This window comes from Chelonia mydas, chromosome 7, assembly GCF_015237465.2.
Source record: "Chelonia mydas isolate rCheMyd1 chromosome 7, rCheMyd1.pri.v2, whole genome shotgun sequence".
Taxonomy (NCBI): Eukaryota; Metazoa; Chordata; order Testudines; family Cheloniidae; genus Chelonia; species Chelonia mydas.
This window is the reverse complement of record NC_057853.1, coordinates 8,877,603-9,142,485: the sequence shown is the minus strand read 5'-3', so window position 1 is coordinate 9,142,485 and position 264,883 is coordinate 8,877,603. Positions and strand designations below refer to the sequence as shown.

General features: G+C 44.2%; 1 protein-coding gene across 8 annotated transcripts; it reads left to right on the top strand.

Moving 5' to 3' along the window:
- Positions 1 to 47,579: 47,579 nt before the first annotated feature.
- FRMD4B (FERM domain containing 4B) lies at positions 47,580 to 245,490 on the top strand. Of its 8 annotated transcripts, XM_043551217.1 has the most exons (24): positions 50,635 to 50,976; positions 51,328 to 51,386; positions 159,594 to 159,659; positions 160,717 to 160,811; positions 163,177 to 163,269; positions 168,040 to 168,124; positions 184,419 to 184,475; positions 185,700 to 185,722; positions 204,756 to 204,839; positions 206,032 to 206,097; positions 207,348 to 207,405; positions 208,695 to 208,781; positions 226,885 to 226,961; positions 228,176 to 228,314; positions 228,796 to 228,937; positions 229,490 to 229,623; positions 229,707 to 229,826; positions 231,226 to 231,454; positions 235,374 to 235,430; positions 237,000 to 237,147; positions 238,425 to 238,550; positions 239,609 to 240,414; positions 241,540 to 241,672; positions 243,753 to 245,490. In XM_043551217.1, exons 2-24 carry the CDS (start codon positions 51,357 to 51,359, stop codon positions 243,871 to 243,873), a joined length of 2,976 nt encoding a protein of 991 aa, XP_043407152.1. In that variant the 5' UTR covers positions 50,635 to 50,976; positions 51,328 to 51,356; the 3' UTR covers positions 243,874 to 245,490. The 8 variants fall into 8 exon arrangements, with proteins under 8 accessions (XP_043407149.1, XP_043407152.1, XP_043407151.1 ...); XM_043551214.1 differs by lacking the exons at positions 50,635 to 50,976; positions 51,328 to 51,386 and adding an exon at positions 47,580 to 48,172 and having other exon boundaries at positions 238,383 to 238,550; XM_043551216.1 differs by having other exon boundaries at positions 50,635 to 51,386.
- Positions 245,491 to 264,883: the final 19,393 nt, after the last annotated feature.

The following is a 264,883-nucleotide window of genomic DNA, read 5'->3' as shown; positions in this document are numbered from 1 at the left end:
ATGGTGTGATCACTTTGTGAAAAGTGTTTGCCCATGGGTGATAGGTTGCCTTTTGTCATTTTTCTGTGTGAGTTCATTCAAGAGCAAAGTGACTGTCTGGTTTGATTCACACAGTTGTTGCTGTTCTCATAGTTGATGCCCTGGATGAGGTATAGCACATGTTGTGATAGGCATGTGGAGGACCCACGGATCTTGAGGGTTTGTTGCTGGGGGGTGTTGATTGTTACGGCAGTAGAGATATGTCTTCAGGATTTGCATCTGTTGTTCTGACAGGGCCTGATGTTGCTTTGAGTTGGTATGTCCTGATCTGTGTGAAGCTTGCTTCTATTGATGAACTGGGCGAGGTTAGGGGGTTGTTTGAAAGCCAGAAGAGGTAGTTTCTTTCAGGATGTGGCCCCCCATCAAGTATGGGTTTTAATTATTTGAAGATACCCCTTGGGGGTTCTAGTGTGGGACAGGAGGTGACAACTAGGCATGTGAAGTCAGTGGATTTATTTTCTGTATTGAAGAAGATTCTCCCAGATTATTTGAGTGACTCATTCTATAAAACGATCCTACTTCTCTGGTGGAGTATCCTTGTTTAGAGAAGGTGGTTTTAAGAGTGTTTATGTGTGTATCCCAGACTTTCTCTTCATAGCAAATTCTGTGGTATCTGAGTGCCTCGCTGTAGATAACAGACTTCTTGGTGCATCTGGGTGGTTGCTGGATCTGTGGAGGTGGCGATGTGACGGGGTTCGACTCACCACTGCAGTGTCTCCTGCTGGTTGTCCTGGGGAATAGGTCTGTATGCCAGTGTGCCCTCTTCTGGTGATGTCTCATCATCATCACTTCTGCTCCAGGGACCCACGTCACTCCCAGGACCGTGGCGTCCTCTTCATGACACAGCCCTCCAGCTGCGCCACACTCCGTGTTTCCCCCTTCTGGAGGACAGTATTGCAGTCCCTCAGTCCAGCCATTTCCTCAGTGTCAAGTGGGGGCAGGAGGGACCCAGGCCCACTCACTACTCCAGGTCCCGGCCCAGGGACCCTGTAGATGGCCGCCACTTGCTGCGTCCTCTCTGACTCCTCTGTAGACGTCCCTGGGCCACTTCCCCGTGGCCCCAGCACCCTCTTTGCCCTTGCCTCAGGGCCTCAGCCTGCAGATTCCTGCAGCCCACCAGGAGCTGCCTTTAGCTCCCTGGGTCTCTGCCTGCAGCACTGCTCTGTCCAGGGTGCTTGCTGCCTTCAGACTGCAAGGCAGCCAGTCCTCCCCCTCCTCAAGCTCCAGGGAGTGACTTCCCCTGCTCTGTACTGCAGCTCTTCTTATATGGGCCTGCCTGGCCCTGATTGGCTGCTCCTATAAGCCTTTCTGTGATTGGCTGCCTCCTGCGTAGCCTCCCTAGGGCTCTATTAACACCTGAGAACCCAGTGTGGGGCAGGCGATTTATGGATTTCTTCATCTGCAGAGTTCATCTGCAGAGTTCCAGTGTTGAAGCTAATTGTGGTGTCTAAGAAGTTGATGGTTCTGTGGGAGTGTTCTAGAGAGAGTTTGATGGATGGGGGGTGGTTGCTGAAGTTGTGGTGGGAATCTATGAGAGAGTTTAGCTCATCTGTCCAAAGGATTAAAATATCATTGCTGTATCTCAGGTATATCATTGGTTTTGTGCTGCATTCTGCCAGAAATTCTTCCTTGAGGTGGCCAGGAAGAGGTTTGCATATTAGGGGGCCATCCTAGTGCCCCTGGCTATTCCCATGGTTTGGCCAAAGTGTTTGTTGTTACATGTGAAGTTGTTTTGGGTGAGGAGAAAATGGATGAGTTTAGGATGGATTTCCAAGCATCGTTCATTCTCCTGTAGGTATCTGAGGCAGGCAGTGATGCTTTCATGGTGAGGGATGTTAGTGTATGGGAAGGTGACAGCCATGGAGACAAGGATGATGTTCTGAGGGAAGATGTTAATGTTGTGGAGTTTCTAAATCTACCTGACATTTTTGATTGTTAAATATGTGATCATGAAGGTATTTATTTGGAAATGCCATGTGAAAACTTACAAAAACAGGGTCATGTCCAGCACTACACTGAGAAAGTGTGGCACTGACATAGGCTGTGCAGATTATTAATTATTACCAGTAACACCCACCGTGAGTTGGATGCTTTCTAACGAGAAGAAGGCACAATTCGTGGCTCAAGGGGATATCACAGACGAAGGACCTGATCCAAATCCCTTTGGAGTCAGTGGAAAGGTTCTCATTGATTTCAACAGGCTTTGACCCAAGGGGAAGGGGATTGAGAAATAAATGGTTGTGTTAACAATAGGACAAGAAAATTATCCTCATGTCACGCCTCATGTTTGATGATGCCAGCTAGTAAGGTTCTTGGGTTAGGATTTCTCAGAATTGAGGAAGCCGTAATATTTTAAATCCTCATTATGATTTGGAAAAGTGTCCTTTGTCTCCTGGTAACATTTGTAAGGCTCATACGATGGCCAGGTCCCAAAGACTTAAAAAACTAGCATCTTAACCATATTGTTCACAATCTCCTCTTTACAGTTAAGTCAACGCTATTAATGTAGTAATGCTACTACCTTGGGGCTGGCTCAGCGCCATGAGTGCTGTGTTTGAGACACTTCTCCTCCCTGGAAACATGGATTAGAATACCAGCTGGATCTACTCAGCTCATCTTTTGTATTCACTTCATCCTTCCAAGACACATTAGTGAGTTCCATGCAGTTTTGCTGGAATTTAAGAAAATCTGCTCTGTGCTATGGGTCTTCACCCAAAACACTTGACATATTGCTATGCAGCCTGCTGACTGTCTGCCTTGCTTCTCTCTGGGATATTTAATAAGCAACTGGGCATCAGTTTTATCAGGAGAGAAGGCCTGGCACTTTCTAATTAACTGTATGATCACACAGCTAGACAGAAGTCTCTCCAGGCCTCCAGAATCACTGATGGATAGATTATGCCACTTGCTTTGGCAGCTTATAGCAGCCGTTAGTACAGCACCCCTGGCCAGAGGAGAACTTCTCCTGTGCAGACAATGCATGGAGCTCCTGTAAACAGCCCTATACTGCCTCCCAGTGCAGGACCCCGTTTTGGGTGTATGAGAGGTGGAGAGGCTGCATTGCTTGATATTATGGGGATTCTGGGCTGGGATGCAACAAGTTAGATCTCTTGTGCACGGTGAACACACTCAGAGGCACAAAACATGCATTAGCATAGTCATGCACAAACTGGCAACAGGTCCCCTATCCTTGCATTCTTCCTCTGTGGCTTCTTTATTTCTTGGTTATAAGTATGTGCTGTCTGAGAATTAACATCACAGGTACAATCACTAGCTTTGCAGGGAGCGCAGACCTTTTTGGATCCCAAAGATATTTTGTCCTCAGGTCCCAGTTTCTCTACTCAAAGGAAGCAATATCTCCATTGGACATTAGATGCTAGGTCCTTTTGTCTGTCCTTCCCATCCAAGACAGTGGTTGTGTTGTGTCTTCAGCAATCCATCAGGCTCCTCCGTTTGGGCGACCTGGGTTTTACTGGTTCCGTACATCTATGCACATGGTGAGTGCTGGTCATCACTATTGCCTGTGACGATTCTTCTGGCACTGATCCCAAGGCTTTTGTTCCCTCGTCTGCTTCTTCATTAATGGAGTTTTCACCTTTCACACCTGTAGCAACATGAATCTGGGATCCCTCCAGTGTTTCAATTAAATCTCAGTTATTTCTCTGGTATCTCTGACTATTTCACACTCTAAATCCAGGCTCTTCTGGGGTGGTAACAACTCTCGCTGGCTTCCAGCTGATTGTCTAGTCTCTGGGATTCTAGCTACCACGCTGTAAGTGTGGACGTTAGTTTTATGTCTGTCTTAGTAATATTATTGTGATTTTGCCTTTCTACCAGTGACATTTAAGTGTAGTATTTGCTTAGGTTAGAGCTTCTAAGGTGTTGGGAAAGAAAGTTCATGTCCATTGGTCCATTAGCAATGCTTCTGTTAGTATATTTCTAATATCCAATAGGTCTGGATATGAATCTTTATCATGTTGTGCTGTCTTTAGGAGATCAGTCATTGTCTTACTAGCTCTTATTGCCATCCCATTAGTCTTTGGGTATTTTGGCAAGGCGATGATGTGTTCAAACTGGTAGGTCTTTGTGAGTTCTTGAAAAGCCTCACATGAGTTCAGGAGCCTTGTCAGTAATCATTCAAAACCTCTATGACTGCCCATGTCTTACATATTGTGATCTGATACAGGTAATCATCATTCCACTATTTATTATGAAATATCCCTCTCAACAATCATGCCCTTAAAGGAAAGAGCAAAACGTTAGTGTCCTGATTCTGCTTTTTCTATTCAGGCAAATCCCCAGTGCTAAGCGTTCTACAGATGTCTGATCTATGATCTGTCCACAGGAAGAAAACTAGGTTAACCTAGGTACTTGTAAGGATCCCCAGTACTGCCAGATCTGAGCATCTCAAAATCATGTGTGAATATATCCTCGCAATTCCGCAGTGAAGTAGGTAAGTACTATCATCCCGATTTTACATATTAGAAATTGAAGTGCTTAGGCCCCGATTCAGGGACACATCACTATCCAGGTCAGCATTTAAGCACATGCTCATATGCCATGAAAGCTAGACATGTGCTCATGTGCTGTGTTGAACTGGGATGGGTTTGTATACATGCTTAAGTGCTCTCTTGAGTTGGGACCAGAAAGATTAAAGCAGGGACTTTAAAAGGCGTTAGGCACCCAACTCCCATTGAAATTCAGTGGGAGCCGCCAGCATAACTCCCTTAGACTCCTTTGAAAATCATAAGATCACAAAGAGAGTCTGACAGAGCCAGGAACCAAACCCAGGCCTGGTGAGTCCCAGCACAGTAACTGCAAGAGCAGCATTTAAAAATGTGATCACTCAGCTAAATCATCATTTATTAATATGCTTTACAGTTATAAACATGGAAACACAGTGAATTTCCAGTGGAGACAGCACAAGGAGATTTCCTGCCAATCGCGTGGAGTGCAGCAGGGACTTACCTCAACTGGCAGCAGGCCTACTGTTGCCTCAGTTTCCCTCATTCAGTATCTTGATCCCAGGCTGATAGGCCTCTGGTGCTCCTATGCAGGAGCCTTCAGCATGCTACATCACTGAAGTGACTTAGTCCTCCAGCTAGCCCACAGAGATCAAATCTTGAGGAGTAAAAAAAAAAAATATTGGTAACACAAGATCAAAAGATACAAGTAAATCATCTTTCATGTTAGGCTTTTCCAGGGCACCTTTTGCCCTTCCACTGGGCTCTGCCTCCCAGCCTCCTGGTCTCCAGTCACCCCCTGCATCCCCTAGTCAACAGGACAGCTGTTCTAATTCCCACCGTCGGAGCAAAAAAAGAGGGACCAACAGTGGTCACCAACCCATCGATTGCAATTGAGTGGTCAATCCTAGAGCCTCTGCCAGTCGATCGTGATCTCCGGGCCGCTAAAAGTCCAGCGGTGCAGTGGGACTCAGGCAGGCTGCCTACCTGCTGTGGCCCCACACCGCTCCCAGAAGCGGCTGGCTGCTGGCACGTTTCTTCAGCCCCTGGGGGGAGACGGGGGAGGAGCAGCTCCACTCGGTGCCCCCAGCCCTAGCAGCGTCCCCGCAGCTCCCATTGGGCACAAACCAGCCAATAGGAGCTGCAAGGGTGGTGCTTGAGGGCAGCGCATGGAGACCTGCTGCCCCCCTCCTGCCCAGGGGCTGCAGAGACTTGCCAGCAGCCAGCCACTTCCAGGAGCAGCGTGGGGCCAGGGCAGGCTGAGCCCCACTGTGCTGTCAACTGGGAGCCACCGTGGTAAGTGCCTCCCAGCCAGAGCCTGCACCTCGCACCCCTCTTGCACGCCAATCCCCTGCCCCAGCCCGGAGCCCCCTCCTTCACCCAAACTCCCTCCCAGAGCCCACACCCCTCACCCTCTCCCTCACCCCAACACTCTGCCCCAGCCTGGAGCCCTGTCCTGCACCCAAACTGCCTCCCAGAGCTAGCACTCATCACTCTTGCATCCCAACCTCCTGCCCCAGGCTCAGTCAATGCACACCCCACAGTTGAGAATGTTACACTGATTTGTGACAATCCCTGAAGGATTTTGGATCTATACACCACAAATGACATTAATAAAAAGTAAAAGTCATGAAATGTCCAGTGGATTTTATGAGATTAGGTGCAATGTGACCATATGACCCTTGCACCCAAACTCCCTCCCAGAGAATCATAGAAACATAGAATATCAGGGTTGGAAGGGACCTCAGGAGGTCATCTAGTCCAACCCCCTGCTCAAAGCAGGACCGATCCCCAATTAAATCATCCCAGCCAGGGCTTTGTCAAGCCTGACCTTAAAAACTTCTAAGGAAGGAGATTCCACCACCTCCCTAGGTAACGCATTCCAGTTTTTCACCACCCTCCTAGTGAAAAAGTTTTTCCTAATATCCAACCTAAATCTCCCCCACTGCAACTTTAGACCATAACTCCTTGTTCCGTCATCTGCTACCACTGAGAACAGTCTAGAGCCATCCTCTTTGGAACCCCCTTTCAGGTAGTTGAAAGCAGCTATCAAATCCCCCCTCATTCTTCTCTTCTGCAGACTAAACAATCCCAGTTCCCTCAGCCTCTCCTCATAAGTCATGTGTTCCAGTCCCCTAATCATTTTTGTTGCCCTCCGCTGGACTCTTTCCAATTTTTCCACATCCTTCTTGTAGTGTGGGGCCGAAAACTGGACACAGTACTCCAGATGAGGCCTCACCAATGTTGAATAGAGGGGAACGACCACGTCCCTCGATCTGCTGGCAATGCCCCTACTTATACATCCCAAAATGCTATTGGCCTTCTTGGCAACAAGGGCACACTGTTGACTCATATCCAGCTTCTCGTCCACTGTAGCCCCTAGGTCCTTTTCTGCAGAACTGCTGCCGAGCCATTCGGTCCCTAGTCTGTAGCGGTGCATTGGATTCTTCTGTCCTAAGTACAGGACTCTGCACTTGTCCTTGTTGAACCTCATCAGATTTCTTTTGACCCAATCCTCCAATTTGTCTAGGTCCCTCTGTATCCTATCCCTACCCTCCAGCGTATCTACCTCTCCTCCCAGTTTAGTGTCATCTGCAAACTTGCTGAGGGTGCAATCCACACCATCCTCCAGATCATTTATGAAGATATTGAACAAAACCGGCCCCCCGACCCTTGGGGCACTCCACTTGATACCGGCTGCCAACTAGACATGGAGCCATTGATCACTACCCGTTGAGCCCGACAATCTAGCCAGCTTTCTATCCACCTTATAGTCCATTCATCCAGCCCATACTTCTTTAACTTGCTGGCAAGAATACTGTGGGAGACCGTATCAAAAGCTTTGCTAAAGTCAAGGAACAACACGTCCACTGCTTTCCCTTCATCCACAGAGCCAGTTATCTCGTCATAGAAGGCAATTAGATTAGTCAAGCATGACTTGCCCTTGCTCAAGCCCGGAGCCCCCTCCCACACTCCAAACCCCTCAGCCCCACCCCAGAGCCTGCACTCCCTCCCACACCCCAACCCCCTGCCCCAGCCCGGTGAAAGTGAGTGAGGGTGGGGGTGAGCGAGCGATGGAAGGAGGGGGAATGGAGTGAGTATGGTGGGGCCTTGGTGAAGGGGCGAGATAGATCCTGAGTTGATCTTAAAATCAAAAAGTGATACTTGTGCTTAAAAAGATTGGAGACCACTGCTCTACAAACCTTCCTCCAGCTTCCTTAATAGATAAAACCTCTCCAGGGTCTCAGCTGCCGCTCCTGCTCATCTCCTTCCTCAGACCGTGTGCTTGGAAACTAAGGCAAACCTCACACTCACTCAGAGTCTTCCTCTTAACTGAGCCACTGGCTCTCCTTATGTACTTTGGCTGGTTAAATGACTGTCACTCCCATGACTCCCATTTCCCTTACTTCCCGGCAATTTCTTTAAAGGGCTAGAGTTGGAACAGGCACACTGGGCCACGCATGTGCTCAGGTCCAGCGCACTGTTACACAGAGCATCCAGGCCCTAAAATGTAACTAATAGCTAGATGATTTCCTTTATCCTTATGAGAATGGGGCAACCAATAGCATAGGGCATTAATGACCAGAAAATAATTAAAATATGATTGGCATAGCACATTGCAAAAGTTCTGACCTCCTTTTTTAAATATTAATTTTATTAATATTAATGTTAGATAGCAACATAAGTAAGCGATAAACAAAGAAATGCACATGAGTTTAGCAAAGATTTTGTGCAGAAGGGACCCTTTTTATCTGACGTGCATTGTCACATTGCATTTTAATTACATTTCTCCTTTGGTTTCCAGGCAAGAGTAGAATACTAATAACATTGCAGATGACCCAAAAGCTAAGGGGGTTGGCAGATTAGTAGTCTCTAATAAGGCTCTCTCACAGAGGGGAAGTTCAGCAACTTGACATCAGAAGGTAACTAACGAATATTTAGTTAAAATATAGATCTTACTGTCTCCCTCTTCTGTAGTGTTGTGTTATTGATTTTATTGAAATGTTTTTAAACAGTCTCTACTCTCATGAGGAACAGCCCATATTTATGAGAAAGCCAAGTGGGGAAACGAGCATTTTTACAATCTTATTCCAATTTATGTCAATACATCACAGATCACTCTGCCTAAGGACAAAAGCATTGGAGTATGGCATATAAAAATGCCATTTCCTCAGTTTTGTAATCATGAGGACCCCATCCATCCACTTTTACATTAAAACATCATGGTGGTCCTGCCTGAAATAGTTATTACTGTAAGTACTTGTAACAAGCTTATGTGACCCCACTTATGGACAGATTGTCCCAGTAATTCTGTACAATGCTCATCAGTAAAGTTGTGACAAAGGATAAATGTTACAGTGGTCCTGGTGGGATCCCCTAGACTAAATGTAGGTAACACTGGGAATATCCCGGCTATGTTCATAGAATCATAGAAGATTAGGGTTGGAAGAGACCTCAGGAGGTCATCTAGTCCAACCCCCTGCTCAAAGCAGGACCAACCCCAACTAAATCAATGTTATCTACCTCCAAAGGCAGAATGATGATGAATTGACTGGTACAAAGATTTCACATGTGGCTACAGAAAAAAGCTCCATTGACTATATGGCAGCCAATGGTAATCATGAAACTAAAAGGCCCAGTATAATTTTCAAAAGTTCCTAACTGATTTAGGACCCTAAATCCCCTTTCCAAAAGTGATTTAGGCAATTAAAGTCTTCCAAAAAATTTACCCTAATCCATCTCCAACTGAAGTAAATTCGAGTGTTTCCACCAAATTCAAGGGGAGCGGGATCAGACTCCATATTATGTATTTTGTGAACATGCTGCAAGTCTCTGTTTACTTTTCTAAAACAAAATAAGGTTTGTGTTCTTCAAAATGGTGAGAATCTTTTTTTAAAATTATGAGTGTATTAAAATAACCGATATTGAACAGACATACAAACTCTGCTAAGTGTCTGATATATATATATTGTGCAACAAAAAAACCCCTTGAGATCAAAATGAATGCTTTCAAAACACTTTGCATTGCAAGAGGCTGAGCTAGTCCTAGGGGGAAATTCTGTGTTATATGGCTTTCTGCTTGCACAAAAGAAAGATGTTTACTTCCATTACAGGGGTTAGTAATGCAGTATTTGCCATTTCGTTACATTGTACTTCTGCCAGAAGAATTCTGATTACCTTGGGCAGAATTGATAAGAAAGAATAGCTGGAAAAAATATTTGATGCAGTAAGATAAATCAAGGAAGGCTTCAATAGAAATGAAAACAACATCGAAAGCTATTAATGAGCCGTTGCCATATGTTGCTGTTTACAGTATAATTTTGTCATCCATTTGGTCACTTGCTAGTTTTGTAGTTAATTTCCCCCCTTCTCCTTCTCTTCCTCCTTTTCCATTCTTGTCTGTTCTAGTAGCTTAGCAGCTGATTTAAAATTTCAAAATGGACAAGTTTTGCCATGTTAGGTTACTTGCCGGACTGATCTGATCGTATCTCCCTTACTCTGGCAACACACCTTTTGATCTCCTGGGGCAGGTGGGGCTGCTCTGTAGTGACCCCCTGGGACTGATCTTGGTACTGCAGGCATTCCCTGCCTCAGTCTGTAGGTTTTGGGCTGCCTGCTTGAAATAGGGTGGGCTGAGTTGTAAGCTCAGAGTCAGTCTCTAAACAGAGAGATAACAAAATAACACACTCAGAGTTTGGGTGTCTGCACCTTAACAAAAAATAAAAATAAACTACATATGCAGCTTGAAGGCAAGGCCTAACCAGGTTCTGGCCTGGCTCTGAGGCACTTGAGCTGGAGCTCCTGGTCCTGGTCCAGCCCAGTCTTCCCCAGCTCTGCCACTAAGAAGAAGCAGGCAAGCCTTTTTAACCAGCCTGCTGGCTCCTGATTGGTCAGTGTTTCCTCCTGGCCCGTCTAGGGGTTTCTCTCTCAGGCTCTCCTGCCACAGGCTCCTGGAGGCCTGGTGCCTGACTCTGTCCTTCTCAGCTAGAATAGATCTGGCCACTCCTACAGTTACCATGCACCTTTGCTTCCTCTAGCACAACTGTGACTGAATCTCTGTATGTCACCTCCCAATTATCACTCTGGTGAAGCTACTTTGTTAAGCCAAATTGGGCCCAAAGTTTAGCGGTCAGACTGAGCAACCATTACTTACGCTAATACCTTGCTGTTATACAGCACTGTTCATCTGCAAAACTCAATGGGAGCTAGGCACATAAATACCCTTAAGGATCTGGGTCTTAGTTCCTTATGTATAAAACCATCTCAGCTCTTTGTGGTTACGAGGTCTTATACCTTCATTATATACACAAAGAGGTTTTTGATTAAGACAGGTGGACTGTTAGAGTCCTTAAAGGATCTGACTGTTTTAATATGTCACGGAAAAGCAAAACTTCTCTCTCCTGTTTTAAACCATGAATCATTTGTTCACCCTTCCCTTTATACTTCTGTGGGTGATGCTATTTACTCTGGGTGACATTAATGTTGAAAAGCAATTTGGAAAAGCTCCAAGTGACTAGAGAGATGGGCAGACATAAAGTCCATCCAGGAATGTCTCTTGTTTTTGGAAAATGTTTAAAATTAATACATGAATGTGAAAGGCTCACAGTATTGTAGATTTAATACCAGTAAAATGTTAACCAAATGGCAGAGGTGAAATCCTGACAGAATGTTTCATGCAGTGCTTGCCATCCAATAGTGTATAATTTAACAGTCTTTGAGCTTTCGCCACAAATTCTTCAGGAGGTAAAAGAGTGATCAGGGTGTAGCAAAGGAATTTAAAATTAAGGCACAAATGTTGCCTCCCCTTGCACATATATACATGCTCCTTCCCCTCCTCCTCCACAAAAATGTCTTGCATTTGTATGAGACAAGGTGGGTGAGGTAATATCTTTTATTGGACCAACTTCTGTTGGTGAGAGAGACAAGCTTTTGAGCCCACACAGAGCTCTTCTTCTGGTACTTGCACTTATATAGCACCTTCCACTCCAGGATCTCATAAACCCTGGTAACACGAATCAAGTCCTCCCTGAGCTAGGGAAGCATTAATATCCGCATTTTACAGAACGGGAAACAGGGGCACAGCGAGACATCTTGCCTAAGGTCACCCAGGAATTTAGTGGTAGGGCAAGCAATAGAACTCAAAAAGCCTGACTCCCAGGCCTGTGCTTCCATCGACACTTAGATGCATTTCTGCGGCATATTCACTGAGAGAGCAAAAAGAGGCAATGCAGAGTGTGTGTGTGTGTTCCGTATCTCTGCATAGCACGGAGCGCTGCTCGGGGAGAGCTTTCTGTCATAGCGAGGGAGCGGTCCATAAACAACAGGGCTCCACTGGCCAAACTGCAGTGCCAGTAGTGTAGTAGACCATGGCCACTGCAGCCCAGAGGCTTCTGTGCACTATATCTCCAGACTGGGACAAGCGATTTCATCTCTACCAGCTTCTATGTAGATTGTAGCTCTTTCCATGCTAAGCCTGTTGACTCAGCCTTTACACAGTGTGTGAAAGAATTTGGCCCTAACTGATTGGAGCAGTTCTCCAGCAAAAAGGTGCAGTAGGAAACATCTTAATCTAAGGCTCTGTATTTTGTGCTACTTCCCCTTCAAGCCCAGTATTTCACAGATTTAATGTTAATAGTTTAACTGATCAGGACAGACTCTGAGCATCCACAATCCATCAGTTCAACAGGGAAATTGAGTCTTTAAGTTACCACATATTCCCAGCAGACACAGCAGCAAGCCTTTAATTGTTGCCTAATTAATGCTGGCAGATGAAGCCAAATGAAAAATCTGATGTGTTTCATCCAGAGTTGTAATAGGTCTTCACTAAATTAGAAAGAAAGTGCTTGAATCTGCATCAGGAGATACTTTCAGCACAAATCTGTCTCTAAAAGGTCAAGTCCCCTATGCAGCTCTCATAAGAAAGGTGCCCTCAAGAAACCGAAAAGCACAGAAAGGAGACAACATTGAAAACTCCTATAGCAGAGCATGGCAAGTAAATCACCATCATTTGATGAATTTTGGCTTTGTTTGTGAATTATTCACTAAGGGATGCAACCCTTAGGGAGAGGAAGGATGTTGTGGTTAAGGCACTGGAGCAGGACTCAGGAGTCCGGGGTTCAGTTCCCAACTGTACCACAGACTCCATGTGTGACCATGGGCAAGACTCTGGATCTCTGTGTGCCTCAGTCCCCTATCTGTAAAATAAGGCCACTATTTCCTTTCTCCCATCTTTATCTGCCATTTCTATTTAGAATGCAAGCTCTGGAACAGAGACTCTTCTCTGTTGGCACAATGGGGCCGCCAGGTGCTATCATAACACAAATAATACTAATAATATATTATCTGATGCATTAATTTCTTCAAAAAATATTTCCTGTCTGGCAAGTTGTTCACCAACAGTTTGTCATGAATATTTACCATCGGACTGCATGGTAGTAAACAACTGCACAGTATGAAAAGTCCTGCATACTCAGGCCCTGACGTCAGGCTCTGGGATCTAGGTGGTCAGGCCTGGTGGTTGGAGCGGTGGTCGAGAATAGGTACCAAAGGTTGAAGCTGGACATAGCTGCGGGACTGGGTCAAGGGCAGTGCTGAAATTGGGGTCAAAGGACAGGCTGTGGATCAGAACCAGGGTCAGAGTCTGTAGACAAGCCAAATCAGGGTCATACCTGGTGCCTAGGTGCAGGCTGAAGGTCGAAGTTGGTTTGCAGTCCATCCAAGGGTCTGAGGACAGGAGGCAAGTTCAAGGCTGGAGTGTGTAAGCAATAGGGCTGGAGTGAGCTCAGGACAGGGTTCAGACAAGGCTGAATCAGGCTGGAACAAGGTTCAGTAAAGACTGGGGCAGGAACAGGATCGAGGGCAGGAAGCCTAGGGAGTCTGTAACACCGGTAGGCTGAAGGAAAGTTCCTAGCCAAGTGGAGCTGTTGCACAGACTAACTTGTGGCTCTGGTGCTGAGAGTGAAATACCTGTGTCTGGGTCACCTGACCTGGGTCCTGCGCAGGGATAGGCTGCTGCAGCATGCTTGAGGGATGAGTTACTGCAGGCTCTGCTTGAAGGGTGGCTCATTGTAGCTGAGTGAGCAGCCCTGGCTGGTCCGGCTTTGGATTTGCCTCACACCTGATCCTGCAAATGTGTGCAAGGCATGACACAGACCTTCAGTGATCAACGTGCCTTGAATATCGCCTTCAAAACAGTGGACCAATAGTCTGCCTCATGAAAGTGAAGAATGCTATTAAATTTACTTTCATTGAGCCTTGCATTCATATCTTGTTGTTTGAAGTAGAAATCTAATATTAACTAGATTTCTTCTGGCATTTGTAGCTCATGTAAACATCTTTAACATTCCATCCATTGTTAGATTTCAGAGACAAAGAGCGAGACCATACTCATTGAGAAGGAGACACCAAGCTAAGTTATAAGACAATATTCCAAGGTACATTTTCACAACACTTTCACAGGAGACAGCATTTGCTAATGGTGTTTGTGTGCACGCATTTCCTGCACCAACCTAAGAACTTCTTTTTTTAAAACAGAAGCAACAGCCTCAGAGGAAAATGGGGCAGAATCAAGTGTAAAATCTGAAGACTCCTCCTTGCTCTAATATAACCAGTAACCTATCTCTTGAGTGCTGGGTTATACTATGAATCTTACAATTTAAGGGACAAATTCAGTCTTGGTCTAAGAGGATGACGCTCCGATTGCCATCACCAAGCTTTTATTTGGTTATTTGTCAGTCCACGTGCTGGCTTCTATACTTAGAAGTCAAAGCTCATTTGAACTCAGGTCTCCACCCAATACCATGGGTTGGCATATAAAAGCAGAAGGATTGGAATTTCTAAAGCACTAACTGTGCTCCCAGTTAAGTCAAGGGCAAAGCCCCCATTGACCTCAATGGGAGCAGATTTATGTCCTTGATGAGCTTTTGAAAATTCCCCCTGAAGTGTTTAAGGATCTGCTTTTGTCAATAACAAAAAAGATTATGGTCAAAGCAGAAAACCATTTTTCTTAGGGTACCGAATTTGTTTATGATGCAAATTACATTCTGCCTCTGGCAACTCCACAAACTGATGTTTGTATTGGAAGCTTACTCGACACCAAAAATAATGAGTTACCTCTGGTTCGATGCCCAAAGGGGAAAGAACCACACTAGCTGTGTAAAAACCATGTTCGTAGAAATTAGATGTAGAAGGCCATTGAAATCCCTGGCTTGGTTTACCCTCTAACACCACCAAAATATTCCCATCTAAGTGGGTAACTGTCAGTGTCAATGTCAAAACATCTTCTCATCAGAAGCAAGGGCAATTTACTTTAAAATTAGCTGCTCAGCTGGTTTTCATAGCAAAAAGCAAATGTGCTGAGTACGTCGTGACAAGCTTGCTCATTTTTCATCTTGGTTGTCTCATTACGCAAGAGCCCTTAAAACGATACAATTTTCTCTTCAAACATCAAAGCTTACAAAGTACAAGTGTAAAATATACCCTCCTGCGCCAGTGGTTTAAATATAAAATCTGCCCAAATGCCAGCAGGCTAAAATAATCTGGAAGTAATGAATAATATATAACCAAAATGGATAGGTCATAGACGATGGGATGGGTTGCAAATCTCAGCCTGACGACACATCTCCACAATCCTTTACGTTTTGTTGGCTCCATTTGACAGGATTTAAAATAATGTAGTCAAACCAAAAGGCCTTTCACTGCCCATCAGTTACAACATTGATTTTAGTGGCTGTTGCGTGGTGCCACTGGTTTAAATTACAATTGCTGAGTTTACTGATTAACACATTTGAACCACTGACCGTTTCTCAAGCGAACGCAATAAGCTGACAACTTCAATTCAGTTAAAAGCGATGCTGGATGTAAGATTCACAGCCAGATTTCTTTTTTGGTACAGAGCTGCCAGCACATCCTTTATCGAGGCATTTTGACCTGGTCCATTCCTGCATTTTGCAGGGCTTTATGAATCAAACTGTGCAATCTGCTATGTACATGCTGCTACTTGAGAGGCCAATGGGAGCGGACTGTGCATATCAGGGAGTAAAATGTAGTTCTAAAGGAAGCTGAAGCAAGATGATGATGTAACATATTAACAAGTGTAACAATGGCATCCCATTGTGAAGGGCAACTTTTTGTTGATGGTGAGAAGTTCAGAAGTTTTCAGCAGAACCAGATGGAAAAAATTCGTCCCCACCCATCCCCACCAGTGGAAAACGTTGAGTTTTCTGCCAAAAATTGAAAACTGAAATATTTTGGCCCCAAACCAGAAATATTTTGATTCTGAAATGTGGTTGCGAGGAAGTCTGGTGTGGGAGCCTGGCCTGCAGAGGAAAATGGGAGCATAAGTCATACCCAAACTACAACCCACGAGGCACTGCAGGTGCATTTCAGAATCAAAATAGTTTAGTTTTCAGCTAAAATGTTTAGGGTTTTGGGTGTTCCTCTTTTCAAAGCAAAATTTAAATTCTCTGCAGAAAGGAGACACTTTTTGCCATATATATTATATATAGTTTAGTTGAAAACTCCATTCTTTTATTGAACAGTAGTTTTGATGGCAAATATTTGACCAGCCCTAGCTCTGAGTTTTGAACTTCCCCAAAACATTCTGAGAGACCAATCTTTTAAGACCAAAACATGATGTGCTTTTTTTCCACTATAAATGCAGTCTCAGTGCCATATGATGCTGCATGAATGATATTCATTTGCTGCAAAGACCCTAAGGCAGTAGGTTAATGTACTCCCCCTATGCAACAGAGATTTGTGTTTACTTGATAAGATGAGGAATAAGTGCCAGCAGTTTCCTGTCAAAAATAAAATAACACCAACATACAAACAGAAGAAACACAGGAGCTGTGTAGTTTCCATAAAATGTTTTAAAATATAATAGTAATATCAGCATATTCTTGGAGATGCAGCACCTTGACAGACATCCTATATCAAAGCAGAGAATGATGCTAATATAGTACATTCTATCAAAGCTGGAGGTTATATGTACATCACATCCTACGAGTATTGCTAAACTTGCTTACAATGGATTATTTGATATGTTAAAAACTCTCCACTACGTCTGAATTGTGACGCTAGTACTGATAAAGAAAAGGAGTACTTGTGGCACCTTAGAGACTAACACATTTATTTGAGCATAAGCTTTCGTGAGCTTCAGCTCACTTCATCGGATGCATTCAGTGGATGAAGTGAGCTGTAGCTCACGAAAGCTTATGCTCAAACAAATTGGTTAGTCTCTAAGGTGCCACAAGTCCTCCTTTTCTTTTTGCAAATACAGACTAACACGGCTGCTACTCTGAAACCTAGTACTGATAGTCTTTTCTATTGTTTTAATGCTGTACAAACATTATGGCCCTGCTTTTCCAAGCTGGATGTTTTGAAGTTAGATAGGAGTGTGGGGGTGAGATTCTGTGGCCTGGCATGTGCCGGAGGTCAGACTAGATGATCCCTTCTGGCCTTTAAGTCTCTGAGTTTATATTAGTGACCTGGTGTGACATCTTTCGGGGGTTGGGGCTCAGTGGCATCCTGCTCCAGGGTTTGCTCAGCTCTGCAGATGGAGAGAATGAGTGTAAGGATCACATGATGGAGAGCATGTGATTAAAAACCCAGGCGTGCGTGGTCAAAGGGAGACTCCAGGGAGACCAGAACTAGTAGAGAGTACTCTATTAAGAGCAGGAGGCCTAGCCAGGAAAGAGACAGTGAGGAGGCCAGACTGGGGATGTATAAAGAGGCCCTGGGAACGGAAGGGATGGGAACCCTTATTAGGGAGTCGTTGTGGGTTCTCCCCGTACTGCCACCCTGCAAGGAGATGCAGTCACTCCTGTACACAAACTGAAGAAGGTGCTCATTAGAGCCCAGAAAGGAGATGAGCCCCTGTCATAAATATAAAGGGAAAGGGTAACCACCTTTCTGTACACAGTGCTATTAAATCACTCCTGGCCAGAGGCAACATCCTGTTACCTGTAAAGGGTTAAGAAGCTCAGCTAACCTGGCTGGCACCTGACCCAAAGGACCAATAAGGGGACAAGATACTTTTAAATCTTGGGGGGGCGGGGGGAAGGCTTTTGTTTGTGCTCTTTGTTTACGTCGTTGTTCTCTCTTGGGACTGAGAGAGGCCAGACAGAAATCCATCTTCTCCAACCCATCCTAATCCAAGTCTCCAATATTGCAACCAGTAGAGGTAAGCTAGGCGAGGCGGATTAGTTTATCTTTTGTTTTATGTGAATTTTCCCTGTGTTAAGAGGGAGGTTTATTCCTGTTTTCTGTAACTTTAAGGTCTTGCCCAGAGGGGGATCCTCTTTGTTTTGAATCTGAATACCCTGTAAAGTATTTTCCATCCTGATTTTACAGAGATGATTTTTACCTTTCTTTTTTTTTAACAAAATCCTCTTTTAAGAACCTGACTGATTTTTCCATTGTTCCAAGATCCAGGGGTTTGGGTCTTTGATGATTTTGTAACAAATTGGTTAGGATATTATTCTCAAGCCTCCCCAGGAAAGGGGGTGTGTCGGGCTTGGGGGGATATTTTGGGGGAAGACGTCTCCAAGTGGTCTCTTTCCCTGTTTGTTTAAAATGCTTGGTGGTGGCAGCATACTGTTCAAGGACACGGCAAAGTTTGTACGTTGGGGAAGATTTTAACCTAAGCTGGTAAGAATAAGCTTAGGGGATCTTTCATGCGGGTCCCCCCATCTGTACCCTAGAGTTCAGAGTGGGGAAGAAACCCTAAAAGCCCCGGAGGAAGGGCTGATAATAATGTGAAAAAGGACAGACCTTCAGAGGGAGGGCTGCATTCACTGGAAGGGTTTGGGGCAGAAGACTTGCAATGGACTTTGATTTAAATCCCAGAATGGCTGGAGTTTGGAACTTAGCTGGAGGGCCAGGTCACTGCAGTGATGTAATAGAGCTGGGAGCCAGTGAATGACTGATTCTAAGGGGAAACCAAGGCAGAGGCAGGATCTGACACTTGGTTAAGAGACACCTGCTACACCTGGCTGTCTAAAGTGCCTAGCACCCAAGTCAGTGGAAGCTATAGACCCATGTATCCATCCAGGTACTTTTATAACCCCCATTGCCACAGTGTCAGAGCAGCTCAAAAAGATGAATAAATGTATCCTTTCCGAAAACCGGTAAGTTGAGAAAGAATTATCACTGTTCTACAGATGGAGAAACTGAGGCACAGAGGGTATGTTTATGTGGCATTTTGGATCTAGGGGGAGCAAGCCTCTTGGACTGGGATGACAGACCGGAGCTGGCAAGGCTTGTGCTAGTGCTCTACAAAGAGCGACAGAGACAGCACTTTGACGTTGCAGCTCTGAAACCCATCCTCCCGCAGAGCTGTAGAGCATGAGCTGTCCCGTGCTGGGCTGTGTGGGCACACCCAGAGAGACTAAGTGAGTTGCCTAAGGCCGTGTAGGAAATCTGTAGCAGAACAAGGAACTGAACCCAGATCTCTCCAGAATCCTATCCGGTGTCTTAGCCTCAAGACCCTCTTTCCTCTTAAAGCCTAATTTAGGCACCCAAAGGAATGGCCTAAACTCCAGAAGTGCTAAGTAGCCACAAGTCCCACCCAAGTCACTGGGAGCTACAGGTGCTCAGCCCCACTGAAAAACAAGCCACTAGTTTAGCTGCCTATCTTTGGACACCCAGGGTGAGATCATGTCTCTGAGATCCATGTGTGGCCCTTGAGGTGTGTATTCCACCCTTCGGGCAAGGAGGCTGCTGGCTCGGTGGCACTATGGCCCCACGCACACATCTCCTGTGCTCTTGTCATGGTTGGGATCTGTGCTGCAGACGTGGGGAAGGGAGCAGGGCTATGCTTCGGGGAGGGGTCCACCTCACCTTCCCACCATCCCATGGAATGTTCCTGGGAACACTGACCATTTCTGTGGTGCCCCTCAGCCTCTTCAAGTGGAGAATTGTGAAGATCACCAGGGCCACACCTCCAGTGGAGTCACAGTGCCAGGAATTGAAGGGAGGCACTGGAGTCTCAGGGTTGTCATGGAGTTACTAGGCCACCCACCACACAGTTCTCTATGATCTGCAAGGTTTGGGAACTGGATGGACTCATTTTGTGGAGAGACAAACCTCATCCCTGATGACAGAATGATTCAAGAGGAATTCTATGGTGGGAGCCCTGGGACTTTCCTTCTGCTTTGTCCCCTTCCAGGGATTTTACTATGAGAGGGAATGATCTAACCTCCACTTCGGATTGAGATGCATATCTAAATCACCCATCAGCATCGTATGTGGGATCTCCTCACTGTAACTCGGTGAGGCAGACTAGACAAGAGTTAAACACCATCTATCCCTGCATTCACCAGAGTCCACTTCTGACAGACTTCTGGCACAGCGTAAGCTATGCATGTTTCTTTTCAGGCTTTTCTTAACGAAAGGCCCAGTCCCAGAGTGAGTTTCGTCCGAGTTCAGGATTGGGTCCAAAAAGAGGTGGCCAGGATATTGAGCATGTGAGTTCAGGCATTAATCCAATGCAGCAGTGGCTCTCCTGGGTTCTGAAGAGGGTCATATTGATTGCTGTTGATTAATCACTGTGAAGTCCCAGATGCTCCAGTGAGGAGTCTTTTATATAACCTTCCTACATAAATATTTATGTACAATGTTTGCTTGCTTTCTGCGGTCACTACTGCTGCATGTTGTTTTTCCACATGATCATCAACATCCAGCTCTGTTTAGGCAGCAGAAACCAATGCAGAGTAATGTTCATCTCTTTCTGTTCTTAATTAGTGGTCTGAAATACTTATTAGCATCCTCTACATAACTCCCCAGATTTTATCTGATGACAACGTTAAAAAAAAAATCACACTGGCATCCAAAGGTGAAATAAATACCCGCATGTGTAATAACTGAACTTAATCATTTGATAATGAGCATTTGTCAAGAGCTTATAAACTGTACCATTCAGCTTTGAATTTGTGTCTCAATGGTCCTAAGGCAAAGCTGTCTGTTTTCACAGATGTTAATTATTTGAGTCGACTGTTAATTAGTTGCCTGAGTTATTCAGACTGGAATAATGTCAGAAAGACTGGGTGTATCTCCCCTAAGGGAATTTTAAGGTGCTTTGTTTATTGTCCCTCCCTCTCTCTGTTCTGTTTAATCCTGAACCAGAACATTTCATTTTCGTCATGCTGCCAGAGGCCAGACCCCTTGAGGACCTTTAAAATTAAACACTTACAACGTACAGAGGGAGTTTCAGTTCCAGGAGCATGCAAGCTAAAAGCTTTAGTGATGCCTCCCAATGAATTTATTCAGCTCACCACAAATCACATCCTCATGTTACCATCTTCTGTGCTCTCCATGAAATCCTGGCTAGTTCTTCCCTTTGATGAAATGTCCACTACTTCAGTCACTGGTGTTCTGCTCTTTGTTACGGTATTAAACAATTGCTGCCTTCTAAATAACTGACGTTTTATGGAAGGAAAGGGTTTGGTGCAGATAAGAAAATCAATCACCAATTTCAGGTTTCAGAGTAACAGCCGTGTTAGTCTGTATTCGCAAAAAGAAAAGGAGGACTTGTGGCACCTTAGAGACTAACCAATTTATTTGAGCATAAGCTTTCGTGAGCTGTAGCTCACGAGTACAACATGAGCTGTAGCTCACAAGTACTCCTTTTCTTTAATCACCAATTTGCTAACTTCACAAATATACCATTCAAGCCAAATTCTTTCTCAAGCTTCTTATAATTAGGAAACCGCTGTTTATGTCCGTAGAGGGGTGCAGTAGGTTTAGCTTGTAAGCAGCACTGTCTAAAACCATGCACTGAAGGCAAGTCACAGCCTTTCCAGTAAAAGGGCAGATCATATAGCATACATCCTCGTTACATCAATGCTGACTCAGGTATTTTTGTGTGTGTATGTAGAATGTCAAAAATAAGGGGTCGGAGAATTCAGCTAAGAGCTTGTCTACACTGGCAATTTACAGCACTGCAACTTTCTTGCTCAGGGGTGTGAAAAATAAAACCCCGAGCACAGCAAGTTGCAGAGCTGTAAAGCACCAGTGTAGACAGTGCACCAGTGCTGGGAGCTGCGTGGAGGTGGTTTTTTTAGAGCGCTGGGAGAGCTCTAAAAAGCCACAGCAGCACTTTAGCGTTAGCAGTGTAGACTAGCCCTAAGTAGCTATGTACTAGGGCCAGGCAAATAATTCCTATGTGATTTGAGCCATCATGTGCCAGCGATGCCCCTCTGCCATGTACATTGGCCAAACTGGACCGTCTCTACACAAAAGAATAAATGGACACAAATCTGACATCAAGAATTATAACATTCAAAAACCAGCCAGCGAACACTTCAACCTCCCTGGACACTCAATAACTGACTTAAAAGTGGCAATTCTTCAACAAAAAAACTTCAGAAACAGACTTCAACAAGAAACTGCAGAACTGGAATTAATTTGCAAACTGGACACCATCAAATTAGGCCTGAATAAAGACTGGGAGTGGCTGGGTCACTACAAAAACTAATTTTCCCCCTGCTGATACTCACACCTTCTTGTCAACTGTTTGAAATGAGCCACTCTGATTCATTGAAAAGTGATTTTTTCCTCCCTTCTTGTCAACTGTTGTGAATAGCCCACTTCCACCTTAATTGAATTGGCTCGTTACCACTGACCCCCCACTTGGTAAGGCAACTCCCATCTTTTTATATGCTGTGTTTTTATACCTCCCTACTGTATTTTTCACTCCATCTGCATCTGATGAAGTGTGTTTTAGCACACGAAAGCTTATGCCCAAATAAATGTGTTAGTCTCTAAGGTGCCACAAGGACTCCTTGTTGAATTCACAATGAGTAATTTATTCACATTGTATCTTTCTGTTTGCAAATTGCCCAGGAATAGATTGATTTTTTTTACTCAAATGTGCAGTGTAGTTGTAGCTGTGTTGGTCCCAGGATATTAGAGACAAGATGGGTGAGGTAATATCTTGTATTGGACCAACTTCTGTTGGTGAAAGAGACAAGCTTTCAAGTTTATACAGAGCTCTTCATCAGATCTCAAATTTACTGACCATTCATGCCAAAGAATGTGTGCAAATATTTCTTGTCTCCGGATTTCTTCTGAACAGTTGCAAGTATTTGATATTTGACATTCATATTATGTGCTGTTTTCATTGGACAGAGATCACGTTATGTTCTTGTTTCCAAATCGGATGAGCATAACTCTTAGAATTGGGTTTCTGGTGCAAATGTTCAGTTATGAACCTGAAGTTCATTTTCTCTCAATATTCTGCAATAATATTCACTGTTAAAGAAAACATTCCTGCCAGGAAACTCATTTACTCGAGATTCACTCAAAAGCAAATCCAAAAGGGATGCAAACACAATCAAAGAAAAATGTTTTAAAAATTCAAATGAATATTCATGGCTGTGTCTCTCGCAACATTCACCCAGCTCTCCTGTCATATATACAGTTTGCAAAACGCCAGTGAGCGTAACACACATTGCCATTTAAGCATTCATCATCCCACCACCAGATGTTCAGATCGTTGTGCCTCACAAACTAGCAAACAGTTGTTGTTAATGCATTACTGAAAAGGAAAGCAGATTGGCATTATACAGAACTTCCATCAGAATTACTTCAGCTCTGTGTCCTACATCCACATAGCCTCCTAGCCTTACATCAGAGTGTTCTTTGTCACTAGGGGGTTAAATTTGGAGGGGAAAAAATGTGAAATGACAAGTACAAAGTAAGATTTTGAACTTTGTTTTGAATGAAAACCCCTAATGTTTGATTTGTGGCTATAGTCTGTGTCCTTGTAAAGACACTTTAATTTGTAAAATAATGGGACGTGCCGATCAGGGTTCTGTAGGAAATCTGGGTACGGCATCAGACTTACACGCTGCATCAGATCCCTACATTAAACAAGCCTGTTTTTAAAAGGTTTAAATTGTGTAATTTGCTGTCGGGCCTCGAAATTCCTCCTTTGCATCTTTTTTGACCCATTCTTGGAATTCTGTTCGCTAGTCCCTAAAAAAGCCTAGAACCAATTGCAGTATTTTTAGCAGCAAAACCCAGAACGGGATGAAACCTTGTAGCTGTTATGCTGCTGAGCATGTTTACACTCTCAAGTGTTTGAGTTTCACCGGTAAAAGGCATTCAGGCCACTTTTGATCCAAGCACTTAATCTGGAAAGTGCTGTAACTCACAACAAAGAGTCTTGCTTGGAAAGAAACTGGAGTGTTCGGTGCCTTCGTGAACTGATTCAACTGCATTTAACAAAGAAAAGGATGTTGTCGGGAGGGGGTGGGAAGAGAGAAATAAAGAAGGTATCAAATCGGACATGATGACAAGGCCTGGATAAAGTTGGGCAGTGAGGATGAATCGCGATTGCCTGGCACTACATGTGAAGGAACAAAAATATTGGTACTGTCTATGGAACAAACTGAAAATGGCAGTCACACTGAGGCTTTGAGCTAAATGAATTAGAGAAGCTGAGAGCAAGGAAATAAGGGTGGAATTAAAAGGCTTTGGAGATAAGATGGAAGGCAGCAAATGACGAAAGAAAACAGGCTGGGGTGGAGGAGTGTTTAAATTATATTAACAAAAGCTTGAGGGACTGTGAGGGAAGTGAGACAGCTGGTGCTAGGGCAGATAAGACTGAATAAGAAAGCTAGAGCAAAGGAGATAACAGAGCACCTAAATCACCTTGAAAAAAGTACTGTATGGATGAATGAGAAGAATGGAGGCATGACAGCTAGAGCCCTATCATGAATTCCTAGAGGGATATTTTACTAAGCGGATACTAGATAACACAGACGTCCAGTGCACACATACCAGGCCAGATTCTCTACTGTTGTAAACCAGTGCCGCTCCATTGACTATTCCACTTTACACTGGTTGAGGATCTGGCCCATTGTCTCTAAACCCTTTGGGGCTAGGTGGTGTTGGAGCGTTGGTTAGTAGTGGACAGATTCCATGGCGGAGATGTTTATCCCAGCAAAGCATTTATTAGAGTGGCAAGAAAGTAATGAACAGCCCCCAGTTCTTGAAAACCTTTCCCAAATGAAGGATCACTGAATTGTGGCATAGATCTTCTGGCACAGAGCAAGCTGGGGTGTTTTCAATGCATCTAATGATCACTGTTCATATAATTCAAGAGGAAAAACACTGAAAGGAAAGGCCTCAGTTTAAGCAGGTAGTGATTTGAACTAACATTCCCTTAAAAGTTCTAGAAATCCTGCTAAGTCTCAGCGATTAACAAACCATTTAGGAGTCTTGCTGTGGGTTTCATTGAGCCCATATTTATTGATCTCCATATTTGAGATCTATATTGCCTTTTTGGACGATTAACCATGGTCAACAGAGAAGTATCTTACTCAGACAGTGTATCCAGAGGCGCCGGCTTCCTGTGGGTCCTCAACCCCCCCGCTCCGTCCCAGGCCTAGCCCCCACCCGACCCTTTCCTCCAAGCCCCCAACCATGCTCCACCTCTTCCCACCCCTGCTCTGCCCCAGGCCCCACCCCCACCCCTTCACCCAAGCCCCCACCCCTGCCCCGCCCCATCCCGCCCCTACCCAATCCCCCCTCCTTCCCCTCCCCACGGGGCCTCCTGCACATCACGGAAAAGCTGATCTCTGGTGGCTGGTAGACTCTGGAAGGGAGGAGGAGTTGATCGGCGGGGCCGCCAGCAGGCAGGAGGCACTGGAGGGGTGGGGAGGAGCTGGCTGCTGGTGGGTGCTAAGCACCCACTAACTTTTTTCTGTGGGTGCTCCAGGGCACCCATGCACTCGGCGCCTATGGTTTGCTGTTGCAAATAAAACTGTCAGTAAAGTCAGCAACAGTGTGATGAAGCAGAGAAACCACCCACTGGCATGGAAGGGGTTAAAGAGAGCCTTTGGGCCCAGCTAGCCCCACATTGTGCTACCGGCAGCCAAAGCCAGGCCTAGAGTGTGGGAGAAAAGGAGAGAAGAACCTGGCTCAGTTCAGTGCTGACTGGTGCTAACTGCTTCTGTACCTGAGGGGAAGGGTCACTAGCCTGCTAGCCAAGGCGGCCACCAGGAAATAAGCACCTGGCTAAAGGAGACTGAAGAAGAGAGTTAGGAGCACCCAGCCTAAGAGATAATGAGGTGACTGAAGCATAGAGACCTTGTGGGGTTCTGACCCCACCAAACGTATGGCTGCCCTGCCCAGGGGAACCTGGGATTGCAGCAGGATGCTGCCCAAGGCAGGCATGGTGGAAGCACCCCAAAAGTGGAGAGAGCCCCTGTCAAGGTTCTTTCCCCACTCTGAATTCTAGGGTACAGATGTGGGAACCTGCATGAAAACCCCCCTAAGCTTATTTTTACTGGTTAGGTTAAAACTTCCCCAAGGTACAAACTATTTTACCTTTTGCCCTTGGACTTTATTGCTGCCACCACCAAGCGTCTAACAAAATATAACAGGGAACGAACCCGCTTGGAAACGTCTTTCCCCCCAAAATCCTCCCAACCCTACACCCCCTTCCCTAGGGAAGGCTTGATAAAAATCCTCACCAATTTGCATAGGTGAACACAGACCCAAACCCTTGGATCTTAAGAACAATGAAAAAGCAATCAGGTTCTTAAAAGAAGAATTTTAATTGAAGAAAAAAATAAAAGACTCTCCTCTGTAAAATCAGGATGGTAAATATCTTACAGGGTAATCAGATTCAAAACGTAGAGAATCCCTCTAGGCAAAACCTTAAGTTACAAAAAGACACAAAAACAGGAATATACATTCCACTCAGCACAGCTTATTTTATCAGCCATTTAAACAAAACAGAATCTAACACCTATCTAGCTAGATTACTTACTAAGTTCTAAGACTCCATTCCTGTTCTGTTCCTGGCAAAACAACACACAGACCGAGAAAGCCTTTGTTTCTCCCCCCCTCCAGCTTTGAAAGTATCTTGTCTCCTCATTGGTGATTTTGGTCAGGTGCCAGCGAGGTTATCCTAGCTTCTTAACCCTTTGTAGGTGAAAGGGTTTTTCCTCTGGCCAGGAGGGATTTTAAAGGTGTTTACCCTTCCCTTTATATTTATGACAGCCCCACAAATGCCCAAAACATGGCCCTGTCCTCCCTGCGCCCACACTGCCCCTCCTGAGGCTCTGCCCCTGCTCGTTCCTCTTTGTCCCTGCCCCCATAGCTCGCCCTTATGGACAGTCAAAAGTGGGAGGGAGGCCATGGACCTCTGGCCTGCCTTGTTCCAGTGCCTCTGGCCCAAGGTTCACAAGGAGGTGCTACTAGAGACAAGCCACCCCAGCGACTTGGATGATAGGGGCCATGCCCCAAACTGAAGGGACAGCGGTAGGAAGTAGCCCAGGGCAGTGGATGTAGACTCCATGCTGGGAGGTCCCCTACTCAGGGGTTGACTTACACAGGGCCTGAGGGCTGAGGCTGGGACCCGGTGGAGTGAGAGGGCCTGGGTCCGTCCCCCCCCACACCCGCCTTAAAGACTGAGGCACTCCGACGAAGCAGAGGGCTGGAAGTCAAGTGCTCCAACCACTTGGCTGACCAGTCCTCCAAGCCCTCGGTTACAAACAGCAACAAAAATCAAGGGTCTCTTGTGAAATGATAAAATCTTGCTCCAAGAAACAGTCACAACAAAGGGCATAACCTTTACAAAGTTTATACCACAGGGTCAGTGCTTCTTAGTTTCAGGGGGGAAAAACGAGAATGTATACGGCATATGTTAAAGCCTTGACAACTGGATGACCCAAAGCTATGCCTTTAAGGGGGGATATATTTTAGGAACAGTGCAGAGGGAGGCTTGTGTGAGCAGTACTTCGCTGAGTGATGACCGGGCATCCATTGGAACTCAAGGAGTTAAGCCAGAAAAGTGCAAGTGGAGAGCTATGTTTGTGTGACAAGAGAACGCAAAGTGAAAAATTACCTGTTGGAGAATCTAGTATATGGCTGAGGGAAGCACAACCATGCAAGCCAATTTAAGTTCAATAAATCTGCGAGAATGGATAGATAAATCAACCACATAAAATATGATGTAGCTGGAATGGCCCTCACGGTTTTGTGCATGGAGCTCTGATAGCCTCATAGAAGCAGAAGGAGGTGAAATTGCAGGTCCTGCAAGAGAATGGTTTCCCAATGATTAAAAATGGTGAATGAGACCCAGCTGGGATGAGGTTTACTTTACAGTATTCAGCTTTCCCATAAAGAGCTAAAGGACACGATCCTCTCTCCTGTAGAATTATTCATAGATTCTGAAGGCCAAACCCCTTCATGTCATTTTTAAACGTCTTTTTTACTTACACCTTTTTCCTCTTAGCTTAGTGCAAAAGAATCATCAAAACTGCAGAAAAGTCGTGGATTTGCCTTCTGTAATATCGTGGTTCATAGCGTGATCTGTTTGAGTAATATATTGGCTAACAGAATTCACTAGTCATTGTTAGAGTATGACATATCATGCATCACAGGAACAAATCTATCACAAAGTTTAGTCACTTCCTATTTGTTTAATGTCTGACTACATGAAGAGAGAGAGAGAGTCTGTTTATTTAAATAGGATCCCAACTACTAAACATTCATACTCAAACTAATCTTCTGGCAGGCCATTTTTTTTGGCCTCTCCTAGGTTCTTGCAGCCCATAGAATCATGTGAGAATATGGACATTCTGCATCCGTCCAGTTACACCAATGGATGACACTTCCACACAGATAATCATTGCTGTGTATAGTGACAGAGACATTAACACATACCCTTGCATAGACACTCTTGGATTATCTGCTCAGATGAATGGAGTCAATACCTTTATTAAACTGAATACTAATAATCTCACGGGTAAAATAAATAAACTTCTGCAGCAAGAAAGCTTCTGACTGAGGGCAACTACTTGTTATTCCACTTTTCCTCTAACAGCCTGATAATGAGCTTATGAGGTTATGCGTGGAGAGTCAAACACATGATACTCATTATATAATGACATTTTGATAACTTGCTGCACATGGAAACATGAGGCCCAATCCTGTGAGGGACCTCAGGGCTTTTGCAGACTCAGGTCTCAATGAAGAGTGCAGAATGATAATCCTTAGTATATGATTTGGGTGGAATTTTCAAAAGGAGCTATATGATTTAGAAGCTCAAACCCCCTTGACTTTCCATGGGCCTCTTTGAATATCCCACCTTTGTTTAATCAGGATTCTGAAAAACTTGTTTGTGCACTTCGTATAAATAGTTATAGTCAACGCCCTTCCCCAAGCTGGGAATAGAACCCAAAGGTCCAGACTCCAAGCCCTTCTGATCTGGGTGACTGGGAAACAAAACAGCAGATGAAATTTAATGTTGATAAATGCAAAGTAATGCACATTGGAAAACATAATCCTAACTATACATATAAAATGATGGGTTTCAGAGTAACAGCCGTGTTAGTCTGTATTCGCAAAAAGAAAAGGAGGACTTGTGGCACCTTAGAGACTAACCAATTTATTTGAGCATAAGCTTTCGTGAGCTACAGCTCACTTCATCAGATGCATACTGTGGAAAGTGTAGAAGATCTTTTATACACACAAAGCATGAAAAAATACCTCCCCCCACCCCACTCTCCTGCTGGCAATAGCTTATCTAAAGTGATCACTCTCCTTACAATGTGTATGATAATCAAATAGGGCCATTTCCAGCACAAATCCAGGTTTTCTCACACCCCCCCACACACACAAACCCACTCTCCTGCTGGTAATAGCTTATCTAAAGTGACCACTCTCCTTACAATGTGTATGATAATCAAGGTGGACCATTTCCAGCACAAATCCAGGGTTTAACAAGAACGTCTGGGGGGGAGGGGGTGGTTAGGAAAAAACAAAGGGAAATAGGTTACCTTGCATAATGACTTAGCCACTCCCAGTCTCTATTCAAGCCTAAGTTAATTGTATCCATGATGGGGTCTGAATTAGCTGTTACCACTCAAGAAAGAGATCCTGGAGTATTTGTGGATAGTGCTCTGAAAACATCCACTCAATGTGCAGCGGCAATCAAAAAAGTGAACAGAATGTTAGGAATCATTAAGAAAGTGATAGATAATAAGACCGAAAATATCACATTGCCTCTATCTAAATCCATGGTATGCCCACATCTTGAATATTGTGTGCAGATGTGGTCACCCCATCTCAAAAAAGATATATTGGAATTGGAAAAGGTTCAGAAAATGGCAAAAAAAAATTATTAGTGGTAGGGAACGGCTCCCGTATGAGGAGAGATCAATAAGACTGGGACTTTTCAGCTTGGAAAAGAGACGACTAAGGGCGGATATGATAGAGGTCCATAAAATCATGACTGGTGTGGAGAAAGTAAATAAGGAAGTGTTATTTACTCCTTCTCATAACACAAGAACTACTAGGGGGTCACCAAATGAAATTAATAGGCAGCAGCAAACAAAAGGAAGTATTTCTTCATACAGCGCACAGTCAACCTGTGGAACTCTTTGCCAGAGGATGTTGTGAAGGCCAAGACTATAACAGGGTTCAAAAAAGAACTAGATAAGCTCATAGAGGATAGGTCCATCAATGGCTATTAGCCAGCATGGGCAGGGATGGTGTCCCTAGCCTCTGTTTGCCAGAAGCTGGGAATGGGTGACAGGGGATAGATCACTTGATGATTCACTGCTCTGTTCATTCCCTCTGGGGCACCTGGCATTGGCCACTATTGGAAGACAGGATACTGGGCTAGATGGACCTTTCGCCTGACCCAGTATAGCCCTTCTTATTTTCTTATGTACTATTACGGGCCTGAATAGCCTCTCACTTAGCCTGTTTTTACAATACTGTAACTATTGGCTTCACTGGAATTTCACCTAATTACAAAAGTGTGAGAAAGTAGAGAATCAGATCTATTCAAATTAAAGCATTCTAATTTTAACACACTCACTTTTCATGAGCCAATTGAATTTTCCATAATATCTCTGTGACAGTTCTCAGAACACCCAGAACTGAGAGTCATCTTATCCCCCCTGCCTCTAGTGAGAGAAAGTCTTGCCTGTGGTGGATGGGTGCTAGCTCCTAACATTACCAGCTTTTCAGACACTCAAGCACTCTCCTGTGGGCTATGCTACCCCTGGCTTTGTCTTGCGGGTTAACAAGAGGTGCGCCCCAGTTCCTTAATCTCCTTTAAGCTTTCCCCTGTGATATCCAGTCCCTGACGCTGCCTACTCACAGAAATCCCAGCTCCACTGCCCCCAAAGAAGCAGTGTGCCCCTGTTTACCAGTTTTACCTTAGATCACCACTCCTGTGTAAAGCATAGCATTTATGAGCACTTATAACAAAACAAACAAAAGTTAATTTGGGAGGGTGTGGAGGTTCCATTAGAAATACAAGAGAGAAAGGGAAACAGATGGTTACAATATAAAACAAAATCATAAAATGCAAACTAGGGCCCACACTTATTAATAGTTACCTTTCTTATCTAATAAAATTGATTTTCCCCACAGTTCAGTCAATTTGCAGAGCTGGCTGGCTTCACAAGGACCAGGAGCCAAGCTCTCATGAAACACCCTCACTCCACAAGATGTTTTCTCAGTGAATTGATGCAGGGTGTGTTTCTCCACCCTGTGAAATACTGAATCAGTCTTTTGTCTTTCTCCACAGGCAGGGAAATCCCCAGTCTGCTATAATGTTCCTTTTTTACCTCCCAATGGTTTTGACTGTTTGCAGTTGTCTTTGGTTTTCCATTGACTGTTTTGGGATGGAACAAGGGCAGAACCTTGATCCTGGGGGTTCTCAAACTGGGGGTCAGGACCCCTCGGGGGTCACAAGGTTATTACATGGGGGTTCGCGAGCTGTCAGTCTCCATCTCAAACACCGCTTTGCCTCCAGCATTTATAATGGTGTTAAATATATTAAAAAGATTTTTTAATGTGTAAGGGGGGGTCACACTCAGAAGCTTGCTTTGTGAAAGGGGTCACCAGTACAAAAGTCTGAGAACCCCTGCATTACATCAATGGTTGATCAGGGAGGGGTGACAACTCCCTCCCACTGCAATGGCCCATCACCGAGACATACGATTCCCTGGTGACTAACTTTTACTCTACAAACATGAGGCATAATTTTCAATATAGTTGTGTTATTCCTTAAATACTACCCGTACACACATTACACAACGATTATCAATATTGATAAGTAACAAGTTTTCAGCAGAGAACTTACATGCTACCCTTTGTGGATGAATACTATGTAAGTGGTATATTAGGTGTAGTGAGTTTGATAGGTCTGAGACAGGAGTTGCTAGTGAAGAAATGTTTCAGAGTAGCAGCCGTGTTAGTCTGTATTCGCAAAAAGAAAAGGAGTGAAGAAAAGTGAACCCTTTGCCTGTTGGCACCAATCTCATCAATCAAATATTTATAAATTTTGGCAGAGGAGATCTTTTAATATTAGCCCTATGTGCTTTATTTTCCTGCTGCCTGCATCACTCTATCTAGCACACACATGCAACAGCCTGAACATCAGCCACAGAGGATTGCTCTTAATCCAGCCATGGTGAGAGCTGGACGATGTACATCTGCATGTCATGCGGAGGAATTTGATGTGTCCATTCTGATTGCTGTTATATTATGGAAATAAGGAATCTGAGCATGTTTCAGTTTGATGCTGAGCATGATGTTTGAATGTGGAGGCTTGTGAATGGAGGTTGATAGCTTTAATCAGTTTTGCACTAAAGTATTTTTATTTAGGGGGCGTATTACGCACACAGGCTCAGAATTATAGGACAGAACTGAAATGCAGTTTAAAAGATTAAAGCTGTACTGTACATTTTCACTGGGTTTATGAAAGCATTATCATATAAAACTTCATGTGTATAAATGACCTTGTTCTTTGAACCACAGATGACTCTGACTACGGATGCTTTTGTAGGTTCTGCTCCCTGATACACAGGCTAAGGCTCTCCATAAATGTAATTGTATAGTTCACTCAATCACCAGAACACATTACACATCAGGAGTAGTCTGAAGGCTGAGAGCACTAATGTAGATTCAACAAGTTAATCTTAGACCTTTTAGGGCCACATTCTGTTCCAGGTTGCATCAGTGAAGATACAGAGTAACTCTGGTGAAAGTAAATGAGATTACTTCTGATTTACACCAGTGTAGCAAAATCAGAATTTGGCCCTTAGAGTAACTTCAGCTCTTGTGACCCAGCAAGCAGGAGCCATGTATCAAAAATAAGCTTGTGGACCCTGTTTTAGTATATTTAGCCAGCAAAATGTCTCACATTTCTTAATGTGTTTCCATAGCCTGGCCTCAGGCAAGGCTAAACAAAAGCCCTCATAATGCTAACCCAGATGCAGGCACTGAGATATGTCTGACCGTTAGCAGGGATAGCTGTACCTCTATTTCCCAGCTGTCAGAAGTCCACGAAGATGGTAGCGAAGCATCCTCAAGCTTTGCCCATGGCGGGGGAAGGGAGGGTGAAAATAGGTGCAATGGTAAAGCTGCCCATTCCTTGCTGTAATTAGAGGGTAAATTTCACAGCCCTGGCTCAGTAACTTTGTTTTGTGCAGTGAACTAGATGCAGGCTGGGAGACAGACTCAATCGCAGTGCCCAGACAAGGGTTCAGGAAGCCATACAGCCCCCTGCCTGGCTGTATTCCAGTCCAAGGCACAGAGTTAGGCGAGTACTCTGCAAAAGAGATGTCGGGATATGTGGGGATATATGGGAATTGTTAATAGATAAGGGGCATATACATTTTCTAGGATTGATAAATTCTTGTTACCCTGCAAGCACTTGATCCTTCTCCATTTGAGTCAATGGCAACATTTGTGTTGACTTGTTTGGTAGGATCAGGGCCCAAATGGCTGGCAATGTGCAGCTTGTAACAGGAGCTACATCTTCTATGCTGTGACCCCTGTCCCCTGAATTTATGGTCACTGGTTCCACGCAATCATGCATACACTTCCCTTGCCCCTTATCTGTCCCTGCCTAATGCTGGGCTATGCATAGCTGGAGCAGAGCTCAGGTGTGCAGAACAGGTTGAGTCCCACTGCTCGTAGGCAGCTACTTTCCCCCGCTCCCAAGGACCTTTTACAGCTCTCATGCTTCTGGAAGCATCTCAGCCAGAGATAACACAAAGCTTCACTAGGCTTCCAAGTTCCTACGTTTCATGCCCCTGGGCAATTCATGGTGACATGGCTTGTGCTTGATGTCTAGTTGTGTCCAAACTAGAGTTGAGTGGATGTGTTTTAGCAACATTTTTTTCAGAAATAAGGAGTTGTTTAAAATTCTATTTTATATAAACTTGCCTGTCCCCAGAATTTTGACAATTAATATAATGTTCGATGAGCATGAGTGTGGCCTAGTGGACAGCACACTAGCCTGGGACTCAGAAGACTAGGGTTTTAGTTCTAGCCTGTTACTGGCCTCCCGGGCCACCTGAGGTAAGTCAGGTTTCAGAGTAGCAGCCGTGTTAGTCTGTATCAGCAAAAAAGAACGAGGAGTACTTGTGGAACCTTAGATACTAACAAATGTATCTGAGCATAAGCTTTCGTGGGCTAAAACCCACTTCATCGGATACATGCAGTGGAAAATACAGTAGGAAGATATATATATATATACACAGAGAACATGAAACAATGGGTGTTGCCATACCAACTATAATGAGAGTAATCAGTTAAGGTGAGCTATTATCAGCAGTATCTTCCTACTGTATTTTCCACTGCATGCATCCGATGAAGTGGGTTTTAGCCCAAGAAAGCTTATGCTCAAATAAATTTATTAGTCTCTAAGGTGCCTCAAGTACTCCTTGTTCTTTTTGCTGATACTGATTATCACTACAAAAGGTTTTTTTTCTCCTGCTGATAATAGCTCACCTTAATTGATCACTCTCGTTATAGTTGGTATGGCAACACCCATTTTTTCATGTTCTCTGTGTGTGTATGTGTGTATATATATATATATATATATATATATATTCCTACTGTATTTTCCACTGCATGTATCCGATGAAGTGGGTTTTAGCCCACGAAAGCTTATGCTCAAATAAATTTGTTAGTCTCTAAGGTGGCACAAGTCCTCCTCGTTCTTTTTGCTTAGGTAAGTCACTTCATCTCTCTGTGCCTCAGTTTCTCCATCAGTAAAAAAAATGATACTGACCTCTGTTGTAATGTAACTTGAGATCTACAAGTGAAAGTTGTAGGTATTACAATTACAACATGCTAAGGCCCTAAAAGGTTTGGGAGGGAGGGAGGAGACATGGTGAAAAACGCCATGCAAACATCTCCCTTGAATCCTAGGAACAAACAGGCCTTCAGAAACAAACAGGGGTAATGGATTAAATGGTTGTTTTCTAACTGCAAAAGATGTGAACGTTTCACATAATTCCTATGATGCACAAACTAAATTTTCAAGATGACACAAGCTAACAAAAATAACCCTTGAAAATTTCCACATTTCAAAGCCCGTATATACATATTAGGAACAGTGGGGTTCCCTCCAAATCTCAACAGGAAAAAGCTATTTTAAGACTTGGGGTCTTTCTAAAAGATGGGTCTTGCTGAACAATGTGGAAAATGTTTCAAATAATTCCTATGATGCACAAACTAAATTTTCAAGATGACACAAGCTAACAAAAATAACCCTGGAAAATTTCCACATTTCAGTATAAATGAATCTATAATTTTTCATTGGTTTTAAGCCTATGGGAATGAGAACACATTGAACAAGAACATTAACTACAATGAAGCACAGTATATTGTACTATCAACCCTCCGAATAGCCTCCATTTCCAGGAGACTTCAGAGAGTTTTAAGTCTCAAGAAATAAAGTCTGTAGCTTCAGCTGGTTCCCTGTAGTTATTGGTGGACATCTACAAGGAGGATGCATTTAAGGCCTGGAGCTGCATTTCTTGTATGCCTATTAATTACCCTATAAAACTCTCACTGATTTTAGGGTGTACTAGGAATGCAGGATTGGGCCCTTAGTAAAGTCCTCCTGATCCCTTCTTCATCTCCTGCTCAGTTTAGCCCCCAGGGTCGCTCAGCTCTCCCACCTGTTTGCCCAAGCTGTTGCGGTTAGTATTTATATCTAAGGTTGGGGCCTATTGTGCTAGGCACTGTCGGTACACATAGTAAGAGACAGTCCCGTGCCCGGCAGCACTTACAATCTAAATGGGGAAAGGAAGGATTGTTAGTGCCATTTTACAGATTTGGAAAGTGAGGGACTGAGCAACTTAATTTATAGTGTAGAGGGGAAAGATGGCTCAGTGGCTGGGGCATTCGCATGGGACTCAAGAGACCCGGGTTCAGTTCCCTGTTTGCCACATGCTTTCTGTACTACCTTGGGCACATTACTTCATGTTGCGTACCTCAGGTCCTCATCTATAAAATGGAGCCAATGCCATTTCTCTGCCTCATGGGGCACTTGTGACGATCAATACATTAAAGATTGTGAGGCGTTCAGAAACTATGCTTCACCTAACGAAGAGAGGGAAGAGCATCTTCGCAAGCAGACTGGCTAACCCGGTGAGGAGGGCTTTAAACTTGGTTCACTGGGGGAAGGAGACCAAAGCCCTGAGTAAGTGGGGACGTGGGATACTTGGAGGAAGCAGGAGCAGGAGTGTGCGAGAGGGGAGGGCTCCTGCCTCACACTAAGAAAGCAGGACAAACAGCGAGTTATCTCAAGTACCTATAAACAAATGCAAGAAGCCTGGGAAACAAGCAGGGAGAACTGGAAGTCCTGGCACAGTCAAGGAATTATGATGTGATTGGAATAAAAGAGACTTGGTGGGATAACTCACATGACTGGAGTACTGTCACGGACGGATATAAACTGTTCAGGAAGGACAGACAGGGCACAAAATGGGGGGGGGGAGTTGCACTGTATGTAAGAGAGCAGTATGACTGCTCAGAGCTCCGGTATGAAACTGCAGAAAAACCTGAGAGTCTCTGGATTAAGTTTAGAAGCGTGAACAACAAGGGTGGTGGGAGTCTGCTATAGACCACCGGACAGGGGGATGAGGTGGACAAGGCTTTCTTCCGGCAACTCACAGAAGTTACTAGATCGCAGGCCCTGGTTCTCATGGGAGACTTCAATCACCCTGATATCGGCTGGGAGAGCAATACAGCGGTGCACAGATAATCCAGGAAGTTTTTGGAAAGTGTAGGGGACAATTTCCTGGTGCAAGTGCTGGAGGAACCAACTAGGGGTAGAGCTCTTCTTGACCTGCTGCTCACAAACCGGGAAGAATTAGTAGGGGAAGCAAAAGTGGATGGGAACCTGGGAGGCAGTGACCATGAGATGGTCGAGTTCAGGATCCTGACACAAGGAAGAAAGGAGAGCAGCAGAATACGGACCCTGGACTTCAGAAAAGCAGACTTTGACAACCTCAGGGAACTGATAGGCAGGATCCCCTGGGAGAATAACATGAGGGGGAAAGGCGTCCAGGAGAGCTGGCTGTATTTTAAAGAATCCTTATTGAGGTTACAGGGACAAACCATCCCAATGTGTAGAAAGAATAGTAAATATGGCAGGTGACCAGCTTGGCTTAACAGTGAAATCCTTGCTGATCTTAAACACAAAAAAGAAGCTTACAAGAAGCAGAAGATTGGACAAATGACCAGGGAAGAGTATAAAAATATTGCTCGGGCATGCAGGAGTGAAATCAGGGAGGCCAAATCACACCTGGAGTTGCAGCTAGCAAGAGATGTTAAGAGTAACAAGAAGGGTTTCTTCAGGTATGTTAGCAACAAGAAGAAAGTCAAGGAAGTGTGGGCCCCTTACTGAATGAGGGAGGCAACCTAGTGACAGAGGATGTGGAAAAAGCTAATGTACTCAATGCTTTTTTGCCTCTGCCTTCACGAACAAGGCCAGCTCCCAGACTACTGCACTGGGCAGCACAGCATGGGGAGGAGGTGACCACAGCCCTCTGTGGAGAAAGAAGTGGTTCGGGACTATTTAGAAAAGCTGGACGTGCACAAGTCCATGGGGCCGGACGAGTTGCATCCGAGAGTGCTAAAGAAGTTGGCGGATGTGATTGCAGAGCCATTGGCCATTATCTTTAAAAACTCATGGCGATCAGGGGAGGTCCCAGATGACTGGAAAAAGGCTAATGTAGTGCCCATCTTTAAAAAGGGGAAGGAGGAGGATCCTGGGAACTACAGGCCAGTCAGCCTCAACTCAGTCCCTGGAAAAATCATGGAGCAGGTCCTCAAGGAATCAATTCTGAAGCACTTAGAGGAGGGGAAAGTGATCAGGAACAGTCAGCATGGATTCACCAAGAGCAAGTCATGCCTGACTAATCTAATTGCCTTCTACGACGAGATAACAGGCTCTGTGGATGAGGGGAAAGCAGCGGACATGTTGTTCCTTGACTTTAGCAAAGCTTTTGACACGGTCTCCCACAGTATTCTTGCCAGCAAGTTAAAGTAGTATGGGCTGGATGAATGGACTATAAGGTGGATAGAAAGCTGGCTAGATTGTCGGGCTCAATGGGTAGTGATCAATGGCTCCATGTCTAGTTGACAGCTGGTATCAAGCGGAGTGCCCCAAGGGTAGGTCCTGGGCCGGTTTTGTTCAATATTTTCATTAATGATCTGGAGGATGGCATGGATTGCACCCTCAGCAAGTTTGCAGGTGACACTAAACTGGGAGGAGAGGTAGATATGCTGGAAGGTAAGAATAGGATACAGAGGGACCTAGACAAATTAGAGGATTGGGCCAAAAGAAATCTGATGAGGTTCAACAAGGACAAGTGCAGAGTCCTGCACTTAGGACAGAAGAATCCCATACACCGCTACGGACTAGGGACCGAATGGCTAGGCACCAGTTCTGCAGAAAAGGACCTAGGGGCTACAGTGGACGAGAAGCTGGATATGAGTCAACAGTGTGCCCTTGTTGCCAAGAAGGCCAATAGCATTTTGGGATGTATAAGTAGGGGCACTGCCAGCAGAACGAAGGACGTGATCATTCCCCTCTATTCGACATTGGTGAGGCCTCATCTGGAGTACTGTGTCCAGTTTTGGGCCACACACTACAAGAAGGATGTGAAAAAATTGGAAAGCGTCCAGCGGAGGGCAACAAAAATCATTAGGGGACTGGAACACATGACTTATGAGGAGAGGCTGAGGGAACTGGGATTGTTTAGTCTGCAGAAGAGAAGAATGAGGGGGGATTTGATAGCTGCTTTCAACTACCTGAAAGGGGGTTCCAAAGAGGATGGATCTAGACTGTTCTCAGTGGTGGCTGCTGACAGAACGAGGAGTAATGGTCTCAAGTTGCAGTGGGGGAGGTTTAGGTTGGATATTAGGAAAAACTTTTTCACTAGGAGGGGGGTGAAGCACTGGAATGCGTTACCTAGGGAGGTGGTGGAATCTCCTTCCTTAGAAGTTTTTAAGGTCAGGCTTGACAAAGCCCTGGCTGGGATGCTTTAGTTGGGGACTGGTCCTGCTTTGAGCAGGGGGTTGGACTAGATACCTCCTGAGGTCCCTTCCAACCCTGATCTTCTATGATTCTATGGTAATGGCGGGGGCGGGGGGCATAGAGAGACGTCACACAGGGAATCTGTTACAGAGCTGGAAACAGAACCCAGTCTTGTCCCTTAATCAAAAGTCTTCTGAGGACGGGGATATCTCTTGGTGTGTGTCTAAAGCCTAGCATGGTGGGTCTCTGATCTGGGATGGGACCTTTTCGTGCTGCTTGCTCGGCCACTGCTGCTGTTCTGTGACTAAACAGAGGGCCTCCGTGTCCAGAACTGACAGTCTGGCACCTTTCATAAGCATGAAATTCACCCACACATAGGTGGGGGAAAAGGAAAGACTATCAACACTAATGGAGTTTAAAATCATCATTAATCCCATTAGCATTAATATTCTTTTATGAGACTAGCAACTGACAAGGCCACATTTAAATGGAGAAAAAGGATCATTGTTTAGCAATGTTATCGAAGAGATTATTTTTGATGAGATACAATTAGTGAGGCTATTTTCCCCCACATTAGAGTGACATTGCACTTATTTAGCAATTAGCTTCGTGCAGTGGAATGGCATTTTTGCTGGAGCAAAAAAAAAATTTTTTTTTTGGAAGCAAAGCTGTTTTGCCTTTAAAAAAAATTTCTGCATTTTCAGTCCATGAGATCATTGCTAAAGTACAAGTGCTGGCAAGCCAGTTTCCAAAGCCTATGTATGCCATGTCTTGCCATGGCAGTACACCTTTCAGATAATGTTTTTAATCTTCTAAATATTTCTTAGGCATACCTTCCAGCCAAAAGCAGTAACAACATAATTACTGAAAATAATGAGGGGAACAAAGAATTGCATTGCTGCAAAAAAAGAATATAACTGACTGGCAAAACAGCTTGCCACCTCAAAAAAACCAACCAACCAACCACACTGGAGAATTGTCATGTCTCATGGGTCTTATATCATCTGGCAAGAAGATGGAAGAGATAACAATGCTTTCCAAAGGACACTAAGAGAAGCAGTGCTGATATTAGGAGATTTCTCAAAAAGAAAAGGAGTACTTGTGGCACCTTAGAGACTAACCAATTTATTTGAGCATGAGCTTTCGTGAGCTACAGCTCACTTCATCGGATGATTTCTGTTTTTCTGTTACATGAAACCACAATTGAGTTCATTTCACACCCATTCTCTTCGCTTGAAGTTTCCTATCCTCTCTAGCCAGGCTGAAACGAGCTAATCAGAGAGGAAATCATAGCTGATTATGTTGGAAGATACAAAATTCCAAAAACTGGAATATAAAATATAACAAATTTGTAATACAGATGTGGCAGAACAGAGAGAAGGGACTTCAGCAATGTATAACAGCATGACAAAGGCGTTATACACATCAGGAGCTCACTGATGTCTCAACACCACCTGATTATTCCCCCTGAAGCCAATGGGACTCCTCACATAAGTAAAGTTAAGCAGGTGTGAACATGTTTGCTGAATTAGTGCCTTAGACTTGAATTCTGACTTCCAGAAACTACCTCCCTGGCTTCTAGGGTTCAAGTGTGCCACTGAATTTTATGTCCAAAGGCAGGGGCAGGGGATTTGATAGTATAAAATTCAGCAAATCATTTCATTTTCCCTCTTTTCCTAAAATTTTATTTTATTTTCCTAATTCCTTTTCTACAAATTTACAAAAGGTGTTTATGTAGCACTTCAGGCACCTCTGACAACAATTTAAAACTAAATAAATAAACCAAAACCAAAAAGGTGACCTAACCACCAGCCACAGCACTCGCACGCCATCCCAACCATACGCACAAAACCTCAACCCCATCAAACCCCTCCCATACTAAAACCCAAATTAATAGAGAATCTTTGCCACAAGCTGTGAAAGTCAACAGTGTCACAGTTTCAGGGTAACTGCACCTGTACACGCCTCCCGCACTCCAGTAGTCCACTCCAGTCCACTCCAGTAGTGGTCCACTCCAGTAGTGCCCAGTTAGATCTCAGGACTTCTGACATTACCAATCTCTGGGCAGGAACCCTTGTCCCACTCCCTTCTGATCAGGGTGGGGTGGGGGTTAAGGCTGCACAGCTCCCTGCCTTACACTGTGATATCCCCAGCAAGCCAGTCTGCCTAAAGGCCAGTGCCTATGCTTTCCTTTCTCTCCAAGGGCTATGAACAGTGTATTGCCAGCAATTACATGTTACCACACAGCTCTTTCTAAACAAGCCCCTTTATTCTTAAGGTAACAGCATTACAGAGAAAACAGAAAAACAGTAAAAGGTCCTATATGCATGCTAAAGCTTACCAGAAATCACCCATCAGACTTATGGGGCCCGAAAAGGGCAAAGTCTTTCTAACTCTTCCGCGAGGGTTCGGGCCCCCATGTACAGATGGCCCAGACTGTTTGCTGGATCAGAATGAATGCCCTGTGTCAGTGTAAATGCAGCCTTTTAAAGTCAAAAGCCCTTTCTTTGTTTTCCCAGTCTCAGGAAACCTGGTTTGAACCAGTAGATGCAAACCTCCCTGAGGGATGGTACCTTTCTGGAGGTATTTACAATGTGAGTGACAGGTTTGAGAGTAGCAGCCGTGTTAGTCTGTATTTGCAAAAAGAAAAGGAGTACTTGTGGCACCTCAGAGACTAACCAATTTATTTGAGCATAAGCTTTCGTGAGCTACAGCTCACTTCATCGGATGCATAGTCTCTAAAATGCCACAAGTACTCCTTTTCTTTTTACAATGTGAGTGATTCACCTAAACCACCTCCTCCACTCCACACACTGTTTTAGTTCCTGAAGGAGCTGTGGCAACCCTCCCCCAGTACGCAGAACACAATCAAACGTACAATCCTGGCCTTCAGTGATACCTACACTTAAGACAATACGTTCCCCCAAAGATACTGCATGCAGTTGTAATATCTGTCCCAAACAGACCCAAGCTATTTTGGAGAAGGGGGAGGAGTAGGAAGAGGGAAAGTAGGTTCCAAACTGGGTGGTCCTCAATCTTCCCTATAATAGAGTAGACGACTGTGTACTAGACAATAACCAGATTATCTGCATCAAGCACTGGTTTCTTGAGCAGTGATGGGCAGAACAGCTTCCTGAAGAGCAAGAGATTCTTTGCTGTCCCTAACAGAGGCGCTGACCTGCTCCACACTCAGAGTTTAGTGATCAGGAAGGAGCCACGTGACAAGGGTGACCATATTTCCCTATGCTGCATACGGGACACCTGGTAAAGTTACATGTATTCAAGTGAGTTCAACGGCAATCAACCAGAACTATGCAGTAAAAATGTTCAAATTAACATCAAGCTGACTGAGCCCCTGCTAAAAAGAAATACTGCGTAGTTGGATTCTTTTTATTGACCTTCTTATCTTTAAGGCTTCAGGGTTCACAAAGGGAGAGGCGACACCCCCCCCCCACACACACACACGGGGAGAGGTGACACATACACCCGTACCCCACTCTCACACAGGGGGAGTGACCGACAGACCCGCCCCTCCATGTCTGGCGCTCTCCGCCCTCCATGCCTGTCTGGGCCCCTGGGACAGACTTGCTTCTCCCGGTACCTGGTTCCGCGTCTGCCCGAGGCAAGGCGTGGCAGGGGAGGGGAGGGGCATGTGGGGTCACATCCTGCCCCTCCCAGCCCCAGATTTCTGCCAGAGTTCACACCAGAATGTGGCCAGCAGCAGCCTTTCTGCACGGTGTGGGAGGGAAGGGATGGGAGCTGCTTCCATCCGCCAGAGAGGAGGGGTGGGAAAGGGATGACCTGGCCCATGTCTTTGCAGAGCTCATCTTCCCCCGCACCCTCTCCGTGGCTGGAAGCAGCTTGTCCGTTTCTGCCCGCACAGTGTCGAAAGGCAGCTAACACCTCCAGGCCGCTGCTGGCCACCGACATAACCCATCCACTTCCTGCCCCCTGGCTCCAGCGCGAGCAGGAAGGGGTTAAGCCCTAAGGATGCATTGTGCACCGGGGCCCAGGGAACCTGACTGCAGGGGTTTCAGTGGCTGTGCATCCCAGCCAGAGAGATGGCTCAGCAGGGGAAGGTGCCTAAGAGATGGAAAAGCCTCCTGCTCCCTGGGGGCAGGACCCGGGGCGGTGTGGGGAGGCAGGCAAAGAGGGTGCTAAGCTCCTGCCCGGGGGGTTGCTGTGGAGCCTGCAGGTTTGGGGTGGGAACAGGCTGGAAATCGCGCCCTCCCCCCCCAACTCCAGAGCTTAGCTGAGGGGTGGAGTGGCTTCCCCGTGCCAGTGCTGTGCTTTCCCAGGGCACCAGCCCAGCCAGAGGCAGAAGGGGAAGGAAGGGACCTGCTGGCTAGGCTGTTGGTGAGCTCCGTGCTCCGACCATGGGCTGGTTTTCTGCACAGCGCTGGGAGAGGGAGGCGCCCCGCTGCGGGGTGGGGATATGGAGGAGCAGCAGGGCTGGGGAGGGCAAAAGGGCAAAGCAGGGAGAGGACAGCGAGAGGGGAACACATAAAAAAAAAGGCTGATGGGTGGGAAGCAGAGGCAACATGTAACCGGCTGCCGCCTGGTGCCTGCCCGCACTCCCTGGCTCCTGCAGCTCGCGGCGCCAGCTGGAAACGGGACAGGGGTCGGGGCCCCGCTGGCCGAGAGCCAGCACACAGCGGGGGCTCCGCTGACGGACCGGCAGGGGAGCGGCCTGTCCCTGCAGCTTCGCCTCACCACCAGCCTGAGACACCCCCCATCATCGGCCACTGAACCCCCATTCCCACTTGTCACTGGTGGGAGGGCGGCTGGTGAGCAGGGATCCGGCCAGCAGCAGGACGTGCTGGTACTGATGGGGGCCAGGCAGAAAATACGGGACACCTGCAGGAGGGCTTAAATACGGGACTGTCCCCTTAAAAATGGGATGTCTGGTCACCCTATAAGGTGCCACAGGACTCTTTGCCGCTTTTACAGATCCAGACTAACACGGCTACCCCTTCTGATACCTACACATGACCACACTTAAAAGCCAGGTTCTTTATTTATCCACCAAAAAGGGATGTCATGAGTAGCTGTGGTGAAAACTTCCCTACGCAGCTCAACCTGTGTACCTCAACTCTGCCCTGGAGAGGACAAGGTTAGTGGAAAGAGGATATCTATGTCAGTCTCTAGGACTCAGATCATCAAAGGTCTTTAGGTGCTTAAATCCCATGGGAATTAGGCACCTAGATACCTTTGAGGAGCTGGGCATAGGTCCATTTAGTCCTTTGCATGTTACATCCTGAATTTCCAGAAATTAAACATCACCTACCCCGACAATCTACATAATTAACACCTGTGATGGAGCTCTCAGCAGAGAGACAAAGCATATTTTTTATCATTACTCTTCCTCCTTTGCAATTAAAGGAGTTTGCACAGAGATTTGGTCAGCGTTAGAATCCAACTTTCATTAGGGGGAAAACAGAACTAATTAACACAATGGTTCCCAAGAGATTTTTACCTCCATCTCACTTGAATGTCTGTGGTCTTCAGTTCCTTTACTTAGCTAGAAATGATGCATAAAAAAATACAAAAAAACTTATTCAGGGAACAGATGGCTAGGTCTTTCAGCAGCATTTTGGGTGTCTCCACACCTTCGGGAAAGGGGAGTTTCTGTTCAGTGTGGGCACAGTGCTTTGTGTACACTGTTCTTAGGAGCTGTGACTCATTTTAATTAACTGAGACCTTGTTGAACACGAGAGAGGAAAACCGAGAGCTATACTGTATTGATAAAGGTTATGGTCAACTTAAGATACGTCACAGATGAGGTAGACAATTGAAATATTTACACAAGGAAGACTGAAACCATCATGATCCAACCTCACCCTCTGTAACCAGAAGATGCTGCTTCTAGAAGTGATATTGCAGCACTGGAAATAATCAAATAGAAATGGAGCGACCAAGGAGTAAAGAAGAAACTCTAGTCAGTGTGATTCAGCTCTACTAATCAGGACATGGGATGAGTTTAAGAAGGTGAAAGCTAGCAGGGACTTGACAGGGAAAGGCTGTCTATAGTGCTTGTGTGATCACAAACACCATCCGGACAGCTAGCTGATTTCTTGTCTTCCCAGTGGTACGTCAAGCACAAGAAGAGGAATTACTAAATGGATGGTTATGGTAGATGTGCCATGAACCAAACAAAGTTCTGAAATGGTGCCTCTCAAAGAGGCTGCTTTGGGCCAGACAAAGCCTGGTACAGAAGTGGAGGATAAGCCTGGCAGAGAAGCTGAGTATTAGGCCACATAAAATAAGACGCAGAAAGATTGAATGCTGACGTGAAATGGTATGAGCTCTTCAGGCCATTGTAATTTAGAGAAGGGTCTGAACCATTCCCCTGGTTCAGAACACCACTGAAACTAGGGAGATGCTATACCAGATCCAAAGGTTGTGACTCAGACCTGTCTCTAATTTAGTTTAATTTGTTTATAGTGATTGTTTTGTAATTCAGCACAGAGACAGCATGACCCAGTGGATAGGGCACTGGACTGGAAGGAAGGAGACCTGGCTTCTTATTACTGGATTTGTCATTGGCTTGCTATGGGACACTGGGCAAGTCACCTTTTGGGAGCCCTATTTCCCTTCCAATCCTTTGTCTAGTTTGTCTCTTTAGCCTGTAAGTTCTTCAGGGCAGAGCCTGTTTGTAGAGCACCTAGCACAATGAGGTCCTGCTCATGGTTGGGGCCTGTAGGCGCTATTGTCATATAAATAATTGTGTGTCCTTACATATATACTTTCTCTATGGATTAAATCATAGTCACCTTGCTCATGTGAAGCCGATGGTCCAGATCTGCAAAGGAAGTGCCTAACTCCTTTTGAAATCAATGGAAATTAGGCTCCTAAATACCTTGGAGGATCTGGGCCCATAACACTATTTGGGTGAGTAGGATTTGGTCCTGTGTGTCTTGTAAAAAGTGCCTTTTATGAAGCACTGCACTGCAATCACGTTTATTTTCCATATATGGCTTTTTTCAGTGCTGCAACAAAGACACATTTTCCCCCACAACCTTTTTGATTTGATAATGCTACAGTTGTAAAACAGATAAAGAGCATTTATTCAACTGCTGTACTGTTTGGCTGACATTTAGAATTTAGTCTCTTCTCTGTCTCTAGACTTTGATTTGAGACGATTTGTGAAAAGCAAATGGATGCATCTGTAACATCGAAATACCTGTCAATGTAATTTCCCCTAATGAAGCAATACAATGGAGACAGTGCACAAGGTGTGTTTTTGCAGAGCAGGTAATAAGCCGTGTTTGAAATTGCTGGGTGTATTGGATGAACATTTCTATGGGTAATCATGCTAGGCAATGGCAATGAAGTGTGTGTTGGAGTGGGACACAAGTGAGGTCCTGTGAGGAAAGGAGAGAGATTTGGGAGGTGTCAGATGGTGAGTAGAGGCCGATGACATAGTGTTGTGACATTGCATCACCCTGGGACTTGTGGCAGCTTGATTCGAATATGGAAACATCACCATCTTGCACTAGAACCTGCTGGGCATTTTAGGGGTACCCCCAAATCGCAAAGCTGGAGCCCTAGAAGAATAGCAAGAAGGAGGGGAAAAAACCAAGGCACCATGAAGACAGCAAAAATAAGGCCAGAGAGCCCTGATGCGTGTGGGGTCACTGTGGGAGGAGAGGAAAGAAAATGGGAGTTGTATGAAGAGCATTAGCTCAGATTGTGCAATGAGCTTAAGGGAACTTTAATACACTGAATCATTGGCAAGATGGAAACTGCACTTTGGCCGGGAGTAAGCCTGCACATTAATAACTATAATATGCAGAATGCTAAGGCAGGTCTGGCTATATTTATACTTCTGCCTAAAGGAAAGGCACTACATAGTTTATATACAATATAAGGTAGTATATCTGTACTGTAACCTACAGCCATAGGGAATATGGAGACAGATTTAGCAATTGTGGGGCTAGTAGCTATTGTCTCTAAAAAAGACAGTATTTTAAAGAAAAACCCCATAATTAACCAGGATGGTACACTGGAATATTTTTTAGCTATATCAACAGGATATACTAAATTTCTGGAGAAATGGAGACATATTCTTAATTCTTTCACAACTGAATGTCACTATGACTTTCCACACGGCCTGCTTACCCACAATCCTTTTTCTGAGAATGTACAGGCCTTACCATTTTGCTGCTTAGTGTGAATGACAAGTCAGATTTCTAAGATCATCTGCTCCAGCCTACAGTTTACCACCAAACCACAGCCAAAGACTATGTTGTCGACCCATTACTGTAGACAGATATTACCCTATGAGAGTAAGAAGCCTGTATTTGTAATACAACAGTACGCATGTGTATTCTTGTGCATGTCTTATGGTCCAGGCATTTCACATCACAGTATGAAATTCAGCCTTTCTATACTATAGATCATTTTTGATTAAAACCTGTTGTCCAATATAAATCTCCACCATAATGTAATGAAAGAAGACAGAAACTGTCTATGTTAAAAGTCACAGTTAACAATAACTCTCAAGAGGAGGGACACTGTATTAAATTGCTGTAGGCATACTGAACCTGAGGACTTACATTCTTCCTGGCACAGATTTGTTTAATTGCACGCAGCAGATCTCGGACCAGGAGTGGGCAGATGGCGAGGACAGAGCTCCCGTACTGCTCCCACTCACTGCATTGACGGCAGCGGGAGAGGGATTCCCTTGTCCTGCAGCCAGCTGGCAGGCACGAGGCACAACTTCAGTGGTAGGTGTCTCCAAAGCAAATCATTCACAACATAACTAAGCGTTTCGACCAACTGGGGAAAAATCCCCCTTCTCCAGCAGGAGCCCGCTCTGATCTGGCTGGCGTGCCATGCCGCAGCCTGCTGCACCCCAGCCTCAAGTGCAGCTGTAAGCCAGGCTGGTTAAACTCCGTTATCGTTGCACTCATGGATTGCACATGCTCTCTCTCGAGCTGGCTGCATGCAGCTCAATACAACGGGGGGGAATGGGGGGGGTGAGTTTGCCCGCTGGGCACTCGGGCTTTCCGTGCCATGCCCAGGCGGGACCCGTGCATGGCAGCTGCAAGGGAGGGGTGGGCAGTAACACCCTGCTCTGGGCTGGGCTGGATGAAAGGGCCGAGCCTGGAGAGCAGCCGGCGCCGCCGGAGGCGTGATGCCCGCTGAGCCCGGGTTCTGCAAGGCGCTGCCTGACACGGGGCTGCACCGGCCGGTCTCCCGGGCGTGCTGCACAGGACCGGGGGGAGCAGGAGGAGGAGGAGGAGGAGGAGAGGAGGAGGGGGCGGAGAAGCAGCAGCCGGAGCGGCGGAGGGGAGCCCCGAGCTGGCTGGCCCTGGGCAGAGCCCAGCAGAGGCAGAAGGCGAAGGTAGGTGGCCGCATTGTTGTCTGAGCGGGCGCAGGGAGCGCGCAACGAGCCATTGTCAGCTTCCCCCGCAGCCAGGCGTCCCCTCGGCTGGCGCCCAGCCCCAGCCGCCCCCTCCCGCCATGGAAATCCGCCCTCCCCCGCCTGGGTGTTGCCAGGAACAATGGCAGGGCGAGGGCGTCCCTGGGTTCGGCCACCCTAGGGCGGCGCCGGCGGCACGGGAAGTTTTGCGGGTTGCAAGGCGTTGCGGGGCTGGGTTTTTTGTTTGTTTGCCTGCCATGCACAGCCAGGGGGCATGTGCTTTGTTGTCAGGGGTGTGTGTGTGTGTGGAAGGAGCTGGTGCATTTGCAAGGAGCACGGAGGGAGGGAAGGAAGGAAGTTACAGTGCAAGAGAATCGGGCCCCTAAGGTTTGGCTGGACAGGCACTTGAAGAGGTGGGGGCTTGCTCCACAGTCTTTTTTTTTTTTTTTTTTGAAAGGAGAAGGCGTTGCAGGGTTGATCCCCGAGCTTTCCCCTAGCAGCGTGCTGTGTCTCTCTTTTAAAGAGCTGCAGTTTCTCTCCCCCCGCCCCTGCAAGGGGGTGTCCTGCTGCTTCAGGATTAGACAGTCAGTTCTGACAATGCTGCTGCTTTAATACGACCCGCTCTGTCTGGTCATGTCCCCAGCTTCCAGGAGAACCAGACTCCTTCTCCGGCTGCAGAAGCGGAATACGAGGAGATTTCTTTTGTCTTGCTCCGGCCCGGGTGTCAGATTTATTCCTGGGTGGGGTGATGCCAAACATTCCTCTGATCTGTTAGCACTTGTAGGGAAAAATCATTTTCAACTCTAAGGGTCCTCTCATTATAGATGAAGAATCACCATATCAGGTGCACTGAAGTTTTCCATCAGTGGAAAGTACCCAGACAGCTGTTGGCGGTATCTGTACTGAGAAGAAGCTGATGCTTTAGGAGCCTTCATACTAGCATTATCCCTTACTGGTTACTTTTCTTAGTAATATTCAAGGCAATAGAATAATCTGTAAACTACAGCCCCTCTTTCCCCAGGGGATTAATGTCTGCTGGGACAGAGTGCTTCCACATGGAGGGGAACAATGCAGTGAGCAAACGGTACTTAAAAAATAAAATACAGTTGTACCATTTATACAAAATACAATACTTATGTCTTAATAGGAGTAAAAAAGAATTCAAGCAGTGTTTTGAATTCCGAGGCTGATTACTTATTCATGGTATTTGTTTGTATGTACTTATCTATTTGTTTAAATTCATTATTATTTGCAGCATAGCATTTATATCTGGGTGTGTTGTAAAAGCAAGTAAAACCTGAAAGGACATGGAGGAGTTTAAATGTTACCTCCAGCAATATGAATGTTTTACATTATTTTACTTTTACATTGTAGTCAACGATAAATGTTCATTTCCTGTACATAGAAAGTCCCAGGGCTCAGAAAATTTACCAGACACAACCTAAAGAGTAAGTCTGCTATGCTAACCAGCATGAGATGTACCCAGGCTGTCCCCACAATACCTTAAGGCTATGTTTCCCATCACTTTAAAGAAATGAATATAGTGCAAAAAACTATTTGCAACATAAACCATCTGCTTTCTGTGTACATCCCTACAAACACTTACACATGTGCATACCTACCCTTATCTTTGCACACAAGAGTACGTGTGTAGGATCAAGGCCTCATTTAGTTAAAGTGTAACTTAGTGTATATATATTTCCCTTGCTTTTGTTACACTAGCTTTTCCTTGCTGGCCTCATCCCACTTCCTCTTTTCTTTCCTAGAATAATCTCTTTCCCAGTATTGTTTTCAGTGTTTGTTTCCTCTTGTCCTTTCTTTCTCTCCACCCATTATATCTCTTCCTTTTTTTCCCTACAGTAGGTTCTTCACTACATGTTTTCTTTCTTCCACTTCTGCCAAGACTGGTCATTCTCTCTTCTACTTCTTTTCTAACTCAGGCTTCCCTGTGCAAGAAAGTTGCCCCAGTTTAGCTAAAAGTGTGATTTTAAACCATTTGAGTCAAACTGCCAAAGGCTCTGTGGACACTCATATTTTAGGGTAGGTTAACTAGATTAGGAACAGGCTTAAACTAAAGCAAAATAAGCTATTCTTAAACTAGAAAAGAATATCTACACCAAAGTTTTCAGCAGTTTAACTAAATCTGTTTAAAAACAATATTTAAGTTTAAACCAGTGCAGCTTATGTACCTAGACAAGGCCTCATCTAAATTAGAAACTCAATAGGACATATATCTGTTTTGCATGTTTGGTATATAAAATAAATAGTCACTTTTCCTCTGGGCTCACCCACTTCTTTATGTACAAGGTACCAGCTCCTCAGCTGCTGTAAATCAACATATCTTCATTTAATTCACTAAAGCTATGTCAATTTACAACACCTGAGGAACTGCCCCAAGGTGTGGACAGAGTTATTAGACACCTGGGCTCAGAAAGTAGCGGCAGTTAGGAGCCTACATACCTTTGCGGAGCTGGGTCTTTGTAGGCAGAGGATTTAAGTAAAATGATAGGTCCTAGTGAAAACTCAGGCTTCATCTGCTGGGATACCTACTAGAATATTGTCCCTGTGACTTGCTCAGCGTTTCCATCTTTTATATCCTCTCGCTAGTAGGAATATGATCAACTTGAAGCTCCTCTTGTCCTGCTGGATTGGAGCAGGAGCTTTCACTCTCTGATTCTCTTTTTCACCCCCTTTCCATTTTTTCTTCAGTCAAGAGCTGCTGTATGGGGGATGGTGGGCTCTGCCTTTTGGTTCTGCCCAGGCTCTACTTAGAGCTCTTACAGGAGGTAGCCAAGTACAGTTGACCTGAGTCTTGTCTATTTCACTGCTGGTTGCTTGGTTCCCAATAACAGCAGTGCAAGCCTGTTAAGTTTTTAATCAGTCTTCACTCAGTGGTGGCTTGGGAAAGCTCTGAGCACCTGCTTTATCTGTAGACTGAGGAAGATGATAATAGTATGGTTTTATCCTTGATTTGTATGTGGCTAGGATTTTTCATACCCAGAAGATCAAGAACCCAGAGCTAGCCAGAAAACTTTAAAAATCTTAAAATCAAGTTCTTTTGTGAAACTTCTCTGTTTTTTTTATATTTTATTTTATTTTCTGATGTACTTGAAGCTTGGGGTTTTGTTTTTTTAAAGTGAGCTTATTCTGCAGAAGTCAGCAATACATGCCTCAGAAAGATGTGTTTTCCTTTGAGGTGAGTGGATTTTCAAGGTTTCATCTATGCTATATAGAAATTCACCTTGCTGGTTTCATTGGGCTTCTATGGATGCAGCTGATGCTAGACTGGTTTTTAGTCTTCAGTCTTCTGTTTAATTTTGATGCATTGAAATCTCCAAAAATGCATGCCACTGAGATTGTACATTTCAGTTAGTTAAAAATATACGTTATCTTAATCAAAAGGCAACAATTGTCTAGATATTTTCCTTTCCTTAAACAAGCCCCAGAATCCTTTAATTTGGAAACTTTAGTGGAGCAAATGAATTCCTGACGTCTAACTTGCAGGTGTCTCTCTTTTTCTGTGGCTTTCTGCTACTAGGCTCCTTTTACTTTCATGAAAGCTGGAATGTTTTATGGCTAGTAAAATTACTGATTCCCTAGAACGTGTCTTAGCAGTGGAAGTGGGGGACAGTGTTGTTGTTGGTTGTTGTTGTGGTGTTAGAATTTAAAAAAAAAAACTTTTAAAGGTCCTTTTGAAAAAAAGTTGGGCTTTTTTTTGTTGTTGTTGTTGTAGATGCATAAGAGTTATGAGATTTGTCAATTGTGAACTTTGCTAATGCAAGTTATATAGGTGAACACCACCATCATAATTATCAGCCTTTCTAGCAGTCTTAACAATGAAGCTATGGACTGGAAAGGGGGCATGGAGAATGAATTGTGGCATCCACCTCTACAGCATATAGGAGTTTGGTAATATCCCTTTAAATAGTTTGTGGGTAAAACCCACCCAGATATCGTTGGGTACCAAACAACTGTGTTTGCTAACTATATACAAACATACAACCACAAGGCATAGTTACACCTATACACTGCTGCTGGGTTGGGTTAAAGTGGCTTCTGCAGTAGAGGATAGGGAGTCATCCTAGCTGGCTCACAAACTATTTAAGGGGATGCCACCCAGTTCCTGTACACTGCACACACATCTGTCTCAAAAGATGGTCCTTTGCGGGACAGTGGGTGGGTGGACTGAGACAGGAATGGGGGAGGGAGCAAGGGGTGGGGTGACCTAGGGAATCCTGCAGTACCTTTGGATAAAAGAAGACTTCAGGGGCCAAATTCATCCATGCATACACAGATGCCATTCCCCTATATGAGTTGGGAAAATCCACTAAATGGTTGTGTAAGTTCAAGTGGGGTATAAATGAATTAGAGGGTGGGACAAGTTACGCCATCTTACCATTTACAACCATTTTGAGACCCTTTCTATCAGCCATGTGTCACTGATGCTGTAAATCAAAGATGAACAGAGTCCCCCGGAGCTCTTACTAGCTTAAAATCCTCCATCAAAAGGTGTGAGGATGGGAAAATCAAAGGTGTGGTTTTTAAGTTCACAGCTATGGTTTTATGGCAAACAATTAGGTTAATTTATCTCTGGATGTTGATATTTCAGCTGTACTCAGAACCTGGGGAAAAAACAAGTCGGAGGCTGGATTCCACTTCAGAAAACTTGGACCCATATTATAGTGGAGTGGTAGTTGCACTCCATTTATAATCACAATTTGTTAGCATTTGTTGTTGTTATCTTGGTTCTTAGGGTGGGATGATGCTTGATCTGTCAGGGTAGGTGAGATCAGAAATGGGGCCCTTTGTCCTCTAAGCCTTCTGGATCACAATTGTATATGTTATAACCCATTAGTGAGTTACGAAATGCAGCTATGTGTAATGACTAGCATTTAGGGTCCTATTCCACTAACCATTCAAAGCGGTAAACAATGCATATTAATTGTAACTGTGTGGAGATAGGGTGTGGTGGTATATGCTAGGTAGGAAGGCCCATAACTGAAGAAATATTAACATTTCCATTTTGATATCAAGTAGCAAAGCCTACAGGCCTCAAAGTGGTGTGGTATCATTTGTAAAGGTGTCATATAGGTTTTAACTTTAAATGGTTAAATTTAAAGTCAGAGGAGGTTTAACTTGGATTGCCCTGATTTACACTGGCGTGACGCTGTAGATTTAAATGAGTTGCACCTGATTTACAGCACTATGAGTGAGAAGAGAATAAAGCCATACATTCTTTGTACTGTACCTCTTAGCTAAAGAACTCCACCTTGTTCTAGACGGCATTCTTTGAAAGGATAATAGATATATTTGAACCTAGCATCCAGCTGTGCGTGAGAGGCAGTGGAATGTCCATAATTGGAGATAGTCAAGGCTAGACTAGACACTCCTATTGGGAATTCATTAGAAATAATTATGCCAGACATCGCAGTGCAAGGGAAGGAGGAGATGACCTACCAGAGAGCCCTTCCAACTCCAACGACGCTCTGAAAATGCCAATGTCTTTCATTGCTTCTTCCGCTCCATGCTGATTTCAGCTGACAGCTTCAGCATAGGCCCAGACAAGGGGTTGACCAGTGATGTCAGCTGCTGTCTCTTTGTTGCACCTGACTGAACCAATCAGATAAACTCGGTCAGTGCAAAGAATCTGCGTGAACCAGATATGTGTGGATGGGAGAGTTCTGAGAGCTGAAGCTTGCAAAATGAAAACCTTGCTTGCCAGAGCTATGGAATAGCTCTGTGTCCATCACTGTGTCTGTGTGCTTTCAATTGATCTAAACAGGGTTACCGGCTATATATATTTTTTGGGGGGTTATAACCCAAAATCTAAAAATTAGCAAATGCATGGAAATTTATTTCTGAAGTAGGTAATGTTTGTACTTTATTGCAATATCACTGTAAAATGGGCTTCTTTGTATAGAAATTCCTATTACAATATTGAATGTAAAGATTTGCCTGTTGCACAGCAAATTTAATGAAACACCCACATTTTGCTTAAGGATTTTGGGATCCTGATCAGCTAGGGAGAACTATAGAACGTCCATAGTCACATGACCACTCAAGAGCTTTGTAGATGGCCAGGCCACTAGAGAATGGGCTGATTGAAGAGAGGTGGAGGTGGAACACCTTTTGGTTTTGTAATCAGAGGTTCAGATAAACCAGTACAAGCCATATGGATATCCAGACATATGATTAAATCAAGCACAGCGTATGGTAACTAGGTCAGTGGGTATTACAAAGAGACATTCACGCAGCTCAACTAACATTCCAAAAACACATCAACATTTCATAGAGACATTGCTTATCTGCAATAGCAATGTCCAAGCCAGCTTAGAATATGTACAGCTGGGTGGTGTGTGTGGGTGTTTGTTTTTTTTTTTTTTTAAAAGGGGTCAACGCTTTGCTTCCAATACAATGCTTACGTGCAATGGAGAGGCTCTTAATGTTGGATCCAGCCAATTCAAAACATTAACCTTCCGCAGCCCCTTCCCCAAACATGTTGCATCAGTGCTTTCAGCAACTGTTAACAATGCCGTGGTTAAATGGGATGGGTTATAAAGAGCAGATGAAAAAAGCTTTCAGCACTGTCAAATGCACTACCTTGAAACTACAGGAATTTCTGGAAAATGTGTAATGGACATTGAATGTTTACACACTCCTGCTTCAATCAGCCTTTCCCGTGATTTTTAATTTATAGCTTAGTCAACCCTTCTTGATTTCTCAGAATAGGATTGTGTATGTGTGTTAATTTTAATGTGTGAGAGCGTCTGCTGGGAGACTATATCCTGTTCTTTGATGGTTGGATGGTATCTAGAACTGCTAAAAAAAGTTCCAGATCTTGATTTGCTGTCAAAACTTCAATGCAAAGAAAGGAAACAAATTTTGAATTATCTTTTAGCACCTCTAACTATATCCAACTGCTAGAAATAGATAAGGAACATATGGTCTGTTGTCTTAGAAGTGGGCTCCTGGTCCATGATGATGGCTCCTATGGTGCTAAAATAATTAAAGGGCTACTGTGCAAATTGTTGAGCCTAAAAAAGGTACATAGCGCTATCCTAGAAGCATAAAATATAGAGATGATAACATTTTAAATCATCATCTTCCATCTCCCTACCAATGCAGGAATGATTAGGATTGTCAAAGGAGCTACTTAGCGCTTACAAGGGAAGTTAGGTGCCTAAATCCTTTGGGATTCTTTTGACTGTTCAGCCCTAGAGTTTTGTCCAAACTAACTTTAAACTGCACTCAATTCCTTTGAGACAGACTTCCACAGGCGGAGTTAATCTCTCCTACATAATGAATCCATTCCCTTTTTAGTTCAGTATGTAGCAGAGATTGTTTACAGATTGTGTTTAATAATTGTATGGCCTTCTTAACAAACAAACAAAAAGCTGCATGTTAACTTCTAGGCTAGCGCTCCTGCAGTCAGTTTTTTGTTTGTAGTTGGAGAGCAGCAAAATAAAAGATTTTTTAGGTGATTCTCTCTCTCCTCCCCCACCAAATCAATATCTTAACCTAAGTGTGGATCTTTTTGATGCGTCTCCCTCCCCCACCTTTAGGATTTAATGTCCTGAAAACACATTTTATTGCCAAGCCATTGACAAAAAGATACTAGACCAAGGGTGAAATCCTGGTTCCACTGAAATTCAATGCAAGTCTTGCCATTTGATGCTACTGCCAGGATTTCACTGTACGTTTATTTTGCTTTATTGTTAGAATTGTATTGGGTTTTATTAAAATGATATACTACTCATACAGTAATATTTTACTAGTGATAGAGTGAGGATTACTGTTGACATAGGCAAGCAGTATTGGAGGGAGAATTTAAAGTACTTTATGCCACCCTGGATATTTCTCTGAGCTGGGCACTAACCTTTCGCAGGTATATCTGGAAATTCAGAAGCCTGCTTTGTAGTATATGCTAACCTCCGTTGACATTGTAATGCCCTCTGCAGCTATTATGTCAGAAGCATACAAGAGCACCTTTCTACTATGATTCTCCTGCTGTGGTTGGACTAGTTATGGCACGGGAGCTTTAATGATGTCATTTCAAGTGCATCTCAATTATCCTTGGTTTCTGATGGCAAAATTGGAGTCCTACCACTGCTTTCCTTCTCCTGTATTCCTGGCTCTTCCCTCTATTGTTTAAATAATCAGTTTGTCTGGACCTGGCTTTTCTTCCTATTCCAAAACATGCTGACATTTCTCTGCTGCTACTTTTTTCCACGTTCTCCTTCCACGTTCTCCATGTCTTGAACCGGCAAAGAAACAATCCAATTGAGCATTGCCAAATGAAGCTGCTCCGCTAGATCTGACTGTATAGCAAAGGTTTCTCTCCACTCTGACCATTGCAGAAGATGAAAAGTGACTAGATGAGAACAGGCTGGACAGAGGTGAAAATGTTTTTCCAAACCTTCAGCATGATCTTTGATGCTTGTACAATACAACAATACGACTGGAGCTGCACAAGTCAAAAATGAAAATGGTTCCCATCCCAAAGAATTTCTAAACTTCAAGACAGATGTAGGCAAGACATGCCTCACTGGGAAACCAAAGGAAGGAGGTCACTTGAAAATGTTTGCTTCTCTAATGTAAATTTGTCTTTTAACTTAAAAAAATTCATCAAACAGGATTGCGTTTCCCAGTCTGCTAACGTTCCACTTGTGCATTGTCACGAGAAGAACCCCAAGCAGGGAAACAGTTACTTCAGTTTATTAGTGAAGCAGATGCAAACTGGGTCTCTGATTATACAGCAGTGTGGGAACCCAATCCTAAAAAGACTTAATGTTACACATCTGAACAATCCCATTGACTTCCATGGCTCTATTCCTGTGCATAAAATTAAGCACATATATACTTTATTTTCAGGATCAAGGCCTAAGAGCAGATTCAGGTCCCAAGGCAAATTTAAATGAACTAAAATGTTGTTGACGCTTTTTCAGTAAAACCAATTTACTGCATCTCTGTTTCACATTGAGCAGAGATATGAAAATTGGAGCTTCAAATGGAAATGCTGCATCACAGATTGTTTATAATTTACACAATAAAGTAAAATAAAACCATTTTAAAGAACTTGCCCCAGAAAAGGAAATGTGGTGGAAAATTAATTGACTCTAAGGTGCTTTGATTGCCAAAACCTAATTGGAGTTTTATCAGAAACATCTTTGCTATTAGAGGTAACTTAGTGAAAAGAAAGGCTTTTAACACAGCAAATATGTGAACTTCTAGAAAGCAGGGACTCAAATTTCCCCCTCCCCCTGCTGCAAAAAAACAAAAAAAATTGAGCCGGTTAACTAATGGAAACTTGCCTAGCTTCTCTATTGCCTCATTCTTCTTGAAAGTACGATGTATTTCTTACTAGCATAATGAAGTGCTCAGTTATCAAGCAGGGGAAAGCTGCCTTTGCCAAGGAATGTTTGGACCAGGTTACCTTTCCTGATCATTACAGCATCAAAACCATATTCTGAAGCTATTCATTTGTATCTGTTTGACAGCCCTGGAGAACGAAGTCTTGTTTGTCAACGGAGCATGGATTAAACTACGGCCGCCTGTCAATATGCCTTAACACTAACCATGTGAGACTACTTCTCTGGGTAAAAGGATAATTCACTTACCACATCTATTAGTCCTTGCCTTCTCTGCAGAGACAGCCAATTGGGGTGGTTGTGGGTATCCCTTCCTCGTAGAAACTGATTGAGACAAGTTGTCATCTAGTAGCAATTTTCAGTCACTGATTTGAGGTGGTTTTGAACCAGGGACTTTGCAGGTGGTAAATGGGTCCTAGTTCTCTGAGCCACTCAGATTTCTGGCAACTGTAGTATGTGGTAAGTGCTTACCAGTGTTTAGTGTAAACTATCTGGTGGTCTTGTCAGGTTCACACTAACTGCTCTTCTGGCTGCCGAACATTCAAAGTGCCCTCACTTCATATCTGCAACGAGGAGGGTTTGTCACGGTGATAAACACTGGTCGACAGATCTTTGAATACATCTGGGGAGAGGAGATCTACTGAACTGTTCACCTCGTTGGCAAAGGGCCAGGTTGCGAGTGAAGTGGAGGCTGAAGTGTCTGGTTTGGAAGAGAAGAACAGCATCTTTGTTTAAAAAAGCCTGAATCAAAGCAGCCCATTCAGGCTAAAGTAGGACCAGGCTTTAATCCCGTTGTGGAGTCCAGCCTCATCAGAACTCTTAATTACCTACTTCACTTCGCTAACCCCATTCCCTCCCCTTAGTACATTAGGGACTGGCTTTTAATAGAGTTGTTTAAACCAGGGACCCTCAGCCTGAATCTTTGTATCTTTTAACCTTATCCCTTCCCCCTCTTTATACAGGCAAAGTCTGTCTTTAGCAAGGCGTTAACGCCTCGTCTCCCAGGAGTTACACCTTGTCACAGTGCCCGTTGGGATAAGTTACACCTGTTTGCCCATTCCAGTGAAAGAAATCCCTTTGCTTGCTTTTTACATACTCCAGTATAACTCAAATGGAGCCTGAGCTGCACGGGAACTTTCAGACGAGAGGCATGTTTTGCATCAGGCACGCTTAACAAGTATTTATTTGCTTGAGTAGTGCCTTAAATAGAGTTGTGTGGGATTTTGAGTGACAAGTGAATAGGGCCTTTTTGTTACGTTTAATTTTGACACCTAGTGTTTTTCTTTTTATCTAGCTACATTCTAGTATTGGGCTAGGTGTCTAGCGTCACTTGGCGTTTCTTCTAACATGTAATTTTCTGTGTGTTTCATGGTGCCAGAGTCCTGCACTCCCATCAGCTTATAATGAACATGACTTAGAATTATCTTGTAAGAATCGCTAGACGCTGGTGGAGGAAGCACCGAATAATACTCCAAGGATGTCAAATTAGAAGGAAAATGGCAGATCAGCAGGATGCTGCAAGGCAGTCTTGTGCACTGGGTGGATGATAAATACTGAAATCCCAGGGGGACTGAATTGACTGTGGGGTGTGGGGGCGCTTCGTAAGGGGATACAGAGCCTTTTGCTTCTAGGTTCGTGGTCTGAGGCCAGGGCTAGAAGGGGATCTTGATAAATGGAGAGATTTGGAGAGACATGGGCTCAAAATAAGCCGGGGCAAAACAGAGTATACGGCTGGGGTTCTCAAACTTCATTGCACCGTGACCCCCTTCTGACAACAAAAATTACTTCATGACTGTAGGAGGGGGGACCGAAGCCTGAGACAGCCCGAGCCCCACTGTCCTTGGTGGAGAGGCCAAAGCCGAGGGCTTCAGCCCCAGGCAGTGGGCCTGCAGCCTGAGCCCTGCCACCCAGGGCTGAGGCCCTTGGGCTTTGGCTTCAGCCCTGGGCAGTGGGGCTTGGGGACTGGAGCGCTTGGGGAAAAGCTCTACTTGGTTACCACAAGTGTGCATTGCTCTCTTCACATTGAGGGAGAGGTGGACTGAGTGTTAAACCCGTATACTGGCCAGATTTGACCAGGGCAGGAAGATACTGCTCTAGGGTCCCAGGCTGAGTAGCTGGTGGTCAGAGAGCCTGTGTGTAACTGCATCTGAGTGTGTCTCTACCTGTATGAATGCTGGTGAAAGTGCAGGCAGGAGGGCTTTGCAGCTTGTCACAGCAGTTCAGTGTGAGAGGGAGTCCAGGCTCGTGAGTTAGAGGGCTCAGTAGTACCCCAGTTCCAGGTGGAACCCCAGGGTGAACCCATCACACTACATGTATGCGTAATGCAAATATCTGTTTTTTCAGAGTTTGCATGTGACTGGAGGTGGGGCAGTTTCCTGCTTAAAGTGCGTTTTAAGATGATCCATGGAGCGCTATTGATTGAGCAGCCTTCTTCATGATATAAACTAGAACACCAAGAATCCTGTTGTTTCACCAGGGTCTGGAGCACACTAGACCTCTGTTTGGGGTGGGTAGGTATGATATCTCAGGATTATTTTATCCCCTGCCCCAGGGGTAGGTCGGTCGTACATGCTCTATTTAAGTAGGGAGGTGTTTGAGGTGGTGATAGAAGCATTGTTCTACTCAGAATACAACTGAATCTTAATGCTCCTGAAGAAAAGATATGTAGACATAGAGAGAGATAGATACAGATATATATAATGTCAGATTTTCTTTGGTTATGAGCTGAGGAGGGGGACGGTGTGTGTGTGTGAGAGACGGGGAGTGTTTGTGTAACTCGCTGGCGAGTGGGTAGTGAGCTGCAACACACTCAGAACTATGGACGGTTTCAGAGTAACAGTCATGTTAGTCTGTATTCGCAAAAAGAAAAGGAGTACTTGTGGCACCTTAGAGACTAACCAATTTATTTGAGCATAAGCTTTCGTGAGCTACAGCTCACTTCATCGAACTATGGAGGCTGGCTCCTTAGCTCAAGCAGTGAATCCTTTTTTATGCTTAAAGGTCTCCAGTTCAGGTCTTGGTGCCAGCCAAGATGGTCGCTGTCAGAGACTTTAAGTCTAGAAGGGACCATCATGATCATCTAGTCTGACCTCTTGCAGGCCACAAAATCTCACCCGCCCACTCCTGGAATAGACTCCAACCTCTGGCTGAGTTACTGAAGTCCTCAAATCATGGTTTAAAGACTTCAAATGACAATTCACCACTTACACTAGTTTTAAACTTGCAAGTGGCCCCTGCCCCATGCTGCAGAGGAAGGCAGAAAACCATAAGGTCTCTGCCAATCTGACCTGGGGGGAAAATTCCTTCCCTACCCCAAATATGGCGATCAGTTTGACCCTGAGCATGTGGATGAGACCCACCAGCCAGACACCTGGGAAAGAATTCTCTGTAGTAACTCAGAGCCCTCCCCATCTAGTGTCCCATCATGTAAGTTGTGGGCCTGCTTCTCTAGCTCAAGTCATAGAGATACACACCTTTAATGCTGAAGATTCCTGATTCAGTCCAAGATAGCAGCCAACAGATAGGTGGGCTCACCTGGAATTCAAACTGTTGTGTGCCCCAGGCCTTTGGGACAAGCTTTTTCTGTCCAGAGTAAGTATATAATCCACTGGTCAGAGAGTGTAATGTGCCCTCCTCTGCACCCAAGCCACAGAAGATATGAGTCTGTTACAGAGCCTGGCTCCAGTGACTTATACCTTTAGTTCCAGAGATCCCTGTTCAATCCCCTGTGTGGGTTAAGATGGTCACCATCACATGTGCATGGGAAGAGAATACCGTAAGGAGTTAAACAAGCTTCATAGAGATGACGAGACTGCTCTAAGCATTTTCCTGTTTAATGGCATTTTTAGCCCATGAACTCCTAAAATAAATGACTTGGTTAGTTGCATCTGATGAAGTGAGCTGTAGCTCACGAAAGCTTATGCTCAAGTAAATTGGTTAGTCTCTAAGGTGCCACAAGTACTCCTTTTCTTTTTGCAAATACAGACTAACACGGCTCTGAAACCGGTTAGTAAACTGTAATTCTGACTGATGAATGGTGGCTCTCTACAGAACAGGCTAAGTCTGCAAATAAACGCAGGGTAGCAGAAAGAAGTATAACAAGAAATATTTGAAGGGTGCAAACATCAATGCAGACAAAACTATTCAGGATAGTTTTTAAGGAAGTGTAACTGCCGTGGCATGAAGTTTTAAGAGAGCAGAAAATACAGGTCCACTAGTAGGTAACTTGGAACTGTGTTAGGAAGGTCTTCAGAATGGCTGCCTCTTTGAGGAATAGATATGTTGTTGTTGTTGTTGTTGTTTTTTTAAGTGTGAGTTAGAGCTGTGTCTTTAAAATAAACCAGTGTAGTAGAACGCTTTTGGGTCCTGATCTTGTAAGCTGATCCATTTGGATGGACCCCTGCACCTGTAGGGAGCCGTCTTCAGTAATTCTAAGGAGCAAATCTAGTTACTGTTTTTTAAAGTGGTTTTGTGCATGTAAGCTTGGCTTTCAATAGGTTTCCGCTTTGGTATTTCTGTTGATAAACGGAGCCATATGTAATTATCGCTGCTAAGCCCTTCTATTGAGACATTGCACATTGCAAAGGCATATAAATGAAGTGCAGCCTTCTAGGTTACATAATTTGTAAAAGGAAGAGCGGGGAAATAAAGGCATCTGCTAGTATTTCTTTGTATCTTCTGTGCCCGGTTAGTTCTCCCCTTCCCACACAAGAAGGAATTTTTTTGAAAAGATGCTTACTGGGGAGAGTGGGGGTGGCAAGCTAGGAGAAAAGGGTCTGTTATTTAAACCTGCCCAGCCCATTCGTTGTTAGTTCTTCCTATAGAAATTACCTATAGAATTTCCTATAACATTGCAACACCAACACAGTTGAAGTACGTCTGCTTTGAGTTAGGCACAAATATAAGAAATGAAATCCTCGTTAACTGGGTGGTACCTATACCCAGGAGAGTAAGCAGTATTCTATCCGGTCCCCTCTGTCTGTTCCTAACATAGACCAAAATAAACCTGGTTTGAGCCAGAATAAGGGTCCATACAGCATTTGCACCTGATTACTACATTAATTTAAAATAACACCTTTCATCAAACTGGTGTAACTCTGCCTGCAGATAAGCCCTGAGTCACTTAACCTCTCTGTGCATCAGTTTATTCTTCTTAAAACAAGCAGTCCGGTGGCACCTTAAAGACTAACCGATTTATTTGGGCATAAGCTTTCGTGGGGAAAAAACCCACCTCTTCAGATGCATAGTTTATTCCTCTAAACTAGGAACTAATAATATCATCATCTCAGGGGTCTTCATTATGGTTTGTAATGCTCTTGTAGACCACTGGATATATGCTCTGTAAGTGTGAAGTCCTCTAGTAACACGCTGTCAATGGGGTTTCAAAAGCCTTTAAGAGCTTTTTAAACTCAAACACTGAGCCTTGTACTACAAGGGAATTGTTAGACCCCAAGTCTGCAGATGGCTCTGGGTGCAGGGTCCTGTTGACTTTGATGTAGTTCTGTGTAGGAGCAGGAATCCTCCTGCCCTGAGTCCCTACTTCACAGGGATGTTGTAAGGATACCGCCCCCTCCCCCTGCCCCGCTTTTTTTTTTTTTTCTTCCAAGTGATATAGTTCTACTGTTACAATCCCTAGGGTGAGAGTTGTACCAATATAAAGATGTCTTTATACCAGTATAGCTTTCCCCCCTTCTGATACAGGACTAAGCTATACCAGTACTAAGTTGCTTTATACCAATATAAAGCCCATGCTAAGGGGGTTGTACCACTTTAACTGTATTGGCATAGTTAAAAGGGGCACAACTTTCTTATGCAGACAGCCTAAGATATGCAGCGTTGTTGTAACTGCATTGGTCCCAGGATATTAGAGAAACAAGGTGGGTGAGGTAATATCTTCTGTTCGGTGAGAGGGGCGAGCTTACCCGGACCACCTCTTCACGTCAAGAGCTCTGTGGAAGCTCAAAAACTTGTCTTCCTCACCCACAGAAGTTGGCTCTATAAAAGAGAGCCAGTTTGGGGATTGGTGCAGAAGTGAATAGGAGGCCACTGAGCAATAGGGTCAGCTAGCTTCCATGTAACTAATTTGTGGAGTAGAATCCTAATTACGCTCCTGCTTGGTCACACAAGTTTTTTAGTATTTGCCTGAATTCTGGAGAACTTGGTATGCAACATGCAATTAGAAAACCGTGCATACGAAGGGAACTTTGTGTGGAGTTCTGTGGACTCTGAGTAGCTTTATGACCATGAACATCCGGAACATTTTAGGAAGAGTAGCAATTGGTTCTGCTTTTATTCATTCAAATCTTGGCCTTGCACATGCTGTGGCTCCCGTCCCAATCCAACAAGTTTAAAGTAAATATCACATTTCAACGTGTGTCTGGGGGAGGGGGGAAGATTTGTATAAGAGGACTAGGAGAGAGAAGTAGCTTTTGAAATCAGTGGTGCCAGCAGGCAGGCCTGTTTGATGGGATTTTTTTTATGACAGCAGGTGTCCCCTCCTTTCTTGTGGGGAGGCGGGAAAATACACGGAGTTTGCTTTTCTAAGGGAAAAGCAAATCAGACAAACCAATAACAAGAAAATGTTGGTGCATTTCTTGTGTGTGTGTGTCGTCATTTAGAGTGCAGTGTCTCATTTTTCTGTTGTGTTTGTAGTTGTTAAACCTACTATAACATCCTCACACCTTCCATACTGTATCTGTGTAATTTATGTGCAACTATCCTGTGTACTAATGAAACTCAACTAAATAAAGGTTCCAGGCCGGTTATTCCATCGGTATTTTCTGTACTAGTATAAAATAAAACTTAACGTATTGGCATTAGTGGAGGGGAAAATATTATGGCACAAATATGAAGCATTGATGCTCTCTGTTTACCACTTCCAAGAAGCTGGAGCCCAATCTGCTCTCATTTAAGTCAGTGGATATATACTTAAAGAGCCCTATATTAAAGTTCACACTCAACAAAGAAAACATCAGTAGAAAATGACTCGGGTGAAATTCAATGAGCCAGGATTTCACCCATTATCAAGACAGCTGAGTTGCTATATTAGGTCCCAATCCTGCAATGAGCTCTATGTTGGCAGACCCCATTGCAGGATCAGAGCCATAGAAACATTTACCTTAGCCACGTTTTATTTCATGACTTCATTGTTGCCTTCGTATTGATTTCTGCGTTTATGCTGGTGTATCCGAGACTGGAATTGGGCCTATGCAATGCCTTCTTCCCCATGCCACTACGTTCCTTGTGGCGTCGTATGCTCATTTCTTCTTCATGAGAACACCTAGTAAGCAGAAATAGCCTTTCCTATACATATGGCTTTTTAGGTTCTGGCTTTCAAAGAACAGTTGAAGGAAGCAGCGTGTTAAGATCATAATCATATTTATGTGGCATTGTGGATACAATGCAGAAAGTTTTCTTCCTAATCTCTATTGCAACATGACCATGTTTCTTCTGGAAAGAGTGCTTGGCCAAACAGTTGGTAAACTAGACTTGCAACTTAAGGTATCTTAAGATTCCTTATTAAGAAATAGAGGCAGGAGATAGAAAATAGAATATTATGAAATGGCTGGTAGTCCTGACCCCAGTTTTTAACTAAGTTTGTTGTTTCCAAAAAGAATGGTCTCTTCCGACCATCCTAAGAGTTGGTGGAGTAATAGGAGAGAGGGAGATTATTTCCTGTGAATGATTGCATTGTGCTTCACCTAGGGATCAAGCATTGGTTTAGCTTCATCTCTCTTTAGTCTTCTCAAACAATCGGAGTTAAAGGAAAAAAATAAATGACAGCATGTTCTCTATACAGGATGGAGGTAATCAGTCAGTTATGGAGAACAAAGGAAGATTTCCACATCAAGGCAATATAAATCCAGTGCCTGTTTAGCATGCTGGTCTTCATGATTGTGATTCTAATGCTGAGATATGAAAAAAGGGACTGGAGACTTGATGATATTTTAAAACATGGTGCCTGGATAGGTTGTAAAAGGAGGAGAGACCTGTAGTAGGAGGATTGAGGTGATTATACCTCTGGGATAGAACTACAGAGAGCTTCCGAAGAAATGATTATCCAAAAGCAACGTAATCCCATTTCCTAATTAATAAAAACTGCAGCGGATCATTAAAATGTATGGCAACAAGTATATTACCTTTGTACTTACTGCCTGGGAGCCCTAATGAACAGGCAAACCTTATGGGTTTTATTCAGTACCTTGAAAAATTTCAGTATGCCTTAAATATTAAATAAAACCCATTTGTCTTCACAACAGTGTACGTGATCAAAGGCTCTTCAAAGCTAAAGTCCAGTGACGATTGTAGGACTTGCCATGCTGGATCAGATCAGTAGGCCATTTAGCTTAGTAATCTGTCACTGACAATAGCCTGAAGCAGAGCTCTGTGTAAGATCAAAAGTTTGTCTCTCTCACCAGCAGAAGGTGGTCCAATAAAAGGTATCATCACCTTACCCATCTTGTCTCTCGAATATCTTGGGACCAGTACAGCTACAGCACTGCTAATAATGATAGCCACTAAAGGCTGCTTCAGAAAAAGGTTCAAGCAATCCTGAATTAGGATTTCATTTGCCCCCAGGGAAAGTTCCTTTCTAACCTCCATTAGTGAGAAGCTGACTCCTGCCCCAGAAGTGTGAAGGCTTAGATCCTTTCTAAAACTCTTGGCTTTACTTTAATCCTTGTTCTTACTCTAGCCTTTTTTGAGTACCCCAGGGGCATGAAAACTCCGGGATTTGGTTTTGAGTTTGTTAGGCCACACACAGATACCCAGCTTCAAACAGCTGATAACAATAAGAAACATGTTGTTGTAAATTACTCTTTCTGATCAGCCATCATTCAAATGCTTTGTGTCCTCACCGCCCATTCATGGGCCTTGTATGACTTGTACAAACATTGAAGACCTGAATCTTGCAAAGTCGCTGTTAGGGAAGTCTTGATTCCATTTCAGAGATGACTAAGCTAAGTCATGGAGCCCTGAAGTGACTTACTCACATCACACAGGACATCTTTGCCTTTTGCTTTAGTCACAAACCTCCTTCTCTTTCCAGACCAGTGTTTTCCCGAGCAGCGGATCCCAGCTGGTGCACAGGGTGGTGGGCCATCATTGAGTGAGTGGCACTATCAGCCCTGCTGAGGGCAGGGCTTCCTTTTCATCCCCCTCCCCTCCACCCTGGACTGGTGTGCCAAGGCAGAGGGTGGTCGGGGTGAGGAGGTGGTGAGCAGGAAACGGATACTGGCCTATGATTTTTGCTCCCTTCCCCCCACCAATGGATTTGGACTTTTGGTTGGTTGCCAAAAAAAATCCCCCAAATGCAGTTGGTGAGTCACCCTAGTAAAAAGTTTGGGAATCACTTTTCTAGACACTCTGTAGTGTGCATGAAAACGTATCCAGTGGTCACCGTTGGCCGCTGCATACCACTCAAAGGACCACAGCTAATTTGTATTCTGTGTATGGCACAGAAGAAAACCACTGTATTGCAGATGATGTGGTAAGTGTTGTCCAATGTTGGTGAACAAGGTACATTTACACAATGGAAATGTCAGCTGCAGCAACTGGGTAGGAAGAGCTCGTCTGTCTATACAGCAGGGGTGTAAGAGAGCATGTTCAGGATGTCACCCCAGAAAATTCGGCTCTGCAGGGGTTTTGCAGAGTGCTATTGGAAAAGCTGTAATTCTGGGAATGTCATTGAAATTGAGGCACCTGAGGCTGTCAGAGATTTGTAATTGGGCGGGATCAGATTTAAATTACTGTATGGTCATTTTAAAAACCGATGCATCAATACCTGGTAAAGCAGAAATGCCTGTCAGGATTCATTTAAAGAAGAAAATATGATCGGCTTTAGCTAGTCAATGGATTTCTCTCTCACCCACACACACTTCAAAAACGCTCCTCTTCCCCACTCCTTTTGTGACAGCTCTTCCTCTGAGAGCAGATTCAGCTGGTAACAGGCATGATTTTAAAAGTACATTGTGTTTGAGCTCACGCCTTGTGTGGTGCTCTTCTGCTTGCAGCAGATTAAACGAGCTGTTCTATAAATCCTGGAGGAAAGGTGTTTACAGGAGGGGCAGCAAATGACCCTTAACTCTAATCGCCCTGAGGGGAAATAATTGTGGCAGAGAAGCAATGACTTGCTTTCACTAGCAGATGTTAGTGCTGTTGTCCCCAGTAGTTTAGCTGGTAACACTCAGTTACCTGACCATAGGCAGAATGGCAGTTCCCTTCGTCAGATGTAGCTTTGTGAATCTGAAGGCAGCGAGACAGAAAGTTTGTATTATCACTGCTGCTCCTTCTGAATGCAGAGGAGGAAAAGAAGGCGGAATTCCCCCTTTGATGTTCAATATACATGTAAGTACTTATGCTGTAATCTCTGTAGTCGTATTATTTCTTAGGATGTGTAGGCGGAGAAATGAAGAGCCAAAATCGCTTGCTGCACTCATAGTCCCATTGTATATGGAAGGCAAAATATACTGTCTGAAATGACAGATCTTACAGCCCAGGCTTTCAAATATGCGCATACACATACACTTGCATTTTTTAAGGACCTCTATCGTAGGTCATCAGCCAGGATTGAACCCCAGACCACCTGCACTAAAAACATTGTCCGCTGCTTGGGCTAAAGGAAGAACATACCGTAGCTGGTAGCAGGTGTAGTGTGTGTCTTCCTAGATGGGGACATGTAATATGCACACTCAGCAGTGGATTGTACATTTACATGTCAACTGCATGCCTAATTTGTATGCAGAACTACATGGTTGCCTTTGCAAACACCTGAATTTGCCCATATGTGTATCCAGGAATGTGTCTAACTGGCTGTTTGCGTGCAAATACTAGATTTGCCCGTACAGTTATGGTAATCGTACATGCCAAGTGTGCATTTGGAGATACATGTTTGCATGTGCGATTGCCCACAGTTCTGAAAATCTGGTTTTAAATGCCCAGTTGTGTTAACCTTAAAGATTTATGCTACATCTTCTTTTTTTCAGGAATAATAGCATGGTTACAGGAGGATAAACTTCAAGATGGTCTCACCAGAGCTAGGTAGTGAAATCTGAAACCATTCAAAACTATCATGCTTTGGAAGTTCAGAGCAACTTGAAACTTAGCCCATTTATGGTTTTACATCCAAACAATGTGAATGTTGGGGGCGGGGGGGTTGTCAGTGTAAAGCTAAGGCTCTCATTAACAGAGATGGGTCAGAGCCACAGATTTTTCCCTCTGAATTCAGAGCCAAACTTCAGAGATGCTTAGATCCTGGGTTTGGCCCTTTGTAGTCTAGATGTGAACTTCCTCAAAATTCAGAGCCCCTTGACACCTGGATTTTGGTTCAGACCCATTTCTTTTTGTTACTGCTTCCTCACCTCTTTTTCTTAGTTCTATATTAAAATGTGAAAATATAATCATTTTTGTTACTTCAAAAGGACTATAAAAGGAATATTTTAAAAATTATTGCAAATGCTATAATCAGTTGTATTGGGGAGCCGGAGGGGAAAGCCTTGTATGTATTTCCTGTGAAATCTGTTCCTCCAGGGCTAGCTTACAAATTCTTTTGATGCTGCCTTGCTTGATCTCTCTAGTGGATGCTTTGCATGGTAGAATAATTGTACCAAAAATCACGGTGTTGCTTTTGGTGGAGGGAAGAATACACTGATTAGCCTCCGCGTCACTGCTAAATTATACTAGAAGCTATCACAGCGAGTGAGGAGTACGTCTTCCTCTCCTCATGGTGTTCCTCTGAGTTGTGATTGCAGTGTCCTGGTGGGCGTGTTGCCTTCTGCTAGTGGTGTTGGATGTGGAAAGCTACTACCAGATTAGGGCTTATTCATTTGCTTTATGCACTTAGCTCTGCTAATTGAAATCCTCCTGGCATGTTTCTTTCATCGTGCTAGGTATTGAGCACTGATGCTGCTGAAGAGGTACATCTCCAAAACTGTCTTCCTATATTTCCAGACCAATCTCCCCTCCCCTCCCTCTTTTCCAGATTTCATACAAAACCGTTTTGCTTCAAATGTTGGTGACCCAAAAAGAAACCACCTCTCTTATGTAGGGCTGAACTCAACAAGTGGGTGGAACAGCTTCTGTGTTCAAGGGGTCCCCACAGCTGTTTTTAAAAAACGGAAAACCAAATCTCACTGTTTAAAATGCTGCTGCCCCGGAACCAATGCCCAGGAAGGAAGGAGCAAATATGTATGCAGGTGTCTGTCTCACTGCATTAACATAGTGCTAGCGTTTATAGCCGCGTAATCAGAATGCAGCATGCACTGATAGAAACACATTCCCAATGAGGTTTCTGTTAGCAGGAACAGCTACAGTAACTTCCACTCAAACTCTTGGCAGAGGAAACCAACAAGATCACTGCTCTTCCAAAAAGGCTTAATTGCAAAGGGTAAGAAATCATCTATGGTGTTTGGTTCCCTATAATCAGCCGGTATAAAGAGGGGGTCAGTCTGTCAGTGGTTGCGTATCTCTCTCTGGACTTGGAGTAACAGTCCTCTACCACTGGATCAGTGCAGGCAACAGCAAGGAATCCATTTAGGGGGCCTTGGGGTTGGGAGGGCATAGCCAAAAAGAGCATTTAAAAACCTCTTCCTTCTGTTAGGACAGACCAGGGAATACATATAACAGAAGGAGACTGGAGCTGGATTTGTAAATAGGCGGGATAATTTTTATGAGCAAAATTCACTCTTGCTGCCCTTGCCTGGTAAGGTAAAGGTAATGAAATCTTGTGCTCCTAGGAGCTCTGCAGAAGTAGAGATGGCATTTACATTTCCTTCCCCCTCAGCCCACTTCATGGACCACATGGCAGCTCTGGCTGTGTGCATCATGGGTTTGGTCTTGCTCATGTGTGAAGTATCCAATACTGTCATCTGCTGGAGAAAGGCAACCAGACTTGACAGATGAATGGTCTGAAATTGAATAATCTGTTCCTACTGTAGTGCGGACTGTTAGAGTAACTGGCATCTGCCCTGCTTTGTTGGATATGCAGTGACCTTTTTACCCACTGCTTTAAATTGCCCGAGGGCCCCTTTGCATGTCAGTTGCACATAACCCCTTTCAGCCACACTGTTTCACAACAGATATATTCTGCCTTATGCTCCAGTGGGGGTGTGGAGGGGCCATGCATCACCTGGACTCCTGGGAGGAATTCTGGTTGACTTGGATAGAATTTATTAAAAGGATCTCCTGGCAGTACACGCGGCTGTGCTTACTAAACCATCTTGTTCAAGAGGGACTTTTTGCAGATGAATGACAGTCATGCCCAGACCCCTTCTCTGGTCACTTCTTGGCACCTTGTTCCCAGAGGGAACAGGGACGATGGTCTCAGTCAGGCTCTGGCTGGCTCCTGTGCAAAGATGCAAGAAGGAGAAACTCCTTGTGCACTCTACCATGCTTTGTGTGCCATCCAGGGGGCTGGGCCAAAGGAAATAGTGTTTAAAACTTTCTCCTCTCTGAGATGGAATTTTGCAGAATGTTGATTTCTTGGTATGTTGTCCAAAAAAACCCTGGCACCATCATCACTCCCGCTGTTGTGGTGTTTGGCATGTGTGTTTGTCCCAGCCGAGTTCTCAGCCACTGCCACCAGCCAGAGTAAACATAACTTAATATCAAACATGGGGCCAGATTCATGACTAGTGTTAGTTGCCAGAGCACCATTGACTAAGCTAACTAATGCCAGCTGATCTGGCCCATGCAATCTGAATTCTCCACTTTCTGGTAATGGTGAGAGCAAATGTACGACACCTCGCAGCAGGGCCCGCGCAAGCTAATGCCTGGCACTGTGTCCTTGAGAGGAGCTACAACGGCTCTTTGTCTCAGAGGACCCATCAAGCTGAGATCGTTGTGGTGGCGTTATTTGCAACTTCTAATCTCCACGGTGATTCCAGGAGCCGATTGATCCGAATAAAAATGTTTTGGTGTCATTGTGTCCCAGAGACCGGTATTGCAGTAGCCACTCGGTCAGCATGTGTCTTGACAGAGAAAGGAGAATGCTGTGACAGCTCAGCACTGGAACTGGAGCTGTCCTGACCGTAGTGTTACAATTTATACTCTTGTTTATTCATTTGTTCCATTTAATAGATGCTAGAGGGCATCTAATAATCAAACCAAAAGGTAACGAGGTGGAATACGGTGGTAGAACACAATTGGAGAGGCGTGCTCTTCCCTCTGTGTGTGAGGGGGACACATCTCCAGGGAGGTACCTGCGTAAATACCATGCATGTTAATGGCACAACAGAGACCTAATTACAGGTCAATTCTCCTCCTCTGTCACAGCTGTACCATCCATTCGTATATGGCCAAGCTGAAAATTTGGATTCCCAGAGGAGCCACTGTATGCAATTATATTTTAATGATGTTATCCAGCTAAAGTGGACGAGAATTTCCCGTGTTCTCCTGCCCTTTGCCATGTATGTGTCCCTCCCTCAGGGAGGAATCCGTTGTGGGTTTTCAGATTGTGCTTTTAAAACTTTTTTTCATGTCCTCTGTTTGTTTGAAAAACTTCAGAGACTTTGCTTCATTGGGTCAAACCCCGAGATGTCAGATGGATTTATACTGGATATTCATTGTGTTTGAGCATCTCAGAAGTCAGCCAGTCTCTTTGGTCCTTTTTGGGGGGTCTTTCTAGTATTTCTTTCTTTTTTCAAACATATTTTTAAAAAAGTAATTTGTAACGTGTTCTCAAAATTCCACACACAAAGGAAGGCTTTAAATAGAAGGACCTCTGGGGAGTTTTGGAAGCACTAAAGCTTAATGCCAGCGAAGATTGTGAAATAAGGGGAAAAAAATCTACATGTTAAATCTGTTAAAGCAGAGGCAGAGGCCCTGGAGTTGTTCTAATACCATATGATGGATGAGAACCTAGCAAAAGAGACATTTGGCTTCTTAAATAAGTAAGTACTTTCCTTCCCCAAGCATTTGCTGACACTAATCCGAAAAACAATATTGTGAATGTGGCCTATTTTTTTCATCTCTCTTCTCCTCGCCCCGCTCTCCACCCATTAAAGGGCAGAATAAAAAATATCTACAGTAACACATACGATAGCTAAAAGAAATGGAACTCTATTTTAATTTGCATCAAAAAATGGCGGGCCACATTCTAACAACAGTTACGTCGTTGTCTATGTCTGGAGTAACCCCCTTGACCTCTGTGGAGTAATTCCAAACGTAAACTGGAGTAACTGAGATCAGAATTTGCCCTTTGGAATTAATTTGTTCTTATTAAATACAGTAATACATGGTAAGTTTGTGATGAACTAGTTTTGATTATGTGGTGACCAGGTTAAAATCAGATTTTAAAAAAAATCTTCTGTGCTGTCTGACATTTTCACGTTTCTGTCCCTTTAGTCACGCTCCTCCTTCAAGACCTTCATGCAGAGAGATCTGTTAGGCAGTATAGCAACACCAGATGAAGCATCCCAAGAGAACGTTCTTTTAACTCTTGGTTACGCCATTGGTGTGGTGCTCTGAGCCAGTGGACTGTTAAGACCTTGAAATTTAGGTCTTGCCTGCACTAAGAAGGGTCGTAGCCGGGCAAGCAAACCTAGTATATGAAAGACTTCTTTTGCTAGTATAGCTCGTATCAGTTCTCCTAAATTAAACAAACTGTACCATGGAAAGGACTCTTGCTGGATATAACCATATTCACGCTATGTCTTCTGCTGACATAGCTAGGTCGGTGATTGATTTTTTCACATAGCTGTACTGTCAAAACTTTCAAGGGTAGACCAGCCCTTATTGCTTTAGGTTTAAGAGATTCCTCCTGCTGTAGAATGAAGAACTCAACGGGAAGGGAGAGGTGCAGCGATTTTTGAGCCAGAGGCACAAAGGCTTATGAAGTTTAGACCCCTGAGGGACGGAACCTCAGTGGATGTGAATTGGCATGACTCCATTGTTTTCAGTTCACTTATACCAGCTGAGGATCTAAGCGATGGTTCTTCCTGAAATCAGGCTAATGTATCTTAAACTTCATTCCAGTTAAACACGAGGTGAACTTCTTTTTTTGTTAGCAATCTAGCTATACTCCAAAAAAGGTTCACGTATAGGCCGACTCACTTGCTACCTGTGTGCGAGCCTGTAAGCTCTAGAAATCACAGTAATGTACGTTTTTGTTGACCAGAGGTGTCAGAACTCTCTTAAATTGTCTCTCTAAGAGCTAGTTCAAGATGGAAATCGCAGGCAGGTGAAGCAGAGGTGGACACGTGCCAGGCAAACTGGAGACCAGAGTGAGAAATTGGAACAAGTGATGGTGGGGTACAGAGAAGATTCCTGTCAAATTACCATTAACTTGGTCAAATGATTCTTTTTGTTGCCGTAGGAAGTCAGAAAACCCCATGAACATGGTTCCAGATGCTTGGCCGTTGCTTCTGCTTGACCTATAGATACAATAATTCCACAAGAACCAAACCAAGTTACTTAAATGTAAGCCAATGTGATCAGAGCTTTAAATTACTGACTTTATCTCTTCTGGGACCAACCTGGATAAGTCTGTAATTACTAATTTAATCTGGGCTATTTGAGTTTTAAATGTAATGCCATTATTTTATGCCAAGTCACGTTAACGTCTCACTGTTTTTATTTTCATAGGAGATTAACATTTTTCCATAGGGGGGAAAAAAACCTGGAAAGGGTTGTATGCAGATTTGTTCTTGGAACAGACCAGCTACAAATGGAATGGCATTTTATATTCTTGGGGGTTCTTTTTTTCAGATAGTCTCAGTGGTATTTGTAGCTGTTATGAGATGCACTGCTAAGAAAAACCTCTTAGAGTCCCAGGACGTTCTGAAGGAAGAAATCGCTTGTAGAACAACTCCTTTCATGATAACAGCAGAGTATTTATTGAGGACCTGCTGTTAAAGCAAACATGTGCTTCTTAAGGAGTGACACTGGAGAGACTGTTTGTATTTTACAAACCGGTGGGAAGATGTAAAGTTTCCCAGTACACGTTAAGAATTCCCACAGCTATGCCACAAATGAAACACAGCTGTATTATGTAAACTACCACAGCTTGTTGTCTACCTTTTTATTTCATCGTCACACTAGATTTTCCCCCCCACCTTGTTTACCTGTATAGATTAACTGAGCAGAAGATCTGTGATTTGAACCCTCTTGGAAAAGTCCTGTAGTGTTAAATATAAAATGGTCTTCCTGTTTTGGAACCATTCAGTAAAATGTTATGGAGAACTATATCCTTTCTGTAAACAAAATTCCACAGGGTGTTTGAAAACACCCCTAGAAAAATATTAAATTGTATTAGAGCAGAGCAATTTTTATAGAACCCTACTAGTTTCATCCCTAATTATGGGGTGGGGGGGGGAATACTATACAATATGAGAGTGGGGTTTATTTATACATAAATAATGTTCAGGGAGAAACTGTGACTGGAATGCCCGGGGAGTGCAAGGCGATCGGAAGGGGATTGGCAAGAAGCGGTAGGAGGGGAAGGAAGCTGCTCTCAGACCGGAGTGTTAATGTAGAGAGACATAACTCCTTTCTGAGGTGCATACGCCACCTGGATATTAGGCAAGGCTCTATGGGAAGGGTGTAGAGAAGGGGTTCCCTGTATTCTCCCTTTCTATCTGTTCTTTAAAACACACACACCCCACCAGCCATAATGTAGCCACTAGTACAGTATTTATATAACTCTTTGAAAATTCAAAGTGCCTCAGAAATGTTGGGCCAGATGCTCTCTAACGATCTGGCCCCTTAATGCTGTTCAGGGAGGGCAGAGGGACCAGATCCTGTTTGCAAAGGCCTGCAGAGCATTCCCTGGCAGAGGAGAATGCTCTGTGCATGTAAACCCAGCTCCTGTCAGCTGCTGCTGCTAATCCTCGCCCTGCACCCCTGCAGAATGTGTGAACTCAGCTACGTTCTTCCTCCACCGATGTAGCAACACTGGGCCAGTGGTGTGAGTTAGGGCAGCCTCTCCTCTCACTCATGCAAGAGCTGACACAGACCGGCCTCTGGATGCCTCATTCTTCTATAAAAAGAAAAGGAGTACTTGTGGCACCTTAGAGACTAACCAGTTTATTTGAGCATGAGCTTTCGTGAGCTACAGCTCACTTCATCGGATGCATAGCATATCGTGGAAATTGGCAGTTTCCACGATATGCTATGCATCCGATGAAGTGAGCTGTAGCTCACGAAAGCTCATGCTCAAATAAACTGGTTAGTCTCTAAGGTGCCACAAGTACTCCTTTTCTTTTTACGAATACAGACTAACACGGCTGTTACTCTGAAACCTGTCATTCTTCTATGTGGAACTTGGAGGCAGGGTTGAATTTAGCCCATTAACTAATCCTTGTCATGCAGCTGTTAGGTTGGTCAGCATGTATTGACATCTCTTCTTATAGATGGGGAAACATAAGGCAGAGAAGCTGAGTAATTTCCCAAAGGACACCGAGAGAGCCAGTGGTAGGAGTAGGATATTGGCTCCTGGTCTTGTATTTGGACCACTAGTCTATACCGTTGCATACACCTGGAATAAATAACACAATTGCTGTGTTTAAGATGCTGGTGGTTGTGTTCTAAACTATGTTAGTGGCAGTGGAATCGGTCAAACAATGATATCTCCTATCCGGCAATGTTTGTACAAAATCAACTGGGCAACCCTCATGGGGCCAAATTTCCAAAAGCTTGTATGTTTGGACACCAAGAACTCTGACTCTGATGTCTAAATGGAATTTGTGTGCAGGAACTTCTGAGCAGCTAGATATCCAGAGGCTCAATTTGTGGGTGCAAATGGCTGTCCCAAAACAAGTGCTTCAATCTAGGTACCCAGAACCTTATTTGTTGCTTAATTATGGGTCCCAGGTTTGGTGACCGTGTTGTGGCAACTGAAAATTTGCCCTATAAAGCTTTAGCTTCAAGCATAAACAGAGAAACAATTGACCTTATTACCATATAAGCTTACAGTGAATTTCACGCCAGGGGCCTGATCCTTCTGTTCAGATCAATAGTAAAACTCATTTTCATGACCAATACGTTTTGAAAGAAAGCGTTTCTATCTTAGCACAGTATTAGCATGCAGTATGAATGGAGATATCATTTACCTAGTGAGCTATATCAAGATATCTACTTGTTTTAACCGGAAGTGGCTTTCTCAGCTGCACTGCACAATCTTGTTTTCTGCCAGAAAATAATAAACTATTTTCCCCCTGCAAAAATAGTCTCTTCGGGGAGTGCTGCTGGAGAATATTCCCAGAGTCTTGAAGCCTTGAATGTATTTTGCAGCTGTGTGTCTCTGAGTATATTTCAACAGGGCTTCAAACCGCAGCTTGCAGTTCAGCTCCACTAAAAGGTATGTTGTAATGCTATTAATTGGAAACAATCTGCTGCAATACAGTCACTTTGTGAAGCCCTAACGAAACTGGTAAGTGTTTATCTCTAAGGGGCTAAGTCAGATGGAAATCTGTATGAAGCTTCCCACCCGTCACTTTGAACATTTCTCTCTCAAATGTGTTGGGGAAGTACACCGTACATCTTAAAAAGATGACCTTGTACAACTACATGGATGAACTTTACCCTTCTCCCTGCCTATATTTCACTGGAAAAAACTCAACTCCTGAAAGCAGGCGGTATTATTCAGTGGTTAAAACATAGGGCTGAAAGTCAGGAGTTCTGGATTTTATTCCTAATTCTGCCGCTGACTCATGCTATTTGATTTTGGACTAGTTAGTTAATCTCTGCATCAGTTTCTCTGTTTTGTAAAATGAGGATAATAATGCCTACCTCAGAGCTGTGCTGTGGATTAATTAAGTTTGTAAAGTCCTTTGTGATCCACAGATGGAGAGGGCAATTGTGTCGTCATTATGAGGGCATAACTGGTGTAAATGTTACATACGGTAAGACTCCTTATGCAGTGGGTTCTTGTGACTCTCTGATCTGATAAATTATTTTTCCTGGCATCCCATCGTGTGTGTGTGTGTGTGTGAGAGAGAGAGAGAGAGAGAGAGAGAGATGAGATTCTTTTGGTTAGTGATTCATGTTTTTGAGGAAATGTTCTGTAGTGCTGAAATATAAATCTGGGTTTGCTAAGAGGGAAGATAACTTGCTTTAAACCAGCTCCTCCTTGCAGACAGACCGACTGTATTCTCTCTGATTTCAGACCATTACAAGGATTGTGTGTTGGATCTACTCACTGGATGTTAGCAAAAAGGTGACAAGAATTCAGGCTGCTGTGGCTAAGATAATATCTTTGGTTCAAGTTTGCAGACCGAGAGCTTTAAAAATGGAAATGGTTATTGATAAAATAAGTCCTATTTTCCTTGCGAGTACTGGAAACCTGGAACCCTAAGAAATCAAAGCAGTGTACTGAAGATCTAGCTCAGATTATCAAATGTCAGGTTAGCAATGGTTTGAGGGGCTGGGGGGATGATGATATTGCGTTCTGGATTAAAAACTGGACTCTCTCTGAAAGTGACCTAAATAATTTTAGAGCAATTGGGCAAATCTTGCCCAATAGAAACCTTGATGTACTTTTCATGCTTTCCCACCTTTCTCATTTAAATTTACTTTCAGTGGACCAAATTCACTGAGTTACCCTAGGGATGAATGTGGCTTATTATGTTTCGCAAAAGATCTGGTTTATTTAGCATCATAGGTATGACTTCTGCTTCTTGCTTTATGGGTATTTCTTGACTATAGAATCAGGGAAGCTTTCCCGCTTCCTTGCGAACACCTATGAGAGTGGGTTTTCAGCAATACTTTGATGTCCATTAAATAGAAGCACTTCTGTTCTCTGCCCTGACTGTCAGTTCTTGCTGTAGTGTGAAATTCCTTTTGAGCAGTATAAAACGAAGGATCAGGAATCAAACGAATACAGGGATTAAAAAAACAAAAGTATCCAGATACACAAGTGAAGCTCATGAAAATTTGTCTGAAAGCCTTTTACTTCAGCTTGTAATAGCTGGCTTGAGCTAAACATGACAAGCTTCATTTCGCGCTCACCATTTTTAATTACGATGTGGTGCTCCCTTCATAGAATCTTAAACTAAATTTTAGCCCCTAAAATAATTAGGTGCCACGTCCACTGAAGTCAGTGGTAACTGTGTCTGCTTATGTCTGAGGCTGAATTTGGTCCCTAGAATCTAGATGTGGAAAAGATGGCCTACATAATCAAGCCCATGTTCCTGCCATTGCAGGATTGGGAAAGGGTGTATTTAATGGAGGGTCAGTTGGGGTTAGAGACTCAATTGGGAAAATCAGAATGCTCCGTTGATTTTTTTATGGCACTATGCTGATTTACCCTTGCTGAGGAGCTAGCCAGTTATCTTTTTAGTAATGCAAGATAATCAAGAACATAAGTGTTCCTGTTCCAGACCAGATGACTACTTTATCTGATCAGCAACTTGATTTTAGTCCAGGTGCTTAAGTGAGAGGTTAAACTACCCGGATTATATATATCGAGTTGGACAATTCTGTATGCGAGGTAAAATTCCTTCCTGACCACCCCTACAGTGGTATCATCTTTTGCCCTGAAGGGTGAATTTTAATGATCTGTATTATTACAGCCCATTTCTGCAGTTTGCTGAGCAGGCTGACTTTCAAGAAGCCCTCCACATTGCAACGAGCCACCTGTCTCTCATTACCAGAAGCCAGAAAGGGACAAGCCTGCCTGATAAATATGGTTCAGCTGCTATGAAATTGTTGTGAGCTAGAAGAGCATTCTGGGTATTGACATGCAAATGAGATGGCAAACCTCCCACTTTGCTCCACAGTTACTGTGGGGAAACTATAGGCACAAATCTATAAATTGCTCCCTCACATGCACACAACAGATGTATTGTACAATGCAGGCATATAGTGCATATATATATCGACAATCAAGTATGTTAAGCTGGTGTGTGCATCCCGTGCTCTTATGCCAGATGCCTGTTTATAGTGGGTAGGAATGATACTGTCTCCAGCATAGCATGTTAGCTGCTAACGTTAATGAGTTGCAGCATCCGTTATTAGCCTTTTCACAAGAATATCCTGACCATGCTGTATTAATTCCATGCCATGTGGTGAGACAATTGGCAAGAAGATCTTACTTTTTGAATTCTCTTTACCCGAGGGGCATAAATGCTGCACAGATCAATAACCAGCTGCTCAGTTGCTCAGATCTGAGCGTCCCATCAACTCCTTGGGTTGATTATTTTAACTATTATTGTTGTTTTCTACCCAATGGCCAGCACTGGTTTTTAGCTACCCAGGATTCAGATGGACAGGGTATTAATTTGGAATAAACATCACTGCAATCCTGACTGCAATAAGCAGAATTTTCCAGACCCCAACCATAGCTAAGTGGGTTTATAGAATAAGGGTGAGGGGTGTAAAAGTGGAACTGGTTTGTGCAAAAATGTTAAAGCTGTTCACTTCCATATAGGCTATAAATCTGTTTGTCAAATTCATAAGTGCTTTGATCCAGTGGAAGCTGCGTAAGATAAAGAAAATTAGATTTCCTGTTACAGATGTGAAATAAAAGTGAAGCCAGAAGCATAGCACCAGATTAATCGTCTTCTAGTTAAATCTTGCAAGTAATACTGTATAAACACTTCAGATCCAAAGGGGATTATGTCCAAACACTGAGCTGATGGAGGAATTTAGAGCTGTTCTGAATTGCATAACAGTCATTTACACATCCAGTGTCAGGGGAGAGCATACATTGGGCAGAGTGGGGGTGGGGGATGAGGTGGTGCTTAGGGTAAGCAGCTAAGAGGGAAGGGAAAGACAGATGAGGAAGCCTGGAGAGGGAAAGCTATGGAGGGAAGCCTACCATAAGTGAAATAAAAGGAGACCAATATGACCTCTCCAGGCTAGTGAGCATGTAATGTTTGTCAGTGTATGGGCTGTCAGGCACCCTTCCTGGTATGCATCCCTATTCCCCCCTTCCTTGCCCTGTCCTACCAATGAGGGATTAGAAATAAAATCCTGCCCTTTGCAGTGCCTAGGGGCCACTTCTGCCATCTGCAATGTAACCAGTATGGGAATGCTGTGGGAACTTGCCCTCCGTCTGTCCAATCCTCAGTTGTCCCCTCTCTGTCAAACACACAGACACAGCAGGAACCCATCAGGACAGGGCGTTTGTTTAAACACCTGCATGCATGTAGATCCCAGTTCAGCGAGGGGCTTAAGCACGTCTAACTTCTCAGATGTTTAAGGTTAGGCATGTGCTTCTGTGGAATAGGGGCCACCAATGGGATGGGAAGCTCCTCTGAGCCTCTTGAGACTGATCATTTGAGCTGGAAATCTTGAGGGATGGGCTGCAGTGCAAGGTTCTGACACTGCGGTGTCTGCTGGAAATGCCACACGAGGAGCTTCTCTCCTGTTATTTTGTCTCTGCTCATACTGGTCATGCACAGGCATGCCATAATGAGGAATGCTTCAGAACTCTCCATGTTTCGCTGCTTGGTCAGATTCTGAAACGAATCAAAGTCTGGAACGAGCAGAACATAATGTGTCTTCCCACAATATTCGTTCTCTCAGTTATAACTGCACCTTTAGTTGTTTCAGTGGCATTATCTCGTGGTTAGAGCTCCACACTGAGAGTCAGGAGACTAAAGTGCGGAGCCACTGACTCGCTGCGTGGTCTTGGGCAAGCCCCATAATCTTTTTGTGACTCAGTTTACCCATCTGTAGACTGGGGATGATCATCCTTGCTGTGCCTATTGTTGTTGATTGTGAAGCAGTTGAGATGCTCTTTAATTTCAGAACAGTTTAGGGCTCAGATCTTCCTAGATGCGATAGCTGATGGATTCCTTCATCAAGTAGTTGCTGAACCGACTAGAGGGGATGCCATTTTAGATTTGGTTTTGGTGAGTAGTGAGGACCTCATGGAAGAAATGGTTGTAGGGGATAATCTTGGCTCAAGTGATCATGAGCTAATTCAGTTCAAACTGAACGGAAGGATTAACAAAAATCTGCAACTAGGGTTTTTGATTTCAAAAGGGCTGACCTTCAAAAATTAAGGAAATTAGTTAGGGAAGTGGATTGGACTGAAGAATTTATGGATCTAAAGGTAGCGGAGGCCTGGGATTATTTTAAATCAAAGCTGCAGAAGCTATCGGAAGCCTGCTTCCCAAGAAAGGGGAAAAAATTCATAAACAGGAGTTGTAGACCAAGCTGGATGAGCAAGCATCTCAGAGAGGTGATTAAGAAAAAGCAGAAAGCATACAGGGAGTGGAAGAAGGGAAGGATCAGCAAGAAAAGATACCTTATTGAGGTCAGAACATGTAGGGATAAAGTGAGACAGGCTAAAAGTCAAGTAGAGTTGGACCTTGCAAAGGGAATTAAAACTAATAGTAAAAGGTTCTATAGTCCTATAAATAAGAAGAAAACAAAGAAAGAAGAAGTGGGACCGCTAAACACTGAGGATGGAGTGGAGGTCAAGGATAATCTAGGCATGGCCCAATATCTAAACAAATACTTTGCATCAGTCTTTAATAAGACTAAAGAGGATCTTAGGGATAATGGTAGCATGACGAATGGGAATGAGGATATGGAGGTAGATATTACCATATCTGAGGTAGAAGCGAAACTCAAACAGCTTAATGGGACTAAATCGGGGGGCCCAGATAATCTTCATCCAAGAATATTAAAGGAATTGGCACATGAAATTGCAAGCCCATTAGCAAGAATTTTTAATGAATCTGTAAACTCAGGGGTTGTACCGTACGATTGGAGAATTGCTAACATAGTTCCTATTTTTAAGAAAGGGGGGAAAAAAGTGATCCGGGTAACTATAGGCCTGTTAGTTTGACATCTGTAGTGTGCAAGGTCTTGGAAAAAATTTTGAAGGAGAAGGTAGTTAAGGACATTGAAGTCAATGGTAAATGGGACACAATACAACATGGTTTTACAAAAGGTAGATCGTGCTAAACCAACCTGATCTCCTTCTTTGAGAAAGTAACAGATTTTTTAGACAAGGAAACGCAGTGGATCTAATTTACCTAGACTTCAGTAAGGCGTTTGATAGCGTTCCACATGGGGAATTATTAGTTAAATTGGATAAGATGGGGATCAATAGGAAAATTGAAAGGTGGATAAGGAAGTGGTTAAAGGGGAGACTACAACGGGTCCTACTGAAAGGTGAACTGTCAGGCTGGAGGGAGGTTACCAGTGGAGTTCCTCAAGGATCGGTTTTGGGACCAATCTTATTTAATCTTTTTATTACTGACCTCGGCACAAAAAGTGGGAGTGTGCTAATAAAGTTTGCGGATGATACAAAGCTGGGAGGTATTGCCAATTTAGAGAAGGACAGGGATATCCTACAGGAGGATCTGGATGACCTTGTAAACTGGAGTAATAGTAATAGGATGAAATTTTAATAGTGAGAAGTGTAAGGTCATGCATTTAGGGATTAATAACAAGAATTTTAGATATAAACTGGGGACGCATCAATTGGAAGTAACGGAGGAGGAGAAGGACCTTGGAGTATTGGTTGATCACAGGATGACTATGAGCCGCCAATGTGATATGGCTGTGAAAAAAGCTAATGCGGTCTTGGGATGCATCAGGAGAGGTATTTCCAGTAGGGATAAGGTGGTTTTAGTACCGTTATACAAGGCACTGGTGAGACCTCACCTGGAATACTGTGTGCAGTTCTGGTTTCCCATGTTTAAGAAGGATGAATTCAAACTGGAACAGGTACGGAGGGGGGCTACTAGGATGATCTGAGGAATGGAAAACTTGTCTTATGAAAGGAGACTCAAGGAGCTTGGCTTGTTTAGCCTAACTAAGAGAAGGTTGAGGGGAGATATAATTGCTCCCTAAAACTATATCAGAGGGATAAATACCGGAGAGGGAGAAGAATTATTTAAGCTCAGTACCAATGTGGACACAAGAACAAATGGATATAAACTGGCCACCAGGAAGTTTAGACTTGAAATTAGATGAAGGTTTCTAACCATCAGAGGAGTGAAGTTTTGGAATAGCCTTCCAAGGGAAGCAGTGGGGGCAAAAGATCTATCTGGCTTTAAGATTAAACTCAATAAGTTTATGGAGGAGATGATATGATGGGATAACATGGTTTTGGTAATTAAATATTCATGGTAAATAGGCCCAATGACCTGTGATGGGGTATTAGTTGGGGTGGGATCTGAGTTACTACAGAAAAATGCTTTCCTGGGTATCTGGCTGGTGAATCTTGCCCATATGCTCAGGGTTTAGCTGATCATCATATTTGGGGTGGGGAAGGAATTTTCCTCCAGGGCAGATTGGAAGAGGCCGTGGAGGTTTTTCACCTTCCTCTGTAGCATGGGGCATGGGTCACTTGCTGGAGGATTCTCTGCTCCTTGACGTCTTTAAACCACGATTTGAGGACTTCGATAGCTCAGATGTCGGTGAGAGGTTTTTTGCAGGAGTGGGTGCATGAAATTCTGTGGCCTGCGTTGTGCAGGAGGTCAGACTAGATGACCATAATGGTCCCTTCTGACCTAAATATCTGTGAATCTATGAACCATAGTGCAGTAGAATATTCCTTGTATTCAGAATGTGCTACAGGTGAGAGGCTAGTGGGTTTGAGGGAAAAAGAAAAGCTGCCAGTGCATAGTGCAGAGTTCTCTTCAACCAGTAAAGCTACACAGTGCATCACATGGCTTTTTATGCCAGGCAAGAGGGGCCATTTATGGATAGCTATGTATAGTGTACTGTCTTTCTTTCCTTTAGTATCTTAACTAAAATATGTCTGATTTAACAGATGGCTTTATTTTCCACAGCATGATGTGTGTATCTGAATTCTCAATGATCCCCTTCACTGACCCACCCTCTGGATCTCCACCAGCTTTTGGTTACTACTTCATTCCAAAAACAACGAAGAGTCCTTGTGGCACCTTAGAGACTAACAAATTTATTTGGGCATAAGCTTTCATGGGCGAAAACCCACTTCATCAGATGCATAAACTGCAGAACTGGAATTAATTTGCAAACTGGATACCATCAAATTAGGCCTGAATAAAGACTGGGAGTGGATTACAAAAACTAATTTCCCCCTACTGTTACTCGCATCTTCTTGTCAATTGTTTGAAATGGGCCCTGATTACACTGGCCTCATTACCACTACAAAAGTGATTTTTTTTCCTCCCTTGATATTTTACTGTTAATCGAATTGTCTCGTTGGCACTGACCCCCCACTTGGTAAGGCAACTCCCATCTTTTCATGTACTGTGTACATATACCTGCTACTGTACTTTCCACTCCATGCATCTGATGAAGTGGGTTTTAGCCCATGAAAGCTTATGCCCAAATAAATGTTAGTCTCTAAGGTGCTACAAGGACTCCTCGTTGTTCTTGCTGATGCAGACTAACACGGCTGCCCTGCTGAAATCTGTACTTCATTCCAGTGTTTGGAGATGATCCTCCATGCATCTGAAATGAATAGATTTGACTGCAGCAGCTTCTTGTGCAGTTTACGGTGCACCGATTTCCTTGGGTTATTTATTTACTGGTGCTACAGTATTGCTGTCACAGGGCTGTCAGAATGTCAAAGGAAAGGAGTCTCCCATTTATCCTGTGCTGCGGCAATCCTCTCACTTTGTTTTTTTTCACTGATCTTTAATGCTCCCTCTTGGTCGCTCTAATCCACTCTAGGAAAAAACCTCCCATGGAAATTGTCGTACAAATAGCAACTGGGTGAGTGCAGGAGTTACTTTCCACAAGCGATAATACCGCCTCCACTTCCAGGGAGTTGCTTAACCAAAGAATGCTGTCATTCCCAAGGACAGTGGGTAGCAGTTTCCTTTCCTGGTTTAGTAGCACATGTTACTAGCTCTAATGTGGCTACCCAAGGCAATATGGTCTCCCTGCCCGCATGCATGGCTGTGTTCAGGCACAGGGGAAGAGAACAAGCACTCAAAGCTCTTCCCTGTGAGCAAATTAGTGAAGAGTGTAGAGAGTGGGTGGAGCCATGGCTTGGCTCCTCCCTCCATCTGTCAGTCTGCAGAGCTAGCCAGGCCCGAGTGGGAATCGCGTGGTGGCCTTGGAAAGGGAAGGACTTGTGACTCTGGGGTTATGTCTACACTTGAGCTAGGGGTGGGATTCCCAGTTTAAGACCTGTTCACAGAACCTCTCGTTGAGCTAGGGCATTGAAAATAGTAATGTAGCCGGGGTATTGTGGGCAGCGGTTTGGGCTAGCTACCCTGAGTTGGTACCTCCGGGCGGTTTTGTACTCTGGGTGGCTAACCCCTTTTGCTACTGCCAGAGCTCACGCTGCTACTGGACAGAGTGTGCACCACCAGTCTGGCTGCCCAGATTCCACCGCTCCCCATGCTCAGCGGGAGCCTCTTGAATGCAGCAGAAGGGGCAGGATTTACCCTACTTAAAGATTTTTAGGTACTGGGCCAGATTCTCAGCTGCACCCAACTGTCTGCTGGGCGATTCCCTGATCTTGGGATCAGTTCTGTACTGGCTCTCGTGCGCCAGAGCAGCCAAAGGAGCTGCTGTAGAGCGTGTATGGCTGGCTTTCGCCCAGAGGGGCAGTGTGCTAGTTAAGAACAGCTACAGCTGCTCTCTAGTCACAACCCTTCCTGCCCTAGCACCTACACTGGAGACTGCAGAAGTAGTGGCTTAGGAGCCAGCTACACCTGCTCTTAGCCAGCTGGGAAAATCCTGGAAGCTCTCCAGCCCTTTCTGCCATGTGAATTGATGTGAAGGGGGCCAGAGTATAAAAGGAGTATCTGGCACTCTGTTTGCAAGGGGCTATGAACAGAAAAAAAGTGGAATAATAATGATCCGTAAAAGAGAGGGGCAGCTTAATGTGAGCACAAGCATAGGTGGGAAGAACTCCTGGGGTGAAAACCCTGCCCCGACAATAACGGCTGGAATGGACTTGGGCAAGTCACTTAACATTTCTGGAAAACAACGGTAATTATTGCTCTACCTTTCAGGAGGGTTGTGAGAAGCAGTTTAAAAAATGCTTTGAAAATTAAATGTGCTAAGTGCCATCATGTTGTTGAATCATCCATAAAACAAGTGTCGTCAAGCTCATTGTTTTTTGTCTTTTAATTTTTGTTTGGAAAAATAATTCTGTGCAACTGTATGAAAGATTTCAACTTGGTGCCTGTGGTATGGAACACTGCACACAGCGCAAAGTTTGTCGTGAAGTGCTGACAAAATCTTACACCTAGTTCCCATAGACTAAACACTCAGGTGCTATAAATCTGGATCTCCAAGCATTGGATGAATACACACACAGAGCGGGTTCTGAAAAATGAATAGCTTCCCTCCCCAATCCCCTTCCATGTGATAAAGATGCATCTGGCAGGGAGGAAGGCGGGCTGGTTCTTTGCTAGCAGTCTCTTCGTAAAGTGGAGTAAAAATTAGATTTAACAACAGAAAATAGAGGAGCTCCTTCATCCCATAGCGTAGCTTATCTCATCTTAGCGGGAAAAGAATTTCATTTCTAACTATGGATCTGTGGCACTTCCAGCGTCCTGGAAACTCTTGTATTCTCCATTGGCCTAGATGGGATTGCACAACTGATCCCTTATAGACTGGACAGACAGACCAATAAACAAGACAGGCAGGTATTTTATCATGTTCTCCCTGCTGGTATCTGAGTGCTGAGCTGCTAGGCCGGTGACTTGTAGCTTCAGCAGATATTTCAGCTTTAAGGTCAGCGGGACTTTTGATGTTTGTATCTTGAGAACAAATGCCAAAGGGGTTTGAATTTTTTGCAGCTGTGCCCACAGAGTGGACCTAAATAATGGTAAAAGGAGTAGGTCTGCTTGGAAGAACAGAGGGTCTGGCAGGATGCAGCATTAATCTGCCAAATTGTCATGCCAGGTAAGGGCCGTATCGTGCTGTCATTTAATTTGATGGCAAAGCTCCCATTGATCTCAATGGCATAGGATTAGATCCTAAGTGAGTATAACTTTTTGTTTAACAATTCCAGTTTACTCCTTTTTTTAGCAAGTCCAAGTATAGTATAAATTATTCTGATGCCTGTCACGAATGAGCTCTCTAGTAGCAGGAGATAAAATTTTAAGTCAAATCACTGAAACTAGAGTAGAATAATTTATATGCTTAGAAAGAGGAGTTCTGAAGTCAAATGAGCCGGGTGATGTGAATGTATGTGGTTGCTTTGTCCCCTCCGATCCTTTTTGTTTCCAGATGTTTGTGAAATTATGATCTGTTACAGCTGAAGCATGGCTCCATGCTAATCATCTGAAAGGTAAAAGCCAATAATTAGGCAGAAATTATTAAATGGGCTAGAGAAAAATTATTTACTAAAATATTTTGGTGCAATTAGTATGCAATGAGAATAACAAAATGAGCACTGAATACCGGATTACTACAGAAAATAAAATGAAATACATTCTTATGAATAGCAAACTGTTCTACTTGTTGGGAAACAGCATGGCCTAGTAGGCACAGCGCTGGCCTGGGATTTGGGGAACCTAGATTCTAATCCCAGCTCAGCCACTGGCCTGCTGGGAGAATATGGGCAAGACACTTCACCTCTTTATGCCTCGGTTAATGATACTTGCCTCTTTTGTAAAGCTCTTAGAGATCTGCTTATGAAAAACAAACTACCTAAGTATTGTTATATTATTTTGTAACCAGGATTTCTTTCTAGTTTAGCTTGGCACATAAACTTTGTTTCCAAAATGCATTCGCATTTATCCAGAGGATAAACTCATTCCTATTCACACAAGGGATGATATCTGCCTTTGAGACTTAGCTCAAATATGAATCTGCTTCAAGAGGAACAGCAGGTGGGTGGTCTTCAAACCACTTTAAATGATGTGGTTTCTGAACGCTTGGATACCAAGAGCAGTTGCTTTTGAAACAGATCATGAGATGATGCTCTGTAATGCCAGTGTTCAAATGAATAGCCCAAGATGTATCTGGTAAATGGGTTATGAAGTTGTCAAATATGACTTATTTCGGGGAAAAAAACAAACTGTTTTTAAAAGGAGTAGCTCTTGGATGCATATACAGCTCCTATTGATTTCAGCAAGAATTTAGTTGGGACGTATCCAAAGAGCCCAAATTCTGATCTGTGCTACTCTGATGTAAGTGGTTTGTGCCAGCGTAACTGGGATCGGAATTCAGCTCAGTATATTTAAGCATGTACAGTGTTGTTGGGCAGATTTCAGAATACTGGGATTGCCAGACTGGATCAAACCAGTGGTCCTTCTGTTTATCTGTTTCTGACAGTGGCCAGTACCAGATCCTTCAGATAGGAGATGTAATGGGGTATATTGGCCATTTAAGGCAGAATTCTCACAGTATGTCTGTGCTGCAATTAAAAACCCACCATTGGCCCATGCCAATGGCTTGGGCTAAGGGGCGGTTTAATTGCAGTGTAGACATTCAGGCTACACTGGGCTCTGGGATCTTCCCACCTTGCTAGCTCTTCTCCAGCTCATGTGCTAAAAGTAGCGTAGCCACGCTCCAGTGATGCAAATGGCAGAAAGTGCAAGCTGCCCTGAGTACACACCTAGCAAGACCGTGTAACAGATCAGAAGCTAATGGCACTAATATAATCCATGCTCATTCAGGGTGGTGATCTGTCCCCTATCTAGTGGTGGCTAGGCCACACTGAGAGGTTGACTCTGTTCTAGGGCTGGCTGATGGCTGGCTCTCCCAGCGCAGGCAGTAAGTAGATGCTCATACTTCGATCCAGATGTCTCAGGTTTGATCCCTGCTGCCAGGACCCAATCAGGGATATCGCATCACACCAAACTAGGAGGGAGGGAATGAGTGGCCAGGTGTGTTCGATGTTGGCTAGAACAAGCCATTAAAGGGTTTTAAAAACCGGGCTGCTGCTTTTGAGCTGGATTCCAAATGAAAGAACTTATTTGAAGTCAAGGGGCTTGTAAACTGGTGGAATGACTTGGCAGTTTTCGTCATCAAGGTCTCTTCTTTCCGGGTGAGTGACTATTACTCAAAACCAAAACGATTTAGCAGAATCCAAAAGCAAACAGAAAAGTCTCCACCAGCTGGGGTTCAACCTGGTCCCCAGCTGGCTTGGCTTGTGAGTCGGACCTCCCGGAAGCTGTTCTCCCTACTTCTGTCTCCTGAGGAATCATTCTTGTTGCACTTCTGCCTAAGTCCCCGTGCAAGAAGAGGGGGAAGCTGAGCTGAGGTTAATCCTTTGCACACCAGTAGTGTCCTGCAGCCTATCACAAGAGTAGTGAGTCGCCAGTCTTTTCAATTCACTGTACCAAATTAATTCCTTATGTAACTCCACCAGAGTCCATGGAATTACATCATGGCTGAATTTGGCCTGGGGTGACATGGAGAAGTGAAACTGCAGCTGTTAGCTTGAGGGAAGAATGAGCAGATCTTTCAAGGGTCTCATATTAATGTTTACATTAAGTGGACACTCAACCTGAATATCCCGCTTCTGCCTGAAACTACTTTGCTTACTGTTGTTTTAAGTGAGAAGGTTCATACGCCTGGAAGAGGTTCTAGAGAGGAGTGGGGAAATTCTGAGGCTGTTTTTAAAATCTTTGTTTCTGTGTGCATTTGAGGGGACTCTGTTTGACACTCAGCTGCCTTCCCCAGACCTGAAGAAGAGGTAGCTTGAGAGTTTCTGTGTAGCTTGAGAGTTTCTCCCTTCCCCCAACAGAAGTTGATCCAATAGAAGATATTGCCTAGTCTCTCTCAGCACTCTGTAAAATAATTTTCACTGTGTTTCCCTTGCAGACCGTTAGGCCTGGATCCCCAGGCAGACCCCTGCACCAACACAGAGCTCATTGCAGGATTATACATGTCAAGACCAGAAAGGACCATCATGGTAATCTAGTCTGACCTCCTGAGTAACACAGAACATAGCATTTCACTCAGTAATTCCTGCATCAAGTTGGGTGGCCAGGTGGCTGGTTTTTGACTGGAAAGTCCAGTCGAAAAGGGGACTTAACAGTGTCAGGTCAGATCTACTGACCGGTCACCCAAAGTCTGGTTTCCGGAGGCAGTGAGGCACCGAGTCCTCACCCGCGCCAGCCCCTACTCACTCGGGGCCGCTTCCAGTCTGCATTGTGTGGCTGCAGCTCCCAGACCCTGCTTTGCAGACGAGTCCTTCCCAACCCACACGGAGGGAGGGGAAGAGCAGCAAGTCATGGGGGAAAGAGGAGTGAACGGGGGGTGGGACCTCAGGAGGAAGGGGTGGGCAGAGGTGGGGCCTCCGGGGAAGAGGCAGGGCAGTGGTAAGGCCTGGGAGAAGGGATGGGGCAGGGGTGTGGCTAGGGGGACAAGGCGGGGCAGGGCTGCAGGAGGAAGGGCAGGGCAGAGGAGGTTCCAGCACTCCTGCTGGAGTATCCAGTTTTTATATATTACTAAATTGGCAACCCTAACCAAGATGCTATCAACAAGGCTGAACGCTATTGTGTATTCGTTTTGCTTAATTTGTTCATGACCAAAGTGCCATGCCTCAGTTGTAACTGCTGTGATAGCACACCGAGCCCCATCAGTTGACAGATGGGACTGCAGTCGATGCTTGAGGCCTAATGCTGTTCTGCCTTGCATCCTGGGTCATGGGAACTGAGCCAGTTGGGTTGCACCGAGCCTATAAGCCCACAGAGAACTTGACCCATAAAATGTACTGTGTACAAATTCTTAATAACTGTGTGTGTGTGTGAGAGAGAGGGGGAAAAAAAACACAGCAGGTTGAACTGGCTGAACGTTACAGAGCCATGAAATGAATGAGAAAAGTGGGGTGCCTGGTTAAATAGACTGGGCCCCATGTTTCCTTCCCACATGAAAAAACACTGAAAGAGACCCAGGCCACTGAAAAGCCTCATGGAGCAAAGAGAGTGCCACTGCTGGGTTGTATTCCTCCCATTATGTGGCAGGGCCATGGCTGTGCCCTGGAAAGAAGAGGGGAGCCGGGCGTCTTTGGTGAAATGCACAGAGGGCATCTCTCCTTGTACTGTGCGCCTCCTCAGAGATCGCTGCATGCCCAGCTCTGTGGCTAGCTATGTTGCCGCTGACTCCAGGTCGGTGACTGTGCTCTGTGACCCCTGCATATGGGAGGGGTAACGAACGCAGCATCAACTCATTGTGCGCCTTTAGAGCCCACGTTGAGAAAACTAAAGCCGAGGTTGGCAGACAAAACAACGTTCTCGGCAAGTTGGCTATATCAAAGTGGGGTGCGCAGACCCTTTCACTCCATGAGCACCAGCATTTCGCTGCTGCTCTGCTGAATACACTTGTACAGTGGGGACACGATCCCCTTGCATGCTAGACCCTCTACTAAAGACCTCCTGCTGCTACATTACAGGATGCCTTAAGCCTACCCACATCAACAGCCTTTGCACCTTCGCAGGTGTTGCTCTTCCTGATGTATACTGGAAAGTTGCTAGCAGAGTCAAGCAATGCACAGACGCAAGACCTCCGCTATATGGTCTAACACCAATGCTGAGTTGACTGAAGTCACAACAAAGTTTTTTCTTTCCACCATTAAACCCCCCACACTGCCACAACCGAACCCTTGTCAGTTTGGGTGGCAAGTAAGGATAGAGAATGACCCTATAGCCTGTGCTCTCCGGCTCCCCCCAGTCAAGCACCTACCACCTGGTGATCAGCCCTGGCCTATATGGTTTAGCCTTAATCAACTCTGCACTGAAGTTGGCGAGTCTACGCACAAGTGGGGCTACAAAGATCAAGATCAAGTGGGGCTACAAAACCTGAAGCATCCCCTCCAATGCCAGCTGTTTGAGCGCAAGTTATCTTCCGTTGAGCTGGACAATTGGAGTCATCTCGCTGAAACTGCCTGAGGAGAGCCCATGTGGGGAGTTCAGTATTGTTTTAAGAAGCTAGAAGTGAAACTTGGAGCTAGCAGACAAGTTAGTGTCCCAAATCTTTCTATTTATTAGGTTAATTTAGTGCCAGATTTATAGCCTCAGAGACTGAAATCATCGGTTTGGGCTTGATCCTACCCCCCACTGAAGCTGATCGCAAAACTCCTGTTGTCTTCAGTAGTGTGGAATTGGGTATTTTGTCCTGGAGTATCTTGTGCTGGGGATGAGTTGGGTCTGCGTCCATTCAAACCTTGACCCTTCTGAGAGGATACAGCGTGTGTCTGTTAGTACCAGTGCCCTGACTTCTGTGTCTGTGTACTAGGACCTGGACTCAGACCAAGACATTTCTTTATCACCATTGAACTGTCCTCTGATGGTAATACATTAGGTAGCTGCTGTCCAGGACAGGCTTTGCACTGTTGCTATAGAGGAGCGATGCTCTGTATCCTATTATGGGGATGATAACAAGAGCCATGCAGTCAACATAACATAAGAACAGGCATAGGTCAGACCAAAGGTCCATCTAGCCCAGTATCCTGTCTTCTGACAGTGGCCAATGCCAGGTGCCCCAGAGAGAATGAACAGGACAGGTAATCATCAAGTGATCCATCCCCTGTTGCCCATTCCCAGCTTCTGGCAAACAGGCAGGGATGGTGTCTCTTGCGTCTCTTGGCTAATAGCCATTGATGGACCTATCCTCCATGAACTGATCTAGTTCTTTTTTGAACCCTGTTATAGTCTTGCCCTTCATAGCAAAGAGTTCCACAGGTGGACACTGTGTTGTGTGAAGAAAGACTTCCCTTTTGTTTGCGTGCATGCAAAGTCATGAAAGTTTTAGTTAATCTAACTCTGTCAGAGTGTGGTTTTTTTTTTTTTCCTCTCTGTGTATGTAAGTATATTTCCGCATCTCCTTTATTGGGGGTTGCAGAGGTTATAACTGAGGGCAGACTTCAGCTTTTAAGTGCTGATCTCGAAAACTCTTACTTGTGTGATTAGTTGTCACTCCGATAGTCCCACTGAATTTAGTGGGACTGCTTATGTGAAGAAGGATTATGCACATGAGAGAGAGTTAGCAGGAACAACCCCTCTGTGACTACCGTTGTATGCTAAGCATCTTACATGACACAGCAGACCCAAGGCAGTCACTGTGAGCAATGACAATCTTTTCCACTTCTGTTAGACGTCCAATTTCTATACCTCTGAATATGTGTCCACATATGACAGAACAAGAGCTTTTTCTTTGACTTCACTACTAGTGTATTACTGTACATCTGTGGTGTGCCTGGTTAGCAAAACACCATTTGGCAAGTGTATAACACTGTTCTGTGGAGACTATGGTTATAACTCAGTAGGAATAGTTTTCTCCTGCTGAGTTAATGTGTCTGGCAGGCTAACGACCAAATCCTATTATATATTGTGACAGAGTCGGGCCAGATGGCTCCATGGAGTGATAGAAGGCAGATATTAGCCCCAGGTTAAGTAGGTCCCTTTTCCCTGGGTAAGGTAACAGGGAAGGTTCCAGAACAATCAGGAACCTTCTGGAAACAAGACAGAGGCTGATTAGAACACCTGCAGCCAATCAAGCTGCTAGAATCAATTAAGGTAGGCTAATCAGGGCACCTGGGTTTAAAAAGGAGATCACTTCAGTTTGTGGTGCGCGTGTGAGGAGCTGGGAGCGAGAATGCATACTGTTGGAGGACTGAGGAGTACAAGCATTATCAGACACCAGGGGGAAGGTCCTATGGTGAGGATAAAGAAGGGGTTGGGAGGAGGCCATGGGGAAGTAGCCCAGGGAGTTGTAGCTGTCGCACAGCTGTTCCAGGAGGCACTCTAGACAGCTGCAGTCCACAGAGCCCTGGGCTGGAACCCGGAGTAGAGGGCGGGCCCGGGTTCCCCCCCAAACCTTCCAACTCCTAGTCAGACACAGGAGGAGCTGACCTGGACACTGGATTCACGAAAACGGCCAAACTGAGGGCTGCTGTGAAGCTCCAAGGTGAGCAAATCCACCAATAAGTACAAGATCCACCAAGGTAGAGGAGGAACTTTGTCACAATATATATTTTAGAAAACAAACAAACTTTCAGAAATTGTGTTTGGTCATTTGATCAGATCCTCATTGACTTCAATGGGGCTATGCAGATTTACACCAGCTTTGGATTTAGCCCTTTTTACTGCAACATGGAACAGTATATTGTATTGTCAACTCTTGTAATTAAACGAATATGAGATAGAAATGGAAAACTGGCTAAAAATAACAGCTCTTGGAAGCCCAGCTAGCAGGTCTATTTAGAAATTTCTTCACCTTCTTTGCTCTTCTGGTGAGAATAAGGGAATTCTTCCCATGGGGTAGATTTAAGAACCTGGAAAGTTATTAGTACATTTGTGAATCTTGCACTAATGAATTATCTTGTAATTTATTATTATGCAATGTATAGCATGCTAGTTTTTTCTGTACCCTACTAGAGGTCTTTGGATATTAGGATGTACAGAATTCATCCAAGAAAGATCAGAATTTTTTTTTTTTTAAATAAAGGGAAAATTGTATCTCACTCTTGTATTTTAAAACGGCTTGAAGAGGTTTTGCTCAGATGTCCCAGAACAGTTCACCTTCAAGCAGAGGGGAGGCCTGGAAAGCCCCATCCCCCATAGGTGAAACTTTAGGGAAATTGTGGATGGTCAGAAGTAGGGCCTTATCGCTGCATTAGTCCAGTTTTACACTGCTGTAACTTCACTGAAATCAATGGAGATGCAGAAAGGTAAAGTTGGACTGACTAGGAATGAATCCGGCCCAACAGATTATAACAGAAATGCTTTGGTAATCGCTATCTGTGACTAATATTTCTTCTCTCGCCTATCTTCATGAGAATTTTGCTATTGATTTGGCGGGAGAAGGATTGGACTTTATCCTTGTAACATTCCACTGTTGTCGTTTCTAAGAGTACCCTTTCCCCTTGTCCAGCTTTTATCCATGACCAGCAGCGCTCATTGCTTGCTTATTTTTGTGGTATTCTTTAAAACTCAATACACATTTTAAAATTCTATACAGGCTAATTGCAACCCCAATGACTGAAGTCAAAAATTAAGCTCCAAAATTTGTGCTGTCTATATTCTGACTGTTAAGTGTAATGATCTTTCTTTAGTTCAAAATGGCTTCCTTTTTCCAATATATTTTTATATGAGTGAAAATCCATAAGCAAGTAGAGCTAAAATAATAGGAAATCCTGATTTGTGGCTGAAAATTTTTCATTCACCCCATGCATATGAGAAGCTGCAGGGTCTCAAAAACAGTGACCTCATGTAATACTAAGCTTGATGAGTTCTTTAATGTAGTTTAATTGTTTGAGGCTAACCTTGTAACAGGGTAGAATGTGACATTCAATCTGCTTCTTTCTGCGATTTAAGGGGCACAGAGTTCAAATATTTATTTGTGAAGTAAAAATAAGTTTATCAACATTGTAAATATCAATTTATTATAAATATCAATTCAGTGTAAGTGCCTCAGTGTGCCAGCACACTTTTTAACAATAAAAAGCTGGAAAAAATCATTGTGATGCATGTTATCAGTTAAAATGACTGAGGAATGAAGCTGAGAATCCTAATAAGTTTCACATGGTTAGTAGATTGTATCTTTATAATGATATGAGTGTATAGAGGTGAATCAGACTTTAAACTTGAGGGAAATATTTTGAAAACAGCAAGGGTGGTAAATTACCCCTGGGGTCAAATTAAAATGAAGACTTTTTAGACTTAAGATTTGTAATCTATTCAAGGGAAGAATACCTTGAACACCGTATATTTTCTTTTGTGGCCATGTCCTTTTTTACAAAATCAGTTTAGACCCCAATCCTGAAATCAGACAGCAGTGTAAGCAAACCATTGAGGGCACACTGAGCCTGATTGCCTTCGGTGAGGCTGTGCATCGGTTTAGTGATCTGTCCACGTGAATCCAATTGCAGAATAGAGGACTTAATGCATCTAGTACTGCAGGCATCCAGAACAGAGAATAGGCCATAAAATATGAAAAGCGAGACCTGTCTAATTTACAAAATAATGTATTTAAATATAGCACTACATCGGAATATTAGCTGTGCAGTCCCTTCTGGTCTGTGAGCCATTTTTACTGCACCCCAGATAGAAATGACTATCAGTGTTGGGCTGTTTGATTGCAAAATGCTCTGAACAGTGAAAGCTGGTTTTTTGTACAGTCTGCCCTCTAGTGTACAGATGGCTACCTTAAATAAAATAACATGGAGAAAAGGAAATGAGAATGTGGTGGTCTTAGATTACACACTCTTAAAACATTTTGACCAATAGGTGTACTTCAATCCATTTTAAACTGCGTTATAATTAATACTACATAGTCTTCTCCAAGGACAATGTAACTTGCTTACAATAAACTCTGTTATAACGAAATTTCATTTATAGTGAAGAAGCTTGAAAGTCTCCATTGAATCAATTTGTACATTGAAACATCTGGAATTTATTCTAGCACCTTATAGTGCTCTCATTAAAGGAGACAGCAAAACGCTCATTGACTTGACTTCACACCCTCCTGCTAAGGGCAAAATACTCCTCTGAGATCTTGACGGGGAATTGTGGGTTCAGTTTTTAAAAGTAAAATACTCTAGGAGTAGCAGGGGTGGACCTTAAGTCTGATATTCTGCTCCGAGATGTGCCACAGTGTGGTTTAGTGATAGCCCTCCACACACATCTTAGAGGACAGCTTTGCCCTGTAAAGTTCTCCTCCTGCAAAGTGATTTGCCATCATAGACACTTTTTGCCCACATGGAGCCCCAGGGAAGTCATTGAAGAATGGGATGTGACTGCTTGAGCTAAAGGATCGGATCCAGTAACTTGAACTCGATGCGATTCCACGTAAATAAGTCTTTTGTGGGTTTATGGCTGTAGTCTGTATTTTTTTGGTGGGCCAGATGTTCTTGTCTCTGTAGAGTAGACCTTGCCTGAGAGTTTAACATGTAAGAGTCATGACAGCTCCTGGCCAAAAAACCCTACCCCAAGCAGAGATTTCTGTAACTGGAGAAGAGCCAGAGATGCTAAGATACCTTACTAGGAAACTTGCTGTTGCTACTGTTAGAGTAGCTTTTGATCGTAAAGGAGAACGGGCATTACAAAAACCTGAGGTAGAGATACTTGAATGTGGGAAGGGGACACGAGCGATGTAGTGGCATTATGGAGAGTGGCAACTTGGAAAGTCTGATGCACAGGTGGGGGTTTCAAGTGTCTGTCGGTGCTGTCGGCCTTTTGAAGAACAGTAGGCTAGAAATTGGGTAGTGTCCTGGTTTAAGGAACTGCTTGTCAAGTGCCTCTTTACCCATCCTGCTTCTGTTTTCATAACCAGTGTTACTAAATTTAGGCAGGACATGTTTCTTTAAGGGATCTGCTTAGTTTTGACTTCTGTAATTAGCTAACATGTACATTTCTGTTCCATTAGATTAATGCATGAAGTGGAGTAAAGAACTGTGCATAGATGAAGTTAAAAGACATTAAGCAAATCTGGCTTTGTATCTCCAATGAACTGAAACATACAGCCGGAGAAAATGCTGGACTGTAGACCACTCGGGGACGTTAACAGGGAACAATGGCGCTGTTTCATTTGTGTAGAAATATCTTAGCAGTAAAGCTCGTTTTATATACCACTCTAATCTGTAGTACATAGCTGGTTATTGCCAGTCTCAGATGGGGCGGGTTGTTCTGGAGAGTTTCAGGAATGAACTGAAAACAGCACATTGGGAGGATGGATGAGGTTTTTTTTTCCCCCTGAAGAAAAATTGAAATTTTGTCATCTTTGCTGTAGCGCTTCATGAAGGATCTGGCTAGAGCAGAGGAAGGCATGAAAGACTTAGAAGGATGAAATCGGTGCATAGTAATGGAAAACTGAAGGATATTACAGAGAGGATTAAATAGAGACGGAAGGCTGTACCCGAAATAAAGGTAGGAACCAATACAAAACCTTCACCTTATAAAGGCCTATGGTATCATGTCAGTGATGTGATCACCAATGAAAAAAATAAGGTTATTAAGCTAGAGATACAAGAGAAGTTCTGAAAATCTAATAGTCCAAGCCAGGCATTTCATATTAGTCCATCATTCGGGCGAGTCAGTGATACAGGATCCTTCTAGGAGCGCATGGTGAAGTGGGTGACCACGTTCCCTGGATTCCAGTAATGCTTGTCGTAATAAGGCAGCTGTCGGTGAAATGCAGCAAAGCACAAACGGGTGTAATGATGCTACCCACAACAAGGGTTGGTGTGATTTCTTGCCGTGTAAAGTGGCATGCGTGATATGCTTCTCTGTGCACTCGGAGGATTGTGGATTAATTCTCATCGGGGGGGAAATGTGGAAAATCGACCTAGTGAGTCTTTAAGTTTGCAAAAAATTGCACTGTAGTCCCAGTGAAATCAAGTTTTGCCGTTGCTCTCAGTGAGGCCAGGAACGGGGCCAGTGGCTGCTTCCTGTGTTCTGTGATGCAAAAAATATATTCAGTTTGTATTGAGACCAGCCTCTGCTTCAGTACAGTTATATAGTGTTGAAATCCTAGCGATCTGTTATCTTGTTCTGGGCTTATGTGCATTAAATCAGATATGCAACAAAGAGCATCAATTCACTCTGCCTCCCCCCAAATGCACATGGGAATTAATGTAGATTTTAAAGATGCAGAACAAAACATAGAAAATTATTCTCATAGATCAAAAGACAGCCTGTACAAAATGTGCTCATAAATGCTGGAAATTTTCTTTCCTCCTGTATGAAGACAGGAGACTGTAGTTAGTAATTTACTACAAAGTGATGCTGGTTTTCTTAATTATTCTGTATTCTCTCCAGGTAGGTATATTGTGTTCATTATTGGAAGGCAGCCATGATATCAAATGAGGGTAGAGTATTTAGGTAGGGAAAGTGGGTGTCATTTGGGGGGGACCCCTGCCTACTGACTTTGGAAATAGCTCCATAGCTGAAAGAGGAAGACGTACCCATATCTAAAACTCAAATAAAAGAGCCAGAAGAGAAAAATCAGAGTTTAGAGAGGTCGGACTATCTGACTTCTGTGGGTCCTACAGGAATTACAAAATTCTAGTCTTTATTTTGTTCTTGCACTTCTAATGAGCGAGTTCCCGTGCCCTTCGAAAACTTTGGGTGCAGTTCTTGGGTCCCACCAAGCTACATTTTCCACAGGGCTGAGGAGGGAGCAAAAACTGATGAAAAATGCCTGATCCAGAGGGTAACCAGGGGCTGAGCTGGCCCCAGCATAAATTAGAGGTAGCTTTCCTCTATTCTGGTTGCAAAAGTCCCCGGCGGCTGTCCTGCTGCCTTCAGGTCACTGAAGCATAAGGTGCTTTTCCGCTTCTCATGCTCCAGGAATTTCCCTACTTTAGGGGGAGCCCCGCAATTGCTCACTTAGGGCAGCTTTCTGGCCCCTTTAGGTCATGTGAGTGGTGAAGGGAGACCGCACTGGGGGAAGACTGTCTCTCCCATTGTCTCCTCTTGCAAGCTTCCAGCCTGGATAGTTTTCCTCCCCAAGTGAAGAAAATCTTCTAAAACTTCAGAAGTTGCTGCAGACATTGAGAGGCAAGGCAAAGTGGAGGCCAGGAGTGCAGTGACTGTATACCCCATGTATGGACACAAGACGTCGCTCTGTGAAGATAAAGTCAGACAGTTGTTTCCACGAAGGGTCACCTACATCTGCACCAAATAATATCTGCAGTGCGGATTCTCCTTTGTTTCCATGTGAGATGACCCCTGTTCAACAAGGAACTGAAGTCTTGTGCAAAAGATAAGATAGCCACTGACCTCTTCACGATGCACTGAATTCTGAGGTCCTTCGTCAGAGAACCCACTTTCCAATCTAAAGGTGCCCAATGCCCTTGACAGTGTGATCCAAGCAACTTGTCCAGGGTCACACAGGAAATCTGTAGTGGAGCCAGTAAATTGAAGCCAGATCTCCCACGTTCCAGGTTAGTACCTTCCCCGCTGGACCATCTGTCCATCTCTCTCCTGTATGCTAGGATAGCTGAGGGTAGAATTGATTCTAAAATCAGGCATGAGGATGGGTGTAAACGGCACTGGAGCAGATTAACCCTGGGTACGTCTACGCTGTGGTTTAAAACCTTCAGTAGAAAGTATCTGAGCCTGGGCACTCGCGCTCTGGTGCTGAAACTGCAGTATAAATGTTCGGGCTGGGGCTGGAGCTCAGGCTCTGAAACCCACCCTCCTGCCTGGGCTTCAAAACCAGAGCCCGAACATGTGAGCTGCTGTTTTAGTGTCCTAGCATGAGCCCCTGAATCTGTCCATCTGGGCTCTGAGACTTGCTGCCATGGGTTTTGAAATGCACTGGAACTGTACCCTTGAAGGCTGAGTGGAAGCCTCAAGCCTTTGAAGAAGGGGCTGCCTGAAGAAAAGACACATTTAGAATTAGGCAGAGATACAAAGGCAGCATTAGAGAAGACTTTGTGGAAAGTAGCCAGCTTGCAGCTCTAAATGAAATGCAATGTCAGGTGGATATCTAACCTAGCATTAGTGAGAGTCAAGCCCAGGTAAGATTTGGGATTGGTATTGCCTTGAATTTTAATTGAAGTGCTTCTCTGGTGGTCACTGTCTTAGCTGAGACACCAGGTACTGAACCAGGAACCCCACAGCTAAAAGCAGGAGCTATTTAGGCTTGAGCTGAAGAGCCAGAGTGCACTCTCTGGGGCTGTTGCAGACTCACCTTTGCAGATCACCACAGCGGGACGCTTGTAACACGCTCACCGGAGCGCTACACTCCCTTTATTCTCTCTCCTTTAGCAGGAACAGTTCACCATCTTAGTTCCAGACAGAGAAGTGGGGACTTGGGATGGGTCCAAGGTTTGGGGTTTCTTTTACACACGATCCCTTTGAAGTATACTTTATCATTAGACCAGCAGAGGGAGCTGTATGAATAGCATAGTTACTAGTCAGCATCTTCCACTGTGGGAATAGGCAGAGTAACACATTCAGCCCTCCTTGCGGCAGAAGATACTTGGCCCATCTGCTGGCCCAGCTCACCTATGCAGTAGCACTCAAGTCTGATTCCCTGCCAGCTGGCTAGTCCTATGGTGTTCACTTGAGCAATATTGAAAGGAGAGAAGCTAGGTGTTATATAGCAACCTCAGCCCCATCTCTTCTCACGCTGTCCTAGGTAGCTTAGTTACGAGCTGAGGTCCTTCAGAATCCTGCAGACATGAAAGTGGAAAGCTAAAATTAATGGGTGTTTATCACTTCAAAAGGTTTTCTCTCCCCCCACCCCACTCTCCTGCTGGTAATAGCTTCTCTAAAGTGACAGGTTTCAGACTAACAGCTGTGTTAGTCTGTATTCGCAAAAAGAAAAGGAGTACTTGTGGCACCTTGGAGACTAACCAATTTATTTGAGCATAAGCTTTCATGAGCTACAGCGCACTTCATCGGATGCATACTGTGGAAAATACAGAAGATGTTTTTATACACACAAACCATGAAAAAATGGGTGTTTATCACTACAAAAGGTTTTCTCTCCCCCCACCCCACTCTCCTGCTGGTTTATGGCTGACTTAGAACAACGCTTCCTCAGCTCTCGTCCCCTAAAGCCCCTACTCTACTTGCGCTATATTGATGACATCATCTTCATCTGGACCCATGGAAAAGAAGCCCTTGAGGAATTCCACCATGATTTCAACAATTTCCATCCCACCATCAACCTCAGCCTGGTCCAGTCCACACAAGAGATCCACTTCCTGGACACTACAGTGCTAATAAACAATGGTCACATAGACACCACCCTATACCGGAAACCTACTGACTGCTATTCCTACCTACATGCCTCCAGCTTTCACCCTGACCACACCACACGATCCATTGTCTATAGCTAAGCTCTGCGATACAACCGCATTTGCTCCAATCCCTCAGACAGAGACAAACACCTACAAGATCTCTATCAAGCATTCTTACAACTACAATACCCACCTGTGGAAGTGAAGAAACAGATTGATAGAGCCAGAAGAGTTCCCAGAAGTCACCTACTACAGGACAGGCCTAACAAAGAAAATAACAGAACGCCACTAGCCGTCACCTTCAGCCCCCAACTAAAACCCCTCCAACGCATTTTCAAGGATCTACAACCTATCCTGAAGGATGACCCAACACTCTCACAAATCTTGCAAGGCAGGCCAGTCCTTGCCTACAGACAACCCACCAACCTGAAACAAATACTCACCAGCAACCACATACCACACAACAGAACCACTAACCCAGGAACCTATCCTTGCAACAAAGCCCGTTGCCAACTGTGTCCACATATCTATTCAGGGGACACCATCATAGTGTGGCTGATGTGATTAGGTCTATCAGAGGCTCGTTCACCTGCACATCTACCAATGTGATATATGCCATCATGTGCCAGCAATGCCCCTCTGCCATGTACATTGGTCAAACTGGACAGTCTCTACGTAAAAGAATAAATGGACACAAATCAGATGTCAAGAATTATAACATTCATAAACCAGTCGGAGAACACTTCAATCTCTCTGGTCACGCAGTCACAGACATGAAAGTTGCAATATTACAACAGAAAAACTTCAAAACCAGACTCCAGCGAGAGACTGCTGAATTGGAATTCATTTGCAAATTGGATACAATTAACTTAGGTTACCTTGCATAATGACTTAGCCACTCCCAGTCTCTAGTCAAGCCTATTTCCCCTTGTTTTTTCCTCCTCCTCCTCCCCCTCCCCGCCCCTTGTTAAACCCCAGATTTGTGCTGGAAATGGCCCACCTTGATTATCACACACATTGTAAGGAGAGTGATCACTTTAGATAAGCTATTACCAGCAGGAGAGTGGGGTGGGGGGAGAGAGAACCTTTTGAAGTGATAAACACCCATTTTTTTCATGATCTGTGCATATAAAAACATCCTCACTGCATTTTCTACTTTTATGCATCCGATGAAGTGAGCTGTAGCTCACGAAAGCTTATGCTCAAATAAATTGGTTAGTCTCTAAGGTGCCACAAGTCCTCCTTTTCTTTTTGCGAATACAGACTAACACGGCTGCTACTCTGAAACCTAAAATTAATGAATGTTTTCTCCTGTGCTGGATTTAGTCTTTAATTCACACAGGTCCCACCCAAATCTCAGTTTAAAAAATTAGACACTGGAAACTTTGACTTGTTCAGGGTGGTTGTTGTTTTTTCTTTCTTCTATGATTATAAGTGAGACAGTTTCTTAATGAAATACTGATGGAAATCCTTGGAATATTTAGAGATGAAACAGCTCATATAAATGTGCTCTGGCACGATGAGTAAACAGCTGGAAAATGTGCCTCTCCTGCAATATTCCAGTGGTATGAAGCATCATCAAGAGCTATTCATTAGGGTGGCATTACTACAGCTCTGTAGTATGCCGAAAGGAATAGGAAAGTAAATCCCCTCTATCATCACTGTGAGTTCCCATATTGGGAAACAGATGGTGCTCTTCTACGATTGTACCTGGTATGAGACTACTGCATAATTTATCAGTATAGAAACATGAATTGTATTCCAGTGACTGCTGTGTTCTCAGTCTTTTGTTTTGTTTTTTTTACATTTGATATACCAATGGCCAGGCTAAAATTGAATTATATTTAGCTAATTCCCCTCCCTCCACATACACTGAGGTTTAGGTAGTACCAGCCATGATTTATTAGAAGAATGCCTAAATATATGATGCCCTTACCATTCCTCCAGTGAAACCCTAAATCACATTCATGAGTGGTGCTCTGAGTCTCATTCTGAAGGTGCTGGTTGCCTCCTGGAAGGTACTGAGTGCTCTTAACACCCCCTAGACTTCAGTGGACATTTAAGGGTACTCAGCCCCTTGCCAAAATGCAGTCTAAGAACTATGTAGGATCAGAAAGAGGGTCACAGCCACTGATATCCCATACTGTACTTCGTTCTTCCTGCGTCTCTATTCCTTTTGTGCCAATTGCAAGACTCGACAAGAGGGTAAAACAGGACGGGAGGCCATGAACAAAGGTGATGTAAAGCCAGTGGTCTTCCATCTCCTCTCTAGCTGTAACTGGGAGTCCCCTCCCATGTATCCATATGGGTTGTGCAGGGTAGCGCAGTCTTGATCCCATTAGCAGCCCCTAAGATGAGGACAAGCCGCAGCAAGGCAACCTCTAACAGTCTATTCAGACAGCTAATTGGTGAGTGGCAGGTAGTTTTATAGTGTCTAGGTCCCACCCTCTGAACACATGGAAGGCCTAATAAAAGCACTTAGTTTGTTCCCAGACATCCTCTTCCTCCTCCAGATGGCTTCCCGGAGCTGGCCAAGCTCACATAATGCTCTTCCCAAGGAGGATGGGGCGAACACGTTATTCTTATGCAGACTTCACCAATGAAAATCGCACCTCTTAAAAACAAAACATTGATTAGAATAGCAGCTCGGGCGGCCCACACACCTGTTCTGCGTCCCATTGGGTACAAAGAAATAAAAGTGTTTTCTTTTTAAAAGCTCTTCAAACCCCCTCCCTTCCATCCTTTTAAAAAGTCATTTGCCAGCAGGGAGCAGTCAGTTACCCGTGTTTTCCATCCTGTGTGTGAGGAGGGAAAGGTGTGGCTCTGTGATTACCGCTGTGTGGCGATTGTTAGCCAATGCAGAGCTTTTACTTGTATCCATTGTAACACTCATAACAAGCCACTCGCTTGAATGTTTCTAGACTAGCTGCCTAGGCCGTGGGGAGGTTGCAGTGTTACAGAACAGTCCACAGTGGAGCTGGCGTTGGAGCTGATGAAACTATGGGGAGCCTGAACAGAAAAATATTTCACGTTTAGAATCCTCTCTGTTCTCTGCTCTTCTACCTGCCTCTGACAAGGCAGCTGCTTTTTGAGTCTACAACAAGAAAGTCTGAACTGCCAGCCTAGCGCTAAGCAACGCCGTGTGCCCTTCTCCCTCAGACTGGTTCTGTGGGTCCCTGCAGGTTCCCATACGCTTGGCTTGCTCTTTCCTGAGTCCTGATGAATCATGCGCCACTTTCCCCCTCTATAGCCTGTAAAGAGAAGGGCGAGATTTTCTGTCAATTAATTTTGAGTTTCTGGCACTGCGCTTCTCCTCCTGTGGTGAGTCTGCCACACCAGCTGTGGTGCTGTTATGATGATCTGGATCTCTGCTACACACCCACACGTTGCCTCAGTTCAGGGATTTACAGTAAAGGCCTGATCCTTCCCCCCCTTCAAATCAATGGGAATCTTGCCTTGACTTCAGTGAGAGCAGAATTGGCCTCAAAGTGCTGCAGGAAGCCAGGCTTAGTGCAGCCTGGCAGCAGGACAGGTGGAGTAGCGTCCAAAGGGACAGCAGCAGAGGCTCAAGGACTTAAAAATAAATCAGCTTCTATCCCCCAGGCAGGACAGGTGGTAGCAGGTGGAGGTAACTGGGGCGGCCAATTGCTGACGTTCATTGGCGTTACTCCATGGCCTTCAGGGGGAGCAGACTGTCCCTCACCCTCCCAGTGTGCCCAATCTTGTATCCGGGTTGCGGTCTGTGCGTAGGACACCTGCCACTTGTTCTTGTTCTGTCACTCTCCCCTGGATCGTTGTTGTATGCTGTTTCAGAGGGGCGAGGCCTCTTTCCTCTCTCTCCTTTACCGGGCTGACTCAGCTCATGTTGTCACAATGGCCAGGGGCAGTCAGGACGTCGCCCTCTCCAGTTTCCCTTTCTAACTTCCTTTCTCATTGTTTGTGTTTCGGCCACTTCCAAATGTCACTGTTCCCATTGGAGGTCGTGTCTGATTTAAAAAAAACAAAAACAAAACCCACTGCGAGGGTCAGTCCTTTCCCTTGCTGCACTGATTTTTCTTTTTTTTAATTTTTTTGGAATGAGTGCTTTTGCTATTAAAGGATTCCTTTGAGCAGCCCTTTGAATAAAACATATGTACCCGTTTCAGATGTGCACTATAACTGCACTTGTTCATATCAGTGTAGAAAGGGACCCATGGTCTGATGTGGCCTAGCCAGGGATTTCTGGAAATTGAGGGGCCTGAGGGGACAGGGAACTAGTCACAGAGTGGTCCCAGATGTCACATCTTAAACTCTAAGACTTAGGCTTAGAGTACTCTTACATTCTATTCCCAGATATGCCACTTACTTGCTCTGTGACTTGGCAACTCCATAAACTTCTCTGTGTCTTAATGTGCCCCTCTATAAGATGGGCATAAAAATACTTCCCTATTTCCAAGCCCTACAAAATGGATGTGATCCCCCTGGAGTATGTGGTTGAAAACCTTGTGTTACTGGAGTTGTTTTTTCTTGCATGGTGAAGCTCCCCGGAGAACGCTGAGATTTGATTTTTTTAGATGCGTGCTGTACATCAAAGCACTGTTTGTGCCAAAGTGAATCTGCTGTAATAAACAAAGCCTATTGATTCACCACCTTTCTGAATCCTAGATTATCATTGACTTTTTATTCCCCAGACTGTCAAAAGTTCGCTCATTTCTATTAGCAAAGTGCTAACAGAAAGGAGTATTAATTGCCCTAGGAATAGGTAGTACCATTTTTAATCACTCTTGCGTGCAGTCTTATCATGCATGCCCACTGCGTACACAATGCACTCACAAAATGCATTGTTTGGTATCGCTCAGAATATTTTTGGCACTGGCAGCTTGCTAGAGTCTATGCCATAAACCTATATCTATCCCTCCGTTTCAACAGTGCTATGTTTGCCCCAATGTATGTCCCTCCTATTGCAAAAATCTTTTCTAAAAGTTATTTTTTTAAATCTTATATGGGCATGTTATAAGCACCACTGATGTAAGTGGAAAAACTCCCATTGACTTCAATGGGCATTGGATGACAGCAATATTTGCACCTCTTTCATTCAAACGTGAAAACGTCTCTGATGAGCAGGGCTTTAAGTTACAGTTGACACTCAGGCAGAGGTGCTTAGGCCTGGTCTACCCGGGGCGGGGTGAGCTAAGTCGGTCTAAGTTACGCAACTTCAGCTACGAAAATAGCATACGAAAACTGCGGTAGGTCGACTGCTGCTCCTTCCCCATCAGCTCCGCCTACGCTTCTCGCTCTGGCGGAGTACCGGAGTTGACAGGAGAGTGCTCGGCGGTCAATTTATCCCGTCTTCACTAGACGCGATAAATCGACCCCCGGTGGATCGATCGCTCTGCCGTACATGTAGACGTAGAGGGCGCATGCACAAGGCAAGTACAGTGGCCCAGGAGCAGCTGCTAGGCCCTTTCCCAGGGTACATTTTGTCCCCCTTCTCTACCCCTTGAACAGACCCATCTCGCTGGCCATTGAGGAGGGAAACAGGGTCAGGAACTTGTCTCCTCTTGTGGGGTGTATAGTTAAGTATTTATATAATGGTAGCCTCCAAAGGGCACATTTGGGATTGGGACCCCATTGTGCTGGGTGTTGTACAAACACAGCAAGAGACAATCCCTGCCCAGAAGGGCTTGCAATCTGAAATTGCAGACGGAGGGTAGACAGCGGGGATACAACATACAAGCCAATGGATTTGGTGAAGACTTGGTTCAGTTTTGTTAGTCATGTGGATTTTGTTTTCTTTTAGTTGGTGATAGAGGAGGAGGTGAAGGGAGAAGGGGAGAGAAAGAGGGGAAGGTCAACAGATGCAGTTGTCACCTTCCTAGCCATGATAGTGTTTTGCAGGCACCCTGGTGGAAGTGAGTCTTCAGGAGGGATTTGAAGGAAGAGAAGCTAGCGGCGGTTTGGATTTTATCAGCGTGTTTTTTCTCCTTGTATAAGGGGTAGCATGGGAGAAAGCACAGAGGTGTTTAAGGTAGTCCCTTGATCATTATGTGGTGGCATGCCGGGGTCAGGATTGGGTCTGACCTTGGGCAGGGATTCCGAGGGAAGAAGAAAACAAAGGCCTTGCCTCCTCCAGCTCTGCCGTGTGCTGCGCCGTAACGTCTCATCAAAGGCAGAACCTAGCTCTGAGTTACGCTCATTCTGAAAAGTTCAGCATCCCCAGTTCGTCATCCTGAGAGAATGAATACACCTAGGATATAATTACAGGAGTGAGTCAGCGTTTATTGTCACTCTCTTTTTAAAAAAAAAAAAAAAAAAAAGCCGTGGCAGGAGAGAGTGCTGTATTTTGGGGCTGTTGTTTTGTTTTCGTGACTTTGTGTATCTCTCTCTCGCAATGTTGAATTTAACTGTCTCACTTTCACTTCCTGGTACAGTGCGGTGCTTTGCCCGGTATTTAGATTATCTACGAATTCTACCCCATTTGCCATAGAAACTCGGGAGGGAGACTGAAAATTGAATAAGAAGCCTTTATGCTCATGTGCGTTGGTCTGGATCGATGTGCAGTACCCAGCCAGTTCAACAGCAGAATCCCATGCAATGGCTAGATTTATTTTGTTGATGGTGTTTACCCTTGGAAAATCAAATATTTACGCCTATACCCATTTGTCCAGTGGGACCCCAAAGCACATTGCACCCTTAGCAAGGTGGTGTGCAAGAGTTGCTGCACCTACCCCTGCAATGCAACCAGCTCTGGAGGAAAACGTGGCAGCTGTTTAACAGCTCACAGTAATGCTGCACCGCAACTGAGGACCAGAAGTGATGGGTACCACCCTCTCCGAGGCGGAAAGTAGGTATTTCGGTCGGCCCAATGCCACTCTGCAGGTCGGAATTTGATGAGGATGCTGCACAGAGTCCCAGTGAAGTCTAGAACAGTATTGCCAACCCCAAAAGATGAAAAGTCATGAGATTGGGCCCAAAATCATGAGACCTTTTGAAACAAAATGAGAGAGTTGTGTGTGGGCTGCTGTCTGATCTATGAGCTCCCGCTGCCCACTCTCAATAGGAACGTGAAAATTGGCGTTGTCAATTTATAGCGAGCCTTTATATAAATTAATTTTGTGTCCAACTCCCCACATCAACTCTGTACCTCAGTTCCACAATCAGTTAATTTTGTGCCTCCCTGCAAGTCCTCACCTCTGCCCTCACCTCCACATCAACTCCACCTACCCAGCCCCGTAGCCGTTCCGTGCACCAAAGCTGTTCTGTGCCCCACAGCCCCACAGCTCTCCCCCCCCCCCCCCCCGGTAGCAGGCCTCTGCTCCTCCTGCAGCTGTGGGGGTTCTTCATCCCTTCCCAGGCCTGGTGGTAGGGAGGGCCGCTCCAGGGGTAGTTCGTGTTTGTTCTCTCACACACTCACCTATTTTCCAGGCTTGGGGGGCATCTCCAAGGCATCTCCTTGGGAGGGGGAAGTAAGGAGCGGATCCCCTGCCCCGAAGCTGCATCTTCTTGTCCTTCCCCTCCAAAAATTTCCTCTGCAAAATCCTGAGGGGTTGGAGGAGAGCTCTGGTGTCTGCGTCCTGTAACACCTCTGACTGGCTGCTCTTCCCCAGAGGGCAGGGAAGTGAGGAAGGCAGCCACTTGGAGGGGATTTCCCCAGGACAGGTGACAATTTGCATGGGGTCTGGAGCTTCTTGTGATCCTGGGACATGCTGCAGCAGGGGCTATGATTGCAATCCTGAGGGTTGGTGACACTGCTACGTAAGAGTTATGGGGCTGGGCCGTAGGCATTGAACGGCTCCATAAAGAGCTTTGGGTGTAAACCGTACCGCCTTCTACCATCAGTTTCCGGGCTCACGATTGCCTGTCCTCCGTATCAGTACTTTCTAAGGAAGGGTAATTCTCATCATGTCAGACCTGCATTTAAACTGCACCCCAGCGAAGACAGTGGAGAGCCATTTGATGCAGGTGGCTAGCCCAATGTGAAAAGGCCAGGGTTGTACAATGGCTATATTCCATTTCTGGGAATAAACAAGGCAGAACATTTGTAATTCCTTTCTTGTGAGGATTTTGACTTGGCTGCAGTCTGGCCTGCTAGAATTGTTTCACGTGACACAGTCAGGCTGGGAAATGGCGTGAACGCCCCATTTGCAGCAGTAGCGTATGATTTTTGTAGCCATCCTTGGATTCTGTAATTAAAGAAGTGGAAGCTTCATCATTTTCTGGTGCCCCACCATAAACCCCTCTCCTGCTCCCGCCCTCTCTCCCTGGCCTGGGTGCTCCAACTACCAAAGAGTTTCCGATTTTCCACTCTGCCAAGTCTGACTTTTTTTCTTATTTCCTCCAGATGTTAGGGGGAGTGGTGTTAAGTGCAAAATGATTTCCTGTGCCTCTTGAGCTGCCCTGGCAAGTCCAGCTGGGCAACGTGCTGCCTCAAAGCTGCAAGCATTGGGTGTGTTTTGCTGGCTCTGCTCCTCTAAGGGGTTTATGAAAGAGGAAGCGGGCAGGGCAGAATGTGTCTCCCTTGCCGTGCCCTTCTCTAGTGCGGAAACGGATCCTGCCAGAGTGCAGTTAGACCTATAGGTGCATCTAAGCAGAGTCTCTGCCGATTTCAGGATTGCTCCCTGCCACACTTTAGGACAGGTTTAAAGAAATTAGACAGGGTAAAGGCTCCGTTTCTTTTTCAGACTTGAAGCAGGCAGACTTGCTGAACTGACTGCTGTTTCAAAGTTGACTCGAGGGATTCTCTTCCTAGTGGTGGTGGGTGGGAGGGGATTAGCCTTTGTTAATGAAGGGCGGTGTATTCGGTAGCCTTCTCCCAAGCCGTACAAAGATCAGTAAAGACCTTTTCGTGTGGAACACCTGTTAGGAGAGAGTTCATCTGCTACCAGAGTTTTATTTAGACTAATCAAGCTTAGGACCTGGATAGGCTGACAGATTTTCAGAACACTTGCTGTGATGAAGTCAGGAGCTGCAGAGGATTCAGTGGAGAAGAAAAGAGAATTCTCTCCGCACTTGTAGCCTCTGTGTGTTTTTGTTAGTTTTATTAATTCATGCATGCTGTCCTTCTACCCTGCTCTGTGATCACATCAGTTAAGCAGTCCTCTGCACCCAAGGTACTGCAGACAGTGACTCCTATGACTCGGTAGGTGGCAGTCTGCCCTGTGAGTCGGTACTGAGCCAAGCCCGCGAGTGGTATGGGGCTCATTTTTATACAGAGGCCAAGTTCTGCGTTGACTGCAAGGAAACTCATTGGGTCAGAGCCTCAGATGGTGAAACTCAGTGGAGCTCCAGGACTGTTCGGAAAATGGCAAGGCTCTCCCATGAAAATGTATACAAGTGAAAAATATTTGTTTTGTGTTAGAAAATGTTCAGTGTGTTTGGGGTTTTTTTGTTTTGTTTTTAAACAAAACAAAAATGCATTTTAGTTTGCAACAAACCAATTCAGATTTTGGTTTTTCAAAAACAAGAAAGAGAGCTTTAGGGGTGCCCCACCCCCATCTCTGTCTTTCCCTCTTTCCCCATAGCTCCCCACTCTCCCACTGCAAAGAAAGAAAAACAAACAAAAGGTTTTGAGGTAACATTTTTGACCAGTTCCATTGACATCACTGGAGCTAGGCCAGTTTACTTCAGCCAAGGATTTGGCAGATTGTTTTGAATAGGGTTATGTGGGGTATAAGTCTGGACAGAAATTAGCACATAAAGTTCCAGTTCTGCTCTCTGTTACCTCTTACTAAATTTGGACTACCTCCATTAACAGAGCATTACTGGCCCTTAGTGTATGTATTGCACTGAAGCTGCAGGGTGGAATGAGGCATAGCTTTAAACCTGTTGGTATGGGACTGGAAAAGTGACTGACGGGGAGTTAGACTGGCCATCAGGAAGTTTAGACTTGAAATTAAACGAAGGTTTCTAACCATCAGAAGAGTGACGTTCTGGAACAGCCTTCCAAGGGAAGCAGTGGGGGCAAAAGACATATCTGGCTTCAAGACTAAGCTTGATAACTTTTTGGAAGGGATGGTATGATGGGATAGCCTAATTTTGGCAATTAATCTTCAACTATTAGTGGTAGATATGCCCAATGGCCTGTGATGGGACATTAGATTGGGCGGGATCTGAGTTACTGCAGAGAATTCTTTCCTGGATGGCTGGCTGGTGAGTCTTGCCCACATGCTCAGGGTTCAGCTGATCGCCATATTTGGGGTTGGAAAGCAGTTTTCCTCCAGGGCAGATTGGCAGAGGCCCTGGGGGGTTTTTGCCTTCCTCTGCAGCATGGGTCACGGGTCACTTGCTGGAGGATTCTCTGCACCTCGAAGTCTTTAAATCACGATTTGAGGACTTCAGTAGCTCAGACGTAGGTTAGAGGTTTTTACAGGTGTGGGTGGGTGAGATTCCGTGGCCTGCGTTGTGCAGGAGGTCAGACTAGATGATCATAATGGTCCCTTCTGACTTTAAAGTCTACGCTTCTATGAGAATGTCTGCAGTTATGGTCTGAGATCATTGCCACGCGCTGCAGATCATGTAATAAATATGAGGAGTTTTTTTCTAATGTTTAGAGGCAAATACATGCACAGAAATGAGGTATATGTATGCGCAAATGACCAGTTAGATCCCCAAGTTAGGTATGCTAATGAGCACACAATTTTGTGCATAAATTTGTAGAAAATCAGTCCCTCTCAGTCTTGTATTATATGAGCCTACTTTACAGGAGTGGGTGTTTAAACAGGGCCTGTTTGGGACATTTGGAGGTGTAAATCAACAGGTAGGCAAGTGGCTACAAATTTTCAAAAGCACCTAAATGACTTTTGAAAATGTAGTGTAGGATCCTAAGTCACATAGGCACTTTTGAAAATTCTACTCTGTGTGTGCATGTAATCTACCAACACATACATCATAACAGGACACTCATTCAATAGTACTAAATTGCACACAAACTTTCTGGAACAGATCCTCAGCTGATATATATTCATGTAGCTCCATGGACTTCAAATGGAGCTATGCCAAATTACTCCCACTAAGGATGGCCCTATGCTATTAGAAAGGCCAGTACCGTTTTATGTCAACTGAGTCAAGGTAACACATGTTCTCACTTCTCAGACGTTGCAACATTTGAAAATGGAATTAATCTTAATTTGTGAAACTGGAATACACACTGCATCTGTAATTGTTTGTTTGAATTTGACCTGGGTTTGTATTCCTTGATATAGCAAGTGTAAAACAATTTCCCTTTCAAGAAATCTGACTTCAGCCTGTTTTACTTTATAAATGTTTAAATGGCAAGACACTCTGTTTCCAGTCGGGAACGTTTGATACCGATTGCAGGGAATTCACATCACTGCATTGTAGGCGTATTGCAATAGTTAGGGTTGTTTTTTTTTTTTAATATACCATCTTTAATTATCACTCTAGTAATATGATAAGCTTATTATTGAAGTCTGGACTGGGCCTATGTTGTTCTGTCTGATTAAGAAAAACGAGCAGGTCCATAATTGTGTGAGAGTGAGCAGACTGTTGTTAAACCAGCTGATCACATGTTATATGCCATTCAAAGGGGATAAGAGACCAAAGAAACATTAACAGCGTGTAGAGGAACATCACTGTCTAGAGACATCAATATCTTACATTTCACACAGCCCTGAGTGGTCCTCTAAAGTAAGAATTGATGGGTGAATCTCCCTGAAGGTTTTGTGGGTTCATTTCAGATATGCACCCCGAAGTTCAGATCCTTGTCCGGTCTGCACAAATCTCTTAGGTATGCAAATCTGGGATGGAAATCTTATAAGAATGTGTCATCTTATGAGGCTTCCAGTAATCCTTGCTTTCAGCTGGGCTAGAAATACCACTAGAGCCAGGCGGTGGGTGGAGGGTGGCTTGGGTTGTGGTGGGGGTGGCTGGCTGGCTGGGAGGGGGTGATATGTGAATACTTCCGCTTCCAGCCCTGGATGTTCTGGGGCAGAGGTTCAGGTAAGCTCTTATTTGACCTTGACCCATTCTTCCCCTCCTCTCTTCCCCCCCCCCCCCCGTTTTGGATTTGGACTCTGAGAGCATGTGTGGGGTTAATACATGGGAGAGGTATTCTTGATTCTTCTCTCACCCACACTGTGGAGCTGCTCCTGCGTTCCACCAGTGTTACTGAGAGTGGAATCAGGCCCAGTTTCTCTAGGGAATGTGGAGTAGGATACTTGTAGGACTGGTAGTAAAGATGTACCAAGTGTTCCCTGATAGCCCTCGCTGATGCACATGGAGGAGGGAAGTGGCCCCATCCCACCCAGGCATGTTCCCTCTGGGGCAGCATGTACTGCTGGCCATGGTGGTCATCTTCCTTTGCTCCTCTGATGTCCAAAGTGTCTGCAGCACCATTGTCACTGCCTCCTGCATAGGGGCACGGTGTGGAAGAGTCTTCTGATGTCTTCTCTGGTGTCTAGTTCCAGGGCTGCGCTTTCCCTTAGTGCGGTTTGGGTTGCACCCTCCTATGCATGCAGAACACATCCCTCTTCCTGGAGCTGGTTATAGCAGGGGATTTAAGCCCTGGTGCTGTTGTCAGAGTCAGTCGTGGCTGGTTGCCCCTTTGTTTCACTCTCTCCCCTTTGGACTGGGGAGATTTAGAGGGGTTTTATTTTGGGGGACACTGTCCCCCTTTCCCAGGAATTCTTCTGCCAAATGCTGTTGGTTCCTAGGGCAGAGGTGACCATTATGAAGACGCAGCTCTTCTTCCACCCTGTGCCCACAGTAGTGGTTCATCCACCTTCACAAATGTTGGGGGAAATTGACCCTCGTCTACTGGGTCCATTGTGGCCCTTGGCTCGTTACCGTGAGCAGGGGCCTTTATCAGGTACTAGCAACCAGAGCACGGATGTCTATCTAACCTGTGTACTATCTGTATTGCTATATAGGTCAGAAACCTGGACCCACCTGAACAACAACTCTCATGAGGCACCAGGGTGCCGGTTTGAATCAAAATATTTCTGTTTTCAGCCAAAAGACTTCACTGAAAACTCAGTCCAGTTTCAGGGTCTGAGCTCTAACCAGAATCTCAAGGCATAGAGCCTGTTTATCCCTAGTTTAGGTTATACTTGACAAACTGTACACTGCTCGATGAACACACAGTAGTGTCAGCTCTCGCTATTATCAAATTATTTTCCGATTAATATTCATTAATAGGTTCCAAGGCCAAAGGGACCAGTGTGATTATATTATTATTTATTTAGATCATATTTATTGTTTGTATTGTGGTAGCACCCAGCAGCTGCAAGCAAGAGCCATGACCCCATTTTGCTAGGCACTGAACCAACACAGGGGAAAAAAGATGCCCCAAAGAGCTTGCACTGAAAGTGGATGATCTGTAGGTAGAACTTGGCATGTAGGCTCCTGTTTCTCTTATAGGCTGTGTTTTTAAGAGGGGTTACATAATGAAAATGGAGGAAGCTGATAACTTTATTTCTCTTTATCTTTACTAAGCTAATGAGGGATCTGACTGAGGCAAAAGGATTTCTGAAAAAGTTTGTTTCACTTTTGCCTTTGGGTTAATTGCTTTAGTGCGCTCAGCCTGACAAGTGTGTGGGGGGAGGAAGAGAGGACGGAAAAGGGTTAGAGAGATGTGACTTAATTAACACACTGCGGATATCCTCATTCACAGTTAATCCTGCAGTTCTTCCTATGTTTGTCAAAAGTCATTTGAATCCATATTTTACAGGACAAATTCTAAATGAGGTGTCTTTTAAAGTTGTGGGGTGCTGGCTGGCAATGAGAGCTGGCTGGGTTAAAAATTCTGGCTCTCCGTTGTTTTGTCGGCATTCACCGGTCGAGTAAAATTGGAACGTTTAACAGAGACAGCCTGACTTTTTTTCCCAAAGTTCTGATGGAGCCCATCCTGCCTGCCCGGCTCCTTGGCAGCCCAAGCAACTCCAGGCCAGCCAGCCATGTGGACTGCCTTAGGGCTGCAGATCCTCGGCTTCCAGATTCCGTGGCTTCAGGGCAGTTTGCCTCAGCACCAAGACTCCATCCCCTTTCGTAGAGAATTTTGGGGGTTTGTTCCTAATCTGAATAAAACCAAATTTCAAAATTTTGAAATTCTCCGTGAAACAGAATTGCCTATCTTTGCCAAGCTCTGCTCATAACCTCGCAAAGGACTTTGGTTTTTATACCATCTGCATGGTGCACTTGCATGGTTTTCATTACCGGTCTGTTTCTTTGTCTTTATTGAGCTATGGAGAGAACTATGCAGAGTGTTTTTTTAAATATCAGATCTACTTTGAAAGGGAACTATATGCTCCTGTTAAATTATAACAAGGTGTGGTTTAAAATATCTATATTAAACTATTTGCTATCCACTGATCTGATAGTTCAAATGATCAGGCCTATCTGATGGCTTAAATAATTTTTAAGAAGGTACACAGGCCTAGGCTATGTCTACACTACCGTGGGATTGATGCTCCGGTGATGGATGCACTGGGGATCAATTTAGTGGGTCTAGTGAAGACCTGCTAAATCGATGGCAGAGCGCTCTCTGGTTGACCCCGGTACTCTACTGGGAACAAGAGGAATAAGGTAAGTCCAGACACCGCAGTAAGTCGACCTAAGCTACGTCAACTCCAGCTACGTTATTCACGTAGCTGGAGTTGCGTAACTTAGGTCGACTTACCGCGGGAGTGTAGACATAGCCCTAGAGTGATCAGAACTCATGTCCTTTTATTCAGGGGCATGAATCAAGCAGGAAACTTCAGGATAAGATTTTTCCAGTATGTTTAATCAGTGGATGATATGTAGGGGCACTCTTCATCCTCACAAGAGTGAGGGCAAATTGATAATCTTATTACTCAGGGTAGGTGGACTCTTTGTGTCCATTAATAAGATGCCATATTTTGGACTTAAGAGCTACTTTGCAATGAGCACCTCTGATTTAACTTACCACTTAGGCTCTAAATACGGATACATCAGCATGGAAGAAAGCTGTGAAAACCCACTTAGGAGCCATCCCCTCCTATGAATTTAGCTGTTCTAACCCACAATATTTGTTCCTTTTTCATGTGTGTAACTACGTTCTTTAAACTATTGTTTCAATGTTCCTGTTGCAGTTTATAATGCACATTAACTTTATTTAAGGACTTTTTCTTTAAATTCTTGTCATGCACCATTGTTCCTTTGCAGAAATTCATAACCCTTGTTGAAATGACATTAGATCAAATGTATGTGTAACATCTATCATCTCTGTTCCCTTCAAAATGCTGTGTTCCTCTACAAAGTCCCTTCTTGAGATCTTTTTTTCTGGTCAAATGTACTTCTAGTTACCCTCTTGGGTATCGTACTGGTTTCCTTCTGCTGTATTTTCTGTGATATCCATTTTACAATGTGGGGACCAGAATTTTACTGAGAAAAGTATTTTAAATGGACCCTGGCTAATCCCTTGGAGCCTTATCTAAAGCCAGTGGAAGTAAAGGGAAAGATTCCCATTGATTTCAGTGGATACTGGATCAGGCCCCCACAAAACAACAAAAAACCTTCCTTTGAATCAAATTGAACGATTCCCTTTGCATCCTAAACTTGGCTTAATCTTTTGATGTTAAGGGTGGTGTCCAAGGTTCAGAGGCTTTTTGCTTCTTATTCCCTAGTATTGTACTCTTTTTTTTTTTTTTTTTTTTTTTTTTATCCTTCTCTCATTCAGTAGTTTGTGAATATCTTCCTTGTTCATCCACACTGATGCTTGTTTCTTACCTTTTAATGGTATTTAATTCGGGCAGAAGGACAGCTCTCTGGGTAAAGGCGCAGGAATGGGAATCAAGATCCCTGGATCCTACACCTAGTTCTGCAAGAGACTTCTTATGTGGCTTCGGGCCAGTCACTTTGCTTCTCCGCGCCCCCCCCCCCCTCCCCTTCTGCAAAGGTGAGAACAATGCTTCCCTACTTCACAAAAGCATGGAGGATTAATTCATTGATTGCAAAGCATTTTGAGCAAGTGTTGTAGCGATGTGCAAAGTATTGTTGATGATAAAATTCACCACATGAGGCTAGACTGTGCCTTCGGAAATAGCCGTGAGCAAGAAATGCACCCACCCCAGGAATAGCCTAGTATGCCTTGTAACTCAGGCATAGATGTTGAGTCACAATACCCTCCTTGCTTCGAGAGGTTAGTAACTTGCTGATAACCTATACCAGTATCTGATTATTGCTGCTACCCTATGCTGATTCAGCTATTGTGACCGACAAGTAGCAGTGTGGAGGCAAGACTCCACCTTTTCCCCTGCCCTCCCCAGTCACTGTGTCTGGAGAGGAAGCAAGAAGGGGAGTGAGGCTTTTACTCCTTTGTGTCTGGACCCAAAGTCTAGGTACCCATTGTAAGGGTATGTGAGGGTTTCCGCTCCCCTGTATGGTTGTGTAGGCACAGTCAAACTCTAGCCCATGGCTTGGCATGATTTTTGAGGCCTGCTTGGGAGAGCACAAAGACTATTTAGGATAGCCACAAGTGTTGACGTTTAACGCTGATGTATGTTGGGCAGAGGTGGTGGCGGGGGGGGCTTTACAGTCTCAGACTCTAGTTCTTGTGATTGGGCCTCTACTTTCCTGAGCATTTACGAAATCTGTCCAAACAATGTAAATAAAAACATGAGACCGCCAGATGTCGACTTACACAGTGATTGGGAAGCATCCTGAGTAACTATGCCAAGTATACTTCGATCCAATTTAAAAAAATGATACCACAGATGACAGATCAATTTAAAAAAACGTTTTCACTATCTCAAATGGGAGAATTCTTGAATTTACATTTCTGGCAGTCTGTAATTAAGTGATAATGAAAACCAAGAAGGCACTGAAGCCAACTTTTTAATTTTCAATAGACTGATTTTTTTCCCCCCTCCTCAAAACTACATTATTCTTCCATCTCTCAATAAGCATTTTCTTAAACTACAAAGCTGTGCTAGTACTGGAACTTGAAAATGATTGAAACTGTGTTTTTCTTATTTTCTCTGTTTTATATTTAAACTCTGAGATGTATAGACCATTATGCACAGATGTCATAAAAGATTTTTCTGGCTGGTTCCTTTGTGAGGCAGTGTTACCTGAGGGACTGATAATTATCTGGATGCAGATTTTCTCTCTGCTACTTACTCAGACTGGAAGCATCCTGCTGCAGATTTTTGCCAACACTAAGAAATGGAAAGACGGCATTGCGAAGGATCCCTCTTGACTTTAAGGATATGTGTATGCGGATGGTCATTTCACCCTTTAAACACAAAACACGTTTCAGGAGGGGGATCCCCTAGAGCCTTGTGACCTGAGGTAGCATTTCCCAAATTCTTGAAAGCTGAACCTTCCCCCACCGCCCCGCAGGAAGATGAAACCAGTATTGCCTCTGCCACGTACACCTCTTAATCTATACGTCTTCTGCGCTTCTCCAGTGCACCATCTTCCTCATTTGATCCTTCCTCCCTCTTCTTTCTTAAATGATGTGCAGGTATATTAAAGAAAAGCCCCCTACCGAAACAGGACAGCCACTGCACATGCTTCTTCCCCTGGGGGCAATATGAGAGAACAAACCTGTGATGTGTAGTCACATTGCTTAATGTGCTACTGGAAGGTGCTCGGATACTAGGTTATGAGCACCATTTAGGACTATATAGAATAGACCAGACTTGAATAGAGTGGGGAAGTTCACACTTAGAGAGATTGTTTTAGGCTCCCTGCAAGCTCAGGGATAGTTTCTGTACTCCCATTGTGAAGACTTGTTTTTCACAGCCATGAATGATAAAGAGGCTTTTTCTTTTTTTAATGAAAGCTGAGACTGTGAAGAACTATTGAAAATATTCTGCTCTTTCTCTCGCACTATTCTTTCACAGCCCACCCCATATGTTGAAATACTGAGAGGAAAGGGCACAGGGCTGTTAGCCCAGACTTGGGGCCCATGTAAGACCTAGGCAGCCACCTATGGCATATTAAAGGGTTCCGCCAGCCCATCTCCCTTCTCTGTCTCCAGCTGGGAGCTGGGCCAGTGCAGGTACAGTCCCTTTAAAGGTGCACCAGTGACAGTGGCCAAATGATAGCAGCTGCTCCAGCATGTCCCCACACAATAGAAGGTGGCGGGGGAGGGAGGGGTGTCTGCTTGCTATTGGGTGCCTCCCCACTGAATAGCATAGTGTGGGAACCAGTGCTACCCCAGAGCTGCTGCCTTCTTTCCAATGCCTCTTGGGGAGGAGGTGGGGATTGGATGGCCAGGACAGCAAAATCTCTAGCGTCAGCCTCGCTCGGCCCAGAACTCCACCTGCCTGTGCCTGGCCTGAGCAATACTTCACATTTGCATTGCACCTCACAAACGTCTCAAAGTCGGTACATACTAGAGCTGGCCTGAGATAGGGTTTCTAGGCTTTGTGTTCCACAGCAATGGACAGCCCAGACTCTGCAGGCTTCCCCTGACTCTGGAGCACAAGTGTATATTTTCCCCACCCAACTATATAAATTAAGTAGGAACAATAGCACTTGGAGCCAATCGCACCTTAAATCCTGTCTAGTTTTAGATTTTGCCTCTGATAACATAATTTTGGCGTAGCCTCTGCGTCCTTTTAGTGGCATTTAGCAGATCTCCGCTGTGCTTTGCCAATAATTTATTTATTTATGGCATTTAACGGACCTCTGCTGTGCTTTGCCAAGCATTTTCCCCCTCCTCTAATACTACTCTCTGGAGTTTTTACGCTCAGTTCCCATCTCCCCCTAATATTTCTCTGGGGAGTCCATAGGCTCTGCCCGTAGATTTAACTGATTTCGCCAGCATGGTACTAACCTCTTCAGATTTAAGCCTTAAACCCTTCCAATGCTATTTCCCACAATGCTAGGCTGCAACCCCCACACTAAGGAGTCTGTACTCGATCTGCTCCAGATGAGTGGATCGAACTCATGGCATCAAGATGTTGGGGTAGCTTCTGGGACCTTATCCACTCAGTAGCATCCAAGACCTTAACCACTCCATTCCCAAGTACCCGGCTTACCTCTGAACCTGCCACTGAGGTTTCGTTATTGGCATGCAGTTAAACTACACTTGAGTTGATCAGGCTTTAAGCATAGGGAGTGTGTACAGGGCATACCGCACATCCAAGTTACACAGAAACCCCTTTGCTTTATATCCTTTGACACCTCACATTATGTTTACTACACATTGCATCCCATGTTTTGGGATTGGCTTCGTTACTTTGCAGGAACCAGTTCCTGTACAGCACGCTCTGTCCATGTTCGACTTTACTCATTACCTCATCTTTACCCTCCCAACTTCTCTTGTCCATTGTTCTCTTGTTCTTAGTAAATGGCTTCCTGGGTGTTCCTACTTATATCTTAGCTAGTCCAGACATTCTGTCTTTTAGCTTACTGACCCATTTACTTCTCTTAGCACAAACGGTCCATTTTTAGCCTGCCTAGCCAGTTACCTCCCTAATCCTGTCTTCCAAGAAATTAAGCCGCCTCCATGTTGAATTACTCAGATCAAGCCAGGCCTCTTTGCTCCCGTTTTCAGATGGCAAGGGCAAAACGAAGGCCAGGAAAGATCTAGGGTCTAATTTTTCAGAAGTGCTGCACTCCCGCTGTTCTACTTGGAGTCTATGGGAACTGGAGTACTTGAACATGTCCAAAAATTGGGTCCTTAGTGACTTCCTCAAGAGATACTGTGATCTGCTGGTTCCGATACTGAGCCTTGGTTTCCCATCCATAACAAAGGGATCATTACTTTACAGGGTCCTTGTTATGTTTATGCAAGGAGGCCATGTGACTGCTCCTAAGGCTACCACTCCTTTGGTTCCAAACACTTTAAAAAGCCATTGCATGACTCCATCTGGTAGAAATTTTGCACAAAAAGGGCTATATGTGTGTTCGTGTGCTTAGTTACCAAAAATGTTTAGTCCTTCAAATTTTGCAATAAATCAACATTTGTATCTCAGATCCTAGTGTGGACCCCTGATGTGAGGGGAATACAAGCTTCTGTGCTCTGGATCCCTAGTGTGTTTCAGGGTCATGGAGCCTGAACCAAGTGTGGTCACTGCCCCAATCTCAAGGTCGCTAGACACACTCTCCAGGCACCTTCCCTCTAGCGCTCCCCACCCCCTGTTTTGGAACCTGATGTTCTGCCATCTAGCCCCACCTTGTTCAATTCACACCCCATTTCAAAAGCACTTAGAGACGCATCTATGTCATCCCCTTCCCTAAAGCGAGGGAACAATTTGGAGTCTTTGTCACCCACCAGCACTGGCACCTGGGGTCTGACTCATCTACCAGATGAGGATTTTCCTGACACAGCCTCTCTGTCTCAAGGTGATGTTGATGAGCCTTGTCTTTATCTTCTCTTTGTTGGCAATCTTTCACTGCCGCTCTTCAAGTAGCTGAGTTTCCAGATGAAGTCTGTCCCTATCCAGCTGTACCTTCTCCTGGCCTATCTGTAGATCTGTCCCCAATTCCTGTTGCAGGGATACATTTGGTCTTGATGGAGCCCCTATGTTATCTCTGTCAGCCTCTTCCCTGTTTCTCTCTGGGGAGTTGACTCCAAGATTTCCCCTGCCTGCTGGACCTTCTGCCAATGGGCTGGATGTTCTCTATGAACCTGGACCACCATTCCTCTTCTTGTCAGAATCCAACAAGCCGACTAGCTGTGCCTTTGTTCACTCCTCTGTGTTGAGCTGCTCTTCTCCGAATAGCTCAACTGTGTTCTTTTTAGCTGTTCTTAACTGTCTTCCGTCTCTCTCCTTTGGTTATTCCTTTCCCAAAAAGACTGGGACTTTCCTCTGTGCTTTTTCTTTCTGTGGTACTTGATTTCAGTGCTGTTGGCACATATGGCAACTCTCACTGTCATATATCCACCATATGTCACAATTTCTATATGAAATGAATCAGTGAAAATTTTCAGTGGGGTCTTACAACTATCCAATGCCAAACTATTGCCAAAGTATGGCCATGACAGCTCTTCTATGCACACCTTGGTTTGTTGATTCAGCAGCGCACTACTCTGTCACTTCCCGTTCATTGTGTTGTCGAAGAAAAGCGACCTTTCCAGACTACTTGTGTTTTTAGGGGTCACCTCCAAAACCTACCCACTGATGGCTTTCTTCAGAACCCATTAGCTTCTTAATAAGGAATAGCCTGCAAACAAAAGGTGTAGTTCTCTGGCATTAACAATTAAAGCCTCAGAGCTGCTGCCTAATTTTATACTGACTATTGAGGCAAGCCTGGGATTCTCTTGTGGGCTCTTATTTCAGAGTGTTTATGTTCTGTGGTCTGTTTGCGAAGGTGCTCAGCTTGGAGGAGGCTGTTTGCTTTTCTAATGCAGCAAGTGCTGCATTAATAGGATTGTTAATTTAACAGTAGCTCAAGAGTATTTCTCTTTAGCAGGCTGATGGTCCATTCAGCGTTATAAGGTGCAGTTACTAAGCAGGAGGCATACAGTAACGTGAAATGTGTCATCCAGGGGGATGCTCTCCTGACATTGTTTGCAGGTTCCGATAGCCAAGCTAAAAGACATTAATATATTTGTTGCCGTGAGAGCTCTTCTGAAGTGTTTTCCTGTGTGTTACTCCTGAAGATGTTTGAAGCAGGATTTCTAACGTATTATTTGATCAGCAGCTCAGCCAGAAGGAACAGATGACAGCGCTGTTCCCTTTCAGGCAGATAATGAGGTGATGGAAACGGGGGAGGGTGTGTGTGTGTGTGTACGCACTGTGCCGTAGGTATGTGTGTAGTGCCTGCTGAATATCAAAATGTGGAGAGTATTACTCAGGACTACTTCCCTCAGTTCTTTTCCTGTAGTATATACATGGGGGTTGTTGTCAGGGCACATGGAAAAGGGGTTAAAATTTAATTAGAATACATAGTGGTGGCTACTGAAGCTTAACAGAGATTTATATAAGCTGTTAAGAAGTACAAGGCTGCTGTGTGAGCTTCTGGTTGGGCTGAGCTACTGCAGCCATTGGCTGGACTTCAAGCAACACCCAGGGCATGCCTCCGTGTCTGCCCAGGAAGCACAGTGAAAGAGGAGTTTGTTTTAAGATTTGACCCTGGCTTCTCACAACACCCCTACCCTTTGCACTCCATATAAAATGAAGCTGCTCTAACGGCAGGCATTTAAGTGAGTACACAGAGTGAGTCAGGAAGAGAGAATTTTGAAAGAGTAGATCATGGCTTCGGTGTTCATGTGCGGAGTAGAAGACTTGCTTTTCAGTGGGAGCCGGTTTGTTTGGAACTTGACAGTAACAACTTTGAGAAGGTGGTACACACAGAGAATGAGAGCTTGCCATCAAGTGATGAGAACGTGGTGCGGTCTCAGAGAAGTTTATCAGGTAAACCTATGGCAATCTTTGTTTGCTTTTAAAAATACCAGAGTATTGTCCAGCAGAAATTTACTAATTCCTAGTAGTGGTATGTGTGTATTAATAACGTGATTAAAGAGTCATTTAATAAGATGGCACGTTTGTAGTAATTAACAGCTTCATGCTAAAGTTACGCTTCCAGCCTCCCTTGTGTTAAGATAACTAGTCAGATTTGAAATCTACAAGTCTGAGGTGTCGTTAAATATTTCTGTTCAAATGATTGAATCAGCTCTGTGCGTCTGTGTTGTAAAATCACTGTTTGAGAGGTTGGTGCTGTGTAAAATGCATCTTGCAGGCTGATGTGTTGAAAATTGTTTTTTGAAACTGACTGTCCTTTCTATCATAGCCTTTCAAGAGACTGGTTACTTGCTCTCACAGGCACTTGTACTTTGAATCTGATAGGTTAAAGTCAATACATAGCCTGCATTTGCATCAGACTGTCCGAGATAAAAATGCTGTGGCAGGAGAAACTGTCTGTAGCTTTTTTTTTTTTCCAGTTTATTTGCATTTCCCGAATAGCTATTAAGGAAAGTTCCATCATAATATAATATATAATATAATACTTTGCATCATGAAATGGTTGTTATCCAAGGAAAGGATGATCAAAATTAGTCCTGAGATAACTGCTTTGAAGTATGCTTTAGCAGATGCTCTCTTTACTACTACTTTTGCGCCTGCTTTGCAGACAAAAAATGCAGAAACATATTTGCAAGTATTGTGTTATCCAATCACAGGTGGAGCCAGTTCTTGCTTTCAGTTGGTTTTGTTTTTGTTTTTCCTGACTGTAAGACAGTGATTTTGTTTGATCACGCCATAGGGGTAAAAGTTTATTACAATGAGGCTGATTTTCCCCTCTATACATTGTATTGTAGCAAATGACAGTGTGTGTAGGAATCTTCTTCTCCAAAACCATCGCTACGTAACTTCCATCTGAAAGCCACAAAGTGGAAATCTGTCCCTACATATGAAATCTTATTTAAATCTCTGTTATGCTCACAAATGGGAGTGCTGCTCTAAAATGAAGGCAAGGTCTTCTGAATGTTGGAACATCAGCTGGCCCGGTTGCATAGAACCTCTTTTTATGATATATGCCCAGCAAAATGGTACTTGTATGGCCAATATGGATGTACCTCATGTCATTGAATTCCATTCCAATGAAGGCTGGCAATTGAATACCTGAACTCCTAAGGGTACATTAAAAGGTATATGGTACAAAACGAAAGTACGTTCTTAGTTTTCACGCCATCTTTCTGAAGACAAAATCCTAGTCCTTAAGAAAGGCAAAATTGTTGTAGGTTGGAATTTTGCCAGAGTTGGGTCTACACTTAAGTTATGTCAGCACAGCTATCTCAGACAGAGGTGTGAGGAAAAACCACGCTGCTCACCGACATAGATATGCCAGCAAAACCTGCAGTGTTGACCCAGCTATATCGACAGAAGCATGCTTCTCGCAACCTAGCTAACATCATTCAGGGAGGTGGGGTTTCTACACCAATAAAAATACTCCTTCTGTGACAGCATAGCTATGCCAGTATAGGCTCTGTAATGTAGACATACCCTGACCCTGAGCAAGGACTTAATCTGTGTATTTTACTAAAGGGGCTTTAAAAGTTTTCTGAGAACTTTTAGAAGCAAGGGTCATGTAAATTTTTGTTTGTCCAAAGCCACTGAGTGTAACGGTTGATGCTGAGGGTTTAATCTGCTTATATCTTTAATATTTTTTAGTCTTGTGCTCTGATCCTACCATCACATGATTCTCCTTCTACAAAGAAGGCATTTGACATCCTTTTTAAAGAAACCTTCACCAACACATCCTTAACACTTACGGGCATTTTACAGTGAAAATGTGCACTCTGCATCTACTTGTATCCTACTCCTGTACTGCCAAACTCTGCATTTGGCCCACCCTGGAGTGCTAGTGAAAGATGTGTTCCTAGTGGTGGTAGAGAGAGCAGAATGCCTCAAAAGGGCACGTGAGTAGCATGATCACCAGCTGGGCTTGTGCATGTTTTGGAAAAATATAACATTTGTTCACTGTGCCAGTGTTCAGCAGTTGTGGGAGGGGCCTGGCCACACCTCCAGTGTGGATAGCCCCACCCCCTTTGGTGAAAGGACAGCTGCTACATGCATTGGCGGGCCAAACAGCCTAGCGCTTCAGGGAATGCTTTCTCTGTACGCTGGGCTTTGGGGTGTACCCAGCCACCCTCTAGCTATGTAGATCAGGTTTCAACCCTCGCATTTTTAAATTGGGTTGTGTAATAATCATTCAGGCTTTATTTATTCATGTGAGAAATGGTTGAATGACTACACTGAATATTCTTTCCTTGGGGGTTGTATAAATGATGCATCACAATCTATTGCTTTAGGTCCTGGTTCTTCTCCCGTTGAAGTGAATGGCAATCCTCCCATTGATTCCAGTGGGAGCAGGACTGAGCCTATAATTGTTGCAATGAAATGCTACGAGTATGTTTGAACATCCGAGGGTCTAGTTAAAAACATCGTTTGATGGAGGGGGGTTGGGTTGGTTGGTTTTTGGGGTTTTTTTTGAACTGTGGAAGCATGAAATGATTAATTTGGGTACCTAGGCTCCCAGGGACTTTGCCAACATGACACTGCACTATAGTTGCAGGGCCCAATTCACCACTGTATTACTCCGAGTTTACCCTGATGTAACTCTCTTGCCAGCGTAACTCCATCCCATTCAATAAGCTTGGGAATCTCAGACCTCAATGTAGTACTGAATCTTAGCCTATATATGAGCAGGTCTCTCAAAGAATAAAGGATGGTCCAGTGGTCAGGGTACTAGTCTAGGACTTGGAAGACCTGGGTTCTTGTCCCTGTGCTGCCACAGACTCTGTCTGACAGTGACAAGTCACTTAGCCTCTCTATGCCTCAGTTTCCCTGTATGTAAAATGGGGATAACATCACCTCCCGCTCTGGGAGGATAAATATGTTTAAAGATTGTGAAGTGCTCTGATACCCCAGTAAGGGGGGCCACATAAGTACCTCAGAAATGCACCTTTATGTCATTCTCATCCTTTTACTAGTGAGTAGAACTGAACAAGGATGAAAAAGGATTTAATTGAATGAAAATAATCACAGCCTTCTGGATTTCATTTGTGTCCCTATTCCAGAGGTGAAATAAGACTGTATATAAAAGATTTGGCAATAGTTACTTCTTAGTAAAAACACTGAAGGGTAATTTGTTCATTGGCTGCAAATATTTCATCCTATATCTCGATTTCCAGGGCATGTATGGTTTAACTAGCTAACAGCTGTGAACAATTAAGAAACCTAGCTAGGGTGGTATTCATAGAGTAGATACGGTTTAAGACGAGGTGGATGGTATTAGAACTGCTGTTAACTATGAAGAGTTTAGAGATGATTAGATTTGTGTCTCAACTACTAACCTGGGGCCAGTAACTTCTCTTTTTCAAGTGGTTAAAACACCATTTGCTTTTTCATCTCTATAAATCATCGTGGTAAAGAGAGGGCCAGTAGGTTTTTGTTTCCTGGGTTGGTAAATTTTCATGACTTTTCCTTGCGAGGCTGAGTTTAAAGGGTGAATGAGGTGCCATTAGTATTCAGCCATGAGCCCAACAGCCATGCTTAACCTAAAAAGAGAGCTGACTTTATCTATCAGATGGGGAAATAAATACCCTAGAACTTCCGCACTTGCCTACACCTTTCAACTTGATTCATGTGAGGGGATTGTCATGTGGACAGATACCTGGAGGCTTCTGTTCTTGGTAGTGGCACCACAGAGATCTGCCTTGGAGACCTGACTGACCACTCAGTGGCACCCACCCGCTGAGGCACTTGTGCACAGGGACTTGCTCAGTTTGGACTCTGGTGCAGAATTGGCAGCCTGTCTTTCACACAAAGAATCCCCAGTGGAGGAACTTGAAACGGTCTCCTCCTCAGGAGGCCTGTAAGTCACCTGAGCTGACACAGTTGCCAACTGAGCTGGGATGTTTATTTGCTCAGCCCTATTTATTTGGAGGAATTCCTGTGATGTAGGCAGGGGACATGGTGTCCTTCCCTCTTAAATAACCTCTGAACCCTGGATAAAAGAACAAAAGGTACTGTACATGAATTTCTCCTGTCACAGAGAGCTGAATCTGTATGCCAAGGAATCTTCTCTTACATACAGCATAGTGCATCCAGGAGTCTACCCTAGAAACGACATTGAAAGGTGAAAAGTGCTGATGGAGTGGTGGCACGGACATTCTTTGCAACTTTGGCAAGTCAATAAGAGCGAATACCATTAGGGCTTGGACAAAATCCCCAAAAAAAATGCAGCTTAGACGTCTCCCAGCATGATACCCATTTGGTTGGGGGAGGGAGGAAAGAGGGTGTGACATCGTTGCAATAATATCTGTAGCTCTCTGGGGCCACTGGGAAATGTTACTGGAGACCCTCTGGGGTGCGCAAGCTCACTTAAGCATCTATGAGTGTCGGGGACATTTTCTTCCAATATAAAAATGTGACCTCATTTGCCTCAAATAAACAGATTTCTCTCTTCTGAAGTTAAAGGCCATCTGTGTTTTACCTAATTTCAGTGCAGGTAAAGAGAACTGGGCTAGAACATATTATGTAGGATCCTCTTTCTCTCTTTGAGACTAATGAGCAATGTTGGGTACACGAACCTGCTGTACCAACGCTTTTCCCACCTCGTAGCTATTTGTCATACTACTGGCCTGATTATCGCTGAGACTCCAAACTACCGTGCATGTGACTTTGAGTGCATGTACCCCAGAGCATTCTCTTCCATCGTTCGCACCTGCCCTTCAGGCGACAGAATTTTCATGCTCTGAGCCCACTGGAGCAAACTGAGGACATGTGGACAAGTGAGTTTTGCAAGTTAAAACGCAACTGACTCCAGGCTCAACTGTTAGTGTTGGCATGTGCGGGTGTGTGTACCACGCATACCTAAGAGGAGAAACCATTCTGATGCCCAAGGAAAATCATGCAATAAAAATCCAAGGCACCATTATAAGCATATGTCTGACATAAAAACAGAGTGGGGAAGAGACACCTCTGAAATTAGGTGTATAACTGAACAACTTACATCTGTCAGAATCTGATCTGCAGGTAGGTACGCTGAACTTGTGATTTATAGACAACCCTCATTTTAACCTCAGGAAGGTTGTTTCCTCCAGGTCAGGTGAAGAAATTGCTGATGAAGCAACAGTGCAGAAGCTTGGCACTCCATATGTCTGCTCCACACCTAATTTGGGGTGGAGGAACAAGAGAGGAAATGGAGAATTTCTGCTTCCCTATGGTGCAAATGCAGTTAGTTTGGACAGCTATATCTACTCATTTCCTGTATTACCACACCCTACCGTTTATTTTTCTTACAGATATTGACCAAAAATGTGAGACTTTCTAGTTTTTCCTTTTCAAGGAAAGAAAGAAAAGAAAAGTCAATCCTGTTCCATAGGCCTGATCCTGAGGAGTGTGGAATACTCAAAGGAGTGGGGGCTTAAGCGTGTTCAGCACCTCACAGGATCCAGCCCAATGGCCAGTGCTTTTGCTCATGTGAGTCTTCAGAACACCTAGGTCCCCCTTGATGGCCGAGGCTTTTAAAAGTGACCGCTGAGTTGAGTGTCCCCATGTCTGGCCAACATGAGACACTTTTAAAGGGGCCTGGTTTTTAGAAAGTGCTGAGCACCTGCCCCTTTTAAGTGTCTCAAGCTGAGCACCCAGGATCATGAGTCCCTTTTGAGAACCTTTGCTGTGGTTATACGTCAGTTTTGCAAAGGGATTTGAATCAATGCAATTACGCCTTTCGGAAATACTTTTTCTGTATTTTTATCTTGGACTTTACTACTGATTATTTAAAAGATCCTTTTTTTTTTTTTCCAAATACCCCTCGCAAGCAGAGAACATTCAGACACAGTGCAATGGCTTTCTTTTTAATCAGCAGCTGAAAGCAACTTTTAAACTTTTTTAATACCTTCTGAAGTCTTGAGAACAGAGCTTTGCTCAGGGCACACCCCACCCTGCCAGTTCAGCATTAAGTTTAATTTTACACATTCGACTTTCCAAAAACAACTTTCCAAATATCTTTGCCAGACATATTTCCATTTGAGCTCATGATATAACCGTTTGTTTGAAAGAGTTTGTTCAAATGAAATAATTTTTTTGTGCTGCCTCTTCCCTCCCATTTTAGCAGACAAACTTCATAAGCAGACTCTGAGCTTCATCTCATTTCCTTCTAGATGTCGCAGTGCCAGTTTCAAAACAGAGGCCTCTATTCACTAACCATTTATATTAGCTGTGATTTTTTTTCAGTCTGATGTGGTTCACTAATACGTTAACATTTCAAATGTAGCTGGTGTTAGTTTTCAAAAACAAACTCTTATAGAGGTGTCCAATGGGGAATCTCCTTGTATTTCATTTCCACAGATGTTTCAAACTTCTCCAGAAAGTTTGGTTAATTCCCTTTCACTAGATGATGGGTTAGCATAAATGGAATTTAGGGCAAATTTTAACTCACTGTGTTTCTTCATTTCTGTTTGTCCTTTTTGGTTTCTATCGTTGTCTTTCCATTTGCCTGTGTTCAGTAAAGATCAAGTGGACAGTGAGTGCTTAAAATAATACTGCAATATCTTTGTCTTCTAGTTTTACTGTCCCTAAAAATCAGGGCATCACTCTTAAGACATCGGAGTAATAATTAGTCATTAGTAATTCTACTGATCTGCTGTACAGATGGAGACAAGCACATTCTCAGTGACTGCAAAGAGGATAATGTTATCAGCAGTGGGATAGATTAGCTTAAATTATCCTTCCACACATGCACATTCATTCTTTCTCTCTCTGTAAATTACCATTTCTTTAGATTTGTACAAATGCTTAAAAATAACTAACATAAAAATACAAGGCAAATAATACCCTGAATGTGAGGCAGTGTAATCAATTCTGAGCCTCCCTCCGCAAGCCGTGCAATGTAAAAACTCACATTGCTGCCCTCTGCCATCATCCTTATAATTCTCCCCCTCCCCATTTTCAAATGCCCAGGAAAAATATATATACTTTGCTATGTGCCCTGAAGGTCATTAGTCTAGGCTATTTCAGAGCAAAGGGGGAGCAAATTCCAAAGCAGTTAGGGCCCTTGCAGAGAAAAGAGGCAGCTTTTCCAATTGGAAGGTTCTAAACCATTTTTAGGTCAATTCCTTAAACTTCACCTAGAAATCCTGAATAAGAGTACAAATGGGGACAGGCTTATTTTCAGCTTTTTGTTTGTTTGTTTTGTTTTTTGTGTGTGCTAATTTCTTGTCATGCAAACATTGTCTGCCTCTCTAGCTCTGTCTCTAATCACTTGTAGGGTCCAAGAACCATTCATTGTCTGACATTGTTGAAATTCACCTGGATTAAAGATGACCTGTTTGCGTCCCTCCATCCAAGGGTCTGTGATGTATGTTTGGTTCATTATGTATCAGAAATTCCAATGTTGTGAATTTCACTGACTTTTTACTAGTATTTATTAATTCATATTACAGTAGCCCCATAAGGATCAGGGCCCTATTCTGTTGTGTTTTACTTCGTACAAACACAAAGTAAACTAAGTCCTGGCCCCAAACAGCTTAGGTCAGGGAAATAAAGGCACAGAGATGAAGTGACATGTCTCAATTTGCAGGTTAGGGTCAAGCCAGGATTAGAACTCAGGTCTTCTGATTCCCATTTCTAATCACAAATGTTGAACTGCCACAAACTTAGAAACAGAAGTTACAATTAGCTGTCATCCATTTTAATATTATGGCCTGGCATAGAAAAAAACTCTTACTGTCAAAGTGGCAAATAATGCTTTAGATTTTTACAAACAGGAGTAAAGGGCAAAGAATGGGAGTCAGGAGACCTGAGTTCTAATGCTGACTTGACCCTAACCTGCAAACTGGGACAAGTCAATAAATTATACAACTATTGGTCATACTTTAAACATTGATGTCATTAGCAATCCCAAGATTAACCATTTCCATATACAGGTATATGGATACACTACTGTCTTTTATTGTTGTCTTACATGTGGTTTGTGGAGATGAAGACTGTCTAGGATGCTTGGTTTCTCTCTTCTCTGTCTGCTCTCTTGTTTGTTTGTTTATTGGGCTCTTTTGCCGCCTCATTTTTTGCTTGTTAGTTATCCAGAGGCCTCTGCACATGGGGTACCAGTATATATAAATAAAGCTGTCACGTTATTTATTGTTCTCTTGTATGACTTCTGGTCCCCCCAAAAAGGGCTCATCTAAGAGCTGACATAGAATAGATAAATGATTATCTCACGGTGCGGTGTCTCCATTCCCAGGGCCCCACTCCTCTTCATTGTTCAAGTTAAGACAGATCCTTACAATGCCAGTGAAAGCTGCGGGCCTTGCAGAAGTGACATACTGAGAGCGTGCAAGATGTAACGATGATAATAGAATCATAGAATATCAGGGTTGGAAGGGACCTCAGGAGGTCATCTAGTCCAACCCCCTGCTCAAAGCAGGACCAATCCCCAATTTTTGCCCCAGATCCCTAAACAGCCCCCTCAAGGATTAAACACTCAACCCTGGGTTTAGCAGGCCAATGCTCAAACCACTGAGCTATCCCTGGCCATTAGTGTCTGGCCATTACTCACAAGTTACCCTCTGCCTGCTTTTGGACCAGACCATTTAGGGTTTTTATCCCCAGATCAGGTCCTCTGCTCTCTGAGGTGTCTGGGTGGGGTGGAGTGTGCTACTGTATCTGGTGCTACCTGCTGGGAGAGAGCTTCTTGCATACAGCCAGCTCCTTGGTTGTGATACACAGGGGAGGAGGTCAAGAGATTGGAGAATCGTGTCGGAGTAAGTGGGATACATGTAAGGGCACGGGCTGGAGATATAAAGAGGCGGCGTACAAAGCTGAGGCAGAGAACAAGGAAAGAAAGTGGGATAATGGGACAAAGAGGAGGAGGGTGGTGGGGAAAAAAAAGGATGGAGAGAGATGGAACAAGAGGACAGAAAATCAAATCCTGTTCCTGTTGGAGGGTATGGCTAAATTCCCATGGATTTCAGCTAGGATAGGAGGCTATTTTCCAGAATGAGTAGCACCAAGAAAGAGGGAAGAGCAGGGGAAAAAAAAGCAGGAAAAAGAGAATAGACAGATGTGGGGGTGGGAAAGAGGGAAGAAGGGTTGTGGTCACACACACACGTACGTACGTTCCTTAACAGTGGGGTTTGTTTTGTTTGTTTGCCTACCAGAAAGGTAGCAGCTCCTCCATCAAGGCAAATGCTCACGAGGGAATATTAGAGCCTGACTTTATAGCTGCATTCACAATACTGCATTTGTTGCTCGCAATTATTGCAGTTGCATGGGCGGGGGTGGGGGGGGTGTTGCAAAAGCCAGTTGTGAGTCTAAGCCTCCCTTTGCATGTGCAATTGCAGCAATTGCACCCACACATTAGACATGAAATTGCCCATATGTATTTTTAAAATTTGACTCCATTGGGGCAAATTCAGCCCTGTGTAGATGAATAACTCCACTGAAGTCAACCAATATGCAACTGTTCTTCCCCCACCTGAATTTGACTGGGAGGGGGTTTCAATTTAGAGTTGGCCACGGATTGTGCCTCAGCTGAAAGCCCTGCTGCTACAAACCCGAAACACCATGAAGGAATGCTGCTCCCAGTGGCATTCTCCGTTTGCAGAACTATAGTTTGCTACTAGACACCTACTACTTTTGCCCTTGTAACCAGTCAAAAGACTGCATGTCCCTATATCTCCCTGCCAGGGCCAGATTAACCATATGTGGGCCCGGTGCCAAACATATTTGTGGGCCCCCATGAGGTGGGGGGATTGTCCTCAGTGCGAGGCAGGGGTCCAGGGGCAAGAGCACAGTGGGGGTCAGTTCCCGGAGTGAGGCAGGAGTCGTGGACAAGCACAGTGCGGGGTGGTGGAGAGGTCAGTCCCTGGCCAGAGTGAGGCTGGGGACAAACAGGGCAGGGCGGGGCGGACAGGATCCCCTCCGGGGCAGCGTGGAGCCAGTAACTACCTCTCTCCTCCAGAGCCGGGTTCTTGGGAGTCAGTTCTCTCTCTCCAGCTGAGCTGCAGCTCCTCCAGGCAGCAGTAGCTGTTCTTCCCACCCTCCTCTTATTGGGATCCAGGAAGTGGGCAGGCAAAGCCCGCCCACTGCTAAAGGATCCCCCTCCCTCCCCAGCCGAAGAGGGGGGTCTACAGGACCTGGAAAACCAAATAATTACGGGGGACAACTAATGAAATAACAGGGACAGGAGTGCGGTCAAAGGGTCAAACGAAGGGAACCGGACGGGGACACCGAGCAGAGAACCCCGGACAGCGGCCACTGCTCCTCAAAGGCGTCGAGGGAGTCAGTGGATGCCTCCCAGAGAAACTCTGCCCGGAGGCGTGAACGGACGGAGGATCGGAAATAGGCCCCCCAGTCACAGGAGACTCCATTGGCCAACCTCCTCACCCTCGTTTTATAGATGGCCACTTTAGCCAGGGCCAGGAGGAGGTTGACAAGGAGGTCCCATGACTTAGCGGGGCCACGGACAGGGAGTGCATAGATAAGGAGGTGAGGGGAAAAGTGCAACCAAAATCTTAACAAAATATTCGTAAGGAGCCGGAAAAGGGGCTGCAGCCTGGCGTGCTCCAGGTAGACGTGCGCCAGGGTTTCCCTCACACTGCAAAAGGGGCAGGTGTCCGCGATTGGGGTGAACCGCGCCAAGTACACGCCCGTGCTCACGGCCCCATGAAGGAGCCGCCAACTGATATCCCCGGCGGGCCTCGGGACCAAGGTGGAATATAGGCCAGCCCACTGGGGCTCCTCATCCTATAGAGGTGGCAGGAGGTCCCGCCACTTTGTGTCGGGGCGGGACACGAGGGTGAGGACATGAAGGGTGTGGAGCACGAGCGTGTAGAGATGTTTCCTTGGCGCGGTCTGGAAACGGACCTGCTGCAGCTCGTGTAGCCGGCTCACGGCGGGGGGATGGGGGGGTGGGTCAGTCGGGTCCACGTGGCAGAGGCCCGATGAAAAGGTCCGGAGGGCCTGGCATGGAGGGTGGGCGGGACCCTTAGGACCCGGTCAAGGTGGACCCGGTCAAGGTAAACCCGAGCAGCGGGCGGCAAAGCTGCCCTCACTTCCTGAAGTATGCGCAGGGGAGTACGAGGTCTGGAGAGCCCCATGCGCTGAGCGAGCGTCAGGGGATCCAGCCAGTCTCCCCGGTCGTAGTCCAGGAGGTCTCTGACTCTGGTGTTCCCATCCTCCCGGCGGGGAGTCATTGCAGTTACTCCTGTAACTGGACTTTGTGTCCAGTCAGCAATGTTGACTGGACGCTATCAGGTCCACTTTTCGAGTGGAATTTCTGGTCAAAAACCGGATAACTGGCAACAAGGGCACCGGGACAGGGGGCCATGGCCCTGTCACTTATTTTTCCTGCCTTAAGGGTGAGTCAGGGGGTGCGGGTGGGGGTGACGGCAGAGACGAGCGAGTGGCAGGGCCTCAGGGGAAGAGGTGGAGTGAGGGTGGGGCATCAGGGGAAGAGGCCGAATGGGGGTGGGAAGAGATGGGGCAAGGGTGGGGCCTTGGGGCAGAGTGGGGATGGGGCTTCGGGGGGGGGGGCAGGGCCACACTTTGGGTGTTAGTGGCCCACCCACTTCTAGGGAGCTTCCGGCACTTCTGCCTGGGAACCATAATGGGCCCCTTCTGATTGTGGGCCTGGTATGACGGTGCCATTGTAAACCTGGTAGTCCTCCCTGCACCCAGAGGCACACTGTGTATATATTTTTTCAGATTCTGATCTTTTTTTCGCCTCTCAGAAAAGCTGCATATGCCCGAAAGGTACAACCGAATTTTGCAGTGCCTATGCTGGGAACCTCCCAAGGGCTTTGCAGCCTTCTCTCTTTCTTGCCACATGTCCCTGTTATTCCTAACCCAGGTGGTTGTTCCACTCAGGGCAGAAGTTGGCATCACACCGGTAACAGTCACATTTTCTGTTACTGCTAAAAGGAAAAATGACTCACTGTCTAGTTTCCATCTTGGTTCTTGGGTTTTTTAATGACATGAACTCAATTTTTTACTAAAACCGTGTCAGCTGTTACCCATTCATTTAACTGCTGCAACCCTGATTTGTAACTGATTGAATCTGTGTGAACACCAGAGCCTTACTTCTGCAATGTTGCCAACTCTAATGATTGTATTATGTGTCTCGTGATCCTGGGTACTATTCTTAAAGCATCAGCTCCTGGAGTCATGTGATCAGGTGGGACTCTCAGCTTGCATTAAAAAAAAAAAGTGTGAAAACATGAGCAGAGTGCACCCAACAGGCTCTAAAGCCAGAAGGCAAACATAGAGAACCAAAAGGATATATTAGAAATCTTGTGATTTTTAAACCAATCTCATGGTTTTGGGGGCCTGACTCTCAGTGTATGAATGTGTGGGTTTGGCGATAGTGTTTCTGCTTTCACTGTAGTCAATAAAACCCATGCTTTTAAATCTGGTCTGTAATTTGGATGCCCCAGTCGTTAGAAGTCCAATTTTAGACGTGTAAGGCTGCATTTTCAGAAGTGTTGAGCATTTGCACTTCCCATTGATCTCAGCTGGAGTTGCAAGTGCCCAGCCGCTCTGAAAATCAGACCGTAGGTATCTTGATTTGGGGACTTGTGTTAGGGTGCACAAACCCCACCCTGGGCCCAAAGGTGTTAAAGGACAATACTGGGCCCAGATAACCCCATACTTCCAGGCTGGCAGAGCATGCTGTGGCTAGAGGAGCAGGTTAAAAGGAGATCAGAAGCCCAGGGGAAAGGGGATGGGAAGGTGAACTGGCTGGAGGGAAGATAAAGCCTTCTCCTGGAAGCCGGATGGAAGTTTGACCCTGAGACGAATCACAGCTCTGATAAGGACCCCCGATAATCTTCTCCAACCCCGCTTCGAGAACCAGTATGCCCTGCCGGGCTCTGCTCATTTTGGACTCTGTTAAATTCTGGATTATTGGGACTGTAGGGGACCATGCCCCAAGCAGAGGAGGGTATAGGTAGGAAGTGGCCCAGGACAGCACACTAGGCATTTCAGCTTGGAGGATGTTGCCGGTGCAGCTCCTCAAAGGGCTGGAACCCAGTGGAGAGGGAGGACCCAGGTCCCTCTACCAGGCCCGGTGGAGAGCATGGCCCCAAAGCAGACTGAGACTGTGACATCTTTGGCCAAAGGGTAGGATCCAGATATCTCTGCCCTCCATTTGCCTGGGAGATGAGAGACTGGAAACTCTAATCAGAGACCAAGGCAGAGGGTGAATTCTCCTGCTGCTAGCTCAGGAATGCTTCCAGAAGGTGCCTTTTATACAAACCTTGCCAATCCAAAAATTAACAATGCAGCATGTCCTTTACAAGAGTCAGATCTTGTTCTTGTTCTTAGCATGTGAGCTTGGAAGATTATATGTAATAGCATCCCTCAGGGATGCCTGCCATAACAATACCTGCGGCTTCTCCTGCCTCACTGGCATTGAATTGGAATGAATAGAAGTTCCTTTAATGCCCAGTGTCTGAGCAAAGTTCACATTTTGGGTTGGGGCTAGAAAGCAACTTCCATACCAAGCAATGAAGTTCTAAACTCTAGTAGTGTACGATGCTGTCTTCTTTATATGCAGGCAGTTTCTGACCATCGCAGCATTGTTTACTTGGACTGGAGAAATAAGATACAGCAAGGCCTAGAGACCAGGGTAGTCAATAGGTGGACCATGTGCCAAATCCAGACCACCAGACCCTTTTGAACAGACCCCAAAATCTTTGTATTTACTTATTATCATCACTATTGTTATTATATTTGTTATTTTCTGGAGTCCGGACCTTGTCTATACTTTGACCAAGAAATTTGGACCTTGACAAAAAATAATGGATTACCCCTGCTTTAGACCCAACGTTCAATCAGGCCATCAAGGACTGGGCGGGTTGGAGGGGGTGGGGTTTAGTACCAATTCTAACGTATCCCAACCATTGCCCCATGCACAGATTTCTGACTGAAGTTAAGAGGCGTCTCTGTGCCATATGACAGACAGCCTTTCCTATTTAGCAGGGGCAGCCCCAATTTTGAGCCAAATATTTTTTCCATTCTCTCCCTCTGAAAAGTTCTCCTGGTTTAATGTACAACAGTGCAGTTAAAAGCAGACATGCCAAACCCGCAAAAAGACAGCAGAAATTGGGCTTGTTTTTGGCTTAATTGGTTTGTGAGTTGCTTGTTGGCTAGTTTTTGGCTTGTTGTTTGTTTGTCTTGTAGCTTGTTGCTTCTTTTTTTTGATCGGCTCCCGGCAAGGGGGGCAAGCAGGGGCAAGGTGGGGGGAGAGAGTCTAGGGTGCACAGCAGGCCCACCAGAGTCCCAGACTGCACGCCGGGGAGATCTAGTCACATAGAGTGTTGGGGTTCTTAAGGATTGGCTTGTTTTGAAATGGGATTAGCTTGATTTTTGGCTTTTTGTGAAAGTCGGGGTGCTCATTTATCGCGTGAAAGTTGGCAACTATGGTTAAAAGGTGTCCCTGGTTTTCCTCCCAAATGTTCCTACAGATAAATCAAGGGTTAACAGGTGTGCATGTCAGAGGCCAGGTATATATATTTGGCTCTTAGTTGGCCGCTGAGATCAGTTTGTCCCCAGGCCCGCTCATAGATGCAAAGAAGCATCCAGGCTTCAGAAATGGCTGGAGCAAGAACTAAACCCAGATCCCCTCACTCAGTGCAGTGCTTTAAACCTCAGGTTTGCACTAGTTTCCATTGCTCCTTTCTGCCCCGGCACTGTGGGCATGGTGTAGAGCTGGGTATGCTGACTCCAATACTCAGCTGCCCTTTTAAGGGGAATCTGCAGCAGGGCAATGGGGCTGGGTGATATCTAGTATCTGACCCCTTGTGAGAGGGCTTGTTGCCACTGGGCTGGCTCATTCTAAGATGACTTTGATAGTTGCTGGGTTTTATTTTTCGCTGGTTAATTTGATCGCAAAAAGGGGTATTGTTTAAAAAAAATCAAAAACTTATTTTTTCTCCCTTTCAAATATCAGACTTCAACATCTTGCATCCCCTGACTAATGCTGGAAGGGCTTTTGTTTCTGAATCTGTAATCAAAGCAACAAACAGTAAGGTCATTTCCTTGAGATTATACGGCAACGGAAGAAGTCAGGGATTGTGTGTCCCCACTTCCACTGGCTCAGATTGAGAGAAAAATACAAATGTTTAGTACATGCACTCTTTGATGTGTAACTTTCTGGGTTTCTCCAGTCCTTTTAAACTACCAGAGTTTGTGGCTTGGAGGTAAGAGAATACATTTATTTCTAATGCTTACCAGCTGCAGATAATGTTGTTTATTGCCGTTGCACTGTGTCCTGACTTAAACAGAATAGAGCTCTGCAGAGGTAAGAGTTACAGGCAGCAGGGGAGCGTGAGGACAACAGAAAACAAGTGAGCTTGCTCTTGGATCCTTTCATGGCACAGACTTAAACATTTGTGTTAGCTCTTTTTCTAAAGACTAGCTCTCCTAACTTTATTTGTGGGGAGTGTTTGTTTGTTTACTCTCAGCATTTACAGCTGCTTTCCCTGCCATTGTTCTAATCACTGCTTTGGCTTTTTTTTTTTTTTTTTTAATGAAAATGCTAAATCTAAACCAGCAACTTTGCTGCTGGACATCAGGTCCATCCTTTTCGGTTTCACAGATAATGCATTTTCAGCTTTTACCGTGATACACTGCTTAAAAATATTTCAAAACCAAGTTACTCAACACGGAGTGAGTCCTGAGGAAAGGCAGTCAGTAGCTGGCACAGTAGCCCCTTTCAATTTGTAAATGTTCCAAGTCTCATCAGTAAGATCTCTGCTCCTCCATCCTCGCTGCATCTTATGAAAGGGTTGGCACCAAAGATATGGCAGGGCACATGGAACTCATTAACAGCCTTTCGGAAAGGCCCCTTTGATCAGACACCCTTGTTCTCCTTTAAGAAAGAAGCCTGGAAAGTCCAATTCTGTCAAAACCATTTAAATGGCTAACAATGCGTGTGTCACCTGGGCAAGCTAGCGCATCAAGACGTAGCTACCCTCAGAAATTCTGTTTGATGATGAAGACGCTCATTAATAGATCATGAGGCTAAATCTTTGCCTTATTCCAGAAGGGTGTTTTTTTTCTGTACTTTTAAAGCCAATTCAGGTGGCCTTCTCTGGCATAGCCCTTTTTTATTTTTCCCCCTGGCTTACCTAATGTCTATTCAAGACTGGCAACTAGTTCTCCTGAGGGACAGCGGCCAAGAAAAAGAGGAAGGCTGCCAAGTGTGGGTGGCACTGAGGCTGGGACGGAAGGTGCAGACAGAGTAGGCAGGGTGAGAAGGGAAGCAGGATTTTGGGGGGGGAGCCATAGAGGAAGAGAAGGATCCTGCAGAAGGAGTTGGCGAGGCACTGGGGAAGGAAGGGGAGGTGGGGGGAAGGAAGTGAAAGAACGGAGAGGGTGTGAGCAGCCTTCTAGGGAGGAAAGGCTGTTGTGGAGAGAGCAAGGAAGGGAGTCTGGGAAAGGTGAAAAACTGCAGCGTGAGGGAGGCAGTGACTGCAAAGAAAGGGAAGATGCTACAGGGAGCCTGCTGGGAAAGCAGGAATGGGATGGGCCTTGAGGAACCACTGTAGTGCCTCAAGCCATCCCTCTGCCATGGGCTTTTGAGGCGAGGACAAGAGCAGTGAAGAATCACTGAGGGAGCAAGAGATGCCTCTGAGGAAGTGCAGTGAGCAAGCATGGGAGGTGAAGGGGGAGGTAGGCAGGCAGACAACATATGTGAAGCCATCAGAGAAGAAAGGAAATCTGGGAGGGGGGAAGCGGCATGCCGTTGTGGGAGAGCAGATTTAGTCTTTATTTTGTAACTGCTCACGTACCCCAGCAGGCCGGCAGTTTCCATTTCAAGTGGGTCAAGGATGGCGTCTTGGATGCCGACAATGTTCTCAAAAGTTGAAAAGCCCGGCGAAGTATCCCAACACAAGACGGGAGGCTGGGCCAGCCTCACTGCTGAGCTCCCGCCCGCGGATTAGTTCCGTGAGGTAAGCGGACAGACTTCCAATGAGGCTGCGTTCAGGCAGGGGCAGTGCAATGAGGAAACCTGCCCAAAATGCAGAAAAAACACTCACAGGCCGTAGAAACGGCAAGACAGGAAGTCGCCCATGCTATCAACCACCATAAAATGAGACGTGCCCAACAAAGATCAGGGGTGCATCTCTAAGGGGTACCGCACAGCACTCACAGCCCCAGGACTGCAGGGAGGGGCAGTTGTAACTTTTAAGCCACCTTTGCACCCTCCTAGTCTTGGGCTGCTCTGGGAACTGTCGTTGTCCCCTGCATAACTTAGGCCCCCAGAGCTGTCTGTCTTAAGTTATGACAGTCTCCCCAGGGTGCCCTATGGATAGCAACGCTGCCCAGAATCTGCATAGTGCTGTGGCCCAGCCCCTAGCCTGCCCCTGCCCGAACTTGTGAGGGGGTACTCAGAAGATAGGTTGGTGGCTGTGTTCCTCTGTGCCTGCACCAGAGGAATCGTTCTCCAGCTGATATGGAAATTTAAGGCCCACATTACGCCAAGTGAGAGGGCTGGAGCAGTGACAAGGGGCCAGGGTGGGGGTGAGGATCTCCCCCCCCTCCTCCACTCCCCCAGCCCTGATGCCTCAGAATGAAAGTATTTTGCCAGCCTAGCCTTGGAAGAACTAGATGCAGAGATATTTTTGTGTCATTCATTCTCTCTCGGTTGTTTTTGTTTTTAACAAAAACCGGGAGGCCATGCGGTTGGCAGGAATGAGCACACGGCTGGGAGTTGGGTTATCCTGAGTCCCTAGCGTGAATTTTACTGTGTAGATTTCAGGAAGTCACTTCACTTTAGTGTCTCAGTATTCCCATTTGTAAAAGGGGGCTCACAATCTTTACTCAGGGTACTGTAAGAAGTTATGAGTTCAGGTCTGCACAGTGCTTTGAGGCTACACAATACTAAGTAAAACATTAGGGAAAAAGAGCCAATTACTTTAAAAAAAAAAAAAAAAAACAGCAGAGAAATGAGGAATTGATAATCTCTCTAGTGAACACCATTTGGCCACCTAGGCTGCCTGGTATTCAGAGGGTAGAATGGACAGTATCAGTTAAGGGTTTGTCTTCATGGGGAAACTTACCAGTAAAATTATACCACTAGTTATAGAGCTATAACTCCATCTGTGGACACTCTTATTCCAAAGTTACCACACAGGGAGTTATTGTGGTATAGTTATTACAGTACATTTCCCTGTATAGACAAGCTCTGAGAGGAGACTGTCTCCAGTGCTGTTACCCTCTCCACGGTCCGAGCTATGTCGTGATAAACCGCAAACGACAACGCTGAGAGAAGCCAGATTTCCTTTTTGTGAAGGGAAGGTATGTAAGATAGGACTGAAAGATTCCAGCCACTAATGAGGAGAAGGAAGTGGAGATGGGGGCTGAGGAGGAGGAGAATCCGTCACAGATACCCCAAAGAGTTGACCTAATAGGATGATGATGATAATTAATATTTAGTGAAGGACAGAGAACTTAAGTGATCAAAGCCAGGAATAGGTCACGGGTCTCTTGACTTCCCAGTCCTGTGCCATACTGTTGGTTCTGCCTCTGATGTATCGTATCTGTATCAGCTGCAACCGCTTTGGGTGCTTAAGGGAAGGGAGAACGTTTTCCTTTTAGCAATGTGCCCTAAACTGGTGTCACTCAGCTATTGCTTAATTATCACAAGAGTTACCCAGTGTCATGAGCTTTTCCATTTGTTCCCAGGAGATTTTGTCATGACTCCTTGGAACAAAACATTACCATGGCCTCTTGCAGGGTAACGACACCATTACTGTGAGTGTCAGCATTGTGTGTGATAAGTATGCCATGAACAAGCACTGATTTATAAACTGTGTCACTGCCAAGAAAAGCAGATGTTCTGTGAAGTTTTGCATTGACTCAGTATTTATTGCAGATTTGCATTGAGTGCTTCCTATTAATTTTCCTGACTTTTAACTGTGGAGTTTTGAGGCCTACGTTTGTCCCATTTTGCTATTGGTTTTCCGTGTAGATAGGGCCCTACCGAATTCATGGCCATGAAAAATGCGTCACAGACCGTGAAATCTGGTCTTTTGTGTACTTTTACCCAATACTGTATAGATTTCACGGGGGAGACCAACATTTCTCAGATTGGGGGTCCTGATCCAAAGGACTGTGAAGGAGGAGGATGTTGCAACATTATTGTAAGGGGGGGGGGTTGTACTATTGCCACCCTTACTTCTGCGCTGCCTTCAGAGCTGAGTGGCTGGAGAGTGGTGGCTGCTGGCCGAGGACTCAGCTCTGAAGGGAGCAGTGCAGAAGTGAAGGGTGACAATACTGCGACCCCTCTACAATAACCTTGCGATCGCCGCCGCCCCGGCCTCCTTTTGGGTCAAGACCCCTGCAGTTACAGCTCCATGAAATCTCAGATTTAAATATCTGAAATCGTGAAATTTACAATTTTTAAATCCTGTGACCATGAAATTGACCACAATGGACCGTGAATTTGGTAGGGCCATACATATAGTGTAAAGACATAAGTATGGCAGAACAATAAAATCACTGCCAATGACATGTATGTATTTATTGTGAAATGTTTCCATTTCCAAATTAAAAGGGGCCCTTTATTTAAAGAAGGAACCCCCACCACCACCCTTCAGAAATGGGCTGTTCCTCTAGGAAGAAAGCTAACCTTTCCCCCCGGTCAATCAGATTTTGGAGGATTTCTCTCTCAGGAAGATAAGAATACCTCCAAACATTAGGGGAGCCTATGTGCTGATTGGCTGGAGAGACGGGACTCTGATTGTCAGATACGAAGTGTGGGGTCTAAGGAGCAAGCAATGGGCATGCCGCATTCCCACAAACACACATACACCGATGGTGCTTTAGAACCCTGCCTCAGCATCTTAGCTGTACTCTTTGCTTGGTTTGCCTATGCAGATGCCGGCTTGCATGCACAAATGTGAAGGGCGGGCTCCTGCCTCATACTGAGAAGGAGGGGCGATAAGCAGGTTATCTCAAGTGCTTGTATACAAATGCACAAAGCCTTGGAAACAAGCAGGGAGAACTGGAGGTCCTGGTGATGTCAAGGAGTTATGATGTCATTGGAATAACAGAGACTTGGTGGGATAACTCACATGACTGGAGTACTGTCATGGATGGTTATAAACTGTTCAGGAAGGACAGGCAGGGCAGAAAAGGTGGTGGAGTAGCACTGTATGTAAGGGAGCAGTATGACTGCTCAGAGCTCCGGTATGAAACTGCAGAAAAACCTGAGTGTCTATGGATTAAGTTTAGAAATGTGAGCAACAAGAGTGATGTAGTGGTGGGAGTCTGCTATAGACCACCGGACCAGGGGGATGAGGTGGATGAGGCTTTCTTCCAGCAACTCGCAGAAGCTACTAGATCGCACGCCCTGGTTCTCATGGGTGACTTTAATTTTCCTGATATTTGCTGGGAGAGCAATACAGCGGTGCATAGACAATCCAGGAAGTTTTTGGAAAGCGTAGGGGACAATTTCCTGGTGCAAGTGCTAGAAGAGCCAACTGGGGGGGAGCTTTTCTTGACCTGCTGCTCACAAACAGGGAAGAATTAGTGGGGGAAGCAAAAGTGGACGGGAATCTGGGAGGCAGTGACCATGAGTTGGTTGAGTTCAGGATCCTGACGCAGGGAAGAAAGGTAAGCAGCAGGATACGGACCCTGGACTTCAGGAAAGCAGACTTCGACTCCCTCAGGGAGCGGATGGGTAGGATCCCCTGGGGGACTAACATGAAGGGGAAAGGAGTCCAGGAGAGCTGGCTGTATTTCAAGGAATCCCTGTTGAGGTTACAGGGACAAACCATCCCGATGAGTCGAAAGAATAGTAAATATGGCAGGCGACCAGCTTGGCTTGACGGTGAAATCCTAGCGGATCTTAAACATAAAAAAGAAGCTTACAAGAAGTGGAAGGTTGGACATATGACCAGGGAAGAGTATAAAAATATTGCTCGGGCATGTAGGAATGAAATCAGGAAGGCCAAATCGCACCTGGAGCTGCAGCTAGCAAGAGATGTCAAGAGTAACAAGAAGGGTTTCTTCAGGTATGTTGGCAACAAGAAGAAAGCCAAGGAAAGTGTGGCCCCCTTACTGAATGAGGGAGGCAACCTAGTGACAGAGGATGTGGAAAAACCTAATGTGCTCAATGCTTATTTTGCCTCTGTCTTCACTAACAAGGACAGCTCCCAGACTGCTGCGCTGGGCATCACAACATGGGGAGTAGATGGCCAGCCCTCAGTGGAGAAAGAGGTGGTTAGGGACTATTTAGAAAAGCTGGACGTGCACAAGTCTATGGGGCCGGACGAGTTGCATCTGAGAGTGCTAAAGGAATTGGCGGATGTGATTGCAGAGCCATTGGCCATTATCTTTGAAAACTCATGGCGATCGGGGGGAGATCCCGGATGACTGGAAAAAGGCTAATGTAGTGCCAATCTTTAAAAAAGGGAAGAAGGAGGATCCTGGGAACTACAGGCCAGTCAGCCTCACCTCAGTCCCCGGAAAAATCATGGAGCAGGTCCTCAAGGAATCAATCCTGAAGCACTTACACGAGAGGAAAGTGATCAGGAACAGTCAGCATGGATTCACCAAGGGTAGGTCATGCCTGACTAATCTAATAGCCTTCTATGATGAGATTACTGATTCTGTGGATGAAGGGAAAGCAGTGGATGTATTGTTTCTTGACTTTAGCAAAGCTTTTGACACGGTCTCCCACAGTATTCTTGTCAGCAAGTTAAAGAAGTATGGGCTGGATGAATGCACTATAAGGTGGGTAGAAAGTTGGCTAGATTGTCGGGCTCAACGGGTAGTGATCAATGGCTCCATGTCTAGTTGGCAGCCGGTGTCAAGTGGAGTGCCCCAGGGGTCGGTCCTGGGGCCGGTTTTGTTCAATATCTTCATAAATGATCTGGAGGATGGTGTGGATTGCACTCTCAGCAAATTTGCGGATGATACTAAACTGGGAGGAGTGGTAGATACGCTGGAGGGCAGGGATAGGATACAGAGGGACCTAGACAAATTGGAGGATTGGGCCAAAAGAAACCTGATGCGGTTCAATAAGGATAAGTGCAGGGTCCTGGACTTAGGACGGAAGAACCCAATGCACAGCTACAGACTAGGGACCGAATGGCTAGGCAGCAGTTCTGCGGAAAAGGACCTAGGGGTTACAGTGGACGAGAAGCTGGATATGAGTCAGCAGTGTGCCCTTGTTGCCAAGAAGGCCAATGGCATTTTGGGATGTATAAGTAGGGGCATAGCGAGCAGATCGAGGGACGTGATCGTTCCCCTCTATTCGACATTGGTGAGGCCTCATCTGGAGTACTGTGTCCAGTTTTGGGCCCCACACTACAAGAAGGACGTGGATAAACTGGAGAAAGTCCAGCGAAGGGCAACAAAAATGATTAGGGGTCTGGAACACATGACTTATGAGGAGAGGCTGAGGGAACTGGGATTGTTTAGTCTGCGGAAGAGAAGAATGAGGGGGGATTTGATAGCTGCTTTCAACTACCTGAGAGGTGGTTCCAGAGAGGATGGTTCTAGACTATTCTCAGTGGTAGAAGAGGACAGGACAAGGAGTAATGGTCTCAAGTTGCAGTGGGGGAGGTTTAGGTTGGATATTAGGAAAAACTTCTTCACTAGGAGGGTGGTGAAACACTGGAATGCGTTACCTAGGGAGGTGGTAGAATCTCCTTCCTTGGAAGTTTTTAAGGTCAGGCTTGACAAAGCCTTGGCTGGGATGATTTGATTGGGGATTGGTCCTGCTTTGAGCAGGGGGTTGGACTAGATGACCTCCTGAGGTCCCTTCCAACCCTGATATTCTATGATTCTATGATTCTATGCATACAGACAGTCCTCAACATTGGCATAACTGTATTGTGTACATTAAACTATGGTCTATTGCAACAGGAAATGCAGCCTTAGCTGTAGGATCACCTGACAGCATCTGCAGAAATCATTAGTCAGTTACCATTCTAATGGCCTCATATCGCATTAACATTTTCCCTTTTTCGGCAATATGTGTGTACCGTGTCCTTATTTTGGAATTCTGCACATTCGGTCACTTTGACGGCTCTGGGACTTTTGTTTGCTTGATTTACATCACAATATGCTTGTCATTAAGGATTTTTTCAATGTCTCTCAAATTCAAGCATGACCTGACTTTCCATTGACTTCAATGGGCTTTGGATCAGGCCTTGTGTGAACCACCAAACAATGACCAAAATAGTGAGTGAGTGGAGAACTAGCTTACAACTGCTGTTTTCTGCACTGTTTTCTGTGGTGTGTGTGAATGAGAGACCGAAAGAGTAAAAGGAGACTTGCACATAAAATGCATTGGCACTTGGCCCTGAAAAAACGTAGCTGCCCTGTAGTGAGGGAGACTGCTTGCTGGGAAGGGTTGCTACCTTGCCAGTTTTTTACTATCTCATCTGGTGGGGCTTACATGAAAGTCAGCTGAAGCTATGCAGGAGCCAAGCTTGCAAACGTTTTCAGTAGATGGAACTATTCTGGGAAGGTTTCAAACTATCCAGAGAGCGTTTAGTCCTGCTATTCCAGCCCAGTATCTTCATAGTCAGCCAAATGTAACGTAGCCAAGACTTCTATGCGAAGCATCAGCAGAGAGGCATTTGCACCCGTTAGCACTGAAATAACGATATCCTCTGCTGAAAACGGCCCTCTTGTTTATATTATTTTTTGAAGATGGCCTCAAAGAGTTGATAATCTCCTAGAAAGGCACAAACACAATAAGATGCCCTGGGAGACCAGTATCATTCGGTATCGGTTTTGTATTATTTTTTCTGCCTTTCTTTTCATCTAAAATGTTGAGACAATGACTGTTATGAGCTGGGAACGAGGCACCACTCTTTATTTATAAAAAGGCACCATCCCATATACTTTAATAAAGGTGTATTTGATTCCTGTGCACCATTAGTCACTCATAGTGCAATTTCCTAAGGCATTCATGCTGTAAAATCACTCTTATTAATGTCAGTAAATACACTGTGTTCTTTGAGACAGAAAATTGACACGCACTGTACAGCACTTATAAAGAAATTGCAGTGGACTCTTACAACCAAGCTGGTTTGGTGAATACAAGGTAGCAAGTGCAGCGGAGCAAGAGGAATAACCGGTTGCTTTGCTGTACTGCCAGCTGTTAATACTAAGCAGATATTGGCCTCCATTAAGGTAAATATCAAGATGTCAAAGGATAATTAAGGGGGAAAATCCTGGCCCCACTGAAGTCAATGGCAAAACTCCCATTGACATCACTGGGACCAGGATTTCAGCCAAAGGCTCTTTCATGGCTCCAAAAGCTGGAGCCACATTTGGAAGGAGTTCAGGCTGGGGGGAGGGACAGTGGTGTCTGGAAGCAATGACTTGATCTTGCTCCAATGAAGTCAATGGAAGTTTTGCCCTTGACTTCAGTGGGAGCAGGATCGAGTCCCTGTGGTTAATGGAGACCATGCTCTGGGGTACTGTGGGGAACATGCGGACAGGCGAATTAAGGCCAGGATTGGAATATCCCCAGACACTGGGGAAATTTGCATCTGGAACCTTGAGGATCAGGCCCATTTCTCATTGCTGTAAGTGTTGCAGTGAGCTCCCTTGCTGTGCCGGAGATACCTGTGGTTCCCAGAGAGTCACCAACTTAAATAACTCTGTGGTGAGTGGCACAAAGAGCGAGGGGCATCCAGGAGGAGGCGGGATTGGAGATTCCTGGCTTAGTGCTCTGCACCAGAGGAGGATGACAAATTGCTGGCTCTGCTGTGGCTGGGATAAAGGTTCTGTGGTTGCTAGGGAAAACTGACAAGGACAGCACCAGTCTACCTTTCAGGACATCATATGAAGCTTTAAGAAATACCAGTGAAGCAAACTGGATGAGCTGAAAAACCAAGTACTTAATTTTAACCAGCAGTACTGCAGAAACACACATACACACTGAGCACATATCAGATAGCTAGCTAGACCCCCTATCTAGTTCACTTAAGGGTCCAATTGTGGAGGGTGTATGTACAAATATGTGCACGGGTGCAAATGTGCGGTGCGGGTTTGTGATGTGCATAAAATTGGCAGGTGGAGTTTTCGGGGCCAATTTGAAAATTTAACCCCTTAAAGCTTCATATGATGTCCTGAAGGGTAGAACGGCGCTGCTAAGTTACATCCTTTTTATAAGATAAAATTAAAATTCTTAGGTTATTTCAGGCAGAAGAACTTGTCCACTTTTCCTTTCCCCATCTAGCTGCACCCATGCCCCTTCTTCACTGGGGACCAGCCACTGCTTTTGTTTCCCCCTCTGTGTGCCTAGGTCGGCCAGCTCTGTACTTTGTGTTGCATCCTTGCATTTTTCCCACCAGCCAGTGCACTTCTGCAAGGCCAGGTGTCATCTGACAGCGTTCCATTAAAGTCAGTGGAGCTATGCCGATTTCTGCCAGCTGAGGATCTGACCCTAAATGTCTTCATGACTACAGAAAACAAAAGATCTTATGTGATGCTGATTTCCAAAGCAGGCTTCTTGAAAACTTGATGTCTGTTCATAGGCTTTAATATTCAGCTTTGGAATCTTTAACTGCTTCCTGAGTTGCGGACCAGATGTTGCGAAATTTAAAAATCCCCTTTTAGGAAATTACCTGGGTCATTTCTAGCTATTTAACTCCAGCTCAAAAAGGAACTGTAAGATAAAATTTCGCATCTGTTGGAGAACAGCCCTAATGAACTTATCTTTCTCTTGGTTCGTGCGCATAGCTCCTACTAGAAGGATGGCCATGGGATTAAAACACAGCACTGGGAGCCAAGAGAACTAGATTATCTTCTAGCTTTGCCACAGACTTCCTGTGTGACTGTGGCAAGTCACTCATCCTCTGTACCTCAGTTTCCCCATCTGCAAAATGGGACAACACTTACTAACTGGCCAACCTCTTCGCAGCTTGAGTGAATGTCCATACATGATTTCTTCATGAATCTGACTCCTTTAGCCTCTGTAGATTTTGTTGCTGTGAGCTGTGACTGTTGATTCAGAATAAATTGGATAGTTTTTACAATGCACCATAATAGCGTATTGCAGGCCATTTTTCCTGCATAATGTTACATGTTTTGCAGCTTGTATTAGCTATTTGTTTAACAAAAAGGGCTCTCTCACACTCTGTGCTGTTTCAGAGTAACAGCCGTGTTAGTCTGTATTCGCAAAAAGAAAAGGAGTACTTGTGGCACCTTAGAGACTAACTAATTAGAGACTAACCTTAGAGACTAACTCTGTGCTGTGTGCATCTATCTAGTCTCCTTCCCAAGGGTGAAATATTCTCTAGGGCTTTTTGTTCTGCATAGTGTAGCTTAACCTTGTGCAACTAAACTAAGAGGTGCTTATGGAAATAGGACTGACTATCCAGTAAAAAAGAAAGGAGTGAGTGAGTGAAGCACTCTATGCAGTCAGAATCAAATCCTGCAGGCTTTACTCTGGCCTTCTCTAGGCAAAACTCCAATGAGAATTGTGCCTCACTGCAGGATTTGCCCTTAGAGAGGGGAGGGAGAAAGAGAGATGCAAACTGAGGAATCTTGTCTTGAGTATCAAACTTGTGCCGCGACCCACAAACATTTTACCTAGGTGAGTAACTTGAGTAGCCCCACTGACATCAGCCACTTGGAGCTGGAGAGGACCCCAGGGAGTTCTTCTTACAGATGGCTGTAAAGGGACTGTTCACCTGAGTAAAATCACTCCCATGTGTAAGTGCCGGTGGCTCGTGGCTCAAATTGCAGGTTATCGTTTTGGAATATTAAGGCGTTTGTGTCGGGCCTCGTCTGCACCGTTTCGGGTTTGTATTATTTTGCTAACACTGGTATAGCCACGTGTGCAATAGCTTCATGTAGACATGCTGCACCAGTATAAATCACAATTATTCATGAGAGCAACACATCTGTGCTAGGAATTGACACTAGGGCATCTCCATCAATGTAGCTTTACTGGCAGCTAAAACCCCAGAGTAGCAGAGTCCCAAGAGAAAGCAGCTATGACGTGTGTGAGTATTTTGATATTTTAAACCGTTCCAAATTTTGTCTCAAAATTACACGCAGCTTCTTTTAAATCTTTTCTTCATTGCTATTTTTTTAGTATCTTTACGCACTTATAATTGTAAAAATCAAAGGTGGCTTCATAGTATTTTAAAACACACACATACACATACACACACACACACGTTTAAAAATATGACTCTGATAGATCTGCCTGGCTTAATCACACCGTGGCTGTCTGTAATTTGTCGCTGGAGATGAAATCTCAGTTTTGTAGAGGGAGTGTAATGAGTTTTTGTTTTATTTTTGACTCAAACCCTCCTAGGACTCTCACTCAGCCATGTTATTTTGTCAGCTTTTTTCACTTCAATTTTTGTGAGGCTTCCTGTTTACACAGCGTCTAAATATGGTGGTTGGGTTTTTTTAGCGTGATGACACAATGATGTCTAAAAATATTGTGTGTAACTACTGGCTGCAAATAGGGAGGATGTTACTGCCAGGGGGGCGTAGCATAAATATCCTGCAGGTTCTACTCTGCCCAAACATTAAGGAGCAGGATATCATGGGGAATTGGTCCACATGGCTAAGAAATGGACTGTTTGCCTTTTAGACTGTATTTTTAAAAACTCATAAAGTTGGGCAAAATATGCCTCAATAACTTGACATTGAGAATTCACCGACATATATGTTTTGCCTGCAAGTGACGTTTCATGAGTGAAATCAAAGATTATTAGTGTTTCCTCAATTTTCTGTTTGTCTCGGTGTAAAAGCTAGCCTAATGTTAAATGAGTGTAAATCCAAAGTGGCTTTCTGGAAGCAACTTGTGATTTACTCTGGCATAACCGAGAGAAGAATTTGGCCATAGTCCTTTAATTTTGTATGCACAGGTCTGCCCCTTTACCCATACACTGCACAAGGCTATAGCATGTGTATGTCCCAGCTCTACTAAATGATGATCCAGTTTGCACTGACAAAATTAAACGCTGTGTTGAACCCCCACTGAACAGCGTTTAATCCTAGTCTTCCCCTTTGCTTTACCTTGAAAGAGGTACCTGTTATTATCAGAAAGGGATACCTATGTTCTTGTAGTACACTCCTTTTTCATTAAGCATCTGAGTAAATCACCTGCTTGCATAAAACCTGCGGGAATTGCTTGTCTGTGAGCTACGACTGCTGCAGAGATGAGGTAATGTGTAAACATCCTGGACAATCGTTCTCCATTCCTTCCCCTCCCTCTGCTTTTGAGTTGCATAAACCTGCATTAGGTAAGAGCTGACCACTTGTGGAGAGAGAAAAAGCGTTTGCTGCTTTCTTTGGAAAACATGAGAATCCAATACCTCTGCAGTTTTCTGTTTGGTTTTGTTGTGAGCTGGGTTCCATGCTGCGCTTTGTTCCACTTGTTTCTTGATTTTATGCAGGAGGTAGGACTGGAAACAAGGGCTTGAGTCTATTTAAGTTTCTCCTTATTTAACTGTTTTCCTATCAATAAATAGACAACACCCCTTCCTCGCTCACCCTATCATTAATATCAATGATTGGGTATATATAGTGACATACGCTTTTGCAAAATATAACCGATATAAATGTGCAAAAAAAGCATTTTGATTAAGCTGAAATACATAGAAATTCATATCTGTCTCTGAACTGCTTGTAATATCGGTGTCTTGTCTTTGCCAGGATTCATCTTGCAGTAGATTCTTTAATAAGAACTGCCAGTCATACTGTTCATATTAGCGAGGCACAGTGGATAGAAGATGAAAATGTAACTGCAGAGTATGGGATCTGGCAGCTATTAGAGCTGTTGGGTCAAATCCCGATTCCTGCACAGATCTTGAGTAAATCAGTTTAAATAACTGATGAGCTACCGGTAAATAAATTGCATGTATGTACCTGGGAAGCCAGGACTAGCTCCTTGTTCTTCAGTTCCAAAAGCCCAGGCCTCTACCTCTTGAGCTAAAGATGATCTCCCTTAGTAATGCCCCTTTTTATTTCCTATGACACTAGAGGGTGACATTTGTAAGCTCTAGGGCAGCAGTTCTCAACCATCGGTCCAAGGCCCCCTAGGGGGCCGCGAGCAGATTTCAGGGGGTCCGCCAAGCAGGACCAGCATTAGACTCACTGGGTTCCAGGGCAGAAAACCAAAGCCCTGTGCCCAAAGCTGTGCCATCTGGGACTGAAAATGAAGCCTGAGCAACTTAGCTTCACTGGGCCCTGTGTGGAGTGCGTCCCCAGGCAGTTGCCCTGTTTGCTACCCGCTAATGCTGGCCCTGGCTTTTATATGCAGAAAAACAGTTGTTATAGCACAGGTGGGCCGTGGAGTTTTTATAGCATGTTGGCGGTGGGCTTAGAAAGAAAGAGGTTGAGAAACCCTGCTCTAGGGGACAAGGCCAGTCTTTTTTGTTATCTGTAAAAACGACGAGGAGTACTTGTGGCACATTATAGACTAACAAATTTATTTGGGCATAAGCTTTCGTGGGCTAAAACCCACTTCATCAGATGCATGGAGTGGAAAATACAATAGGAAGATATATAGATATAGATATATATAGCAGTACACGAAAAGATGGGAGTTGCCTTACCCAGTGGGGGGGTCGAGACAAATCAATTAAAGTGGGCTATTATCAACAGGTTGCAAAGGGCTTTGGGATCCTTCTGGAAGACTAATCATAAATTAGTCACTATCTCTGGCCTTCCGGGCTTTGCAAGCTGCAGTGTAGAGCCCCCCCATGGAAACCATGAGGCTCACTGTCAATGCAAGGTATCCCTGTACAGAGCAGCCTGTATGATTGAGGATGTGATAGAGATGCCACAACAATCGCAAGTCAATACACCCTATCACTGAATGCTCTTGTTCTGTTCTGTGCTAAATAGTCCAGATTTAACTTTCTAAAATTCTGCAAATTCATCATTGCATTTTTGAGGTAATATAAAATGCATGAAGTTCAGAGAATCTTAAGAACCACAAGATGCCTGATTCAAAGGTTAATTGTATCAATAGTTTAATTTTAATGAATTGGAAGAAGAGTCAAGGATGGATTTATACCTCTAACTATTTAATGATTTATGAAAAATCTCTGTGGGTAAAAGAGAGGCCTGTCTTGTTGTTAGAGCAGGAATCTTGAGATTTGGGTCCTGTTTCTTCTATGTAGTCCCGAGTATGTCATTTGTGGCTTGTTTTTTCTAAGATGCTAAGCACCGACAGATGCTATTGACTTGAAATAGAGTTGTGAGTGCTCAGCACTTCTCCGAATTAGTCACTTAAGCTCTGTGTCTACATGTCTCCATCTATAAAATAGGGGATCTCACTTACTTACCTAACTCAGAGGCATGTCGTGAGAGTTAATTGCTTAATATTTTTAAAGTGCTTCGAGATTCGCTGTTGGATGGCGAAGAGTGCAAATGCAGTGCAAATGATTGTGATAGCTTTTACACTTGAATCTTTGAGGCAGCTTTCCATGGCACAATGTTTTTATATTAGAGAGAGAGAGAGAGAGGAAATGTTTTTAGTTACCAATAGATAAATGCGGCAATTACAGCTGTCAGAAATGATTAACGTGATTTCATTGGGTAAAAGCGAGCAATTAGGCATTGCCATTATTTATGCTATCTCAGTGCAACAGATGGGGCTGTGACTTAAAAACACTAATGGATCAGACGCTTCACAACGGGAGCAATTGGCAGCAGTATGTCAGAGGCAGAAAAAGTGTAAGTTGATGAAATGACTAATCTATGGTAGCATGTGTGTTCATAAATAAATCACAATGGCTTAGTGACAAATGCAGCTGTGATCAGATTGTAATGGATTTAAGGGCTCCAGACAGTGCAGATAAATCACATACAGAGCTCCTTAGGAGCAGGGACTAGAACCCTGGATTTTTATCTCCTAAACCGAAGGTCTATAGCAATTGAGCTAAAGGAGATCCACCACGGCCAGCAATAGCTGTAAGCCACACATCCTCTTTGTGGGCCTCTCAGTAATGGATCTCTCTCTCTCTCTCTCTCTCTCTCTCTCTCTCTCAATAGTTATTTCTTTAATTTAGGTCTGGTCTAAACCCAGTTTTTATACTGTATGTTGTCTTATACCAGCATAGTGTATTCCCTGTCCTGTATGTCAATGAGCTATAGTGATATAAGCGCATTTATACTGGTATTTGTGTGTCAATAAGGCCTTATATTTTTAAAAACTCTTTACATGTTCCACTGTCTCCCACATCCAGGCTTTCTCAGGCTTTGTCTGTGGAGGGACTTGTCATGTCACCGTTTTCAGGTAGAATCCCAGCCCCGTCTCAGAGTGCAACGTATGGGCTGGATCCTCAGGAGGTGTAAATTGATAGCCCCACTGACATCAACAGAGCAATACCGATTTCCACCAGCTGAGACTCGGGCCCTAACTCTGTTACTGTCCACAGAGAGATCAGTCATTTGTAGGGAAAGAACTGTTGTGTTCACGATGTTTAATTCATTAGGAAATCCCTATCTTAGAAAGCCACCCCCGTCTATGTTTAGAGCTGCAGATTTATTGCCTGTGAGAAGCTCTGTGCCTTCAGGAGAATGAGTTTTTCTGAGGGCATGATTAAAAAAAAATAAAAGCCAGGTTCCCTTTACCAGCTGTAATCTTCAGAGTACTTGAAAGCCAGGCCTTGCCCAGACTGTGAGGGACCCAGAATAGAACAGTTCTTAAATAATGTAAACGCTGTCATGGAAAAGTAATAGATTTTAAAGGACAGGTGTTAAAGGAGCATAATGTACCTTTATTTTTTTTAACTGTTCCAAGAGAGACATGAGAATAGTTTTTGATGGATAAACATGACATAAACCTGAAACTAAGGTGACCAAAACAGTCCAGATCTAATAGCTGTGGAGTGAGCCAGGTCTCATTGCATATCCCTAGATAAACCTCATGGTCCAAGCAGCTGTGTTGGTCTTGAAACTCAAATAAGGCAATGCCATCGTCTTCTTCAATGAGGCTGTCTCTCCTATGTCTGCCGCGACAAGCAATCCCAGCACGAGCCTTCGTGTTCGAATGCATGGGCGGCACGTGAACCACCCATTCAGGGAGGCTAGCCCTTAGCCCCGCTCCTTCTGCCCAAGGCCCTTCCCTACTGGAGCCCAGAACCCCCACTGCGGCCACTGGCCCCCCACCCCACCCCAGCCCCGGAGCACTGGACAGGCAGTCCCAGCATGCCGGGCAGCCCGAGGCCCAGAGCGCTGGGCGGCTTGAGTGCTGAGCAGCCCAAGGCCCGGATCACTGAGCGGCCCGAGCGCTGGGCATCCCAAGGCCCAGATCACCAGGCGGCCCAAGTGCTGGGTGGCCCGAGCTGCAGAGCACTGGCCACAGGGGACAAGCGGGAAGCAGAAGGGGGCTTGGGGCGGAGTCTGGGCAGGAGCACGCCTGGCTCTTTGAGGAGGCTCAGTCTCCCCTGGCCTGAAATACCCACCGCCTATGTTTGAATGTACGACTAATTCATTCCCTCTCCCAGGGGCTTGGACTGAGGATAACTTCCTTGTGACAAGAGACAGAACTCAGGCCAGCTGGGGACTTACTAATTTAGTTCCTAAACTTCCTAAATATGAACTAAATCAGCTGGGAGAAATAATTTAATCAGAAAAATGTGAATGACAATTGGGAATCATTTAAGAACATCTTGATAGATGCCTGAAAAGCCACAGTCCCACAGTTGAGGAAGAAGATCGTGCTGATTAAAAAATTGACCTGGTTTAGAGGGGAAGTGAAGACATCTATAAAAAATTAATATATATAAGAAATGGAAGAAAAGGGAAGTTGATATTAATGAATATAAATCATAAGTTAGGAATTGTAGAAAATTGGTAAGGGAAGCAAAGGGACACTAGGATAAATCTATGGCTAGCAGAATTAAGGACAATAAGAGGTTTTATAAATATATTAGGAATAAAAGGAATCCTGACAATGGTATTGGTCCATTACTAGATGGAAAGGGTAAAATTATCAATAATGATGCAGAAAATGCAGAAGTATTCAATAAATATTTCTGTTCCATATTTGGGGAAAAAATAGATGCTATTTTCATCATATGGTGCTGATAACATTCTTTCCATTCCACTGATATCTCTGGAGGATGTTAAACAGAAGTTATTAACCTTAGCCATTTTAAATTAGCAGATCCATATAACTTGCACTGAAGAGTTTAAAAAGAGCTAGCTGAGGAACTCACTTGACTCTTAATGTTTATTTTCAATAAGTCTTGGAGCACTGGGGAATTTCCAGAAGACTGGAAGAAAGCTAATGTGCCAATTTTTAAAGAAGGTAAACGGGATGATCCAGGTAGTTATAGGCCTATCAGCCTGACATTGATCCCAGGAAAGATAATGTCAAACTAAACTTGATATATATTTCTGATGAGATAAGCTTAAGTGATAAAGGTAATAGTGTTGACGTAATATACTTAAACTTTTGTAAGGTATTTGACTTGGTACAGCATGATATTTTGATTAAAAAATTAGAACAATATAAAATATGACACACATTAAATGGATTAAAAACTGGCGAACTGATAGGTCTCAAAATATAATTACAAACAGGGAATCATCATCAAGTGGGTATGTTTCCAGTGGGGTCCCGCAGGCATCAGTTCTTGGCCCTACGCTATTTAACATTTATATCAATGACCGTAAAAAAACTAAAATGATCACTGATAAGGTTTGCAGATGACACAAAAATTGGGGGAATGCTAAATCATGAAGAGGAGAGCTCACTGGTGCAGAGCGATGTGGATTGCTTGGTACATTGTATGCAAGCAAACAACATGCATTTTAATATGGCTACATGTAAATTCAGTAGAACCCCGTTTATCTGATCCTCCATTAACTGGCTCTCCATGTCAACCAGACAACCAACGCACACAGGTCCAGAAGGGGGTGATCTCTGCGGTGACCACTAGATGGCGCTGCAGCATTGCACTTTCCCATTCTCTGCTTTATCAGGATTATTGATTATCTGTTCTGGCCCCTATACCAGTTAGATTGAATAAACGGGGTTCTGCTTTATATGCATCTAGGAACAAAGAATGTTGACCGTACTTACAGAGTGGGGGACTCTATCCAGGGAAGCAGTGACTTCTGAAAAAGTTTTGGGGGATAAACAGCTGAACATGAGCTCCCAGTGGGACACTGTGGCCGAAAGAGCTAATGCAATCCTGGGATGCATAAACAGTGGAATTTCGAGTAGAAGTTAAGAGATGATTTTACCTCTGTATTTAGCACTAGTGTGATCTCTGTTGGAATACTGTGTCCAGTTCTGGTGCCCACAAGTCAAGAAAGATGTAGATAAATTGGAGAGGGTTCAAAGAAGAGTCATGAGAATGATTAAAGGATTAGAAAACATGCCTTACAGTGATAGACTCAAAGAGACTCAATCTATTTATCTTAAAAAAAGAAGATTGAGTGACTTGATTACAGCTCATAAATATCTACATGGGGAATAAATATTTAATAATGGGCTCTTCAATCTAGCAGAGAAAAGTATAACACAATCCAAGAGCTGGAAGTTAAAGCTAGATACTTCCAACTAGAAATAAAGCATACATTTTTGACAGTGGGAGTAATTAACCAATGGAACAGTTTACCAAGGGTGAGAGTGGATTCTCCATCACTATTTTTAAGTCAAGTTAGGATCTTTTTTTCTAAATGATCTGCTCTAGGAATTATTTTGGGGGCAGTTCTCTGGCCTGTGTTATACAGGAGGTCAGACTAGATGATCAGAATGGTCCTTTCTCACCTTGGAATCTCTGAATAAATGTCTTGTTTATACCCAGGGCTGGTTACTCTGCTAGAGCATGTGAATGTAAGAACATTGCTAGCTCTGCGTGTAAAGGTATTAATAAGTCTGGATTATTTTCACTACACAGGCCAAGTGCAATGAAATTACAACGGAACTGCAGCTCTGCTACAGCTTTTGGGTAATTTTCATCTGATCCTGAGAGGTGTTAAGTGCCCTTAGCTAGTGTTTGAAGTCCATGGGAGTTGAGAGTGCTCAACAGCTGGGAGAAAGAACCTTAGCCTTCCTGTAGGGAGTAGATTCAGTTACCAAGACATCTTCCAATGTGGCTCAGTAACAAGGACATCAAAGCCTACTGTTATAAGTACTGTAATTGCCTTCTGCAGCTTTTAAATGGAGTTTCCTCCATTCCCTCACCACTGACATGTTCCTTTCTTTCTAGATGACAGAAGGCAGGCACTGCCAGGTGCAGCTCCTTGATGACAGGAAGTTGGAACTGCTGGTTCAGGTAAACACCCTGTATGGGGCATCAAAAGCATCACTTTGCCCAACACAGCCTGGTTTTATAGTGGCATCTATGCTTTTTAATGCAGTCCACTTAATTGTATTTTACCAGCTTAAATGGACACAGTCAAACTTTTCTTAAATGTCCATGAGTAAAGTTTTCAAAATCGCCCAAGTTCTGTTTTCAGAAGCAATGGCGGACTTATGCTCCTAAATCTCATTGGCTTCTGAGTGCCTGCATCACTTTTGAAATGGGACTTAGACCCCAAAGTCAAAGAGGCGCATCTAAAAAATTTTAGCCCTCATCTGTGTGACTAACAACCCCTCAGATTACTAACATGGAATGAATTTTAAAAATCTAAATCAGACTTCATCTTTTTGTTATTTGCTTGGACGATGACAAACAGACCCATCTTATGTCACTAGATTCATGTTCTAGCTCTTGGTGCTGTTACATTTGGACATTTTTCAATAAATAGCTTTTTAAAAAAATCTGTTCTCACTACAATTTATAACACATTATGTTCTTCTGAGTTTCAATTTTAAAATCTATTTGAAAACGGTCTGTGTTTTGGATTGTGTTTTGGGGTGGATGGTACCTTGTCATAAGGGGGGAAAAAAAGGTCCAGTTTTTCTGGGGTATAACAGATTCTATATTGAAAAGTCCCTCCTGCAATAAAGTCCACGAAAAGCCTGAATTCAGTCCAGTCTTTCTCCTAGACTAGCCACTCCTTTCCTCTGCCTGTTTTTATACATTTCAACTGGTTTGCAGAGGCTAACAAACTTAGTTGCCTCTGCTCCCCAACCACTTAGTCATTTATGTCTGGTTCTAAATTTCTGCAGTTCTGAAAGGTAAACTGGGGTTTGGAGTCTTGACTGTACTTGGGAAGTCAACGCCCAAGGGCACGAGGCTTCATGGCACCTAGCTGGGTGGTAGACTGCATCATGGTTCTTTAAACTATGTGGCAATGTCCCTTTAAGGTAACATACCCAGAGAAGACTAATTTAAAAATAAAATGGCTGAGCTGAATGTAATGATGTGCTGATGATTCTCTCAATAGCCCAAACTTTTGTCTCGGGAGTTACTGGATCTGGTGGCATCACATTTCAACCTCAAAGAAAAGGAGTATTTTGGAATAACATTTATAGATGATACGTAAGTATCTGTATTTCTTTTTTTAAACAATTGGTGAAATGAGTGTTGCAAACCAATGTCTCAGTCCATCCCACAAAGCACAGAAATTGGACTCCAGGCCAAGCCACAATGATCTAAAGATGACTCCTGTTTTCAAAGACATTTTCCTCCCCCTTAGAATGGTCCTCAGCTGAGTCAGGATGACACACCATGACAAAACAGAAGGGCAGTTCTATAAAATCCTACTTGGGTTTATTTTGCCCTTTCTTATTTGTCTTACAAGTGAAAGGTGGAAAAGTTGATTCAGTGTTCTCTCCTTCACATGCTCATGCATGCCTTCTCTGTACAATTGAAAAAAACTGGGGGAATATGCAAGCATTTTTAGTATTTTCTGGCCTCAAACCCAGTATAAACAAATCTTTAATCCCGAACTGGCATAACGGCAGAGAAATCTGAAGTCAGATAACATAGTAATAAACTCTCCCTATTTCTGTGCCTTTTGCTTATTTTTGTAGAAGTCTAAAACCACTTTGCAGTCTTCCAAAAAACAGCTGCAAACATAGCATGCATTTTAACTCCTTAAATTCCTCTCTCATCCAGTTGTTAGTGAAACCTTCGAGCTGACTGACATTGGTGGGCATGTTGCCTAGTCTCAGTGTGCATTTTACTGCATGACATTGCACGAGTCACTTTATACTCCCTCATAATAAGCATTTCCAGTGCAACCACATCCCAGCTTCCAGAAATGGCAGAAGACCCGTGCCAAAAACAAGCCCAGCTCGGGAGGGGTGGAGGTTTGCAACAGTAGCCAGTGGAACTGGATCTTGGCCCTAGTTACATCTTTATTACAGGGCTGGTGTTAATCCCTGCCCTACCTAGGACATTTCTCGCCCTTTTCAGCACATCCCTTATCTCTGTAGGTCACACAGGAAGTCTGTGACAGTAAAGACACCCTTAATCACAAGACCAACTTTCTTCCCATTGTACAAAGCTGTGCGTCAACCCGCAGCTGTAGAGGCAGTGTCCTCCCCAGGGGTTCTGGGGGTGGGGGAGGAGAGGAATAGTGGGGGTTGCTCTTTAGGATGTCGTCTTAGCTGGGTATCACCCCTGTGTGAGGAGGTGTCTGCTTCTGAAGCCCTTCTTGGCACTATCATGAGTGTATTTTTTGAAGAGCTGCTTTCCTCCCGGGGACTCTTTTTGGAATGTTTTTGCAATGTCCTTGCCCTTTCCACTGTCAGAAAGTGTTTTCTTCCAGCATTTCTTCTAAAAATACCTCTGGGATGATGTTTGTACTCCTCCCAGGAGAGCTTCCATGAGACTTTTTTTCCCTCGTTAATTGCTTAGTGGCGGTTCCACCTGCTGAGCTTTTCCAAAGCACTCCCTGGGTATTTCATAAAGGCTGCTAGGATCCCAAAAAAGCAAGCAGAAATTTTGACAAATGCCAGAGAATTTATAGGCATCTGCTAAAGATGCCACGTGCCTGTCAGTGTTTGGAGTGTGAGCCTGTCACCTCTGGGGGGCAGTCATGCTGTTCCAGCTTGGGGCCTGTCCCCGTGCCAGAACCTCTCAGATGGCAGCACTAGGCATCACTGAGTGCCTGTCTCTCCGAGCTAATCCACGGGGCAAAGCAAGGAGCAAACCACGTCACCCACTATGTTCCCACTTGTTATTAAAAATGGTGCTTGTGGAGGCTTGTATTCTCTTCTCAGTCACTCCCTGTGGACACTGCCCTAAACTGATTCAGCCACTGCAGTGTTCAATAACAGAGTCTGTACGGGCACCTGCTTGACTAGATAATAGTGCCTACACTGACAAGCCGTGCTATGAAATGTGGGCACTTCGCCCTTCTCTTTCGTTTGACTTGACAATTATCAAAAACAGGCTCTTCATCTTGGGGGTCTGCATCAATAGACGCTGGGAAATGACAGCACAACGCGCTGCAATCTCTCCGCGGACACAGTGATTATGGAACCAGCATCTTTCCACTCTAAAGGGCACCCATCCTTGGACTACGTGCCAGTTTCTCAGCTGGTGTAAATTGGAATGGCTACTTTGAAATCAGTGGAACTGCTCCAATTTACAACAGCAGGGCAAGATATTGCCTTAATGTGGAGGGGAGACATATTAGTTCTTCTAATATGCAAAGTATATCAACGTCTGAAAGTGCTAGTAAGTAAACAGACATTTGGCCAAATCCTGCCTCGACTGAAGAGTTGAAAGTTTTGTCCCAGACTTCAGTGTGAACAGGATTTCTCAGTCCTGCTCTTTTAAAATGCTGGTTTGAGCAAATGCGAGCACTGAAGGGAATCTGTTTCAGTATTATTAATGGAACCTGTTCCTCTCCCTCCATATCCCCCCACCCTCCACTCCCCATTTGTTCCTACAGAGGCCAGAATATATGGCTACAGTTAGATCATAGAGTTCTGGATCATGACTTGCCCAAGAAACCAGGTCCAGCAATTTTGTACTTTGCAGTTAGGTAAGTAATTGTTTTCTATATGTTTCTATATATACCAAACATTACAGGTTTGGTGTCTTTATTATTTGGTGTATTTATAGCTTTTTGTTTCAAAGGATTAATAATTAATTTGATAGAGGAAAATTAATTGATGATTAATTTGACAGAGGAAATAAAAGTCAAAGCCATATGTGTTATTTTTAGAAAGCAATTAACTCCTGGATAAATGCTGGTTAGCTATGAGATACTTTGGAAATTTGGTTCTTCCCTTTTTAAATCAAAACAATTTTTTATTAAATTAAACAGACATAGATTTTTTTTTAAAGAATCCTATACTTAAAGAGCTTCCTTACCTGAATTGCTACTAACAACTTTGATTAGTTAAACTATACTAATTCCTAACCATTAAATTTACTTTTCCCCAGTTATGCTACTATTTTCCTTTTCAGTCAGTCTGAAAAATGAAATTAGGCTGATCTTTTCCACTCTCCAGTACTAATAGGACACAACTTCTTGCTAGATTTTTGCTGAGTTTGTTAAAAATTTTTGTAAGGCACTCTGGGAGAACAGTGATTTGTGTAGCATGGGTAAGTAGGTACCACAAGACTGCGCTGTCTGTGTTTAGGACATAGTAGGGGATGGTTCAAACCTGGTACTCACTGAATATGCTTTCCTTCTTGTTTACATTTTGTAGCTTCCCACCTTCCCCCATTTTTTAAAAACAAAACCAAAACTAATTTTTTCCCTTTAAATGTATTTATTACAGGCCCTTTGTCCCTCCTAAACATTCAGTGCTTCTGGCCAGGAAATGAGAAACTGAGTCTGTGTATTGAACTGCAGTCACTTACATGGCAACAGGGCAGAAATACTGTCACTGACTTGGCCATCAAATTGGTCACGTGACTAATCTTCCCTATTCTTTCATGAAATGTAAAGATCTCTATTCCATGTGGGCAGGACCCTGCGCCCTGGCAGAGATCCACTGACCTTGGCCTGCCCTGACTCACATCAGAGGACTGGAACTGTGCATAGACAGTCGGGAGTGGGGGGGTGGGGGCGCAAAGGTATCTTAAAGCCACCTTTACACACATACTTCCTGAGCTGTGCTGTGCACACCTTGGTTGGGACGGAAGATCTAGGCCAGGACCTGTTAAGATACAGAAGTGTTCCTTACAAGATGGGAGATTGGAAAGCACTGAAGGAGTTAATATGGAGAGAAAGAGCTGACTTGGGAGGAGAAGCTGCTGGTAGCTAATTTTAAGCCCAAGCAATTTGAGGTAGAGTTTGCATCTTAGGGGCATAAAAGCTTAAATAAACTATTTTAAAATGAGCAAGTAGGTAGTGCATGGAGAGGCCTTTAGAAAGGAAAAGAGGAGGATATAGGAATAGTCAACAATACACCAATTATTTAGCACGGCAGAAAATATATATTGTAATAGAAGTACCTTTAAGATCTGCATATAGTTCTGACGTTTGAGCAACAGTGGGTGTTCACACGCTGGCACATGCCTTGGCTGGTTAGCACCCGCATGCTTATCTCTCTCTAACACATGTGCCTTGTCATTGTCTATTCTTTAATTAAACCCAGATGCGAGCAGTCGAAAGGCTAGGGTCAGCGCTGTGTGCACACAGCTTCAGTGGAAAGGCAGAGGCAGGGATAGAGCGCGGCGCTCATGCTTGGCACAATACAGGCCTGTGTGGGCCATGTGGCCTCCGAATTCTGCCTCAGACCAGAACTGAGGTAGAAATGGTGCCGGTGCTTCATACTGCACATCTCCTGCCAATTTAACACCTCCTGGTTTGGGGTTTAAACAAGCCTTGTGCCTGCTCGGTATAAAAGGCATGGTTTTAAAACAGGAGCAAGGAAAAGCCATTTTGTAAACACAAAATAACTGATGGAAGGGGTCAAGGAGTTTTGCCTGGGGGATAAAGAACAAATGTGAACATTAGCCTTTTGCGGAATATGCCTTCTCTTCCCCCAATGCTTTTTAATACCTTTGCCAGCGGAAATTAGCATCCTCCCTGTTCCCGGGCTTTTGTATAGCCTCCTTTGTCAGTCAGCTTCCGCATTTACACTGGGAGCTCTTTGGGGCAGGGGCCTGTCGGGAGAGAGAGACTGAACTGGGCGTGGGGCCTGGAGGCCCAGTGTGTAAGGACTCAATAAATGGGGCCCCAGGAAGGGAATGTTTGATTACCTGTGGACTGGGAGTTATGAAGTGGCCCTGAAGAGGGGAGAAATTGGCAGCAGGGCATTGCAGAGTGACCTCTGGCTACAAGGAGGTGCTCAGGAATTAGCCACCCTGTGTTAGACCTGTGTTAGGGGACTGGACCATGTGGCCCCAAATATTCCCTCATTCTGCGAAGCCTATGCATTTATCATGAACTGTTCATACCTTGCAGCGATGTAGCTAAAAAAGGCTTTACGGGACTGGGTTATCTTGCTTTACATAGATTTGAGAGATTAGTGCTTCCAGAATGATAGATGTTCATTGTCTAGGCACCATTTCGTGTGTAATGTTCATAGTCTTGGTGCTGTTTAATGTAATAGCTCAAGTGAGTATCAGGCACAAAGCAAAAGCAACTTACAGAACTTGTTGTTGTTTTTATTATTTAGTATTTCTAGAGAGTGACAGCAAGGTGCTTGGCTTTGTGTATGTGCACAAAGTATTATGTGGTCCAGACGCTGGTCTCATTTATGCCAGAGTAATTCTGGAATAACTCCCATTGTATTTACTGGAATTACGATAGATGCCCAGGTAGCTGAGGTCAGTATCTGGGCTGTGATGCCTGCCCATCTTGCCATAGAAAATACTGTATGCTTAGATGGAGGAATTAGAAGATGGGGGTCCCTTGCTAATCCAAGAGGCATGGGATTTAGTTTCAGGATATGGTTTTGAGGGCTGCTGTGAGATTTGCTGCTGTTTTATTTGTTTTGTATTTTTAACTGATTAGAGCCTGAAACATGCATTCTTTTCTAGTAGTTTAAATCCAAGTAAATATGACACTGTAGCAAGCCCTGGCCATCTAAGAACGTGACCGTTATCGCCTCGTGGCCGCCAGTGTCTGCACAGTGGCCGTGAGGCCAGAACTCAGATCCTCCCTAAAAAGCAATATAGTCCCTTCCACTTGAGCTAAAGGAGAATTTGTTTCCGACTCTGACATGTCAGCATCAGTACTGCTATACTGCCAGGAGAGGGCAGAGGCACGCAGTAATGGTACAAGCTCACAATGATGAGCAAGTCAAGGAGAGGCCAGGGGAGCAAGGCTTCAGAGAGGAAATGTGATTTCAGGAAGGTTTTGATAGTAGATGGAGAGGTTGTTTGGCACTGGAAGAGGAGGGAGGATGGTTCAAAGCAGAGGGGTCCGCATGGAAGAAAGGGCAGACGCTTCAGACAAAGCCTTTGGAATCACCATGTGTAAAGAATTCTCTTAGCAAATCAGCCAAGCGCTTCCTGGTTGTGAGCCTTTGCAAATAAGAAAACACTCGTTTTCCTTTTGAGAACTCTACATTCCTAAGCATTCCTAAGAGCTGTCAAGAGCTCTGCCACTTGGCCACACTGTAAACAGATGCCCTTGCACCTGCTATATTTAGTCAAACAAAAAGGGGCTTCTGACAGGCTGGTGAACAGAGGGAGCTGCCCCTTGGGGGAAGAAGATTCACTGGATCAGAAGGGTTCAGTGTTGGGTTTTTCATGTTTAGAGAGAGGTCAGATCACACAAGTGTGCCCCTACCCTCTGGTTCTGGCAGCTGAACTCCAGCCCCGTCGATAATAAAACCTTAAACTCCACTTGCTGGCAACTAAACCTCAGGGCACCATGTGACAGCCCTGATCATCTCCATTGTAATCCCATGGAATGCCTACTTACAGACACTGATAAGCGTTTAGTGCCCTTTGCCACCCCTCCAGCACACAGTATGGAAGGCTGCTAACACACCTGAGTGCAAGCAAAATGCAGTCAGGGAGGCGCATGGAAGGAGAACTACCACTGTGCAAAATGCTTCCCCAGTCCTGGAGCTGACAGCCCTTCCTCCACATAAGATCCCACCAGACAGGTTCAGGGCCGGGGTGGCATGGCTGGCAGGTGGCGACAGAGCCAGGAAGCAGCATTCCAAGCTTGTATTATTTCCAGTGGACATTCCAGTTTGTTCTGAGCAACCTCACTGAGTCCTGTCTACGGCTTGCCCCCACAGTCCCCATGGGGGAAGACTGTGCACACCTATGGACAGGGAGATCAGAGACAGCACACTCCTGAACTGGCCCTTGTTTCAGAGGGAAGGGAAAATCTAGAACAGTGCAGAGATGCCGGCTCTCTGTGCAAAGTATTGGAACTAGAACTCCCATGAGTTCCTGGACACGATGTGATTCCAAGGTCATGCCTCCGCCAACCTTCCACGCTAGCACTAATCCCTCTGCCACGGTGGATTTTGCATTGGCTTTGTCGAGTTGTAACACAGAGTTTGTGTTACCCTTTTCCAATTCCAGGGTGTCTTTTCTCTGCTTAAGAGGATGACTTGCCCCTTTGAAATCTGACAAGGTTTTCAAAAGAGATGAAAAGTCGTCAAATAGCTCCTATCTGTTTAACAGGGTGTTTGTCATTCCCTTTTCGCTATCTCTCCTACAGGTCTTTCTGCTTGTTCCCTACTAATAGGCAGGAAATTAAATGCAATAAGTCATAGTTCTTCTGAACCATCTGTACTGCAGGGGAACAAAAAAATGAGGAAATCAGAATGACTTGGGAGGGAATGGAACCTGGGTAAGAAAACAAAGTTGCTTTTGTTCTTTTTTTCAGGTTTTACATTGAAAGCATCTCCTTTCTGAAGGACAGAAACACAGTAGAACTCTTTTTCCTGAATGCAAAATCTTGTGTGCACAAGGTAACGTGTGATGTCTTTTGAAACATTTACCCAATATTATGCATTTTCCAGTACTAGAGCCCATCACTAGACTGGCTGATAAATTAGGTATTAATGAAATCATATTTCTAGATTATACTGAAGGATTCAAATTTAAACACTCCTCCAACTTCAGGTACGTAGATGAATGGGAAGGGGATGGTTTCAGGATGCGATTTTCACAGCCCTCTGGCTTTCAAAGGGGCTAAACCAAAATCCCACATCCAAATATACCCAGACTGGAGTGTTTGAAATCTGGATCAGAATTTTGCAGCTAGCCCTCAGCTCTAATTGACATCATACATGTGCTTCCCGCATACATGTAATAGTCAATGGCTAACGCAAGTGTCTACCTTAGTTCTTCATTAATCTCAACCACCGCTCTGCATCAGTGCACAAGACATATTCATTTGAATGTGGTTACTTCTTTCCCTGAAGGTACCCCATAAAGTCAAGAACAAAGAGAACATACTTTTAATATATATATATATATATACACAAGTGTATGTACATGGTACACTCTCTCTCTCTCTCTCTCTCTCTCTCTCTCTCTCTCTCTCTCTCTCTCTCTCTCTCTCTCTCTTCCTGGTTAGGAAGTTAACATTTTGTGTATAGAAAATGCAAAAATTCACACTTTTTTTAAACTTTTTTTTTTTTCATCAGGATGTCATGCTACCATGTTTTAAATAGTATAAATTAGCTCCCCAGAGGAAGGGGAATCTCCCTCATCCTAAGTGAGGATTGTATGGGCACATCAAATAAAACCACAGGTGCCAGTCTGCCAAACTTTTGCTGTAACAGGAACCATGTTTCAATAAACGCCAATGCAGCAGTGTCTAATGTTTCTGTGATTTTTCTGGTACTGTCAAGTCAAGCAGCTGGCACTTCCATTGTTGTTTTTCATGCAACCTGCCTAGTTGTGAAGCGCAGGAAGTGTGGAACTCGATTCTGACAGGTATTAGAGAGAAACAGAATAATCTGCTCATTCATTAACTGGTATAGTGATTCCATATATTAGTTCAAATTCATCCCTGTGCAACTCCATTGTTTGCTAACATTCACACACATCACATTTTAAAGGGTCGTAGATCAAAAACTGGTATTTCTGGCTGGGTGGAAACCTTACACAGAATATTTAATGGCAAGAATGTGGATCTCACTTGTATAGGAATTTGTTTCTGGGAGAGTGAGAAAAATGGAACCCCACTTCCCACCCCGCAACCCCCCCAAAAAAACGTTGTTTTTTTTTAAAGTAAACATTTGTTAAGAGTCCTGGACCTCATTGGGCGAGCTTAATAGCCAACGAGTCTCAAGTTCAGTCTATTCGTCCTCTCAAGTAAGTGTCTTGGAAGTTGGTGGAAATTGTTTCAGGGAACACTGAAACACAGGCACGAAAGCACAAAAAATATAGAATTGGAAAATGTAACTGATTTAGTCATGGGATATTCATGGGGTGAAGAATATTACCACTGTCCAGAACTAACTTGCTATTAAAATAAATGCTAGTCACATCAAAACATTGGGTTACCTGGTGTGTGTGTGTGTGTGTCTGTGTGTGTCTGTGCAGTATAAAAGGCAAGGGGAAAAAACACTCCATATATAAACATATATGTCATCTAGCCAGCCAGGAAGACTCGCATCTGGCCCTGATAAATATTATTATTCACACAGCGTAGTTATCTAGTATTGAAATGAACTGATGATCATGCGCAAAGTGCTGGAATAAACACTGTGTATCATGCAGTGATTTATTTCAGTACTTTGAGTGTCACTGTTTGAATGAGAGTCCTTTTTATTTCGTTAGGCCTGTGCTTTAATTGGTATTAGTGTACAAAGTGCCAGTTGCCTGATTTTGCACGGCACAACTGCCAGAAGATGAGAGAAATAGTTTTCCCTAGTGTACAGTTTCTATAGGAAGCATAAGGAGAAGGAGCTTGGCTTAAAATTCGGAAAGGAGGTTGGCTGTAAAGAAAAGTTTCAGAACAGCCTTGAGATACTAACAAAGTACAGGTTTCAGAGTAGCAGCCGTGTTAGTCTGTATTCGCAAAAAGGAAAGGAGTACTTGTGGCACCTTAGAGACTAACAAATTTATTTGATATTTATTTGAAATAAATTTGTTAACAAAGTACAGTAAAACCAGGCAGCCCTTCTCTTTGTATAACTTCTCATTCCAAACTGGTGAAACGAAAATGAACCCTGAGCAAAGAAATTTCTCTGTTTATAGATCATTAAAAATCAAAGCAGACTTGTTGCCTCTTAGTCATGCTGGTTAAAACTGAGGCTGCACGGGCATGACAGCAGCAGTGCAGGGGAAGAGTTTTATCTTCACTTGCTAATAACATTGAGTGTACAGTCTGGCAAAGACTCAGAAGGAACAGATCCTATGTGAATGGGGGTTTGAAGACAATACTGTAGCACTGTGACCTAAGTCTTCACTTGGCTTCACGTTGGGGTACCATCCCAAAAGATCCTTACACTGCAGGATCCCGTGCCAAGAGAACAAGATTGGGGTCAAGCTTTTCTGAACTCAGCAGTGCAAGCCTGAATATCTGTGGGTTTAGCTATCTCTGCTTGTTGTGTTGGGAATATGTAACCATGTGCTACATCCCCCTAATTCACCTCAGTAAATCCCTTCTTTTTGATTGCAAGCTCTTTGGGGCAGGGACTGTCACTATTAGTACAGCATTAAGCACAGTAGGGCTCCACCTGGCTGCTGCATTATAAATGTTAACATCTTGGGCTTGATTATTAGTATTTTTGCGTACACGTCTCTGTTCATGGCAGTAATGCGATTCACAACCATTCTTGATGGTATATTGAATATTCCTAATGAGTTAGATAAAGCCACAAATATGTGGGATTTGCACGTGCAAAAGGGCTGATTGTACATATAAAAATGGGCAATCGGTTGTGTGTGGTTGGAAAATCTGAAGGGTGTCTGGAAATTTGAGTCAAATTAGTCTTTGGCATAGCTCCATTGAAGTCAGTGGATTTACCCTAGGGATAAATTTGGCCCATTGCCTTTTAACACTAAAATGAGTTACTTTCTGGTTATTTAATGCCATTTGGGGAACAGCTGATCACAGTTATGTGAGATTTCAGTTCATTAGAGATAATCAAAAATGCAGTTTACATTTGTGTTGAATTAACACTCTCTCATTTAAGAACTGGAATGCAGATGAGATGATGGGCACCTCAAATGTATTCAAAAGCCACACTAACTCAATAAACATTGTAGTCACTTTCGTTTGTGCTTCAGGGCAAGGAGACGCAGTCAGAGTAAAGGGCAGTATCAGCTACAAAATATAACCAGATTCCCAACTTCAGTGAAGCAACCTACGGCTAGTCACTAATGACAGATCAGATGTTCTCTGGTATTTCTCAGTAGTTAATCCAGGTAGGGAAGCTTAGACTTGTGTAGATTTCTTGTTTTGTTCTTGTTTTTGTTTCTGTTTTTTGCTCCACTCATATTGAATGTCATAAGGAACCCCAATGTCTTTAAAAGCAACAACCTATACTTGAAGCACATGATGCAGGGATCTCCGTAATGCACCTGTGCTCTCTGTTTACCTGAATGATGAGATATAAAAGGCCGTATCCTACCCTAGATCTTTACATGAAGCTCCCATTGTGGGACAGGAATGCAGTTCAAAACGTGGGTGATCAGATAGGAGGGTGTGAGGGAAGTATGGAAACTGGATGGGTTGATAAAGACTGCTTAAAATAGCATCTTAATTATTTTCACAGAACTGTTCTCAATGTTCTTTCATATTTCACTGGGTAAAAAAACAGAGAGAAACTTTAAAAAAAGCCCCAGTCCAGGAAAGCACTTGCGCCTGTATTTAGCTTAAAGTGTGTGCTTAACTTCCGGTGACTTTAATGGGATTTAGGCAAATGCTTAACTCTGAGCATACGTTCTTTCCTGGATACTGATGCTTTCCTGAGTGAGAGACTTGCTGGGTGGGTATGTGCAGTTGTGGAGTGAGCCATGTGTTGGTGCTTTCATTTCAGTGGTACTCTATCCATATGGGGTGAAATTCACCCTTGTGCCAAGGGCCAGTGCAAGGCTTAAGCAACAGCTAAGTCCTACTTCGAGGGACCAAGTCCTACTTAAATGTGATTTAGGCCTTGTGCCTGTCCGCTGCCTCGGAGGAATTTCCCCCATAGCTTGTAAAGTACCGTAGAATCCTTCAGGCAGAAAGTGCGACCTAATTACGTAATTATTAAAAAATATGTATTGGCATCGCTGTTTACATGGGAGAAGCGCTCCATAGAATGTAGTCTTCGTGTGTGTCTATGGGGCAGTTTCTCTGAAGCTCGTCTCTAGGTTAGGTCCTATGCTCCGGTTTAGTTTCCACGCTTTTCCTCCTCCAATACAAAGGGAATCCCTAATCTAGGGGAAGGGAGATCAATGCCTCAAATATCTCGGGGCCAGATTCTGATACTTATTCCCGTTCAGGAGCACTTTGCTCCACAAGGGGTCATTTGGATTTCAGTTGGCCGGCTCACAGCATAAAGTACTACTCAATGTGAGTAAAAGTGGCAGAATCTAGCTAGCCTACCAGGCCAGCATCTCCAGGTGCCCGCTGCGCTTTAAGGGAGCCCAGGGTCAGTGTGCACGGTGACCCTGCTGTCCCAGGGGAGTCTGGACAGTCCTTTTGCTCTAGGCTGAACATACTGGTGAACAACCGGCCCATATGGAGCAGAAAATGACCCTGCTCTATATAACTTCTCTCCCTTTTCCTCCTTCCTTGAGCTCTTCCTCCCTTTGGAGCACCGAGCCAGTGACCCCTTTCCATGGAGGAAGCTGGGCAGTCAGACATATAATCCCCATAGTAAGTGTATGATTCACTAGGGGCTCGTGCTCTTTGTATCTTCTGTCAGCCAAGTGCATTGCATGTACCAGGGGCTCCTTGCGTCCCTCCATTTCCCCTGCCCCACCAGGTCTCCGTGTGCCACCCTCCCGTCCTCCCCTATTTCAAGGACTCCTTGTAACTCCTCCCACCTCCTCCCTTGTGCTCCCCCATGTTCCCCTCCCCCCATGCAGTTGTTTCCCATTCTCCCCACTTCCAAGCCACAGGATCCGTGTGCATCCCATTTGTCTCTTCCCTCCCCAAGGCACAGCGGGCCTCTGTGGGCCCCCCATTCACTCCCTCTGCTACATGCCAGAGTGCCTGTGTCAGCCCCGCAACCTCCAAGTCTCCCATCCCCTACTCCAGGGTGCCTGTGTAGCCCCTCTATTCCCTACTCCCCGTCTCCCCCCTCCCCTCTTGTTGATCCCTGCTTTGCCCCTCACACACTGCTTCCCCCTTCTGGTCCCCACTTCCTCCACTTTTCACCCCATCCGTCTGGTTCCTGCTACATTTTCTCCGTCCCCACTCTTGCCTCTTCCCTGTCTGGGTCCCCATTTCCCCCTCACACTCTGCTCTTCCCCCGCCCTGCCAGTCCCCTCCTACAAGCTCTCTTTCTACGCCTCTCCTGTTTCAGTTAGAGCCCAGGCTACAGCCATTCTTCTCCCACAGCAGGTTAAGCTGCTGCCTCTGATACGTGTGGGCAGCAGAGTGAGTCTTCTGCCTGCAGCACCGGGGCCCTGATTTTCCTGTGAATCAGGCTTTTCTGGTGTTCCGATTTGCAGCCATAGCAATAGACTTGTGCCCATTGGTGACTAGCACGTTCCCTGAGATTCTGGAATTGACGGGATGTTCCAAAGCTAATCTGCTACAGACAAACCAAGAAATGCCCTGAGTTGAGCGTTTACAACTGGCTTTGCTTGGCCAATTAACCATGTTTACTCTCACGCTCCTGCCGCCCCATCTTGACCACAGGTACTTCGGCAGCAAAGTCTTGCTTCTTAATTTCATCACTGACCTGGCTTTCAGCACCGGCCGGTCTCTTGCAATGCATGTTATGTAAGGTCCTTGCAGCAAGTAATACCAAGTTACACACCTAAAGAAAAAACTCCTACTACATACTAGCCGGCACAATTCATTCTGTGTTTACTATGCTGTCCACCTGACTTGGCTTTCCCCATTTACCAGGCAAGACAAACAATGCAAATAAAACCCCATTTAACGTGAACTCAGCTCTGCCACTCAGATGTTCCAAAGGAGGGTTTCCTTATCACTGGCGCGTGCATGAGTACTGGTACTTCAGGCTTTTATAACTAGTACTCTGGGGTCCCTTTCCCCACCCCTCCCTGATGAGGTGCTGGTTTTTTTTATTATTTTTTTCTGGACATCATTGCAGCTCAAGTCCCACTCACTTCCGAGCAGTCTAATAACCTGCCATGTAGCTAAACCTGCACCAAGCCCAGTCTTGCAGTCTGCCTCCCTCCTTCATGTTTTGCCTGGAGTTTGGAGTAGCCCAATGTCCAGTGCCAGTTAGAGCCTGAACAATTGAACGGTAGGCAGTGCTAAGTGTTATATGGATGAATAACAAAGAAGAGAGTCCCTGTCCACGGAGATCTGAATCTAGATGTCAGATTAGACACAACATGTGAACAGAACAGAGAGGATTGGGGCAGATGGAGGATGTAACAAAGTCAGTGGAGTTTAGCAGGAAGTTCTGAAGTCTCAGCTCACCACTTGGCTAACCAAGGCCTGACAGTCATGAGTTTTAGGCATCTCAGCTGAGGTAGGCCTGAGCCACTGACATGGGCACCAGGGATCACTGCCAGGAAAGAGATCTGAGAGGTTGTCTATCCCCACTCCGGCTGTTGATCAACAGCACCTACCCAATCTGTGACTGCTACTTCAGTCTCAGGGTTGCATTAGCTTCTGAGCCGCTATCCAACCCCTGCACTCAGCCATGAAGGAGCCTCCATGGAGCAGCACTCTGTGGTGCACTGGGGCTTTACGCCGTGCGCTCGGCTTCCTACGGCTTTCCTGCCCCCTCAGTTGAGCGGGACTCAGGGGTTCCATTGCACCCCAGTACTCTGCACACCTATGCTCTGTACGTTAATGAGAAAACCTGTGCACCACACAGTGTAATTAAATAATTATGGAATCTCGAAAACAAACCAATCTGCTCTACACCAGTTGGGTCGAGTGCAATACATGTGGCTAGAGCTCTTGATAATGAAGGGACTTGCGGAGTCTCTGCCAGTGCCATTAGTAAGTTCCCACTGTGTTCTGGATTCTAATATCTCCTGACGTTTTTGAGTGCTTGACTTTGCAACCTTAATGTTCTTTTAAAGTAGGTTTTATTAGTGGAACTTCCCCTGTTTTAAAACAAAACAAAACCCCAAAAATCCAGACCTCTTATCATGTGGAACCACACTGACCCCGCAAAAACAGGGTACGGACCTTTAGATTCACTGCACGGATCTCAACCACTTCAGTTAATGGAGAACTGGGGCCCGTCTCCCTCTGATCCTATTCTCCTCTTCCACCTCCCGCTCCCTCCTGCATTCCAATCAACGTGCTGTCACTACCACCGCCTCCTCGTCCTCCATGCTGCCTGGGCACCAGAAGCAGGAGCACTGAATGCAAAGGAGGGAGTGTTCCTGCTCACAGCCCCTGGCTGGTGGGTTGAGAAGAGCAGTTGCAGAGAAGTCCTTCTTAGGCCCTGCAGTCCCAGGAGGAAGCGTGATCCATGGGGATGGCACGTGCTCAGTCTGGTCAGCACATAGGAGCTGTGAGGGGATGGAGCATGCTCAGTGCAGACAGAGACTTTGGGGAATTTAGCTGCCAAACTCTAACAAGTCTCATCTGAGCATGTGTAAACTGAGTTGTTCATGTTTTTTTTTTTTTTTGAGGCCTATAAATTAGCCACATTTGGGCAAATTTTCAGGGAAATGGCAAAAGGGACATCCTTGGTCCTGGGGTGGTGCTTCTGACAAATTTCAAGTCCCTACTCTAGAGCACAGAGGTGCCAAAGTGTCTCAACAAACCATGGGCAAAACAGTGTATTTTCCCTTATCTCACTCTGAGAAATAGCCTCAACTGTTTAATATAAAACTTTCCCCAAAAATATCAGTGGAGACAGATGCCTGGCATGGAAAATTTCAGTCCATATAATTTAACTTTGGCAAAGTTGTAAGCCACTGAAAACAGGGTCTGATAATCGGATGTGTGGGGCAGTCTTACCTCTAGGTGACACTGTTAGCTCTGCCTATAATTAAGATGCACACATAAATGTCAGTGATCAAAATAGGGCCCCTAGGTATCTCTTTTCAATTACTGGGTATTCATCTCTTATTAGTGTTTGCTTCATTTGATCATGTTATCCAATGTAGCCTCCCTGGAAGAGTGAGTTGTTACATTTGCTTGGCCTACTTTAGTCCTCCATAGCTACCTTTGTCATATGATAACAGGTTGTTCCTACTCACCACACCTTCCATCGTTAGAGCCACTCCCTTGCTTGAGACTGTCACTCCCGAATGATTTTATCAAAAGGAGAGTTGTAGAGCTGTTTACAAGGTGAGGATCTGATTTTCATTGACTAATACTTTGCCATTGGGCTGTCAGACATCCCAGAGATCATTGCACTGATCTGCTTTGGGAACTGGTGGTGATGGGCAAGAAGGTGGAAAGGTGGGCCTTGTTCTGCATTCTTATTACTACATTCACTTACGCTGTGTCCACGTACAGCCAGTTGTCTCCCTTGAAACACTTTACAGCACGTGCTGTGGTCTTCTCTCTCTGTCTTTAGTGAGCCTGAAGTACATACTTAAATTCTTTCTTTGATGAATTAGGGCCCAAATTCTGCCCTGAGAAGGCAGGATTTGGCCTTTACTACTCATTGTGAATATTGATGCACTAACTCGACAGTACTTACCACTCAGCTTGGACAGCTGCTAGGTCCTATTATTAGTCTAACATTATTCTGCCTCACAAAAGCCACCTGGACAAGTTGGGCCAGAGTCAGTCCTGCTGTAAACCCATAAACTTCTGGAAAGCTACACCAGCAGATGAATTTGGCTCTTCAGTTAAAACAATTGGTCCCTACTGCAAAGCTTAATTGAAAAATATCAATTCCATCCCCTTCCTGGAGCAGCTCCATTGATTCTGGCTAGACTTATTTACATCTGAAATGTGTAAGAATCAGATGCCATTATCTGAATTACATCCATCTACTTAACCTCTTCCTGGTAACCTTATTCCAGCTTGGGATAACTCTAGGAAAATATCCTATCTTCATGTTCGACAGGTGGTTCTCAGAGCATGCTGCAGACCTAGCTCCCAGCCCCTTGGCCTACTTGCCTAAACTTATGCTTAAATGGTCCAGCCATCCCAGGACATGCAAATTAATCTTTATCAGTGTGTCGTTCCCCTCTGGTTTTGAAAATTGCTATGGTTGCTGGAGTAGTGCTGAACTGTCATCGCAGAACCTGGAACCACACGCAGCTCCGCCGGTTTGGGATTGATACAAACTCAGAATACTGCCTGGCTTTGTTGGAAAGGCTTCCCAGCCTTTTGAATGAACACATGTTGATGTATAGATTGGAGTCCACCCACAAGCGTGGGCTAGTGGTTGGGGCATGGAATGAGTGGTAGGAGACTTGGCTTTAAGCCCTGGCTCTGACCTGATGTGTGACGTTGGGTAAGTCACTTCTTCTCTGTGTGCCTCTGTTTTCCCTCCAACTCTGTCTATTTAGATTTTACACTCTTCAGGACATGTGCTCCCTCCCCCTCTGCCCCCAGTTTGTACAGCACCTTGCACAGTGGGATTTCTAAGTGCGACTTTCATACAAATAGTAAACAATAGTTGAAAACAGTCCACTGTGTCCTAAAGATAAGGCCAGAGTACAGCTGGCCCTAGGGAGAGAAAGGGCTCCTAGAGCCTCTTCATGTACCAATGCACTCACGCAATAGTCTGAAAAGACTGGGGAATGCAAGGCCATGAGACATGCTTGCAACAGTTGGGGGTAGTGAAGTATTCACCTTGTTTTAAAGGTATAGTAAGATCTGCAGCTCCCCTGAAAACACTGGGTCTGATTCTTCACTGCCTTGCATGGTGATTGAGGCCTGTGTAATGCTGAGTGCTTGGGCCAGATCCTCAGCTGATATAAATTGGTATTCCACGGAAGTTAGTGGAGCTAAGCTTGATTTACATGACCTTAGAATCGGACCTCATGTTGCACAGGAGTAAATGTCTACACAAGGTGCAAGGCTGTGGAGAAGCAGGCCTATTATGCCTTCTATGATCGTAATGCTCCCCAGCCCTGTGGTATGTCATCTCGGTCCCCCCTCACCCTCCCAGCTATTATGGGCCCTAATTTGGCTTCCATCTAATAGACTGGGATTTTTATAACTATCCAGAATGCATTTTTTCATGGCACTGTGGTGTGCAGAATTATCAAACTTACAATTAGGATTTGGGTGTTGAATGTGCAGTATGTTTCCATTCCACGAGCAATGCGCCTTGCTGTAAAGGAATGAGGAAAACGGTGCTTGTAAAGTAGTTGCAATGTTCCTTCCAAAATAGGTCAATATGGGGAGCAACACAATTAATAACATGCCCCGAATTATAATTCACAAGCAAAACAATATACGGACGCAGGGACATGGATCAACAAAAGGATGGAGGCTGAAACGACACTCAAAGCAATCCCTGTTGAATGATTGAATGGATTTGAATGCCAGCCTCTTAATATCCTGGCTAAAGAGCTTTGTTCAGTCAATTGTCATGTTGTTGTTTGTTAATAGTAATTATCACAAAACATCATAACATGCATAGGAGAGCCCCAGCACCTCTTAAAATATGTATTTACAGCCATGTAAATACATATTTAAGATTGGTATAATAATAATAATCATAATTGTTATTAATGATAAGTGTTTCACTTAGCTTTTCATCTTCAAAGAGTTTTGCAAACATTAAGCATCACACTATCCCTGCCAGGTAGCCAAGTATTAGCCCCATTTTAGAGAGTAAGTAGCTTGCCCATGGTGATTCACAGTGACAGAATTGGGAATAAAACCCAGACATCCCGGGTTCTAGTCCTGTGCTCCATCCATTAGGAACACTTATGCATGCTTTTAAGTATACCGTAGTGGTATGGTTACCACTAAGTGGGTTCTGCCATGATTAACAGACATGTATTGTAACACTGTGTTTAACGTTCCTTAGAGACCCACTGGATCTCATGTACCAGTAGGTGTGCCTACTTCTTTCTAAACAGCAGATTAATTCAACAGACTGTGCAGGTTCTTCTGACAGTCACAACTGATCATAACAACAGGTTTCGGAGTAGCAGCCGTGTTAGTCGGTATTCACAAAAAGAAAAGGAGGACTTGTGGCACCTTAGAGACTAACACATTTATTAGAGCATAAGCTTTCGTGAGCTACAGCTCACTTCATCGGTGTGCATCTGATGAAGTGAGCTGTAGCTCACGAAAGCTTATGCTCAAATAAATTTGCCACAAGTACTCCTTTTCTTTTTGCGAATATAGACTAACACGGCTGCTACTTTGAAGCCTTTTGTTATTTGTGACACTTGTTTGGCATGAATAAAACACATGGGTACAGAATGCTCCTAGTCTGGGGACGGCCTAGAGATCACTTCCCTGTCATAGTAGCAACACCTGTTGGAAGGGGGACATTCCTTGTCATCTAACATTCTTGACAGGCTTGCTGGGAGTGGGGGAGGGAGAGAGAGAAATGGCTTGTACTGCTGGCAGCATCAGCAGAAAACGACCTTTCTGTGAAAACTGTGAATTATTTGCCAGCTCAGTTTGAATTCAGTCTCTGTGGGCCTCAGCTGCTGTAAAGCAATGTGGCCCAAGATCTCTCTCTCTCTCTCTCTCTGAGGCCTGGTGGCTGAGTGGTTAAGGCATTGGATTGCAATCCCAGAGGTTGTAGATTGAAGTCTTGCTTGATCTCATACTCCAGTTCATGGAGCTGCAAAATTGGGTATCTGATCTATAGGGTGGGGGAAGTCAAAGGCAGCCAGACATGATGCTAGTCACATCCCTTCCTTGTGTATGGTTGGCTATGGAAACTAATGTGTTGGAAACTGCATTAACCTGGTGAGCCGTGTGAGGCAAACTTTGACTCTTGCTATCTCTCTGTAATTCTCTGGGGCATCACATTACTGCATCTTACCTCTCCATGCAGAACTCCTGAAATTCCCACGAGGCTCGGAGTGTGCTGAGGCTTGAGTTACGAGAGGCGGGTGTCACATGTTCAGTATTCTCCCCTGTAAAAATGAAAATATTTACTGTTTGAAAATTCATTGGCCCCACTCTGCCCTTTATGCAAGTGGCAAGGGGATATTTTCCCTAACCCAGGAGTCCAAATGTAAGCCACTAGATGCTGCCCCTAGCCTAGCTGCTGATGGTGGAATGTGGAAGAAATCCCAGTTCCTGCAAACGCTTATGCATCTGCCTGACAAAGGTGAGAATGGGCCCATTCACATGTGCCAAGGTGGGGTGTTTGCAAGATAAGGGTCTTGACTTGTAAACCCTTTGAGGAGATGTTTCAGAGTAGCAGCCCTGTTAGTCTGTATTCGCAAAAAGAAAAAGAGTACTTGTGGCACCCTAGAGACTAACCAATTTATTTGAGCATAAGCTTTCGTGAGCTACAGCTCACTTCATCGGATGCATAAAGTGGAAAGTACAGTGAGGAGATTTTATATATACACACAGACCATGAAAAAATATACATTGTAAGGAGAGTGATCACTTAAGATGAGCTGTTACCAGCAGTAGAGTGGGGTGGGGGGAGAGAAAACCTTTTGAAGTGATAATCAAGGTGGGCCATTTCCAGCACATTTCCAGGAGTTAACAAGAACGTCTGAGGAACAGTGGGGGGAGGGCGGGAGGAATAAACAAGGGGAAATAGTTTCACTTAGTATAGGTTTCAGAGTAATAGCCGTGTTAGTCTGTATTCGCAAAAAGAAAAGGAGTACTTGGGGCACCTTAGAGACTAACCAATTTATTTGAGCATAAGCTTTCGTGAGCTACAGCTCACTTCATCGGATGCATCCGATGAAGTGAGCTGTAGCTCACGAAAGCTTATGCTCAAATAAATTGGTTAGTCTCTAAGGTGCCCCAAGTACTCCTTTTCTTTTCACTTAGTATAATGACTCAACCACTCCCAGTCTCTATTCAAGCCTAAGTTAATTGTATCCAATTTGCAAATTAATTCCAATTCAGCAGTCTCTCCTTGGAGTCTGTTTTCGAAGTTTTTTTGTTGAAGGATAGTCACTTTGAGATCAGAAATCGAGTGACCAGAGAGATTGAAGTGTTCTCCGACTGGTTTATGAATGTTATAATTCTTGACATCTGATTTGTGTCCATTTATTCTTTTACGTAGAGACTGTCCAGTTTGACCAATGTACATGGCAGAGGGGCATTGCTGGCACATGATGGCATATATCACATTGGTGGATGTGCAGGTGAACGAGCCTCTGATAGTGTGGCTGATGTTATTAGGCCCTGTGATGGTGTCCCCTGAATAGATATGTGGGCACAGTTGGCAACGGGCTTTGTTGCAAGGATAGGTTCCTGGGTTAGTGGTTCTGTTGTGTGGTATGTGGTTGCTGGTGAGTATTTGTTTCAGGTTGGGGGGGTTGTCTGTAAGCAAGGACTGGCCTGTCTCCCAAGATCTGTGAGAGTGATGGGTCATCCTTCAGGATAGGTTGTAGATCCTTGATAATGCGTTGGAGAGGTTTTAGTTGGGGGCTGAAGGTGATGGCTAGTGGCGTTCTGTTATTTCTTTGTTGGGCCTGTCCTGTAGTAGGTGACTTCTGGGTACTCTTCTGGCTCTGTCAATCTGTTTCTTCACTTCAGCAGGTGGGTATTGTAGTTGTAAGAATGCTTGATAGAGATCTTGTAGGTGTTTGTCTCTGTCTGAGGGCTTGGAGCAAATGCGGTTGTATCGTAGAGCTTGGCTGTAGACAATGGATCTTGTGGTGTGATCTGGGTGAAAGCTGCAGGCATGTAGGTAAGTATAGCGGTCAGTAGGTTTCCGGTATAGGGTGGTGTTTATGTGACCATCGCTTATTAGCACCGTAGTGTCCAGAAAGTGGATCTCTTGTGTGGACTGGTCCAGGTTGATGGTGGGATGGAAATTGTTGAAATCATGGTGGAATTCCTCAAGGGCTTTTTTCCATGGGTCCAGATGATGAAGAAGTCATCAATGTAGCGCGAGTAGAGTAGGGGCATTAGGGGACGAGAGCTGAGGAAGCGTTGTTCTAAGTCAGCCATAAAAATGTTGGCATACTGTGGGGCCATGCAGGTAGCAGTGAAGGTATACATTGTCCCCAAATGTGAAATAGCTATGGGTGAGGACAAAGTCACAAAATTCAGCCACCAGGTTTTCAACAATTTCCGTCCCACCATCAACCTCAGCCTGGACGAGTCCACACAAGAGATCCACTTCCTGGACACTACGGTGCTAATAAGCGATGGTCACATAAACACCACCCTATACCGGAAACCTACTGACCGCTATACTTACCTACATGCCTGCAGCTTTCACCCAGATCACACCACATGATGCATTGTCTACAGCCAAGCTCTACGATACAACGACATTTGCTCCAAGCCCTCAGACAGAGACAAACATCTACAAGATCTCTAGCAAGCGTTCTTACAACTACAGTACCCACCTGCTGAAGTGAAGAAACAGATTGACATAGCCAGAAGAGTACCCAAAAGTTACCTACTACAGGACAGGCCCAACAAAGAAAATAACAGAATGCCACTAACCGTCACCTTCAGCCCCCAACTAAAACCCCTCCAACGCATTATCAAGGATTTACAACCTATCCTGAGGGATGACCCATCACTCTCACAGATCTTGGGAGACAGGCCAGTCCTTGCTTACAGACAGCCCCCCAACCTGAAACAAATACTCACCAGCAACCACACACCACACAACAAAACCACTAACCCAGGAACCTATCCTTGCAACAAAGCCCGTTGCCAACTGTGTCCACATATCTATTCAGGAGACACCATCATAGGGCCTAATCACATCAGCCACACTATCAGAGGCTCGTTCACCTGCACATCTACCATCTACAATGTGATATGTGCCAGCAATGCCCCTCTGCCATGTACATTGGTCAAACTGGACAGTCTCTACGTAAAAGAATAAATGGACACAAATCAGACGTCAAGAATTATAACATTCAAAAACCAGTCGGAGAACACTTCAGTCTCTCTGGTCACTCGATTACAGACCTAAAAGTGGTAATTCTTCAACAAAAAAACTTCAAAAACAGACTCCAAGGAGAGACTGCTGAATTGGAATTAATTTGCAAACTGGACACCATTAATTTAGGCTTGAATAAAGACTGGGAGTGGATGTGTCATTACACAAAGTAAAACACTTTCCCCATGTTTATTTTCCCCCCACTACTGTTCCTCACACGTTCTTGTCAACTACTGGAAATCGCCCACCTTGATTATCACTACAAAAGTTTTTTTTCTCTCCTGCTGGTAATAGCTCATCTTACGTGATCACTCTTGTTACAGTGTGTATGATAACACACATTGTTTCATGTTCTCTGTGTATAAAAAATCTCCCCACTGTATTTTCCACTGCATGCATCCGATGAAGTGAGCTGTAGCTCACGAAAGCTTATGCTCAAATAAATTGGTTAGTCTCTAAGGTGCCACAAGTACTCCTGTTCTTTTTGCAGATGCAGACTAACACGGCTGTTTCTCTGAAAAATAACAAACTAGGTCCTTGCCCTGAGGAGTTGCCATTTTTTAAGATGTATGTATCTTTGGCTCAATCCACGACCGTTGTGCACTCAAACGTCTCATTACTTTTAAGGTGTACAGAACTGGGCTCCTGTGCTTTGACAGGGTACGTCTAGCCAGTTGCAATCAATAAAGATCTATGCAGAAAATATGCAATTACAAGATAAACTGAGTGGTGGCTGGAAGAGAGAGAGAGAGGCAAAGACACACACCAAACAGCGAAATATCATATCTGTGACCTGAGTGCAGCCAACTGGTCTGGTGAAACTTGTAGGACCTGAATGTACTAAATTGCAGAGACAAAGAAGTGGTTCATTATACACCACCGACACATTCAAATAGCAGCTCCCTCTCTTCTCTCCCTGAATCCTGTTTTCAGAATTTACTTTCTTGAATTAATCTAAAAAAATTAAACCCACAAATGGCAAAGTTACTAAAACTTTACTTGACAATTCTTCCGTCCCCCTTCCCTCATTGCAGTGGTATGGTCTGCAATTGAGCGAGACCTAGAGGTACAGAGTAATGTGACAGCCTCCCAGATTCAGTAGTCCTGGGCTGTGTCCCTTCACTGCTGAGTCAGGAAATGCACATTAATGTTTTCCTCTTTATGTAAACAGGGGCAGATTGAGGTAGAAAGTGAGACAATCTTCAGATTAGCAGCCCTGATTTTACAGGTAAGACTATCCTTTCGTGTGTGTGTGTGTGTGTGTGTGTGTGTGTGTAGTTGCTTTTTAACATAACCCACAACTTTGAAACTTAGGCATGTTTGCAGCAATTTTTGGTTTATTTGTGCTAGATTTTGCATATTGTTTGTGAATGACTGGGGAGCTGCTATTTTATTCAGGCCCGTTATGGGATTTACTATTCAAACAATTCAGGTTGGAGAGTGGGAAATCAAGTGTAACCTTTTTCTGTAAGAAAGATCATTGAACAGAGTGATTCAGTCAGGTCTGTAGATATTACAGCAGGTTTCTAACCTGTCTGTCACTTCCTCCTGTGCCACAAATAATTGACATGTGGCTGTTTTTATGGCACGATTTCAGAGTAGCAGCCATGTTAGTCTGTATTCGCAAAAAGAAAAGGAGTACTTGTGGCATCTTGGAGACTAACCAATTTATTTGCGCAATTAAATTGGTTAGTCTGTAAGGTGCCACTAGTACTCCTTTTCTTTTTATGGCACGAGATGTTGGAGGGGAAAGAGAAATAGAGTACTGTAGCTAAAAGTTACTACACTAGTTATATGAATTTTCCTTCAAGAGGACTAAAAAAAAAAAATCTAATTGTTTTTCTCTCTGTTTTGGTAAAAATAAATATTTTCCTCACCACTAATTTTATGTCAAATCATTAACATTGTTCATGTTATTTTTTGTCATTAGATTTACAATCTGTTTATGGTACAATCTGTGATTGAACACAATCTCTTTCTTAAAAGTGGCTTAACTAAGTTTTCATTGACAAATGCAAGGTGAGGTGTGTTGGCTTGGGCTGAGTGAATGATTGTTTTTCATCTTCAGTGAACACCGATCCATCACAATCACTGACCTTCTTGCAATGTTTGCTTTTCGCAGGATGTAGTTGATTAAAGGGGAGAAAATGGGTCTTTCTGTTTATATCTCTTAAAAGTGACATGGAGTTTGAATGTGAAATTATCAGTGTTTTGGGAGCAGCGTGAACACTGGTGCAGGTGGATAACCTACAACCGCAAACACTAGGGGCCAAATTCTATTCTCTTACATATATGCATGCAACTCCAGTGATTTCCCTAGGGTAGCATGACAAGAACTGAAGTCAGGATTTAGCCAAAAAGCAAAAATTAACAATGCTGAGAATAGCAAAGTTAATACTCCAGACTTTTGAAGAGATTGTGTTTTAATTTTGTCACTATTTTTCAATTGTAGGAAGCTAAAGGTGACTATTCCAGGTAATAACATTTCTCTTTATAAAATGTATGTGCTTAATGGCTCTCTTTCTTAGGTTTGCTTTGTGTTTTAAGCAATCATTTTACTACCATCAGCAGCATAGAAAAAACCCCAGCCTCGTGCAGTAACCGAAGAAGTAAAATCACTGCCATGGCAGACAAAAATCTTTTGAGTTCGTGTGGTGAAGTGCTTGTTTTGTGAATGGCTTCTGAATTCAAACATTCTGTTTCAAACCATTCTAGTCAAATCACACCATCTAATCTGCGGTTCCTGGAAGGTGGGACGAAATAAATGCTACCACTGTTTCACATTAGAGACCAGGACTGTCCTGTGTCTTGGATCCATGTTTGTGAAGCTCCTAACGACCCTGTCTGTGCATAGTGCTAGTGCATGCACAGAAAGATGGAGTTTGTCAGCTGCCCGCTTTGGAGATCAATGCCTTGCTTTCTTTTGCAGCTGCCCTGCAGGGGCCTCACCCTTCATGCACTTGACCTGACAGTTGTATTGTAGCTGGTGTGAGACTCCGAGTGGCTTTTGTTTAGCTACCTAATGCCACATAATCAGACAGCGTTTACCCTTGAAATCACTTTCTACCTGTTAAACTCTGTTCCTTGGGTGCAATAACCGGCTTATGGGAAAAAAAAGTAAAAGCTATAGGATCTGAGGGAAGAGACCTTCAATTAGAAACAGCTCACTGAACAAACAGAAATTCAGAAGGTCAGCTTTAGTCATGTTAATGTTTTACTACGGGCTAAATTTCCACATAGGAAGGATGGCTTGTTTACACTTCTGCTACAAGAGCTTTCAAGTGACTTGTAAATGCAGGATACTGAGCTACCTGCTTGCCTGCAGTAACTAGCAGCTTGCTTTAGATTGCAAAAGCCAACAATAGTTTGCTTCAGCTTTTTGTAATAAAGGGATAGTTGTCAAATAAGTTCGGGTTCTTTTAACCAGGAACCCTGCTTCTCAAGAGCCTGGTCTTTCTTCCACCAAAATCCGTCACAAAACTCCCATTGACTTTAATGGTTCAAGGTCAGGCCCTTGAGAGGAAAAGATGATCTTGTGACTAAAACGCTGGACTGGGCCCAGGAGTTCTGTCCCCAGTTATGACCCTCACCAAGTCACTTAAACTCACTGTGCCTCCATTTGCCTATCTGAAAAATGGAGATAATATATTTCCCTACCTCACCAGGATGCTGTGAAGCTCAACTCGCTCCTGTTTGCAAAAATGTGTTGAGATCATCACAGAGAAGGTGCTACTGAAATGCAAAATGAATTACTTCAGACCGTTCTTTTTACAGTGCCGCTCCCACCCTGAAAGTGCTTTTTTGTGCAATGGTGCAGCTGCTATAATTGTTCCAGAATGGGTCATAAAATATGAATTAAAACCAAATGTGTGTGCAAGACTCCTCTAGATGAACACTATAGCTGAAAGAAGGAATTCGGTTCTGCATCTCCAGAGCGATTATTTGGGTCATCAGTGGTAAGGAAACTAGCTCAGTTAACGGCATATCTTACAAAAATATTATGAAACAGGTCTTCTGTGCCAAACCCTTCTTTGATAGGAAGAATACATTCCAGACACAGTGTCATTATTTATGCAAGTGTAGTATTTTAGCAATCTTCCCTGTTATCAGTATCTGGTTTCTGATGTATTAGTTGTTCATCATCAGTTTGGAACTGGATTTTGAATCAGTTTGGACAGTGGCTCTCATGAGATTTTGTTTACTTGATATTGCGACAATTAACTTTTTAACGTGGGATTTTATTTTCAATGAACCTGCAGTAAATACAGGAATCACCTAGGGATTTGCTTGCAAAGAGCTGAAAATGGGCTACACTTCAGAGAGTTTTAAGTGATTCCTTCTGGGCCTGGTTGATTTTCACACATTTGGTGGTAAAAGGAATTTTTTGGACCTGCATATTGAAGCTGTGCATGGAAAAGGAGTTACTAGGTTTGAAGGTTTTTTTTTAAGTATGGTTCATATCCTGATGTTGATCTGTGCATTGAACTCCCATTGAAGTCAGTGGGTGTCTTGAATGCGGGCTGACCGTTGGTGATGGCCAAAGGAAAGGGAACAGTCATGGTCCAAGAAATTGTAGCAGTTGCTGAGCGGGAGAGCACTTTTTTTAAAGCTCTTATTTTCAGAGAACATAGTGTTTGCTTACTTGAAAATCCTACTGTAAGGAAAAGCCCCGGACTTTGCAGTAAGTCAGCGAAATGGCCTCTGGCATCTGGAAGATAAAGAGCCTCTGATTTTTGTCTTCCTCAGGTTAATTCTAATATGGGCAACAGAATCTTGGCCTGAGGAATTAGGACTAGGATAGGCCTTTATTTAGCTCAGAAAGAGTGATTTCCAGAGGAGGTAAAATTTTCAAAAATGCATAAGTGGCTAAGTCCCATTTTAAAAAGTGACTTAGGAGTCTAAGTCCTATTGACTTTTAAGATTTTCTAAAAATCGAAGTGCCTACGCCACTTTTGAAAATGGGACGTAGCCACTTAGACATTTTTGAAAATTGAACTTGCGGCCAGGTTCTAAAGGTGCGGATGGGAGACTAACTGGATTTTCAGATGTACCTATCTGCATTTTTAGGCACCTAAATACCCTTAAAAACCTGGTCCATAGGCATTTTTGAATAGCTATCCCATATTAATATCTCATATAAGAACGGCCATACTGGGTCAGACCAAACGTCCATCTAGCCCAATATCCTGACTTCCAACAGTGGCCAGTGCCAGGTGCCCCAGAGGGAATGAGCAGAACAGGTAATCATCAAGTGATCCATCCCCTGTCGCCCATTCCCAGCTTCTGGCAAACAGAGGCTAGGGACACCATCCCTGGCCATCCTGGCTAATAGCTATTGATGGACCTATCCTCCATGAATGTATCTGGTTATTTTTTGAACCCTGTTATAGTCTTGGCCTTCACAACATCCTCTGGCAAGGAGTTCCACAGGTTGACTGTGCGTTGTGTGAAAAAATACTTCCTTTTGTTTGTTTTAAATCTGCTGCCTATTAATTTCATTTGGTGACCCCTAGTTCTTGTGTTATGAGAAGGAGTAAATAACACTTCCTTATTTACTTTCTCCACACCAGTCATGATTTTAGAGACCTCTATCATATCCCCCTTTAGTCGTCTCTTTTCCAAGCTGAAAAGTCCCAGTCTTATTAATCTTTCCTAATATGGCAGCCGTTCCATACCCCTGATCACTTTTGTTGCCCTTTTCTGAACCTTTTCCAAGTCCAGTATATCTTTTTTGGGATGGGGTGACCACATCTGCACACAGTATTCAAGATGTGGGCGTACCATGGATTTATATAGAGGCAATATGATATTATCTGTCTTATTATCTATCCCTTTCTAAACGATTCCCAACATTCTGTTTGCTTTTTTGACTGTCACTGCACATTGAGCAGATGTTTTCAGGGAGCTATCCACAATGACTCTCAGATCTCTTTCTTGAGCGGTAACTGCTAATTTAGACCCCATCATTTTATATGTATAGTTGGGATTATGTTTTCCAACATGCATTACTTCGCATTTATCAACATTACATTTCATCTGCCATTTTGTTGCCCAGTCTCCCAGTTTTGAGAGATCCTTTTGTAGCTCTTCGCAGTCTGCCTGGGTCTGAACTATTTTGACTAGTTTTGTATCATCTGCAAATTTTGCCACCTCACTGTTTACCCCCTTTTCCAGATCATTTATGAATATATTGAATGAGGCTGGTCCCAGTACAGACCTGTGGGGTACACCACTATTTACCTCTCTCCATTCTGAAAACTGACCATTTATTCCTACCCTTTGTTTCCTATCTTTTAACTAGTTACCAGTCCATGAGAGGACTGTCCCTCTTACCCCATGACAGCTTACTTTGCTTCAGAGCCTGTGGTGAGGGAACTTGTCAAAGGCTTTCTGAAAATCTCATTGGAAATCCATCTTTCTGAAGTAGATGAGGTCTGCCCCACTTCTAAGTCACTTTTGAAAATTTCACCCATGATATGTTTATTGTACGGAGGATGTAGGTGTCAGCACAGCTAGTCGTGTGCTTTGGACAGCATCAGCCTCTAATGTGCAGTCTAAAGTTACTGCTGGTTCCAAGAGCAATTATTAGCAGAGGTGGCAACAAAGTGAAAATGATGCAGCTCGCCATTTTTTTTTATCAATCATGAGCAGTGCGGTTCCTTTTCCTGTTTACTAAATTTGTGATCCCGGCCAGGATAATTATACTGAATGTGTTTATCAGGAGATGTGTAAGAATGTGTCATAGCAATGCGCACTGAACGGCCAATCTATGTATTTAATGGGACATTGTTACGCTTGATATGGCCAGGCACTTGACCTTTGATATAGCTTTACTGTTGTGCTCTTGAGTTACATCTGAGTTTGTTTTTGGTTGTTGCAGATCTTTGGCCCTTTATTTTCCAGTAATGATAATGTGGTCAGTTTTGTTCAAGGAGAAAAGAAAGATTGTTTTGCTTGTATTCACTTTTCAGTAGTGCCCTGCATTGTGATTAATTGCATGCTTGAACTTAAATTGAAATTCCTATAACACATCAAATCTCCTCTCAATCCCTTCCCCCCAAAAAATCCCACCACCAACACATTAATTCTTTAATTCACGACCATGTGTTTGGTGAAACAGAAAAAGCTACAATCCTCAGTTGAGAATGACTTGAACCTGTAAATTCCAATAAGATCTTTTTGTATGTAGTCTGTGTTGAATTCACGTTGCAGCTTCTGGCACGGTTAATGGTTAGAAAAATATTTGTGTTGTATTCATTTTTTGGGACTCCACTTTTAACTTGATTTTTATAAAAGTTAATGTCTCGAGGGGTAATGAAATTAATAGATTGGGTCTTCTGGTAATTATTCATAGTGTAAATATGCAATATATAGCATGATGCTGCTCTGGAAAATTAGCAAACTATCTTTCCCCAGGTTACAGAGTAGCAGCCGTGTTAGCCTGTATTCGCAAAAAGAAAAGGAGTACTTGTGGCACCTTAGAGACTAACCAATTTATTTGAGCATAAGCTTTCGTGAGCTACAGCTCACTTCAATATAAGTATATTCACCAATCTGATATTGTACGACACTATGTTTTATTTCAGAGTAACAGCCGTGTTAGTCTGTATTCGCAAAAAGAAAAGGAGAACTTGTGGCACCTTAGAGACTAACCAATTTATTTGAGCATGAGCTTTCGTGAGCTACAGCTCACTTCATCGGATGCATACTGTGGAAATTGCAGAAGACATTATATACACAGACACCATGAAACAATACCTCCTCCCACCCCACTCTCCTGCTGGTAATAGCTTATCTAAAGTGATCATCAAGTTGGGCCATTTCCAGCACAAATCCAGGTTTTCTCACCCTCCGCCCCCCCACAGACAAACTCACTCTCTTGTTGGTAATAGCCCATCCAAAGTGACCACTGTCTTCACAATGTGTATGACAATCAAGGTGGGCCATTTCCTGCAGAAATCCAGGTTCTCTCACCCCCCTCCAAAAACCACACACACAAACTCACTCTCCTGCTGGTAATAGCCTATCCAAAGTGACCACTCTCCTTATAACCTGCATGAAAATCAAAGTGGGCCATTTCCAGCACAAATCCAGGTTTTCTCACTCCCCCACCCCCATACACACACAAACTCACTCTCCTGCTGGTAATAGCTCATCCGAAGTGACCACTCTCCCTACAATGAGCATGATAATCAAAGTGGGCCATTTCCAGCACAAATCCAGGTTTTCTCACACACCCCCCACCACACACACACAAACTCACTCTCCTGCTGGCAATAGCTCATCCAAACTGACCACTCTCCCCACACTGTGCATGACAATCAAGGTGGGCCACTTCCAGCATAAATCCAAGTTTAACCAGAACGTCTGGGGGGGGCGGGGGCGGGGAGGAAAAAACAAGGGGAAATAGGCTACCTTGCATAATGACTTAGCCACTCCCAGTCTCTATTTAAGCCTAAATTAATAGTATCCAATTTGCAAATGAATTCCAATTCAGCAGTTTCTCGCTGGACTCTGGATTTGAAGTTTTTTTTGTTGTAAGATAGCGACCTTCATGCCTTCATGTTATAATTCTTGACATCTGATTATAACATTCAAAAACCAGTCGGAGAACACTTCAATCTCTCTGGTCACGCAATCAGAGACATGAAGGTCGCTATCTTACAACAAAAAAACTTCAAATCCAGAGTCCAGCGAGAAACTGCTGAATTGGAATTCATTTGCAAATTGGATACTATTAATTTAGGCTTAAATAGAGACTGGGAGTGGCTAAGTCATTATGCAAGGTAGCCTATTTCCCCTTGTTTTTTCCTCCCCCCCTCCCCCCCCCCCCCCCCCCCCCCCCCCCCCCCCCGACGTTCTGATTAAACTTGGATTTATGCTGGAAGTGGCCCACCTTGATTGTCATGCTCATTGTAGGGGGAGTGGTCACTTCGGATGAGCTATTGCCAGCAGGAGAGTGAGTTTGTGTGTGTGTGGTGGGGGGGGGGTGAGAAAACCTGGATTTGTGCTGGAAATGGCCCACTTTGATTATCATGCTCATTGTAGGGAGAGTGGTCACTTCGGATGAGCTATTACCAGCAGGAGAGTGAGTTTGTGTGTGTATGGGGGTGGGGGAGTGAGAAAACCTGGATTTGTGCTGGAAATGGCCCACTTTGATTTTCATGCAGGTTATAAGGAGAGTGGTCACTTTGGATAGGCTATTACCAGCAGGAGAGTGAGTTTGTGTGTGTGGTTTTGGAGGGGGGTGAGAGAACCTGGATTTCTGCAGGAAATGGCCCACCTTGATTATCATACACATTGTGAAGACAGTGGTCACTTTGGATGGGCTATTACCAACAAGAGAGTGAGTTTGTCTGTGGGGGGGCGGAGGGTGAGAAAACCTGGATTTGTGCTGGAAATGGCCCAACTTGATGATCACTTTAGATAAGCTATTACCAGCAGGAGAGTGGGGTGGGAGGAGGTATTGTTTCATGGTGTCTGTGTATATAATGTCTTCTGCAATTTCCACAGTATGCATCCGATGAAGTGAGCTGTAGCTCACGAAAGCTCATGCTCAAATAAATTGGTTAGTCTCTAAGGTGCCACAAGTCCTCCTTTTCTTTTTACTATGTTTTATTAATGCTGTATTAAAGTCTTTGTAATATAAAAAGAGATCTGATTATCCACCTCCTTATATACATAGTGTGGTACAATCCGGCTATTTGTTTTCTTTAGTCTTTATAGCATAATCCTTTTTATTAAGAGAATATATTTTCTATCAGTGATAGTTGTGAGTTCCAGTCTATTCAGGTTTGTATAGCTTCTGGGGCATGACTGAAACAGACAGGGCACAACTGAAATGAAGATTGACAGTCCTAAATCTTTTGCTTCTAGCAGCAAGAAAAAGTTGATTAATATCAGATTAAGTACTGTGTGCAGTGTCAGGAAAGTTACCTTTTTAAAAGTTTACTTTCTGGCAGATAATCTCAGATCATATTTTCCACAGTAATTTCAGGCCAAACCCATGCTGTCTGAAAGTTAATTAAATTGCTGGAGGAGGGCTTCCATTTTCTTTAAATAGCTGACACATTGGATTTCCATTCTAGCCTGTGGGCTGCAAAGATAACTACCGACTGGCATAACATAACACAGACAATGTAATGAATTCCTGATAGCTGACATATATGAGAGACTGGGGTTTATCGTTACATGGGTGATAAACACAGTTTGTGAAAGGAAATAGTTTGTTTAAAAGATACCCTTGCAGACTGCAATTGTAGCATAATTGTAACTTCGGGAGCACCCGAACCCAATTTCACAAAGGAATAAATTAAATACTTTCTTTGTTTTTAGCTATAATGAGCTAGTGTTAACAATGTGCTCCAAACTAAGAGTGAAAGAACAACAATATGAGACCTTTGGTCAACTTTTACTTGAAAATCTTATTATTTTATGGACAGACTGGAAGATTGTTTACAAGAAAGGAATGTTTTATCAAAAACTTAGAACAAGTAGCTGCTTTACAGATGTTCAGAGTTGTTTGTCTTATAGAATAGCACCTGTTTGCCATATTTCTCGTCCTATGACTATTTCTCGTCCTATCACTTTAAAAATAGTACATCCTGAAGGATTGGTCATGGCATACAAAGCCTTTCCTGTCTAGCTTCCTAGCTGAAGTCCAACCCAGGTTGTAATGGCAAAAGTTGTAACTGTCTGTCGGCTGTGAAATATGTTAGTTCTCCAGGTCCCAGCAGTCAAGTGTCCTCATCCCAGTAATGAGCAGACATGCTTGTCAATCTCCACAAAGAGGCCACGGATTGGATGAGCATGGAGAGTGAACTTCTCTCTAAGCCTTACAGAAATCCCCACCCGAATGAGGTTGGGGCATGTTGGTGGATGAAGTGGCAGACCAGGTGGCCTAATAGAGGGCTTCAGTCTCCAGACATCCCAGTCAAGCAGTCTAGCACATTTCACAGACACCAGTGAAAAATGATTATTAAAAATACAGGTTGATAAATAAGCATCTAAATAAGGATCACTTGATGATTACCTGTTCTGTTTATTCCCTCTGTCGGAAGACAAGATACTGGGCTAGATGGATCTTTGGTCTAACCAAGTATGGCTGTTCTCATGTTCTTATGTCTATGCAATAATATTAAAATATAATATTCCCCCAAAGTATTCCATTGTAAATGCACTGTAGGTAGTATGCAGGTAGCTCGTAAATCAATGTTGACACTCTGGCATTGCTCATATGACTGTATTTCTGCTTGTTTGCCAAGTGAATCATTGTGTATTTTACCTGTCCACAGTAACTCTTTACATAAACTTTTTCCTCAAATACCTCATTTGACCTTTGTTTCTAATCCATTAATTCTTTTGATCAAAGTAAGCTACACTTTTCCCAATGAAAATATGGGCATAGTTTTGGAAATGCTTACTTGAAACTGATGGGACAACTAACACGAAACAAGATTTGCAAGATCAGGCCATATTATTTTATTTATTTTGTTCATTTAGTTCATTTTATATGATGTGCCTGACACAATAAGCAACATGCATTACAATTTAAATAAAAACACATTCAATAAATTTAATCTATTGACAGTGTCATAATAACTCTCTACCCTACAGAGCTAAGACCCTCCTTTCCCAGTCGTCCTTCTCCCTGGGTAAATATAGCAGATAGGCTTTGCAACATGTCTTGATGGTAGAACGGTTCAGAAAATGGGAGTGGAGGAGAGGGAGAGGAGTACTACGGAAACTTAATTCTTGCTGTCTGAGCCACTGCAGTGTATCAAGGGAGATGTAGTCCTGCTGGGAAGCCTGGCCAAAGAGGAGCCTGGGGAAATGAGGCAATTGAACTACAACTCCCATGAGACACCTTGGCAGAATTTCTGAATTGAAAACTTTGCAAACGTTAAGTTTTTCAACCAAAAGTTGAAATTGTCTAGGGAAAGCAGACAAATTTTTGAAGAAAAAAAAAATCAAAATTTCTGTTGAAAACAATAGTTCAGATGGAAAATTTTCAACCAGCCCTACTGGAAGGTCATTATACTGAAGTCAGACCAAAAGGCCAAGAAAATTGCTGATCCAGATCTGAAAACTCCAAGCCTCTTCGTTTTGTTATCTTGGATTTCTCTTCTGACCTTTCTGTGGTTTGAGAGGGGAGAGAGAGTCTCTCAGACACAAATGATCCAAACTGTAAAGGGGCTACTTGTTAAAACCAGCAGGTTGGGTTATACTCTTGAATAGCATGTTTCCTTGAAGATTTACACAGAGAGCAGAATTTAGACTGGTTTTCTCTTACCTCTTACAATAAAGGTTTGATACTGAGTAAATCCATGTCTCTACTGCAGGCATAATGAAACAAAAGCCTCAAGAACTAGGTGGTCAGGTTGTAAAATATGGACTGCAAAGGTCTTCCATGTGGTAAGCTTAGCTATCAGTTTGAACTGAGTTCATGAGGCCAAATTGACCCCTAGTGTATCTCCATTGACTTAGTTACATCAAGGAATAATTTTGGCTCCTGCAGTCTAACCTATGAGCATTCTTTATAGCATTGCACACTGACCCTGCTACACTTCAGCATTTCTCACGATAGTGGAGATAAAAGCCTATTTCTGGCTGAAGCTTTTGTTTACATTCTGTTATAGGTAACCCCCTAGAGGATTCAAACTGAAAGTTGAGAGAGAAAATATTTCTGGGATTTTTTTCCCCCATTTGTTTACATTGCCTGTTTGACAGCACTTTGTGCATAGTCACTTTCACTGTTTCCCCTGATAGGCCCCCATGCTAAGAGATTGCTCATGCACAAAAAGTTGTGTGTCTGTGTAAGGATTTGCAGCTGTAGGACATCTGCCAGTTTTTTTCTGTTTGTGTGGGTCTTTCAGCCAGCAACAGGGGAGAGAAAATGCATTTTAAAACAGGAAGATTTGATGTAAAAACTACCAAACTCAAGAAGGGGATTTGAAGGAAGACACTGTTCCTACAGCTCCTTTTAGCTCTCATTTGGAAATGATCACGTGTCAGATTGATAGTGCTGTTTTAATGTTTTCCCCTCTTCTTCTGACAATCTGAGTCAAGGCTTCGTTCAGTCTGTGGAGTAAATAAGTAGTTTTGTAGTTATCAGTTTGGACGGTCCACACAAAAGTCAATAATGACTCTGAGGGTTTGCCTGCACTGCAGTAAAACACCCGCGGCTGACCTGTGTCAGCTGCCTCAGGCTATAAAATTGCAGTGTAGATGTTAGGGCTGGAGCCCAGGCTCTGGGACCCCGCAAGGGGGGATGGTCTTAGGACCCAGGCTCTATCCAGAACCCCATTATGATTGTATAGCCCCACAGCCTGAGTCATCTGATACAGGCCAGACTTGGGTGTTTTACTGCAGTGTAGACATATCCTTAATGAGTCAGGTGTAAATGCTGTGAGGGAGGTAACCAAGATATTGCGTGGGGGTGGAGGTGGATATAAGGTGTTTTCAAAGTTATTTAATAACATGATCTCATGTGGTCTAATGATGCATAGTGTGATCTAAGAATAACATGCATTTTTAAAGAAATCTAACTGTACATTTGATAGAAGCAACATACACTGCAATGGGTACAAAAGAGCTGTTTTGTTCTGTCACATTCATCCATTATCCCACAAATGGGGTCTTTTTGTGGTTTTTAAATGTGAATCAGTGGGGCAAATCCTGTCCCTGTTGCTGAATAACTGGCCCTGTACTGCTCAGGAGGGTAGGCAGGATTTAGGGAGGGCTGTGACTGTGTTCTCCTTGGTGCAGAGGTCATTGTGCAAGGTGCACCAGAGAAGGGTGAGTGCGATGCCAAAGGGTCCAGAGGGCATGCAGTCCTCTCCCCCATGGAGCTATGCAGGCTACTACAGCCTTAGGGCTGGAGTAGCAGCCAGGACAAGACTACTCTGCCTCAAGGAAAGGATTCCGTCACCCCTGGCCCAAGTACATCTTCCCATCATGCAGACTGCGTATTAAGCTGAGGGTTTGCCCCTACGCTGTGTAAAATTACGTTCCAGTAACTCTGAGCTGCAGTTTGTCCTTGATTACACTGGTGAATATCTGGAGAAACTCCACTGACTTAAGTGAACTTTCTCCAGATTTACACCAGGTAACTGAAAGCAACGTCTGGCTTAAAGTGGCAACCTTAGAATTTCCTTCCTTTTAGCTCCCTAATTTCTACTGTAAGGGTCTCAATTCCGTTGCCCGTATTGCACTGCCTAGGCACGGGGGGAATGAGCAGAATAACAGCACTTCAGCCTCCGCTGTTTTGCCATTGTAGATTTGTCAGTCCTTTTTATCATTATTTTGATACCTTTTTTTGTATTTTGAAGTATCTTTGTATCAGCACAGAGGACTGTGATAACAAGCTTTAAACTTTGCTGCTGTATTCAGACCTACAAAAGAACCACGACTAATTTGGCTGATCTGACTTTTGTATGAACAGACAAGTCATGAATGTTAGCAATAACAGTCTGTCTTTTGGGGGAGGGCTTGGGATCCTTTGATCATCATGTCAACTGTGAATAATCTTCACTCGTTCAAGAGCAAATCCCTAGGTAAATTGAAACAGATTTGTTTCCTGCCTGGTCTTATGGGGGAATATTAACAAATGCACATGCAGGTACTTTTACAAGTTAACCGTGTTCTGCTCTAGTTCTGCCTGTGGGATACCCTTTGGCAATGGTGGAAGTTTTGTTCAAAGACTGAGGGTTCTTATGTTCAAAATACTCAGCTCTCGATATTGGAGCTGGAGAAGAAAGACGGCCAAAAGGTTTAGGCCATGGCCTAGGATTGGACACCTAGTTCAAGTCCTGACTCCAGTATAGACTTCCTGTGTGATCTTGAGCAAATCACTAAGCCTCTCCGCGCCCAACCTGTAAAATGGGTATAATAGCACCTCCCTACCTTGTAATGGTGTTGTGAGGATAAATACAAAACTAAAGAGTGAGAGGTGCTCACATATATGGTAACAGGGGCCATATATGTGTGCTTCGGTACCTAGCTGAGAGAGATGCACTAATGCAGTGGACTGTCATAACATAATAGCACTCTCCATCTGAGGACTTTTGAGCACTTTCCAAACATTAATGAATAAGGCCTCCAACACCCCTGTGAGGTTGGTTACCAGTATCTCCACTTTTTTTTCAGAAAGAGACACTCAGGAGTGGAGATCATATGTAACTTGTCCGGTTGAGCTCTGTGTAACAGAGCTGGAACCCAGGTCTCCTGACTCCTTGGCTCTTATCCGACTCCCCTTGAAATCATTGGAAAGAGTCAATGGGGATCCTGTGCTTTCATTACAAGCCCATCTCTATCTATAATACGTTTCAAAAGTTAGTCTCTCAGCAGATATTAGGTTGATACGGACAGTCAGTGGGTTTCATCTGTGTGATATCTTCCTTCCACACTGTTCAAAAGCCATTTGACAGATGCTCTTTCCAATGCCTTTTACCCATAGCATGTACTTATCCAGTGTTTGAGGGGCCAAACCTTGTAACCGTTCCACAGGGGAACTCCCCACTGGCTAAAGGAAGGCATGATTCTGGAACGTCCTGAGAACCTCCAACTCCCATTGAAGTAAATCACTTGATCAGCCCCGTTCAGGATTTGGGCCTTTTGACTAGAAAAACTTCCTGCGTGTTCCAAAGTACTGTACTGTAACTGACTGAGAGATTAGGGAAATAATGCCAATGTGTGATATTTGGCACTAAGAGGACCAATCAAATGAATGTATCTTAGAATGCTGCTCCAAGATCTAGCTGCTCTATTCGCTTCTCCCCTCTGCTTGAGTCTCTCCACTGGATTGCAGTCGCCTGTTTTGTTTGAGGTCTTTTGTACTAAATTCAAGCTTCCTAATCTCATTGTCAAAAGCTCTCCCTTGCTCCACCTGTTTCTGTAGCTGCCCCCTTATCTCCATCTACACCTCTTTCACCCTGTATCCTCCACCCTAATAATTTTTACTGCCTCCTCTCACACCTGCTTACATACTGCCCTTTATGCATGGAACAGCGTCCCAATGGATACTCACTGAGCCCCCATCTCCCTTTCCTCCTTCAAATACTTAAGAAAACACATCTGTTCCAGACGCATTCCAGCGATAAGACAGACATTCCGTTCACTGAGCCTGATTCTCAAGTCTCCGCTCATCAACTCTGGCGTGAATTGGGAATAACTCCATTGAAGTCAATAGAGTTACATTCTTTAGATCAGAATTGTGCCTGGTGTTGGTCTACCTTTTATAAATAATAGTGCACAGCGTTCTCCTTCAGTGGTAGTCAATCTTTGTAAAGTTAGAGGAGTTGGCAATTCTCAAGAATCGGGATAAGTGTCCGAATATACCAAGTAATCTAACCATTCTCCTGACAGAAATTACAGATCCCATTTCTAGTATTTAATTTGGGTGTGCAACATTCTTTTTCTAACACAAAACCTTTAAAAGAACAAGAGGGAAAATTTTTAATAGAAAATTTCCCCAGTGTATAGAATACATGACAATATTGTATTGTCTCTTGCATGTTCCAGTCCCTTCACACACACACACACACCCCCACCACCACCACCAAGATTGTGCTTAGTGTATACTCCCGTTTATTCCAAACCCTATTGTCCGAATCTCCTCATTATCTGAATCCCTTCCTGTCTTATGTGATGTTTGTTTGCAAAACAATTCCAGAGTGACAAAACCGCCTCATATCATTTTTTTATGATACATCCCAAACTTACCAAGAAGTTGTTAAGATTTACAGAGAAATGAGAGATGTTGAACTGTTATGCCATACCAAATGTAATTAGTTTGTTGGTTAGTGCTGTCTTGGGTGTGCCTGTTGCTTTTGTACTTCATGCTCCACATTTAATGATAATCTCATTAACCACATCTTGTTCCATCAAAGCTTTTACCTTGAGTTACTGCTTTAGCAACAAAAATAAATTGTTATTTGACACAGTGGGCACAAGGAAAAGGGGGCACCTATTGACAAATGGTTCTAATTAGCACAGTTCTGTTGTGTCGGTAAATCTTGAGCTAGCAGGGAGCGTTGTATCGTGAAACGACAAGCTGTGAAGATACACATACTGAGAGTGAAAATATATTATGCATCTTTTAAATGTTTTTAATTCTTAGTAATATACTTCCAGTGAAGTGTGCCATTATTGTCTGCCTTAAGTTCCTCTTAAAATTCTAATGGAGATTTATGTACAAAGCTAAAATTTTTAGCCACAACCTACTCTTTCTGGTATAAGGTGGGTTTCAATAGGTAGATAAAGTTGAGCCAGACTTACTATAGGAAAAACATGGTAGTTTGTTTGATTAGATTTTCTATTCATAGCACAATATGTGTTTGGATTTTGTTGTTGGGTTTGTTTGGATTTTTGTAGGGACTCAGTCCACACACAGCACATTCACTAAGACCAATAAGAGTTGTACATACAGATCAGGGGCAGTATCTCGCCCTAAGCTAGTTCACATTGTTTCAGAAAACTAAATATAGATGATGCACAGAATGCAAATTAAAACATTGTGCCTTGAGAAGTGCGTAATATAGATTTTCATTAAATCTCAGAATTGGGGTATTCCCATCCAGATGATGGTGATCAATTCAAGTTATGTTAAATGTACACTAGGGGACAATATACACGGGGTGGGATGGAAAAGAAAGGAGAAAATACACATTTTCTTTCATTCTTCTCCTGGGGGAACAATACTTCAAATAAGCTTGTTCCATATTCTATTCCTAGGAAATGAACTTTTTTGCCAAAGAAATTCAGCCCTGTTGACCCTGGGCATTTTAAGTGTTGGAATGGTGCCAGGAACCACCAGGGCTGACTCATGAAGAAGTCCCTTGGTATTGGAGGTCAGATTAAATGCAAGTGGGGGCCCCCTGGTCCTGACAGCCAAATTCCAGCATTGCTCTTAGGAGGGCTGGCTTGTGTTATCACCAACTGCAAACAACCCACTGCCTACAGTAACCGCCACCCACCCTCAAATTCATCCAGCCAGAGTCATTTTTCAGAGAGAGGCTTTTAGAATTCAGCTCAAAGCCAGGCATTCTGAGCTGCAGTTCAAAGTGACCTACTCTTTGTTTGGGTGGGTCATTTCAACAGTGGAGCAGTGGGCGTTTCTCCCCAGTCCCCTCTCTTCATGATTTCACCTCTGGTTCCAGATCCTGTAAAAACCAAACACCAACCTGTCATTCAAATCATTGCTACTTTCATCTGGATTCCTCACCTCTGAGAAACAGCTGAGCCTATTATTAAGGCGTGTGGTAGTGATTCTAAACATCAGGGGGAGAACATGCTTTGTCCAGAGGGAGAAGTGATAATGAACTTTTGGGGAGGAGGGGAGAGGCTCCGACTCCCAGTTTCTCACTCTCCATGAAGCTGTGAATCATCCCAAATGCTAATCCCTACTGTGTAGTCAGCAGTTTGATGCCATTTAAATACCAAGCTGTGCAATTTACTCGAGGGCAAAGGTACATGATGAAGGAAGCAGACGGACATACCCTTTTTCTTCAAGTTTTTCGTTCATATTTCCATACATTCCACAGGTTTAACCTTATGGCTATGGAGAAAGGAACTCAGCATGGCCGTTAGAAATGTGGGGCCTTCTATTTAACCACCAAACTCCCCTACCATAGTCTTGTACTTCCAGGAGATGTGCTGCAGAATGCTATGTAGAATACGCACCTGTCAAACGGCATATCAAAGGATGGGGACCTTAGGAAGGGATAACTTCCAAGGTCTGGGCCTCTCAAACAAAAATTTTTTTATTCTTTATATTTATGGGGAACTGGGTGCATCAGGGGATTATGTTCTGCAGCCAGAAGGCCTGATCCCTAGCCTGTGCAATTCATCAGAGCTCTGTTGCCTTCAGTCAAGCTACGTTGACGTACGCTAGCTGGGGATCTGCCCAGAGCCTTTACCGCTAAACCGCCACTTCCAGTCCAGTCGAGGCCCTGCAAGTGATTGCAATTTGTTGCTACCACAGAACAGTTCTCAGTGGCCTGCGAAATGAGCTGATGGTCTCAGTGTGGAGGATTTGCATAAAGGTTGTAATCGATAGCCACTAGGGGGTCTCCCAAACTGACTGGCGGTGGGCAGACGGGCCCCACAGGGCAGAGGGAGTGCTGTCCGTCCTGACAGAATGGCAGCGGGCAATGTAGAGCTCAGTCTGCGGCCAGGTTGCAGATATTTCAACAGTTACAGTGTTTTGGTGCTAAATACTAGACCTCCCATAGCTGTGAAGATTGTGGCCTAAATGTCTGTATTTAGGAAACACCTAGCCCTCCTCGTTGAGGAAAATAGCTCACATTTTCCTCTAAAACTCCTCTAATCCAGTATATTTCAGTAGAGTTCAGCATGCCAACCCAGAGGGCTCAAAACTCATGAGTCTCGTCCCAAAAAATTGTGAGACTGACTTAAAGACCATGAGATTTTAAAACAAAAATAAATACCAATTGAGTTCTTTTTATTTGCTTTCTGGTTTCTGAGCCTTTAGGATGCACTCGGGTCATGTTTTCAAGATTTTTCGCCACAACCCTGAGAGCTAGAAACTTACTGGGTATTTTTTGTGTGTTGGTTTAAATGGAAGCTGAGATTCCCATGTAATTTCTGTCAATTTCAGCATCTGGGACTTTAAGGAAAAAACCCACCCAATATTGTGAGAGTTGACAACACTGGGAGTTTTTAAAAAAAAAAAAGATTCTGATTTTCTTCACAGATCCATGTTTTGTGGCATTCAGGGGCTGATCAGAATGCCAAGAGCTGTGCATGTTCCTGGCACAAGAGCACTGGCTGTGGGAAGCTCAGAAATAAAATTGAAAGCCAGTTAGTACGATAGGCTACCCGTAGTGGCAACTTCAGCCGAGGTGGTGAAGAATAAAATGAGGCTCATCACCTCGTCCCTAGAGAAGGTTCCCCTGTGTCAGGGTTGACACATTGTCAGGGTGATGTGGAAGAAGTTTGCGCTGCGGCTAGCCCATGCTCTGAATAAACACAAAGTTTTAATTTACAGTGCCTTCAGCGCAACACCTGCCAAAAGCACTGAGCACACTTCCAAGAAGCCAACTTTTTAGTGCTGCCTTGGGCCTGCGTTGCTTTCTCTAGATGCAGCATTACAAGATCGGGGCCGATGCTGCAGGTTTTATGCTACGCTCCTCTCTAGCAATGCACAGTGAGACACACACCAAGAAATTCTGAGGGAAGAACTGGAACGTGACTGAGACAAAATCTTGAACTGGGGAGTCTGATCGGCAACATGGCTCTAAAACAGACACATGAACAACTCCTCCGGGAAGTCACCCAGCTTGTTCAATTCAGAAATCTAGGCCAGTGTTAATGAATCAGAGCAGTGCATTCTTTACATGGAAAAGTCATGTTTATGCCTGTTCCTACCCCTGCTAAAGCATGCAGAAATCCTGCAGAAATGAGGCGTGCAAGTTTCAGCTGATTGATTAATGGAGCATGTAAACAGAAAATTTTAACCACTTCAGTGCTGTCTATTATTGCCAGCTTCAGTGGGTGCCAGTTTGTTCAAAAACCAATGTGTATTATATTTACTTTTACTAGAATATTAACTATTTTTCTAGAACTGGTCAAAAATGGAATTTCTGATCTTTTGATTCTGGGTTTTGTCCCAAATTGGGCCAAAGAATCAAAATATCCAAACTTTTCACAGAAGGAAAAATTCAGAAAAATTTCTGTTATAGAGGTTAAACCATTTTGTTTGTTTCAACATTTTCAATCAAAACAAACATTTCCACGTTCCCTAATTGAAATGTTTAATTTCAGTTTGCCAACCTGAAATGAAAACAGTTTATTTCGGGTCAGGTTGATGTTAATCTCTGCGTCCACCCAAGCCTCTGCAGTGTTCCATGGGAATTGTAGTTTCAAGTCAATCCAAAATGAAACATTTCATTTAGGTTTTCTCTGTGGAAATTTTACCAAAATTAGTGTATTTTTCCCTCTTCAGAAAATTTTGATTTTGACTAAACTTGTTTTTTTCAACCGGAAACTATTTGATTAGAAATTTTTTGACCAGCCCTAGTATTTTTCATGCCTGGAATAGATGGGTTGCCTAACAGGAGTCCATTTCTAGCTAAAGGCTGAACAAAAATTCTGCTGAAAACCTTGAAAACAACATGGTCATTCAGGCAAGAGGTTTCCTTTCTACAAATGCTCAGGGCAGGTTTCCAACTTCCTGTATTCTGCCTGGAATCAACGGTATTTGTTAAAAGATGGATAAATACCATCTCTTCTTTTCTTCAGCAGCCTGATTTCCCCATTGGACATGATATTGTGCTCACAATGAATGATAACCCTGGTGTACAGGACAGCATTTTACAGAATTGTCATGTCAGAAGGCCTCTAGAATTACATTGCTAAAGTAGCTGGAATATGGTGCAAAAGAACATGTTTTTGGGTAGCTGATACCCAGTGGCCTTTCCTTTTCTGGAAACTAATGATTGCATCTGTGATTTAGCAGCAGTAACTTTTGTACCATTTTTATTTTTAGTGACGATAACACAAGAAAAGATTTAAAGGCACTGCCTGCCTTCCCTACCAAGACCTTGCAGGAACACCCCTCACTCACTTACTGGTAAGCTCCTTGCTAGTATAGAAATGTGAATGTTAGTAGCAATTAGTAGCCATTACCAGGTCAGTTTTGTACACTGTTTGTAAAGGGTGTAGCATGTGTTATAAATGGGTTTGATCCCAAGCCCTGTATCTAAATACTTTTAAACTTTAGAGGTTCTGAATCCAAACCCAGATCTGGATATAAATGTTTTGTTAGCCCCTACCTTTGTGACCTTTGTGGGGTCAAACAAAATCTCTGGATCTGAACATCACCAAATTTGAGAGAGACGTGAAATCCAAACTCCAGTCCAGCTCTGAATTTTGCAAATGGCACCCATTGTTTAGAGCAGGCTTAATCAAAACAATTCTCCAGGCCAGGGGGTGTCTGAAATGCAGAGCCAGTTACAGTTTTGTGCCTTGAGTCCATCTTTAGCATGTGTCCTTAGGTAAGAAATACAGCTCAGCATTTGTGTTGTGAAGAAACAGTATTAAACAATAAGATACTTTTATGTTGTAATAGATCCCCTTTATGCAGGTACAGTATCCTGCTTTATTTCATTTCTAGGCTCTAACTTACACTTTTCTCATTTTACCACTAATACTTTTTAGAAGGATTCATTTTTTTCCCTATTAAGTGCTATGCAACTAAATCACTTGGCCTGGTTTTCATTTGTCTTCAAGAGTAATAGAGGGCCGAATGCGTATTTTGTTTCTAATTCCAGCCGAACAAAATGTAGACACACATGATGGAGTGACAATGGTATAGGTCGTCTGTAGGTTCATTTGTTACATGGCTGAGAATAAAAATAACCTGTACGAATATGTAGGAATTAACACATCCATTATAACTGTTCTCTGTCTTACATAAGCAGCACTAGCCACGGTCTGAAGTTCTGGGTTTTTTAGGTCCTAGATATGAATTTATCTAATTAGTACCATTATTCTACAGCAGCATCTGTAACAAAGCTGGTTGATCTGAAATGAGTAGCTAATTAGACTCTGGAACATTGGATGATTTAGTAAGGATTAGACAGAAGGTTCCATTCTGCATAATGAAGGATGGAACTGGAGTCATTACGAAACTGAAACTATTGAGAAATGTTCAATGAAGCGCCTTTGGTACATGCTGAGCCTGGATTTGAATATCATCAAAAGTTACTGCATGTAAAAAAAAATCACTGACCCGCTAAATTGATTTTGTGCTTGTTTTGCAGTGAGGACAGAGTAATTGAACATTATATAAAAATTAAAGGTCTGACCAGAGGACAAGCTATTGTTCAGTGAGTGTATCGTTTATTTCATTGGGGGGTATTTTTGAAATACTTTCTGTTGATATGTGGGAATGATGTTGTGCTGATAATCATTCATTGTGGACTTTTACCATTCATATCTGTAGCAACGACATTTTTGATTGATACTATTTAATACAGACAGCAAATTTACATTAACCCATGTCTTAAATTTTGCATTTCACAAGTCCCCAGTTAAGGTTTTACCTCCTTTAAATATCTTCGATATGCAAAAAATGATTATGGCCTCATTTTAATACCAGTACCAGGGGGATTGCCTCCAAGCTTTGTTTGCTAACAGTTAATTTTTACCCCAAAATCTGAAGGAGGATGTTGCCTTAAGTTGTGTAAGGATAACAAATATATGTATTGTTTTAAGGTGGTTTGAATTTGGTTTTCAAAAGGTGAGGGACTTAGGGGCTATTCCAAAGCCAATTGAAGTCAATGGACAGATTCCCATTGCTGAGCTTTATATCAGACCTAGAAGCACTGAGTGGAGGCAAATATAGTATAAGGTGTAATATGCCCAGATGTTTGAGAAGAGCTACATAGTTATATGAAGCAGACAGCGTGCAAGTTTCCCCACACTGCACCTCTCTCCTAGCCAGTAAAAGTCCTGCTGTTAAGTCCTAGGACTCTTTCAAGTAGGAATGTAGAATAAATGATCTTTTCAGAGGTTCACTAATCCATTGAATCACCAATGTATTGAATCACGTAGACACTTAATGGCATAATTGTATTAATATTACTACTTCAAACCACTTCTTTTTTGACGTTACCATAACTCTCCTTCCCATTTTCCCAAGTCACCAGAATTAAATAAGCCTAGGCAGCTCTTTTCCTGCAACATTCTGTCTTGGATGGTTTAGACACAACAAATCCTGCATCTTGGCAGGGGATTAGACTTGTGGTCTAAACCCTATGGTTCTATGATTCTGACATTTCAGAAAAGACCTTTCAACATGTAGTTTTAGTCTCAGCTTCCTCAACTCTTGATAAGAGGAATTACAGGGAACAGTTACTTTATTTTCCAAAAATTTGTTGTGTGTGCACAGAAGTTTTGCCATCGACTTTAACTGGGCCAGAATTTCACCTCTGTTCCCAATGGAGGGTGCTGAGCCCATCACTTAATATGCAAAAGATAAATGATTTTATCTGAATGCATATGTAAAAGAGGATATGTTAAGAGGCATTATTCTCTCCAGAGCAACTCATCAAATACACTGTAAATCTATCTACAGGTACATGAAAGTGGTAGAAGCTCTGCCTACATATGGAGTCCATTACTATGGAGTAAAGGTTAGTGATTGTTTATAGATAACATGATTCCATTCTTGAGGGAACAGTTTCACTGTACAGCATCTGCCTGTCAATATTAAAAACTGGACTTCTGATTCATACTTTTTCAGTGTTCTTAGAGAACTGTTTTGTTATTGGTGGACTGCAAATCATTTATAGAGAAGGCAGAAGGGAATCGTTGCTTTAACCCCCCCCCGTAATCCTACCATCCTAATTAAACTGGATATCACTTCTAGCTTTTAAGCAGTTACATTTCTCCAGAGGCCCGGTGCATTGTTAATCAAGATTAGAAAAATGTAACAGAGAGAAGAGATAGGGTACATCTGTGTTGTAGCCAGGGGTGTGGTTTACAGCTCATGCGGACACACCTGTGCTAACTGTACTCTACCTAGCTCGCTAAAAGTAGCAGTGAGAACACGGTGGCATGGGCTTAAGCATTGGCTGCACAATCGAATACATACCAAGGAGGTCAGGCAGGCCTGTGCAGCCCACGCCACCTCACCCTCAGAGCTATTTTAGCCTAAAGTTAGCGCAGGTACCTCTACATGAGCTGCAGAACGTACCCCTAGCTGCAGTGTAAATGCACCCTCTGTAATTAGTGAAATCCTGCTGCCATTACCACGCTCAGCAGTCTCTTCCTTCTCAGCCCCATACCATTTGAAGCATTTTGTTAAAATTGAACGAAATGATGCTGACAAAATTTCTATAGAACTGAAAAGATTTTTGAGGCGGGGATGGGAGTAGTTTAATAACGAGTCGATACATTGGAAACAAATTCTGGATAAATGGGCAAAGCATGAGTCAAAAAAAAAAAATTCTTTATCGCATATAAGGGTGTCTATCCAGCAGGGATCACAGTCACTTACTATGGTGTATTGAGTGAGGAGTACTGGACATAGTCTTCTGTTCCCTCTCTGCATTTATTTATGTATTGTGCAATGCATCTGTACTGTGTACATGGCCTTTGGCCACTCCCTCTGCTGCCATCCTTCCCTCCCCGCGGTCCCGCCTGCCGTGATCTCCACCCACGTGTTGCAGCATCTGCTGCTTTTTGCCCACTTGCGCAGCCAACAGACCAGCTTCCCTTCGTCCTTCGCTCTGTCTGAGATGGCAATGGCAGAGCCCTTTCATCCCAGTCTCACGGCTTGAGTGCAGGTTTGTTTGCAAAGTCCCCCTGTGTTCCTAACCTGCTGATTCTGGTCACAGAATGAAATCGGTAAATACGATGTAACCTTTGAAGTTCTTAACTCCTTATTAGATCTTGGTTCTTGTGTTCTTCCATTTTACAGGATAAACAAGGAATCCCTTGGTGGCTTGGCATCAGTTATAAAGGAATAGGACAGTACGACTTACAAGACAAAGTCAAGCCTAGAAAAGTAAGGGTATTTTGCCATGTCAAAATACATCTTCTTTTTTTTCTTTTCTTTTTTTTTAAGCCATGGCTAGTTAGAATCCTAAGGAAAATGAAAGCTTTAGACTCCATGAATTCTGGAAAACTGGAGAGGAAGAGACATGCTTCCTCTCCAGCAGATACAGTGCAAACTCTTAATGTGTAATACAAAAGTTTAGTTCAAACATGCTTCTAATGAGTTTGATGGTCTCAGTGCATTCGCTACTGGACTTTTAAGAACCTCACTAGGTCATCCCTCAGTATGAAGCAATCTGGTGTAGCTGGGGGTCTCTGCTTTACATGGGTTCAGAGTTATTGGTCCTGGCTTTAGTCTTTCCTCAAGCAGAATCTCCATTTACTTCAGTGGGTGGGGTGGGTGTGGGGGTGTGTGTGTGCGTATGTGTGAAAGAGAGAGAGAGAGAGAGATGATAAGTGGATCAGGCCATAAGATCAGTCCAGTATCTCACATGGGTGAGATACTGGTTGAATCATTGGTGCAGCTGCAGGCCAATCAATCTGCTGATTCCCAGGAGGTGTGTAACCATAGGCGGTGGGTTGAGAACATGTGCTTGAATATCCAAGGCTGCTCTTTTCTCCTCATCCCCATCTGCGTATTTGAGTAATTCCTGCCAATAATCACAGTTACTGAAGCAAAGCACAGGGCCCTGTATTCCCTCGCTGGCTCCCTACAAGTCATCTATTAGCGGACCCTAACAGGCCCCTCTGCTGGCAAGCTGTCATACCGCCCAAGCACGTGATGTGCACGGGAACTATTCCAGCTCAACAACTGATTAAGTCCCATTCAGAGCTTGGAATGAGCCCTGGAGGTCTTTGGAGAACTGGTTTCCTAGAATGGTTGGGGGAGGTTTCGACATCTGTGCGAGTTGTCCTGTGTGGGGGAATACACCTGGTTTCTCTCTTGTAGCCATGTCTCCTCTGTCCCCGTGCAGAACTAGTTTTCTGATGTGCTTCTTACCCCAGGATTTGGGCAGTAGCTCACGGGAGCGTGCATGCTGCCAGCAGTCACTTCAGATCAGTTTAGACCATTGTGCTCTTGTCCAGGAGATGGAAAGTTACACAGGAGGAGTGAGCATGGGGAACAGAATTGGCTGGCACATATTCTGAACGAGCTTCTAGAAACATGGCTATAGGAAAATGTGAGATCCACTTGAAGCAATTCAAAGAGACACACTTTGTCACTGTCCTTCTCTCCTTTTTGACAGTCAGCTACTGATTGGTTCTTTTTCTTGAGCTAACTTGTCACCAAGATCGATCTCTTAAATTTCTCCCTTGTTCTGTCCGGTGAAAGGCTTTTATTTAATCCCAGGACTTTCTGCTGTTCACATACCACAATGACAGAGTAGGTTTGATTTGGGTGTAAGGTTATAAAATAGCCACGACTGGTAAAAGATCAAATCAACACAGATTCACAAGGATGGCCGTGCCTGATGTATTTCCAAGCATTGACTGAGTACAGACAGTACATTAGTAAATGGGTTGGTAAGAGGAGGTTAGGAATCTCATCCTCTGGGCACGCCTTGGCATTGTTGCAAACACTTGCCACACCGGGGTAGATGGGGCCAGTCGTGTCCAGCACCTACGGCAAGAAAGTGTGCATGCAGCTGAACCAGTACTCAGTTTCATTCCTGTTGTACCTACGGGATTACCGTCCTAGGCACCATCTGGGCAGATTGGGAAACTCCATGTTCCTTAAGGTTGCCAGAGCCAAATGCCAACAGTCACATCCTGCCATCATTACGCCTGTGTCACTCCCTCTAAAGTCAATGGGAGTTTTGTGTACAAATCAGTGTCAGGTTTTATAATGGAAATGTTTGCAGACCATTCACAGCAGTGCCACTTGGGTGCCTTGCAGTAATTTTAACTACCCAGTTTAGAGTACAGAACAAAGAGGGAGGAGGAGCATCAAGGTCAGCGGAAAGTCTGATGCCAGTAGGCTGTTTGAAACAGTGACTCAGTTTAACACAAGAGGTCATGGACCAACATTGAGGAAGAAATTAATGTACCAACAGGTTCTTTACACAAAGGGTGGTTCCGTGTTTGGAATCTGAAACAAACTGCTCAAGTTAGCAAAGAGTCGTAATTCAGGAGCTCAGTTTCAAGAGAGAAAGGGATACATACGGAAATAGGGGTGAATGGATACTGACTAGATTTGGGGGTTAAGATATATTGCAGAACTGTTCCTCTTTGCACAGAAGAGGTGCAGGGCATTTTCTCAGGTTGAATTACATTCACACTCCAAGTCAGCCTCTGCCATTTGCTTTTGGCTAGAAATAGTCAGTGTCAATTCATTTTTATTAAGTTTTCAAATCCGTGAATATGTGGGAAGATCTATCCAGAGGAAGAGGAGCCTGTGTGGCTTCTCTAAATGTCTGTCTAAATCTGTGGCTACTCCGCACCACAACCAGCAAATATGATCTTCTTTGCAGGCAGTGGGGGAGAGGGATGAGCCATGAAGCATGTAGACTCTGCCTTTCTGCACTGAAGTGCCGATAGCATTGGATTTTCAGGAAATGTCTTGCTTTGCCCTTTTGGATGGAGCCAGGCTGGCAACAGCCCAGAGGGCAGGCCCTGCACAAGAATTACCTGCTGTTTGTCTCTTGGATCAAAGTCCTCTGCTGCATATCCTTAACCAATTGGGAAGGAGTTAAAGGAATCCCAATTGTGATCTACCCACCAAGATAGATACCTTAAAAAGTGAATGTGTGTTTGATTAGCAGAGTAAGAGAGAGATGCTGTGTTAAAAGGTAACCAACAGCAAGCTGGTTTTCCTGTTTTTAAATGTATGTGGGCTTGTCTACACTTACCAGGGGATCCACTAGCGGCAGTCGATGCATCGGCAGTCGATTTAGTCGGTGTAGTGAAGACCCGCTATATCGACTGCAGATCACTCTCCCATTGACTCCTGTACTCCACTGAATCGAGAAGAGCAAGGGGAGTCGACGGGAGACACTCCCGTCGACATTGCATAGTGTGGACCCCGCGGTAAGTAGATCTAAGGTACGTCAATCTGAGTTATGCTATTCACGTAACTCAAATTGCGTAGCTTAGATCGAATTTCCCCTGTAGTGTAGACAAGGCCTACGATTGCTTGGTGTACAAACATCCACAGATTCTAGCTGGGGCTGGAAAGCTTCTGAGGTTTCAGGTATGGCACTTTTCCCAGGAGTCTACATTGTTATCCCCAGCATGCTAGCTAAGTTCCAACACAGTAATTACATTCTGCCTACTCCGGCACTCCACATTCTGTAAAGGCTGCTGCTAGAGAGGGCTGCTTTTTTTTATTTAATATTGTTTTCCATTGATAACATGCACTCATCGGAAACTCTCCAAGTCTATATTCAATTAAAAAGCACATTAACTAGACCGGGGTTCTCAAACTTCATTGCACTGTGACCCCCTTCTGACAACAAAAATTACTACATGATCCCAGAAGGGGGGATCGAAGCCTGAGCCTGCCTGAGTCCTGCTGCCCTGGGGTGTGTGGGGAGGTTGGCAAAGCCTGAGCCCCACCACCTCGGGCCAGGGGACCAAAGCCAGAGCCCAAGTGCTTCAGTCCCAGGTAGGGGGCCGGTAACCTGAGTCCTGACACCCACGGCTGAAGCCCTTGGGCTTCAGCTTCGGCCCTTGTTGGTGGAGCTCAGGCTTCAGGTTCAGCCCTGGGCCCCGGCAAGTCTAAGCCAGGCCTGGCTACCCCATTAAAATGGGGTCGCAACTCACTTTGGGGTCCCAAACCACAGTTTGAGAACCACTGAACTAGACCCACTCAGATTTGACACAATGCCAACGAAAGGACAACGAAAAACCCTCCTCCTTAAAATATAGGAATCTCAGGCCACCCAAATAGCTCTAGGCAGAAAAGGCCATGTGTAAATACATAAGCCCTACAGCATACTGAAGGTCAATAGACTGGATCAGCAAGGCGAGAGAAATCCAGAGTTAAGAGCCTCTTACTGAAAGCACCTTCTGAAACAAAGATGGATGAAATAATCTCTACATATGTAATCTGCAGTCTGGCCAACGCTTACGCCTGTAATGTTACCCACGTGAGCAGTCCCATAAAGGGGGCTACTCATTTGCACGAGTGCTGGCATGACCAGCACCACAGTGTGTCATCAAGGGCCCAGTCTTCATGTGAGCAGTCCTGTTAAAGTTAATGGGACTGTTCAGGAAGAAACTCCTCATCTGAGGAAGGCTTTCCAGCCCCACCAACTATCCGGGGCTGTTTCTTCACCCCCCGCCCCCTCCCCGACACACGTCAGTTACTACCGATATATTGATTATGCTTGGAAGTAGTTTGAAGCTAAAATGGTCGCTTCTCTTAATAGCCCGTCCTGCCCCGCTGAAGTTAGTGACAGTTTTGTCACTGGCTGCAGGGGGAGCTGAGGGAATCACTCTGTTCCAGTGCTGCAATAAGCTGAAAATGGACAAGTGGGGTTTGGGGTTGGTGGTTTTTTGGGTTTTTTTGGTTGGTTAGTTGGGGTTTTTTTTAAGAGTATCATTCTTGCTGTCATCTCCGAAGACCAAGGCAATTTTCATGAATGAAAGGAAATGGACTCCATATTGGCTACACACTGTAGTGTCCATATGGCTCAGGTGATAAGTGCACTGGGACATAAGATCATTAGGACATACGATGCATGGCTTCAGAACCCACATCCAGGTTTAAACTCATGCGCAGGATTAATGCTGTTGTCCTATTATGGTGCCAGCCTCTCTTCAGTTCATATGGTAAAGTAAGGTGCCTTCTGCTCATCTTTGTTGATTGTTCAGATGTTATTTAAAGATCCCATTCCACAGTCCTTGTTGAATAGATTAGGAAATAACACTGGTATCCTGGCCAGCGTTCCTTTTCTAAATAAAACGGGTTTTAATGTCCAAAGCCCTGTGTGTCCATTTAGTATACAGGATGAATCTTCATTTGCCTACAACAGCATCCAGCTTATTAATATGTAAAGTAGTTTGGGCTGCCTTTGTGTCTGAAAATGAAAATAGATTGCATTATATGCTGTAATAAACCCCTGAATGGTGATCTAATGAGAAAGGAAATTTGAAAAGATAATAGCAACATTAGTCAAAAAGTAAGTAAGTTCAGCTAAGTTTTCTCCTGCTCTGTCCTGTTCCTGTATTCAAGTTACAGTACTTAATGTAGTCCTAATGCCTAAATAGAAAAAATAGATCTTATTATGGAGTTGTATTAAAGCTACAGATATTTCAGTGTCAATTTCCTTTACTACACAATAGGCTTCAGGAGTGTTGTTAAAGCATACTAGCTTTGAAAATGGATAATGCTTATCATAGGTATTTACAAAATGAAGAAAAAGGTATCTAAATCTTGATGCTGCACTTTTTCTCTTATAAAACTATTTCTTAATATAAATTTTCTGTTCTGCATTGTTCAGCTGTTCAGAATACAATAGTATTGGCACTGAATTCTCAGCAGGATATTCTAATTATGCAAAGATCCCATTTGCTTTGTGTGTTTCTCACCCAGGGGAAGCCTTTGATTTAGAATCCAGATACTGATTGAAAGTAAACACAGGGCTTGTAATAAGAGTATTCTATGAAAAGCAGTGACTTCCAGGTGCAGACTGTTGTTAGAGCGTCAGCCCTCTAAAGACACACTTTTTATGTTGGTTTGCTTGGTCGTTGCAAAATTTCTGTGGATTTTACCGGGAGGGTAAAACAAGTGAGAACATGGTTTGATTTTTTGAGACATTAGAAAAAATACTTCATCAGTAGAAAAAGTTCTGTAAATCTCTCCTTCTGACTAAGGGTTTAATATACAGAAACTCACTCTCCCTGAGTTACCAGCACAATATTAGTTACAAAACCCAATGTCCAATTATAGGATCCCATCTGGTGAATAAGGTTGGAGCAGGATATTAGTTCTCATGTGCACACACAAACTACTTGGAATATGTTTTCTGATTTCCTTTTGAAAGGAGAAAACACTTCATGTACCAGCAGATGAGATGCCTAAAACAAAAAGGATGTAATCGACACATTCCATGCACCAATGACCTGCGCAAATGATCACTTGCAGTGTATTAAAAACCAAAGAGCCTAAGGATTCCAGCCTCCATAACTGTGAGGATAATATGGTTCTGGGTAAATGCCTTGTTCTGGCCAAGTCCAATAAATGGCCTCAGCTCAGCCCCAGAATTATACTGTGCACCTTCTTATTCAATAGCTGTGCTTGGCCGAACTAATCACAGAGCTCTCAAAGCTAGAAGTTTTATCTTTTGAGTCTTCAGATTTTCACTCCCCGTTTAGATGATCTGGAGAAAAGCCATAGGCAGAAAAGACTGATAGGTGCATTAAGTAAATTGCCTCCTACAAACTTCTGGTAAATATTTCTCCCCCAAAATGGGTTCTCCCCACAAAGTCCAGCATGCCTGGAACATTGCCATCAGCCTTGTATAGAAAATGTTCAAGTAAATTTGCTTTTCTTCAGCACTTCGGGCCTGACTGACCACTCGCTATTATTTCAGGATTTTTCTGCAATTAATGTGTCTTGTTTCTTCCTTATACTCCCCCACATGTCTGTATCCACCTGTTGTCTCTCATGTTATACTTGGATTGTAAGTCGTATGGGGAAGGGTGTGACAGAGTGCTGAGAGATGTACCCTGGTCACTATTTGCACTCAGCAGGTTCCTGTAAGAGGGTGTAATTGGCAAGGGGTGTGCCTGATTACCAGGCCAGACTGGGGTAAGGAAGTTAATCAGCTAATTAGCCAATAAACAGGCAAGGGGTTTAAAAAGAGGAAAGGAAAAACAGGAAGGAAATGCTTGAAAAAGGAATGGGGTAAGGTAAAGAGAGAGAGAGAGAGAAAAGGTGAGTGAAAGGCTAGGAGAGGCTGACACAGTGAGTTCTCTGAGTAGATGCCCCTCAGGTCCCACTCCACTTTGGAGAAGAGACCAGAAAGCTGGAAAACAGTGCCAAGGTGGAAGTCCCAATATGCTCTGGTGAAGGTATTGAGACAAGGAAGAAGGTCTCAGAGCAGCCTGTGTTTGTGGAAAGGGGCAGGGATGTGATAGGCATACCCTGTCACAGAGGGAATGTCTCTTCGTTTTGAGTTTGTACAGTGCCTAGCACACTGATGCCTTGGTTCAGGTCTGGGGCTCCAAAGTGCTACCATGATAGAAATAAACCATTAATAATAAATACAAAAGTAGTCCAATAAAAGCACAAGTCTAGGGTGCGATTCACCATCATGATATCTTCGTTTTAATCCAAGTACCACTGGCACTTCTTGAAGTCTGGATCTGTTTCAGAAATAATAGCAGATCTAGTGGAGAGGTTCTTCTAACTTTTCAAAGTAATAAATCAGTTATATGATTTTTAAAGGTTTCTTTCAAGCAAATATTTCTGCCTAGAAAATGTAATGCTTGCTGAGGACAATTTTAATCGGTTTGTGTTACCGTGCAAATGGATCCATTCTTCGGATGAAGTTCCTTACAGAGAAAAAATAAAATTAACAGTTTTATACAACAATTTCATTTTCCCCAAAGCAGTATAGCACAGTCTGGTTTCATGAATCATTGGCTGACGTACACATGTTCTACAACATCTCTAATTTTAGTTGCTTCATCACAGTCTGCCTTGCATTTAAGTGACTATCAAATATTGCCAAAAACGACCGCTTCCCTTGCAAATGCGTCACTTCCTTTAAATTGGTACAACAGTGTGGTCTATAATCAGAGTTTTTCCGGATCAGAAATGACCACCTCTCTCACAGAGCCTCTCCCCAGCATCTTCAGTATATGAAAGGCTTCCTTTAAAAACTTAAGTGGACAAATGATTGTAACCCACACAAGTGCATGCACAATGAGCCAGACTCTGCCTAGTCATAAGCAGGCATAAATCGACTGCAGTTATGTTTTCCACCAGGGTACACCAAGGCTGATTCTTTCTCCTTCCCTCCCTCTCTGTTTCCCACTTGTTGAGGCTACATCGCTGATTTAGATTCAGCACATTTCTCTTGAACTAACTCTAACTTTTATGACTTTATGGCTTATTGCATTACCTGTATAGTAGAACCTCAGAGTTACGAACGCCTCAGGAATGGGAGCTGTTCATAACTCTGAAATGTTTGTAACTCTGAACAAAACATGATGGTGGTTCTTTCAAAAGTTTACAACTGAACATTGACTTAATACAGTTTTGAAACGTTATTATGTAGAAGAAAAATGCTTATGTTGCTTTCCCTTTATTTTTTTAGTTTATTAACACTAAATTTGCTTTTATTTTTTTGCTGTATTTGCTGGTGGGGGGTTGTTTTGGTCTCTGCTGCTGCCTGACTGTGTACTTCCGGTTCCAAATGAGGTGTGTGGTTGACTGGTCAGTTCATGTGTTCAGTTCTGGTGTTCGTAACTCTGAAGTTCTACTGTATTTAACTCCTCCCTCGTTCTTATGGCACATTTCCCCCTGAGCATTTAGCCAGCTCAGAAAAGATCGGTCCTATAAACAAAGCCCCAGAGTTCAGCTCCAGATCTGAATATGAATTTTCACAGACTTTGGGACTATTTCTCATTTGTTCCCATAAATTTCCCTGAAGTAGGAGAATCAGGTTTAGATTGTAAGCTCTTTGAGGCAGAGACTGTCTTTTTGTTCTGTGTCTATACAACACATTTGGGTCCTGCTGAATTATTGGAGCTTATCGGTGGTACTGCTATAGAAATAATACATTCGTTTTGTGTGAACAACCTGGAGAGCCCAGCATCTGCCTGATATGGGGATTCATACAAAGGATAATCTAATGAATGGTATATTACTGTATAGGATTATTGTTTCATAATATGTCCTGATGATTCCTTGATGTTTTTTGTATATACCTGGAATATGTTTGATGATTAGAAATATAGGTAGTTGGGTTTGTGATGAGTGGGAGAACCACATGGTGAATTGCCTGCAGGGTGCGAAGGTTGCGGATCTATTGAGACATCTAGATCAGGGGTAGGCAACCTATGGCACGCGTGCTGATTTTCAATGGCACTCACACTGCCTGGTTCCTTGCCACCGGTCCCGGGGGCTCCGCTGCTGGCCTGGGGTACTGGCCGCCAGCCCCCTGCCAGATGGGGTTCCAGCCGCGCTCAGCCCGCTGCCGGCCCTGGGTCCCGGCCATCGGCCCAGGGGCTCTGCAGCCTCCCCCCAGCTGTGTCCCACTCGGGTGCAGACAGGGGCAAGAGGGGGCACAGCTCAGCACCCCCACCTTAAAAACTGTTCCGGCACCCCTGTGCTGGGATATTTTTAAGTCCTGATTTGCTGCTTACATCACTATCACACCACGTGGAATAGCGCACTGCGTTTGACATTGAGATTAGAATGTACATGCAAGAACTGGAATCAGAATTTTCTGACAGATTTCAAGATTTCCAGTGATTTGGCCCAAAGCTTCCTTTTCTAATTAAACCTGAAAAGTTCAGCGAAAGCGACTTGGATTTGTCTGTATTTCAGTGGATATGTGCTGAAGATTTCAAAATGCAGCTCATTCAGTTAAAAAGCTCAGAATTGTGGGCATCAAAGTTTGGAGATCTGCAGAGTGCACTTGAAGCTACCGAGAGAGATCGTGGGGCCTCTATTCTAACCTGCTGGACGTCCCTGCCAGTGAAATTTAACTGTTTGAAGAAAATTGCGTTTGCAATGCTTTCAGCATTTGGAGCCACATACCTGTGTGAACAGGTATTTTCACACATGAAATCTGTCCTCTGTCCCTCTCGGAGCCGGTTAACAACTGTATTTTAGTTGCTTCATCACAGTCTGCCTTGCATTTAAGTGACTATCAAATATTGCCAAAAACAAGCTGGGGGCTGGTGTGCAGCTTAAAGCATCCAAATACATGTCAGACATTGGAAAACTCAGCAAGGAAAAGCAAGGGCAAGGATCACACTAAACTGATAAGATCTGCATTTTAGTTTCATTTTAAATGAAGCTTCTTAAACATTTTAAAAACCTTATTTACTTTACATACAACAATAGTTTAGTTATATATTATAGACTTATAGAAAGAGACCTTCTAAAAACGTTAAAATGTATTACTGGCACGCGAAACGTTAAATTAGACTGAATAAATGAAGACACGGCACACCACTTCTGAAAGGTTGCCGACCTCTGATCTAGATAGACACCTATGCAATGCTGGGGAGGAGCCGGTGGTTGTGATACATGTAGGTACCAGTGACATAGGGAATGGTAGGAGAGAGGTCCTGGAGGCCAAATTTAGGCTGCTAGGTAAGAGATTAAAGTCCAGGACCTCCATGTTAGCATTCTGTGAAATGCTTCCAGTTCCATGTACAGGGCTAGTTAGACAGGCAGAACTGCAGGGTCTCAATGCATGGACAAGATGTGTAGGGAGGAAGGGTTTAGGTTTATTAGGAACTGGGAGCCTTTTGGGGAAGGAGGAGCCTATACAGGAAGGATGGGCTCCATCTATATCAAAACGGAACCAGATTGTTGGCATGTAAAATTAAAAAGGCCACAGAGGAGTTATTAAACTAATGGCTGGGGGACAGCTGACAGATACAGAGGAGCACATGGTATGCACAGAAACATTCCTTAGGGGAGGATTTATTAAAGGGGATATTCTGTATCCTTGTAAAGAGGAGAGGATAGAAGTTGCTAAAGCACAGGTAGGCACTGAAGAGAAACAGTGAAACAAAAAAGAGTCCCATTCAGTTGCATCACATGAAGACAACAAAATACTGACAAATTTTATAAGTGCTTGTATATAAATGCAAGAAGTCTAAATACTAAGATGAGTGAACATGAGTGCCTGGTATTAAATGAGGATACTCCTTCACATAATACAAGAACCTGGAGTCACCCAATGAAATTAATAGGCAGCAGGTTAAAAACTAACATAAGGAAGTATTTCTTCACACAATGCACAGTCAACCTGTGGAACTGGTGACCAGGGAAGTTGTGAAGACCGAAAGTGTCACCAGGTTCAAAAAAGAACTAGATAAGTTCGTGGATGATAGGTCCATCAATGGCTATTAGCCAAGATGGTCAGGGATGCACCTCTGGGCATCCCTAAAGCTCCAACTGCTGGAAGCTGGGCCTCGATGACAGGGGAATAATTGCTCTGTTCTGCTCATTCCCTCTGAAGCATCTGGCACTGACCATTTTCAGACAGGAGACAGGGCTCCTGTCTGACCCATTGGTCTGACCCAATTATGTCCAGCCTTATGTTCTTAATATTCTTATTTCTCCCACTCACTTTCAGTTAAGTGTTTTTCTTTTCTGCCTTGTAACATGGACTGATGAATTTAACCAGGTTTAGAACAATATAGAAATTCAGGTATGTTAAAAATAGACCCAACGAAATCCTTTGGATGTTGCTGTTGGTAAGTGAAGTCCTGCTTAGTGCCTATGAACAATTAGGCATTGCTAACTAGCTTTGCATCTCTGAGCATCTTCTCATGTCTTTAACAGACCATTACAGGGCCAAATTCTTCACTTAGAACCACACATATGTCTCCCATTGAGCTTAATGCAGGTCTTGCATGATCTAAGTGGATGGAGAAGAGTTTTTATAAACACTTATTATCTCAGGTGCATGTACCTGAAGCAAGGCAATTTAAATACAGATTGCAAAATGTTTGCGAAAACATTTTAATTATTTCTAAATGGTCTTCCTGCCTTCAAAAGCCAGTATGAAGTTCCCAGATTGGTTTGCTACTCTTTCCATTTTGTTGTATGTATATTTTAGGAGAGGTGAAAATTAGGTAGGATTCAGAAAAAGGTTTGTACAGAGTTAGGTCAGGTTTAGTGGAGAAAGGATTTATGAAGTGGGAGTTTATTAGAGTATAGACCTCTGGATTTGGCCCCGATCTGGAAAAGCTTATTTGTAAACCGTTTGTACAAGTCTGTTTCACTCCCTTTGATTTTTCTCCTGTACTCAGTGGCCTTTCTTTTCCTGGCCATCCCTTATGGCCTGTCTCTACTGCTTTAAAAAAAATGAGGAAACACCTTGATTTACTCATCAGTAATTGAAGGTAATTAGATTTTATTTGCTTATTTATTTTTGAGTTCGTCTATATAAATATTTGCCCACACCTTATTCTGTGATTATGTAGACAGTCGCTAGTCTTTCTAAAAGGACAGTATGGCAGCATAATTAGCTTTATTTAAACCGTTTCAGATGAAAAGCCACTGGAAAACTGTGTGTGTCTTTTAAATATGCATACAGAAAATTTAGAGAAGTGATGGTTTTGAAGAGAAAAACCTTTACGTAGCTAAGTTCTTCTGACCCTAGGAGTCAGGAGTATATTGTTTAGTCATACGAGTTATTAACTAACAGGTTATTATTTCTTAGTTGTTATTTGAAAATATAATGTGCTGTAACTACATATCATGAACCCACAGATCTCTGGTACAGCAGACTGTAGCCTTCAAAACAATTATTGATTTTTGCCATTTCTCATGTCAATAGATGCAGCATAAAGCAAGTACAGCAAAGTCATATGCAGGCATAAACTTTTCAACATATCTATTAGTGCATACTAAAGAAACAGTCAAATCCATATAGAGTATGAACGACTAGGAACTACTGTTCTCAACAAAATATTTGCTACCTGTTTGGTCATACAGGCGCATAATAAAAAATGCATATTGCTGTTACAGCGTACGAGTGTTAAGAGTGATGCACAAAAAGCAGCGAAATGACTTTGGTGCTGTATCTCCGATCCCTGATACGGAGTGCATACTGTTATTAATACACTTTTACAGTATAGGCGGCAATGACTCTGGTACAGCCAAATACTGTGTGGTATGAACTTTCACTGTAATAGGTTTCAGAGCAGCAGCCGTGTTAGTCTGTAGTCGCAAAAAGATGAGGAGTACTAGTAGCACCTTAGAGACTAACCAATTTATTTGAGCATAAGCTTTTGTGAGCTACAGCTCACTTCATCGGATGCATACCCGATGCATACACGAAAGCTTATGCTCAAATAAATTGGTTAGTCTCTAAGGTGCCACAAGTCCTCCTTTTGTTTTCACTGTAATGTTACTGTAACACAGGGACTTCGCCCTGAATTTCGTACTTCTGAAAGCACACAACCTCTACACACACTGATGGCTGTATAATAACGCCAATTATACTACTGCAATACTTAGAATTTTCAACTTCAAAGTACTTTATTAATTAATTAACCCTTAAACACCTTTGGGCGATAGGTACATGAAGTATTTACAGAGTGGTAAGCTGAGACACAGGTCAAGTGAATTAACACAAAACAGAAAGGGAGTCAGTAGCAGAATTAGGAGGACTAAAACTCATGAGCTCCTGGCTCACAGACTTGATGTCTAAACTGCAACTCTCTTTCTGTACTAATTAGAAGAAATGCTGTAGCTTTTAATTCCTGCATGCTGGCTGATCTTAGCACTCAATATCCAGACCATTTAAAATGAGCAAACACACTTGGAGATATGGGGGCAGGGGAAAAGGTCAAGCCTTCATGACCAACTAACAATGTAAACTGCCCATGCCATCTCTGAAATGAGCTAAATAACGAACTCCACTTCCCACGGCTGTCTCGCCAGAACTCACTAGCCCTGCAATCCGTTTATAAATGCTATTTCTCAGTTATGGGAAGACAGAAGAGAGTCTACCAAACTAGTAAATGGCTAAAAGTGTCTTCGTATGACACTGTTTTACTTAGCAGATTGTCTTTTAATAATATCAATCGGAGACCGAATTCTACAGAATGATAGGGGCAAAAATACCTTGTCCAAGTAATTTTCCCTATTGTGTAACTTACTTACATTTGTGGGCAAGATTAGTAGAGTTTTGGCAAAAGATGGGTCAACATACATGGATATAGAAGAATATGACAGATCTCTAGGCTGTGAGATCTGCATATGGGACCTCCTCCCTTCCCCTGCTGCATAAAACAGGAATGTCGGCCACTTCTGCAGCTCCATCCAACTCTCTGGACCTCACAGGGGCCTCTCCATAGGTCCAGATCCCATATGCCGCCCACCAGCACTACAGAGAATCCTTGGAAAAAATAATGCAGCCCTCACCTCTGTGACCTGTTCAGCTGGGCCTCCCAGAGGCAGTTGTGACTCGGGGACTAGGATCTGGTAGTGTGACTGCAGTGGACCCACACTGACAGGAACTGGGGTGGGGAAGTCAGGCCAGAGGAGTTATGGGGTACAGGGCGTTGTGTACATGATCTGACCTTCTGTGGATTCCTGGGGTGTCCTCTAGCTTTGGGGCACCTCCCACAGCCTTTTCCATAGTGGGGAGGAAAGGAGACAAAGCTCACCCCTTACCAGAAGGCTGTGGGGTTTCCATGAGGGGATCTCTCAGATTTTCTTCTTCAGAGCACAGCAAGGGCTGGTCTGGACCTTGGGGTTCAAACTAGTAAAGATATGCTTAACTGCACTAAGCAGAGCAGGGTTTGGCAGTCCATTCACGTACCCCCCAGGACAATATTTACATTGGAGTTTTATCATGTCTGTTTGTGGGGACCAGAATCTTTTCTCTGGAGCTAAGAGTCACAGAGGTGAAGGGCTTGCACCTTAGTCACATGCCAAAGCCCATCGTGTTCACATGGTTTTCTTGTAGAACAGGTTGTCTCTTGATTGTGTCAGTCACTTCTGCTTCCCACAGCCTTCAGGTATGCAGGAAGCATTCACTGTCCTTCTCAAAAAAAAAAAAAAATACCCAGGGGAAGTGATAAAGGGGACAGGATTCATCGTTAGTCAGTGATAAGCCAGAGAAGGAGGCTGTGTGTCAAAGAGCTCTTATTTCAAACATGCTGGTCGGTTTTTTCCACGGGCGTGGGACTTGAGCTGACGGGAAGTGCAGTTGGAATGTAGCACAACTCTTCCTGTAGAACCTGTTACATTTCAGAGGTGAATAAGGACCGTGGTAGGATTGTACATTTAAAGCTGCCACCAGTGATCCTGAATTTGAAGCCACTTCAGCTGAAATCCCCTATGAATTCTGCAGCGTTCAGCTGTCTTAAAGCATGTCCCTCCCCTGGGAAACTTCCTCCGGTGCTCTGTGTTCAGCTGTCTGTGAGGAGAGGGTGGGATTGGGGAGGCGTTGTTGCTGATATAGCTGGTGATGTCAGCAATGTGTCAGCAGTGGGAGTTAAGCCTGTGAAACTAGAGTTACACCTAAGAGGCTGAAACTCAGCAGCAGAAGGAAGCGGAAAGCTGCTTGGTTGGGGCGGGATGGTGTATTTTCTTTTTTAAACTTCACTTTTGAAACAATTGGATTAAACACCAAACAAACGAGAAGCAAGATTGCACATTTTCTTGTGACTAGGTAAGTGTGGGGATTCACGTGCATCATTTGGAGTAGTTCTGTGTCCTAGCTATGCTTCGTAAAAATGTTGGTGCAGTATGTGACAGCGCACGGACCTTCTTCAGAGAGGAGTGGGGGCATTTGTCTGTTCCTGTATATGTGGTTTCTGGGATACCGTATGTAATAGTGCTGCAGAGTGCAAGCTGTCTCTCCGCACTGCGTTCTGGGATATTGCATTATTTGTATTCTCGGTAGAATTAATTCATTTAGAAAATCCAGCCACTTTTTTATGGCTGGGGGCTTTTTGTGTTAATTTAACACAACAATAAGTAGATTCCCCTTTAAGCAGCACTGTTAAAAACACAACAGTAATCTGCAAATGTAAATGATTCTTTTAAGCAAGGGTCATTTCTCATTACAGCATTTTTTTTTTTTAATTGAGCAGAGTTTAATGACCAGAAAGTACCATTCTGGCAAAGAAAAGTTGTGGCAAAACAAGATTCCATAGCGTGAAAGGTCACGAAAAGAATCGTCCCATAGGTTTCCACAAACATGTGAACTGGATTATGTTTTATTTCTGATCTGGGATACGTGCATTTAAAATTGAAGCAGGACGTGATATTTGGCTTTATGAACCTTGGCGTTACTTCATGCTGTAGCGTGTTGTGTATGTTTAACAGATGGAGTCTTACAGTGATGTGACATTTGAAATATTACCTAGAGATGACCAGTAATATTATCTGTGATGGTGAATGAAATGTTTGATTGATTGGCTAAGAAATTTAAAGCCCGGTTCTGCCTGAAAGAGTGACTTTGGAAAACTAATACTCTGGAAGGAGGTGTTTCTTGTTCATCGTGTCTGGGTGATTTTCACAGCAAAGTTGCTCAGTTTGCAAGTGAAAAGATTTCTTCCTCTTCCTGTGTGTCCCCCTCCTCCCCTCCTCACACACACACATTCCTTCCCCCCCACCCCCACCCCACCCCACACACAGCCCTGCACTCAGCCTGGGCTCCTACAGTCCTTCCATCTCGTGCATTGACTCCAGTAAGAGAGGGTCTGCAGGCTAAATTAAACCTTTGGCTACACCTGTCCCACTCCATTGTCAGATTATGCATTTAGTGATGTCCCACTCCATTGTCAGATTATGCATTTAGTGACTCCTGTGTAACCCCACTGGCATTAACTGGCTTTGCACAGGTGTCACTGCTGAAAATTAAAAAATCACCCCCTTCTGGAGCAAAATTCCACCACAGGGTGAAAGCTATGTTAGGAATGTGCCATGTTGGATGGATGCAAAACCTGCTATATCATCCCCGCAGGTAATGACTGGTGTTGCTTCCAATGCAGAAGGAGTAGGGTAAGAAGATCCATAGGGAATTCCGACCCCCTGGCTGCAGATCTCAGGGCACTGGTCCAAAATGCCTCCCTGGTTATGCTGTCCTAGACTAGTGATTCCCAAACTTTTTACTAAGGCAACTGCAGTTTGTCTTTTTTGTGACCCACCCAGAGCCCAGATTTGTGGAGGGAACAAAATCATAGGCCAGCATCTTTCTTCTTCTCCTCCTCCTTCCTCACCGCGTTGAGGGGGTACTGACCACTCTGCACCAGCACCACAACCCTGATCCCAGCTTGGGATGGAGGGGAGGCCCACCCCCCCAACAGTGGCTCCTGTCCCTCGGGCCTGGCCTGGCTCCCCACTCTAGGTATTGTGACCTGGCCCCTAGGGTCACAGCACCGCTCAGGTTTGGCCTGGCAGCCGTGACGGCGCGATGGCTGGGAGAAACCGGAGTGGTGCTGCAACCCCATGCACCAGGTCGTAATGCCGGGGAGCGGGCAGCAGGGTCCGTCCCTGCAGGACAGGAGCCGCCGCTGGCTGGTGAGCATGGGAGAGCAGGGGGCTCATTCTCCAAATCCTTGCTCCACGCTAGGCCCACAACCCATTCAGAACCTTCCTGTGACCCACTGGTGGGTTGCAACCCATCATTTGGGAAACGCTGTCCTAGACAGCAGTTCTCTGGTCCCCAGCTGGTGATTACACATTTCTTGATTAGTTGTAGTATCGCAGCACCTAGGAGCCCCAGTCAGGGACCAGGATGCCATCGTGCTAGGTGCTGTAGAAATTCAGAATAAAAAAATTTTCTCTGCCCCAAGGAGCTATAGGTTCAGGAAATGCTTAGAGGGTTTCCTTAGAGGAGCAAGATATTTGGAGTTGCTCCTCCCAGGCTCCCTTCCAGGGTGCTGTGCAGTCTCTCCCCCACCACCCCACCCCACCCCACCCCACCCAAAAATCTCTCAAAACCCCGAACCCAGTGGCTGCATTGAGTGTGTTGCACTTAGAGCATGCCTTTTCCAAAGCTCTTGTTGCTTTGTCACTCCCCTGTGCATCCCACGACCGACTGGGGGAGCAAAGGCCGGAAAGAGAAGGACGCATTATTTTACCTCACTTCTGGTGTGCAACGATTTATATTAGCTTCTTCATTTAATCAGAGTAAAAAGTACTGTAGCTCTCCTCCCGAGACAGAAAGTTTGATTAGACGCGAACATTTAGCCGCAAGATGAAATGTGTTATTGGCAAAGGCAGCTGCTTGCACAATTCAGATTTGCAATGCACTGTTTATAGCAAATATTGTAAGTTCTCTTTATGGGTCTTCTTTATCTTATAACCAGTGACTTTTGGCACAGTTAGTGTTTAGATATAGCATGAGCTCCCCTGGGTTTGGTTGGAATGAATAATATGATGGAGGAAAGAGAGCAGTGATTCTTGGGGTGACTGTGTTTTGTTTCTTTCTCTCTCCTAATACTCATAGTTATTTCAATGGAAACAGCTGGAAAATCTGTATTTCCGTGAAAAGAAATTTGCTGTGGAAGTTCACGATCCACACAGGTGAGACCAGAATGGTTGTAACAGAAAACCTTTAGACATTGGACAGTTAATCCGGGTGTCGACCAAGTTCTCGTTTCATTGAGCTGCAGAGAACCAGGATTGTGACATAACATTTTGATCTTCCTCTTTGCTTTGAGTTATGGGGCCCAGTCCTCAGGTCCAGGGCAGCAGAATGGGGCAGCATGGGCCACGGATCTGGTCTGTGGTTTCCAGTAACTAATGATAAAAAATAGATTCCTGGTAAGGCACAGAAAGGGCCACAGGACTGATCTGTAATGTGGGGTGAAACTTTGAGGTGTATTTATAATGCTGCTCAGTTTCTCATATTTGTTTCAAATTGCATGTGGGCAGTTCCCAGGCGCTGTCATACTCCCAGTGGACCTGGTTCTGGTAAGCGCATTGCAGTACCTGCAGAGGAGAAGTTTTCCTCCTGATTTAGCTCCCCTCGCAACCCAGGGAGCGGCAGCTCTGGAGGCCCATGGTAGCTGGAGGCCCATGGTCACGGGGACTGCGGGGCCAATAGGACAGGGGGCAAGACTCCCATAAGTTCATGGACATCTCTGGCCCGGCAGTGACTTCCACCTTTTTAGCCCACAGCCAGTTCATGGGGGTGGGAGGAAGCGCCCAGTCAGAACGTGGGTTCACAGTAATGCTGCCCTTCCGTGCACTTGTTTCACAGTCACTTCCATAAAGGACCAGAATTTGCCCTGAAGAAATCCCCCTTCTTTCTGGTTCCATCTTCCTTCTGCCCTCTCCCCCCGGCCACACCACTTTCTCCATCAATGCTGCTTGCACCCAGCAATCTGCTTCCAGCCCCCTTCATCTCCCTTCCATAACTGAAGTGTGAAGAGCTTTGGGATACCCCTTCGTTCCCCCTGGCACATCCCGCATGCAAAAATCCCTCTGCATTCCATTCTCTATTGTAGATTTATAACATGTCCATGCCTTTGCTTCTGATCTCAGCTGCAGGAGCAGCAGCCCACTCCCTTTTAGCTCACTGTGTTGTAAAAAGGAGAGGTTTTATGGCTGTGATTCAGTTCTGTAATAAACAGGGAAAGCATAGCAGCAGCAGACATGATGAGGAAGGATTTTTCTTCAGTAAAGGACATAGCTCACAGGCGGCGTATTGGGTCTTGCCTGGTTCAGAAAAAGGCAGCTCCTATTTTAAACCTAAAAGAAACCAGCCTCAGATTGCATTTCTTTTACCCCTTTAGAATTTCAGTGTCCAGAAGGACCTTTGGACAGAGCGGACTTGTAGTGCAAACCTGGTATGCAAACACTTCCCTGATCAAATCCATCTGGGTAATGGCAATCAGTCAGCACCAGTTTTACTTGGACAGAAAACAAAGCAAAGTAAGTTACCAGACATGTTACCATAAGCAAAAATTTCACCTCCCGTACTTGTACCTACTTCAGTGTCCATTGTTCTAGAGATAGGCTACGAATTGGCTTTGTAGCTGTTCTGCGATCTGTGAGATCAAATAACAATGCGATAGCTACATTATCCTGCCTCCAGTTAAGAGCTGTGGAAATGAAATCAAAAAATGGGGGAATTATCCCAGCTCGATGTTTAATCTACCCTGTGTCTGGCCTCTTTCTCATGTTCATTTTGAACAGGATACAAATAATAAAGGGGTTTTCCTTATGGAGATAAATGGACTGTGGGGGAAATGCCAAGCAATGGAAAGCAAAGTGTAAAATCCCACAGGGGGGGTGTTGCATGAGCTCTTAATTTACTATGAGGAGAAGTGTGAAATGTCATCTCTATGACCCTTTGTTCTGAAGCTAGTTAAAGGTAACTTGATGATGCAGGAGTGTGTTTTAACTCTTTCAGGCAAAAATTCCCTCAGCCAGAAGTTTGGATGATGTTGCAATGGACCTGACTGAGATGGGGACACCAAAGGTTTCCAAACTCGTGACTTCGGAGGCAAAGAATCAGCTTATTATGGCCAGCAACGGCAGTTTAATCTCTTCAGGTAACATTTTTGCTTCAAGCCAACTGCAGGTTCTGTCAATAAATTGTGAGGCCTATGTGCAATAAGTGATGCCATTTATTCGTAGCTGTGGTGAAGTAGATGTCAACATAGGTCAGATTATAAAGATTTAATTTTATAAGCATAACATACCAATTTTTCTGTAAATAAGTGAAGAGACAAAAGTGCATTCTAGATAGCTTGGCGTCCATGTAATATATTTTTATCCCATACATAATGTTGATACCTGTCTACTGACCCTGCAGACCCATAGCATTCACTACAATCCAGGCGCATCTAAGAGTGTGGTCCTTGCGTCTGCTAGGCATATGTACTCAGCCACGTGTGAGTGATAGAGAGAGAGAGAAAGAAAGAGGACAGCAGCTAGGGTTATCGGAAATTGGACCTTCGGCTCCCACTGAACTGCAGTGGGATTTGGTGCTTTAACTTCCTTAGGCAGCTTTGAGAAATCAAGATTGGGCCCTTTGTTCTAGGCCAAGGAAGGAAATGGGTCTACCCCCATAAATCCGCATTAAAGGTAACTCATTGCTTCAGGGTCTCAAGATTCTGAGGTCAGCGAAGAGCAAAAGAAGGAGAAAATTACAGAACTAAAGAAGAAAGAAAAACTGCTGCAAGAAAAACTGCTGCAGAAAGTCGAGGAGCTGAAGAAAATCTGCTTGCGCGAGGCGGTGAGGACTGTTCTTAAATTCCAGAGGAGGGCTGGCAAACCTCCCGCTCAGGTTAATAACCCAGCGTCCTTTCCATTCCGCAGGAGCTGACTGGCAAAATGCCACAGGAGTATCCACTGAGTGTGGGAGAGAAACCTCCTCAGGTCAGAAGGCGTGTAGGCACAACATTCAAATTGGATGATAACCTGCTTCCCAGCGAGGAGGTAGGCACAGCAACTTCAGGCAGCTTACTAACCTTAGGGCAGCCAAAGCCCAGACTCAAACAGCGTCTAATACTCCGGCTCTTGCCGGTAGTGATTGTTGGTTTTATGTTCCTGATGTGTCAGTTCAGGTAGCAAACATTCAGGATCGGCTGTTGTAAGTTACCCCTATTTGCAACCGGGCAGGGGTTGGCGTGTGCGTGTGCATATGTCTGCTCTAAAACCGAGGTAAAACTATCCAGTTCCACAGGTAGGGTCCCATCCTGCTGCCCTTATTGAAGCCAAGCTCTTACTGACTTCAAAGGGAGTCTGGCTAAAGACAGCAAACTCCCCTAGGGCTTGACCATGCACCGTTGACACCAGTGGAAATTTTACCACAGAATTCGGTGAGAGCAGGTTCCATCCTTTAGTGCCTAGACATCACCCAGCACTATAATTCTGTGCTCTCAAGTTCTGAATTAGACAGTGGTTGAGACTTTGAATCGTAATACACATATTGGGTTTGACACACTTCTGCAGCTGCTTGGGGCTGTAAATTGCACCCTTCACTGGCAGCAGGGGTCACTGTGCCAGTGAGTGGGGATTCGCCTGCGTAGCAGGGCACAGATTCCACCCAGGGAGAGCTTTATACTGTTCATGGACCTCAGTAAGGAGCTATGCAGGCAGAGGCTGCTTTGAGGGATGCGCTGAACACTCACAAGACTTCTTGCAGTCTCTGGGCACACCATCTCCATCCACTCTTTTCCGGGCTGTGCTGGCTGGCTTCGTTCTCTTAATGGAATGTGGGATTGTGGGCACTTTGTACCCAGGTGTCCCAGGAGCTCTGTGCTCTGGATGAAAATGCTGGCGTAACCCAAAGCTGCAACAAACTTACTTTGCGTACAGTGCTAAATCCTTTTGAAGCAAAACCCTTCTGACAGCATGCAGAAGCACTGCGTAGCACTTCTGTCACCCAAACAGTAATTAATTAAGTTTCTGACGCCCTGTAAGGTAGCTGTGATTATATCAATTTCATAAAGTGAAGCAGAGAGAGATTCCAAGCTGATATTTGCAAACTTTGACTTCAGTCGAAGCAGCTAGTGCTGAATATCACTGAACACCATTGAACATCAGTTTGCTTGTTTAGGTATCTTGACAGGGAGCTAGATGTCTTAACTTTAGGCACCTAGGTTTGAAAGTTTTGGCCTGTGTAACCATCCCAAGGACACACAGTGAGTTCAGTGGAGTTAAGGAATAGAACGTAGGGGTCTCTTAAGTACTAGACCATAACCATATACTCTTTTTGGGGATATTTCTGTGTTTTCACTTAAGGTTTCATTTTGTACACTGAATTTTATTTACTTGTACTTCGACCTGCAGTATCATATAATAACAAAGAGCTAATGTGATCATGAATCTGCAGGACCCCGCTTTGCAAAGCTTGGAGCGCAATTTCCTCATACAGCAAAAGATGGTGGAAGCTGCGAAGAAACTTGCCAGTGAGCCAGACATGTGCAAAAATTTGAAGAAGAAAAGAAAACAAGATTACACAGCTGCCATGAAAAAGCTTCAAGAGATTGAAAATTCCATAAATGAATACAGGATCAAATGTGGCAAAAAACCAACGCAGAAATCAACCCTTATTTTGCCAGGTAAACACCAAGAATCCCCACGTTTCTGTTGAGGGTTATAGAGAATGTTCTTCAGTTCAGTTACAAGTTTTGTTTATAGATTTGGTTTGGTTTTTTTTCCATGGCACTTGCATGGAAAAGGAAGATGTAATTAATGCCTGATATGCATGAAACATTGTTCCTGTGCCATACATAAGCTGTGGGTAGAACAGATCATAGGAGAGGCTAGGCACATGTGCAGACATGTTCTGACATCAGACCAAAGGATTGCAGTACGCAGAAGGGCTGGCGGCATCTTCTCAGCCGAAACTGGTGTGGTACCTCATTCTGTAGCATATTAGATGCTCTTTTATTTCTGAAATAAGCTTCAAGGATCACTCAGCTGTTCCAGTGCCTCCTTATAATTCTCATCCCCTTGTTTTTATTTTACTGTGACAGTAGAAAGGAAAGTGGATGAATATTTCTGCAGGATGATAGCAAATACTGGGAAAAGTCAGAAAAAATTAGCAGGGAGCAAAGAATATATGTCTTGATTAGACATTATTAACTCCCCATAAGACAACAACAAAGCTGGGGTGTTCTCAACGTGCATTGTTGCAGACAGCTCCATGAGCCAGGCGTTTAACTTCTTAACCCTAGCAATGTGACGAGTGTGTGTGTATAGCAGCAATCCCTTTGCAAAGAACAACTGTAAGGGAAATGGAGGTGTCACTGCTTTCTCCATGCTGAAAGTAAGGCATGATCTAATTCCAGCCCCTTTGTGTGAGAGGTCAGTAATTAATACAGTAGGCTAATTGAGGGAAGTTTTTTGGAATTGCAAAAACCTATGTATATTTTGTCGTCTTTGAGTTTTCTGTGCTGATAAATGGCTTTCTGACACATCTTCCTGCTCCTTGACCTGGGAACATCTGTATATATGAGACTGTTAATGTTTGATCAGTTGCTTTTTGCACATTCTGCTGAGCCCGGGCAAAAGCTGTTCCATGAGATGTATTTTTCTCCTGGAAGCAGCAAGGTAGAGAAGGAGGGTGTACTTTTTCTGTAGTGTATTTACATTGTATTCTGCTGATCCCTATGAAGGATGTCAGTATAGTGCCCAATGTACCTCTTCATTTCTGGAATAAGAACCCTTAACAGCCTATATTCTCCCCTTTAAATATTGCAACATAAGGGAGTCTACATATGGCCTAGATTTTCTGCCAGGGTAACTGCTGTTGTGTCCCCTTTGGTTTCAGAATTCACTTGGAATTTTTTTCAGCAAGTGGTACAGCAAGGCTGTTTATCATTGCTGATTGGCTGGAGGATGTTAGCCGGACTAACAGCCAGATTGTAGTGGACAGGGTGAAGGCAGTATCTCCTTTTCCAGCCTTGTGCTTACCAATGTAGGCAGTAGTTTTGGAAGTACTTACACATGTAGAACAAGTAACATAGTGGGCTAACGAGGCAGGAAGTCCCCGAGGTGCTAGTAAGTAGCGTGACCATCATGGTACACCATCTGTGCATAACTCCTGCTGCTTACTACATGGGGCATGTTGGCACCATTGTGTAAAATGGGGAATTTAGAGTTTAGATACAAATTCATAAGAATCGGCCATACTGAGTCAGACCAAAGGTCCATCTAGCCCAGTATCCTGTCTTCCGACAGTGGCTAATGTCTGGTGCTTCAGAGGGAATGAACAGAACAGGTGAACATCAAGTGATCCATCCCCTGTCCCCCATTCCCAGCTTCTGGCAATCCTTTGGTTCTCACTCATAAAAATACGCACTTACTCCATCATTTCACAACATCTGGCAACTGACTTCACCGAGAGTTTTGCTTGAGCAAGGACTGCAAGATTTGGCCCATAGGTAAATAAGCTGCACTCCAAACCAGTACCTCAGAAGCAGTACGTGTTGAGGAATGATGCTTGGCTGCTTGGAGTTTGGAAAGAGCAGAACCATCATTTATGGTAGATTTGCCCAATAGTCTGCAACTGATCTGCAAGCAACCATTTGATCATCCCTGGCCACCCTCATTCGGAAATAATCACTCCCACGCTTTGTGCGCGTGGTTTCCGAAAGCTGAAGATTAGTCTTTTGGTGAGGAGTGTGGCAATGAGTCAGTCGCAGCTGTGAATTTTAGGAACGGTTTGTTGGAAATGATGTATTCAATAGCAGCCTCAGTCTGTTGGATCAGCCCTGCGCTGTTCTCGGTCCAGTCCTCTGGGGATGGGAGATTAAACAGGTCCTTGACTTTCATAGTCGTCATTCCAGGCCGTGCCACTTGTCATGGGCCATTCACTCACACACACGCCCCGGCTGCAGAGGGCTCTGGCTGTGCTGTTTCCACATGGTACAGCATCTGACATTTGTGTGGCAGATGGTGCATGTGGCCGAGCAGCATATATTGGCTGGATTCATGTGTTTAAAAGCACTGGGGTGAGGGGAGGGGTTAAGGTACAGTGCTGGACAGCTGACTTGCTTAGCACTCTTCCTAGTGAACTAGTTAAAGAGAGTGGAAATGACGTGTCCCTATGGAGAGCTTTTACTCTTTGCTTGTGTCGATCTGGGTGTTTTCTAGTGTCACCTGTGCAGACTGTCCTTACCAGTACCCTGTTTCCAGAATCAGTATCTCCCTTGCCACTTTCTCCTGCTGAGTCTCCTTTCGTCCAGCACCCAGGTGCTGGAACTAGGGGTGCTACCGCACCCTCTGGCTTCAGATGGTTTCCATCAAATACAAGGTTTACAGTTTGGTTCAATGGCGCTCCATACCCCCACTATACAAATTGTTCCAGCACCCCTGCCAGCACCCTTCCAGACTGAACTCTCTCTTTTTTTAGTTTTCTTCCCTGACTCTGCACCGCTTTCCGTATCGTGGGAGATTTCTGGGACTGGAGGCAGGGACCAGAATCACACAGATTCGGATATTTGTAATGTTGAATGCTTCTATGTACACTAGTGAGCTGCCCATTCATTGTTATCTCAGCAGTTTGGTTTTGCGTTTCATGAAGCCGGATCTTGATATCTTTCCTCTTTGTTGACTCTGTTTTTACACAGCCGAAGTCAGTTGAGTGAACCCTGAATAAGAACCATAGGAGTTTGTCCAGAGTTTATTATAGTTACAGAGGAAGGAAGTGGGGGCACGACAGTGTTCTTTCTAGACAGTACGGTAGTCCTCTCTGCGTAGCTCTTCACGGGCTGCTCTTTGCGAACCTCCGGCATACCAGGCATGAGACCAAACTTGTGCAGCTTATGTTTATGATGACTGGGCTGAAGCAACAGCTGTGCTGTGGAAGTAACCAACTGCCATGGCTGTCACCAGCTGCTTCTGTTATGGACATTCTCCCCTTGTGTTTAAGGATCAGCGTCAGATTCCTTACCAATTGGTAACCCATAGCATCAAGTGGAAAGATGAGACTCCTCTGATGTATGCAGTAGAGCATTATGAATAAATACAAAATGCGTTTTTAAAAAAATCACCGTGACCAGGACCAGATTCAACTCTGTTAACACTGGTGTAAATTTCAAGTGATACCATTGAAAACAATGGAATTAGTCTCGATTTACATCAGCATAACTGAGAGCAGAATTTGTCTAAGGTTAAATTTTCAAAAGCCCCAAAGTCCATTTTCAAAAGTAATCTCAGGCCATAATATCAAAGGTATTTGGTGCCTAGTGGGGTTTTTTCAAAAGTTCCTAAACTGGTTAGGTGCCTGAAGCCCACGGGTGTTGAAAATTCTACCCCAAGTGTTGTCATATTTGGTAGCTTATTAAATTACAATGTAAACAAATAAGGTAGGAGTGCCGTGCAAAATAGGATGATCAGATTGTGAAAGGCTACGTACACATCACATGATACTGCAGTTCATGTCCATCTGGCTCTGTAGCTTATTTTAAAATAGAGTATGTAGAAACCTCTGTAGAGTATCCTGTATCTCAAATCCTTTATTTTCATTTACAGATGATACAATCCCATCTGAGAGTAGCTCTTTGTCTGATACAACAATTTATGACGATGGTATGTCACTTACACTTTTCTGTTTATGAAGTATCAATTATATCATACCCTTCCTAAACAATAATGTAACTTTTTGAGTATCTTATTCTGACTTACATCTACATCTTTGATGCCTCTATTTAAATCTTAATTCGTTTGCTAAATCTTTTAGTGAGCAATGATTTTATACAAGAGAAGCTTAATCAGAGGCTGTTCTTTGAAACCATGTATTTGTCAAAAGCATGAGCTCTTCTGCTGGTGACTGAGTTTTCTTTGTAGATGATTGTTGTTTTAATGGGATAGCTCTTTTGATTAACCTTCAGAAATACACGCATCACTCTTGTATGAACAGACAATTCCAGCCGGTAGTAACTGGCAGGAGAGGGTACTTCCGGATGGCGAATGACAGGCTGGAGGACTTTGGCCAGTTAAGCCAGCCAATCGTAAGCTGACAGGAAATGCCCGACCCAGATGTCATCTTGCAGTTTTAAATCATTAAAATATTAAAGCATGCAGAAAAACTAATAACCTGTTTGCGTGTTAAATGGTGGTCTGCATCTTGCCAAGGATATGGTGTTCTGTTTTAGTGTACTTGATTTTTTCCCCCCTCACAGTTAACATTAGATCAGTCACCATCTGGAAAAGACTTGGCTTGACATTCCTTTAGATTTGTCATCATCATTTGGGAACTAATATTATCCAGACCATGATTCACTGCTTAGTGAGGGCTTGATTCTGATCTCACCCAGCTTTGTGCTCACGCCTTGACTCTTAAATTGAGTTACACCTGATTCTCATGGGTGGGAGTGATATCCGAATCAGGGCTTCAGTGTATCCATATGTTCACCAGGTGTTTGATCCTACACCTGTTCCAGTCAATGGAAGCTTTGTCGTTGACTTCGGTGGGCAGAGGATCAAGCCCTAACGGAAGTGAGATCAAAATCAAGTCCTGAGTCTTCACAGTTGCTTCCAACTAAAAACACTTATCCCTGTTTTTTTCCTCGCTACAGATAATTAAAGTTGGTCCTTCATAGTGGAAAATATTTTAATGAAACTTTTATTTCAAAATAACTTCTTAAAGAGTCATTTTAAAGTACTAAAGCTCGTGACTGATGCTCCCACATCTGACCTGAGCAGAGAGGAGAAAACTGAAGGGTGGGGCATGGAAAGTGGGGGGAGGGGGAATCCGTTCCGCTCCATGCCTTCCCGCCATCTCTGCAGAAGCCACTGCATGACTGCTTAACTGTGGGAGCCCATGAGCAATCGCTTTCCCCGAGAAGTTTCCTTCGTGACCTGGCAGAGCTCCAGACAGGAATTAATATTGCTAAAATCAGTATTACCTGCCACTCCACGGTGTCCCCTGGGAGTTCAGTGCAGGCAAGACTCCTGGGACAGGAGAAGCTCCTGAGGAGTGAGGGCATCCTCTCCTGGTCCCCACAGAGGAGAGCATTTGCTAGCTGAACCTCAGAGAGTTTCCAGCACCCTTGGTCCCCCTGCGTCAGAGGGTAGAACGCAGCCGTAATTTTTTCATAAGTGTGTAAATGTGTCTAAGATTTTGCTAATAAAAAACATCACATTTCTTTCCAACAGCCAATGATTCCCTTACAGTACCAGGGCAGGGAACGAGTTCCGGGCAGCTGTCTCCAAGAATCCCTCCGCCAAAGTCCCTTGGCGTGGAGAGAATCCATCTTAGAAAGTCCTCCATCAACGAACAGCTCCTGGAAAACAGACATTCTAGGTACGATTATGGCCACATTGTTGGTGTGAGCCTGGTTTTATATCTGTTGTAACGAGTACCACAGTGTAAATTGCTGGAATCAGGGTAGATCTTCCCATTACATTCCTGTCTGACACGTTAGGAAACAGAATGGACTTCTCCGCTGTGCTTGCGATTAAATTTGTTGCTTAAATACGATAATCATGTTAACATAAGTTAGGCTGAATGTTAACGGTAAAAGTATGATGAATCTCAATTGGGGCAACGGGTAAAAGGGATAGAGATTTAATGGCAAGTGTTGCACGCAAGAACCAGCCCTTTCATCCTTTGGCTCCTTTTGTGTGGCTTGTTTCCCCTATTTTTTTAAGTCATTTATTGTTTCCCTGAGGTTGATGTTGGAATCATTTCAGCTAGAGGAGAACCCTGTGCATCCATCCTGATCATGTGAAAATTCTAGCCAGGGCACTGTTGCTAGCACAGTTGCAAATTTCAAACACAGCTAGGTATGTAGCTTCTGGAGATGGGCGAGAGAGTAACTGTGATCTCAGCCTGCTACCAAGCAGAGGGCCAGAGCCACTTGGATGCTGAGCTCTCTCGGCTCCCAGTGACATCAGTGAGAACTGAGAATTCTGAACTGTACAGGATCAGGCCTATGGGGCTCATAGCCATGAGCTAACTTGCTGACCGTCCTATTAGGGCCCAATCCAATGCACCTTGTACTCAGCTCAGGGATTCCCATTGACTTTAATGAGCTATGGATCAGGAACCACGCCTGATAGTAAGTGCTTGCAGGATCAGGCTCTATGAATATATGTGTAAAAAACCCCCAATATTAGTGTGCATTGGACAGTGCTGGGCCACTGACTTTTGATCAGTGCTCCCCTGGAATTTAAGCAGAATACTCTGTCACCTCAAACTTGTATACAGAATTATAATTAGTTTAATGTCTATAACTTTGAACAGTGCAGTTATGCTATTCCTTTGCTTCTCAGCATCCTTTTCTGTTTTTTATGCTCTGCATCTCTGTCCCTTGGCAGCAGCTATTCCTACAAGTCATCCTGTGGTGAACTTCCTTGCTGTGTTAACCTCTTGAACCAGAGGGGTTTGAACTCCTTGCTGTTACAACAGTACTTACCTTCACCACTGGTAGCAGACGCTGCCACACTGACCTCTGCTTTCTCTACCCTCGTCTATCTTTTCCTTTGGATCAATATGCAAGTAATGTCAATGCAGTTGTCTTTTGCATTTTATTGAAGATATTTTGGTGATGGCCACGTGCTGGATTCTTCTGTTTATAGTCACAGGGACCCTCTATCAACACACGGTAGTCCTTACCGAATTCTGGAACGACAGCCCTATGGAGGGAGAAGCATGCCTACAACACCAGTGCTCACACGCAATGCCTACAGTAGCAGCCATTTACAGTAAGCTGAGTTCATTAAATCAATGGGAAGTAACGTGTATCTTGTGCAGAGAAGTAAAATCAACAGTGTAAGAGGGTAGAGAAATAGGATCCTTTTGTGCGTGTCCTTTGCCAAGATTGGGGCAGGGTTGTCAGCCTTTGATTTTTCACATGGATAATTGTACATCAGTCATCGCTGGCACGTGCAGCTCTGCACCAGCTTTTCAACATGCAAATGATGGCTTTCCATGCTGTAGATTTCCAGAGGACGGCGTGTACAGACTTGTGCATGCAAACTTAGAGATGGGATTGAAGCCGTTTGGGAAATGTTACCCATGTGGGAAGGGAGGGCTATATAAATAGATAACTATTGATAATAGATAAATAGATAATCTAGGATCGTCCTGGTTTTCTAAGCATCCAGACTTCAGGTGTTTTACATTTAAGCTACGCAGTATTGCTTGTTTCAGAAAGGTAACTATAAAATTCTTAAGACACTCCTAGCCAGCATTATTTTTATCATTGTATATTTGTGGATATTAAATGTAAAGACTAAGCAGTGGGTGAGATCCACTTGTAACTCATTACCAGAATATGACCTTGTTAGTCTCACTTTGGTCACAGTTTTGAACCATCTGTTGCAGCACGAGCTTAGTGCTGCTGCAAAGGTCGAATCTTTACGCCAAGTTCCCTTCACTGTCCTCCAGTTCTTTTCGCCAGAGAAAATAAAAAGCTGATTTCGAGGCCAGGCCCAGGCATCCCAAGCTGCTGGGGAAGGTGCTGCATGTTCTAAAGGGGATCTTTATCTTCCCTGTCCCTGACTAAAGGATCTGGATTATTGTAAACTTGGTTGAAAGCTTTTTACCTTGTTCTACTATACCACCGACAACAAGAAAGGATTTTCCCTGGTAGATATGGCAGGTGACTTAGGAATAGTCCACCTAGGACTTTGCATCACCTGCCAAAACCTGAACCTGCACTTAGCTAGGAAAGAATTCTTTGTTTTGCCACGGGCTAACTCTCAAATGCTTCATGTCTACTTACGACTTCTGCATCCAACCTAATTTTCTGCCATTTCAGGCCGGATATTTCCCCAGAGCACTGCATACAGCGCAGTGGGAGTCTGGAATCCCAAACCCCTTTGCTGTCAGAGACGGCCGGTGAAAAGCCTGTGTTCACCTTCTCGAAATCCCAGCGAAGCAGCAGCACTGAAATATTAGACGATGGATCGTCCTACACCAGCCAGTCAAGTGCAGAGTATTCCTGCGTGACGCCTAACCCCAACCCATATTACACCACTCAGACGCTTGACAACCGCACGAGAGGCCGAAGGAGGTCTAAGAAACAAAACATTTCTGCTGCCAATTCAGGAAGCATGCCAAATCTTGCCCAGAAAGACTCAAGGACTGGGGTCTACCAAAAGAGTCAGGAGCAGCCTGCCTCTAGTTACTATGTTTCTGCCTATTCACCTTACACTGAATGTGACGTTTATTACAATGGGGGATACGTTTACGAGAATGACACAGAGGGACAGTATAGCGTCAACCCTTCCTATCGCTCATCGGTGCACTGTGGGTACGACCGTTATCGGGAACTCAGGTCCTACCACGAAGGAGAGATGGAAAGAGTACCACACAATCCATATGCAACTTTGAGACTTCCAAGGAAGCAAGTTGCTAAAACGCAGCATATAACCAAAAACATTCACAAGGCCTTAGTTGCAGAGCATCTCCGTGGTTGGTACCAACGTGCCTCCGGTCAAAAGGACCAGGGTCAGAGTCTGCAGGCAGGCTTTGACTCTGACCGAGGATCCCAAAGGAGTCTGGGCTTTGCAGGGCTGCAAGTACCGTGCTCTCCTAGCAGCCGGGCTTCTTCTTTCTCTTCAGGTAACAGATGATTTGTAATGTGCTAAATATTGTATATGTCCCTTTGGAGGGTCATATCCTCTCCTCATTAATACACTTGCAAACCCACTGAAATCCATGAAGGAAATGAGGCTGCATGAGCGTAACTGAGGGCAGAATTTCATCCAACAAAACTAAAATGCAGAATAACTAAATATGAATCTTTGTATGATAATTGAATGATGCAGGTGGCACAGGCCCTATCAGTAGGGATAGGTACATGCTCCAATCTCACCTGTATGCACCTTGAGCTGCTTCAGACTGCAAGGTTTTTCCCAGAAGCACTGCCGATGGGAAAAGCACTTAGTTGTCCAGGATGCTGTGTCCGTGTCAGTCATTCAGCGTTTTCAAAGGCTGGGGTGTAATTCCTGGGAGCACCACTTTTCTGCAAATCCCACCAGGAACGGACACCACCAACATAGTGGTACCTTTAAAAACGGGTACACGCCCCATGTTCTGTAAATACAAGTGGTAGACATACCCCGGATGCCATTCAGAAGAATGCTACAGTAATAGGACGTAGTCATTTGCAGTTGCGCACTGAGTCATGCATGGAACACTGCTGTGAGGCAAGGAAGTATCGTTCCTGTTTTATAGCCATTGCAGATGGTGCATGGCCCCAGGTCAGCAGGTGCATCGCCCTAGGCTGCCTAGGTAGTCCGGGTCTAAGGTGGGGCTAGTAGGCTGGGGGTCCAGATTCCATGTCCCGTTTTCACATGGCTGAGTCATTTGCCCTTTATGCAAAAATAAAAATCTGAAGAAACCACACCGGCACGGTGGGGTCCAAGTAGCCACGTTCACCCCATACACAGCACATGCCAAGCCTAGTTCAGCGTACACGCTGCTGCTCTGGCTGGTTTCTAAAGCACAGAATACAGCGACTCTGACTGGGAGGCCCATAAACTCTTTTTTTATGGGGAGACCATCCGATTCCTCTATCCTACATGCACCATGCCCCGCTCTCCAAAGTACATGTAAAGACAGATGTGTTCGGCATCTGTGTCCTACAGCAACCTGCAGAGATTGTTAATGAAAAACATCTCGCTTCGTTCAGTCCTCTGAGCTGCTGAAAAATCTAATGTGCTGTCATTGTTTTTACCATTCTAGCGTCTTCTGCAAACACTTCTGGAAACTGGCGGAACCAGATTGCTCTAGGGCTTTCCGATTATGATACAATGTCTCATTCCTCTTATACCAGCTGTTATGGGAATGTTTATGGCAACCTTCCACTGCAGAGCAGGTGAGCAAAGTGCAGTAAGACTTGCTGCCCTGTCCTCTGTACTGTGTAAGCTTTTAAAACTTATCTAGGTAGCAATCAGGTATCAGGGAGACAACTCCTAAATCAAGAGCAGTTATAAAACCAGCTTACTGAGAGCAGATCTGCTCCGCACAGTACAGCTTCAGCTGACTCGAGCGAGAATATTCCTGCGTTTCCTTCTAGCTGTCCTCAGGTAATGTTTTACTTTATTGATCATACTGATATGGCATCTTTTATCCAAGGATCATAAATGAATAACACTAGACCAGACCATCAGCTGGTGTTAAGGGGCAGAGTTCTGTTCTAGCCAGTGGAGCTAAATTGATTTACACCAGCTGAGATTCTGGCCTGTTCATTAAGTTATCTGCACAGTAGGCCTGGGAGGGAGAGCGGTATAATTGTGTCTATTTTAATTATGGGAAAACAGGCACAGAGAAGAGTTAAGGGCTCGGTTGTACCTGTCAACATGAGGGTGTGCAAGGATGGGACAAGGTGCAAATAGCATGCTCCCTTAAACCTCTCTGCAGGGGCGGGGCACGTCATGGACTTTGCCCTGTCCTGAGAGCAGTGATTATCAGGCCAGCATTGTTCATGCACTAGCCTCTCCAGAGAGCATAACTGTGACCTTGTCCCGCCCTCCCTCAACAGAGCAGAGCCTATGGAGAAAGACTCATATTCTGCCCCCTGTACGTGGCCCGGCAGCCATGTTCCCCTCCGCTCCTGGAGCCTCCTGAGGAAGAGGCTGCTTCTCTACAAGCTCATATCCATGTGATCGCATTTAAAGGTGCTACCCACAGTGGTTGTCACCACGAATAAACCGAGTGCATATCACAGGGGAGGCTTAATGGTTAAACCGTCCTGACTGGACATGGCTACAAAGACAGCTGCCTCGCGAGTGCAGAGTGGGCTTTGCACAAGTTATGCCTCTTACTCCCTTTCACGGACATAGGCACTGGCTACTCTGGGTTCACGTTTACTCTGTGAAGGGGTGTAACAGTCCCGCATTTCGCTCTAGTGCTGCAAACAGATATTCACGTGACTCTTCTGCTTCCTGTTTTCTGTCTCTTTCCTCCTCCACTTTCTAACTCCACCTGTTATCAGTCAGAACAAAGGTCTTCTGTCCAGGAGAATGATTGTGCCTGCAGAAATGAGATCATTTTTAAATACCCTTATGCTAACTGTAGCCAGCTGTAGTAAGTACCCCACATTTGTGCGTGCTTCTTCATGGATTGCAGTTTTTGCTTGCTCCTGGGCTGACTGGTGTGAAGTTACCGAGTGATGTATTTTTTTTTTTTTAAACAGCCAGAAGCATTACGAAAGGAGTATAAAAGTCTTCACATTGACTTTTCAGTAAATGCCTTAAGTTTGGGGTGGTTGGGTTTTTTTATTGCAGTGACTAAAGAACTATAGTAACACCATTTTAAAAACAGCATTTCGACTAATTACTTACCTTCCTACAATTGGGTTTTGAAAAATGTAAATGAGCTGCCTTATTTTGACATCGTTATCCATATGATTTACGTTAAGTATAACTTTTTTTATATTCTGATCCCTGTCCAAATCTACCGCAGTATCACACTCTTTGTCGTGAACATATCAGCGTGTGACTATTGTAAATGACTCATTGCCATGTGCTATGTGGCCCTTATCTGCAGGCACATGCAGATCAAGGATATTGGATATGATGACTCTTATTACCTTGCTGACACTGGGAAACACAGAGGGGTAAATCATTGTCATGGTTCTATTTGAAATCAGTGGAACTATGACAGTTTACACCAGCTGAGGATCTGCCCCTTATTATCTTCCCTGTCCGGAGAACAAATCACAGGGTTACATTTGGATCCCAATTACACTGCTGTAAACCCAGAGTACCCTCATTGTCTTTCAGATACTCACAGTCAATGAGGTTACTCTGAATTTATGATGGTGTCACTAAGATCAGAAACTGCTCAGTCTCTACAGATTATTTACTTCTAAGCATTACCAACCCAGCACCTGAAATCCCAGTGCAAAGGTTACTGCACCCTCAATTATCACTTATGCCGTGTTTCTTTTGTAGAGCATATGCAGAGACAAGCCAGCTGGAGGATGCTGACGAGAACCAGTTGGAAGCTGACTTGCACAATAACGAGCAGAGGCTATTTTGGCATGAGGATTCTAAGCCTGGGACGCTTGTGTAGGCCATCGACAGCCCTGCATTTGCACCCCCCATGTGCCTTGCACAGAATGCTGTTCCTTCGAAAGAGATCTCCTGTGGAATTCCCCCCCACCCCACTCATAAATGAAAGTATTTTGGCTTGTGGGTGAAGATTGTGTTCAGCATTAAGAGGGACATGCACAAAATTACAAAGTCTTTCCAACAATGGCATTTCTTTCTGAATCCAGACAGTAGCCTAACTGAGCAAGGGCCAGCCGCCACTGAATCTATGAGGAGATGCAGCACTTGGCTGAAGTATTTATATTTAGCAAGCACTTTTTAGAAGACTGGAAGGTGTTGAAGGCAAACCTCAACAAAATGTGAAAAGGTGACTTATGGAGAAAACAGGAATTTTAGGAGTACAGTTCAGATGGCTGAAAGAAGAAGAAATAAAAATGTCTTCTGCCGTCACTTATGATGACCAAGAAGGACTTCATAAGCTGATGAAGGATACTGTGTGTGTGTGTGTGAATGAGGCAAAGATTGACTCAGTCAGTATTGGAACATTACTTGAAGGAAGGCTGGATTTTTTAATGGAGGTTTGAATGAGCTAAAAAAATTTTTTTCTTGGGGGGAGAGTGTTATTAAGAGTGTTTGTACGCACCACAAAATGGATTCTGGAAAGAAAGGCAATTTACTATTGTAACATATAATGTAAAACTAACCCTAGAAGGCTGTGGATTTTGGAAATAGAAGGAACAGTTGTACTGTTTCCATGATAAAATGTAATTAATATCCTCACTTTTAAATGAATTTTCCATCGTACAATTTCATTGTGCAGATGGGCATGCAAAGAGCCATGTTGAATGCACAGTGATCTCTTAATTAGATAGCTATTACATTTTGCTCTGCCAGACTGATGGAAAATCGGAGATGGAATGCTCTAGTTATCACATGTGGAGCAATTTTACTAAACTGGCCAGTATTCTAAGGTGGATGCAAAAAATAAATAAATAAAAAGACCAAGTCGGTGCCTTAAAATTGAGGGCATTAGAATTGTAGAACATCATCTGAAACGCCAGGTGCACTACTAAGTCACTAAGTGACAAAACAGCATTTTCACAAAATCATTTACATTGTTTTTGAAAAATCAGCAGCAGTTTTGATCTAGGAGGGATAAGCCTACCTCATATCATCCATCTGTAGAAACCAATTAGTGTGGACTAACTTGTGTAGTTTACAAAAATAAATATATATTTGCATACTGTAAAATAATTCTTGTTTCTCATCTGTACTGTGCTTCAGGACTCCATAAAATGGTGCTCTTTTTTTTTCTTTTATACAGAGGATTAGTTACTCCTTGTTCATATTGTGAATAGCAAAGTTTCTGATCAACTTTTTTGAACATTTTTTTACCAGTATTCCAAAGCATGTAATATAGACCGAAAGACAAATTTCTTAAGCTGGTCCTCAGTCATTTGTATTATTAGAGTTGAGGTTTGGAATAAACAAAACAATAAAAAATAATTTATTTCCTTTTGCATATTTGTATACCCTTCTAGAAACGCGAAAGTCCTTTTTGCTTATTCCTTTTCTACTTCTGACTTTTGGGGCCTATTATTTTGTATAGGTCAATAAACTAAAAGTGTGCTACCAAAAATGTTTTGGTATTCTGTTTCTCCTGTGCTATCCGTAACAACAGTTCTGTGTGTGCTATTTGAGTGCTTTATTCTAAACAATTATAGGCAGAACTCATCAGGGTCTGATTTCTCTTAGCCTTTGCCATCAAAGCTTATCACCATGCAGCCAGTGATCAAGGGCCGTTTCCTAGCACAATTGTCACACCATTCATTATGAGGGTTTGTTATAACTTTTATGAGTGAGGCCATATCACCACTTTGTCCCTTTATGTCACAAAGCTATTCAGCCTTCATAAAACAACATTTGGAAGCTCACTGGGGCAGGGACTGTCTTTTTGTTCCTTGTTTGTACAGCGCCGAGCACAATGGGGCCCTGGCCCATGACTAGGCCTCCTACTTACAACACTAGTGCAAATAATACGTAATAATAATTTCTTAATGTCTGATTTTCAGCCATTTCTGGGCACACCCACAGCTCCTGCTGAAGTCGATGAGAGCTGCAAGGTGCACAGCATCTGTGTACGTAACCTAACACTTTGTTGTTGTTGTTGTCTGAAACCATTTTAGATGCAACAGAAAGTTAATAAACATAACAGAAAGCTCAGCGGCAGCACTGGGGATAGTCCATTGATTACCAATTTCCTGGGGCTAAGCATCATAGCACAAAAGGCCTCTCTGGACGGCGTGGGTATGACTGAGAGACATTTGCTCACTGTAATCCTAATCTGTACTGTCAGACTCCATATGTCATCTGCATCCCTTTCATTGATTTTCCTTTTCCTGCCGTGACATTGCAGCGGGATTTCTCCAAAACAAACTAAACAAGCACGCCTCTTCCCTCTCCTGCTCACCCCCCTTCACAAAAAGAAACACTGTGAAGAAAATTCTTCTACAAGTTGGAACACGGCTTGTGCAGTTAAAATCCAGGAGCTGATGGCATCACTGACGATTCTTTTTTTATCTCCTAAGGTGCCCAGCTGGGTTCCTTTTCTGTTCGTGCTGTTCCTGTGGGTGAGTCTTTGCCTGGGGTAGTCCATTATTTTTACAGGTCCAAATTTCTTGGTCAAGGTCCAGACTCCAGAGAAGAAAATAATAATAAAAAATAACAACAATAATGATAAGAAGTAAAAAAACGTTTCAAGGTCCGTTCAAAAGCGTCTGGCAGTCTAGATTTGGCCCATGGTCTGCCTATTGACTACCCCTGGTCTAGGCCCTGTGAGGTGAGAAGAGGAGTGAAATTTGGCCTTCTAAAATGCAGTGCAGCAAGTGGAATTTACCCTTTGACCTTCAGCCCACCCAGAATGGAGATGCTCAGGTGTAATTTTTGCAAAGGACAAAGCAATTTGTTGCCAGCCGCTGACTTGAAAAAAAAAAAAAAAAAATCCTGTGTGAAAAGGTTTTGGGGTGGTGGTTTAGTTTTTCCCCCAATAGAAAGAAATGTCCTTCCCATTGCACACCTTTCCCTTTTGCCTATTTCTGACTGACTTCTCAGTCGCCACACAAGTGTTACTGGCTTCCTATCGAACCCAGAATTTGAGACCGGATCCTGCTTCTTTTGAAATCAATGTAAAGTGCGGGTTCGGCCCTTTCGCGTCAAAGGGAATGAAAAAGCTGCTCCCAAAGAACAAGCTGGCTGCCGCACAGCCCCTTCTCCGGGTCTCGCCCGCACTGGCTTAGCAGGTTCTTCCGGCTCAGCCTCCACGTCCGAGGCAGAGGAACACCTCTGCGATCCTGCGTTATCAAAATCAAAACTACCCCACAGCCAATGTCATTATCGGCTGCAGACACGAGAAAAGTAGGGCACGCCTCTGCCACCACACGCTCCCCAGGGAGCATTGGGTAGGTCCAAAACATATTGTCAATGCAACCAGAAGTTGGCTGGCCAGGCTTACTAACCATAAAACCATTTGTTTTCATATGCTTTGCCTGGACTAATCTGTCCTTTTTCAAAATCTGCCCGAGATTTGCAGGAACACTGACACAACACTGATTGCAGGTCCAGGACGAGGATCACATTAAGATGGGGCTCTATATATGGCCTCCTGCTGCAGGATGAAGGATACAAGGACCCTGGGAGCAGGCATGCCCTGAAGGTGTTCCTGAAGGAGGATGGAAACACCATTGATTCATAAAATTTAAGGCAGGCGATACCTCTACATCATCTAGTCTGACCTGTGTATCACACACCATTACATTTCACCCAGTTACCCCGATCACTTCTTTGACTAAAACACAACTTGTGTGTGCATCTCTTCTAGGAAGGCACCTGGACTTGATCTGAAGACATCCAGAGAGGAAGAATCCACCACTTCCCTTGGGAGTTGGTTCCAGTGGTTAATCACCTTCACTGTTTAAAAAGGGGTGCCTCATTTCTCATTTGAATTTGGCATAGCTTCAGCTTCCAGCCATTGAATCTTGTTCTGCGCTTTTCTGCTAAACTAAAGAGTTCTTCAATATCCGGTATTTTCTCCCTATGAAGGGACTTACACACTGGACTCAAGTCATCTCTCAGGGCTTGTCTACACTTACATTTTATAGCGCTCGTGGAGGTGGATTACCGGGAGCGCTGGGAGAGCTCTCCCAGTGCTCGCTCGCGCGTCCACACTCGCACTTCGAAGCGCTGCCGCGGGAGCATTCCCACAGCAGCGCTTTGAAGTTTCTAGTGTAGCCATGCTCTCAGTCGTCTTTGTGCTAGATTTGAAGAACTCAAACTGTCTAGTTTATCTCCCGCCCTTGAATCATCCTTGTGACTCTCTTCCACATCCTCTCCAATTTTGCAATACCCTTTTTTAAAAATGTGGACACCAGAACTTCATGCATTAGCTAGTATCGGTCTCAGCAATGCTGTGTAGAAGGGTAAAACCACCTCTGTGCCACATCTCATCACTCCCCTGTTTCTACACCCAAGGATCACAATAAACCCCTTTACCGCAGCATCACACATGTTCAGGTGATTACCACTATGACGCCTAAATCCTTTGGCTAGTCACTGCTTTCCGGGATGCTGTCCCCCATTCAAAAGGCACAGCATTCCTTGTTCCTACTTGAATAACTTCACATTTGGCTGGATTAAAATAAATTTAGTTTAGGCCCAAGTTACCAAGCGATTGGATTGCTCTGTAGAACTGCCCTGTCCTCAACATTATTTACCACTCAACCAATCTTTATATCATTGTGATGGGCTGTACTGCCCACACCAGCCCTGCAAGAGCTGAATTAGGCCAAGTGGGCCCAATCAGCCAATTAAACTGCAAATGGGAGAGATTTAGGCTGTGTGGAGGGAGCTAATTAGAAAGAAGCTCACCTGTGAGGGAACAGGCAGGGGCTTCTATAAAGCCAGGAGGCCAGCAACAATGGTGGGGAGTAGCAGGGAGGAAGCCTGCTGTCCCTCTCCCTGAGGTCGGGGAGAAGGAGGGGGAAAAGCAGCCCGGTAGGAAGGAGTCCAGGGGTGAGAGCAGTAAAGGGACATACATGCCAACCTTAACTGTTCACTACAGGGCCCCGGACTGGAACCCTGAGTAGAGGGTGGGCCTCAGTTCCCCTACCATCCATTGCAGAGTGGCATTGCATGGAACAGTGGATATGAAGATATGTGTGGACTGCCTGGTGCTGCTGGTGCAGAGACACTTTGAAAGACCACTCTGGAAAGGGAGACTGCTGAGTCATGAAGAGGAAACAGCAACACCTAGAGTGAGGCAGACCGTGGCAGAGAGACAGCATGCAACTGCAGGAAGGGGCGTCGACCTGGTGGAGCTAATCCCCAGAACCGCCAGAAGGAGGCGCTGTCCAGCGGTGAGTAGAGTGCCCCGTCACAGTCATCCACCAATTTTATCAGCAGTGATTTTATATTTATTTCCACATCATTGATAGAAAATGTCAAATACCATCAGGCCTAGTGCCAATCCCTGCGGAAAAATACCCTCTCTTGATGACAGGTTTCAGAGTAGCAGCCGTGTTAGTCTGTATTTGCGAAAAGAAAAGGAGTACTTGTGGCACCTTAGAGACTAACCAATTTATTTGAGCATAAGCTTTCGTGAGCTACAGCTCACTCTTTTGACGATGATTCCCCATTAACTAGTTTTTGAAATCTGTCAGTTACATTTTCCTACTCAATGTAACAGGTGCTCTATTGATACTATATTGATCTTGCTAATTTTTTTAATCAGAATGTCATGCAATACTAATGCCTTACAAAAATCTAAGTATCTTACATCTGTGTAGTTACCTTTTATCAACCAAGCTTGTGATCTCATCAAAGAATGAAATCAGGTTTGTTTGTCAAGATCTCCTTTCCAGAAAACCGTGTTGACTGGTACTAATTAGATTCCTATCCTTTAATTCTTTTATCAGCTGACTCCCATCTCAGCTTTTCCAATCCATGTAGCCTGGGATTGATGACTGGCCTATTGTTACCCATGCTACTTGCCCTTTCTGAATATTGATACAACATTAGCACTCATCTAGTCTTAGGGAATTCCCCCTGTAATCCAAGATTATCTTGAATGTGCAGTGAGAGAATTAAACTCAGTGAATTTGGTGACATTTTAAAAACAGATGAGCCCGATCTGCAAAGTTTGGGTCAGAATTTTTATGACATTTAGAGATATTAGGCCTGAAAATTCCAGTTCTAGTCTCTAAATGTCAGAAGGCCTGGGGGTAAAACATGCTCCCCTTGAGGATCACCTGCTGGTCTACGGGTAGCTGAGAATGGATAGTTCTCTGAACACATCGGCTCAGTGTTCAGCAGCAGTCAGAAAAGCTAACGGAATTAGGAAAAGAACAGATAATAGTGCCAGAAAATGTCGTCATGCATTGTACCTGGTACACCCACACCTTGAATACTGTGTGCAGTTCTGGTTGCAACAAAAATGATGAGGGGTATGGAACAGCTTCTATGTGAGGAGAGATTAAAAATGATTGGAACTGATCAGCTTGGAAAAGAGACTATTGAGGGAGGGATATAATAGAGGCTTATAAAATCAGGACTGGTGTGAAGAAAGGGAACAAGTGTTATTTACCCTTCACGTAACACACGAACCAGGGGTCACCCAATGAAATTGATAGGCAATAGTTTAAAAACAAACAAAAGGAGGTACTTCTTCACACAACGCACAGTCAACCTTTGGAATGAATTGCCAGGGTAAGTTCCTTCTAAGCTGCACTGCTGTGCAGCAGGCTATCAAGGACCACGCAGGTCGGGAGAGGCGCCTCTCCCCCGACCCAGCCGAGCCCCAGAGCTGCAGTGGCTGGCAAGAGGCACCTCTCCCCTGGCTCCAGCCCTGGAGCTGCCATGGCTGGCAAGAGGCACTTATTCCCGGGCCCCAGCCCCTGTCCCGGAGCTGCCATGGCCAGCAAGAGGCACCTCTCCCCCAGCCCCGGAGCTGCCACGGCTGGGAAGAGGTGCCTCTCTCCCGGCCCTGGGCTGCTGTGGTAAGAGAGGGCTGGGGGCACTGTGCATCCAGCCCTATTTTAGGGTAAACGAAATAAAGTGGAAAAACAGAGGCAAGGGAGGAGGTCTCTCCAACTCTGAAAGGGGCTGAGAACATGGAATTAAAACGTCCACTCCCCAAAGAGCTCAGCAAGTATAGATCGGGGAGAACTGGAATATATCGCCAACCACAATGGGGATAAGAGAAGAAGGGAAGAACTTGCAGATTTCACACCCAGCCGAGCATCAGGATGACGAGGGCCGCTGATGCTTTCCATCTGGGGAGGCACAACTTGCCTGAACTCTGATGTTCCCAATTACTCTCCAGAGGTTTGTGCTGCAAAGCGCGGCACTCCTGGGATACGTGTGTGTAGTTTCTTGTGGGTTTGAAGCAAAATCCCAAATCCAACATCCCTGGGCATGTGAACAAATTCCATCTGGTTCTGACTCTGAACTTTTGGGAATCTCTAGTTTCTTATTTAACTATCGAACCAGGATATTTCTTTAGCGATGTTCCACTTCAGTAATTGTGAACAACCACGGTAACCTGTACAGCCTAATGCACTTGAACAGGAGTCATTAATAGTATATTTATAATTATGATCATTTGTAAAGAACTGAAATGGGAAATCATATTTGTCATCAATGGATTGTTATTTCACACAGGCTGTCTGAGCAACGTCTCACCCGCCTTTCTTGAGCAGGAACGGCGAGGACATCTAGTGTCTGATCAGCATCATTGCAGGTAAGAACTTTCTCACCTTTCATCAGCTCAAATCCTTCTGCCTTTTATTTGGGAATATTTTATTTCTCATATTTCCACAACATAATACATATTGAGAGACAGAACAGAAGCCAAGAGAGAACATATAAAGATATAACAACAAAAATCCGCAGAACAGGGTCAGATTGGGTCCTACGTTAATCAGAACACCACAATTGCCTAGAGAATTTAGAAAAGGAAATAATTTTTAGAGTGATTTCGTTTAAATATATTAAACGAGCAGAAATGAAACAACAAAAATTAATCGGAAAACACTTTGTTAAAGTAAGTAATCCGATCTCTGAGTTATTATTGTTACATTTTTTTTTCTGTTCTGTTAACAACACAAACTTACATTCCTCCTTAGCGTGGCAGGACGAGCTTGTAAAAATTCAGCTGTGCATGAGGTATTCTCTTCAAGTCTCTTCTGTACAGGTTCTTATGCCACCCTCATTGCTGTAGTACCTAAGCATCTTCCACTAGCACATTAAACGATGTGACTAACATCTGTCACAGGAGGCTTGCTCTTTCTCTGGTCTTCTCCCCAGAGGAAGAATAGTGTGTGCAGTGGAGGGTTTTGTTGGGGTTGTGGCTTTTTTAAAATACACACTGCTCTGTTTTTATGTTAGTGAAGGCAAGTGGAAGATGTGCAGCTGATACTTAGCACTTGGAGTGAAACGGGGAAGGTTTGTGATAGTCCATAGTTCCCGGGGGGAGTTCATTCCAGTCTGGGTCCAGCCTCTGAGGAAAGCTCTGTCTCCTGCACAGATGAGCTTATCCTATGGTTGAGGGCTTAAAAGAGCATTAATTCTCAGCAGCAGGGCATGCTCCCTAGTAAATATTACAAAATCTCAGCATTAGCCCAGCACTAGACTTTGCTCTCTCTAGTCTCAGGGAAGATGAATATTCACCTAGTTCTCAAAAGAGCTCCATGCAGAGGGCCAGAGCCAGGCCTATGCATCATTTGCATCTCACTTAAGCCCTATTGTGAGCATTTAAAATGGATTTAAGTGGTGCATAGGCCTTGTGCTGACCCTCTGCACAAGGGTGACTTTCCCCCTGCACCTTCAGCCCTGATATGTACATTTGGAAGAAACCTTGCAGAACTCAGTTCTTTGTGAATTTACTGCGTGGATTGTTTTATAAACTCCAAAGCCCACTGTGCCACAATAACTGGGTTTTCAGCATAAAAAAGCCAGGGTCGACATTTGGGGGTAGCAAGCAGGGCAAATGCCCTGTGCCCCATGGCACAGGGGCCCCCGTGAAGCTACATTGCTCAGGCTTTGGTTTCAGCCCCAGGTGGCAGGGCTCAGGGCCCCAGACTTCAGCCCCATGCCGTGGGGCTTTGGCTTTCTGCCATGGGCCCCAGCAAGTCTAATGCTGGCCCTGTTTGACGGCCCCCTGAAACCTGCTTGCAGCCCCCCCTCCGCTTAGAATTCTCTGCTTGGCAGTGATAGCTAGCTCCTGTGACCTAGAGATTCAGAGATAACCGGGTGAAAGGATTACTATAGTCTGAAATATGTACATAAAAGGGCCATGCCTGACAAACACCCAAACCCATATGAAACACCCTGAATTCGGAGTTTATTCCAAACCCAAAATTCAGATCATGTTTGTTGTAACATTCTCTGAGGTTCATAGATCTTTAGAGCTCACCTGGGCTCATTTATGGATTTGAACAGAAATAATGTGAAATTTGCCAGTCCACGTGGGTTCAGTGCAAAACTCAATCATTTCCACTCAGGTTTGATCTGAGATTGAACAAAGTCAAAATGAAACATTGGGGCTACGGAGATCAGAACAGCCACCCAAACTTGTATGCAGCAAAACAGCTAAGGTGCTCTGAGCTCCAGTATACAGTGGGGCAGATCCTCAACTGGTGTAAATTGGCATCATTTCCATTGTCCAGCTATCTGGCCCAGCACATTTAAATATACGTGCCAGGTAATGAGGGCCTTCTTCAAACAGCTACTTAGTGCCCTCTCCTGATCATGTAAAATGATTGCAAGCGAGACAAGGTGGATGAGATAAGTATCTTTTATTGGATCAACGTCTGTTGGTGAAAGAGAGAAGCTTTCGAGCTACACAGAGCTCTTCTTCAGGTCTCCAGAAATTGTGTCATTGTACATGATGATTCTTCAGCTTAAGAGAACAAAACAGTATCAGTCCTTGCACTCCACTTTCTAGACAGGCTAGCTAATATCCTCATGTGAAGATTTCCACACTCCACATGGCTTCTAATTTGTTTTATACTTTCTTGTCATCTTTAACAAGTTCTTAGGGTAAGAAACTCAGTCACAGGACTTTGCCCAGGTGTGAAGGCCCGTAAGGCTGACAGGAGCAGAGGAGCCCGCAGTTCATTCAGAGTCATCCCTCAGGAGAAAGAAAAGGAGGACTTGTGGCACCTTGGAGACTAACAAATTTATTTGAGCATAAGCTTTCGTGAGCTACAGCTCACGTCATCAGTTGCATGCAGTGGATGAAGTGAGCTGTAGCTCACGAAAGCTTATGCTCAAATAAATTGGTTAGTCTCTAAGGTGTCACAAGTACTCCTTTTCTTTTTGCGAATACAGACTAACACGGCTGCTACTCTGAAACCTATCCCTTAAGAGAGGATCTATTAATAGAGATTCTCTATGTCCTAGTAAAGAGGATAGACGTTGAAAAAGTACAGGTAGGAATTGAAGAGAAACACTCAAATGAAAATGAGTCTCATTGAATTAGATCATATGAACGCAAAAAAGTAAAAAGTGATAAGTGGGCTTGTATACTAATGAGAGAAGTCTAAATACTAAGAGGGGTAAACTTCAGTGCCTTGTATTAAATGAGATATTTATATAATAGGCATCACAGAAACTTGGTGGAATGATGACAATCAATGGGACGCTGTAATAGCAAGGTACAAATATATAGGAAAGACAGAGTGGGTCGTGCTGGTGGGGGAGTGACACTATATGTGAAAGAAAGCATAGGGTCAAATAAAGAAAAAATCCTAAGTGAATCAAACTGTACCACAGAGTCTCTGTGGATTGAAATTCCATGCCTAAATAATAAGAGTATAGCAGCAGGACTCTACTACCTGTACCAACCACCTGATCAGGATGGTGGCAATGATTGTGAAATGGTCAAGGAGATCAGAGAGGCTATCAAAATAGAAAACTCAGTAATGTGGGATTTCACCTATCCTCACATTGACTGGGTACATGTCACCTCAGGACAGGATGCAGAGATAAAGTTTCTAGACCCCATTAATGATTGCTTCTTGGAGCAGCTAGTCCTGGAACCCACAAGGGGAGAGGCAATTCTTGATTTAGTCCTAAGTGGAGCATACGATCTGCTCCAGGATGTGAATGTAGCTGAACTGCTCAGTAATAGTGACCATAAAATAATTAAATAGTTGGGGGGGTGTAGGGAGCCACTGTGGCTCCCCTCCGAACCAGAGGGTAAGAAGCCACCCTCTGGGCCTGAGTGGGCGGGGCCGGGCCGAGCTTCCGCCAATCCCCGGAAGGGGAAGGGTGGGACAGGAAGTACAAAGGGTGGGGCCCTCTGCCCAGTGAGGAGAGCACCAGGGAGGGAGACAGACACAGGCTGCCGGCTGCTCCCTCGCAAGCCTGCTGCTGACCCAGGCGAACCCCTGGGCAAGGAGGAGCCTTACCGGGGGGAAGGCCAGTGGCAACCAGGGCTGCCGGCCGCTGAATACCAGGAGGAACCGGGGCTGCCTGCAGCCGATTATCCGGAGGAACCAGGGCTGCCCGCAGCGGGTTATCCAGAGGAACCAGGGCTGCCCGCAGCGGGTTATCCGGAGGAACCGGGGCTGCCCACAGCGGATTATCCGGAAGAACCGGAGCTGCCCGCAGAGGATTACCCGGAGGAGATGGAGGGACCAGAGCGACCCGCCTGAGAGAGACCGGGTAGGAAGTAGCCCAGGGGCCCAACTACACCGTGGGGTGGGTGTGTTTGGTCAGCGGTGCGGATTGTCCGCTGACCCAGCGGCGGGACCTTCACCTCCCGCCACTGTCAGGGCCCTGGGCTGGAACGCAGTGGAGTTGGGTGGGCCTGCGTTCCCCTACCCCGGCGCTCCCCCGGCCCGAGGGGCGCGCTCCTGACTCCTGCCGGGCGCTCCCCCGGCCCGAGGGGCGCGCTCCTGACTCCTGCCGGGCGCTCCCCCGGCCCGAGGGGCGCGCTCCTGACTCCTGCCGGGCGCTCCCCCGGCCCGAGGGGCGCGCTCCTGACTCCTGCCGGCCCACCTCCCCGCTAATTCCCCAACGCCCGGGAGGTGGGGCCGAGGCCTGCTACAAAGACCATTGCTCTCCATCGCCCCTAGGGGCTCGGAGGACCGACCGACACTCGTCACTGGGGGAAATAGCCAAGAAGCCCAAAACAGTCATATTTAACTTCAGAAAGGAGAATGACACAAAAATGAGGAGGCTAGTTAACCAGAAATTAAAAGGAACAGTCACAGTTCCTGCAAACTGCATGGAAACTTTTTTAAAACACCATACCAGGGCCCTGGGCTGGAACGCAGTGGAGTTGGGTGGGCCTGCGTTCCCCTACCCCGGCGCCCCCCTGCCATACCATACCAGAGACTGAAATTAAGTGTATACCTCAAATTTAAAAAAATAGTAAGATGACTAAAAAAATGCCACTGTGGCTAAACAACAGCGTAAAAGAGGCCATTAAAGGCAAAAAGTCACCTTGTAAAAATTAAAAATCCTACTGAGGAAAACAGAAAGGAGCATAAACTCTGGCAAGTCAAACGTAAAAGTATAATTAGGCAACACCAAAAAAGAATTTGAAGAGCAACTAGCCAAAGACTCAAAAACCAACACCAAAAATATTTTTAAGTACATCAGAAGCCAGAAATCTGCCAATTAGTGAGGCCAATGGACGATTAAGATGCTAAAAGGAGCACTAAAGAAAGACCAGGCCTGTGCAGAGAAGCTAAATGACTTTTTTGCATTGGTCTTCACTGCAGAGGATGTGAGGGAGATTCCCACACCTGAGCCATTCTTTTTAGGTAACAAATCTGAGAAACTGTCCCAGATTGAAGTGTCAACAGAGAAGGTTTTGGAACAAATTGATAAACTAAACAGTAATAAATCACCTGGACCAGATAGTATTCTGAAGGAACTTGAATATGAAGTTACAGAACTACTACCTATGGTATGTAACATCGCTTAAATCAGCCTCTGTACCAGCTGACTAAGAGGGTAGCTAATGTGATGCCAATTTTTAAAAAAGGCTCCAGAGGTGATCCTGGCAATTACAGGCCAGTAAGTCTAACTTCAGTACCAGGCAAATTGGTTGAAACAGTAGTAAAAAAACAGATTTATCAGACACAGCTGAGTATGATTTGTTGGGGAAGAGTGAACACTGTTTTTGTAAAGGGAAATCATGCCTCACCAGTCTATTAAAATTCTTTGGCGGGGGGGGAGGGTCAACAAACATGCGGACAAGGATGATCCAGTGGATGTAGTGCACTTGGACTTTCAGAAAGCCTTTGACAAGTTCCCTCACCAAAGGTTCCTAAGCAAAGTAAGCTGTCATGGGATAAGAGGAAAGGTCCTGACATGGATCAGTAACTGGTTAAAAAACAGGAAACAAAAGGTAGGAATAAATGGTCAGTTTTCAGAATGGAGAGAGGTAAAGAGCAGTGTCCCAAAGGAGTCTGTACAATGTCTGTGCAATGTCTGTTCAGTGCTGTTCAGTGTCTTCATAAATGATCTGGAAAAAGGGTGACAAAGTCTGCAGATGATACAAAATCACTCAAGATAGTTAAGTCCAAAGCAGACTGTGAGGAATTACAAAAGGATCTCACAAAACTGGTTGACTGGGCAACAAAATGGCAGATGAAATTCAGTGATCTGAAATACCGGTATTGTTAATTGCACTGTTTACTTGTAAGATGTCTCTGTTTACTTTATAGAGGTCCATACAGAGAGTGGTCCCTGGTAAACAAGTGATGCAAAGCTAGACCTCAAGCTGTGTGAAAGCATGTTTGTGTATCTAGTTTCTGGTGGTTGTTTTTAAATATTCAAGAAGGACAGTGATTTCACATATCAAGACACAACCTAATGGTATACAGAAAGATGAGGTCTTTGTTCTGAGGACCTTACAAGCTAACCCACCTGAATACAATACACAGGGCAAAAGATCAAGCCCAAAAAGTAGCAGATAGCATCAAACCAGAGACTGTTGGAAGGCTAAGCTGAGAATGGGGAGAGAGGTTTGAAGAAGGATTAAAGCTGCTTGGCATTGTGGAGCAGGGTGACTAATCCAAATTAAGGAGTGGCTGTGAATAGTGTGGGTAAATGTTGGGGGCATGTATTTCTGCACACACTGAAATGCAGATGATTTTCAACATTGAAAAAGTGAAAAATACAGAAAAGTGTTGCCCAGAATTCTGCATTCATTAATTATTGCTATCACGGGCAACATCCTTGTTCCACAAAAGATCATTGTGGACGGGAACCCCACAAGGCCCTTATAAAGTGATTGGGGGAGACGTTTACAGAGTGTTTGGCAAACTCTGATTCAGCCCCTCGTAGTTGGCTGAGAAGCTCAAGACAAACAGTGTGCAAGCTCGGCAAACATGAACAGGTTCCAAGGGTGAAGCTGGAGGAAAGCAGACCTCATCAGCGCAGGGAAAGAGCAAGGGGTCAGCTGCGATGCAGAAGGAGAATGGAAGGAGACAGGGATAACAATACTTGGGGGCTGGGCAAGGCTAGAGGAACACAGGCTGGAGCCATCCAATGGGCAGCAAAGCGAGACAGCAGAGCAAGGAGAGGAAAGCAAAGATCAGAACTGGGGGAAGGGAATCAAAACTGTGCCCAGGACTCAGAAGATTTTGGGCATCAGCCAGCCTCCTCCCCAGCAAAAGTGCAAATAAATAGGGTCTTTGCACAGGGGGGAATGAAGGGAGGCTGGGGGGAAAAAATCTTCTCCATCTACTCCAGCAGCTTGGCAAGCATAGCCTCACTGCTGCCACTACTACAATCTATGGGGGTAGCCGCTGGGGCTCCTGTGTGCCCCAAAAAGGGAGGTGGAGGTAGGCTACTGAGAGGAAGCATGGTCGTATGGTTAAGACACTAGACTCAAGCAATCTGGGTTGCGATCCTGAGTCTGCCACAGACCTTCCCTCTTGCTTATGGGTATGTCTACACTGTGATTAAAAGTCGCTGGCACTAAGTCTCAGGTCCCAGCTCAGCAGACTCAGGCTTGTGGAGGTTAGGCTACAGGTGTAGATGTCTGGAGGGGGGCTGGAACCTGGGTTCTGGGCCCTCTCCAGCCCAAACCTGGACATCTACCCTGCAGTTTTATAGCCCTCTGAGCCCCATGAGCCGGAGTCAGCTGACCCACAGGTCTTTTATCACACAGCAGCAAGTCTCGGTACCTGGGTCAACTGACTCAGGCTCACGCTACCGGGCTAAAACAAGCAGTGTAAATGTTCCTGCTCAGGCTGGAGCCCGGGCTCTGAAACCTGGAGACAGGGGAGGCCTCAGAGCTCAGGCTTCAGCTATTTCGTGCTGGTCTTTTTAGCCCCATAGCGCAACCCTGAGTCAAAGTCCTCCTCAGAGTTTTAAATCTTTTCAGTGGGCACTTATCAGGCGGGAAGGTGCAGCCAGGAATGACCCCAAAGGTATCTTAGTAATGGGGTAGGTATCCGAGGGCCAAGATATCCAGCGGGCACGAAGTAATCGCCCTAAAAACGGTGGAAGATAAAAGCAGCTGCCATGAAGTGAGGCAGACGGATGGGGGAAGTTCTGGAAAGAACAAAGGACCTCTGGGAATCTATGGGCCTGGGACTAATTCTCATGTCCAGCCGAGCTCTGCCAGGCACAGGACCCAGCATGACAGGAAAAAAGTGCCTTGGTGCTCCCATTAAACCCCACTCCCCAACCCTGCGGCCTGCTAAAAATCCCTTCAGCCTCCAGTGCCTCAGGGTTGTTCTAAGTTGATTCAGAAGCGGTGGTTTGCCTGAGCACAACCGTCCTCGGGCCAGGCTCCCTTCCCCCAGGCATCCCTACACCAAACCAGAGAAACCTGCAGCTGGCCAAACAGGTCAGCTTCATAGCCCCTTTATGCCGCTGTGTGTTTAGGGCTGATGAAAAGAACTGAGGGGAAAGACTCCCCTATCCCGTAACGATTTCCCTGATTCTTCCCCCTAAAAGAGCTGTGGGAAATGAATTGCCTATGGTCTAATCCACAGCACTGGTTTATTTTCATCACTGGTTGCGCTTGTCATTTATTCGTGAACTGTTAACCCTGTCCATCTGGAGTACTAGCAAAGATCCACTATGCACAGCTAACATTTTACACTCATCTTGCATCTTTCATCCAAGTATTTCAAAGTGTTTTACAAAACGCTAATTAAACTTCACGAGCTGGGTATGTAATACTAAGTCTATTTAACAGATAGATACTCTGAGACATGGATCAGTTACACGATTTTACCAAGGTCATACAGTAATTGAGAGCAAGGAATAGTCCCCACCTATACATATAACTGGAATATAGTCCATCTTTTATGAACGCCTAAGAAATATTCAGCTCAGCTGTTACCCATACCAAAGAGCCTACAAACAAGCTTCAAACAAAGGCAGGTTCTCTTGTTTCTCATGAATGTCAATTAAGCAGCATTGCTTCATTTGCTTTGAACAATGTGTACCTTGTATTTAAACAGGATTTTAACAAAGGCTGGGCCATATAAGTAACAATAAGCTCAACTGTGCAATTAAAATAAGTCATGCATGTGAGGAGCTAGACAAATGTGGGACACCACTGACTAGATTTAAGTGTTTGTCAGAGCCATAACTTCTGTGGCAAAATATGTCCCTTTTACGGCGGAAGGGGTTCATTAAAAAAAATCATTAAAAAACTCATTCATTAAATAAAACCTGATCCTCATCTGATATAAATGGACATAGCTCTGCTGAAGTCAGTAGAGGAACGCTGAATTACACAAGCTGAGGATCTGGTCTCTTACGGCTCACTGCTCAGCTAGATTCTGGTGGTTACAAAATTGGTTCTCATTCTCTCAGGTATGATGGAGTGCGGGGCGCTTTAATGGTTTTAAATCATTAGTTCAACATTATGAAATGGGTTTTAATGGTTTTGATTGTAAATATCCTTTATTTCATTTGACTCATCTCATAATTGTCCCTGACAAGCCACTTCACATGAATTAACATGTTCTGTCATTACTCTTACTTGGACTAAAATTATGACTTCATTTTTTACCATGACAAAACTGGCTTTTCCCGTTCTTTTTGCCATGACAAGGAACCTAAATGCTGAGATCTGAGGTAGATACTGGTTTGGTGAGACCTTGTTAATGGGCTGTTGACTTGTGGCATTCCTAGGCTTCTCGAGACTGTACTGGGAATGGAAATCCCAATGAAAGTGAATTTTGTTCTTTAGTCTGTTATACCCACTTGCCATTTAGAGCCTGCTCCTGCTCTCATTGAAATCAGTGGCAGAGCTCCAATCTGAGTACAATGAACACTCTCGTCCCCAATTGTCAGGTCCAGCTGAGCTCTATTTGTTGCAGAGCCGAGGAAGGGAAGGGGACAAAGATGGATTTATGCAACTTTTAGGGCTCTCCCAGTTCTGGGGCCTGCCACTGCTGGAGCAAAGCACATAAGAATGGCCATACTGGGTCAGACCATCCAGCCCAGTATCCTGTCTACCGACAGTGGCCAATGCCAGGTGCCCCGGAGGGAGTGAACCTAACAGGTAATCATCAAGTGATCTCTCTCCTGCCATCCATGTCCACCCTCTGACAAACAAACCATTCCTTACCTATCCTGGCTAATAGCCATTAATGGACTTAACCTCCATGAATTTATCCAGTTCTCTTATAAACCCTGTTATAGTCCTAGCCTTCACAACCTCCTCAGGCAAGGAGTTCCACAGGTTGACTGTGCGCTGAGTGAAGAACTTCCTTTTATTTGTTTTAAACCTGCTGCCCATTAATTTCATTTGGTGGCCCCTAGTTCTTATATTATGGGAACAAGTAAATAACTTTTCCTTATTCACTTTCTCCACACCACTCATGATTTTATGTACCTCTATCATATTCCCCCTTAGTCTCCTCTTTTCCAAGCTGAAAAGTCCTGGCCTCTTTAATCTAGCACCCATCTGCCCATATTGCTTCCCTCTGTCCATGTTCCCTAAGATGAAGTATGTGAGGCAGTAGTGTAGGGCCAGCTTCTCCAGTGTCTGTCACCCAGGAATTCCCCACACCAGCCGGTTAGCCCAGGTCACTGGGCAGAGGATCAGACCTTTACACCAATACCATTCTTTCTGTCATGTGGCTTTAACAGATGATAAAGTCATTTTTCAGGGGAGCTGCCTAACAACAAATCAGATCAAACATGTATTGTTTTTTCTGGAAGATTCCTGGCTTTACCAGAGGATCTCTCTTTATGATCCCTTTAGTTACTTGGTGGTTCTTATTATTAAAAAGCCATCATCTGACCCTTGATAATCCCCATATGGCATTACTGGGAAGTGCTGGACATACTCAGAACCGGTTTGTGTTTTTCAATTTTAGACTGCCCCATCACCCTTACAAGTATTTTACAAGTGATGCCAGGTTATGTTACATGGACACATTCTCCAGCCTTTTTCCAGTTAATGTTTTGGCACTTGGTAATGGCATGTATTGGTAGAAGGCAATAAATGGGTGGGCTTTTGTCAACAAAAATGAAAGCCAACGGTACAGAATTTGCTTTATAAAGGACTTGGAGTCAGCACATGTCCCTATCAGTTATCTTAAAAATAGAACCCATTGAACGTTTTAGGCACTTGAAGCATGTTTTGATGATCTGCTACCTTGGAGTCGCACGGTGACGCATGGAGAGAAGTTGGTGAACAAGTCGTCCCCTCTCTTTATTCAAGTTAAAAGCTTGTTGCTGCTTTTACTTTCTAGACGGATTGAAGGACTGGAGCTTCTGAAGCAAATACTTGAAAGAGAAATCAATTTAAGTGAAACAATACAGTACCCAAATGTTCTGGGTTTCAAACAAATGTTCATGGTCTAAGTACTTGCCTTAGAAACAATGAGTGCTAAGTATTAATCGGTCATTTGATTTCTATAGGCATTTTTCATCTCTCAGCACAGTTAACGCTTATTCCTTAACTGCTCGTATTCAGCGCTTGTAAAGAACCTAGTCAACATGACCGTTAGAATTGTAGCCATTGGAACCAGCTCATCATTATTCCCTATTATTAAACAGGCTCATATTCAGTGAAAGTGACTTTTTTCTCATCCATACTTTGGATTCCATATTCAAAAATGCTACCTTAATAATAAGGAATAATTAACAGAAGGAGTTAACACTTAGTTCGGATCTAATGCTTACTACTATTTGCAGTTTTCTGTACAAGTATGGAGTTTTTAACTTAATGTATTCAGATCAATTCATGCAAAACTCTCAGAGCTCTGTGTGCCTCTTTGAAAAAATAACTAAGTTCTTCAGCTTTATAGAGTGCCATAAAACATACACTTTGGTTTTTATTAGTGGCTGTGTAACTTGCACTTCAATTATCTAGGCCAGCTCTGCAGCGAAGGCAAAAAGGTCATTATTTTTCTACCAAGTGGGAAATCATTAACATGGTGTTTACTCAGTACTATTATTGTGACTCTTTGACAGCCATTAATCATCCATGTCAGTCAGACTAGAATTGCGTGAGATGGCCAAGCTTTCAAAACAAGTTGTTAATCATTGGCTGGAAGATGGGATAGGAGATGGGATGCAGTTGGCTTTAAAGATTGTTAGCATCAGCTTAATAAAAATAAAAATGTTGGCAGTTTCCTGCTTTAAAATATCTTCCTCTACAGATCCCTGTATGCTGCACTTTGATGCAATATGAGCACGACCTACAAATGCTTCAGTCAGTAAAACTGTGATAACAAATAATAGTTGTGAACATAATACACCCCTTTTTGGAAGGAAAAATATGTCTCAGACCCTAATCCTGCCATTTGTGGCACACAGACAGAGCCATGCACCTGCCCAGAGCCCTAGATTAATGGGGCCTAAAGTTTGAATATTAAGTTTTAGGCCTAAAATATAAAACATGTAACTTCAGATGCTCCAAGACAAGTTATTCATAGATATCAAGGTCAGAAGCCCTTGTCTGATCTCCTATATAACACAGGCCAGAGAACTCCCCCAGAATAATTCCTTTTGAAATAGAGCATATATTTATTTTTTTTAAAAATCGAATTGTGATTTAAAAGTTTCCAGTGATGGAGAATCCATCATGACCCTGGGTGTATACGTGACACTGTCGGTTGAAGGGCTCCGTTGAATGAGCACAACACTTAGAGCGACACATTGTTGTACTTAAAGGGACATTGCTGACAAAAACTCACCCATCTGTTTGAATTTTTTTACCCCCTGTTACAGGTAACACCTAAAATAATGGAATCTGGTAGAGATTGAAGGGGGGAAAAAAATCCCTTTTTTTGATTTATGTGAGTCTTGGCTGCCACACTGTGGACTGAAGCGAGGACCTCCAGCACTAAAAGCATCAACTAACGAGCCAAACTTCTATAGCTCAGGGCTGTAACAACTCAGAATCTCTGTGGACTGGCACAGAAGTGGGGGAGACTGGTAAGACACACTCACCAGTGTGGTCCATTTACTTTGTACACTTCACACCATTTTATGTCTGGCCAGCTTCCCTTTCCACTTGTAGAGGCAGCTCGTTCCCCTGCTGTTTGTGTGAATCTCACAACAACAGGGGAGAGAAAAACATTTTTTAAAACAGGGCCATGTGAGTGTAAAGCCACAAAAAAATCAGCAGGGAGCCTGAGAGGCTGTTGGTGGCTTCACTGGAGCCAGGGCAGAGACCGTTGCTGTGCCCAGAGCTGACTGAGGTGGGCCTGCAGTGAGGGCAGTGTGAGTAACCACCACCCTTGTTTGGGAAGGTGCTTGCATGGGACAGGGGACAGCGAAGAGACTCTAATGGGTTGTCTGAGAAGAGGCAGAGAGGGTCTTGTCCAGGGTTGCTGACCTCTGGTTAAACCATCTCCAGTCTTCAGAGGGGTCATGCATCCTGGAATGCTCCCAGATTAGAATTGTTCTGCCCCTTGTTGCCTTGGCTGGACTGAATCACTGGACCAACAGAGCGCTGGCCCCAGGTTCAAGATCTTCAAGCGTGCCCATGCAAGCAAGCGTCTAGGACTCTGAAATCCAGGGGAGTGTATACT

Excerpts from the sequence above, each read along its gene's own strand:
- FRMD4B (XM_043551214.1), top strand. The coding sequence starts at position 47,963 with ATGCCCGCTGAGCCCGGGTTCTGCAAGGCGCTGCCTGACACGGGGCTG. Across the intron at positions 208,782-226,884 it reads ACAAAGTCAAGCCTAGAAAA|TTATTTCAATGGAAACAGCT; the intron begins GTAAGGGTATTT and ends TAATACTCATAG. Across the intron at positions 228,938-229,489 it reads CGGCAGTTTAATCTCTTCAG|GGTCTCAAGATTCTGAGGTC; the intron begins GTAACATTTTTG and ends TCATTGCTTCAG.